This window comes from Heptranchias perlo, chromosome 7 (genome assembly GCF_035084215.1).
Source record: "Heptranchias perlo isolate sHepPer1 chromosome 7, sHepPer1.hap1, whole genome shotgun sequence".
NCBI lineage: Eukaryota > Metazoa > Chordata > Chondrichthyes > Hexanchiformes > Hexanchidae > Heptranchias > Heptranchias perlo.
This window is the reverse complement of record NC_090331.1, coordinates 61,357,520-61,645,877: the sequence shown is the minus strand read 5'-3', so window position 1 is coordinate 61,645,877 and position 288,358 is coordinate 61,357,520. Positions and strand designations below refer to the sequence as shown.

The 288,358-nt window shown below is 43.2% G+C and overlaps 3 long non-coding RNA genes across 4 annotated transcripts; 2 read left to right on the top strand and 1 right to left on the bottom strand.

Annotated features, from left to right (window-relative positions):
• The first annotated feature begins 110,938 nt into the window (after positions 1 to 110,938).
• LOC137323333 (uncharacterized) lies at positions 110,939 to 115,877 on the top strand. The gene is made up of 3 exons (XR_010963354.1): positions 110,939 to 111,027; positions 112,203 to 112,359; positions 114,948 to 115,877. It is a non-coding gene; the product is annotated as an uncharacterized lncRNA (long non-coding RNA).
• A 3,918-nt stretch (positions 115,878 to 119,795) lies between these two features.
• LOC137323331 (uncharacterized) lies at positions 119,796 to 254,580 on the bottom strand. Its single transcript, XR_010963351.1, has 5 exons — positions 254,403 to 254,580; positions 245,634 to 245,715; positions 238,075 to 238,209; positions 153,778 to 153,850; positions 119,796 to 121,112 (listed from the first exon to the last, which is right to left on the bottom strand). It is a non-coding gene; the product is annotated as an uncharacterized lncRNA (long non-coding RNA).
• LOC137323332 (uncharacterized) lies at positions 145,470 to 155,519 on the top strand. Of its 2 annotated transcripts, none has more exons than XR_010963352.1 (3): positions 145,470 to 145,881; positions 152,269 to 152,387; positions 153,376 to 155,519. It is a non-coding gene; the product is annotated as an uncharacterized lncRNA (long non-coding RNA). The 2 variants fall into 2 exon arrangements; XR_010963353.1 differs by having other exon boundaries at positions 153,373 to 155,519.
• Positions 254,581 to 288,358: the final 33,778 nt, after the last annotated feature.

Sequence of the window (288,358 nt, the reverse complement as noted above, 5' to 3'; positions counted from 1 at the left end):
AAGCAAGCCTGTACCAGAATGACTGAAATACATTCACTGAGGATAACTTAGTTAGAGTGCCAGGAACTTGAATTTAACTTTTCAACCTTTTGGTTTGAACTCACTGCTTCAGGTCATTGCATTCTCAGTCATCTTTCACTTGTTTTGAAATATTGTTTACTTGATAAAGGCAGTGATTTTCTATTAACCTGTGCAATGTCTCATTTCTGTTTATTAAAAATATGGATTGAGCACTGAACTATGCCACAAAAGCAGACTTCTCTAAGTCTGGATGGATTTGGTTAGATCTGAACCTCAATCAGCGCAGATAGGACCGAGTTACAGTTTTAAATTTCTTACTGTGCACTTGCTCATAGACAGCCTATTTGCAGCTGTTTTTATTGAGTTAGTGCCAATACTGCCCATCCAGCATGAGTTTTGTAAATGATTTCTTGGAAAATACTGGCAGATGGAATGAAGAGAAAGATTTAGTCATGACTCGATGACAAAGAATGTTGGTTTGCTAATGCAGTGCACTTTAGAGTGAGAAGAGGTTGGTTTTACACCCATGGTAACCCACTATTGTAACTCTGCTGTGTTGTCTCGAGGAAATTCTTCTGTACATAGGGGAATGGAAAATTAAAAGGTCAGGTTACACAATCATTAATTATAACAAGTCAAATTAACAGGACCCTTAGGAGGGAAAATGAGAGCCAGACTTCACACTGGGCAGATTTTTGTCTTCACTGCCTGGGCAGTAATCTGACAGAGCGGAATGCCCACTCTTTATAGAACTCACCCTATTTTTATTCGTTTGAAATTAATGGAATGAAAATCGAGCGGATTTAATAAAGGGCGGACGATCCGCTCCACAAAGTACCACCCAGGCGTGAAGATGAAGAGGTACCCCATTATTTTTGAATTCTTCAGCCATCTCCAGTGGCTACAATGTGACCTGTTACAACAGGTGATATGCATAATGGATTGACCTCTTAAATCCCTAAAAGTGATTTCAAGCACTGCCAAACAAATGTCACGTCCCCTAATATGATTGTCTTACCCCTGATCATCAACATTTTCAAGTGTGGTGCAAACTACAAACTAGTATTACATTACAGTTTAATGAACCGAACACAGCAATGCTTAGTGGAGCTCTGGAGAAACACACTGGGGCTGTTTTTCATCCCAGCTTTTGGGTGAGAATGAGATGGTAGCACAAGGAAATTGGAGCACAGAACTTACTGCCTTGTTCCAGCTAATGTTTGGGCTGCTGCCATCTTGGTTAGGGTCCTTGAAATGGGCAGCCCAGGTGCCTGCCAAAAACAGGCCTCATTAGCCTTTCAAGTCAATAGGACCCCAATGCAATTTTCAGGTACCAATGGGTGGAACGTGTGGTACACATGCTCCGCCCATTGGCACTTGTGTTAAACAGCCTAACCGGTAGTACTTAAAGAGACCACTGCAGGCCACTTAAAAACAGGTAAGTTAAGCTTTTAAAATGATTTGTGTGGGGTCAGGAGAAGCCTGCAAATTAAGTAAAAGTAGAAATTAATAACTATTTAACTGGATAAAACCTATGATATTTCCTAATTGCTCTGTTTATCTATTTTCATTATTGAATTAAAAGTTCCTTATATTTCCAATATACCCAATTACAGTTACATGTGCAGATAAACAAATAAATAACTAAAGTAATAAGATTCAAATATCCTGAAATACCCAAGAATTCACAGATGTCAATTTATTTATATTTAACATGATTTCTCCTTCATCTATCTTGGAATTAACAATCACATAACTATTCAGACATCGATAGATTGCTATCTGTTTCAACCCATTCAATACAGATTTAAATAATAAAACATTACCCATTGGACCATAACGTCAAGATGTTCCCATTTTATTCATTTCATTACAGCACTGGACTGGCAGGACTACACTTGAGCTAATGCCTATGTCTTCTGGTGAAGCACAGTAGCAGTAAAATTTTAAAAGAATTCACATGTAAATGATACAATCAGTTTTTACACATACAGATAATCCAATGTAGCCAAAACAGTCATTTTGCTAATTGTACTAAATGGGAATGGCTGAATTAACTTCCTATTTAACATTTCACTTCCCACAGAATTATTGAGTCGGATGAAAAAATTAGTGCCGTGCTGCAGGATTCTTTTTTGAAGATTTTATACCCTGGAGCAAAATTTAAAAAAAGAAAGTAATATGGTGCCATGATAAAGCCAATCTATCTTATTACAGCCAGTTTCCAACACCTTGTAGTACAAAATTATTATATTGGTGTTTTCTTGTTCTTCAAGAATATGGAAAAGAGCAACAGTATTTTTTTAAATTAATTTTATTTGTTGCAGAATTTTTCTGCTCAGAAAGTTGCAAATTTAGAGACTTTAGTGCTGGATAATGGAACACTTTTTTGATTTTAGCATCCAGAGACAATACTAGCAGGAAAAACATGATCCAAATTGAGGCTGAGGTGCCATTTACTTGGCTACAAAAATAGGCCACATCTCCCACCTCAGAAAACCACACTTCACTAGTGTGAATGTCTCCATTTGCCTCTCTGAGTGAGCTTGCTGATTTGTGCTAAATTATTATGTAGTTTTGTGCTATAGGCTACACCTATATGAGTTGAAGTTCAAACTCACAGTAGAAGTAGGACCTCTTCAGCTGAGATGGAGAACTGCCCCACGCCATCTAGTCCTACAACTGCACCATTAATAAACTAACATATTTTCCTGCTAACATCGCATTGGTATCTAGAATAACACAATGATAAGAAACTACAAAGGCCTACTGTGACTCCTGAATTACTAAATGTAAATAAAGAAAATTTATTGATAGAATCCAAAAAGTGAAACAATTGTTGCTCAGCAGTATGTTTCTCCAAATGTGTATTATATTGTTAATTTATTGAAAAATGTATGAGGCAGGACAAATGAACTGGAAGGAAACATTGATATAAACCACATCAAAGATTGGAATGCATGATTCTGGTGCTCATAATTTTAGCTCATAAAGGTGCAGAAAACCAGGTTGATTCAAATATTTAAATACACAGCCTGGTATAATATATGAACTACAGAGTGTTTAAAGTCATTTGAATCAGTTCTGCCTGGCAGTTTCCACCACCAAGTTTTGGCCCCAGTAAATTTCTTGGTTGGTGTAAACAAATTGGCTGCCACCTTTCCCTAAATTACAACAATGACTACTTCAAAATTACTTAATTGGCTGCAAAGCACTTTGGGACATCCTGAGATCGCGAACGATGTTATATAAATGCAAGAACTTTCCGATACTAAAGGATGCCAGGCAGGCCAAGATGCCTGCGAGGTAGTCCACGTCCTCCTGTTGAGATGCATAATCCCGTATCTAAGGGCAAGTGGTAAAATTATCTCACTCCTGCAGATACTCCTCTTCCAAAGGAAGCTAAGCCAGCAGACCCTCAATGGCATCACTAAGGTATGTGAATGCCTGACTTACCATGAGGTTGGATGGTTTTTCAGAAGCACTGTCATGCTTTACTAGGTACTGCATGGAAGAAGGCATGCCAGGGTCAATCAAGAGAGGGAATGCCCGTTTGGCTGCATGTGCCATGATGCCGCCAATCATTTCTGTAGATCCTGGCATAACTCTCTGGCAAAAGTCATGGGGACCTGTCTTCAGGTGGTTGGTTGATAGGCTCCTTCACTTGCCTACAGAGCCATGCCTGCTCCTCAGGATTCTTTCCATTCAATTTTGCCTGCCACTTCATAATCCTCAGGAGTGAAGTTAGGAAACACTTCTACACGCAAAGGGAGGTAGAAGTTTGGAATTCCTTTCGCAAACAGCAGTTGATGCTGGCTCAATTATTAATCTTAAATCTGAGATTGATAGATTTTTGTTAATCAAAGGTACGAAGAGATATGGGGCTAAGGCGGGTATATGGAGTTATGTCACAGATCAGCCATGATCTCATTGAATGGCGGAACAGGCTCAAGGGGCTAAATGGCCTTCCCCTGTTCTTATCTTCCTATGTTCCTCTGCAAAGGTTGCTCATGGGTTGAGATACCTTTGAGGTTTGCCAAAGAATCCCTGATTTTTATGTCCCACTATTGAGACATTCTCTTAATTTTCCTGATCAATTTAAATGTAATTGTCCTCTCCATCACTAGTGTGCACCCTGGACTCATCTACATCTACAATTGGTGCTGTAAATAATTATGCAAATGATGTTACACCAGAGAATTAAGTGTAATTAGTACTTGGCCCTTTCAGTTTGGATTTGCACTAGTTCTTAGCCATTTAGATCTAGCTTATATCTGTATCCAGAAATCAACCCCTGCATTTCCTGCTTGCAGAGAAGCATTTCACCATTTGGTCAACACCTAAACTGCTAGGGGCTGAATTTCATTGGAGGTTCCCCAGCTCCTCCTCTGTAACTTTGGTAGAAGAGCCACTGAAAAGTGAAAAGTGGCATGAATGCCATTTATGATGTATTTACGGGGTTTCCACGACTCATCTCCTGAAATTATGACAGTTGAGCAGGAGAATTCCGCGGGAATTCAGTCTCCTAATATATCTAAAGATACTGGTTGGATCTTAATTTTGTGCAATAGTGTAAAACGGGTGATAGTGAATCGGCAGCCCGTTTAACATCAATCTCGATTTTTATTTCCACTGACTTCAATGGAAATAAAAATCAGGAGAGATGTAAAACAGGCTGCCGACTCACTATCACCCATTTACACCATTGCAAAAAGTCCAGATCTACCCCAATGAGACCATGGAGCAATTCTATGACCAATTGATAACTTGTTTCACTATGTCTACTGGTAATCATCTTGGGTGACTTAGGGGTAAATTTTAACACCACGAATGGGTGGGTTGGGGGCAGGTGGGTACGTAAAAATTGTAAAAAACTAAAACCCAACCCCAACCCGCTTCTTCCGATTTTAACGGATGTAGGTTGACAGGCGGGCGACCAACTTGCTCTCAGGAGGCTGGTTGGTCAACGAAAGCTTTAAAGGAGTCTGCGGGCCTCCATTTTGGCAGGATTTTTATTTTTAACACGTTGGGGGCCAGGATTCCTGGGCCTTCTGGTTCATGCCATGGACAAAAGAGCTGAATTCCAGAGGTGAGGTGAGAGTGACTGCCCTTGACATCAAGGCAGCATTTGATCGAGTGTGGCACCAAGGAGACCTAGTAAAATTGAAGTCAATGGGAATCAGGGGGAAAACTCTCCAGTGGCTGGAATCATACCTAGCACAAAGGAAGATGGTAGTGGTTGTTGGAGGCCAATCATCTCAGCCCCAGGACATTGCTGCAGGAGTTCCACAGGGCAGTGTCCTAGGCCCAACCATCTTCAGCTACTTCATCAATGACCTTCCCTCCATCATAAGGTCAGAAATGGGGATGTTGGCTGATGATTGCACAGTGTTCAGTTCCATTCGCAACCCCTCAAATAATGAAGCAGTCCGAGCCCGCATGCAGCAAGACTTGGACAACATCCAGGCTTGGGCTGATAAGTGGCAAGTAACATTCGTGCCAGACAAGTGCCAGGCAATGACCATCTCCAACAAGAGAGAGTCTAACTACCCCCCCTTGATATTCAACGGCATTACCATCACTGAATCCCCCACCATCAACATCCTGGGGGTCACCATTGACCAGAAACTTAACTGGACCGGCCATATAAATACTGTGGCTACAAGAGCAGGTCAGAGGCTGGGTATTCTGTGGCGAGTGACTCACCTCCTAACTCCCCAAAGCCTTTCCACCATCTACAAGGCACAAGTCAGGAGTGTGATGGAATACTCTCCACTTGCTTGGATGAGTGTACCTCCAACAACACTCAAGAAGCTCGACACCATTGAGGACAAAGCAACCCGCTTGATTGGCACCCCATCCACCACCCTAAACATTCACTCCCTTCATCACCAGCGCACAGTGGCTGCAGTGTGTACCATCCACAGGATGAACTGCAGCAACTCGCCAAGGCTTCTTCGACAGCACCTCCCAAACCCGCGACCTCTACCACCTAGAAGGACAAGAGCAGCAGGCACATGGGAATAACACCACCTACACGTTCCCCTCCAAGTCACACACCATCCCGACTTGGAAATATATCGCCGTTCCTTCATCGTTGCTGGGTCAAAATCCTGGAACTCCCTTCCTAACAGCACTGTTGGAGAACCGTCACCACATGGACTGCAGCGGTTCAAGAAGACGGCTCACCACCACCTTCTCAAGGGCAATTAGGGATGGACAATAAATGCCGGCCTCGCCAGCGACGTCCACATCCCGTGAACGAATTTTAAAAAAAGAGGCGAGAAGGCCCAGATCAGCAGATAAGTGACTTTATTGAACTGCTTGTGGGCCACGAGGAGCAGGAGTGTTTCCTCCAGGCCCAACAAGCCTACCTGCCACAATCCCACACATGCGATCAACCAACTCCTCCCCCGCCATTTCCGAACCTCCACCAAGATCTGCAGCCCCCCCCACGATCTCCGAGACCCCCCTGATGACCAACCCCCTGAAGGCCCCCGACCACGATGACTCCCCCCGATGGCCAGCCCCCGATGACACCCGACACCGATGACTCCCCCAATGACCGACCCCCCGTAACCCCGGCCCCGTTGACTCTACCTGATGACTGACCCACCCCGAATACCCCCCAATGACCCCTGACACCCTGATGACCCCTGACCCCGCTCCTCGATGACTGACACCCCCCCCCCCCACATCTAAGACTTATCTGATGGCATCTGCTCCATGGCTGTTCTCATCTCCGACAGAATGCTGGACTGATCACTGCTTAATTTGCTCCAAAATGACCCATATCACAAGATCAAAGCAGCATCAGGTCAAAACAAAATTGCTGAAAAAGTAACAAGTATGTTTTAAGTATACTGAATTCTGAAAACTTTCCAGGAAAAAGTTGTAAGCAGTCCTGAATCTGTAGAACCAGTACTGGACGATATCAACACACATTGGTCGGCATTTTGTTCTTTGGCAGCCACAATTGTGGGTTACAAGAAGTTCAAGCATTAAGGGTGCTTCAATGACAATGATGCGAAATATCAGTTAAGCTAGAAGAAAACCTCGCATTGCGATTGACAATTGTGTCTTCACAATGAAGGCACAAATACACGAAGAATTTTTTTAAAAGGTGCAGTCTTTCTTTAAATGCTGCAAAATAAACGGTTGGGCACTAAATCAGCTGAAACTCAAAATTCTGCTCATCCTCAAGATCACAAAAAGCAGCTGCAGTGCCCCAATGGCTATATTCGGTTTGCAACAGGAATTCACTGATGTCAGACTTCGTGGGCATTTTACTTTGTTGGAAAGAACATTCCCACTTCTCTTGACCTCATCTTCCAGTGTTACCGTAGAAGCAATAGACAAGATGAAAGAAAGATTGATGAGAGAAAACTGCGATGAATCACCTACAATTGCTGAAGGGGCCCAGAACAAGACAGCACCAGACAGCACTCTGCATCTCTGTCATCAGTGATTGCAATCAACCGCACCGCTACCCACATCTAGAGGATGCATTTAAAGAGCTCGAGGAGGTGGCACTGAATGAGTCACAGTGCACAGGTGAGGACGAGCAAGTAGTGTTGGCAGAGGAGTAGGAACCTACTGGCCAGGTAATCAAGTGGCTGCCTTTCTCAAACGCAGCAGTATGGTGAAATTAGGTCTTGCTCCTGCTGCTCATCAGTAGGAAAGGAAATGAAAATACTGGCCACACTGACTGAGTCATCAGTCACCTGTTTGATACACTTGTGGCCAAGACATTAGCTGATATAAAAGCCTAGAATGAGCCTGAGCCGAAAAACAAGAGAGCTGTGGTGACCTTGACTGCCACTAGCAATGGCATGCTCTCGGTAGCCAAAAGAGGGACACATTCAATTTTGCGCAGTAATTGGTAAGATCAGCAACCGTATATGATAGACTGACATGAAACCATAGTCATTGATCCATCTGGGATGGGCGGAAGGTGAATAAATGCATTTAGGTCCCCACTGTTTGTATCCATTAATTTTGATGTGCAAACCTGAATGTGTCATTTGTGACGGCGAAACTGAAGTTTTATGAAAATAAAAGAATGCCAATCTTTGAAAATATACAGAAAATTCACATCACTGTGCAATCTAATTTACATACTATCAGACACAATCACATTTTCTATTTTGTAAAAGATCATTATTAATTTACATTCGCAAGGGCTGACCCATTTTATTCCTAAGCATGAAAAAAGCAATAAAATATAAATGATCCAGAAACAGATGAAGAAGACAAATGAGACTTCCACAAGAAGCTGCTTTTAATTATTTCAGCTATTGGATGAAAATGTTACAGGTTTTGACAAAACACCTTATATTGTCTGGTTAACAGGTCTCTCCTCAAATTATGTTTGTCAAGTGTCAAAGAGAAAGAAAAACTTGAATGATTTGGTTAGCAACCTTCCCAAAATGAAAGAAATGGCTAGTTGGATCCAAAATTGGCTTAGTGGCAGGAAGCAAAGGGTAATGGTTGACAGGTGTTTTTGCGACTGGAAGGCTGTTTCCAGTGGGGTCCCGCAAGGCTTAGTACTAGGCCCCTTGCTTTTTGTGGCATTTATTAATGATTTGGACTTGAATGTGAGGGGCTTGATCATAAGAACATAAGAAATAGGAGCAGGAGTAGGCCATACGGTCCCTTGAGCCTGCTCTGCCATTCAATCAGATCATGACTTGATCTTCTACCTCAACTCCACTTTCCCGCCCGATCCCCATATCTCTTGATTCCCTTAGAGTCCAAAAATCTATCCATAGAATCATAGAATCATAGAAGTTACAACATGGAAACAGGCCCTTCGGCCCAACATGTCCATGTCGCCCAGTTTATACCACTAAGCTAGTCCCAATTGCCTGCACTTGGCCCATATCCCTCGATACCCATCTTCCCCATGTAACTGTCCAAATGCTTTTTAAAAGACAAAATTGTACCCGCCTCTACTACTGCCTCTGGCAGCTCGTTCCAGACACTCACCACCCTTTGAGTGAAAAAATTGCCCCTCTGGATCCTTTTGTATCTCTCCCCTCTCACCTTAAATCTGTGCCCCCTCGTTATAGACTCCCCTACCTTTGGGAAAAGATTTTGACTATCGACCTTATCTATGCCCCTCATTATTTTATAGACTTCTATAAGATCACCCCTTAACCTCCTACTCTCCAGGGAATAAAGTCCCAGTCTGTCTAACCTCTCCCTGTAAGTCAAACCATCAAGTCCCGGTAGCATCCTAGTAAATCTTTTCTGCACTCTTTCTAGTTTAATAATATCCTTTCTATAATAGGGTGACCAGAACTGTACACAGTACTCCAAGTGTGGCCTCACCAATGCCCTGTACAACTTCAACAAGACATCCCAACTCCTGCATTCAATGTTCTGACCAATGAAACCAAGCATGCTGAATGCCTTCTTCACCACCCTATCCACCTGTGACTCCACTTTCAAGGAGCTATGAATCTGTACTCCTAGATCTCTTTGTTCGATAACTCTCCCCAACGCCCTACCATTAACGGAGTAGGTCCTGGCCCGATTCGATCTACCAAAATGCATCATATATTCAATGACTCAGCATCCACAGCTCTCTGGGGTAGACAATTCCAAAATTTCACAACCCTCTGCGTGAATAAATTCCTCCTCATCTCAGTCTTGAATGGCCGACCCTTTATCCTGCAACTATGCCCCCTAGTTCTAGACTATCTAGCCAGGGGAAACAATCTCTCAGCATCTACCCTGTCAAGCCCCATATTAATAATTATATGTTTCAATGAGATCACCTCTAATTCTTCTAAACTCCAGAGAGAATAGGCCCATTCTACTCAACCTCTCCTCTTGGACAACCCTCTCATCAAAAGAATTAATCTAGTGAACCTTCATTGCACTGCCTCCAAGGCAAGTATGTATCTTTCCTTAGATAAGGAGACCAAAACTGTGTGCAGGTGAGGTCTCACTAAAGCCCTGTACAACTGTAGTAAGACTTCCTTACTCTTGTACTCCAAACCCCTTGCAATAAAGGCCAACATATCATTTGCTTTTCTAATTGCCTGCTGTACCTGCATACTAACTTTTTTGTTTCCTGTACGAGGACACCCAAGTCTCTTTGAACATCAACATTTAATAGTTTCTCACCATTTAAAAAATATTCTGTTTTTCTATTCTTCCTACCAAAGTGAATAACCTCACATTTCCCCACATTATAGTCCATCTACTACCTTCTTGCCCACTCACTTAATCTGTCTATATCCCTTTTCAGACTCTTTGGGTTCTCCTCACAGCTTACTTTCCCACCTAGCTTTGTATTGTCAGCAAATTTGGAGACATTACACTTGGTCCCTTCATCTAAGTCATTAATATAGATAGTAAATAGCTGAGGCCCAAGCACCGATCCTTGCAGCGCCCCACTAGTTACAGCCTGCCAACCTGAAAATGGCCGGTTTATCCCTACCATCTGTTTTCTGTCCTTTAACCAATCCTCTATGCCTGCTAATATATAACCCCCAACCCCATGAGCCCTTACCTTGTGTAACAACCTTTTATGTAGCACCTTATCGAATGCCTTTTGAAAATCCAAATATACTACATCCACTGGTTCCCCTTTATCTACCCTGTTAGTTACATCCTCAAAAAACTCTAAGAAATTTGTCAAACATGATTTCCCTTTCATAAAACCATGTTGACTCTGCCTAATCATATTATGATTTTCTAAGTGACCTGTTGCCACTTCCTTAACAATGGATTCCAGCATTTTCCCGACAACCGATGTCAGGCTAACTGGCCTGTAGTTCCTTGTTTTTCTCTCTCCTTCCCTTCTTGAACAGCGGGGTAACATTTGCTACCTTCCAGTCCACTGGGACCGTTCCAGAATCGAGAAAATTTTAGAAGATCATAACCAATGCATCCGCTATCTCTGCAGCCACCTCTTTTAGATCCCTACGATGTAGGCCATCAGCAAGAAGTTTGCAGATGATACAAAAATTGGCCGTATGGTTGATAGTGAGGAGTAAAGCTGCAGACTGCAGGAAGATAACAATGGACTGGTCAGGTGGGCACAAAAGTGGCAAATGGAATTCAATCCAGAGAAGTGTGAGGTACTGAATTTGGGGAGGGCAAACAAGGCAAGGAGTACACAATAAATGGGAGGATACTGAGAGGTGTAGAAGAACAAAGGGACCTTGGAATTCATGTCCACAGATGCTTGAAGGTAGCAGGACAGCAAGCTAAGGTGGTTAAAAAGGCAGACAGGATACTTTCCTTTATTAACCAAGACATAGAATATAAGAGCGGGGAGGTTATGCTAGCACTGTATAAAACATTGGTTAGGCCACAGCTTGAGTACTGCGTACAGTTCTGGTCACCACATTACAGGAAAGATGTGATTGCACTAGAGAGGGTACAGAGGAGATTTATGAGGATGTTGCCAGGGCTGGAGAATTTTAGCTATGAGAAAAGATTGGATAGGCTGGGGTTGTTTTCTTTGGAATACAGGGGAGATTTACTTGAGGTATAGATAGATACTATAGACTAGATAGAGTGGATAGGGAGGACCTATTTCCCTTAGCAGAGGGGTCAGTGACCAGGGAGCATAGATTTAAAGTAATTGGTAGAAGGAGTAGAGGGGAGCTGAGGAGAAATGTTTTCACCTAGAGGGTGGTGAGGGTCTGAAAGGGTGGTAGAGGCAGAAACCCTCAACTCATTTAAAAAGTACTTTGATGTGCACTTGAAGTGCCGTAACCTACAGGGCTATGGAACAAGTGCTGGAAAGTGGGATTAAGCTGGACAGCTCTTTTTTGGCTGGCACGGACACAAAGGGCTGAATAGCCTCCTTCTGTTTCATAACGTACTATGATTCTATGATTCTATGAATATGTTGTTTTGGTTCATCTATTGTAATCATTTTATTTATTTTAGGTTTTTTTTCAGCTATATTTCTTCCTTCAGTCCACTTCATATTGCTTATTGCTAATTTTGAGAAATTGTAGGTGGTATCAAATCTTGTGAAGAGAAAAAAAATAGTGATGACAAATGTAGGTCCCTTACAGTGAGAAATGGGAGAAATTATAATGGGGAACAAAGAAAAGGCAGAACAATTAAACACATACATTGGTTCTGTCTTCACAAAGGAGGTCACAAATAACCTGCCAGATATGTTAGGGAACCAAGGGTCTAGTGAGAGGGAGGAACAGAAGGAAACCAGTATCAGTAAAAAAATAGTGCTAGGGAAATTAATAGGGCTAAAGACTGACAAATCCCCAGGGCCTAATAATCTACATCCCAGCGTACTAAAGGAAGTGGCCCTGGAAATAGTGGATGCATTGGTGATCATCTTCCAAAATTCTATAGACTCTGGAACAGTTCCTGCAGATTGGAGGGTGGCAAATGTAACCCCACTATTTAAAAAAGGAGGGAGAGAAAAAACAGGGAATTACAGGCCAGTTAGCTTAACATCAGTAGCAGAGAAAATGCTAGAGTCTATTACAAAAGATGTGATAACAGAACACTTGGAAGGCATTAACGGGATTGGACAAAGTCAGCATGGGTTTATGAAAGGGAAATCATGCTTAACAAATCTACTGGAGTTTTTTGAGGAGGTAACTAATAGAATAGATAGGGGAGAACCAGTGGATGTGGTGATTTGGATTTTCGGAAGACTTTTGATAAGGTCCCACACAAGAAGTTAGTGTGCACAATTAAAGCACATGGGATTGGGGGGAATATATTGGCATGGATTGAGAATTGGTTGACAGACAGGAAACAGAGAATAGGAATAAACGAGTCTTTTTCCGGGTGGCAGGTGGTGACTAGTGGGGTACCGCAGGGATCAGTGCTTGGGCCCCAGTTATTCACAATACATATCAATGATTTGGATGAGGGAACTAAATGTAACATTTCCAAGTTTGCAGATGACACGAAGCTGGGGTGGAATGTGAGCTGTGAGGAGGATGCAAAGAGGCTCCAATGTGATTGAGACAAGTTGGGTGAGTGGGCAAGAACATGGCAGATGCAGTATAACGTGGATAAATGTGAGGTTATCCAGTTTGGTTGTAAAAACAGAAAGGCAGATTATTATCTGAATGGTGATAGATTGGGAAAAGGGGAGGTGCAATGAGACCTGGGTGTCCTTGTAAGCCAGTCGCTGAAAGCGAGCATTCAGGTGCAGCAAGCAGTTAGGAAGGCGAATGGTATGTTGGCGTTCATTGCAAGAGGATTTGAGTACAGGAGCAGGGATGTCTTACTGCAGTTATACAGGGCCTTGGTGAGACCACATCTGGAGTATTGTGTGAAGTTTTGGTCTCCTTATCTGAGGAAGGATGTCTTTGCCATGGAGGGAGTGCAACAAAGGTTTACCAGACTGATTCCTGGAATGGCAGGACTCACGTATGAGGAGAGATTGGGTCGACTAGGCCTATATTCACTAGAGTTTAGAAGAATGAGAGGTGATCTCATCGAAACATATAAAATTCTAACAAGACCAGACAGACTAGATGCAGGGAGGATGTTCCCGATGGCTGGGAAGTCCAGAACCAGGGGTCACAATCTCAGGATACGGGGTATGCCGTTTAGAACTGAGATGAGGAGAAATTTCTTCACTCAGAGGGTGGTGAACCTGTGGAATTCTCTACCACAGAAGGCAGTGGAAGCCAAGTCATTAGATGTATTCAAAAAGGAGATAGATATATTTCATAATGCTAAATGGATCAAGGGATATTGGGAAAAAGCGGGAACAGGGTACTGAGTTAGACGATCAGCCATGATCATTTTGAATGGCGGAGCAGGCCCAAAGGGCCGAATGGCCTACTCTTTCTCCCATTTTTCTATGTTTCTATGTTTCTATTCTGTGATTTATTGTTTATCTTTCTAGATGTTCACTAATTTCATCCTGCATTATGAAATCCAGAAGATTCCCCACAACAAAGGTGAAATTTAACGAGGAGAAGTGTAAAGTGATACATTTTGGTAGGAAGAACGAGGAGAGGCAATATAAACTAAATGGTACAATTCCAAAGAGGGTGCAGGAACAGAGACACCTGGGGATATATATGCACAAATCTTTGAAGGTGGTAGCACAGGTTGAGATAACGGTTAAAAAAGCATACCAGATCCTGGGCTTTATAAATAGCGGCATGGAGTACAAAAGCAAGGAAGTTATGTTGAACCTTTATAATTGTAAACAATTTTACAACACCAAGTTATAGTCCAGCAATTTTATTTTAAATTCACAAGCTTTCGGAGGCTTCCTCCTTCCTCAGGTGAACGAAATGAAATCCTCGAAATGAAATCGCATTTATAATTCACAGAACAATGCTAGGTGATTACAGACAGTTTTTTCAACTGCCCGTTGCCAAGGCAATCAGTGTGCAGACAGACAGGTGTTACCTGCAAGGTCTCAGAATATACAAATCACCAAAAAAAAAACAACAAACAAAAAAAAAACAGAGATAGAGAGGTAGAAACATAGAAAAGACAGCAACTGACCCGTTATATTAAAAACAGATAACATTTGTTGGCTGGTGGGGTAACGTGTAGCGTGACATGAACCCAAGATCCCGGTTGAGGCCGTCCTCATGGGTGCGGAACTTGGCTATCAATTTCTGCTCTACGATTTTGCGTTGTCGTGTGTCTCAAAGGCCGCCTTGGAGTACGCTTACCCGAAGGTCGGTGGATGAATGTCCATGAATGCTGAAGTGTTCCCCGACTGGGAGGGAACCCTCCTGTTTGGCGATTGTTGCGCGGTGTCCGTTCATCCGTTGTCGCAGCGTCTGCATGGTCTCGCCAATGTACCATGCTCTGGGGCATCCTTTCCTGCAACGTATGAGGTAGACAACGTTGGCCGAGTCACAGGAGTATGAACCATGCACCTGGTGGCTGGTGTCCTCTCGTGTGATGGTGGTATCTGTGTCGATGATCTGGCATGTCTTGCAGAGGTTACCGTGGCAGGGTTGTGTGGTGTCGTGGACGCTGTTCTCTTGAAAACTAGGTAATTTGCTGCGAACGATGGTCTGTTTGAGGTTGGGTGGCTGTTTAAAGGCGAGTAGTGGAGGTGTGGGGATGGCCATAGCGAGGTGTTCGTCGTCATTGATGACATGTTGAAGGCTGCGGAGAACATGGCGTAGTTTCTCCGCTCCGGGGAAGTACTGGACGACAAAGGGTACTCTGTTGGTTGCGTCCCGTGTTAGTCTCCTGAGGAGGTCTTTGCGATTTTTTGCTGTGGCCCGTCGGAACTGTCGATCGATGAGTCGAGCGTCATATCCCGTTCTTACTAGGGCATCTTTCAGCATCTGTAGGTGTCCATCGCGTTCCTCCTCGTCTGAGCAGACCCTGTGTATTCGCAGGGCCTGTCCATAGGGGATGGCCTCTTTGACGTGGTTAGGGTGGAAGCTGGAAAAGTGGAGCATCGTGAGGTTGTCTGTGGGCTTGCGGTAGAGTGAGGTGCTGAGGTGCCCGTCTTTGATGGAGATTCGTGTGTCCAAGAAAGAAACTGATTCTGAGGAGTAGTCCATGGTGAGCTTGATGGTGGGATGGAACTTGTTGATATTATCGTGTAGTCTCTTTAGTGATTCCTTGCCGTGTGTCCATAGAAAGAAAATTTCGTCGATGTATCTGGTGTATAGTGTTGGTTGGAGGTCTTGTGCAGTGAAGAAGTCCTGCTCGAACTTGTGCATGAAAATGTTGGCGTATTGGGGTGCGAATTTGGTCCCCATGGCTGTTCCGTGTGTTTGGGTAAAGAACTGGTTATGGAAGGTGAAGACATTGTGATCCAGGATGAAGCGGATGAGTTGTAGGATGGCGTCTGGAGATTGGCTGTTGTTGGTGTTGAGTATTGATGCTGTCGCAGCGATGCCGTCATCGTGGGGGATACTGGTGTAGAGTGCCGAGACGTCCATCGTGGTGAGAAGTGTTCCTGGTTCAACTGGTCCGTGGGTACTGAGTTTTTGTAGGAAGTCTGTAGTGTCGCGACAGAAGCTGGGAATTCCCTGTACGATGGGTTTCAGGATGCCCTCGATGTATCCAGAGAGGTTCTCACACAGGGTTCCGTTGCCTGATACGATAGGACGTCCGGGTGTGTTGGCTTTGTGTATCTTTGGGAGGCACTAGAAGTCTCCCACGCGGGGAGTACGTGGGATGAGAGTGCGTAGGATGCTTTGAAGGTCTGGATCGAAGGTCTTGATCAGTTTGTTGAGCTGGTGGGTGTGTTCTTTGGTCGGATCTGCGGGTAACCGTCTGTAGTGTTCCTGGTTGTCCAGTTGTCGGTATGCTTCTTTGCAATAGTCCGTTCTGTTCTGTATGACGATGGCTCCTCCTTTGTCTGCTGGTTTGATGACAATGTTGCGGTTGGTCTTGAGAGCGTTGATGGCGTTGCGTTGTGCTCGGGTGACATTCTGGACTGTCTTCTGAGTGCGGCTGATGAATCTGGCATTGACGCATTTCCTGACAGCTTGAGCATACATGTCAAGCTGAGGGCAGCGACCCTCCGGAGGAGTCCATTTTGACTCTTTCCTCTTCGGTTGCTGTACCGCGGATCCCTCTGTCTGCTGTTCCAGATCGTCGATTGTCTCATTGGGTTCGCTGTTGAAATCTTGGGGTTTGTGGTAGAATTCCCGGAGCCTCATTCTCCTGATGAATTCCTCTGTGTCCGCCGCGAGACTAGTGGGGTCCATTTTGGTAGTGGGGCAGAAATTGAGCCCTCGGCTGAGAACTTCGATTTCGTCTGGTTGAAGGGTGTGGTCGGACAAATTGACGATAGACTTCCCTATGGTTGCAACCGTGGTACCAGGGGAAGCTTGGTCGGTGCTGGTGGTGATGCCGAGTTTCTCAAGCTTCCTGCTCTTGGTTTTCATGTAGGCAGCGTAGTTCCGTTGCCTCGTCTGTTTGGCGGTATATCGTAGCTGGTCTGCTGTGTCCTGAGTACAGGTTGAGAGTATGGACTCTATCTTGGTTTCGAGGTTGCGGCGTCTGCTGTAGAGTTGGTGTACGAGATGGTTGCGGAGTGTGCGAGAGGTACGGCGGCAGAGTCTCTCAGCATAATCTGAGTTGTATGTGGACTTGAGTGGGTTCGTGATCTGTCGTCCTTTCGGGATCTTGTCTGCTTTCTTGCAGCTCTGTAAAAACTTGATGTCTGTGTCTAAATGCGCGATCTTCTTGGATATCCTTTCCACTGTGAGCCGGCAGTTTGTGGTGTCGATGGTAGCCATGATGTGGAGATGCCGGTGATGGACTGGAGTTGACAATTGTAAACAATTTTACAACACCAAGTTATAGTCCAGCAATTTTATTTTAAATTCACAAGCTTTCGGAGGCTTCCTCCTTCCTCAGGTGAACGAAATGAAATCCTCGAAATGAAATCGCATTTATAATTCACAGAACAATGCTTGATGATTACAGACAGTTTTTTCAACTGCCCGTTGCCAAGGCAATCAGTGTGCAGACAGACAGGTGTTACCTGCAAGGTCTCAGAATATACAAATCACCAAAAAAAAACAACAAACAAAAAAAAAACAGAGATACAGAGGTAGAAACATAGAAAAGACAGCAACTGACCCGTTATATTAAAAACAGATAACATTTGTTGGCTGGTGGGGTAACGTGTAGCGTGACATGAACCCAAGATCCCGGTTGAGGCCGTCCTCATGGGTGCGGAACTTGGCTATCAATTTCTGCTCTTTATAAAACACAGGTTCGGCCACAATTGGAGTATTGTGTCCAATTCTGGGCACCACATTTAGGAAGGATGTGAAGATCTTAGAGAGGGTGCAGAAAAGATTTACTAGAATGGTACCAGGGATGAAGGACTTCAGTTACATGGATGGTCTGGAGAAGCTGGGGTTGTTCTCCTTAGAGCAGAGAAGGTTGAGAGGAGATTTGATAGAAATGTTCAAAATCATGAAGGGTTTAGATAAACTGTTTAGATAAACTGTTCCCATTGGTGGAAAGGTCGAGAACCAGAGGACACATGTTTAAGGTGATTGACAAAAGAAGCAGAGGCGACATGAGGAAAAACTTTTTTACGCAGCGAGTAGTTATGATCTGGAATGCGCTGCCTGAAAGGGTGGTGGAAGCAGATACAATCATGGCTTTCAAGAAGGAATTGGATAAATACTTGAAGGGAAAAGATTTGCAGGGCTACAGGGAAAGAGTGGGAGAATGGGTCTAACTGGAGTGCTCTTACCATGAGCTGAATGGTCTCCTTCTGTGCTGTAACCATTCTATGATTCTATGATTCTATGATAAGACTAACTTTCCTTTAATTTTTTAAAATTCGTTCACGGGATGTGGGCGTCACTGGCGAGGCCAGCATTTATTGCCCATCCCTAATTGCCCTCGAGAAGGTGGTGGTGAGCCGCCTTCTTGAACCGCTGCAGTCCGTGTGGTGACGGTTCTCCCACAGTGCTGTTAGGAAGGGAGTTCCAGGATTTTGACCCAGCGACAATGAAGGAATGGCGATATATTTCCAAGTCGGGATGGTGTGTGACTTGGAGGGGAACGTGCAGGTGGTGTTGTTCCCATGTGCCTGCTGCTCTTGTCCTTCTAGGTGGTAGAGGTCACGGGTTTGGGAGGTGCTGTCGAAGAAGCCTTGGCGAGTTGCTGCAGTGCATCCTGTGGATGGTGCACACTGCAGCCACCGTGCGCCGGTGGTGAAGTGAGTGAATGTTTAGTGTGGTAGATGGGGTGCCAATCAAGCGGGCTGCTTTATCTTGGATGGTGTCGAGCTTCTTGAGTGTTGTTGGAGCTGCACTCATCCAAGCAAGTGGAAAGTATTCCATCACATTCCTGACTTATGCCTTGTAGATTTCTTGGCTTATCCCTTTCCCTTTCTAGAATATTTGCCACCTTTCAAACCTTTGGCACAATTCCCATTTCCAAAGATTTTTAGAAAATGATGGTTCTTACTCCTGCTATATTGTCCCCAACCTCCTTTCCCACTCCTTTTCACACAGCTGCCCAAAGTCACGCCCAGCTGCATCGCCCAGAGTACAGAGGGTCATTGTTGGCTGTCAAGTGCCCAAATTGCAGCCTACCCTACCATTCAGTAAATGCTCATGTGTATGTTATACTGGTTTGGTGTGTGAATCCCTTAGAAAGTGCAAGGGGAGCAAGGTTTTAAATTGTACATTAAATCTTGACTGTATGCCCTCCGTGGCCAGATCCCCATTGGGAGCCCATCCTGCATACTTAACGAACCCTCGCACCAGGAAAATGAGTCAGGGTCACGGTGTAGTTGGGGCAGCATGTGGAAGCCCCACTCTACTGCAACATCACCAGTGGAAGGAGAATCCAGCCTCTTGAGTCTTCTGTAGCAGTCCCAATGGCTTTTTAGCTGATATGCCTATTAAATGCACAAGAGCTCAGTGTCTCCCTAAAGTATGCCGAAGGCAACATGAATATATTTTGTTTTAATTTATTTTCAGTGAAGTTTTGTGCTCATCAAGCCTGGGACACCAATGCTGGTTAACAGAATATTTTTCCACTTTTCCAAAGTTAAGTATTCCTTGGTCAAGTACAGAATGAGTTAAATTCATGAAAAAGCTCCCTCAACAATGTCCCAATAATACACCCTAAATCTAATTCAGAAAATCTTGTGTGGCACTGATATTTCCATTTCCCAAACCAGCCATCCTTGTGACTTGTTTATGTGGGAGAATCTAATTAGTGCTTGAGTTATGGGCAGATTTATGAGGTGGACAAATGTTCACTAGAACTGAATTACAATTGCTCAGACTTATTTCATTCAGGAACCTTATAGTGCCAAAGAAACTTTCCTTCCTATTAGTTTGTCTCAATCAAAACCATTTTGCAGACTAATACTCCAGAGATCCTGAGTTCAAATCCCAACATGGCAGTTTGAGAATTTTAATTCGGTTTAACAAATCTGGTATCAGTAAAAGTGACCATGAAGCTGTCTGATTCACTAATGCCCCTTTAGGAAAGGAAGCCTGCTGTCCTTACCCAGACTGGCCAAGATGTGATTCCAGTTCCACACCAATGTGGTTGACTCTTAACTGCCTCTGAAGTAGCCTAGCATGTCTCTCAGTTGTATCAGACCACTTCAAAGAATGGGCTCAGCAGTTCAAGAAAAATGCCAACCACCACTTTTCCAGGCATCTAAGGATGGGCAATAAATGCCTTGTCAGTGATGCCCATATCCTGAGTATGGAAACAAAAATCCTGAGAAAATGTACTGATTTATTTTGTGCTCATCGTGAATAATTGTGTTGGAAAAGGAGATGTTTTCCTTATTGCACCATGCCAACATTAGGCCCTCCCAAGTCAGGTATGGCATGGAACAAAAGAAATGTTGAGATCTTTTGGTTAAACTGCCCTTTTTCCATGTTTGTGACATTGGAAAATGGTATCAGGTTTGGGATGTGTGCTCATATGGGCCCAAGTTCCTACAGAAATTTCCAGTTCATAAGTCTAAATTTAATTTTGTACTTGTGCAATTATTATTTCCTAGTAGATCTCCTTTGGCTTTGCTTATGTGTAGTCTGGAACCTGCAGCATGATTTTGAATTCTTACTGCAGTCCTGCAGCGGCCTAAATATGGCAGTGGTTTGGGCGTCACCGTAATATTGCAAATTTTCTGCAACAGTATAGAACATGATAGGGTTAGACGAAGTAGGGTAGGAGGAGGCTGATGTGGAGCTTAAACACTGGCATAGACCTGTTGGGATGAATGGCCTGTTTCTGTGCTGTAAATTCTATGTAATTCTATGACTGACACAAAGTAAAAATATTGCACACCTTACTGATGCAAAAGGTATAAGACTCACAGGTGTAATATTTGTTATACCATTTGCCTACTACTTTATAAACCTTATTCGAGTTGCAAGTAACTTTGTTTTTCCCATTTTGTCCTCAATTATTTACATGATTAGAAAATATATTTTTACCTTGCTCTTACTTTACATGGTTGATGGGTAATTCTTGCTGAGTGGAACCCAACCCAGAGAAAGAAGGAGCCTTTGTTTCAGGGAAACTTCTTGGAAGAAGTTTTAGCTTTTTTGGATAACTTTATGGATAAACATAGTATTTTTTCAGGATTATTTAATTTGTAATATATTTATTATTGTATAAATTTAATTTTTACATGTATAGAGTCATAGAGTTATACAGCACGAATAGAGGCCCTTCGGCCCATCGTGTCCGCGCCGGCCATCAAGCCCTGTCTAATCTAATCCCATATTCCAGCATTTGGTCCGTAGCCTTGTATGCTATGGCATTTCAAGTGCACATCCAAATGCTTCTTGAATGTTGTGAGGGTTCCTGCCTCCACAACCCTTTCAGGCAGTGAGTTCCAGACTCCAACCACCCTCTGGGTGAAAAAGTTCTTTCTCAAATCCCCTCTAAACCTCCCGCCTTTTACCTTGAATCTGTGCCCCCTTGTTATAGAACCCTCAACGAAGGGAAAAAGCTCCTTAGTATCCATCCTATCTGTGCCCCTCATAATTTTGTACACCTCAATCATGTCCCTCCTCTGCTCCAAGGAAAACAAACCCAATCTTCCCAGTCTCTCTTCATAGCTGAAGCGCTCCGGCCCTGGTAACATCCTGGTGAATCTCATCTGCACCCTCTCCAAAGCGATCACATCCTTCCTGTAGTGTGGCGACCAGAACTACACACAGTTCTCCAGCTGTGGCCTAACCAGTGTTTTATACAGCTCCATCATAACCTCCTTGCTCTTATATTCTATGCCTCGGCTAATAAAGGCAAGTATCCCATATGCCTTCTTTACCACCTTATCTACCTGTTCCGCCGCCTTCAGGGATCTGTGAACTTGCACACCAAGATCCCTCTGACCCTCTGTCTTGCCTAGGGTCCTCCCATTCATTGTGTATTCCCTTGCCTTGTTAGTCCCTCCAAAGTGCATCACCTCGCACTTTTCCGGGTTAAATTCCATTTGCCACTGTTCCGCCCATCTGACCAACCCATCTATATCGTCCTGCAGACTGAGGCTATCCTCCTCGCTATTTACCACCCTACCAATTTTTGTATCATCAGCGAACTTACTGATCATACCTTTTACATTCATATCCAAGTCGTTAATGTAGACCACAAACAGCAAGGGACCCAGCACCGATCCCTGTGGTACCCCACTGGCCACAGGCTTCCAGTCACAAAAACAACCTTCGACCATCACCCTCTGCCTTCTGCCACTAAGCCAGTTTTGTATCCAAAGTGCCAAGGCACCCTGGATTCCATGGGCTCGTACCTTCTTGACCAGTCTCCTGTGCGGGACTTTATCGAAGGCCTTACTGAAATCCATGTATACCACATCCACTGCGTTACCCTCATCCACACGCCTAGTCACCCCCTCAAAAAATTCAATCAAATTAGTCAGACATGATCTTCCCTTGACAAAGCCATGTTGACTATCCCTGATTAATCCTTGCTTCTCCAAGTGGAGACTAATTTTGTCCTTCAGAATTTTTTCCAATAATTTTCCTACCACTGATGTTAGGCTCACTGGCCTGTAGTTCCCCGGTTTTTCCCTACTCCCCTTCTTGAATAATGGTACTACATTAGCGGTTCTCCAGTCCTCTGGCACATCCCCTGTGGCCAGAGAGGTTCTGAATATATGTGTTAGAGCCCCCGCAATCTCCTCCTTTGCCTCACACAGTAGCCTGGGATACATTTCGTCCGGGCCTGGGGGTTTATCCATTTTTAGGCCTGCTAAAACCGCCAATACCTCCTCCCGCTCGATGTTAATATGTTCGAGTATATCACAGTCCCCCTGCCGTATTTCTATGTCTACATCGTCCTTCTCCATAGTGAAAACAGATGCAAAAAATTCATTTAGAACCCCTCCTACATCTGCCGGCTCCACACACAGATTGCCATTTTTGTCCCTAATGGGCCCTATTTTTTCCCTAGTTATCCTCTTACCCTTAATAAACTTATAAAACATCTTAGGATTTTCCTTTATTTTGCTCGCCAGTGTTATTTCATGGCCCCTCCTTGATCTCCTAATTTCTTTTTTAAGTATCCCCCTGCACTTTTTGTACTCCTCTAGGGCTTCCTCCGTCTTTAGCCTTTTGTATCTGCCAAAAGCCCTCCTTTTTTTCCTAATCCATTCTCGTATATCCCCTGACATCCAAGGTTCCCTGGAGTTCTTGGAACCACCCTTGACCTTTACGGGAACATGTTGCCATTGTATGGTCTCAATCTCCCTTCTGAAAGACTCCCATTGCTCCGATGCGGATTTTCCTACAAGCAGCTGATCCCAGTCCATTTTGGCCAGATCCTGCCTTATCCTATTAAAATCGGCCTTCCCCCAATTTAGAACCTTTATTTCCGGCCCCTCCCTGTCCTTTCCCATGACCACCTTAAATCTCACCGAATTATGGTCACTGTCACCAAAGTGCTCACCTACTAGCACTTCTTCCACTTGGCCGGCCACATTCCCTAGAATTAGGTCCAGTACCGCCCCCTCTCTTGTAGGACTTTCTACATGCTGGCTCAAAAAGCTCTCCTGGATGCACGTTAAGAATTTTGTACCCTCTAAGCCTTTTACACTCTGAGTATCCCAGTTAATATTGGGGAAGTTGAAATCCCCCACTATTATTACCCTATTATTTGCACAATTTTCTGAGATTTGCCTACATATCTGTTCCTCTATCTCCCCCTGACTGTTTGGGGGCCTATAGTACACTCCCATCAAAGTGCTTGTCCCCTTTTTGTTTTTAAGCTCCACCCATATGGCCTCATTAGAGGAACCTGCTAATATATCATCCCTCCTTATGGCAGTAATTGATTCTTTAATTAATATTGCGACCCCCCCCTCCTCTTATACCTCCCCCTCTGTCTCGCCTGAAGATTCTGTACCCCGGAATATTGAGCTGCCAGTCTTGCCCCTCCCTTAACCATGTCTCTGTGACAGCAACAATATCATACTCCCATGTGTTTATCAACACCTTCAGTTCATCCACCTTATTCGCAAGACTCCTTGCATTAAAATAGATGCCATCCAGCCTTGCCCTTACATATTTGCCCTGTCTTCCAAGCTTTGTTTTTTTCTCTATATTTGGCTGCACATCACCCCCTTTTGTAGCTCCACTCTGTATCCCATCCCCCTGCCAAGTTAGTTTAAACCCCCCCAACAGTGCTAGCAAACCTCCCCGCAAGGATATTTGTCCCGCTCTGGTTCAGGTGCAACCCGTCCGACTTGTACAAGTCCCACCTTCCCCAGAAGCAGGCCCAGTGATCAAGGAAACTGAAACCCTCCCTCCTGCACCAACTCTTTAGCCACGCATTCATCTGTTCTATCCTCCTATTTCTATACTCACTAGCCCGTGGCACTGGGAGTAATCCAGAGATTACAACCTTTGAGGTCCTGCTCTTTAATCTGCTACCTAGCTCCCTAAATTCTTGATGCAGGACCTCATCTCCCTAGAATCCCCTACCACTATAGCTCTTCCACTCTTTTTCCTCCCAGCCTGTGCAGCAGAGCTACCCCTGGTGCCAGGAAGTTGGCTGCTGCTGCCTTCCCCTGATAAGTCATCCCCCTCAACAATATCCAAAGCGGTATATTTGTTTGAGAGGGGGACGGCCACAGGGGACCCCTGCACTGCCTGCCTGCTCCTCTTACTCTGCCTGGTGGTCACCCAATTACTTCCTGCCCGTACAACCTTTACCTGCGGTGTGACCATCTCACTAAACGTGCTATCCACGACGTTCTCAGCATCGCGAATGCTCCATAATGAATCCATCCGCAGCTCCAGTGCCGCAATGCGGTTTGTCAGTAGCTGCAGCTGGATACATTTCCCGCACACATGGTCGTCAGGGACACCGGAAGGGTCCCTGATTTCCCACATAGAGCAGGAAGAGCATAACACGAGGCTGGGCTGTCCTGACATGACTTACCCTTTAACTAATTAATTCAAATTAAATGAATCCCACCAACTTCACTTCAATTAAAAGGTATACTCAAGGGCCCTTGCTGAACAGCAGTCCCCCACTACACAACAGAGACCCGAGAATCCACAAACTCTAACCTTAGACAAATTCAGCAGGAAAATACTCACCAGCCAATCACTTACCTCTTCCTTGGTGACGTCTCACTTGGATTACTTTTTGCTTCTTATTTATCTTAGGTCCAGGAGTTAAGTCCCTGAAAACAAAATATAAAAACGAACCTACCCTTTAAATTCCGTCTACCCCCCCAAAAGGTTAGAGGAGGTGGGAGGGTGGGAGTCACTACTAGTGTAGTGTCTCGGGTTTAGCAACCGCTCCACCTATATACGGGTACCAATGAATTGGCCCCGCCCCCTGCCTTTGAAAAAGCCCGCGAAGCTCTTTCACCGCTGGGGAAAAAGACTCACGTAGGTGAGTTTAATTACTCACCTCAGGCCTCCGCTGATCCCTTTATCAACTCGCCGCCGCTCCCGCCGCTCCAACCAGGTCCGCTCCTCCTTCCCCGCTGCCGACCGCTCTGTGGGAGAGAGAAAGAAAGGCTCCTCCTCCGCCGCTGTCGACCGCTCTGTGGGAGAGAGAAAGAAAGGCTCCTCCTCCGCCGCTGCCGACCGCTCTGTGGGAGAGAGAAAGAAAGGCTCCTCCTCCGCCGCTGCCGATCACTCTGTGGGAGAGAGAAAGAAAGGCTCCTCCTTCCCCGCTACCGACCGCTCTGTGGGAGAGAGAAAGAAAGGCTCCTCCTTCCCCGCTGCCGATCACTCTGTGGGAGAGAGAGAAAGAAAGGCTCCTCCTCCGCCGCTGCCGACCGCTCTGTGGGAGAGAGAAAGAAAGGCTCCTCCTCCGCCGCTGCCGACCGCTCTGTGGGAGAGAGAAAGAAAGGCTCCTCCTCCGCCGCTGCCGATCACTCTGTGGGAGAGAGAAAGAAAGGCTCCTCCTCCACCGCTGTCGACCGCTCTGTGGGAGAGAGAAAGAAAGGCTCCTCCTTCCCCGCTACCGACCGCTCTGTGGGAGAGAGAAAGAAAGGCTCCTCCTCCACCGCTACCGACCGCTCTGTGGGAGAGAGAAAGAAAGGCTCCTCCTTCCCCGCTACCGACCGCTCTGTGGGAGAGAGAAAGAAAGGCTCCTCCTTCCCCGCTGCCGATCACTCTGTGGGAGAGAGAGAAAGAAAGGCTCCTCCTCCGCCGCTGTCGACCGCTCTGTGGGAGAGAGAAAGAAAGGCTCCTCCTCCACCGCTACCGACCGCTCTGTGGGAGAGAGAAAGAAAGGCTCCTCCTTCCCCGCTACCGACCGCTCTGTGGGAGAGAGAGAAAGAAAGGCTCCTCCTCCGCCGCTGTCGACCGCTCTGTGGGAGAGAGAGAAAGAAAGGCTCCTCCTCCGCCGCTGCCGATCACTCTGTGGGAGAGAGAGAAAGAAAGGCTCCTCCTCCGCCGCTGCCGACCGCTCTGTGGGAGAGAGAAAGAAAGGCTCCTCCTTCCCCGCTACCGACCGCTCTGTGGGAGAGAGAAAGAAAGGCTCCTCCTCCACCGCTACCGACCGCTCTGTGGGAGAGAGAAAGAAAGGCTCCTCCTCCACCGCTGCCGACCGCTCTGTGGGAGAGAGAGAAAGAAAGGCTCCTCCTTCCCCGCTGTCGACCGCTCTGTGGGAGAGAGAAAGAAAGGCTCCTCCTTCCCCGCTACCGACCGCTCTGTGGGAGAGAGAAAGAAAGGCTCCTCCTCCGCCGCTGTCGACCGCTCTGTGGGAGAGAGAAAGAAAGGCTCCTCCTTCCCCGCTACCGACCGCTCTGTGGGAGAGAGAAAGAAAGGCTCCTCCTTCCCCGCTACCGACCGCTCTGTGGGAGAGAGAAAGAAAGGCTCCTCCTCCGCCGCTGTCGACCGCTCTGTGGGAGAGAGAAAGAAAGGCTCCTCCTCCGCCGCTGTCGACCGCTCTGTGGGAGAGAGAAAGAAAGGCTCCTCCTCCGCCGCTGTCGACCGCTCTGTGGGAGAGAGAAAGAAAGGCTCCTCCTCCGCCGCTGCCGACCGCTCTGTGGGAGAGAGAGAAAGAAAGGCTCCTCCTCCGCCGCTGCCGATCACTCTGTGGGAGAGAGAAAGAAAGGCTCCTCCTTCCCCGCTGCCGACCGCTCTGTGGGAGAGAGAAAGAAAGGCTCCTCCTCCGCCGCTGCCGACCGCTCTGTGGGAGAGAGAGAAAGAAAGGCTCCTCCTCCGCCGCTGCCGATCACTCTGTGGGAGAGAGAAAGAAAGGCTCCTCCTTCCCCGCTGCCGACCGCTCTGTGGGAGAGAGAAAGAAAGGCTCCTCCTCCGCCGCTGTCGACCGCTCTGTGGGAGAGAGAGAAAGAAAGGCTCCTCCTCCACCGCTACCGACCGCTCTGTGGGAGAGAGAAAGAAAGGCTCCTCCTTCCCCGCTACCGACCGCTCTGTGGGAGAGAGAAAGAAAGGCTCCTCCTCCGCCGCTGCCGACGCTGGAGGAGGAGCCTTTCTGGGTTTGATGAAACATGAATGTAAAGGTCTTGAAGAAGATTGTTTGAGAGGTCTGATTGGGTAGTTTTGTGATGTATGCTAGTTTATAAATGTTAGCCTTAGGAAAAAAAAGTGAACAGTTTGAATGTTTGATTTTGTGTTGATTGCTGGCTGTTGCTTTGGCTTTGACTGGTCTAGTCAATGGCTTGTAATCAGTTCAAATTTAGTCAATGGGATACTTGAGGCAATCAGAATAACGAACTAAATAGATTGTGATTATTTGAGCCAATCACAATTGTTTTCTTATGGATATTTTTGAAGTGTGAGACTTTTGAGAACTGATGCTTGAAGATACAATGCTACAGACACGGACTAGATGCAAAACTTTTAATTTTATAGATGTAAGGAACTTATATATGAAATTTGGCTCATATTAAAATAATCACTTTTGATTCAGTGGGCATGATTTTAACTTGGCGGCGAGATCTCAGTGGGGGATGAATAATCGGGTGGGAAACCCGGAGAAAAAAATCGTGCAGTTTCCTGAGTGATTGCGACTCAATTGAAGCCATTTAACTGAACTTCCAGGTTTCGCATCCTCAAGCTGCGCAGTGGGTGGACTGCACACCCACATGACACGTTTAAAGCCCACTTTTTAAAGGGCCACTCCAAAAATGCACTTTGAAGGAGAAAGGAGGCTACAATGACTATGCAACGTTCCAGAGCCAAGGCTGCACTAGGTTGTCTGACACCATCCTGGAGACATTGCTGGGCGCAGTGAGAAGCAGGGGGGAGGTGCTTTATCCACCAGATAGGAGTAAGAAACCTGGCTCTGTCACAAAGAAGGCGTGGCTGGAGGTGGCAGAGCAGGTCACCAGCAGCAGCACAGTGCCCCAGTCATAGCTGCAATGCACAACCAGGTCAGGAAAAGTGAGTACAGCTGCTGATTGACTTGCATTCTGAGGTGAACATTACCCCTCCTCACACTGTCCTGCGAAGTCTGCTCCATCACATCACTCCTCACACCCACATAAGACTCAGTGTCAAGTTACCTTCACTTTCTGTGCACTTCTTCCCCCCAATTTGTGCACCCACCTCTCCCACTCACCCCAATCTTGATCCAATGTGATCAGTCTGTCTGATAGTCACCCTCTGATACATCTGCTTCATTGTCATCCTGACCCAAAGCAATGCATCCATCAGGTGACCACTTCACCCTCACTCACTCACATGTCTTAATGTGGAGATGCCGGTGATGGACTGGGGTGGAAAAATGTAAGGAGACGCACAACACCAGGTTATAGTCCAACAGCTTTATTTGAAATCACAAGCTTTCGGAGCTTTGCTCCTTCGTCAGGTGAAGTGAAGAGATGCATATAGGCACAGCATATATAGTCAGAGAACAATGCCTGGTGCATCTCTTCACTTCACCTGACGAAGCAGCAAAGCTCCGAAAGCTTGTGATTTCAAATAAAGCTGTTGGACTATAACCGGGTGTTGTGCGTCTCGTTACATTTACTCACATGTCTGTACTTTCTCCCCTTGTAGGAGAAGAGACCGCAAAATGCAGGAGAGAGGGCGAGGACTGGAGGGGGCCTCCACAGGCTGTGGCCCTCACAGAGGCGGAGGAGGAGACCTTGGATATACACCGGACGGTGGAGTGCCGGGCTGTAGGGGATGCCGAGACTGGCACCCCACAAACTTCTGGTGACAGAACTTTAACATCCCTCACATACAACATGGATTGATATTGTCAATCTGTTACACACCCCAGTATGCTCATCGAAACATTACTTCTGCGATGATTATTAATATTGCTGTATGTTCTCTTCCAGGGGCATCACGGACTGAAGACGTGGTCAAGGGTGATTCCTCAGAGGAGCTCCCTGCCTCTGAGGGCACACCGTCACACCTTAGTGAGCCATCCACCATTGCAGATACTCACACCTCAGTGGGTCCTATTAGAAAGTTAGTTGGGTTGTCACCTGGTGAATCAACACACACAAGTGAGCATGAGCAGACACAGGTGGCAGGGACAGCGGTGTAGAGTCCGAGTCGGTGGGCGCACTCCTCTCCAAGCTCTGCTCAGCTTGGCACAGATGCTGAACCCCAGGGGCCATCCTTGAGAAGGAGAATGTTGGAGATACAGGAGCAACTTTGCGTGGGAGTGGAAAACGTGCCACGCACACTCACCACAATAGCGGAGAGGATGGAGGAGTCCAACTCCATCGCTAGTGAATTGGCGGCACCAATATGTTCTGGAATGTCTGTGATGGAGGGAATGGCAGCCTCCATTGAGCCTAAAGCACAGCTCACAAATGAGTCCACTCAGGCCCTGGCAACGGCTATGTGGACTCAGGGCGAACAACATTCTGCTGCCTTAGACAGGCAGACAGATACATTAGCACTGGCCTTACAAGGAAACACACATGTCCTCTAAATTGTTGTCCAGCATAGTGGTAGGAATGATGTGGCCCTGGCACAGGAGAAGGATGATGGCGAAAGGGGACATGGAAGTGGGGACGCCACTCAAAGCGCTCCCACGTCTCACCCTTGCCCCCCCCTCAACCAGTACCCGCAATGCTGCTTCCTCTCCAGGTGGCCGAGTCTGCCCTTGCACAGGTGCAGGTGGACCAGCTTTTGGCAGGGCCCTCACGGGCTCCAAAACCCAGAGGTCATAGGTTAAAAGCATCTAAGCAGTCTGGGCATGAATCTGAGCAACCTGCCACTGCCACAGGGGATGCACCAAGTAGAAGCTGTAGGAAGAGGAAATCACAGGTTTTGTAATCACCAAGGGGATGCACAAGGGTAACTGACAGACTGTCATGTTTTTCATTTATAATTGGTTTATGTTAAAATCACATGAAATGTTATGATTCTCACCACCACTGCCACGTCTTGCCCAGTCTTGAGTGTCTTTTGTGAAAGCGCCCTTACATGTGATTGTTCATGAAGGGTGAGACTTGATGCCACCCATTGGGTGCGTTTGCAATGGGTAAATGTGTCGTTGTGCAAACTGGGGCGAGGGGTGGGGGTGAATGTGGTTTGTGGTTCTGATGGTCCTTACAAGTGGTCTGAGTACTTGGCTGTAGTCACTTTGCAGATCTCCCTATGAGAATCTATCAAATATGAGTGACTCCCTGGCCTGACGAGCAGCCAGGTGAGACGCTACTCTGTTGATGGTTCGGCCATCATCGTCCTCCTCCTCCTCCTCCTCTTTCCTCACATCCTCATTGTCTTCTTCTTCAGTGTTGATGGCAGGTGCAGCTGCTTGTTGAGCGCATGGGAACTTATCCACCTGTAACCCCCTCTGTTGAGTGATGTTGTGCAGGATGCAACATACGAGTATCATCCTACACACCCTCGCCGGTGAGTACTAAAGGGCTCCCCCAGATCGATTCAGGCAACGGGAGCATCTTCAACAGTCCTATGGCTTGCTCTATGACAGACCTGGTGGTGCTGTGGCTGTCGTCATAATGCTTCTGTGCCTCGCTGGTGGGGTTTTTCACATGTGTCATGAGCCATGTCTGCAGGGCGTATACCTTGTCTCCAATGAGCCATTCCTTAAGTGTGTCTTGTGCGTGAAAGAGGGCCAGGATGTTGGATTTGGGCAGAATGAAGGAATCATGGCAGCTGCCAGGGAATTTGGCACACACCCACCGAAACCTCCTCCGGCGTTCGTAAACTAGCTGCGCATTGATGGAGTGATATCCTTGTCAGTTGATGAACAGTCCTGGCTCATGTGGAGGTCCTCGGATTGCTTTGTGTGTGCAATCAATTGTGCCCTGTACCCGTGGGAAGCCAACCAGAGAGTGGAAACCCACTGCCCTCTCAGTCTGGCTGATGTCGTCCATGGGGAAGTTGACGTAGTCAGATGCCCTGGCAAACAAGCCATCTGTGACCTGTAGTATACACTTATGGGCAGACGACTGAGAGATCCTGGTGAAGTTACCGGTGGTGCCCTGGAAGCAACTGGAGGCGAAGAAGTTGAGGGCAGTGGTGACTTTAAATTTGACAGGCAATGCACTGCTGCCAGGCCCAGTCGGAAGCAGCTCTGCATGAAGGAGCATGCATATATCTGCGACCATCTGGCGACTCAATCTTAGCCTTCATAGGCACTGCTCCTCAGAAAGATCCAGAAGCTCAGTCTCTGCCTGTAGACCCTCTCATGAGGGTAGTGCCTCTTGCAACGTCGGGCCCTCCGTTGTTCCCCTCTCTGCTCTTCTGCAGGTCCCTGTGGCACACCTCTGTATTCTAGAGCTGCAAAACCCACTACAGCACGCCATGCCTGGCGTGGATGGTGATGTGCCTCCTTCTCAGATGTAGTGCTGAATAAATCCATTGCACCCCCCCATCCTGATGGTGTTGGTTTGAGGGGGTCCAAAATGCAGGCAAATATGTCTGAACTGAAGAATTCTGATTGTGATCAAAGAAATTTGAGTCTAAACATTAAGATCTCTCACAGCCAAAGATTTGTCTGAGAGAACTGCTTGCCCTGATGCAAAAATTCACCTTTAATCCCCATTTGTCAATCTCTGGTTTAAATATTCAAACGGCTGCTGGCTACAACACGCCTCCGATTCTATGGCGTATTTCAGAGGCCACAGAAGACACATTCAGGCAGAGTTAAAATTGTTTGTCTGCCTCAATCCCACAAATTCAATTGATTTAAATGCTTCAACAATGTTAATTGTCCTTTTAAATGTCATGGAGGGAGAGAGAAAACAGGGAACTATAGACCAGTTAGCCTAACATCAGTAGTAGGGAAAATACTAGAGTCTATTATAAAGAATGTGATAACAGGACAATTAGAAAATATCAACGGGATTAGAAAAAGTCAACATGGATTCATGAAAGGGAAATTGTGTTTGACAAACCTACTGGAGTTTTTTGAGGATGTAACTGGTAGAATAGATAAGGGCGAACCAATGGATGTGGTGTATTTGGATTTTCAGAAGGCCTTTGATAAAGTCCCACATAAGAGGTTAGTGTGCAAAATTTAAGCACATGGGGTTGGCAGTAATATATTGGCATGGATTGAAAATTGGTTAACAGACAGGAAACAGAGTGTAGGAATAAATGGGTCTTTTTCGGGGTGGCAGGCGGTGACTAGTGGGGTACCACAGGGATCAGTGCTTGGGACCCAGCTATTCACAATATATATCAATGATTTGGATGAGGGAACCAAATGTAATATTTCCAAGTTTGCTGATGACACAAAACTAGATGGGATTGTGAGTTGTGAGGAGGATGCAAAGAGGCTTCAGGGCGATTTAGACAAGTTGAGTGAGTGGGCAAATACATGGCAGATGCAATATAATGTGGATAAATGTGAAGTTATCCACTTCGGAAGGAAAAATAGAAAGGCAGAGTATTATTTAAATGGTGATAGATTGGGAAATGTTGATGTATAAAGGGACCCGGGTGTCCTTGTACACCAGTCACTGAAAGCAAACATGCAAGTGCAGCAAGCAGTTAGGAAGGCAAATGGTATGTTGGCCTTCATTGCATGGATTTGAGTACAGGAGCAAGGATGTCTCACTGCAGTTATACAGGGCCTTGGTGAAACCACACCTGGAGTATTGTGTGCAGTTTTGGTTTCCTTATCTAAGAAAGGATATACTTGCCATAGGGAGAGTGCAGCGAAGGTTCACCAGACTAATTCCTGGGATGGCAGGACTTCGTATGAGGAGAGATTGGGTCGACTAGGCCTGTATTCACTAGAGTTTAGCAGAATGAGAGGGGATCTCATTGAAACATATAAAATTCTGACAGGGCTAGACAGACTAGATGCAGGGAGGATGTTTCCCCTAGCTGCAGAGTCCAGAACGAGGGGTCACTGTCTCAGGATACGGGGTCGGACATTTAGGACTGAGATGAGGAGAAATTTCTTCACTCAGAGGGTGGTGAACGTGTGGAATTCTCTACCACAGAAGGCTGTGGAGGCCACGTCACTGAATATATTTAAGAAGGGGCTAGATAGATTTCTAGACACAGAAGGCATCAAGGGGTATGGGGAGAGAGCGTGAATATGGTATTGAGATAGAGGATCAGCCATGATCATATTGAATGGTGGAGCAGGCTCGAAGGGCCGAATGGCCTACTCCTGCTCCTATTTTTTATGTTTCTATGTTTATCCTGCTGGTTTTAATTGCCAGCGGGACTTCTGGGTTTCCGAAGTGCGCGTGCCCAGATGCCTCTGGGTGAAACTCATTTTCAGCGCGTTGAAATTGGGACTTGGTCCCGCTCCAAACTTTTAAAACTTTTACTGACCCCTCCCACCCACAACCCACCCATTCTTCAGGGTTAAAATCATGCCCAGTATGCGTCACATTATTCTCTTCACTTCGCCCTTTAGTGAAGTGTTTTTTCCATATTAAGTCAGAGGAGGACTTTATTATTTCTTGCTAGTTAATGGTGTGACTCATGTTCATTTAGAAGCAGCTGGATCTAATTTGCACAGTGAAAGACTTTGTGAACTCCACTTTCTATTTTTTTCTGCTTGATTTCAACTCAAGCCAGGCAGCATTAACCTTAATGTTCTCTTTGCACAGTTATCTTCATTTGTTGGATGAAATAACATTTCACAACACTCCAGCATTTTGTCAGATGCAATTCAAAAGTTTTGGAAAAATAATAATACCTATCCATAATTAAAAGTCAAAAATTAACATTCAGAAACAACTTCACAACAACCAGGACTTAATAGTTCTCTGAGAGCATATAAGTAAACAGAACTGGCCTATCCAACATTAAAATTCAACATTTAGAGGTGAAATTGGTCTTGGACAATAGTGCAAAATGGGCGATAGCGAATCGGCAGCCCGTTTTATATCCCACTCGATTTTATTTGCCATTTACTGCAATCAGGAAGGAAATCGGGTGAGATGTAAAACAAGCAGACAATTCATTATCGCCTGTCGTGCACTATCGCCGAAGACCAATTTCATCCCACTGGACTAGAGTTGTGCAAGCTACTTCAAAAATTCCACTGCATTATTTTGTTTAGTCAAGTACAAACACAGATTTGTTAAAGGCAAATCGTGTCTGGCTAATCTGATTGAGTTCTTTGATGAAGTATCAGAGGGTTGATGAAGGTAGTGCAGTAGATGTTGTATATATGGACTATCAAAAGACATTTGATAAAGTACTACATAACAGACTTATTCAGAAAAAAGAAGCACATGGGGATTAATGGGACAGTGGTAAGTTGGGTACATAATTGGCTAAGGGATAGGAGGCAGAGAGTGGTGGTGAACGGATTAGAAAGAAGTATGTAGTTGGGTCCCCCAGGGATCATTATTAGCACCATTGCTTTTCTTGTTATATATAAATGACTTAGGTATAGGATGATACAAAACTTGGCAACGTAATAGTAAGGAGGATAGTAGCAGACTTCAGGAGGACATAGACAGACTGGTGAAATGGGCAGACGCATGGCAAATGTAATTTAACGTGGATAAGTGTGAAGTGATGCACTATGGGAGGAACAACATGGAGAGGCAGTATAATCTAAATGGTACTATTTTGAGGATGTCCAAGAGCAGAGGGACCTGGGGGTGCATATTCACAAATCTTTAAAGGTGGCAGGGCAAGTTGATAAGGCAGTTAAGAAAGCATATGTGATACTTGGCTTTGTAAATAGGGACATTGAATACAAAAACAATGAAGTCATGCTAAACCTTTACAAATCACTGATTAGGCCTCACCGAGAGTATTTTGTACAATTCTGGGCACCACACTTTAGAAAGGATATCAAGGCCTTGGATGACAGACTTCAGTTATGTGGCGAGATTGGAGAAGCTGGGATTGTTTTCCTTGGAGCAGAGAAGGTTAAGGGGAGACCTCAGAGGAATTCAAAATTATGAGGGATTTTGATCGAGCAAATAGGGAGAAACTGTTTCCTCTGGCAAGTGGGTTGATAGAGTAAAACATAGATTTAAAATAATTGGCAAAAGAACTCGAAGGGAAATGAGGAGATTTTTTTTCACAGAGGGTTGTTAAGATCTGGAACACACTACCTGAAAGGGTGGTGGATTCAGATTCCATAGGAACTTTCAAAAGTCAATTAGACATGTACTTGAAGAGGTCTGATTTGCAGGGGTATGGGGAAAAAGCTGGGGTGTGGGACTAAATTGGACAGTTCTTTCAATGAGCCAGCACAGGCACGATGGGCCGAATGGCCTCCTTCTGTGCTGTCAGATTCTGTGGTTCTATGATTCTATGATTCTACAGACAATGGAGGTATCAGTGTGAAAGCTAAAGGTCAATAATGTCAACTGATCAGCTAAAACCAATGACTAGCAAAATTGTCATATCTGATATCTAAAGATCGAACCGATGCAAATCAACATGGTTTAAAAAAATCATTATTAGGATGTGGGTGTCACTGGCAAGGCCAGTAATTATTGCCCATTTCTATTTGTCCTAAGAGGGTAGTTCTTGAAATGCTGCATTTCTTTTTCTTTGTAGCAGTTTGAAACAACTGAGTGCCTGGCTGGACCACTTCACAGGACAGTTAAGAGTCATGTTGGTGTGGGACTGGAGTCACATATAGGCCAGGCTGGTTAAGGATAGCAAGTCTCCTCCCTAAAGGACATTAGTGAACTAGTTGGATTGTTTATGACAATCTGACAGCATCATGATCACTTTTACTGATAGCAATTTGTTTTTAAAAACTGACTTCAAAGTCACAAACTGACGTGGTGGGATTTGAACTAACATTCTCTGGATTAATTAGTCCACTTACATAACCACTGCACTACCATACCCCATTGTGTTTGGTTTTGAGTTAAAAGAAACACAGTGTTATTGCAAGAATTTATTCCATAAAATTTATTAGAGATATGTATTACTTGTAACTGAACATACTTCAGTGAAATGCCAATGAGTCTTGTTTTCTGAATAAACAAACTCATTTCATATATTACATTCTTCTAACCATCTGATTTACCATGGGAATTGATTACAATCTTCAAGTGAACATACAGTTGAACAAAGGCCTCCAATATACTACTAAAAGTGCATAACCTGTACTTCAGTTTTGTTTTTTTATGCTAATTAACCTGGCTTTGCCTTTTCTTCATGTCTAAGCCCTGTGTCTCTAAATGGTTGAATAAGATCCAGTCTTGGATTAAGTTGCCTATTTAATGCAGTAAGTGTACATGCTGATTATTGAATTCACTCCATTGTATGCTAATAACTCATGGTACTAAGGTCAATGGTGACATTGCTGCTGTGTGGTCAGAAACTTAAATTAGTAAACCATTTGTTGTTTTAACCATATCTGGACAACCTTCACACACCAATAAGCCTTTTATCTAGACGTTCAGAGCCCGAAATTGCTATAGAGGCACTCCATCGGCAGAAGTTCATCCAAGCGAAGAGGCCCAGATCCTCCTAAATTATAGGAACATTTCAAGGCAGTTGCATCATGACATTATGGGTACTTCAGAAGCATCTGCCTTGAACCACCAGCAGGATTGATGGCAGAGAGGATGCCTTGAAAGGGCCCAACAAAAGTGGTCTTTTATAAATCTTTTGCTCCCAATGAAGCAAGTCTCCTGCAAAAGGTAGTGATCCACTCTAGACTCGATCACTTTTCTCTGGAAAAGGTTTGGGCCCTTTCTAAGACCATCAGCAGGACACAATGCCAGCTCTCTGCTGGTGAGACTTCCCCTGAGACCTTATAATGGCAGAATGGGAGGAATGGTTGGAATTCCCAGCATAGCCCAAGACATTTCCCCTCAACGTGTTTGGGGGGGTGGGGGGGGGGGGGGGGGCGCTGTGAGGAGGTGGGTGGACTATCCACCCTCGCACCACCCCTACTCGGAAATGGCTATTGTGAAAATACAGCGCAGAATTTGGCAGAACTGGGTTCCACCCCATTTTCTGCTTCCCGATCCAAAGATCTGCTGGATAATGTGTGCAGGTCCTGGAGTGGGCCTTGAACTCAGAGGCACGAGTTCTATCTCTGAGCCAAGACTGACAATAATAAAGTGACAGCAAGTGACAGGCAAATCAGAAGGGGGGAGGGGAGACAAATAAGAGAGGGAAAGAGAATATGAGTCATCAAGGGAGAAATACTAGCAAATATAAGATGAAGAACACTGTGGTCGATAAGTTCATCAATCTTAGAAGGGCTATTACCAAAAGAGAAAGGCCCTGGCAAATCCTTAATTTCTTCATCTTAATTCCTTGTAAAAGAACTGCCTAGGAATTTAAGTCCGGAGTTAATTCCCGGTGGGAGTCATGTGAGTGGGGGTCAAGGCAATGGCACATTGTAGTCAGGCCCGAGGACGTTTTTGGAGCCTGATCTGCATTTTTACAGAAGGGCCCCACTGCCTTCCAGCAGTTGTAACGCTCACTCACTCAACAGAGCAAGTTAAAATCGCAATCTGCGGGGAGCCAGCAGGATCAGAGATGGTAGGTCGATGCGGCCATTTTAACTGCCCATCCGCCCGGTTTCCACTGGGTGGACAGGGTTAAAACCGGCCCTTTACTGTTTAAATTTAGCCTAAACTTATCTCACTTGAACCATCTTACAATAACCAGCTGGAATTATATTAACCTTTATAGGTTATTAACCCTTCAGAGCTTCCAATAAAAGTGAATGAGTTAACAAGTTGAACTCTTCGTAAACATTAAAAGTAGGCAACGTACTTAGGTAGGCGTTATTAACTGATGGAATTCATATCTGAGGTTACAAAGGGAGTTCAAATTTATCAAATCAGCTCAGTCTGCTTACTATAAATTATGCTCAATGTCCAAGAGCGAAATTAACTTACGTTTCTGGACCTCTTCTAGCCATGATGGCTTTCCCACGCAGGCCTCAGGTTAAAATTGTAGTTAAGGCCCCGATGATATCGTCGGATCCCGATTTGCATATTTAAAGAGGAACCCTGCTGCCTTCCAGCGAGTGTCCCTCTTGCCTGTTGAACAGAGCAGGTTAAGATTGTAACCAGGGAACGCAGCGAGATCGGTAGGGGTGAGTCGCTACAGCCATTTTAAATGCCCGCCCGCCCGTCGGGTTACAATCGGCCGAAAAGTTACAGGGAAAGAGTTACCTTTTTTTTGCCCTTGAGCTTCACTGCTGAGGCTTAACTAGTATATATTAAAATAGTAAGGATCCCATGATGAATCACTGGAGTATGTAGCTCATAATTTATTTTCAGCCTGAAAAGTTCACATTTACAGCGAACCTCTGTTTTCTGTTTTTAAGCCAATTCTCTGTCCAGTGCCATTGTTTATCTTCTATTCCAAATTGCACTATTGCAATATTCAGAGTTGTACAAAAAATCTACTTTGGTCTGTTTGCCATATTAACTAATTGCCAATCTGGAATTTTGTGAAAGGTTTTCTGAAAATCTAAGTGTATAATACCAGTCACTTTTCCTTGTCCATCCTGTAAGTAATGCCCTCAAAATCTCCAGCATGTTAGTTAAAATGACCTCCCTCCCTCAATCCATATTGACTGTTCTTTGAAATGTTTTTGTTTTTCTAAGCGTTCACCCACTATATCTCTCAAAATTGTTTCAAGGACTTCTCCGGAACACGTTAAACTTAATAGCCCACAATATGCCTCTTGGACCTTTTGTAAATAATCCAGCTTTGCTAGCCACTTTCCAATTCTCAGGAATTGTCTCTGCGTTTAGTTAACTTACAAAAATGTCAGTAAAAGTTCACAGATCTCATTCCCCATCTCCTTTCAATCTTAAGAAAACAACAAAAAAAGTATGCTTGTCCCCCTGTATTATTTGCACATGCCCTTATACACACACGCAGAGCTAATTAGGTGTGCATGGGTATTTTGAGGTGCTTGTATAGCTGCATCTGTTCTTTACATTATTGCTTACCATCTTCATTGCTTTCCCTGTAAAATGTTAATAGTCATGTGAAAGGAGTGGGAGGTGAAATCCTAATTGATACCTCTCATTTGTTGGAAACTCTACGTTTCTGATCAACAGACCAGACTGAACCTTATGAAAACAGAGGTAATCTAAATTATTTTCAAATTATTTGTCGTTCACTGGATTATATAGGGCTACAAGACTTGCATGTTGAATAATACTGCATACAAAAGATTTAAGCCTCGATTGTAACGCAGGGCACAAATCAGGTGAACAAGGGGCAGGGCAGCGGAAGGTTCCGAATAACATTGTCACCATGAGACCTGGGGAATTGTAGCTCCCAGGCCTCAGGTCCTGGTGGAGGAAGTCAGGGCAAGGAGGGACGTTATGGCATTGGGGTTCTAATTGCATCTTAGGCCCCCAATTTAAATATATTCATGAGGCCCCTGCCCGCCAATGGCGGGTGCCTCGGCTGCCTCTGAAAAGTGCGCAGGTGAACGCGCGCGTGGGAGAACCTTCACCACACGGACTGCAGCGGTTCAAGAAGGCGGCTCACCACCACCTTCTCAAGGGCAATTAGGGATGGGCAATAAATGCCGGCCTCGCCAGCAATGCCCACATCCCATGAACGAATAAAAAAAAATGCAGCGGTAAGTACATGACCGCTATTTTAACCATCCATCCTCCTCGTTCTGGTCAGGGTGGTCGGGTTAAAATTGGGCCTTTAACTTTTTTTCCCCACTGTAAAAATTCACCACAGCTTTACCTCCAGAAGCACATTTAATGAGTGATTGAAGCCTGCACCCAAATTAGCAATGAGACAAACGTGCAGTAACCACAGCATGCTCCACCCTGAAAACCATTTTTCTGTAATGTCCAGGAAGGAATTGCAAAAACTCCAAATATTTATTTCTGTTTGTCTCTAGTCTCTTTCCTGCTGCCTATGACACAAAAAAGTGCATTATGACAAATGTGACCCGTTTGCAAAACAGATAATTATTTCCATCGAATGGTGCATTCTGGTAGGTGTGTATATTAATTATTTCAAACAATTTAAATTCTGTTTTATCAATGGTATATCTGATAGTAAATCCAATACTGAAATAGTCTGATCTACAGTACTCGTCAAGTTAAAGATTGATCCTGATACTGGCCACAAGGTACAGACTAAAGCCATGTATGATTCCTGAGAAGTATACAATACATATCCTGTAATATTCTTTTTTTTGTTGTGACACAGCCTCATGAACCTTGGTCTATCTGTTCCATTTTCCTGTTCTGGTTCACATAATGCAATTAAGTTCCATAGAACATTGTGTTCATTGCAGTTTAATGGTTTTCCTTGCCTGCCAAAGATAAACATGTTGTGAGTCAACTTGCAGCATTAAATGTAAAGTGGATTCTGTGCGCAGCTCTGAATATTAGTTCCATCCTGGCTCAGCAGATTACATGAACTGATAGAATGAAAGTTTTGAATTTAATTGTTGCAGCAACAACAAATGATATTTGTCATGACATTTAATAAAAGAGAAAAGTCAACGAGAATTAAATGATTGCTACAGCTGCAGTTACAATATATTGCTTTCCCTCAGGGCAGGCTCAAGGCACCTCTGAATCCTGCTGTCACAGGAGGCCCCCAACTTGAAGAGGGCCATTATGCCAAATTGCATGGCCTGGATTCTCCTCTCATTGATGTATTTGCAGCAGAGTTGGCCCTAACACCTACTGGTATGAAACCATCCCTAACTCGCTGCTGCTTCCTTCCAGAAACCTCATTAACCATGCTGGGCAGTTTGGAGGTCAGAAAGCTGCCTTTTGTTGCCTGGGAGCGAGACTATTAGGGGTAAATTTAAAACTTTGGGTGGCCGACTGCTGAAGAATGAAACCAGGGCTTAAAGGGTTAAATTATGAGGAAAGACTCATATTCCCTGAATAAAATGTTATATTTTGATCTTGTGCTTCTAGATGAAGGGGGGGAATCTCCTTGGAGTTCTCCAGATCTTCCACTGTAACTTTGGTGGAAGATTGGCAGAGACTCTATAGAAAAGGCATAAAAGGCTAAAAACGGCCATTGGCTTCATTTCTCCTGGTTCTGTTGATCTTCTGCCAGAGAACCCTACAACCTGCATTGCCAAAAGACTAATCTGTTCCTTAATTATTCTTACCCTCTATTACATTCCTCATTGCTAGCCATTATGAAATGATTACCTACTGTACAATGGAATGGTCATTCAATATGAATGCTTCAATTTAAAACTATCATTGAGCAAAACTCAAATTATAAGTTATTTCACAAGCTATTAAAACCTGAAAATGACTTTATGTTATATTATCTGAACATATAATGCATTAGCCTAAAATTTCATTGTTGTTATTTTAATGGGGGCATGAGTCCATTTAAAATAATTTTCAGGCCCAAAAGCATATGGCAGACAGCACGAGTAACCTTCATTTCTAATTAGTTAGGTCAAGATTGTAAATCCATATAATTCTCAAATTTTGCTCAGATCAATGGATTAAAATCTGTACCCAAAGTAAATTTTAGAAATAAAATCATTGTTCATTTTTCAGAAAATAAAAGGGCAATTAGGTATGGGCAATAAATGCCGGCCTTGCGAGCAACACCGAGAATAAATAATAATAAAAAATATTCCCTCATTCTAGACTCCTCAACCACTAGAAGCAGTTTCTATCTACCCTGTCCCAACCCGTCAGAACTTTAAACATCTCTATCAAATCATCCCATATTCTCCTATATTCTAACAAAAGCCACCCCAATTTTTCAAATCTTTCCTCATACCAGGCATCTGCACTGTACCCTCTCTATTGCCTCAACATCCTTCTAAAAGTGTGGAGCCCAAAATTGCACACAATACTCCAACTGTGGACTTACTAAGGTTTTATATAGATTCACCATTGCCTTGATTTTTAAATTCAGTGGGGGTGAAATTGGGCTGTATAGTTCCTATTTTGTAGGCGCTACTCGGACCCTGTGCCCTGAAAATGACGTCTGAGATGTGCGCGCACATTTCAGACTTGAAGTGTGCAGGACGCCATCTTGGTAAAGGTGAATGCATGTGCGCACACCTATAGAACGCCGGCAGCTTGTAGAGTAGGGAGATCATGACGTAAATCAGTGTGCAACACAGACTTGAAGCAGCTGGTGACATTTTGGAACGTAACCTCGAAAAGCTCAACATGACTTAAACGGCATGAAGGACCCTCCCCAACAGTGCTATTTAAAGCGATCATGCAGGAGTTACAGGTTAGTTGCTGGATTAGTTATTCTGGCTGCTGGTACAATTGTCTGTGTTTTTGGAAGTTTTCTATACCTGGATAAAGTTGCAATATTCTATAGAGAGTGGTGTGGCTGGTCTTGCAGTTCTGTTGGTGTCATTTAAAATATTGTGCTGAACAAAGTTGCTGCCAGACATGGGTGGCCTGCAAGGGATTCCTCTGGGAATTGAACATAACTGGGAGCATGCAGAGAGGCCACGCAGAGCAGGACAAGTTGATAGATGAGGAAAGAGGAGGATGAAGAGGTGCAGAGCACTCAGCAGGAGGCCATATCCAACGAGGGTCTTCAGGGACCAATTCTCTTACCTCAACTTCAGCGACGACCAGTGCATCAGACGGCTGCAGTTCACTAAAGAGGTGGTGACTGAAATTTGTCAACTGCTGCAGCCACAACTGGAGCCTCAGAGCAGGGCACGGCTGTCCAGGTCACCGTGGCATTTAATATTTAAGGCTCTGGCTCCTTTCAGGCTGCTGCTGGCGATATAAGCAACATCTTGCAGTTTGCAGTGCACTACTGTATAAGGGAGGTCACGGAGGCTCGGTACGCACTCAAACTCAAACCAATGGATCAGATCAGAGGTCTGCAGTCTTGCCACATCCAGTCATGAATGGTGGTGGACAATTAAACATCTAAAAGGAGGAGGAGGCTCCATGAACATCCCCATCCTCAATGATGGCAGATCCCAGCACGTGAGTGCAAAAGACAAGGCGGAAGCGTTTGCAACCATCTGCAGCCAGAAGTGCCGAGTGGATGATCCATCTCGGCCTCCTCCCGATATCCCCATCATCACAGAAGCCAGTCTTCAGCCAATTCGATTCACTCCACGTGATATCAAGAAACAGATGAGTGCACTGGATGCAAACAAAGGCCATGGGCCCCGACAACATCCCAGCTGTAGTGCTGAAGACTTGCGCTCCAGATCTAGCCAGGCCTCTAGCCAAGCTGTTCCAGTGCAGCTACAACACTGGCATCTACCCGACAATGTGGAAAATTGCCCAGGTATGTCCTGTCCACAAAAAGCAGGACAAATCCAATCCGGCCAATTACCGCCCCATCAGTCTACTCTCAATCATCAGCAAAGTGATGGAAGGCGTCGTCGATAGTGCTATCAAATGGCACTTACCAATAACCTGCTCACCAATGCTTAGTTTGGGTTCCGCCAGGACCACTCGGCTCCAGACCTCATTACAGCCTTGGTCCAAACATGGTCAGTGTCCTGGGCCCAACCATCTTTAGCTGCTTCATCAATGACCTTCCCTTCATCATAAGGTCAGAAATGGGTATGTGCGCTGATGATTGCACAGTGTTCAGTTCCATTCGCAACCCCTCAGATAATGAAGCAGTCTGTGCCCCCATGCAGCAAGACCTGGACAGCATCCAGGCTTGGGCTGATAAGTGGCAAGTAACATTCGTGCCACAAAAGTGCCAGGCAAAGACCATCTCCAACAAGAGAGAGTCTAACCACCTCTCCTTGACATTCAACAGCATTACCAATGCCGAATCCCCCACCATCAACATCCTTGGGTTCAACCATTGACCAGAAACTTAACTGGACCAGCCACATAAATACTGTGGCTACAAGAGCAGGCCAGAGGCTGGGTATTCTGTGGCGAGTGACTCACCTCCTGACTCCCCAAAGCCTTTCCACCATCTACAAGGCACAAGTCAGGAGTGTGATGGAATACTCTCCACTTGTCTGGATGAGTGCACCTCCAACAATACTCAAGAAGCTTGACACCATTGAGGACAAAGCAGCCCACTTGATTGGTACCCCATCCACCACCCTAAGCATTCACTCCCTTCATCACCGGCACACCGTGGCTGCAGTGTGTACCATCTACAGGATGCATTGCAGCAACTCGCCAAGGCTTCTTCGACAGCACCTCCCAAACCTGCAACCTCTACTACCTAGAAGGACAAGGGCAGCAGGCACATGGGAACAACACCACCTGCACGTTCCCCTCCAAGTCACACACCATCCTGACTTGGAAATATATTGCCGTTCCTTCATCGTTGCTGGGTCAAAATCCTGGAACTCCCTACTTAACAGCACTGTGGGAGAACTTTCACCAGACGGACTGCAGCGGTTCAAGAAGGCGGCTCACCACCATCTTCTCAAGGGCAATTAGGGATGGGCAATAAATGCTGGCCTTGCCAGTGAAGCCCACATCCCATGAACGAATAAAAAAAACAGATTCATCACGTTTGCTCTTGACAGAGACAAGCAGCGGGGGCAAACACAAGGGTTTGCTTGCATTGCAGGCTTCCCCATGGTGCAGGGTGCCATTGACTGCACGCATAGTGCCATGTGTGCTCCATATCAGAACTCAGCCATATTCATGAACAGAAAGAGATTCCACTCCCTCAATGTGTAGCTGGTGTGCGACCCCACGCAGTGCATCATGCAGGTCAATATGCGCTATCCCGGCAGCAGTCGTGACTCCTTCATTCTGCAGGAGTCCAACATGCCACTTATATTTAAATCAGCAGGGCAAGTCAAAGGTTGGCTCCTGGGTGATTTGGGTTATCCCCTCATGAAGTGGCTTATGATTCCGGTCCAGAACCCACGCACACGTGCACAGCAGGGTTACAATGAAAGCCGTGCTACCACGTAGAACATCATAGAGCACACCATAGGCATCCTCAAGCAATGCTTCCTCTGCCTGGACCGTTCTGGAGGTGCCCTGCCATGCACAGCTGAGTGGGTATCACGATTTGTCGTTGTATGCTACATGTTGCACAACCTGGCCATCATGAGGGAGGAACCTTTGCCACCGTCTATCAGGCGAGAACCTGAGCAAAAGGCAGAGAAAGAGGAGGAAAAGGCAAAGGCGGAGGCGGAGGAGGAAGATACAGAGGAGGAAGTGGAGGAGGAGGAGGAGGAAGTGGAGGAAAGGAGGAAGTGGAGAAGGAGGAGAAGGAGGAGGAGGAGGAGGTAGTGAAGAAGGAGGAGGAGGAAGTGGAGAAGGAGGAGGACGAGGAGGAAGTACAGGAGGAGGAGGAGGAAGTGGAGAAGGAGGAGGACGAGGAGGAAGTACAGGAGGAGGAGGAGGAAGTGGAGGAGGAGGAAGAAGTGGAGAAGGAGGAGGAGGAGGAGGAAGACGCAGGGAGGCGACAATGTAGACAGATTATTAATGAGTGATACCTGTAACCTCAACGTCTCCTCCTCATTCACCAACAGTCCCACACTCCTTAACTTTCCTCTTCCACATGACCATCAAATCATCCTCCTTATGATTACACATTGCCTCCTCCCTCAGCTCATCGCAGAAATGAAAACCAACGCCAAATACAAATTCAAAACCACATTTATAGAATTAAACATGAAATGAATCAAACAAACTGATACTATTCATGCATGTGCATTCCCTTAGTGCCTGTTCATGTGCCTTTATCTTTCCTAGAGCTCCTACGAGGTGCATCCCCAATGTCTGGAGCATGGGCGTTGGAAGGCTACTGACCTTCAATTGAGGAGAGTGCAGATGGCCTTGGAGGACAACCTCGAGCAGCTCTAGGTCGGTAGGGCCCGGCTTCAGACTGCACCATCTCGGTCTGGGCTGCCGCAGTCTGGCCTGGCTGGCTGACAGGCAACAGAAAGGGCACTAGCGGAGTAGCAGGGGTGGGAGCAGGAATGCTATCATCCTGAGAAAGGACAGCGGGTTTGTCTTCCATGGCATCACTGCCACTCTCCCAGGGTGGCACCTCAGCCTGGTGATCTGCTGGAGAACAGATTGCTGGACTGCTTTGATGCCCTGGAAATTCCACTGTGGAACCCACAGCCACCATGGCAGCAGTCTGAGCTTGTAAGGCAGCAGTCTGAGCTTCCAAGGCAGCAGTCTGAGCTCCAAGTGAAGCATGCACACCTTGGATAGAGCTGTTTGTGCTGCAATGGAAGTTGTGACATCGGTCATCAGACGCTGCATCATGGTGGGTTCCACAGGTGTGCTGATGGAGGTAACCACCCGTCCCAAGCTCTGTGTAAAGCCCAGTGCTAAGTTGAAGCTGGACTCCTCCATGCCCCTTGACATTGTGCGCAGGCTTTCCAGTGCCCCAAGCATTTGATTGTGTCCGCCCATCAACCATCTTCTGTAGCTTAGCCCATCGAGGTCATCATCTGACTCCTCTGCAGCAGAACTAATGCGTGACCTGGTCCTCCGGCGAGCTGGCTCCGTCAGTACCCATTCCCACCACCCTGGTTCCTGCGTACATGTGCCCTATGTCTCACCACATGCAGATCCCTCCTCTAACCTAGCCTCTACACTACGTGCAGTGTCAGTATCTGAGCTGGTGGCTGCGAGTGTAAGATCGAGTGATGGTGTGTCTGCATCATCACTGTCATCTTCCTCTGCCTCCTCTGACTGTGCCGGTTCCAGGTCTTGGGGTATCTGAAATGACAAAGGGACACGGGTTGAGTTGTGGTGGGGGAGAGGAGAAAGTAAGATGTGCGTGCTTACATCATCTGCAGCACGTGAGTCAGAAAAGATTGTGGGATGAGCGAGAAGTGGGGAAGGAGGATTCAGTATGCAGAGACCCTCATCATCGATCCCTCCAGTGTCACCAGTGGCCACAGCCTCAGCGATGGCCCTTCCAATGATGGACAACACTGTCTCCTCCATTGACGTGAGGTCATGTAGGTGTGCCTGTTCTCCTCCTGTTCCTCCCTGATGCCTGCTGTTGTGCACCACCTTCTCCTGCAAGACAGAGATAAGTGTGCCAATAAGCGTCCTGCAAGAGGTTAGGGTGATGTGATTATCATGGTTGAATAGCTGCCAGTGTGTGTGACCTGTGAGTTGTGGGTGTGCGGCTTGCAACAGTGGTAATGTGTGAGGCTGAGATGAAGCATGTGCTTTGAAGAGTTGCATACTGATTGACTGTTGGTAGGTGGGTGACGGGGGCTGTCGTGCGTGGATGCGGCTAGTGGTGCAGTTGGTAGGTGACACCACTCGACAGTTGAAGTCACTCACCTTGACCACTCGTGTCAAATCATTGAACTTCTTCCTGCACAGCATCCACGTTCGTGGTGTTATGCTCCTGGTATTCACCTCGTGCGTGACTTCCTCCCACTGCTTCTTCAGCATATGTCTGAGGGTCACCTACCTCCCTGCGGATATAGGATGCCCCTCCTTCTGTCCACCTCCTCCTTCAAGGCCTCGAGTGCATCATCCGAGAACCTTGGTGCATGTTCTCTCACAGGCACAGCCATTCTTCAATATCTTCCAGCACAGAGTTACTTCCCAAAGGACTTCTTGCAGCCACAGTGCACCTCCCCTTTAAGAGGTGCAGGCTACTTTTAAGTAGTGCTAGCCACTCCTGATATCAGGGCCCCCTGCTGATGCGTGAAGTCAATCAACAGCGAAGCTAGCGCTGGCTGCACGCAGCTATCATTTCAATCACCAGGCAGCACCAATGTTACACGCTGCCTGCATCGCTACGACTGGGCGTGGGTTAATCGCGCACCGCGATCCCAGCGCCTGTTTTCAGGAGTTATCCAATGTAACCTTTTGGCATAAAACCCAGTATTCCAATTGCTTTTTATGGTCTTATCCATTTGAGGTGCTGCTTTTAATGTCCTCAGGAGATTTAAAAATGAGGTAGAATCCATGATAGAACAACATGCACATGTAAAGAAGCACATTTGAGGGGCTGAAAGGCCTTTTCTCATTCCATGATTTATGTTCAACGTTCCTTAAAAATATTGCAAAACCCAGTCCAGAGTAACAGTGACAAAAGTGAAATATTCTACAAGCAGAAATAAAAAACAGCTCTGAGTTGTGAGGTGATTTTTATTTTAGGTTCTGCTGCAAAACTACAGTCAAAGGGATGAACTGAGATCAAATAAATGTACAATATTAGATTACAATGTTTACTGAGTTGGTAGAAAAATGTTTATTACAATGAGCAATTTTTATCCTTAATTGCTATCAGTTGGAAGGAGGCCTCACAATTGACAGTGGCATATTTTCAGAGATATTTTCTGTGTTTGTTCCTGGGAAGTCAAATTTCCTAGGGTGTAATTAAGGCTTGATGCTTTGTTAGCAAACTGATTTTCCTAAGGAAACTCAGTATTCTGTATTATATAAACATACGTGCTGATGTGCATTATAAGTTATGATTTATCCCCTCTGTAACACTGTACAATTCTCCAGAGCTTAACCAGGGAAACACTGCTTACAGAAAATTAGTGTTCATAGCCAAATCTGAGTTTTTGCAACACATAAGCATTGGAAAATGAAACATAAACCTTTTTTTTACACTAATGTATTGGTCACTATTTTTCATATCTGACTCTGCACAACAGTCTTAATATGCATCTGGGCTCAACATCCAGACAGTCAAAAAGCTTTTTGTGACTGAGGAATATTGAAAATATTAGGAGGAAGGTTTTGATTCCTGTGAAGCTGCTGTACAAGTGTACAGTGAAAAGACATGTATAATTTAAAGGGAGAGTGGGAAAATACCAATTGGACAATATTATTGTTGTGGAACGAGCACGAATGGTAGAACCGCCATCGTCCCACATTATCCAATATGACTTCATAAATTGTTGCTGTTAGTGAGCTAAGAACACCGGGGTAATTTTAACCTAACTCGCCAAGAAGGGATCGGGTCAGCGGACTGTTTTACACCCCGCCTGATTTTACACTCCATTGAAGTTGATTTTATTCTTCATTAAAACAGGCAACCAACCTGATCCCATCAGCTTTCCACCAGGCGGGTTAGGTTAAAATACCCTCCTCCAATTCAACTAGTTGTCGGAGCTAGATTCTTTTAACTTTAGTTAGCTCTTATTCCACCAATCCTAAAAGCAACTGTCCAACTCGGATTTATTAGCACAAAGAGATTGAAGTCAATGTGTTTAATTTCCGAGTAATTAAAACTAAGGGCCCCAATTTTAACTCTGGGTCAGTTTTGAGTGAGTAAGTTTAAAATTAACCCGCTGCAGCCAAATCCAGGCCCGGGATATTTTAACTCATTATAATCTTTCCTGAATTGGCTGGCTCAATGGGAAACCGACACTCTTCCGGGCTGCAATTTCTGGCATTAAAATGTAATCGGAGCCTGACATGCATATTTAAACAGGACCCCGCTGGGTTTCAGGCAGGTGTCCTTGCCGCCTGTAATTTAAAACTGCAGTTGGCCAGATTGTAGTAGGTGAGCTCTCCCCGCCATTTTAACTGGCCCCCTGCCTGAAAAATTCCCTCTGTATTGAACCTTACATTTGGTCACTATTTACTTTCTTACTGTCAGAGCATTTATGCCAAGCTCATTTGTACACATCAGATGACCTACTTTCAGCTGCTAGAGTAGTAAATGTTAATAATTTCAACAAATTTCACACTGGATGGCTCTTCCTACTACTGACAGTAAGTTAAGAAGCTCAAGTCTAAAATATGTCAGTGGCTTTAAGATATCTGAACACAGTTAATGCCTAGTTACCAACTAAAGTTCCATTACACCCATCAATCAAAAGTAGACAGCTCCCAAGTGATCATCATAAAATCTTCTGCCATATTGCACTCAGTGATATCATCCTGTACAGAATGAGACTGCAGGGTGCTTTATGGAGAAAACAACACTTTTCTCAGTTGCACTGTGAATATAGCTTGTACTAAATGGTGTATGTATTAAATTATACTAAGTGCTGCTTGATACTAAATATTGTTTAATCTGCTGCTACATAATGACTCCCCACACACAACATTAAATAAGTGGCATGCATGATCCATTTAGATGTTAAACTGTGTTCTGAGTAAAAGCTTGACAGTTTGCAGCAATTTTGCAAGGTTGATGGTGGGGAAACTTTTAGAGACATTAATCCGGGACAAAATTAATTGGCACTTGGAAAACTATGAGCTAATAAATGAAAGTCAACACGGAAGTGATAAAGAAAAATCATGTTTGACTAACTTGACTGAATTGTTTGATAAAGTATTGGAGAGGGTTGATGAGGATTGTACAGTTGATGTTGTGTAGATGGACTTTCAAAAGGCATTTGATAAAGTACCACATAATAGACTTGTTAGCAAATTTAAAGCCCATGGGATTAAAGGGACAGTGGAAACAAAATTGGCTAAGGGACAGAGAGCAAAGACTAGTGGTGAATGTTTGTTTTCCAGACTGGAGGGAAATATGCAGTGGTGGATCAGTATTAGGACAACAGCACTTTTTGATATATATTAATGACCTGGGATTGGGTATAGAGGGTATAATTTCAAAGTTTACAGATGACACGAAACTCGGAAATGTAGTAAAGAATGAGGAGGATGGTAACAGACTTCAGGAGGACATAGACAGACTGGTGAAATGGGCAGACACATGGCAGATGAAATTTAATGCAGAGAAGTGTGAAGTGATACATTTTGGTAGGAAGAATGATGAGACGCAATATAAACCAAATGGTACAATTTTAAAGCGGGTGCAGGAAAAGAGACCTGGGGGTGCACATACACAAATCTTTGAAGGTGGGCAGGACAAGTTGAGAAAGTTGTTAAAAAAGCATATGGGATCCTGGGCTTTATTAATAGAGACATAGGGGGTTATTTTGGACAACCCCCAAAACTGGGCCCGAGGGTTGCTGTGTGCGATTACCCCGCGCCTGGTCGTTGAGATGCAGGCAGCACGTAACATTTATGCTACATGGTGATTTATCTGATAGCTGCAAGCAGCCAGGCCAAGCTGCGCTGTTGAGTGGCTGCTCACCAGCAGGAGGGCCCCAATATCGCAAGTGGCTAGCACATTTAAAGGTAGCCTGCACCTCTTAAAGGCAACCTGCACCTCTTATTTGCAAAATGTAAGATACGGGTTCGCACGGAGTCTGAACGGAGATCAAACATCGCACACGTAAAACACAGATGCAGGTCCTGTCCCTATGTTTACAAATTGTTGAGTTATGTTAAAACATTGAATAAAGGTTGTGCACTACTAAATCCCACATCCTCCAATCTGCAGGCCAGACCTCACCAATCTACCTATCTGAGTTGGTACCAGGTCTGTGAGAGAGCTTGCACCAAGGTTCTCTGATGATGCACTAGAGGCCTTGGTGCAAAAGGTGGACAGAAGGAGGGGCATCCAAGTCCCCAGGGGAGCAAGAGGCTCTCCAGACATATGCCCAAGAGGTAGTGGGAGGCAGTAGGGGACGAAGTCAATGCCTGGCGCATAGCACCATGAACATGGATGCAGTGCAGAAAAAAGTTCAATGCTTTGACACGAATGGTCAAGGTGAGTGAGTTCAACTGTCGAGTGGCATCTTCTACCAACTAGCCGCATCCACTGCTCCACGCACTACACCCCCACCCCATCACCCACATACCAACAAACTCTTTCAATCAATACTCAACTCTTCCAATCAGATGGTACCTCTCACCCTCACACATTATCACTGTTGCAAGCCAGACATCCACAACTCACTGTCAGACACACTGGCAGCTATTCAACCATGACAGGCACAACACCAACCATCTTGCAGGACACTCACCGACACGCTTCCTGCTTTCTTGCAGGAGAAGGTGGCGCTTAACAGGAGGCTGCAAGTGGCAGTGGCTCCATGGAACATGAACCTGTTGTCCTCTCTCAGGATGACAGCATTCTTGCCCCAACCCTGCTACTCTACCAGTGCCCTTGCTGTTGCCCTGTCAGCCAGCCAGCCCACTCCCTGTAGAGTATTGAAACTTTATTATAGGAACATAGGAACACGAGTCGACCAATTAGCTCCTCGAGTCTGTTCTGCCATTCAAGGAGATCATGGTTGATCTGTGACCTAACTCCATATACCCGCCTTAGCCCCGTATTCCGTATTGCTAATTTTAAATCTGAGCTAGATAGCTTTTGCCAACCAAAAGTTTCAAGGGGTATGGGCCAAAGGCAGGTATATGGAGTTGGATCACAGATCAGCCATGATCTTATCAAATGGCAGAGTAGGCCCGAGGGGCTGAATGGTCTACTCCTGTTCCTAAGTTCCAATGTTCCTATTAACAAAAATCTATCAATCTCAGATTTAAAATTAACAATTGAGCTGGCATCAACTGCCGTTTGGGGAAGAACATTCCAAACTTTTACTGCTCTTTGCATGTAGAAGCATTTCCTAACTTCACTCCTGCAAGTCCTGGCTCTAAATTTTGAGTTATGTCCCCTAGTCCTAGTATTCAAGTATTGGAGACCTCCAAAAACAAGTACAAATGCATCAGCAGTCAGAAGCAATAATCCAGCAACTAAACTGTAACTCCTGCATGGTCCCTTTAAATAGCACTGGTCCTCCATCCTGTTTATGACCTGTTCAGCTGTGCGAGGTTAAGACAGTGCGTTGGCTGGAACGTTGAGTTACAAAATCTTATTTGTCCCTTTAAATCAGCATTGCACACTGATCTACCGCATATTCTACCTACTTTAGATGCTGCCAGCGTTTGTTATCTGTGCACACACAAATGCCTTTACTAAGATGGCGTCCGCACATGCCACGTTAGAAGTTTGCGTGCGCATTCCAGACGCCATTTTGGTCCTTAGGAGGCTGCGAAGCACCTACAAAACGGGTGCTATGCGGCCCAATTTATAGCCCATATAGTACAAAAGCAAGGAAGTTTGTTAAACCTTTATAAAACACTGGTTAGGCCTCAGCTGGAGTATTGTGTTCAGTTCTGGGCACCATATTTTTGGAACAAATACTAGGCCTTAGAGAGGGTGGAGAAGAGATTTACTAGAATGATACCAGGGATGAGGAACTTCAGTTATATGGAGAGATTGGAGAAGCTGGGTTTGTTCTCCTTAGAACAGAGAAGATTAAGAGGAGATTTGATAGAGGTGTTCAAAATCATGAACGGTTTTGATAGAGTAAATAAGGAGAAACTGTTTCCTGTGGCAGAGGGGTCAGTAACCAGAAGACACAGATTTAAGGTAATCGGCAAAAGAGCCAGAGGCGACATGAGGAAACATTTTTTTATGCAGCGAGTTGTCGTGATCTGGAATGCCCTGCCTGAAAGGGTGGTGGAAGCAAATTCAATACTAACATTCAAAAGGGAATTGGATAAATACTTGAAGGGAAAAGATTTACAGGGCTATGGGAAAAGAGCAGGGGAATGGGACTAATTAGATAGCTCTTTCAAAGAGCCGGAACAGGCACAATGGGCCAAATGGCCTCCTTCTATACTGTACCTACCATGATACTATGATACTATGAATGTAACCTAATAATGGATACATTTTTTAGAACATTTTGTTGACAATAAGGAACACATTTCAGAATTTTTTCTTTACCCTAAACTGTATTGAATGACAGATTCTTATTATAATGCAATCTTGGCTGCTAACAAGTTTGTGTAGCTTTTACTTAAGAATTTAATTGCAATAACTAAATAACTGAAATCATTAAAATGCATTTCTTCATCACGTGTTTTATTGATAAAATGTTACTCTCACGTGAATTTTTTTTATAACTTCATATGACCAAATGAGCAGAGAACTAACAAAGACAGTCTGGAGCGAGACATGTCATTTATAGCTGTGGATTTTTGTAGCTGACTTATCTCCTTTCTCATTATGCTGTTCGTGTCAGGACCTCGTCTGTTGCTTTACCCATGTCTGTATACTCATTCTATACAGTCATTAAGAGACACAAACTCTAAAGCCAGAGAGCAAGCTGAAATATAAAAACAAGGGAGACACCCTTTTCTGAAATGATGAAGGACACATATTCTTGTTTATTATAAAAGTAACCCCATCGATGGCATAAATGATAAAACCTACAAAACCTCCACCTATAAATGTGTGCAACCCTGAAATTAAGAAAGAATAGTTTTGCGTTAATTTAACTTAAGTGATTTTAAAACCCTGATCCTGCTTTCTTGTACAGGAGACAAAGCATTCAAACATTAAAGAATCATCACACTTATGAAGCAAAAGGATTGCTATAAGACAGAATAAACACATTACTGTGATATTCCTGTACGTGCTACTCTTCAGAGAGGATGACTAGGTTCACTGAGAAAAGCAGAGTGATAAAACGGGGTGTAATGAGACAGGATCATGGTACAATGGATGGGGCACGACCTCAAAACTGAGACAGAGGAACATAAAAGACGGGAAGGCGCCAACTGGTGTGCTTTCCTATCTGATTCAGCTGTGACTGTGATAAAATGAGGAAATAAGTTAAGTAAGGAGGGAGGTGCTTTGAATTCTCAAACAATTAGAAAGTCTAGAATTAATAGATATTTGTGATGTAGCTTCAAGCACAAGGCCAACTGTTAAGCAAAGCAGGAGTCAACTGAAAGAATAACTGAAAAGAAATGCTGACCAGTTAGTCTTTTGAATTTTCTAATAAACCTCATGATGTTTATTCACACTCATAAATTTAAAGAATAATCTCAAGCCACACATGGAGAATATGTTTCAAATATTCAGATATTTTTTGCAGCTACCTTATTTAGTATATTGCTTAGTGATGATCTGGAAGGATTTAAATCTGAGGTTCTTTTTTATTTTGCTGTGTATTTCATTGATTTTCTGTCACTTTTAAAATTTATTTCTGATGTTTTACATAAAGAATTATTCTTCACATCAGTACACGAAGAAATTGTATTTTCATCAATAAATTTGCATTAAGCAAGAGGTCAGTAGTTCATCACTAATGTTTCCAGAATTGACTTCTTTGATATATTTATATATCTTGTGTTCACAAAAATAATATATCTGACTAAAATTATGTGCATTGCTAGTTACTCAAAATGGATTCACTTTAAGCTCTAATTTTCCTGTAATTTCAAGGTACATAACTATTACATGTATCATTGCAATCAGATTTTGTTTTGGCAGTATATTTAATAGCTGTTTCAAACGATTGTATTGTGTTTTTTTGCACATTCCGCCAGACAAGCTGGATTTAGGTAAGAGGAAGAGAATTTCCCTGGCTGATTGTAATTACTCCTTTTAAACCATTAATTCCAGAAATATGCATATGAAAAAAAGCTATAAAGAGTATTTTCAACTTTTACCCTGTGAGCCATTTAATTGAAATAAGAGTCCATCATTATCAATAAATAAATAAAACCATTTAAGAAATTTTAGTGCACAAACCTCAAAAACTAAATTAAGTTTTAAAGTTTAAAACAAAATTGGATTGGTTTCCTTGTTATAGTTGCAAACTACAAAAATGTAGCAGTTTTATTAAAAAATACGTTTCACCTGCATAAAAAAAATTGATTGATCTAAATATTTTGTTTATTTTTGTTAAATGGTATCAAAAATATATGATTATCACAATTCCAAAAGCCCATTTGAAACATTATAATGTGTTTTAAAATATATACAGCTAAGTTTTCTTTGAAATAAATTTAATAGATTGATGTCAAGCACAAACCCTGGACGTTGGCTTTAAAAGCCAAGAAATGTTCATTTCCTATGATTTAAGGAGGGCAGATTTGTGACTTCGCACTGTGCAGTTTTGCCCTGGGGCACTTTTACCAGTGGGTACTGCAGCCCATGTTCCAGATGGATGGCAGAAGTTGCCTTCTTTAGATTCTGTTGCAAATTGAAATCCTTTGTTACAGCAAACAATACAGAAACCGGGCAGTCAATGTGAAATGCCATTCACTGGATCGGGAAATTTCCTACATGCTGCATGAAAAGATGACTGACTATAAGTCAAGTGCACATTTTTCCTCCATGAATAATTAAAATTAAAATGTTAAGTTGTGCATCAGAAATTAATTTCAAGATTCTCTTTCTGTAATATATTCAGGTTTCTGAATTTTGCAGCATTTCCTCAGAAATAAATGCCCTGTACTTTGGATGTCCTTACATTAGAAGTTACCTTTTTGTAGTACCTACAGTGTCAAATTTTATTGTGATTTTACATCTCAATATATTAATCATTCATTATCAGCAGTATATGTGTGTGTGTGCGTGGGGTGGGGGGGCGGAGAAGGGAGGTTACAATGAATGACGAGCATTCTGATAAGAGAGACATTTTTCTTCATAATTCAACCCCAGAATTGGCTTCAACAGTCCAAAATTCAGGATGTTCACAACATTTTCGATGCCAATACAGTCAGCAAGTGCCAGGGAACCTGAACACATTCACATACCGAATGTTCCTCTCCTTTCACCCCAGATTCAGTTAACCATTATGCCTACCAAAGTTCATTTTCAGATCCCAAGGCACTCTAACTACTCTAGCATCATAGTCAGGAATGAGAGGCACTGATCCACTGGGAATTGGATATCCTTTTCACCGGACTATCAGGAAGAATGACTGCACACTCATTCAGGAATTGCATTCCTCACCCATAACCAGGCCAGGAAAATAACCAAACATAAAAGCCAGGCAACTTTCTTTGTTGCTCTGGGTGCAGTCATGATGCCAGTCCACCACCTGTCACGATAACAGGCAGCATAGAAGTGGCTCAAATCCACAAATGGCTATTTCATGATTGTATCCAAATGATCCAAATTACCAATCTCATCTACTTTCAATTTGGAATCGGGTCTAGATTTTACTGCAGATGCAATTTCTTACTGCTCTGGGGCTTGTCATTCACCAATACATATGTAAGGATCTAAGTATGGTCAAGTTACACACTTTAACTACCCCCAAATAAACTGGCAAGAAGAGGTAGGGAAAAGAGAAAGGGGAATGGAATTTTTACTGTGTGTACAGGACTCCTTTCTTACCCACTATGTGAGAACCCCAATAAGAGAGGAATCACTGCTGGATCTGGTAATGGGTAATTAACCAGAGCAGATATGAGAAGTAAGCATAGAGGAATATCTAGGCAATAGCAATCATAACTTAATAAGGTTTAAAATAATGATTGAGAAAGACAAAGGTGAGAAAAAGACCAAAGTAATGGATTGGATAAAAAGCTAATTTCAGGGGGATAAGAATAGAACTGGGGAAGGTAAACTGGAAAAAAATTAACTGACTGAGAAATAGAACAGCAATGGGAAATATTTAAAATGGTGATCAACAGAGTTCAGGAAAAATATATCCTTCTAAAAACACGAACAAACTTGCCAATAATGAAACATCATGGATGAATAAAGAGAAAAGGGTAAAATTGAAACTAAAGAAAAAGGCATACACTAAATACATAGACAATAAAGGAGAGGAGGACAAAGGTGAATGCGAAGAGGTTAGAAAGAAGTAAAAAAAATTAGGAAAGCAAAGAGGAACAATGAAATTAAATTATCAAGGAATATAAAAAGAAATAGTAAAGTATTCTACAGACACAAATGAAAAATCAGGATAGGGATAGGGCCACTAAGGGATGCACAAGATCAACTCCAAGGTAACAACAGCGAAATGGCAGAAATATTGAATCGTTACTTTGCCTCAGTATTTACCAGGTGGGCATGATATTAGAAGAAGAGATCAAAAGAGATATAAAGACATTTAAGATAGAAAAGGGGGGAGATAATTGATAAACTAATCAAACATAGAGAGGATAAGACCCTTGGTCCAGATGAATTGCATCCACGAATATTAAAAGAAGTTAAAGAGATAGCAGAGGCAATATTACATACAGATAAAAATTCATTAGAAAAGGGAATAGTGCCAGATGACTGGTGAATAGCTAATGTTATTCCTATATTTAAAAAGGGAGACAGAACAAGTCCAGGGAACTATGGACCAGTTACCTTATCGTTGGTGCTAGGAAAGATGATGGAATTTTTACTGAAAGATGTAATAGAAAAACATTGAGCACACAAAAATACAATAAAGAACAGTCAGCATGGATTTCAGAAGGGAAAAAAGGATGGCAAGTTTAGAGCCCCCTGGTTGTCTAGAAGTATATGGGGCAAGATAAAGCAGAAAAAGAAAGCTTTATGACTGTCACAGAAAACTAAATACTGCAGAAAGCCTAGAGGAGTATAGAAAGTATAGGGATGACATAAAAAAGGAAAGCAAAGAGAGGGCATGAAAATATATTAGCTAGTAAGATTAAAGAAAACCCAACGATATTTTATCAGTACATTAAGAATAAAAGGATAGCTAAGGAAAAGGTGGGATGATAAGGGTAAATTGTGTGTAGAAGCAGAGGATGTGGGTAGGGTTTTAAATGAATATTTTGTCTCCGTATTCACAAAGGAAAGGGATGATCTGGACGTAGTAGTTAAAGAGGAGAGGTGTGAAATATTGGATAAGGTAAACATAACGAGAGAGGAAGTACTAGAGGGACTGGAATCCTTGAAAGTGATAAGTCACCAGGGCCGGATGGATTGTTTCCTAGGCTATTGAAGGAAGCCAGGGAGGAAATAGCAGATGCTCTGAGGATCATTTTCCAATCCTCACTAGATACAGGGGAGGTACCAGAGGACTGGAAGACTGCAAACGTAGTACCACAGGGATCGTGGTGGGACCACTGTTGTTCACAATTTACATTAATGATTTGGATTCGAGAATTGGAAGTACAATTTCAAAATTTGCGGACGACACAAAATTGGGGGGTATACTTAATACAAAGGAAGAATGCATCAAAATGCAAGAAGGCATTAATAAACTAGCAAAATGGGCATGTAATTGGCAAATGAATTTCAACATAGATAAGTGTGAGGTGATGCATTTTGGTAGGAAGAATAAGGGGGACACATACTGCTTGGGTAATAAGAGTTTATATGGGGTAGAGGAACAAAGGGCTCTAGGGGTACAGATACACAAATCACTAAAAGTAATGGCGCAGGTTATTAAAGCCATAAAAAAAAGGCAAATCAAGCACTGGGGTTCATTTCTGGAGGGATAGAATTGAAAAACAGAGAAGTTATGTTAAACTTGTAGAGAACCTTGGTTAGACCACACTTGGAGTATTGTGCACAGTTCTGATCTCCATGTTATAAAAAGGGTAAAGAGGCATTGGAGAAGGTGCAATAAAGATTCACAAGGATGATACCAGAACTGAGAGGACATACTTATTAGGAAAGGTTGAACAGGCTGGGGCTTGTTTCTCTAGAAAAGGCACTGCATTATAAACTCATGACTGAGATCAGAGCACGTGGAGTCAGAGGACAGGTAGCAGAATGGATAACAAGCTGGCTACAAAGCAGAAAACAGAGAGTGGTAAGAATGTGGAACATGCTACCACAAGGAGTAGATGAGGCAAATAGCATAGATGCATTTAAGGGGAAGCTAGATAAGCACACGAGAAAGAAAGGAATAGAAGGATATGCTGGTAGGGTGAGATGAAGAAGGGAGGGAGGAGGCTCATGTGGAGCATAAATGCTGGCATAGACCTGTTGGGCCAAATGGCCTGTTTCTATGCTGTAGATTCGATGTAACTTGTAGTAGGCAATACCACCCATTACTCTAAATCATCTGTACCCATTACTTACAATTAAGAAACTTAAGTTTTAAATATACTGTGTAAAAGTTTAGATTCGATAAAAGATATCCCTGTTGCTAATATGTGCAAAAAGTATTTACCTGAAGAATCCCCTTGCCATGCTGGTACAATATTAGCTAGTTGAAGTAAAGCTGTGAAGGAGAATAAAATCATGACTAAAGAAAAGTTGAAACTCCGTGCAATGTAACAGCAACCAGATTTGTAGGCAATGATGTTATTAACTACACACAATAGTTAAACAATTCACTACAGGGTAAATAAAACTTACAACTGTCCTCAAAGCCAGGCTGATTGCTAGAAACTAGGTAGATAAATAACAGAGGGTGAAGGGCAGGTACGAACCACATTTGATGACCAACCCAGGAGAGCAAAGAGAATTGGATCTTAGAGAAATTGATTTTTATGTCACCACAGGATGAAATATTGGGATATTTTATGAATCCAAAAAATTCAGAAAGCTGAAGCCAGGATGATTATGAGATTAAATCAAATGGTTTTTATTTTTTGTTTGTTTATTTATTTATTTTTTATTTAATTTTCTGTCCTTCTCAACTGAGGTTATTGATTCCTTCCTGTGCCTCAGTTCCATGGGTATCAGTCACTCCTCCATTTTATGGCCCAAGTAACCTTTATTCATGTGAGTCTTGACAGTGAGTGTTGACAGGCTATTTAACATTGTAGTCAACCTGATGTCCTCACTCGATATCCACATATATATGGAGAGCAGGGATTGCTGGCTAACAACCAGCAGCACATACATTGGCCCAGTAGCACTGAGGCCAATTGTTGTGCTCCCATTGCTACCCTAACTGGCATCAGCCAATCCGGCATAAACCAGGGTTTATAAATGGGACCTTCCTGGACTGTGAGGCTCAGCTACTCACTGGATAAACTGACCAAACCTTTGCCGAAACTCCCAAAAAAATAACTTTCATGCAATATGTATTTATTACACATTTATTAATGTGAATCAATTTTCTAGTTTTGTTAGTAGATGTGATTAGAAGCTACGTTAACCCTCTCTTTTTGGAGCTAAGTTGTAAAATATTGATTTATCTCAGGTTTGTTGCATTGGTGATAACATTTATGCCATATCTCATGACTTTTGGCCAAAAACAAATAACATTCAGATCTTCCACTAGACAAATCTTGGCTGCTGACATGTTAAATAGAATAAGGAAACAGTACTGATTTTTTAGATGTGAAGGTTGTGGTTCTTTTAATCACGTCTTAAAGATGTGATATTAGCATGGTCTTACCATTATCAGTATTTATTTCACATCTTTCCTTTCAGTCATACCAGCTTCATGAAAAAATATTTGGCCAACCTTTTTGTATTGATACCAACTACGTGACATAAATATATTATTCCATTGAAAATGGCAACCCCAAACCAAAAAATGATTTGCCAAATCCCCGTAAGCAATCAATTGAAATATATACATAGAATTATACAATAACTATTAAAATTTTATATTCATATCATAAGTTTGAAATTAATCGGGATCAATCAATCTTATTCCTCTCAGTAAAATGTGTTTTAGTGAATCATAAAATAATTATTTGTAATGATAGTCATATTCCATAACTTCTTATTTGCCTACTTCACACCCTCAAGAGTAGGAACATAGGAACATAAGAACAGGAGTAGGCCATTCAGCCCCTCATGCCTGCTCCACCATTTGATAAGATCATGGCTGATCTGTGATCTAACTCCATGGGCTCGATTTTAGGGTCGGGTTTCCTGTGGGTTTCCAGCGGGGGGGCCCCGAAAATCCCGATATGAGGTCACGTGACCGGATCGCGCCGCGATCCCGACCACTTCCGGGTTCCCCGATGACGTGCGGGGCTGCGTGCGTGGCCCCCGCTGGTGGGAATCCCGCAGGCAATTAAAGCCAGCGGGGTTCCACTTGAGAGTACTTACCTTGCTTGTTGAGGTCAGTTAATGAGCTGAATCAGCTGTCAAAAGAGGAAGTGTGGGATTTTACCTGCATCGCAGAGTGTTTCACACACTGGGGGAAACAGTCTCTCTCCAACCAGGCGTGTTGCAGCCAGCAGCCTGTGGCAGGTGCCAAGGTGCACTCCACGGGGGAGAGCCCTCACCCACGCAGGAGGCCACCGCGTCACATAGGGCAACCCCTGCCCCCCACCACCCCCCGCCAAGCCAGAGGACAGACCGACACGAAACCGCAGCCCCAGTCCGAGGAACCACCCACCTACCCTGCACAACCCCTCAGACCAACACCTGCCAGATGGGTGGTGCGTGGACACCCTCGGAGGACGAACAGCATGACCAGCCCCAGCAGCCTCGCAGTCCACGCGGTCCGCCGCAGAGACGTGGAGCCCCCCAACACGGTGTTGTTGCACGCCAACCTGCACAGCAGGAGGGAGGGCTACCGCAGAGAGAGACGCATCGCAGAGGGCACTACCCTCGCCACATGGTCCACAGACCGAGGCGAAGCTCCCCAGACCTCTCCGAGCAGCAATGCACACGGAGGCGCAGATTCGCTCGACATGTAGTCGTGGAGATCTGCAGGCTCTTTCATGCCGAGCTGCTCCTGGCTGGCCCCAGCACCAATTGCTTACCTGTCGCTGCCAAAGTCACCACTGCCCTCCACAACTTCTCCTCCGCATCCTTCCAGGGTGCAGCCGGCTACACCGCCGATGTCTCTCAGTCGTCTGCGCGGAAGAGCCCTGCAAATACACCTGCACCTAATCTGCAGTAACACGATGGGTGGCATCAGTGGTGGGTCCTCATAGTGATACCCAGGAGCGGGCATTATTGGACACAACAGACAGGATTCGCGGAGACATGGCAGTGGTGGTGCCAATATAATGTGTGCTGTTTGTTGCTCTGAAATTCAATATAGGTAACACCCATGGCAAACCCTCCGACACCCTTGTGCACCCCCTTCATGCTCACGAAACATTTGCCTTACGCTGCCTACTGCACATATGTGATGCATGCCCTGTGGCTGCAGCACAGGTGGTGGCAGGTTGAGTGAGGCTGGCCGTGAGGGAGATGCACGAGAGGGTGAGTATGGGATAGAGCCATGAGATTGTATGAGGATTGGGTCGCGTGTTAGTGGCAGGATGAGTACTGGCGAGGTGAGTAGGTGCAGGTAAGATGAGGATGGGGTTTGAGTGGGTATGAGGGGTGATGTGACAGAGTAGTGTTGGCGGTGCCAAAGGAGATGTGGGGTTGGGGCAGTGTTGTGGCAGATGGAGTGCAGGGGAAAGACTTCGTGTTCTCACTGTGGCGGACCTACTGAGGTCATTGCAGCGCCTCCTGCACTGTATGCAGGTGGGCGATATGTTGGTTGCGCAGGTGACCCCCTCTGCCACCTCGAGCCAGGCCTTCTTGGTGGCAGAGGCTGGCCGCTTCCTCCTGCCCGCCGGGTGGAAGATCTCTGTCTTCGCCCTCTTCCTCACCCCATCTGATGATACCTGGGGTGAGGCATCATTAAACTGGGAGCAGCCTTCCCCCTGGGCTGCTCCATGCTGTAATTTGTTCCATTGGTTGCAGCATCTGTCAGTGGAGGACTGCCCCTTTAACTAGAGAGCCTCCAGCTGACAGATCATACTGCGCATGCGCAGCCCGCCCGACGCGCAGACCAGCAGCGTGGACCCCGGAGGAGCAGGTAATTGATTCCTATTAGTGTGTTGCCTGCTACGATCGCGCGGGCAACCCACTAATTTCACCGAGCGTGTTGACCACGCTCCCGAAACCCAACCCGCCGGAAACCTGCAGGCCTGGTAAAATCGAGCCCCATATACCTGCCTTTAGCCCATATCCCTTAATACTTTTGGTTGCCAAAAAGCTATTATCTCACATTTAAATTTAGCAATTGAGCTAGTATCAATTGCCGTTTGCGGAAGAGAGTTCCAAACTTCTACCACCCTTTGTGTGTAGAAATGTTTTCTAATCTCACTCCTGAAAGGTCTGGCTCTAATTTTTAGACTGTGTCCCCTAGTCCTAGAATCCCCAACCAGCGGAAATAGTTTCTCTCTATCCACCCTATCTGTTCCCCTTAATATCTTATAAACTTCGATCAGATCACCCCTTAAACTTCTAAACTCTAGAGAATACAACCCCTATTTGTGTAATCTCTCCTTGTAACTTAACCCTTGAAGTCCGGGTATCATTCTAGTAAACCTATGCTGCACTCCCTCCAAGACCAATATGTCCTTCCAAAGGTGCGGTGCCCAGAACTGCTCACAGTACTCCAGATGCGGTCCAACCAGGGTTTTGTATAACTGCAGCATAACTTCTGCTCCCTTGTACTCCAGTCCTCTGGATATAAAGGCCAGCATTCCATTAGACTGATTGATTATTTTCTGCACCTGTTCATGACACTTCAATGATCGATGTACCTGAACCCCTAAGTCCCTTTGGACATCCACTGTTTTTAACTTTTTACCATTTAGAAAGTACCCTGTTCTATCCTTTTTTGATCGAAAGTGGATGACCTCACATTTGCTTACATTGAATTCCATTTTCCACAGTTTTGCCTATTCACCTAATCTATCAATATCCCTTTGTAATTGTATGTTTTCATCTACACTGCTTACAATGCCACCAATCTTTGTGTTATCAGCAAACTTAGATATGAGACTTTCTATGCCTTCATCTAAGTCGTTGATAAATATTGTGAATAATTGAGGCCCCAAGACAGATCCCTGCGGGACTCCACTAGTCACATCCTGCCAATGTGAATACTTACCCATTATCCCTACTCTCTGTCGCCTTTTGCTCAGCCAACTTCCGAACCAAGTTTGTACTTTTCCCTCGATTCCATGGGCTTCTATCTTAGCTAACAGTCTCTTATGTGGGACCTTATCAAATGCCTTCTGGAAGTCCTTATAAATAACATCCATTGACATTCCCCTGTCCACTACTTTAGTCACCTCTTCAAAAAATTCAATCAGGTTTGTCAGGCACAACCTACCTTTCACAAATCCATGCTGGCTCTCTCTGATTAACTGAAAATTCTCGAGGTGTTCAGTCACTCTATCCTTAATTATAGACTCCAGCATTTTCCCCACAACAGATGTTAGGCTAACTGGTCTATAATTCTCCGTTTTCCCTCTCTCTCCTTTCTTAAAAAGCGGAGTGACATGTGCAATTTTCCAATCTAGAGGGACAGTTCCTGAATCTAGAGAACTTTGAAAGATTATAGTTAGGGCATCTGCAATCTGCTCACCGACTTCCTTTAAAACCCTGGGATGGAAACCATCTGGTCCTGGGGATTTGTCACTCTTTAGTGTTATTATTTTCTTCATTACTGTTGCTTTACTTATGTTAATTTTATCGAGTCCCTGTCCCCGATTCAATATTAGTTTTCTTGGGATTTCCGGCATGCTATCCTCTTTTTCTACTGTAAATACTGACGCAAAGTAATTGTTCAACATGTCCGCCGTTTCCCCATTGTCAATGACAATATCCCCACTTTCAGTTTTTAAGGGGCCAACACTGCTCCTGACCACCCTCTTTTTCCTAATATAACGATAAAAGTTCTTCGTATTGGTTTTGATATCCCTTGCAAGTTTCTTTTCATACTCTCTTTTTGTAGCTCTTACTATCTGTTTTGTGACCCTTTGTTGATCTTTGTATCTTTCCCATTCACCAGGATCTGTGCCATTTTTTGCCTTTTTGTATGCCCTTTCCTTATGTCTTATACTGTCCCTTACCTTTTTAGTTGTCCATGGTTGGTTTTTTTGGCAAGTAGAGTTCTTGCCCTCAGGGGTATAAACCGGTTCTGTATCATGTTAAATCTTCATTACTCATTACTAAATCTAGTGTGGCTTGCCTCCTTGTTGCCTCTAGGACATACTGCTGTAGAAAACTATCCTGGACACACTCAAGAAATTCACTACCTTTCTGACAGTTGCTCGTCTGCTTTTCCCAATCTATATGAAGGTTAAAGTCCCCCATTAAGACCACTATGCCTTTGTTACACACTTGTCTAATCTGTGACAGTGTCGTTATTGTTATACTTTGTTTTTTCTTAAACTCTTAATTATTTTTTTAGATTCACAATTTTGGACCACTCTTGTCGGTGAGTGTTAGTTATCTAGGTAAATTAGTCAATTTACCCAGGGCTTTAACAGAGGACTCCCTTCACTTTATTTCAGCTTCCTGGTTTTATCCTGTGCCCTCACACTGGAGGTAATTTTCAACTTCAAAGTCAATGGAAAAGAAAATCGGGGGATGGGTGGTACTACGTATAATGGGCGTCTAATCCAATACTGCCAGTTTTCTGCCTCCGCCAAAGTTGAAAGTTACCCCCATTATCATTCTTGACATTGGAAGGCAGTAGAATAACATTACACTAGACCAGGACTTTAACTATCAAAAAAATAAAACAATAAAAGAATAAGTGAACAATAGCAATGATGCAACAATTTTATCATAATTATAGTCTGTTAAACTGAAAAATAACCAGCAGCCAATCAATCAATCAATCAGAATTTGAACCAATTCCATGAGATGTTTGTATTTGAATTGAATGGTTTGGCTCCCTCCTTCAGACACCTGGCTCAGACAAAATGACTAATTGTTGAAACTATTATATCGAAAAGAAACTAGGGCATGGTTTCTCTGTTTGAAGATGGTCTTTAACCAACCATTGATCATAACAGAATTAAAGCAGCCAAAACACGATGCTAAATTGTAGACAAAAATGTTTTGCATAATGAAGTTCTTAAAATGCAAACTAGTTACAAATGGAGAAGCTGAAGCATCATTGATGAGCACTCAAACTCAGTGTTTTTCATTTCTAAAAATGTATGTGTAAATCCACAACTAATGTCAGCTGCACTAATAAAGGTCATCCAGAATTGGCAGAAAAATGAGTTGCTAGCAATATTCTTATAACCTCAAGAGAATTCCCACAATTCATCACAGCTTAATTTGGCAATTGCGCTCTGACATAGAGGTCATACGATTCAAAATGAGAGGCTGTTGCCTCACTCACAGAATTGTTAGTGCACTACAGTGCTGTCAGTTCTCACTGTTACAATCTGTTCATGTGTTCATAATGCAGAAGGGAGCGATGCAACCAGGTTGCCAGAGTTACAACTGCTTGATTTCATGAGCTTCTTTGAAAGTCCAAGGTAACATCTGAAACACATGGGTGACATTTTCAACTGTACAACCAGATTCTTTACAATATGCAACTGTGCAAATGTTTCTTTCTTGATACGGATAATACTGAAAATTAAGGTAAAGAGGAATTGCTAAAAATGCAGAGTTTTGGCGAAGACTCACACCTGAAACTATTTTTGCCTTTCAGAAGCTATTTGACGTGCTGTGTATTTCTAACGGTTTCTATTTTTTTCCTCATTATTCACGTCATCGCATTGCCTCGAATTATCCAACCCCTCATAATTTGCAAAATTGTAACATTTCCCCAGTGCAGTTCAATGTCTGTGATCGCCACAACCATTAAGGAGCACAAAAGTTTTCTTTTAGACTTGACAGAGTGAATATTGCTCCAGACAATGCAATCCATAGCCTCATCTGCTTGAGTCATAAAAATAATAATTATTTCTAATATTGCTACCTACAAGACTACAGTGACTGCCCTTCAGAAATAATTCATTGCTCGTATTGTGCTTTGGGATATCCCGGGGAGGTGATAAAATGCCGCAAAAATGGAAGTTCTTTCTCTTTTCAATATTATGGCCACACCCTGTTGAGGAAGAACCATAAGTATCCTTCAAAGAAGCTGACATCCACTACTGGTTTATTTTGCTTCTGTGCAAATTTATTTCTTTCAATAGATCTAATTTGTAGATTCAGCCTGAACTGATTGATATGACAGCAACACAAAAGTATTGTTAACCCTGAGGCCTGCTACTTCCATTCATCACATATTTTAAATGATAAGTTTTAGATCATCGAGAACTTGGGTTTGTCTATGGAAAACTGAAATCTACTGTGAACACAAGTAGAGAGAATTGGTTCAGGGTCCAATTTATATGATATTTCTCCATCCAATATCATAATGCTTGCATTAACCCATTTATTTCAAATGAGTTTACGCCTCTGCTAAAATAGTGGACATAAAGAAATTTTATACAACTGCATTAAGAATTCGTCCACTAATATTCCCAACAGCAATTTCTAGGACTTAGCAAATCTTTGAATCTTTAGTTATCTTTTTGTTTTTAATTCCAATCAATATTAACATTGGAAATGAAACATTTTCCATTTTCCCCTAATGTTGGTATTGAGCAGTTCCTGGCACATATAGCTTGTATCAGAAACATGGCAAAGTTCCCAGGGAACCATTCCAAGAGTGGGCTTGATTTTTATTCTGTTGGTTGATGTTTGTAATGATAAACAAATTGCAAAATTATTCCATTCAGATGGAATGTTATGAACTTGCTTGGTGGATTTCAGAAATTCCAAGTAGAATTAAATACAGATTTCTTGCATCACTTGCAGATTCGAACTACTGAATTTATGGTTTCAATTAGGTTTCATTGTCACTGGTACACCCTTTGCCTTGCAACTTTAGAAGCACTTGCCTTTAATCAGGCTTCTCTTCTCAACACACATAAAGCAGTGGAAAATTTGGACAGTAGCAGCAGGGGTTAGACATACTGGTATGTTTTTGCCATTGCAGCCATCTTCTTCCCTCTCCTGTTTATGGCATTATCCGAACGTATGAAGGGGCAGGTTTCGACTTGTAGCAGATTTCGTCCTCTCACACATTGTTGTATAGTATCAGACAGCTTAAAATATCATTATGTTTCTATTCTACCTTCAATCAGCTTTTTTAAATGTATAAACTACCTGGCACATTTGTCCGTATTACCATAACTGCCCAATGCTCTCCTGGAAATGTTTAAGAACAATGGTCCAGATTTACTGCGTCATTTTCAGTGCAACAGTGGCATAGGAGCTGAATTGCATCAGGTTTTTCCAAGGAAATTTATGCATAAGTGACTAACACTGGTTTTCTTTGATCATTTGCATTGCTCCCAAGTTACATCCACTGATACTTCACCTAGCTCATTAACATAGCTCCGTCCCCCATGCAAAAGACTAGAGAATGCAAATTTCCTGCATTTATGCAGCAGGACCTGAAGTCACAATTTCTGGTGTTTTATAATAATCGTTTAAGCGATTTAAAAAATTTTCCTTACTGAGACCTGTACTGTATTTTCTATATTTCGAATATTTTTTCATAGCTTCAGAATCTGTTACATTTAAAAGAGAAAAACGTTCACAATTGCATTTTTATTAAACATGCTGTGCTTAATGAACATAAATGATGGTTTGATAGCTTCAAACTTTAAATTTCATAAAGTCCATAAGGTAAAGAAAGATTTAAAGAATGAAGATGGCATCTATCCCATGCTTTCCTCGGGCGCGATTGTTTACGCTGATTTCTGCTTGTTTTACACTGTTTTTTCCGTTCTGGTGTGTGCTAATGAGAGTCTCAGGAAATTTTGGTGTAAGCTGCTGTCGGCAAGATCGGCATAAATTTTGACATAATTTCAGTGTAAGTTGGATCTATCAAATGGCAGCCCAATGATATCCATGGAAACTGGGTGATGCAGCGGGTCAGGACACTAGCCTTTCATTTCTGGGTTCTGAGTTCAAATCCAACTCAGACCTGATGGGATGCAAGTCTGCTCTATCAGCTAGCTGTAAGGGTGCTATGTGAAATGAGTTACACAATCTCAATCCAATCCTAAATGGGCACCACAGCACAAATCTGTCCCTAATTCATCACCAATTAGCAATCTCCGAGAGACCACAGAATAGCTGGTGTAGGAAACAGATATGCAATATTATACTGGTGCTTTTCTAAGTTGGGGGCTGAGGCACATTGCTGGAGCAGAGTGTTAGGGGCCAATTTTCATCTGTAGTGGGGCAGGGTATTTCCTGGGTGTAAAGGAAAAATGGGTTTGCTGTCTCTCTTTGTTTTTGGTGGAGGGATGGTGGTGGGTGGAGCAATTGCGCCTAGAATAGGTGAAATAATATGGTAATGAGGCAGATGTGTTGTTATCAAATCTCCTGTTCAAATATAGGGACGCCCACAGAAGTGGGCCTTACTGCTTGTGCCCAGCTCCCTCTGATCAGATGTTTTAGGACAGCAGCCCCGAAGTCACTTGCGATTACTGAAACTGTGATCATTCTCTGACTCTGGGCACAGACCTATGAAGATGACCTGAACCTGTAAATACTTTGCGTGCGCTTGGTCTGACTTGTGTCCTAGCAGATGTGGGAGGGAGAGAAAATTGGCCCCTTACTTTGCATCTGACTGCGCTATACCTGATCTGGAAGTTCTTGATGTTAATGTTGGATGCCTAATGTAGCAGAGTTCCATTCCCCAGCACTAACATTTCTCATCTTGATGAGCACAAAAATTAAAAATGGGAAATATCTATTATCAACATTTGTTACTAAAAGTACATAATTCACTTTATCAATATAGTATAAAAAAGTAAAAAAAAACGCAGGTTTATAATTAACTAAAACATTAACTGGACATATCTAGGTTTATACTATACAGCATCAAGCTCAACAGCTCAGTATCAGTAGACTGTTTACTAACAATATGCAACTCAAATGTAGTTCAAAGGGTAAATTCACCAATCCCACACTTCCAGCAGGGAGTCACATTCAAAAGGAGCACAGGTCAAAGATACAACATTATAGTGTCGATTCTCCAACTCATGTTTCCCTTCGAGCTATGGCTCCCCACAGACAGAACAGGATTGCTGAATTTACCCTAATAATTAAAGGGGTGGCATAGGTAGCTCTTCAAATCCACTTTATCCTAAGTTGCTTCACACGAAGCAATTCTCACTGACCCAAAGGGCTTTGTCAGCGACCTAAAGTTTGCAGATAATTAATTGGTTGACATGACAGCAATCAATACTGTCCACTTCTCATTAAATTGAAATGGTCTTTGCATGAAACAATAAAGGGACGTTATTCCCATTATTTTCTTATGTCAGAGGTTAGTATGGAATGGCCATTGGTTGGGGGTGGGCATGAGTCCTCCAATTTAATAACGCACATTCTTTGATTTCAGCGAGTAATAATTGTTACCTTTACTCAGCATGTCTTCAGATAAAAGTGAGACATAAACTAATAAGTAAAATAATGAGGTAGCTCCAGCTGCAATTCATTAATATCTTTCTAGAGGCTGGATTCGGAAACAAGTTAAAATTAGGGCTGTCAAGCGATTTAAAACAATTAATCGCGATTTGTCCTGCGATTAAAAATTGTAATCGCAGTTAATCTTTGACCCTACATTAAGAAGAGCTAGCTGGACGCTCCCCATGGATCATACATCAGAATTTTAAATAAGAATTAAAATATTTGAAATGATTTTCCTTCAATATGTGGCATATAAAAAATTATAACGGTACATTCAAATATTCTCCAAACTGTCCCTTTCAAATTCTCGCCAGTATCTTTCTCTTATATAATAGTGGAAGCATTTAAAAAAAAAAATTAGACATCAAAATATGTACTGCCTCTTAGACCATAAAATTTCAAAATGTGGAACCCAAACTCTAGAATGTATGCGATTGGACCCCGGGTCCTGCAAGTCCGCAGATTTCTGTCCCTCTGTCTCTGGATTTCTGAATGTTCTGTATCTGTTGAGTAAGCAGTGTGTTACTCCTGTTGCTTTTATATATATCCTGCGATGATATCACTATTTTCCTTTTTCCTTTAAGTAGCTGCCACTGCCTTTCGGAAGTTAGGACAGAGGGTGTCTGGGAGTGTGTCCCTAATGAGAAAAGATTTAAGAGCACAGTTTTGGGCTGTTGTTATACCAGTGTTTTGCTTCCAACAACAGCATTGTAGGTAGACAGGGTGAAGTGACATTAAATAATGCTGCCTCATGTAAATAAAAACAGAAAGCACTGGAAATACGCAGCAGGTCAGTCAGCAACTGGAAAGATGGGTTAGGATGTTTCAGGTGTGTACCTTTCATCAGAAGTGTTCTGATGAAAAGTAAACACCCAGAATTTTATAGCCTGTGAATTCTCTTATCCTATTATTACCATTGATGATCTGTGGTTAATGGCACATGGTAATCAAGCACCTTTAATATGATTGAATTTTAAGACAACATGTGTGCATTTTCTATGGAGCCGAGTGAATAATGATAGACTGAAGTCAATTTTCTTATCGTAAGATGAATTATACCAAAAAGGAAATTTCAGCTGCAGGATAAAATGCTGATCTGCAGGAGCTCCGAGTGCACTTCCTACAATTGTCATAAATCTCTCATTCTTTTCATGATACTTTTCCACAACTGAAATGCGACTCAATCCTAAGCTGAAACATTATTTTGACTCTTTGTAAAAGGTTCATGACATTACAACAGCCCTCGAACGTGATTCCCCTCACGTCTTTGCATAATTCACACAAACAGGATCTGAAGCAGTGCCTGTTTAACTACTCTCTGTTATTGTCAGCCAGAAAATAAATTAAGTTTGCATCTATCCAGGCTTATTTAAGCCAGAGAATGTCGTGGAATATGTAATAGTAAGTGTGAGGTGATCTCCTGTTGTTTTAAAAATATTTTAATTGTTCAATGATGCAGAAACTGAACATTTTTCAAGAATATAAATAAATGAAATCTCATGAGCACTACAGCAAAATCCAAACTGAATGTTCTCTTAAATCTTAGGCAAGCAGTTAGGCCATTTTGGCATTTATGTAGGATTTAGGAAATTGCCTGGAGAAGGTCGTTATTTCTTGCTAAACATCATACAATATCACACTCTTAAGTACTGATCTTACACACATCGAATGAAACTACAATTCAAGAGAACAATGAGTCCATCTCTCCAATTTAGTGACTGACTTTGCTAACTAGACAACAAAAAGCCAATTTTATGATTGGGATGCAACGAATGAGCACATCTCATGTCAGAGTTTGTGAGGTCTGTTCATTTAAATAATTATTTCATGCTTCCACTGAAATTGGGCTGTGCACTGGGAGTATACAGACTGTGGGGCCAGGATATCGGGCACAGCAGCAGATTTAAAGGGCTGCTGCTGTTGTCTTAATGGGGCAAATACATTTTGAGCAAGTAAAATTGTAGACCGCGCTAAAATAGATGGCCGAGGATAGTGTGAGGCCCAGGGAGGAGGTTGGCTGCCTCTTTATAGAGAGAGCTCTGGAGTTTCTGCTGAGGGAGGTGCAACAAAGAAGTGACAGAGCAGGTGGATACTCTAATGTCTAGTGCTCCTGCTGACCCCACAAAAATCATTCACAATCCTGTTTTTAAGCTTCTTCTGAGCGACTTGCAGTAGTCTCTTTAAAGATCACTGGTTAGGTTGCTTAACACTGAATACCAATAGGCAGAGCCAGATTTGTATGAGCAAAGTGGCGAGCATCTGGGCAGCCCATTTCAAGGCCCCAATGTAAATGACAAAGATCCAGACATCGGTGGGAACGGTGTACTGTATTTAGTTGCTATCGTAATCGCACTACAGCCCTCTTCCCGGCTGGCACAATATTGATATCAAGTTGGGGAAATGTAGAGTTTGTTCTAGGAGACTGTACTAAGGATAAAACACTGGATGAAACACTGAAAGCGGCAGAACCACTGGGGTTCAAAATACAACGGACACCTTGGGGGTTAAATTTGATAAGCTCCAAATCCCGGGCGCCCGGTCGTTCCGATGCAGGCAGCATGTAAGATTCGTGCTGCCTGCTCACTGCCTGCGAAAGCAGCCAGGCCTAGCTGCATTGTTCAGTGACTTCTCACCAGCAGGATGACCCATATCACATGCATGGCTCGCACCTCTTAAAGGCAGCCTGCACCTCTTAAAGGCAACCTGCAGCTCTTATTTGCAAAAAAAAATGTGTCCGCACGGAGCCTGAACGGAGATCAGACATCGTACACGTAAAGCACAGATGCAGGTCCTGTCCCTATGTTTACAAACTGTTGAGTAATGTTAAAACATTGAATAAAGGTTGCACACTACTAAATCCCACATCCTCCAATCTGCACGCCAGACCTCACCAATCTGCCGATTTGAGTTTGTACCAGGCCTACGAGAGGGCGTGCACTAAGGTTCTCTGCTGATACACTAGAGGCCTTGGTGCAAGAGGTGGACAGAAGGAGGGGTCGCCTATATCCGCGGTGGAGGGGGGGGGGCAAGAGGCCCTCCAAACATATGCGTAAGAGGCAGTGGGAGGCAGTAGGGGACAAAGTCAATGCCAGGCGCACAGCACTATGAACATGGATGCAGTGTGGGAAGAAGTTCACTGCTTTGACATAAGTGGTCAAGGTGAGCGAGATCAACTGTCAAGTGGCATCTCCTACCAACTGTACCACTAGCCGCATCCACTGCTCCATGCACTACACCCCCCCATCACCCACATACCAACAAACTCTTTCAATCAGTACTCAACTCTTCCAATCAGATGCTTGCTTTCACCCTCACACATTGCCACTGTTGCAAGCCACACACCCACAATTCACAGGTCACACACACTGGCACCTATTCAATCATGACAGGCACATCACCCAAATATCCTGCAGGACACTCATCGACACACGCCCTGCTTTCTTAAAGGAGAAGGTGGCGCATAACAGGGGGCAGCAAGTGGCAGTGGCATTTAGCCCCTTGAACCTGTTCCACCATTCATTGAGATCATGGCTGGTTTGTGACCTAACTCCATACACCCGCCGTAGCCCCATATCCCTTAATACCTTTGGTTAACAAAAATCTATCAATCTCAGATTTAAAATTCACAATTGAGCTAGCATCAACTGCTGTTTGCAGAAGAGCGTTCCAAACTTCTCCCACCCTTTGCGTGTGGAAGTATTTCCTTCTGCAAGTCCTGGCTGTAAAGTTTAGGCTATGTCCCCGCATCTAGTATTCAAGTACAGGAGACCTCCAAAACAGGTACAAATGCATCAGTAGCCAGAAGCAATAATCCAGCAACTAACCTGTAAATCCTGCATGGTCCCCTTAAATAGCGCTGGTGGGGCGTCCTCCAGGCTGTCTACGACATGTCCTGCTGTTTGTGGTGCAAAAATAGTATCTATCCCTTTAAATCGGTGTGGCGATCTAACGCATATTCTCCTTACTTTATATGGTACCGGCGTTCATTACCTGCGTGTGCGCAAACGTCTGTACTAAGATGGCGGCCAGCACACGTCACGATAGAAGCATTCCGGATGCCATTTTGGGACCTTAGGAGACCACGTAGTGCCTAAAAAACAGGCACTATACGGCCCAATTTATAGGCGGTATTTTTTTTGTATATGCTGCCACTTCCACTGTACAGTTTACTGAATGTTTATATCATACTTGATTTGTATCATATTCCACTCAGTTAGTCTAATTTGTGCAGAACAGGTCATTTTTACCACCTTATTTTGTGACAACAGAGATATCCCCCTCAGCTCCAATATGAATTTTTAAAACCCATTCACCAGTACCCTCATTTATATATGGATACAGAATACAAATACTTTCTTGCGCAATGCAGGGAAATGGTAAATGCAAAGTTATGATAACAGGTTAGAACCGTTGAAGCTATCATCATAGCAATGGTGCTTGCTCAATGCATTGAGCGGTCGAAACGGAAATGCAAACCTGTCACATATTTATATATTAGCATATATTTTACCATATGCCCCCCACAGGGCTCAGATTAAGACATTTTACAAGGGTAGCATGAAGGTTTCTAGCAATGGCTGGAAGTATGTTGAACAACACTGACAGTTGTTCAGTGATTTTTGTCAAGTTCAGTACAGCAGCATCAGTCACAACCGACAGTGCTGTTTCGAAACTTACAGAAGCCGTTGATTCTTGGACAGCATAAAATCTGTTCGTAAATCAATGGCAGGTCTGACTAACTGATGTTGTACATGTTGAATTGTTTCCATGTTGAGAAAGTAACTGTTCCGATGGAAAAGAGTTCACTAAGTAAATTGCAGAAATTAACGAGTAGTTAATAAACCCTTAATAAAGTATTGGTTCTTATGTTAAGATAATGCCTTATAACTTTTCATTTGTTTAGTAGGCTTGACAGTTTGTGGTGAATTTTGAAGATGCTTTCTTGAAATGCTAAGGAGTCATTTAGGTGCACTTCAGGCAGCAGGATGGATAGAAATCTTTATTTTAATTTATTTGTTCTCAGGATGTGTGTGATGCTGCCAATGCCATATTTATTACCCACTCCTAGTTGCCCTGTGTAGGTGGGCCTTTTTATTGAACTGCTAAATTACTTGTGTTGATAGTGCTCCCACAGTGGTGTTAGGGGATTCAGGATATTGACCCAGCAATGAAGGAACAGCAATATATTTCTACACCAGACATGGTATGTGACTTGCAGAGAACTTGGAGGTGATGGTGTTTCCACAAGATTACTATTCTTGTCCTTCTCAGTGGTAGAGGTCATAGGGGAGGGAGGTGTCCTTGAAGTAACCTTGGTGAGTTGCTGCAATGCATCCTATAGATTGTATATACTGCAGCCAGGGTGCACTAATGATGAAAGGGGTGGATAATGAGCCTGATGAAGATTGTCAATCAAGTATAATGCTCTGTCCTGGTATCAAGCTTCTTGAGTGTTGTTGCAGCTGCATCCATCCAGGTTAGTATTCCATCACACTCCTGATACATTTCTTATTCATTCTTGGGATGTGGGCATTGCTGGCAATGCCGGGATTTATTGCCCATCCCTATTTGCCCTGACAAGGTGGTGGTGGGCCTTCTTCTTGAAGAGTTTGATACAATTAAGTGGCCTGTTAGGCCACTTTAGGGGGCAGTTAAGAGTCAATCACGTTGATGTAGGACTGGAGTCACATATAGGTCAGACCAGGTAAGGATGGCAGATTTCATTCCCTAAAGGACATTAGAGAACTAATTGGGTTTTTACGACAATCTGATAGCTTCAAGGTCACTTTTACTGATATCACCTTTTTTTTATTGCCAGATTTATTTTAAAACTTAATTCAAATTCTCAAACTGCCATCGTGAAATTTGAACTTATGTTCTCTGGATTATTAGTCCAGGCCTCTGAATTATTAATCCAGTAACATAACCACTACACTACCATACCCTGAGCTCTTGAGCCATGTAGATGGTAGAGAGGCTCTGATGGGTCAGGAGGTGAGCAACTTGTCACAGTTTACCCAGCCTCTGCCCTGCTGTTTTGGCCACAGTGTTGATATGGCTGGTCTACTTAAGCTTCTGCTCAATGGTAACCCCCAAGATGCTGATGGTGGGGTCTCAGCAATAGTGGTGCCATTGAAGGCTAAGGGGAGATGGCTGGACTTTCTCTCGTTTGAGATGGTCATTATCCGGCATTTAAGTGGCATGAATGTTTCATGCCACTTGTCAGCTCAGGCCTGGGTGTCATCTACATCCTGCCATGGATTGGCATGGGTGCTTTAATTATGGGATGAGTTGTGAATGGAGCTGAACACTTCGGAATCGTCAACAATAGCCTAATTTCTGACCGAATGCCAAAAGGAAGGTCATTGATGTAGCAGCTGAAGATGATTGAGCCAAGGATGGTTTCCTGAGGAACTCCTGCAGTGATGTCCTGGGGCTGTGATGACTGATCTTTGCCAACCACTGCCATTTTCCTTTGTGTCAGGTATGATTCAAGCTACTCAAGGTTTTTCCCTTTGACCCCTGTGCACCTCAGTTTTGCTAAAACTCCTTGGTACCATATTCAGATGAATGCTCCCTTGATTTTGAGCCCAGCTCCTCTCACCTCTTCTCTGGCAATCAGCTCATACATCCATGTCTGGATCAAGGTTATGATGCGGTATGGAGCTGAATGGTAATGGCAGAACCTGAGTGTCAGTGAGCAAGTTATTGGTGAGTAGGTGTCATTTTTGATCACTTTTGATGACTCTTTACTGATGATTGGAAGGAGGCTGATAAGGTAGTAATTGGCCAGGTTAGATTTATCCAGTTTTTGGTGGATAGGGCATACCTGGGCAATCTTACACATTGTTGAGTAGATGCCAGTGTCATGGCTGTACTGGGGCAGCTTGGCGAGGGGTTGAGTTAGCACTGTTGTATAGGTCTTCAGCACTACAATTTTGCAGGGCTTTTGGTCTTTGCTGTGTCCAGTACACTCAGCCACTTCTAAATGTCATGTGGAGTGTACGGAATTGACTGGACATGGATTCCCATGTTGGTGGGGACCTCGGGAGGAGGTCGAACAGTATCATTCACTCAGTGCTTTTGACTGAAGACACTTGCAGACACTTCAGCCTTGACTCTTGCACTCACGTGCTGGGCTCCATCATGATTGAGGATGGGGATGTTCATGGAGCCTTCACCTTCTGTTAGGTGGCCTGGTTGTCCATCACCATTCTTGACTGGCTGTAATAGGGTTACAGAGCTTTGTTTTGATCTGTTGATTATGGGAATGCTTAGTTCTGTCTATATCTGTGCTTTTGGTGTTTAACATACCCTGTGTAGTAGCTTTACTACGGTGATACCTCATTGTAAAGTGTGCTTGGTGCTGCTCCTGATACGTTTTTCTGCACTTTGCATCGAACTATGGTTTGTGTCCCGGCTTGGTCCTGGCGATCACAGAGTGAAGCATGTGCCTAACCATAATGTTACAATTGTGCTGGTGACCCACAGCGCTTCATGGATGCCAAGTTTTGGGTGGCTGGATCTGTCTTTATGCTGTCCAATAGCATGGTGGTAGTGCCACACTGCATGATGGAGGATGTCCTCTCCGTGGAGATGAAACTTTGTCTTGACAAGGACTGTGCAATGGTTACTTCTACCAATACCATCATGGACAAACATGCCTGCAACAAGTAGGTTGATTGAGACGAAGTCAAGGAAGTTACTTCTTCGTGTTGGTTCTTTAAATGCCTGACATCGGACAAGTATAGCAGTTATGTCCTGCAGGACTCGACCAGTTCTGTCAGTGGTGCTATTACCTATCGCCTTCTCTGTTAAGCTTTGAAAGGAATTTAATTTGTATTATTTTTGCTCAAAGCAATGTATTTTACATCTGTAATCAAGAAGGCAACAGAAGAGATAGTGAGGCAGAATATTAATGCTTAAAGCTGTGTCTCAAATTGAAAAAATATGGTTAAAATAAAGAATGTAGCCTGGCTTAAGTGCTTTATGTAATGCAGGTAAGGTAAATGCCGATTTTTGTATTATATAGTATCTGTGACTGGTTTCCGGAGAAAATGCTATTTTCGAACAGTCTGCTTATTAGATATTGTAGCTGCCAGTGATGGACTTGATGAAACTAGCTCTGTTGCTGAATAAAAGTTGTTATTTTATTCACTGCCTGATTCCTGTAGGTAATTATGTGTGAGAGAGATGTGCCAATGTACTAAAAACAGGTGATAAACAGCTTCAAAAACAACACATGGAGGGGTGGGAATTGCACAGCGCCTGTTTATCCCACTGCAACAATATTTACTACCAAGAGCAAATTTAGGAGCATGGGCAAAAGTTAAGATCTGGTCAATCAATGCTGAATCATAAAATTACTCCCCTTTAAAGCACAATTAACATATGCACTGGTTCTATCACAGAGAGCAAATACATTTGTTTTGATCAGACAACAATGCCCAGATTTCCCTTCCTATCATCACAAGTACATACTGAACTTGTTGATTTACTTGTTTGGCTTTCATGAATAGATAGATAATATTATTTTGCAGCACCGTTATTTAGGTCATATCCATTAAGAGATAAGGGTCTAGAAATTGGGACCCGTGAGCCCATTTTTCAGAAGCTAAGCAACCTACTAAGTCCCCAAAATGTCCAGGCAGGAAGCAGGGCACACTTTCAGCCGAAAGTACGCCCACCATATTGGATGAGGACAAACAAGAGGTCTCTTTTACCCATGCCTGAGGCAGGCATTAGGCCCTTTGCATATGCAAACATGGGGCCCAATGCCTATTTGAGGTCACCTCTCCAAGGTTGATTTGCCCTGAGGCAGCCAGCGCCATCGCGGGCTATACTCGGGGAAAGCAGCCCTAGGGATCAACTGGGCCAAAAAAGGTAAGTAACTTACCTGAATGTAAGCACTCCTGCTCCTCCCGACGCCTGATCAGCCCTCCTCGGCCTCCTTTCCCGAACCCCAATCAGCCCCCCTTGGTCTCCTCTCCCGACCCCCTCGGCCTCCTCTCCCGACTCCTGATTAGCTCCCCTCGGCCTCCTTTCCCGACCCCCGATCAGACTCCCTCGGCCTCCTCTCCCGACCCCCGATCAGACTCCCTCGGTCTCCTCTCCCGACCTCCGTTCAGCCCCCCTCGGTTTCCTCTGCTGACCCCTGTTCAGACCCCCTCATCTCCTCTCCTGACCCCCGATCAGACTCCCTCGGTCTCCTCTCCCAACCTCAGTGACCTCCTCGGTCTCCTCTCCCAAACCCAGTGTTCCCCTTGGCCTCCTCTCCCGACCCCCGTTCAGACCCTCTTGATCTCCTCTCTCGACCCGCGATCAGCCGCCCCAGCCTAATTCTTCTGCCCCCCCCCCCTGATTCCCAGATCCTGGATCCCCAGACCCCCGATTCCCAGCCCTCTGACCCCCTACGCAGGACCTGATCTCCAGATACCCGCCCCCATGTTGCCTTGCCCCTCGATCCCTGACCTGACCCAATCCTGGACTCACTTACCTGAGGGCCACTGTGACCCTAGCAGCAGCCTGATTTTTCACACGTCTTCACTGGCGGGCTCTGATGCTGCGCCGACTCCATTATAATGAGACCCGAGGCCCAATATCTGGGGAGCCTCAGACGTCACCATTCTGGCGCAGGGTATGAACCCTGTGCCCACTGTGTACCCAAAAATGGGCGCGACAGATTTTCTGGGCTAAGGTCTACAGTTCACTGTTTTGTTGTTACATTTTAAAAGCTTCTGAAACTTTGTGGGAAAGGAACAGCTCATATTCCTATGATTCCCATCCTCCTGCTCTTGTTAATATCACCGAAGAGTGGGGAGGAACTAATGAGCACTTGAATCATACACTGTTTATCATCAGGATATTACACAGTTTTGTTTGGTCTCTGCATTATGAGGGTTATTTTTGTGATTCCATGAAAGACAGAGATTGACACTGTTACTTAAATTTCCTGTTTAACAAATAGTATTACCATCGTAGATGGTGTCTAATGTTCTGTTTACAATTGAAACAGTTGACTGAGGGGTAAATTAATTTACGAATTTGTTGAGGATTTTAATTGTCATCAAAGTGTGAAATGCCATTGCTGAAGTATGGAATCTCGCCCACTTTGACACTTGAAGGGGAAGAATTGATCTTGTCGCTTTGTGTAGCCAGATCAGAAATACAGTCAAAAAGAACATGTTTCGAGTGCTCCTACACACAGTGACCAGAGCAATTTTACTCCCACTGTATCAATGTTCAGCATTCCCAGATCAGTTAAGGCACAATTTAGATATGGAGTACATTCGGCCAAAAAAAAATTGAGGCAGATTCGCTATTGCTGTTTTACGCTATTGCCCAAAGATGAATTTCCACTCCTATCTCTGCTGCCCCAACAATGTGTATAAATTCTAATCTCAAAAGATCACCTCTAACACCACAAATGTGATTTTTCCTTGCCACATACCTATCTTAAGGCCTATCTGAAATAGATCAGCTGCTTAATATGAAGTAGTCAGATTACATGGAGCGTTTATTGTTGGGGACTTGCATTCACTTGAAATTGTCTTGAAACTGCAAAAACACCTATCACTTAGAACCATTACTTCCATCAGTTAGGAAGGAGACTTTCAACTCACCCATTTGTCTGAACTTGAACCCACAGACCAGAACTGAAAGAATAGTATCTCAGTAAGGCATCCAGACCCTTTCCCAAAAAAATTGAATTAAACATATTATTTTTTACTGCTACCAAACGAAAGTGTAACTCTCAAGAAGGTAAAATATTCTGCTTGGAAAGTGGACAGTAGAGATAGAAAACTATTTTTTTCTAAACTAGTCATCACATTTCTAGCCTTGAAAAACACAAGGAGGGAAACATTGGATAGGGCCTGTTTTTGGGTGGGAGTAGCATGATCTGTTATTACCCCGCACCCAATGGTCCCTGCGCAGGCAGGACGAGATTTTTGTCAGGCCTGAGGACTTAACTGCAATCTGCATTAGAAATCAGCGTTGAACGCGGATTCCATGCAATTCGCACTTTCAACAACAGGGGGAAGCCCCAATCTCTTAAAGGCAGGCTGTTTGTTAGAAATCTCTTAAAGGTAGCTGGCACCTGTTATTTGCTGAATATAACAACCTGCTGTCTGCACGGAGTCTGAACGGAGATCAGACATTGCACATGTAAAGCACAGATGCAGGTCCCATCCCTATTTTTACATACTGATGAGTTATGATAAAACATTGAATAAAGGTTGCGCACCATTAAATCCTACATCCTCCAAACTGCATGCCAGACCTCACCAATCTGCCGATCTGAGACTCTGTGCACCAAGGTTCTCTGCTAATGCAACAGATGCCTTGGTGCAAGAGGTGGACAGAAGGAGGGACATCCTATATCACGGTGGGGGGGGGGGGGGGGGGGGGGAGCAAGAGGCCCTCCAGACATACACCCAAAAGGTAGTGGGAGGCAGTCGGGGATGAAGTCAATGCCAGGCGCACAGCATCATGAACATGGATGCAGAATAGGAAGAAGTTCAATGTTTTGACAGGAGTGGTCAAGATGAGTGAGGTCAACTGTCAAGTGGCGTCTCCTAGCAACTGCACTACACACAGTGACCAGGCACTACACCGCCCCCCTCCATCACCCACATACAACAAACTTTCCATCAGTACTCAACCCTCTCACCCTTATACATTACCACCGTTGCTAGCCGCCCACCCACAACTCACAGGCCACACATACTGGCAGCTATTCAACCACGATAGGCACATCACCCAGACACACGTCCCGCTTTCTTGCAGGAGAAGCTGGCACATATCAGGAGGCAGCAAGTGGCGGTGGCATTTTGCCCCTCGAGCCTGTTCCACCATTTGATCAGATCAGCGTGGACCTGTGACCTAACTCCATATACCCGTCTTAGCCCCCTATCCCTTAATATCCTTGGTTCACAGGAATCTATCAATCTCAGATTTAACATTCACAAGTGGGCCACCATCAACTGCCATCTGCAGAACAGCATTCCAAATGTCTCCCACTCTTTGCGTGTAGAAGCATTTCCGAACTTCGCTCCTGCACATCATGGGTCTAAATGTTAGGCTATGTCCCCAAATTCAAGTGTAACAGACCTCCAAAAACAGTTACCAATGTCTCGGCAGCCAGAAGCAATAATCCAGTCATTAATCTGTAAATCCTGCGTGGTCCCTTTAAATCGTCCCGGTGGGGGGTCCTCCAGGCACTCTAAGACATGTTCAGGGTTAAGACTGTGCATTGAGTTGAGCATTAAGTCCCAAAATGGTGTCTATCACTTTAAGTCAGCATTGTACACTGATTGAAGCCATTTTCTTCTTACTTTACATGATTCCAGCGTTCGTTATCTGCGCCTGCGCTAACTCCTATACCAAGATGGCGTCTGGCGCACGTCACGCTGGAAACATACGTGCACATCCAAGACGTCATTTTGGATGTCAAAGAGGCCGGGTAGCACCGAAACAACGGGCACTACTCGCCCCAATTTAGCGCCCAAGCAGTTCCCACCATAGTTCTGAAACCTGTTATGTCCATATTGTAAAACAATAACAAATGTAAGCAATTTTGTATCGTATGGCTATTGGAGCAGATCGGCAGATGCTGCTGGAAGAGGGCAAAGGAGGGGAGGGAGCAGGCAGCCCTACACCATGTGGGTATTTAGCAACTGTAATTTCTACTTCAACCTGAGTGAAGAGCAGTGTATGAGGTACCTCCGCCTAACCAAGGGAAGCTTTGTCACTTGTTGCAGCACCAACAGAAGGCAGGGATAGCACCTGGGCATGGACTGCACTGCCTGTGGCTGTTAAGGTGATAGTGGCCCTTAATTTCAATGCCACGGGGTCATTCCAGGCTGCAAAAGGTGACATAAGCGACATCATCCAGTTTGCTGTCCACTGCTGCATTAGGGATGTGACGGAAGGGCTGTACTCCAAGAGGAATCAGAGGCTCACTTCAACTATCCCTCCCCTCCCCAATGTACAAACAGTCCCTCCTCCCACCTCATCAAGGTCCTTAAACCCACCACATGAATGCCCTAAAAGTGTAGACCTTCATGAGTGTTGCACTCACGTCACTACAAAATTGTAGCCAGGTCCTGGCTGCACTGCTCCTGGTATTGGTCTGTTCTGGTGCTCTGACGAAGTGTTTCCCCTGTGGCTACAGCTTGAGAGATGAAAGGTGTGCTGAACTTCCACTGAGGGCACATGAGATAGTCGTGGTGGGCGACCTTGAGGAGCTCTGGCTGTATAGGGTCCGGCTGTAGACTGCTGCATCTTGGCAGCGGCCAGGGGAGTCTGGCCCAGCTGGCTAACTGGAACCAACAAGAATACTGGTTAAGAGGCTGGAAAGGGAGCAGGCATGCTGTCACCCTGGGAGAGGACAGCATGTACTTCTCCCATAGCATCCATGTCACTTTCATGGGGCCGTGCCTCAGTGCTCCATGCTCTTCTTCTGAATAGTGTGAACATTGTGTAAAAGGTGTAATTGGAGGAGTGTGATGGGAAGTGGGGGAGGGAAGGGTTGTGAGTACTGTGGCTACAGATGGTGCAGGGCTCATCAGAATGTAACAGAGATAAGGGTTATGTGTCTTACCTTAGCAGTCCTGGTCAGGTCATTAGCCTTCTTCCTACATTGTAGCCAGGTTCTGGCTGCACTGCTCCTGGTATTGGCTTCTTCTGACACCTCTTGCCACTTGGTTGGAGACCCTTCAGTCCCCTAGAGGGAAGAGCACCTCCCTCCTCCTGCACCAAGACCTCCAATGTGGCATTAGAGAATCTGGGGGCCCTTGCAGAACCAGCTGCTCCTACCAATTTGACTGTTGTAAATAGAATTCCAATTGCTTGCAGCCAAAGAGCACTTACCCTTTAAGAGGTGCAGGCTACCTTTAAATCACCTCAGGAAGGCGACTTGCGCTGTTCATTGGCAGCACACCTAATTGGGGCAGGAAAATCAGGCCTCCCTGACATGATTTAAAGGTATCATGCACCTCTTAAAGGGTAGGTGCTCTTTGCTTTAACCAAATGATACACGAGCAGGCAAAATCGCTCGTGCTTCTTGCCCATGTGATCGGGTGAACGGAGCAATCAATCTGCGCGTTTCCCGATCAGAAATGGGCCAAAACCAATTTTGCCCCCTAATTCTCTTACTGTCTATCACGAAGTACAAGTACACCTTTGAACATAGCTGCCATTAAAGCTATATTGCATTATCTTCTAAACACGTGTTGTGTCGCACTATCACCGTGCTAAATGGGATAGATTCAGAACGGGCTAAGCAGCTCAAAACTGGGCATCCATGAGGCGCTGTGGGCCATTAGCAGCAGCAGAATTGTATTCCAGCACAATCTGTAACCTCATAGCCCGGCATATTCCTCACTCTACCATTACCAACAAGCCAGGGGATCAACCCAGGTTCAATGAGGAGTGTAGAAGAGCATGCCAGGAGCAGCACCAGGCGTACCTAAAAATGAGGTGCCAACCTGGTGAAGCTACAACTCAGGACTACATGCATGCTAAACAGCGGAAGCAACATGCTCTGGACAGAGCTAAGCGATTCCACAACCAACGGATCAGATCAAAGCTCTGCAGTCCTGCCACATCCAGTCATGAATGGTGGTGGACAATTAAACAACGATTGGGAGGAGGAGGGTCTGTAAACATCCCCATCCTCAATAATGGCAGAGTCCAGCATGTGAGTGCAAAAGACAAGGCTGAAGTCTTTGCAACCATCTTCAGCCAGAAGTGCCGAGTGGATGATCCATCTCTGCCTCCTCCCGATATCCCCACCATCAAAGAAGCCAGTCTTCAGCCAATTCGATTCACTCCACATGATATCAAGAAACGGCTGAGTGCACTGGATACAGAAAAGGCTATGGGCCCTGACAACATCCCTGCTGTAATGCTGAAGACTTGTGCTCCAGAACTAGCCGCGCCTCTAGCCAAGCTGTTCCAGTACAGCGACAACACTGGCATCTACCCGACAATGTGTTAAATTGGCCAGGTATGTCCTTTCCACAAAAAGCAGGACAAATCCAATCCGGCCAATTACCGCCCCATCAGCCTACTCTCAATCATCAGCAAAGTGATGGAAAGTGTCATCGACAGTGCTATCAAGCGGTATTTACTCACCAATAACCTGCTCACCAATGCTCAGTATGGGTTCCGCCAGGACCTCTCGGCTCCAGACCTCATTACAGCCTTGTTCCAAACATGGACAAAAGAGCTGAATTCCAGAGGTGAGGTGAGAGTGACTGCCCTTGACATCAAGGCAGCATTTGACCGAGTGTGGCATCAAGGAGCCCTAGTAAAATTGAAGTCAATGGGAATCAGGGGGAAAACTCTCCAGTAGCTGGAGTCATACCTAGCACAAAGGAAGATGGTAGTGGTTGTTGGAGGCCAATCATCTCAGCCCCAGAACATTGCTGCAGGAGTTCCTCAGGGCGGTGTCCTAGGCCTAACCATCTTCAGCTGCTTCATCAATGACCTTCCCTCCATCATAAGGGCGATGTTCGCTGATGATTGCACAGTGTTCAGTTCCATTCGCAACCCCTCAGATAATGAAGCAGTCCGTGCCTGCATGCAGCAAGACCTGGACAACATCCAGGCTTGGGCTGATAAGTGGCAAATAACATTCGCGCCAGACAAGTGCCAGGCAATGACCATCTCCAACAAGAGAGAGTCTAACCACCTCCCCTTGACATTCAATGGCAGTACCATCACCAAATCCCCTACCATCAACATCCTGGGGGTCACCATTGACCAGAAACTTAACTGGACCAGCCACATAAATACTGTGGCTACAAGAGCAGGTCAGAGGCTGGGTATTCTGCGGCGAGTGACTCACTTCCTGACTCCCCAAAGCTTTCCATAATTTGCAAGGCACAAGTCAGGAGTGTGATGGAATACCTGGATGAGTGCAGCTCCAACAACACTCAAGAAGCTCGACACCATCCAGGACAAAGCAGCCCGCTTGATTGGCACCCCATCCACCACCCTGAACATTCACTCCCTTCACCACCAGCGCACCGTGGCTGCAGTGTGTACCATCTGCAGGATGCATTGCAGCAACTCGCCATGGCTTCTTCGACAACACCTTCGAAACCCGCGACCTCTACCACCTAGAACGACAAGAGCAGTAGGTACATGGGAACAACACCACCTGCACGTTCCCCTCCAAGTCACACACCATCCCGACTTGGAAATATATCGCCATTCCTTCATCGTCGCTGGGTCAAAATCCTGGAACTCCCTTCCTAACAGCACAGTGGGAGAACCTTCACCACACAGACTGCAGCGGTTCAAGAAGGCGGCTCACCACCACCTTCTCAAGGGCAATTAGGGATGGGCAATAAATGCCGGCCTCGCCAGCGACGCCCACATCCCATGAACGAATTTAAAAAATTTGGCTCTAAATGGCCAAAAACTTGTCAAAAATAATTGCTTTAGCTAAAAATTAATAAGGAGGTAAATAGCTATCCTAATGACCTTTCCTGTCACACAGCATTATTTCACTGGGCTTTCGTCAAGATCAGATATTTTGTATCAGATATTTTGGTAACATTCTCAGAACAGGAGACTAACTGGCAGGCTTCCTTTATTCTCATCATCAGTGTGGTATATTTTTCTTCCTGTGTGGCAATCATTCCATGTAATAATTTTTTTTACAACAAAGAATAACAATCTACTTTTAATGTTTCCTGTCTTTAATCCTGAGAAATGAGACAAGGAATAAAAACAATTTTGAACCTATCTTTTAAATCCTAATTGACCTCACATACTGCATCTCTGTTAAGCCATTGAAACTGGGCTGAGAGTATGGTTAAACCATGAGCTGATGCAGACCGAACAAAAAATTGAAGTTTTGCATCATCTAAATATGAGAAAAGTTCCAGCTGATTAAATGGTAATGCATTTAAACATTTAAATACATTTGATCCCTTTTTACGATGTTTTAACTTATACTGGTGAATGACAAACTCAACTGATACACGGGGCTATGTAGCCATAACAGTCTTACCAATGGAACATTCCTGACTGTCAGAGATTTAAGATTAACTGTGTGGATATTTATTCCGCACAAAAAAATAGAAACATGAGTTTGGAATTCCATGCATCATTTGGTCGTTAACTATAAAACCCAAATTTTTAAAAGAAGAAAACAAAAACTTGCATTTATAGAGCGCCTTTCACAAACTCAGAATATCACAAAGCACTTTACAGCCAATGGAGCACTTTTGAAGGGTAGTCACCGTTGTAATGTAAGGAACGCAACAGCCAATTTGCGCACAGCAAGTCCCCCACAAACAGCAATGTGAGACTTTATAAATAGCTAAGAAAACAGAATATAAGTTTATAATAGAGCTGCCACATATGATGTATAGATGTCTCTGCTTGTTGATGATGCTTTATTGATAATTGTGGCGAAAGATTTAACATTGCAGCTCCTATATACCCAGGTTGAACACTGGTAAAAATCACTTACCATGGTTTTTTATCAAACAGATAATTTTCTATTTAGAATTCAAATGTCATTAACGCTCACTACTTTTATTTTGCCTCTTCCAAGTTGTTTGATTTCAAATGAATTTTAAAAGTTAAATTAAAAATTTGGAAATAATGTAATTCAATGTACTTGTTAGTAATTACAATAAAATGAGGCGTCTCAGGCGGATGCATTAGGCCCCTTAAATATGTAAATTAAGGGCTTAACACCTGTTAAAGAACTCCATCAAGAAATTTGTTGCCGATGAGTGGGGCAGGAGTCAGACCTCCCCGGCACAAGATTCTTCAGCGGCCCTCACTTTTTTTTTGTTCAAAGGACCTTTCTCATGGAGCCAGGAGGAGCAGGAGTTCTCCTCCAACTCCACAGTAGTCGTGATCACCACCCGCTCCATAGCCCACTCCAACTTCCCCTCCCAGAACTTACCTGAAAAGCGCTGCGAACAAGGCGGGGGCCCAACATTGATCTCTTCGCTCAGGACAGCTGCCTGTGAAGCGCGACCAGCCCATGGAGAGGAGGCCATAAAATTCCACTGGGGCAGCTATGGGCAGATTATCACCCCTCCCCACCCCATCCACATCATGACAGCTTGGCTGTGGAAGTTCCAGGTCTTCCCTGGGAAATTCTGAGAGCACGAATAGGTTCCGTTATGGGCGTAGTAAAGCCCCCAGAATGCCCAAGGAAGCAGATCATTGATCCTAAAGAAAATCACTTGGGAGCTGTATAGCTGGGGTTGCTCTGTTCTTGTAAGGCCCTTCCAAGGCCACATCTATTGCTCTGGAGGGATGGTGTCACTGATCCGCCCTTACATGAGCAATGTGCTCATCTCAACCGTGCTAATTACCACATCCCTGCAATATAGACAGCAGTGGAGTCCACTCCGTCTCACTTTTACCACTGGAGCTGGTCCAACAGAATTTCAGCCCCATATTTTTTAGCTACAGCTAATGCTAATAGTATGAATTTATTAAGCAGTAATAGTGCATTGAAGTAGAGCTTGTCCTGAAACATACAGTTGAATACCATAATGAATTGAACATATATCACAGCTGAACACCCTCATGGGATCACCATCATTATAAAGACTGCAGTGGTTCAAGGAGAAGGCCCAACACCACCATTTCAGGGTAAATAGAGATGGGCAATGAACATGGCCTTGCCAACGTTGCCCACATCTTGACAACAATAATTAAAAAAATTGAGGAAAACTCCAAGCTGGTGTGCAATTGTTTGCTTGAAAATTGCCCACCATTTTCTCACCCACTGAAGTCAGTCATAAGGTACTCCAAGTTCCAATTTCTAATTTAGGAAGAGCTCTGTAAATAATAACACTTGTGCATTCAACCTAATTCACCTGAGTTTTGTGTAAAGAATAATGTAAATCTTCTCAGCACAGTTCTAATTTGGTTCAAACACTATTACAGGATTATCTTAATACAGCTTTTGAGGAAACGTAGAGAAATTTTGCTGCAACCGACAATTTATGAAATCTGTCTCTGATCGAGACACTTCTACCTTAGACAAAAACACTCACATTTCTGCTACATTTCCACTTATGCTTGGATTGAAGTGGGCTATTTGCTGATGGTTGCATTATGCTCAGCTCCATTTAATGAAGCTGTCTGTGCCCACATGCAGCAAGACCGAGACAACATCCAGACTTGGCCTGATAAATGGTAAGTAACATTTGGCAATGACCATCTCCAACAAGAGAGAACCTAAAAAGTACATTCTTGACATTCAATGGCAATATCATCACTGAGTACCCCACCATCAACATCTGGAGTCACCTTGACCAGAAACTCAACTGGACCAGGCACATAAATGCCGTGACTACTAAAGCAGGTCAGAGGCTGAGTATTCAGTGGCAAGTGGCTCACTCCTGACTCTCTATCACCAATAAGACACAAGCCAGGAGAATGATGGAAAATTCTTCACTTGCTGGAATGGGTACAGCTGCAGCAACAATCAAGGAGCTCAGGCTATCTAGGACGAAGTAGTCCACTTGGTCACATTAGTCATCCACTAGTCTCTAATTGTTTAAATGGTGAGAAACTAGGAACTGTAGAGGGGCAAAGAGATTTGGGAGTCCAAGTACACAAATCACTAAAAGTTAGTAGATAGGTAAAAAAAATGCAATCAAAAAGGCAAATGTTGGCCTTTATTTTAAGGGGGCTGGATTACAAAAGGGAGAAAGTTACGCTTCAGTTATATAGAGCCTTGGCCACACCCCATCTCGAGTACTGCATTCAGTTTTGGGCACCACTCCTCAGGAAGGATATATTGGCCCTGGAGGGGATGCAGCACAGATTCATCAGAATGATACTGGGGCTTAGAGGGTTAAATTATGAGGACAGGTTGCATAAACTTGGCTTGTATTCCAATGATCGAGATGTTTAAAATGTTAAAACCATTTGATAGGGTAAATATGGAGACTCTGTTTTCTTTATTGGGGGAATCAAGAACAAGAGGACATAATCTTAAAATTAGAGCTAGGCCATTCAGGAGCAAAATTAGGAAGCATTTTTTCACACAAACGGTGGTAGAAATTTGGATCTATCTCCCCAAAAGGCTGTGCATGCTAGGACAATTGGAACTTTCAAGACTGAGAGAGATAGATTTTACTTAGGTAAGGGTATCAAGGGATATGGAGCAAAGACGGGAATATGCAGTTGAGGTGCAGATCAATCATGATCTCATTGAATGATAGAGCAGGCTTGTTTTTTTTTATTCGTTAATGGAATGTGGGCGTCGCTGGCGAGGCCAGCATTTATTGCCCATCCCTAATTGCCCTTGAGAAGGTGGTGAGCCGCCTTCTTGAACCGCTGCAGTCCGTGTGGTGAAGATTCTCCCACAGTGCTGTTAGGAAGGGCGTTCCAGGATTTTGACCCAGCGACGATGAAGGAACGGCGATATATTTCCAAGTCGGGATGGTGTGTGATTTGGAGGGGAACGTGCAGGTGGTGTTGTTCCCATGTGCCTGCTGCCCTTGTCCTTCTAGGTGGATGAGATCGCGGGTTTGGGAGGTGCTGTCGAAGAAGCCTTGGCGAGTTGCTGCATTGCATCCTGTGGATGGTATACACTGCAGCCACAGTGCGCCGGTGGTGAAGGGAGTGAATGTTTAGGGTGGTGGATGGGGTGCCAATCAAGCGGGCTGCTTTGTCCTGGATGGTATCGAGCTTTTTGAATGTTGTTGGAGCTGCACTCATCCAATCAAGTGAAGAGTATTCCATCACACTCCTGACTTGTGCCTTGCAGATGGCGGAAAGGCTTTGGGGAGTCAGGAGGTGAGTCACTCGCCGCAGAATACCCAGCCTCTGACCTGCTCTTGTAGTCACAGTATTTATGTGGCTGGTCCAGTTAAGTTTATGGTCAATGGTGATCCCCAGGATGTTGATTGTGGGGGATTCGGCGACGGTAATTCCATTGAATGTCAAGGGGAGGTGGTTAGAATCTCTCTTGTTGGAGATGGTCATTGCCTGGCACTTGTTTGGCACGAATGTTACTTGCCATTTATCAGCCCAAGCCTGGATGTTGTCCAGGTCTTGATACATGCAGGCACGGACTGCTTCATTATCTGAGGGGTTGTGAATGGAACTGAACACTGTGCAATCATCAGCGAACATCCCCATTTCTGACCTAATGATGGAGGGAAGGTCATTGATGAAGCAGCGGAAGATGGTTGGGCCTAGGACACTGCCCTGAGGAACTGGGGCTGAATGGCCTACTCCTGTTCTTAATGCTCCTATGTACATCAGCTCTTCCCACCACTGGCATATCGTGGCTGCAATGTGTCCTATTTACTGGGTGCACTGCAGCAACTTGCCCAAACTGCTTTGACAGCACCTCCCAAACCCATGATCTCCATAAACTAGAAGGACAAGGTCAGCAGGTGCATGGGAACACCACCACCTCCAAGTTTTCCTCCAAGTCACATACTATCCTGACTTTGACATATATCGCTGTTCCTTCATCATTGCTGCATCAAAATCCTGAAAGTCCCCAACTAACAGCATTTTGGGAGCACCTTCACCGCACAGACTGCAGCGGTCCAAGAAGGGGACCCACCACCACCTCTCAGGGTAACTAGGGATGTGCAATAAATGTGGCCTTGCTAGTGTCACTCTCATTCTGAGAATGAATCAAAAAAATTTGCAAAAAAAAAATAGTACAACATATACAATAGAGATGATTTAATTAAGGGCTGGAGCCTAAAGACTTTTAAGTTAATGAATTCCAGGATGCAAACTTTTAAATAATGAGACTGCAGAGCAGGTCTGATTAATAATTTCCTGTGGATGAGCCAACAATCATTTGCTATTTTCATACAATTTGCAAAAAAAAAAAATCTGTAATTGAAATGACTTGCAACAATATCCACAACTTGCATTTATCGAGCACCTATAATGTAGAAAACTGTCCCAAGGTACTTCACGAAAATGTAATCAGACAAAAATGGACGCCAAGGCAAAGAAGGAGATATTAGGAAGGGTGACCAAAAGCTTGGTCAAAGAGGTGGGCTTTAAGGAGGAGAAGGAGGTGGAAAAGCAGAGGGTTTTAAGGAGGGAGTTCCAGAGTGTGGGACCTAAATAGCTGAAGGTACAGCTGCCCATGGTGGAGTGAAAGGAGGAGGGAATACACAAATGGTCAGAATCAGAGGAATGGAGAGTTCTGGGGTATTGTAGGGCTGGAAGTGGTTACAGAGATAGGGAGGGCCGAGGCCATGGAGGGATTTGAACACAAGAATGAGAATTTTTAAGTTGAAGCATTGGGAGACCAAGAGCCAATGTAGGTCAGCAAGGCGGGGGTGGAGGGGGGGAAGGGGATGGGTGACTGGGACTTTGTACGGGTTACAATGTTACAGTGATGGAAGTAGGCAGTTTTTGATGGACAGGCTATGGAGTCATCAGCTCAGCTCAGGGTCGAATAAGACACTGAAGCAGGGAGCTGTCTGGTCCAACCTAAAACTGTGGCCAGCGAGGGGCTGAAATCATTGACAAGGGTAGGATGTTTGTGGTAGGGGGCAAAGTTCCTGATTTTGGTCTTCCCAATGTACAACTGGAGCAAATTGTGGCTCATCTAGGACTGGATATCAGACAAGAGATGGTTGAGTGATAGAGCTGGGTGGTATCAGCTTACATGTGGAAGCCTCATGTCTTCGGATGATTTTGCAAAGTCTCGCTAACTGTTTGATAATTAATACAAATGAGGAATTCCATCACCATCTAGTCAAATGTTAGGCTGCAAATAAATTCTTATAGCAGACACAACAAAAAGTGATTATTAATAAAGGTCTTCGGTCACAATGAACAAAGAATGAACATAGCTTATTTTTATTACGGCAGAAATGGGTCAAATGAAATGCTAACACATTGAACTGCCCAGTTGTCAGCATTTCTGTTGCTTCTTTATGTGACAAAAAAAAGAACTATTCTTAATTAATGCTATGTGTAAATTTTTGAACATATCGCTTCAAATTTATTACTTTAGCCATGCTTTCCAGCATTACAGTAACTCAATAGCAGAGGCTTTATTTTTCCAAAGAGCATATTGTTTTCTAAAGTAAATATTAACAAAGTAAGCTAAGGAGAACTAGAAATCAACTGAACAAATTGGCGTGGGCCCAGGGAGAACTCATTAACAAAAGCTGTGAATCAATTGTTAGTAAGAATATAAAGACAGGAATTATGACTACACCATTACGTTTTGCTGATTTTTTGTGATCAAGCTGAGGGGTGTTAATACTGAGAATTAAAACATTTATTCCAATTTTCTGAAGTCCTAAGCCAGGCATAGCATGGATTAAATGCAGAGTGAAGCTCACTTTACTTTGCCCCAACAGCCCAGTTGATATCCCTTACTGCACCAGTGTGATATTTCCACTTCCCAAACATTCTTTTGGCCAGTCTGAATGAGATTTCCAATCTATTGCTGTTTCTTGCTGAATTATGGATAGTTTTGTTTCATGGAACTATGCCCAATAACTACTGGGTAGAAACTACCTAACTTAGGACCCTCATAACCAATATGGCATTTTTTGAACTTTGGGACTGGCCAAATGGACCCAAATGGCCTTCTCTGATTTGTACATTACTATGTTCCCAACAACTTTCATTTTTTTTAGCACATTGGCCCCAGCTGGAGTATTGAGTCCAATTCTGGGCACCACTCTTTGGGAAGGATGTCAAGGTCTTAGAGAGGGCGCAGAAGAGATTTGCTAGAATGGTACCAGGGATGAGGGACTTCAGTTATGTGGAGAGACTGGAGAAGCTGGGGTTGTTCTCCTTAGAGCAGGGAAGGTTAAGGGGAGATTTAATAGAGGTGTTCAAAATCATAAAGGATTTTGTTAGAGGAAATAAGGAGAAACTATTTCCAGTGGCAGAAGGGTCGGTAACCAAAGGCGAGATGAGGAGAATTTTTTTTACACAGCGAGTTGTTATGATCTGGATTGCACTGCCTGAAAGGGTGGTGGAAGCAGATTCAATAATAACTTTCAAAAGGGAATTGGATACATACTTGAAGGGGAAAAATTTGCAGGCTTCTGGGGAAAGGGCAGAGGAATGGAATTAATTGGATAGCTCTTTCAAAGAGCCAGCACAGGCACAATGGGCCGAATGGCCGCCTTTAGTGCTCTATCATTCTATGATTCTATGCCTCAAAGTATTTGACAAGGAAGGAAAAAGTTGCCACCAACAGAAAAAATTAGGAAAATTAGGAATGGGAGTGAGGGACCTAAAGGCATGGGCAAGAAAAGTCTTTAGCAAACATTTGAAGGCAGAGAGGAAGGTAGTGAAACAAAGTGGTTCTGGGAGAGAATTCCAGAAGATAACAATGTAATGGCTGAAAGACCAAATTCCGATGTTGAAGCAGAAAACAAAGTAAAAGGAAAGAAGAATGCAAAAAGGGAAATATGGCTAAAGAAAATTGCTGAAATAGGGTGAGATGAGGGAACTGAAGGTGAGGACAAAGATCTAGAAAATGATTCGCTGGGGGACAGCGAATGAAAAGAGTGTAGAAAGGATTGAAGCACAGTACCACGTGTTTGCAAAGGCATGGACGATGGATTGTATCATAGCTGAAGCATGGTGGGCCAGATACATCTATGAGGGGACCAGTGTAGAAGCTTGAGATGATGAAGAGGTAGAAGAGAAGTCAGGATATAAGCAGCTGGCTGAATATGGTCTTGTCAATTGATTCAATGTGAGGCAGAGCGCTGAGCTCAGAATCAAATAGCACCAGAGGGTACGTAAGAACATAAGAAATAGGAGCAGGAGTAGGCCATACGGCCCCTCGAACCTGCTTTGCCATTCAAACAGATCATGGCTGATCTTCTACCTCAACTCCACTTTTCCACTCTATCCACTTGAATCCCTTAGTGTCCAAATATCCATCAATCTCAGTCTTGAATATGCTCAACAACTGAGCATCCACAGACCTCTGGGTAGAGAATTCCAAAGGTTCATAACCCTCTGAGTGAAGAAATGTTTCCTCATCTCAGTCCTAAATGGCCGACCCCTTATTTTGAGACTATGACCTCTAGTTCTAGACTCTCCAGCCAGGGGAAACAGCCTCTCAGCATCTACCCTATCAAGCCCTCAAAGAATTTTATACGTTTCAATGAGATCACCTCCAGAGAACATAGGCCCATTCTATTCAATCTTTTCTCATAGGACAACCCTCTCATCCCAGGAATCAATCTAGTGAACCTTTGTTGCACCCCTTCTAAGGCAAGTATATCCTTCCTTAGGTAAAGAGACCAAAACTGTACACAGTACTCCAGGTGTGATCTCATCAGAGCCTTATATAATTGCAGCAAGACCTCCTTATTCTTTTACTCCAACCCCCTTGCAATAAAGGCTAACATACCATTTGCCTTCCTAATTGCTTACTGTACCTGCATGTTAACTTTCTGTGATTCATGTACATAGACATCCAAATCCCTCTGACTGCCAACATTTCTTAATCTCTCACCTTTTAAAATATATTCTGCTTTTCTATTCTTCCTAACAAAATGGATAATTTCACATTTCCCCACATTGTACCCCATCTGCCACCTTCTTGCCCACTCACTTAACCTGTCTATATCCCTTTGCAGCCTCTTTGCGTCCTCCTCACAGTTTACTCTCCCACCTAGCTTTGTATCGTCAGAAAACTTGGGTAGATTAACATAGTCAACCCAGAGGTGCCGGTAGGAGCCATAAAGGGTGCCTGCAATGTCGTCAATGTTAAGCTGAAGGAAACCAAGGCTTATCAGGTAGATAGCTGGAAAATACAGCAACAGCCTTGGTGTTTTTGACCATGGAAGAGAGGTAAGGTTGGATGTTATTGATGCACATGTAAAAGTTGACCACAAGCTTCATAGCTCTGAAAATGACAAAGTAATTAGAAAAGGCACTGTCAATGATGGAGACTCTTTGAGTTGGCAACAACTTGTGATGATAAGGTTGAAAGAGTGGTTCTATTTGTGGGTATGGGGAGTTTATGTGGAAGAGGGAGGTGATGAGGGCAAAGAAATCAAACGAAACAGGGCAAGGAAATGTTAATTGTATCCATGTGACTTAATTAGTGTTAATTGTATTCAGGTGGTGTGTATCAATTGGGGACTCTTGTATCTATTGAGAGAAGGGAGTTTATCTAGGGGGGATCGGTGTGTAGGGGGCTCGGTGTGTAATGGGGATCTCTGAGAATAAAGGCTTGGAAGCAACTGAAGACTAGGCTCTAACATTCTATCCTTCACCACCTGGTTATCCAATTTATTACAGGCAAGTGGTTGAAATGAGCTAGTATGAAGAATCGCTCGCTGCAAAAATTGAATGAGGATAAGAAGCAATTTAGGTATGGAAGGCCTCAGTGGGCCTTGGGGTGGAGGGGGAAGAAATTCATAAGTAGTTGAGCTATTCATGAACTACGGCACACAATCTGTATTCTATTTGGTCAGAGTTGTACAATTCTGAGAAAATACTTAAGAATTTTATTGGCAGCCCCTAACTCACTAGATGCAAACTGATATACTTGTCCTGATTACCTCCTGTGCAGCAGAGCAATAAAACCCAATGTTGACAATAATGGGAGCAGATGAGATAATGTCTTGTTTGCTGGGACAGTGTACAGTTTGATATTTTTCAGGTTAAATATTCTACATGTGTACATCAGTGTTTCTTTTGTCTTGTTTAAAAGTATTGTGTTGATGTTTCAGTGTTGTAAATTAACATAAGTTTGTTATAGGGAAAATAAATATGTCTCATTTCCGTTATAGACTGCATTATTTTTTACATGGATGTGCGATTTATTCTAATTTTATGCTTGCAACAAGAGGACCAGTATGGCTAATTGATTTTCCCTGGGTGGTATCAAGTCTGAAATAATAAATGTATCAGATTCAAGACTGGATACATATACACAAAATAAAAAAATGCAAATTGGTTCTGCTTATTTCATTCATCTGTGCCAGTATTTTCATACCTTGGTTCCAAAAAGTATAATTCCTTACATGACCATCAAGACTGCCCACTGAGGCCCTTTTGTTAAAATTACAGTTCATACAGAATGTCTTCATAATGGCCAAGAGAGACATCATTCTGAAACAAAATCTGCATTAAACTTCAGATCAGTCTGTGCCCCTTATAAAAATAGAACATCATGAAATGAATTCCACATTGGAGTTCACTAACTAATTCTTTCCCAAACAAATTTAGAGTTGTGACAATAAAATATCTCTTAAAATGTACAGTGCTTATTGCAGACATTTTTAACTCCATTGATAATCATGTTGGCCTCTGCTGCATTAAATGTTTAGCTGATTTCATCCAAACCCTAACACTTGACCTAATTTATCCATTCTGTCCCCCTCCCTTTCAAATCTGCCATAATCATCCCCCTCCTCAATAAACCCACCCTTGACCCCTCTGTCCTTGAAAATTACCGCCCCACCTCCAACCTCCCTTTCTTCTCTAAAGTCCTTGAATATATTGTTGCCTCCCAAATAACAGTAAACAGTAAATGGATAGTAAGAGGAGGGGTGGGCCATTTAGGGACCAAAAAGGAGATTTACTCATGGAGACAGAGGGAATGGCCGAAGTACTAAATGAGTACTTTGCATCTGCCTTTACCAAGGAAGAAGATGCTGTCAGAGTCTCAGTAAAGGAAGATATAGTTGAGATACGGGATGGGCTAAAAATTGATAAAGAGGAGGTACTAGAAAGGCTAGCTGTACTTAAAGTAGATAAGTCACCCGGTCCAGATGGGATGCATCCTAGGTTGCTGAGGGAAGTAAATGTGGAATTTGTTCAAGAACATAAGAACATAAGAAATAAGAGCAGGAGTAGGCCAATCGGCCCTTCGAGCCTGCTCCGCCATTTAATAAGATCATGGCTGATCTGATCCTAACCTCAAATCTAAATTCATGTCCAATTTCCTGCCCGCTCCCCGTAATCCCTAATTCCCTTTACTTCTAGGAAACTGTCTATTTCTGTTTTAAATTTATTCAATGATGTAGCTTCCACAGCTTCCTGGGGCAGCAAATTCCACAGACCTCCCACCCTCTGAGTGAAAAAGTTTCCCCTCATCTCAGTTTTGAAGGAGCAGCCCCTTATCCTAAGATTATGCCCTCTCGTTCTAGTTTCACCCATCCTTGGGAACATCCTCACAGCATCCACCCGATCAAGCCCCTTCACAATCTTATGTTTCAATAAGATCACCTAAGAAAAGGTGTAAGGATAAACCCCGCAACTATAGGCCAATCAGTTTAACTTCGGTGGTGGGGAAACTTTTAGAAACGATAATCTGGGACAGAATTAGCAGTCACTTGGACAAGTGTGGATTGATTAGGAAAAGCCAGTATGGATTTGTTAAAGGCAAATTGTGTTTAACCAACTTGATAGAGTTTCTTCTTGAGGTAACAGAGAGGGTAGATGAGGGAAATGCAGTTGATGTGGTGTTTATGGACTTTCAAAAGGCGTTTGATAAAGTGCCGCATAATAGGCCTGTCATCAAGATTGAAGCCCATGGAATAAAAGGGGCAGTAGCAGCACGGATACAGAATTGGCCAAGTAACAGGAAACAGAGAGTCGTGGTGAACACTTGTTTTTCGGACTGTAGGGAGGTGTACAGTGGTGTTCTCCAGGGGTCAGTGCTGGGACCAATGCTTTTCTTGATATATATTAATGACTTGGACTTGGGTGTACGGGGCACAATTTCAAAATTTGCAGATGACACAAAACTTGGAAGTGTGGTGAACAGTGAGGAGGATAATGATAGTCTTCAAGAGGATATAGACAGGCTGGTGGCATGGGCGGACACTGGCAGATGAAATTTAACGCAGAAAAATGCGAGGTGATACATTCCGGTAGGAAGAACGAGGAGAGGCAATATAAATTAAGGAGTAGTACAATTCTAAAAGGGGTACAGGAACAGAGAGACCTGGGGATATATGTGCACAAATTGTTGAAGGTGGCAGGGCAGGTTAAGAAAGCCGTTAAAAAAGCATACGGGGTCATGGGCTTTGTAAAGTGGGGCAAAGAGTACAAAAGCAATGAAATCATGATGAACCTTTATAAAACACTGGTTCGGCCACAGCTGGAATATTGTGACCAGTTCTGGGCACCGCACTTTAGGAAAGATATGAAGGCTTTAGAGAGGGTGCAGAAGAGATTTACTAGAATGATTCCAGGGATGAGGGACTTTAGTTACGTGGATAGACTGGAGAAGTTGGGGTTGTTCTCCTTGGAACAGAGTAAGTTGAGAGAAGATTTGATAGAAGTATTCAAAGTCATGAAGGGTCTAGACAGAGTGGATAGAGAGAAACTGTTCCCATTGGCAGGAGGGTCAAGAACCAGAGGACATAGATTTAAGGTGATTGGCAAAAGAACCAAAGGTGACATGAGGAAAAACCTTTTTACACAGTGAGTGGTTAGAATCTGGAATGCACTGCCAGAGGGGGTGCTGGAGGCAGATTCAATCATGGCCTTCAAAAGGGAACTGGATAAGCACTTGAAAGGAAAAAAATTGCAAGGTTACGGGGATAGGGTGGGAGAGTGGGACTAGCTGGATTGCTCTTGCATAGAGCTGGCACAGACTCGATGGGCCTCCTTCTGTGCTGTAACCTTGCTATGATTCTATGATACTATGATTCTAAATCCGTGCCCATCTTTCGAGCAACTCCATGTTTCTGCCCCTCCAATCAGGTTTCCGTCCCTGCCACAGTACTATAACGGCCCTTATCAAAGTCACAAATAACATCCTATGTGACTGCGATCATGGTAAACTATCCCTCCTCATCCTTCTCGACCAGTCTGCAGCCTTCAACACATTTGACCACACCACCCTCCCCCAAAGCCTCTCCTCCGTCGTCCAGCTGGGTGGGACTGCCCTCGCCTGGTTCCATTCCTGCATTGGCTTCTCTTCCCGCTCCTGCACCATTATGCCAGGAGTCTCCCAAGGATCCATCCTTGGGCATCTCCTATTTCTCATCTACATGCTGCCCCTCGGTGACATCATCCGTAAACACATCAGGTTACACATGTACACTGATGACACCCAGCTCCACCTCACCACCACCTCTCTTGACCGCTCCACTGCCTCTGATTTTTCATGCTGCTTGTCCGACATCCAATATTGGATGAGCAGAAATTTCCTCAAACTAAATATTGGGAAGGCCAAAGCCATTGTCTTCAGTCCCTGGCCACTGATTCCATTCCTGACCACTGTCTGAGGCTGAATCGGACCATTCACAACCTTGGTATCTTATTTGACCCTGAGATTAGCTTCCAAGACCATATCTGCTCCGTCACCAATACCGCCTACTTCCACCTCTATAACATCGCTTGTCCGTGCACCTGCCTCAGCTCATCTGCTGCAGAAACGCTCATCCATGTCTTTGTTACCTCTAGATTTGACTATTCTAATGCTCTCCAGGCCGGACTCCCGTCCGTAAACTTGAGCTCATCTAAAGCTCTGCTGCCCATATCCTAGCTTGCACCCAAGACCCGTTCACCCATATTAGCTCCCAGTCTGGCAATGCCTCGATTTTAAAATTCTCATTCTTGTTTTCAAATCTTTCCACGGCCTTGCCCGTCCCTGTAACCTCCTTCAGTCCTACAACCCTCCGTGATTACAGCACTGCTCCAATTCTGGCCTCTTGCGCATCCCCGATTTTAAACACTCCATCATTGACAACCATGCCTTCAGCTGCCTAGGCCCAAAGTCTGGAATTCCCTCCATAAACCTCTCCGCCTCTCTACCTCTCGCTCCTCCTTTAAGTCACTCCTTAAAACCTACTTCTTTGACCAAGCTTTTGGCCACCTAATATCTCCTTTTGTGGCTCGGTGTCAAATTTTGTTTGATAATACTCTTGTGAAGCGCCTTGGGACATTTTACTACCTTAAAGGTGCTATATAAATGCGAGTTGCTGTTGCTGTTGCCCTATCTGAGAGGATAGTGATTCTTAATGCCAGTTTGTAGTGTCAACAGTTGATTTTCTTATTTACAATAGCAATTTGTCAAAAAAGTTTATTATATTCATTTTACTAATTTTTTCCTGATGGTTAATTAATTATTTGGTACCAATTTGTTAAACAAAAAAATGTAAGATTGACAGATAAAGTCATGATTATTACAGAGAGGTTCTTCAGTTTCAGGGCTGGAGAAAGCTATCTGGGGCCTTAAAAAAAAGGTCACTAAAGCTTTCACCCTTATTCCCTCCTCCACACACTCCAAATATGATTAGCTGTAAATAATAAACAGCAATGTAATGAAGCATATTCTCAAATTCTTCCCCATATTTTATAAACAGAAGCTATACACAGTTCAATGATAAGAGAGGATCTAACGAGAGGTAAGCAGACAGTGGAGACTTTATGGGTAGAATTAAGAAATAGAAAAGAATTTAAGACTGTAGTGGGAGTTGTGTATAGACCCCTTGGTAGCAGCTGTGAAGTGGCAGAATGTATAAATGCAGAGATTAGACAAGCTTGTGGCAAAAGCTGGGAGATTTTAATTTTCATGTAGATTGGGATAAGCAGACGAGCTCATGTTAGAAAGATAATGAATTTCTTAAATGAGGAAGAGGATAGCATTTGGGACACCCCAAGGAAACTAATTTTGAATCAGGGACGGGGACTCACCATAATTAATGTAAGCAAATTAACAGTAATGAAAAAATAATGGCACTAAAGTGTAACAAATCCCCAGGACCAGATGGTTTCCATCCCAGGGTTTTTAAGGAAGTAGGTGAAAACATTACAGAAGCCCTAACTATAATCTTCCAAAGTTCTCTCGATTCAGGAACTGTTTCTTTAGATTGGAAAATGACACATGTCACTCTGCTATTTAAGAAAGGTGAGAGAGGGAAACCAGGGATTTATAGACTAGACAGCCTAATATTGGGAAATTACTAGTCTATAATTAAGGATAGAGTGACTGAACACTTGAAAATTTTCAGTTGATCAGAGAAAGCCAGCATGGATTTGTAAAGGATGGGTCATGCCTGACGAACCTGATTGAATTTTTTGAAGCGGTGACTAAAGAAGTGGACAGGGGAATGACTATGGATGTTGTTTATATGGACTTCCAGAAGGCATAAAGTCCCTCAAAAGAGACCGTTAGCTAAAGTTGAAGCTCATGGGATTGAGGGCAAATTATTGACCTGGTTAGGAAATTGGCTGAGCGGCAGGCTACAGAGATTAGGGATAATGAGCAGGTACTCAAATTGGCAGGATGTGACTAGTGGTGTCCCACAGGGATCTGTGTTGGGGCCTCAACTATTCACTGTATTTATTAATGATTTAGATGATGGGATAGAGAGCCACAAAGAAAGGCAGCATTGTAAGTAATGTAGATAGAAGCATAAAATTACAGAGAAATATTAATAGATTAAGTAAATGGGCAAATCGGTGGCAAATGGATTTCAATATAAACAAATGTGAGGTCATCCACTTTGGACCTAAAAAGGATAGATCAAAGTACTTCCTAAATGGTGAAAAGCTCAAAACAGTGGAGTTCCAAAGAGACCTATGGGTCCATGTACGTAGGCCATTAAAATGTCATGGACAGGTGCAGAAAATAATCAAAAAGGCTAATGGAATGCTGGCCTTTATATCTAGAGGACTAGAGTACAAGGGGGTAGAAGTTATGTTACAGCTATGCAAAGCCCTGGTTAGACTATACCTGGAATACTGTGTTCAGTTCTGGGCACCGCACCTTGGAAAGGATATATTGGCCTTGGAGAGAGTGCAGTGTAGATTTACTAGAATGATACCTGGACTCCAAGGGTTAAATTATGAGGCGAGAGTACACAAACTAGGGTTGTATTCTGTGGAATTTAGAAGATTAAGGGGTGATTTGATCGAAGTTGTCACAATATTAAGGGGAGCCGTTAGTGCAGATAGAGAGAAACAATTTCCGCTGGTTGGGGAGTCTAGAACTAGGGGACATAACCCAAAAATTAGAGCCAGGACTTTCAGGAGTGAAGTTAGGAAACATTTCTACACGCAAAGGGTGGTAGAGGTTTGGCGCTCTCTTCCGCGAATGGCAGTTGATGCTAGCTCAATTGTTAATTTTAAATCTGAGATTGATAGATTTTTGTAAACCAAAGTTATTAAGGGATATGGGGCTAAGGCAGGTATATGGAGTTAGGTCACAGATCAACCATGATCTCACTGAATGGTAGAACAGGATTTGGGCTAAATGGCCTACTCCTGTTCCTATGTTCCTATGTTTCATGAAGTTTTAATATGGCACCACAAACAATCCATATTCTATTACCCAGGAAGCTCAGAAAAAGACCAACAACGTCTAACCCAAAAAGCCCTCAGAAAAATCTGCGTCCATCAAATGTTTTTGATATTGCCAGATAGGTACACCTCTGCCTGTAAATGTATGTGGATTGGTCTGACCAGGTGGGTACAGCTTCTGCTTCATTCCACAACCAAAAGACAAAAAAAATGCTTGTGTAGAGGATAACCACCAACGTAGACTGGTTGCACCAAACACCCTGGGTCCGATATTAGAAGGGAGGTGGGTTGCTAGCAGGTGGTCGACTGGACGCATGGGTAGCCCGCCCAGTGAAATCGGTGGGTTCCACACGCGATCGTAAGTAAATTGAAGCCACTTACCTTGGTTTCCGGGTTTCGCGCTGGAAAGCTGTTCAGCGGGTGGACTGCGCACCCGCATCATAGGCTGTCAGCTGGAGGAGCCCTATTTAAAGGTGCAGTCCCCCACTGACTGATGCTGCAGAAAGAAGCCAATGTTACAGCATGGAGCTGCCCAGGGGGAAGGCTGCTCCCAGGTACATAGGAACATAGGAACAGGAGTAGGCCATTCAGCCCCTCGTGCCTGCTCCTCCATTTGATAAGATCATGGCTGATCTGTGATCTAATTCCATATACCTGCCTTTGGCCCATATCCCTTAATACCTTTGGTTGCCAAAAAGCTATCTATCTCAGATTTAAATTGAGCAATTGAGCTAGTATCAATTGCCGTTTGCGGAAGAGAGTTCCAAACTTCTACCACCCTTTGTGTGTAGAAATGTTTTCTAATCTTGCTCCTGATTTAATGATGCCTCACTCCGGGTCCTATTGGATGGGGTGAGGAGGAGGAGAAGGACAGAGATCTTCTCCCTGGCGGATGGTAGGAAGTGGCCTGCCTCTGCCACCACGAAGGCCTGGTTCGAGGTGGCAGAGGAGGTCACCTGCACCACAAACATATCACGCACCTGCATACAGTGCAGGAGGCGCTTCAATGACCTAAGTGGGTCAGCTGAAATGAGTACACTTGCTCATTCCCCTACACTTCGTCTGCCACATCACTGCCCCCACCCCACATCTCCTTCTGCACTGCCAACACTACTCTGTCACATCACTCCTCACACCCACTAAAACCTCATCCTCATCTTACCTGCACTTACTCACCTCGCCAGTACTCATCCCGCCACTACCACTCAACCCAATCCTCATATAATATCATGGTTCTATCTCATACTCACCCTCTGATGCATCTCTTTCACGGTCAGCCTCACCCAACCTGCCACTACCTGTGCTGCAGCGACAGGGCATACATCACATGTGCAGTAGGCAGCGTAAGGCAAACGTGTCGTGAGCATGAAGGGGATGCACAAGGGTGTTTGAGGGTTTGTCATGGTTTTTACTTATATTTGATTTCTGATCAACTCACATTACATATTATATTGTCACCACTACTGCCACATTTTGGCCATTCTTGACTGGCTTGTGCAATAATGCCCTTTCATAAGGTTTTCCATGAACACCCTCGATGCCACCCATTGGGTTCACCCTACAGTGGGTGTACGTGTAATTGCACGACTACTTTGTGCAGGTGCCTGTTGCGCAGCACTGTGTTGTGTAGCTCCACGTGGCGGAGGTGGACGGCAGGCCTGGCGAGGCTGGTGATGTTGCTCGTCCTCCAATGGAGTGATGAATGCAGCAATGGCCCCCCCCACCATCTTGATGGTGTGAGGGTCCACAAAGTAGATAAATGTGTTTGGACAGCAGAGTTTAGGGTATGATTTAATAATCTGGGGTGTGGAGACAACGGTGTGGCAGGCAAAACTTTATCTGAGGTGACAGAGTGCCCTGCTGCAATGAATGAGGGTTTACCCCGCGCCTGTTAAATGGACCTTTGCAGCTGCCACTGGCTGCTGGCTGCAACACGTTTGTTTAAACAGGGAGTGTTTCCCCCAGCATGGGAAACACACTCTGCGTAGTCCAAAATCTGAATCCTCCTAAAATCTCCAACTAATGAGGTCTGTAAACGACCTCAAGTACCCAGATAATGATCTTAAGTGGGATCCCGCCGGCTTTGATTGCCGGTGGGAGTCCTGCATGCGGGGGTTGCGCGCGCACCGATTCACGTCACTGGGGAACCCGGAAGTGGGCGGGTTGGAGCCGGGCTCCAGACCCGCTCCGGGAATCCCCAACTTGAGGAGCCCCCCGCCACGAACACACCCGCTCAGCCATCCGAAAATTGACTCCCCTGTTTCAATGAGCCATATTAAAAATGTTAACATTTTTTTCATACTTTTCCTTTCTGTCTTTTTTTTCTCTCTCTCTTAATCAAATCTTTCTTTCCCTCTCTTTATTTCTCTTTCTGTAACTAAATTTATTCTAATTCACCTTATTTCCTTCTCCATCATTCCTTTCTTTCTTTCTCTATCCTTAAATCTCATTGGTTAAGAAGATAGACTTATGGTCCTCTCGTTCATCAATGTCCCAGATGCCTCGTTGAGTTCACCGCACCGTTACCAGCTCGCACTTCCAGCAATTTGCGGCACAAAAGTTTTTAAGGGTGAGGAAAGAAATCCTACCAACACAGCACAAAACAAGATGTCCAGCCCGAGCAAATTCTGGGCATGTTATAACTTCTATGACATCAAGGCATCATTTGACCAAGTGTGGCACCAAGGAGCCTGAGTAAAATTGAAGTCAATGGGAATCAGGGGGAAAACTCTCCAGTGGCTGGAGTCATACCCAGCACAAAGGAAGATGGTAGTGGTTGTTGGAGGCCAATCATCTCAGCCTCAGGCCATTGCTGCAGGATTCCTCAGGGCAGTGTCCGAGGCCCAACCATCTTCAGCTGCTTCATCAATGACCTTCCCTCCATCATAAGGTCAGAAATGGGGATGTTCGCTGATGATTGCACAGTGTTCAGTTCCATTCGCAACACCTCAAATAATGAAGCAGTCCAAGCCCGCATGCAGCAAGACCTGGACAACATCCAGGCTTGGGCTCATAAGTAGCAATTAACATTCGCGCCAGACAAGTGCCAGGCAATGACCATCTCCAACAAGAGAGAGTCTAGCCACCTTTCCTAGACATTCAACGGCATTACCATTGCCGAATCCCCCACCATCAACATCCTGGGGGTCACCATTGACCAGAAACTTAACTGGACCAGCCACATAAATACTGTGGCTACAAGAGCAGGTCAGATGCTGAGTATTCTGCAGCGAGTGACTCATCTCCTGACTCCCCAAAGCCTTTCCACCACCTACAAGGCACAAGTCAGGAGTGTGATGGAATACTCTCCACTTGCCTGGATGAGTGCAGCTCCAACAACACTCAAGAAGCCCAACACCATCCAGGACAAAGCCGCCTGCTTGATTAGCACCCAATCCACCACCCTAAACATTCACTCCCTTCACCACCGACACACAGTGGCTGCAGTGTGTACCATCCACAGGATGCACTGCAGCAACTCACCAAGGCTTCTTCGACAGCACCTCCCAAACCCGCGACCTCTACCACCTAGAAGGACAAGAGCAGCAGGCACATGGGAACAACACCACCTGCACGTTCCCCTCCAAGTCACACACCATCCTGACTTGGAAATATAATGCCGTTCCTTCATCGTCGCTGGGACAAAATCCTGGAACTCCCTTCCTAACAGCACTGTGGGAGAACCTTCACTACACGGACTGCAGCAGTTCAAGAAGGCAGCTCACCACCACCTTCTCAAGGGCAATTAGGGATGGGCAATAAATGCTGGCCTCGCCAGCGATGCCCACATCCCATGAACGAATAAATTTTTAAAAAATTCTATGTAATTCAGTCTGCCTCTGAGGCATTCTGACCTGTCTGGCATCCTCCATTGTTCCTCCTCATATTCTTCCAAAAAAAAGAAAGAGCCAGGAAATCCATTATCCCAATATAACAGAGATACCAAAAAATGGCGGTGCCAGAATACTTGGCAGAAAGTTTCCTGAGCAAATAACTGGAACAGGAAAGAAAGAAATAGCAAGAAACAAAGGTTCAGAAATAATCTCAAAATGCTACGACAAATCTTACTATGGGGGCTCTTCAAACGCACCTCTATAAATTCCACACCCAGGTAGCTCTGGATGCCCATTTTATAAGGTTAGGCAGAATACAGAGCACCACGCTGTATAAGTACCAGGATTTTGCGCAGACATCTAAATAACACCATTGGGGAAAATCTTAATGTAATTAACAGTAAACTGCTGGGCACTTCTGGCATCACTACTAAACCCAACTGGAAAGTTGAATAGGGTGTTAAATGGGCAGAAATCTAGCATAATGGATCTCCATCCATTTTTTTGATTAATTTTGCCCATCTAAGGGGCATGAATCAGATGTAACTGATCAGAAAATCTACACTTGCATGTTCTATAGTAAATGTACCTTCCAAGTAGGATATTAGAGACAGTTGGATGCTATGATGGTGTGACTGTGTTTCTATGGGAGGGTGAGCTGGATGGGCCAAACAGCCTCCCTCAACTGTACTTATCTTTGTGATGTTTACCGAGACTCTTGATTAATGAGAATGCCCATTCATTAGGCGTAATGATCTTTGAATTTAATGCCTATTTTGCTGTAAATAAAATATATCCAGATCAGAGTTACTTCAAGAAGACACTGTGTTGAATCTGTATCTAAAAAAGCCAAAACAGTTATTTATTTAATAAAGCTAATTTCACCAATAGACTTCTAAAAAACTATTTATAATCAAAATGGGGATCTCATACTGTGAGATATGAATTATTAAGATTGTATTTTCACAGGATAGATGATTCATCGTGTCTTACTGGGACAGAAATCGCTCCCGAGATAATGGAGGAGCTCAACATAACTCTCCGTTGTTAGTGGCGAATTGAAGAAGCAAGTTCCAGCATTCGCACGTGCGCAGCAAAACGCGAAAATCCATAACTTGGTCCTACTGGTTCGCTGGCGATATGGCAGCTTCGAATTAAAGGGCCATCGCACGCTGCAATCATAGGAACATAGGAACAGGAGTAGGCCATTCAGCCCTTGGAGCCCACTCTGCCATTTGATAAGATCATGGCTGATTTGTGATCTAAATCCATATACCTGCCTTTGGCCCATATCCCTTAATACCTTTGGTTGGCAAAAAGCTATCTATCTCAGATTTATAATTAACAATTGAGCTAATATCAATTGCCGTTTGCAGAGGAGAGTTCCAATTTCTACCACCCTTTGTGTGTAGAAGTGTTTTCTAATCTCACTCCTGAAAGGTCTGGCTCTAATTTTTAGACTGTGCCCCCTACTCCTAGAATCCCCATCCAGCGGAAATAGTTTCTCTCTATCCACTCTATCTGTTCCCCTTAATATCTTATGAACTTAGATCAGATCACCCCTTAACCTTCTAAACTGTAAAGAATTCAACCCCAATTTATGTAATCTCTCCTCGTAACTTAACCCTTGAAGTCCGGATATCATTCTAGTAAACCTACGCTGCACTCCCTCCAAGGACAATATGTCCTTCCGAAGGTGCGGTGCCCAGAACTGCTCACAGTACTCCAGGTGCGGTCTAACCAGGGTTTTGTATAGCTGTAGCATAACTTCTGGTCCCTTGTACTCCAGTCCTCTTGATATTCCATTAGCCTGATTGATTATTTTCTGCACCTGTTCATGACACTTCAATGATCGATGCACCTGAACCACTAGGTCCCTTTGGACATCCACTGTTTTTAACTTTTTACCATTTAGAAAGTACCCTGTTCTATCCTTTTTTGGTCCAAAGTGGATGGCCTCACATTTGCTTGCATTGAATTCCATTTGCCACAGTTTTGCCCATTCACCTAATCTATCAATATCCCTTTTAATTTTATGTTTTCATCTACACTGCTTACAATGCCACCAATCTTTGTGTCATCGGCAAACTTAGAAATGAGACTTTCAATGCCTTCATCTAAGTCGTTGTTAAATATTGTGAATAATTGAGGCCCCAAGACAGATCCCTGAGGGACTCGACTAGTCACATCCTGCCAATGTGAGGACCTACCCATTATCCCTACTCTCTGTCGCCTTTCGCTCAGCCAACTTCCTAACCAAGTCCGTACTTTTCCCTCGATTCCATGGGCTTCTATCTTAGCTAATAGTCTCTTATGTGGGACTTTATCAAATGCCTTCTGGAAGTCCATATAAATAACATCCATTGACATTCCCCTGTTCACTACTTTAATCACCTCTTCAAAAAATTCAATCAGGTTCGTCAGGCACGACCTACCTTTCACAAATCAGAGAAATCATTGGAAAAACACCAACTTGCTTATCTGCCCATCTGGAAAATAACTAATTACGCCACCAAACAGGTACGCTTAAAAATGTCAGGTCTATACTAAGTTTTAAAAGCACGGTTAGTCTTAATGACTGCCAAACAACTAAAAATTATTTTTTTTAAATGTGGAGTCTCATATTACTTCTTCTTTTAATAGTTTTTGGTCATTAAAAACATTTTTTAAATTAAAAAATATATTTTTTTTACTTTTCCCTTCTGTCTCTTTAATTTAGTACAATTATTTCTTTGGCTTTTTATTAAAAAAAATTAAATTTTTATTTACAATGACATACAGAATGAATTCTGCTTGCCTGCTTGAGCAATGCAGCCTGATTCTGCTTGACTTCTCTTCCTGACAGATTTTGTGGGTGTGTCTTCTCCTCTCATATACTTTTCCAGCCGCACGGCAACTCATGCTGCTCAGAGGCTGGGTTGATAGCGCAGATTTTTTAAAAGTTCAAATTCAAGCAATTCGATGCCTCGGAGCCCGCAGTAAGTAAATGTATTCATTTAATTCGCAGGAGCAGCTGTTACTGCTGCCTCACCGCTCTGTGTGATTTCTGGCCAATTATTTCTGTTCAAATGATACTGTGTAAAGGTAAAAGCTAAAGATTCAGAAAGAGAATCAGTAATGGGTTAAAGGTGCAGTAAGAATACTGTAAAAGAGTCAAAGAAGTTTGGGGGTGTTAAAAGAGCCATTCTTAGGTGGCATATAGTTTCTAAGACTGGAAACAGACTAGAAGTAGAAAGGATTTTCCATATTGGTGTCCAATCTGCATGGGTGACTTTAAATATATCATATGGTGGAATACGGTATTACTCAGTCTATGTCTATCTTCACTGCAATGGTCCCGACTTGCCCCATCTGTTTCAGTAGTTAATGAGCATGTTCCACTGTTTAGGAACCACCCATTGGGCTGTCTGAGCTGCTACATTATACTGTGGCTTGCAGTTGGAAATGCAATACATTGGAGCAAACATAATAGAGTTAATTTTCTGCCTGTTTAGATTTGGGTGGGAAATTGGTTGGTGACCGTTTCTGTCTGGCCCTTGCAAATGCACACTGCACTGATTTCCTTATGGGCTGTACACCCACTCTCATACATTCTGAGTACTTGCCTACTTAGATACATCCGGATTGCTAATAAGGATCTTATTTAGGTCAGTGAAACTTTCATCCAGTGGAAACATGCATTAAGGGAAGTTGATTGAATTCCCAATTTACAGGGATGGAAAGAAACTATTTGAAGTTTAATTTTTATATAGTTGGCATTTTTTAGGTAACATTTGGAGTTTTAAGCATTTAAATTCCGTAGAGGATCTTCTGACCTCCTGCTGTTTGTGCTTGGAGTTCTACTGATCTCCCAAAGTTACGGTGGGAGATCAGGACGGAATATTCGGTTTTAATGGGGACTTTTTTTCTTATTATTTTGTAGCTAATATTGTGTTAATAAATGTAGTAATTTTCATATTTTCCAGTTAATTTTTTATGCATTCATTTAATAATTTATGTTTCAGCTAGTCTTTGGAGGATTAATGCATTTTTTTCTGGATAATATTTAATCGAGAGAATGTTTGTGAAATGAGAGAAGTAGCAGAATTATTGCTACCAATATTACAGAGTAACTTACTATGTCGAAACTCTTTCTTATCGTTCTATGGAACAGGAGGATCCTTAAAGAATGCAACAGCTGTAAAGTGCCTCCCAAGATATCAACATTGATGCCACCTCAGAATGCTTCACTTTATCTAACTGGAGGTTATGCCAATTGCAGCGCCCTATGAAAATCAATATTACCTTAATGATGGAGATTACTTTGAAAGGTTACAAACCCTAGTATTTCATGCTTCAAGTGACACCACAATAATAACAACTTGCATTTATAAACCACGATTAATATAAAATATTTTTCATTTTCCCAGTAATGAAAATGGATGTTGAGCAAGGAAGAGAGAAATTCGGAGAGGTGATTAAAAGCTTGAGGGAACAGATGGATTTTGAAAGAAGAAAAAGAGAGGTGGAAAGCTATAGGGAAGGAATTCCAGAAAGTAGGACCCAAAAAGCTGAAAAGTCTAGTACCAAAGATGGGACAAAGGGAGAGGTATGAATAGAAGGCCAGAGTCAGACAAATGGAGTGTTGAGGGCTGGAGAAAGTTGCAGAGATAGGATAGGGAGTTGCAATGGAGGGATTTAAAGGTAGAGACAAGGATTTAAAATATATTAGGGGATGAGGAACCAATGTAGGTTCATGAGGACAAAGGTGATGGGCAAGTGGGACGTAGTCCGAGACAGGAAGAATGCAGCACAGTTTGGGCAAGTCGGATTTTATGGAGAGTGCAGGATGAGAGATCAGGAAAAAGTCTTGAGGTGACAAAGGCATGTATAAGGGATTTAGTGGCAGACAGACTAAGACAGGGGTAGAGCCGGACATTTTTTTGGAAATAGGAGTAAGTGGTCTTGGTGAAAGAAAAGATATGGGATTTAAAGTTCATCTTAGGACTGAACACAACAGCAAGGCTGTGAACAGTCTAGTTCAGCCTTAGACAGTGGCTGGGGAGAGAGATAGAATTAGTGGCAAAGGAGCAGAGTTTATTAGGGGGTGGATGACCAAGCAGGTAGCTTAGGACTTCCCAGTGTTGAGCTGGAGGAAGTTCTGACTCATCCAATATATCTCCAAGTTGGGATGGTATGTGACTTGGAAGGGAACTTGGAGATTATAGTGTTCCTATGCACCTGCTGCCCTTGTTCTTCTAGGTGGTGGAGGTCGCGGGTTTAGGAAGTGCTGTCGAAGAAGCCTTTGTGAGTTGCTGCAGTGCAGCCACGGTGCATTGATGGTGGAGGGAATGGATGTTTAAGATGGTGGATGGGCTGCTGATCAAGAGGACTGCTTTGTCCTGGATGGTGTTGAGCTTCTTGAGTGTTGTTGTAGCTGCACCCATCCCTTTTTATACCTGTGCACTAGCCTTTTGTGACTTGTATACCTGGACACCCAAACCCTTTGCTCCTCTACAATTTCTCGCCACTAAGAAAATATTCCGATTTGCCTTTCTTGGATCCAAAGTGGATGATCTCACAGTTCCCCACATTGAATTCCATCTGCCATTGTTTTGCCCACTCACCTAATCTGTCTATGTCCATTTACACAACTTTTGTGCCTCTTCTTGGATATGCATAATCAAAGCTGAAAGAGCTGTAAGGTTGTGTGAAAGCTTGGCATGGCTCAGTAAATAATAAAACAAGTTGCCAGGTAGCATTTTGTGGCAGGATATGTGGGCCATAAACCTAGTAAAAAGTACCACTGTTTAGGCTTATCTTGGTAATTCCTTAAGATGTACCATCCTCTTCTACATTGGTTACAATGGTTTGTAAGTAGACCACACAGTGCTGAGCCAGGCCACCACCTTCTGCCAGGCATGCTGCACTGTGGTCTTTATAATTATAGAACCTTGGAGGTTTATAGCACAGCCCATCGTGTCTGTGTTGGCTCTTTGCTAGAGCAACTCAAAACTCATGCTACTTCTATGCTCTCCCCATAGCCCTGCACCTTTCTCTGCTTCAAATGTTGATCCACTTTTCCCTTAAAAGATGCAATGGTCTCTATCTCAACTATTCACTGTGATAAAGCATCCGTGCTCCAACAACTTTGCATAATTAAATTGCTCCTCACCATAGAACCATAGAACCATAGAAGCCCAGAAGGGGGCCATTCAGCCCATCATGTCAGTGCCGGCTCGAAGAACAACCAGGTGCCCATTCTAATTCCACCTTCCAGCACCCGGTCCGTAGCCCTGCAGCTTACAGCACTTTAGGTGCAGTTCCAGATACTTTTTAAAAGAGTTGAGGGTCCCTGCCTCTACCACCAATTCGGGCAGCGAATTCCATACACCCACAACCCTCTGGGTAAAAAAGTTTTTCCTCATGTCCCCTCTTATCCTTCCGCCAATCAGCTTAAATCTATGTCCTCTAGATCTTGAACTCTCCGCTAGGGGAAACAGGTACTTTCTGTCTACTCTATCTGGGCCCCTCATAATTTTGTACACCTCAATCAAGTCACCCCTCAGCCTCCTCTGTTCCAAGGAAAACAACCCCAGTCTATCCAATCTCTCCTCGCAGCTGCAATTTTCAAGCCCTGGCAACATTCTTGTAAATCTTCTCTGCACTCTCTCCAGAGCAATTATGAATCACATTCATAAGGACAATCTTAAATTGATCACCCCTCCTCACTGGCTCCCCAACCAGAGGATATAGTCTTCCCTATTCTTCATAACAAAACTATTCATAATTTTAAAAACCTCTTTTAAATCTCCTCTTAGCCTTTTTTGTTCCAGTGGAAATAATCCCAGCACTGTAAGAATCGGCGCAGGCCCCAGGGATTTACAAACAGACATTTTGTGTTCTTGTGTGTTTTAAGATTTTTCTGCTGAAAAAACACAGCAGCCCGTTTGAAAAGTGGGTGTGGCCCAGGTGCGTGTAATGGACAAGGGATTCCGACCAGACCCCAAGCCAATTAAGGGAAATGTCTGAGTGGACAGAGTTTATCTGGGAACACAATGAGCCAGGAAGGACAATGCATACGGTAATTGGCAGGAGATGGAGACACCATTGTTAATCAATGTTAAACCACTTAATCCAGGACCGAGTGCGAAGTGAAACCCACTATCAGCCATTACCACCAGTGCCTAGATGAGGTTACCCCGAAGGGTAGGAAACCAAACAAAGGAGGGCCATCTAAATCCCAGACTGGTTGGAAGCAAAAGGACATCATTGTAACATTACTGAGTACACAAAAACAGCAGGCTGCAAAAATATCACCGCAGGAAAAGGAACGTTTCATTATTTTGGCGCGAAGAAGTTTGGAACTTCGGGGGGTATAAGAGGAGGCAATTTTGGGACTTTTCTCTCTCTTGCTTCCTCGCCTGCTCTCGTCTTCGCAACAAGAACCAAGCACTCTGCCTGGGGCGGAGAGAAGAAACCACCACGAGAAGCAGAGCCTAGCTCTTCAACTGTATGGACGAACCTCAAACTGAGACTTGAATACTGCGCGGCGGTACGGAACCAGGAGACACGTTTTCTACAAGAGGAAGCAGTGAGAAATTCAAGGGACAATCGGGGTGAGCATTGTCCACGTCCACATCCTTAAGACCACCGGTATTGTGTGAAGGGGTGTTGTGTGTTCCCAACCAAGCAATAGGGGTTTAGTGGAAAGGTTCTGTGGTGTGGGGTATAGCTTATATTCTACTCTGGGTAGTGACGTAGTGTACTGTATTGTCTTACGCCACCATTTTTTTTTGATGTATTGAAGACGGCGGTGTGTGTTAACCTTGATAAACACTGTATGATTGAGTCCGAAGAACTTGTACGTGAGTCAATTCTGTTCACCGTAATTCCCATTGTCTAGAACTGTGTAAGGTTGGGGGGGGGTGGTGATTCGAACCACCCAGGAAAACCACTTACAGCATCTCAAGTCTCTCCATAGAACTATTGTTTCTTATCCTGGTGAATCTACCCAGGGTGGTCTCTATGTGCCCAAAATCTTGATAGTGATACTCTGTCGTCAAGAGTTTGATCCTACATTGCCCAGATCCCATCTAAATTATCTAACAGGGTTATTTGCATACTTGGGATGGGTGACTTGTGCCTGTAAGAGTGCATCGTGGCACCTGCCCTGTGTGCCAGGAGGAAACTCAGAGAATGCCCATGCCATTCCCAAGGCAGAAGAAAGGCAGGGAAACAGTCCATCAAAGGTAAGTTCTCGTTTTCTTCTGCTCCTTCTGGAGCAAGCGGGTCTCTAGTTGAAGGCAATTGATACCTTCCGAGATTGATTACATTTCCTTAGTGCAGTCTTGGGACTTTAGAAAGACCCTTGGTGGGACTCGTGCCAAATTTCAGCAGGCAAGAGTTCTGCTGACACCTTAAAAGGGTGTAGTGGGTGGAATTCTCAGGATGGTCCAGGAACACCCTCAGATATATTCCGTTGACATGGGGTGGGTCGGTGGAAGATTCATCTTTCCTCACCCCACCAGAATTTCACTGAGCTTTTTACACAGGGTGGAATCACTTTCAACCCATGTTCAATCTAGGCCATTAACCTTAACTCTTTCCTTCCTGCTCATCCAACTATTCATGCTGTGAGAAACCTTATTGAACTCCTTCTGAAAAGTCATATATACTACAACTGCTGCATTCCCTTTATCTATACAGTTGGTAACTTCTTCAAAAAATGCATTGGAATTTGTTAAGCACCAACTAACCTTTGACTGGTAACACCCCAATTAAATTCCCCATAATCCAATGTAATTTCACACTCTTGGAAAGGTAGGACTATCCTTTGCTGTATTTGGTTCTATTTGTAACCCCTGCAGTGCTGTTTAATGAACTCAGATATTCTGAGTGACAACTCGGAATGGGATGATTTGTTAATTAGGAAAATGTAGGGGCAGACTTTAACTCCTGGGCAGCCAGCTGGCAGAAAGTGCGACCCACCTGCCCAATAACTGTGACGGGAGCCTCAGTCAATTTTGAGGGCCGAGCCTCACTAACATATACCTGACGAGCTGCACGCCCTGAATCGGTGCCCCTCTGCAGCCTGCTGGCTCAGGGACGACCAGGCAGGCAGGCCCGAGGTGGGGGGGAGAGTATTGTGGAAGGAGGGAACCTGAGGGAGGGCAGCGCCCCACTTTATTCTTGTGGATCCCGGAGGAGCACTCCTGCTCATCCTGGCCCCACAAAAGCAATTTTAACACTTACTTTTTTGGACCTCTTCCTCTTGCCCACAAGGTTTTACTGAGCCTAGTGTCGTTGGCTCACGCTCAGTGCAGTCGGCTGTTGCATCATAGGATTCCTATATGTATTGATTCATCAGGCTCCCACCTGACTCAGGCAGGCACCTTGGCCGTCCATGAACACTCCAGAGGCAATACGGCAGCGGGTGGGATGAGAGCAGAAATGGGCAGTAAGGCCAACACTCTGATTTCAACTTTTCTACCACCTCATTTCTGCTGGGCGGAGGGAGTTAAAATTGCCCCTTTAGTTTATTACTATGGTCGAAGAGCAAAGCAAGTTTAAACAAAACAGAAGGATAATGGTAAAATGGGGTTATGATCCTATTTTGATAAATACTTAACTGCCTTACTAAAATTTGTTATGCTTGGATCAGAATTTTGGAGCTGGATTTCTTTTGGCTGAACATAAAAAATAAACTAAATCTAAATTAAAACACAAGCAACATTTCTAATAAAAAAGATAAACATCCACTTTGCAAGGATGCATTGGTATGTGAAAGATTGGATTTCAAACATAAGTAAAGTCAGATAATAACCTGAAAAAATTAGCTGTGTTGGTCATTAAAACGCAATTATTTGAGTTATTGCTAATGTTTGTTTCAATGATAAGACAGTTAATCAGTTTGAATGGCTGTATTAGGAGCTTTATGTTCCATTATTCAGTTGCAGTGCGTGCACTCTTTCAATGAATGAGACTTGGGAAATTTAAATTCTACTTTAAGATCCAAAATTTTCAATTTCATCCCTTATCGATCTTAGTGATGATCAGGATTGTTAAATTCATGATCAAGTGAAGTAGTTGGAGTGAAGCTCTATTCAAAGAGAATTAGTTCAAGTTTCTGGCATGTTTATGGTCTTGTTTTATATCTTTTTACAAATTTGAACTCAGTCATTCTGTCCATATCAGCTCATAACTGAGAGCATCAAACTTTGAGCCACTTCCAATAGAAATTGTACCACAAAAGTAATCACATTTTCATACGGTTTAAAATGTTTTACTGTATTAGCAGAAGCCACTATTACGAGCAGCAGCCTGGTCTTCGTTACTTTCTTCAAAAGTAGTGAATGCCTATATTTGCAATATCCAGTCTTATCATCTCTTCCTGGAATTGTACTTCTGCCACACAGTTTCCATTGGCCTTGATGACCTTTCATGTGCTGCACATGTGCATCAGCTAAGCCTTTGTGTATGCTTTTTGATAACAAAAAAAACCCAGTCTAGACGAGCTTGGTAATGGCCTCACTTTAATGTCTCAAAAAATAAACATACTTGGAGAGGAGCCTCCCTCCCTTTCGTGAACCTTATGTGGTTTTGATGCCACATGCTACTACTGAAAAGGAAAGATGGCAGTATTTATCTTCAGTTAGAAAGTTTGGTTTAATTTATAGTTTTTATGGTTGTGTTGCTGATTAAACAGAGCTCTCTTGTAAAATTCCACCATTTATCACAATGGCACAATTCCTCTTTTTACCTCCCATTTTGGCAGTGACTCTGGTGACTGACAGGATACAGCAAGCTCCAGAGTCCCTCCTTTTCCAAGCTCGAGACATAGCTTTTTCAGCTTTAGCCTGAACAATTGCAGGAAACTGGGAAAGATGGAAATTTGTTCCTCGAAGGGGTTTTGAAAGATAGCATGGGCACACCTAAATAAGTGGTGGCCGCTTACATGACTATGAATGAGAGGAAACCATCCACATCAAGTGTTTTGTTTTAATTGACTGGGTTAACAGCAGCCCAGATTGTCATTTCCTTAAATTGGTGGATACACACACTCCCAGGATGCACCTTCCTCTGACAGTTCCTTTGCATTTGCTGATTATTTACACACTCCCAGGATTCACTGGGAGTGCCAGCAGTCTACTTTGTATCTTTACCATTTAAGACTGCAGGAAAGAGAGAAAAAAGTGTCTTCTTTTATTAAAGAGTGAGCTGGATGTTTTTTTTTACATTCAAGATAGCGTCAAATGTGAAAATGAAATGCACAACAAAAAATATTTAATCCTGTTTACTGGAAATTGCGCGGGAGAAATTGGCCCCTGGCAGCCACCTAAAACAGATGTTAAGCCCCTTACATATGTAATGAGGAACCTAATGCAGTCCTAAATTGGACGGGTACTGAGAAGAGCAGGCGCCGGGCCTTTTCTGCTCAGTATTCTCCAACAAAAAGTAAGGAAAATATTTTTTAAGGTTTGATGTGGAGCCAGGAGGAGGAGGAGTGCTCCCCCCGGCTCCGCAGAACTCCTGAGGGCTGCTGCTGGCCCGTAATCGGTCCCTCTCCCGTTGTCCTTCCCACCCTGGGATTTAGCTGAGATTGCTGCTGGCCTGTAACTGGCCCAAAAATGATCCACTTGAAGTGGACAGGCTGCCTCTAGAGCACGATAAGTGCTGGCAGCTCACCCAAGTTATTGATGTAAGGCCCAAGGCACAATTGAGGGCGAGCCTCGGGCCTCCCGATTCAGGCACATGCTGTCTGCGCGCCAATGGTTATGTGCCTGAAAACGGACCATAAAAAAATGCCACTTCATTATATCCAACCAGCCCATGAACCAGTCAAACTGAAAACTGCTAGCTTTTTCAGGATGTGGAGATGCCGGTGATGGACTGGGGTGGACAAATGTAAGCAATCTTACAACACCAGGTTATAGTCCAACAGTTTTATTTGAAAATCACAAGCTTTCGGAGCTTACCTCCTTCGTCAGGTGAGTGAGGTTCTAAAATCGCATAGCATATATTAGGCTGGGAGACGGTCACAGCAATCAAAGGTGTCGTTGGTGTTCAGACAGGTTAGCCACAGAAAACATTACATCCCAGTATACTGAATACACGATGGGTCAGATTACACAGACAAAGAGAGAAAGAGACCCGAAAGGCAGAGAGAGAGAATGTCCAGTTGTATTAAAAACAGATAACTTTTTTTTCCGCTGGTGGGGTTACGTGTAATGTGACATGAACCCAAGATCCCGGTTGAGGCCGTCCTCATGGGTGCAGAACTTGGCTATCAATTTCTGCTCGACGATTTTGCGTTGTCGTGTGTCTCGAAGGCCGCTTTGGAGAACGCTTACCCAAAGATCGGTGGATGAATGTCCTTGACTGCTGAAGTGTTCCCCGACTGGGAGGGAACCCTCCTGTCTGGCGGTTGTTGTGCGGTGTCCGTTCATCCGTTGTCGCAGCGTCTGTATGGTCTCGCCAATGTACCATGCTCCAGGGCATCCTTTCCTGCAACGTATGAGGTAGACAACGTTGGCCGAGTCACAGGAATATGAACCATATACCTGGTGGGTGGTGTCCTCTCGTGTGATGGTGGTATCTGTGTCGATGATCTGGCATGTCTTGCAGAGGTTGCCGTGGCAGGGTTGTGTGGTGTCGTGGACGCTGTTCTCCTGAAAGCTGGGTAATTTGGTGCGAACGATGGTCTGTTTGAGGTTGGGTGGCTGTTTGAAGGCGAGTAGTGGAGGCGTGGGGATGGCCTTAGCGAGGTGTTCGTCGTCATCGATGACATGTTGAAGGCTGCGGAGAACATGACGTAGTTTCTCCGCTCCGGGGAAGTACTGGACGACGAAGGGTAGATTTGTTGGTTGCGTCCCGTGTTTGTCTACTGAGGAGGTCTGTGCGATTCTTCGCTGTGGCCCGTCGGAACTGTCGATCGACGAATCGAGCGTCATATCCCGTTCTTACGAGGGCGTCTTTCAGCATCTGTAGGTGTCCATCGCGTTCGTCCTCGTCTGAGCAGATCCTGTGTATTCGCAGGGCCTGTCCATAGGGGATGGCCTCTTTGATGTGGTTAGGGTGGAAGCTGGAAAAGTGGTAGTAATAAAATAAAGACTGAAGTTAATCTTATCATTGCAGTGTGTGCGTTCTGTGAACTGTTTGGTCATTTTTGTTTCCCACAGTAGTTATCAGCTGAGGGTCATGAGAGTCTTGACTATTTACTCATTTTTTTCCGTCCATGTAGATTTTTTCTGTGCTTTACATTGCACAGTGAAGTTCTTGATGTGTGTCCTGGGATTAGCATAGTTCTTTATTTGTGCCCATGGAAGGTTATTTCTAATTTATCAGTAGTAAGATTTAATCGGGTAGATTTTAACTTTCACTGCCAGGTGGTAAACTCGATGTTGTGGATCATCCGCCTGTAATACACCCCAAAGTTTGTGGTGTGCCCACGGTGCCAGCCCAAGGTCACAGTCAGGAAACCTGAACCATTTTCAGGTTCAGCCCTCATTTGAATTTAACCGGCAAGATGTAGGCAACAAACAGGCGCTCTGCTGCAGCTCACCTGGCCCAATATCGAGAACGCCTCAGGTCCCATCATTTAGAAGTAGGGAAAGTACCCTGTGCCCCTGCGTGAATGGGCACGCCTCAACTTCTAGGCCCTTAAATCAGTTATCTTTTAAAAAGGCTCAGAATAGACCTGCTAAAAATAAAGTGGAGCAATATATCTCCATATTTTTTCACCTACTTGTTTTATTTACAGGAACAAAGGCTCAATAATACAGTAGTTAATTTGGAATACACCAGGTCATTTTGAGATAATTATGTTGATTCAATTACTAAAAAATTAGGTTTATAAGACGATGAAGGGAATAGATTGTGTTCAAGTAGACAGTTTGTTCCAATTGAATAGGTTAGGGAGGACTGGGGTCACAATTTTAAGTTGTAGAAGGCCAAATCTAGGTTAGATCTCAGGAGGTGGTTCTTTTCCCAGAGAATAGTGGACCTCTGGAACAGGCTGCCGGCTGGTGCGGTGGATGCCGATTCGCTGAATTCCTTAAAGCGAGAGCTGGACCTGTTGCTTGCTGGGGTGGCGATCACTTCATACAAAAGGTAGGTAATGCATAGCATTATCAGGATCAGAGTGATCTCTTGGACTAGTTTCAATCGCCTATGGAGGTCGGAGAGGAATTTCCCAGATCTTCTTCCCCAAATTGGCCTGGGTTTTTATCTGGTTTTTCGCCAGCTGAGGGAGATCACATGGTTTAGGGTGGGGTGGGGAGTGTTATTGGTTATCACAATTATATGGGACAGGCTGGATGGACCAGAGAGTCTTTTCCAGTCCATCATTGTTCGTATGTTCGTAAAAATTTAAGTAAATAATTTTATGTCAAAATAAAACCATGTATTTTTCAAAAATTAGGATTTTACGAAATAAAATACCAACAATATGCTTAATGTTAAATTTTACAGATCATTACTCATTTTTTTTGTTTAGTATTGCTAAAAATAGGTAAACTGCACAGCATTTGACCAGGTGTTTGTGCATTTTATAATTGTAACTTTAATGCATTTTTGTAAACATTATAGAAAGGAGTAAATTTTAAAGAGGTGTATATATCTCTTCAGCATGGCTTGCTTTGTAATATTTAGTTATATGTGGGTATTTAGTACAACATCAATATTAATGCATTCTGCACTTTCTGTACTGGGTGTCTTTTGTACCTTGCCAAACTTGGGGATGTTTTCTCCTGCAAAATGGATTCTATTCAAATTCCTGGTTTAAAAAAACCTCAGTGAACATAGAAGGAAATGGAAAACCACTGAAGATTTCAACTCACATTCTCAATAAACATTGGTAAAATGTACATTTTGGTGCTGAAATGCTGCCAAAGTTCTTAAAGGGATAGAGCAGATCATCTTTGATGGCACTGTCTTTGCAGTTCATAATGTTTAGCTCTATTGACTGCAGTAGAATATAATGAAAATAAAAATGTACATAACAAAGGAAAATCACAAAATGAAATACGGTGGATATATAATAATGATCAATTTCAGGAAACAGGGCATAAGTTGCTGAGATTAATTATCTGCTGGAATAGTCATTTGTGGAGGGTATCACGTAATAATTAAGTCTCAGTTTTTATTAACACTGCACAAAAGCCATGTTATAGTGAAGGCTGTTGAGCACTGACTTCCCAATAAAGTGGTTGGGGAACAGGGTCATAGGGCTGGCTGCAGTTGAATCTGCAGTCAACATTGGGATAGGTTCCATCAGTCCTCAGCTGGGATGAAGGGAAGGAATGCTGATAAGCTGACATGAATTGCATCCCTCAATCCAAAATGTGCCTCCCATCAGCACCAAATGAGTCTTCCTCAGATCTAGTTAGTACATATATGTTGAAACTATTGTACATTTTGATTACAAGGTGCTTGCAGAATGGGTACATTGGTACGTCAAGGTAAGGTTTCTTGACGTGGTTGTGCTCGCATTGGAAGCAATGTGGATTTACTTCAGTAACTTATCTAGTGAAATTATTTTTAAGATCATTTGGATGCAGAGGTCTATGGAAACCACTCAAATAAAGGCCGACTATAACAACAGCTAATTTTAATCATATCTGACTGTAGTATTGATTGTCGCATTCCCTTACATGTACTCCTGTCCACACAGTGCTGCTTCCTTCTTCAGTGCAGTTGCTATTGTTCCATTACCAGTGCTTTTCCCTTGAAGACCAGGTCTGTCTGAAGATGCCCTTTCTTATGAATACAATTACAATTAATCAATTAACTAGTTATCAGCTGCAGATTTTTGAGACATCCATAAAACCAACTATGCTCAATGAATTTGTTTTGTGTCCGTATCTAAAAATTTGAAACTTATGAATCTGTGTATGTTATCCTTCCCTACTGTATATATATTGCAGGTGATACTGTGTGTTGGGACATTTTACTAAGTTAAAGGCGCTACATAAATGCAAGTTGCTGTTGTTAACAAATCATTCAACTTTGAAGCTGTAATTGGAGGCTCACTGAACGTAATTACATTCAATATTAATTTTCATTGGACATTAGCTGAACTCTGTCATTGTTTGATATATGAGCCCAAGGTCATGCTATACAACAGTTAGGCCTAATATGATTGCGTCAATGTGACTAAGGTCATTTCTGAGCTAAGCTAAAGTGCAACCTAATGCACTTATGGTCCAAAGCCCAGTACAGAGTTTTAGCACATTAGTCTATTGCCATTCATATGTGTGCAAAGAATTGGCAATAAATACAAGATAAATTGCTTCCAAGAAGTTTTTTTTAATTCACTGTCATCAAATTAAGAGCAAATAATGTGATTTCTTATGCAGACAGTGAAGCAGTTGATTCCACCAGATTTGATGGCAATATTACGACCTTTGAAATAATAACATGTAGTTTGGCAGGACCTACCCAGACCTAAATGTAGTGGGGCTCTATGCTTCATGAGGAAAAATGGCTGTGGCATTGTTTCCAGCTCTGATTGTTCTGAGATCCTGGATAGCCCTTGAAAAGATATTTCATCTATCCTCATGAGGGAAGCTTTCAGCACTGACAAAAATCTTAAATAAGCAAATGACCAAAGACCATTTCAGCTGGTGTCTGCGCAGCAAAAGACATTAAGAAAACTACACGCTGAAACAAAAAGTACGCCCAAGAAAGCTTCACTTCGCAAAAGGAAATGTCCTTTCAGCAAGACAGGGAGGCTGTTTTCATATTACTTAACCTCAATAATGCACGGAAATGAATGGATATCCATTCATGAAATGATTTTAAAAAGTTTTCAAGTTTTAGCTAGCTTGAACTGAACTGTTTTTTTTTTACAAAATGTATAATTTAAATATTACCACTGCAAAAAAAGCACTGATGACCCTATATTATGTGCGAATGAGAAATTGAATTTATTTCTAAGGAACAAACAATAATTCAAGCTCCACTTTCATTCCACAGATCTCTGTGAATACATGATTTGCATCCCTGTTCAATCCAACCAGTTAGAATATGAATCCTGCTAGTTTATTTGGGTTAATGATGACTCAGTTTCATTGCTGTTGAATTTTTATACCAATGATAACAGTGTTCAGTACTTTAAAAGATCTTATCTTTGCTCTAGTTCCCTAGGTTAAACATGGTAAATGAATAGGCAGTGACACTGCATCAGTAAGAACACATGGTTTGAATCTCAGCCCTGCTCAGAGTTCTACTCTGCCAGCTGATGTATTTTGTTGTTCTTTCAGCTGCTCGGTGGAGTTTTAAGTGGAGCAGACCCCACCTTGGTGAGAAGAACCAACAGTTCCTCTCTCACAAGTGTGCCTCCTATTGGCTGATCACAGAACATCATTACAACATTGTTCCCTCTCACACCCCTCTGTCAAATGAGGCTGCACAAAGATAAAATAAGCAGACACGGAGATGATAGAACGTTGATAATACTCCAATGTTAATCACTTCAGTGTATGTCTCTTAGATTTATACCCCTTTTAAGTGCAGTACATTTTTTTAATCCATAATTATATCAATTGAATCCTGTTCTGTGAAAATTATCACAATAAAATTAATTTGCATTTAAATGAATTGCTTTACAATCCCACTCAGAATGCCAATTGAATTTGTACACTAATGGGCCATAATCTCTTTTTTTGGAAGCATGAAACTGTTAATTATTTATCAAAATAGGGCAGTTTAATATCACATTCAATAACTAACTAGAGCTTAGTGAGGGCACATGTCATATCTCTAAGTTCTTTAAGTTGTACCATTATAGTTGAATCCTGAAAAAAAACACAAATGCTTTCCAAAGAATGTTATGCTTGGATCAAGATTTCCACATATAACTGATAAAAGCAGTTTGTAAAATCTTTGTAGTGCAGGCCACCTACTTGTTCATTCACTAAATTCAATATGAACAAAAATGTTTAATAAAAACATACAGCATGTTTTACACAAAAATAACTAAACTTTCAAATATTTAATCAGTCTGTTAATTGAGACTCGGCAGTAGAATATTGTAATTAGAGTGCTGAGTGCTAAAAATGGAATAATTAGAGAATATTTCAATGCTGGTGAATGGAACACTTTTTGTCACCCACTGTTAGTATTAAGTACTCATATGTCAGGAAGAATATACAAAGCATAGTTCCCTTTCCTCTACCCTAACCACAGAAGAACAAAGAATTGAATATTTGTGTGCAGAGGAATGTTCCCTTTCCTCAGCACTAATTATTTTTGCCTATGTGAATTTTCCACCATGCTACATTAAGCATTCTTGTAACCTCTCTGAGTGAGATTGTCAATTTTGTGCCAGTTAGTGTTGAATTATGGACAGCTTTATTTTATGGGCTCATGTGCACTAATAACTGGATCAATACTGTCCACTTTCACATCGGGCTCTTACCAGCCAGTAGAAAGAGGAAACTTGCATCCCAGCAGCCTGGTTGGATTAAGTGTTCAGTTTGAATAAGAAATGCAGTCAAGAAGAATCTATCGGAATTCTATGCTTGGACCAGCTATTAATTTAGCTCGAATTCGCTTTATTGTAAATACAAAATAATTTTTTTTGAAATAGAATTTTTCTTGTGCTACATCATACTTTAGTGCATACCCCATAAAAATGTTTACGATACAAAGACTGGATATCTGGCACACATTTAAGATTGTGTGCTTTACACTGTGAAATGATCTGAGCTCAGCATTTCTCATGCCAGCTCACCAAAAATGCTGTTTAATTTTGTTTTGCTCAATGTGTTAAAGTAATTGATTTTGCCCGTTATAAAACAGTTTATGTAATTCTTATGTTACAAACCAATTATAGCCCTGTTATTCCTATGATATCTGTCACAGTCAGTGGTCAATCTGATGAGTAAAAAAAGTTTTTCCTGAACTTTGGGACGCTTTCTTTTTGTGTCTCACGTTAAAAGCATAAGCCAGATCATTGGATAACAATTAATAGCTTTCAGGGGAAACATTTTTTCTATAAAATGGAAGGTCACAGAAGAATTCCAATATAACCTTTAACTAATTAGGATGTCCATTAAATTAACCAATGGTATTTGATTTGAAAGAATGTACATACCTTAGAACAGAGGTACTCACGATGTTACTCACAATTCCACAATGACCTGCTTGAAGGTCACTCTCACAAATCCGCCATAAGGCTTATTTTTAACAAAGTGACCATACACTTCCCCCCACCCCCTTACTTCCCCACTTCTAGTCACGTATTTTATGGTCTTTTTAAGAGAAACAGCCACTTTCTTCTTTTTCACTAATTGGAATTCTGTCTTCTATGGGAGGCATGGCCTAGCTGCTTAATCTCCATCCATGACGTGGTCCGTGGGAAGGTAAACAGGGATAGAATGCTCCTCTTCTCCTTTGTAGGAAGCCAATTTGACTCAATTTAGGACATTTCAGGTACAGAATTCACTTTGCTTTTCATCCTCATGCAATATCTCACAGTTATCATCATTCTAAATGTCAGGTTTATTGATTGTAAATTTGTCACTGATTTGTGCAGAGCAGTGGATTACTCACACATTGTTTTGGGAATCAGAATAAGGATTACATCCATCGTCTCACTATGTAGCACACATGATGCAGGGGTGGGGGGGATTAAGCTAATTCTAATAGGTACTCTGCATTATGTTTCTAAATTCATTACCTTTCGTTGCCATATGGTCTCTCTCTCTCATTTTCTTTCTACCTCAATTGGCAGAAATGTGGCTAAAAACAATTTTTAATCATCACCAAAGTGATTTCATAGAGTAGGCTACATAACAATTATCAAACGAAAAGTCATAGATAATAAGTAATCTGCTTTGCAATTCCTTCCATGGGCATGATTTTGACCCCGAGCCGGGAAAGGGACGGTGGGGGGGTCAAATTGCGGACGGGAAACATGGCAGTATGATTTTGTCATTTTTTTTTGTCGGTTTGCCGTCCAAATGACCGGCCTGATTGACAGGCCGGTCATTTGGACGGCCTGTCAATCAGATGGGAGATCAGCCAGGGAGAGGACGTGTTCAGGTAAGTCTTTGATTGTATGGATGGGTGGATGCCATGGGTGGGCACGGGGCACTGATGGGCATGGGTGGCCACAGGGGCGGCAGAGGGCGTGGTGGCACCAGTAGGTATGGGAGTCACGGGGTGGGGGGTGAGTCATGGGGGGGGGAGAGATCAGGGGTCAGGGGTCAGTCACGTGGGTGTGTCAGTATCCGCAGTCATCTCGGGGGTCTGCGATCGCTGGGGGGGGAGTCGGGGTTCATCGCTGAGGTCTGTGACCGTTGTGGGGGGGTTGGGGGTCATTGCAGGTGTCCGCGATTGTTGGGGGGGTCGGAGATCGGGGGGTCCATGATCATTGGGAGGGAGTCGGGGATCGGGGGGGGGTGGTCCGCGATCGTTGGGGGGGATTGGGAAATCGGGGCAGGGGTTCGCCATCATTGGGGATCATTGTAGGTAAGCTTATTGTGCCTGGGAGAAGCACTCCTGCTCCTCCAGGCCCACAAGTTGTGTCAGAAAGGCACTTACCTGCAGTTTCGGGCCTTCTCGCCTCCTTTCACTTGGTGTGAAGGAGAAGGCCCGGGAAGCTCGGCCCCCAGGGGTTAAAATTGCAAATTCTGCAAAAATGGAGGCCCGCAGCCTCCTTGAAAGGTTTTAGTCACCAACCCGCCACCTGGAAGCAGGTTGGTCGCCTGCCCCTCATCCCGCCCCAATGAAAACCAGAAATGGGCAGGATGGAGGTGGGTTGGGGCAGGTCTGAAATGGTTGGGATTTTGAATGGCCCCAACCCACCATTTTTCAATGTTAAAATCATGCCCCATGTCTTCTGCATAAATATAATTACAAAATACAAAGTTCTGAACAAAATTAATACAAATGATATAGTTGCCAATCATTTGCTTTCAAAAGTGAACAGCATTTTTGCTCTTCATTTGCCACGACTGGATGGTGCTCCATCTGCTCACTTATCCTGGGCACTTTAAAAACGGCCCCACGGCAATTAGAAACTTATATCTTCCACACATGTGTGATGTTTCAGCAAATGCACAGCAGGGATAACGTGAAATGCATTGTGAACACGAGTTTGTCAGTCCCCAGGCCTTTTGTGTAAATAGAAAAAGGTGATACATCCTTTTTTTTATTCGTTCATAGGATGTGGGCGTCGCTGGTGAGGCCGGCATTTATTGTCCATCCCTAATTGCCCTTAAGAAGGTGGTGGTGAGCCGCCTTCTTGAACCTCTGCAGTCCGTGTGGTGACGGTTCTCCCATAGTGCTGTTAGGAAGGGAGTTCCAGGATTTTGACCCAGCGACGATGAAGGAACGGCGATATATTTCCAAGTCAGGATGGTGTGTGACTTGGAGGGGAATGTGCAGGTGGTGTTGTTCCCATGTGCCTGCTGCTCTTGTCCTTCTAGGTGGTAGACGTCGCGGGTTTGGGAGGTGCTGCCGAAGAAGCCTTGGTGAGTTGCTGCAGTGCATCCTGTGGATGGTACACACTGCAGCCACTGTGCGCCGGTGGTGAAGGGAGTGAATGTTTAGGGTGGTGGATGGGGTGCCAATCAAGCGGGCTGCTTTGTCCTGGATGGTGTTGAGCTTCTTGAGTGTTGTTGGAGCTGCATTCATCCAGGCAAGTGGAGAGTATTACATCACACTCCTGACTTGTGCCTTGCAGATGGTGGAAAGGCTTTGGGGAGTCAGGAGGTGAGTCACTTGCCACACAGTACCCAGCCTCTGACCTGCTCTTGTAGCCACAGTATTTATATGGCTGGTCCAGTTAAGCTTCTGGTCAATGGTGACCCCCAGGATGTTGATGGTGGGGGACTCGGCAATGGTAATGCCGTTGAATGTCAAGGGGAGGTGGTTAGACTCTCTCTTCTTGGAGATGGTCATTGCCTGGCACTTGTCTGGCGCGAATGTTACTTGCCACTTATAAGCCCAAGCCTGGATGTTGTCCAGGTCTTGCTGCATGCGGGCTCGGACTGCTCCATTATTTGAGGGGTTGCGAATGGAACTGAACACTGTGCAATCATCAGCGAACATCCCCATTTCTGACCTTATGATGGAGGGAAGGTCATTGATGAAGCAGCTGAAGATGGTTGGACCTAGGACACTGCCCTGAGGAACTCCTGCAGCAATGTCCTGGGGCTGAGTTGATTGGCCTCCAACAACAATAATCAGGATAGAGCTTATGCACAGCCTGGGATTTCCTCTCACTCCCAGCCAGACGTAAAACGGGCACCTAAGGGTCCAATATGGTGGGCAGCGTGCATGCATTCATTCCATGCCAGAACTGCACCACCTGTCACATTGGTAAAGGTTTCTCCATCGGCGTCCAGGGCATGTGCCTCAAACAGAAGTTGGCATATTGCATATGCAAATAAGGGGCCTAAAGCCTCTTTGAGGCTCCCTTTGCAAAATTCAATTGTGCACGCTGGCAACACACGCCGTACATGCTGTGCCTGTTGCTTCAGATGCTTGGCAGCCAAAACAGCGGTCCTTAAACGCTGATGGAGTCAAAATAATCCTGTTGTGTTTCATGTATTATTTTTAAGTCTTCAGGACAGGTTACATCGAGTTACGTCGAAACTACAGCTCAGAAATAGGCCATTCGGCCCACCTGGTCTATGCCGACGTTTATGCTCTACACAAGCCTCTTCCCTCCCTACTTCATCAAACCCTATCAGGATATCCTTCTTTTCCTTTCTCCCTCATGTGCTTATCTAGCTTCCCCTTAAATACATCTATTCTATATGCCTCAACTAATCCATGTGGTAGTGTGTTCCACATTCATACCACTCTTTGGGTAAAGAAGTTTCTTCTGAATTACCTATTAGATTTATTAGCGAGAATTTTATATTTATGACCTCTAGTTTTGGTCTCCCCCACAAGTGGAAACATTCTCTCTATGTCTACCCTCTCAAACCCTATAGTTTTCTTAAAGGTCTCTATCAGGTGACCCCTCAGCCTCCTACTTTCTAGAGAAAAGAGCCCCAGTCTGTTCAGTCTTTCCTGATAAAAATATCCTCTCAGTTCTGGTATCCTCCTTGTGAATCTTTTCTGCACCCTCTCCAATCTTTTCTTTAATATGGAGACCAGAACTGTGCACAATACTCCAAGGGCTCGATTTTACAATGGTGGCGGGTGGGCAGCGGGGGGGTGGTGGGGGAGAGTGGAAGATGTGTGTGGCAAACCCTGGCTGCCATCAGGAGCTGCAACGCGAGGTGGGGGGAGCGAGAAAGAGAGAGAGCGTGACGTCATCTGGCGCTGGAACGGAAGACCGGGGTGGGGGGGGGGAGAGGGGAAGATCGGGGGGGAGAGGGGAAGATCAGGGGAACATCAGGGGGGGGGGGGGTGAAGAGGGGGACATCGGGTGGACATGGGGGGAGGGGTGAAGAGGGGGATATCGGAGGAAGATCGGGGGTGAAGAGGGAGACATCCGGGGGTGAAGAGGGGGACATCAGGGGACATTGGGGGGGTGAAAAGGAGGACATTGGGGGGGTGAAGAGGGGGACATCGGGGGAAGATCGGGGGTGAAGAGGGGGACATCAGGGGACATTGGGGGGGTGAAAAGGAGGACATTGGGGGGGTGAAGAGGGGGACATCGGGGGAAGATCGGGGGTGAAGAGGGGGACATCAGGGGACATTGGGGGGCTGAAAAGGAGGACATGGGGGGGTGAAGAGGGGGACATCAGGGGGAGATCGGGGGTGAAGAGAGGGACATCGGGGGGGAGATTGGGGGTGAAGAGGGGGACATCGGGGGTGAAGAGGGGGACATCGGGGGACATTGGGGAGTGAAGAGGGGGACATCGGGGGGACATTGGGGGGATGAAGAGGGGGACACCGGGGGACATCGGTGGGGGTGAAGAGGGGGACAGCGGAGCAGGAGACATCGGATATCGGGGCAGGGTGTAAAAGTAGGTTCATTTAGTGTTTTCACTTCCTTCCATGGTTTTTTATTTAATTTATTTAGTTTCTTGTTTCCTGATCCGGCCCTTCCTGCCTGGTTTCACCAGGTGTGAATCAGAAGCGGTGGGCAAGTCGCCCAGGTAAGTTAAAAATCTTTCAAACTACTTAATCTGTCACAGATAAAGTGCCTTAAGTACCTCAATGAGGTACATTTGGCTCTTTAATTGTCATATCTCCAGCTTTAATTGCCGGCGGGACTTCTGTTTTCGGGTCGCCTGTGTGCACACAGGTGGGTCCCTGGGAAACTCGGAAGTTGGCGGGTTGGAGCCGGCTTCCTAACCCGATCGGGATTTCTGCAATTTTCAGAGACCCCCGCCCTCAATGCACCTGCAATTTCCTCCTAAAATCACCCCCCAAGTGCGGTCTAACCAAGTTTCTTTACAAGTTTAACATAACTTCTTTGCTTTTCAATTCTATCCCTCTAGAAATGAACCCCAGTGCTTGATTTGCCTTTTTTTAAGGCCTTATTAACCTGCGTTGCTACTTTTAGTGATTTGTGTATCTGTACCCCCAGATCCCCTTTGCTCCTTTATCCAGTTTAGACTCTTATTATCCAAGGAGTATGTGGCCTCCTTATTCTTCCTACCAAAATGTACCATTCACATATATTGAAATTCATTTGCCAATTACACGCCCATTCTGCAAGTTTATTAATGTCCTCTTGCATTTTGATGCATTCTTCCTTGTAATCTTGTAATTCCTTTTTGCTTTCCTAATTCCTTGCTTCATATTCCCTTTTGTCATCCTTTTCTTATTATGAGTATGTGGGAAAACAGGAGGCACTTTATAAGGTGTAATCATTTTGTCTCGGGTCACCTTCGAAGGTGATTTCTTCAGTTCATTTCTCAATGGAGGAAGAATATTTTCTGCAGTTGTACAGCAGCAATGGCTAGTCTGATAAAGCTTTTCCAGGTGACTGTTTAATGCATATTTTCACCAGCCAGTTCTTTAAAAATTTAAGAATATGTAAGGATGAGGAAAGACCCTTTGGCTTATCAAAGCTCTTCCCACTCATACTCTAACCCTTCCATTATTGCATTCATCTGCATTTTCAATGCCCCATTACCTTGCTTGACACTTTATTCCAAACATTTACTACCCTTTGAGTTCAGAATATTTTCTTAATACTGTATATTTACTCTAAATTCACTTTTTATTAATGTATTAGCTTGACTCATTTTCTCACAACGGGTGCCAGTCCACAGTCCACAATTTCAAATTCTCCAGCATATGCCCCAAATTTGCACTAACTTTGCAATCTTACTCAGAACGTGTGGGCAATGTCCCACTGGTACAGTAAAGACTGAAATTGAGGGTGTCCTCGTAAAAGAAACACAGAAAGTTAACATGCAGTTTTGGTCTCTTTAGCTAAGGAAGGATATACTTGCCTTGGAGGAGCTGCAACGAATGTTCACTGGATTGATTCCTGGGATGAGAGGATTGTCTTATGAGGAGAGATTGAGTAGGATGGGCCTATACTCTATGTAGTTTAGAAGAATGAGATGTGATCTCATTGAAACGTATAAAATTCTTAGAGGGCTTGACAGGGTAGATGCTGAGAGGCTGTTTTTCCCTGGCTGGAGAGTCTAGAACTAGGGGTCATAGTCTCAGGATAAGGTGTCGGCCATTTAGGATTGAGATGAGGAAAAATTTCTTCACTCAGAGGGTTGTGAATCTTTAGAATTCTCTACCCTAGAGGGCTGTGGATGCTCAGTCATTGAATATATTCAAGACTGAGATTGATAGATTTTTGGACACTAAGGGAATCAAGGGATATGGGGATCGGGCGGGAAAGTGGAGTTGAGCTAGAAGATCAGCCATGATCTTATTGAATGGCGGAGCAGGCTTGAGGGGCCGTATGGCCTACTCCTGCTCCTATTTCTTGTGTTCTTATGAGACACAGGCTGGACAGAGCACTTACAGTGAGAGTGACACACAGGCTAGAGCATGTTATACTGAGAGTGAGACACAGGCCGGGGCATATTAGAGTGGGAGTGAGACACAGGCAGTCAGCATTTCAGGCCCATTTGTGCTATCTGTGCTTATGGCCTGAAATCAGTGGACAGCACAAACTCTTCGCCCTCTCCACTCCCCCCGTTCCGTTTCTCCTGTGTCACATGGCTAGTACATCAGGCAGGCCCTGCTCCTCCTCCTCGCCTGCTTCCAGGAAACTGCCTCGAGTTGCTGTTCCTGTCTACACCACTTCCATTGTCACTACCTCTTTGTGTGTGTCATACACGGGCCCAGTGGGTTTCAGTTTTCACAGGAAAAACAGATTGAACTGCTGTGATACCAAAACGACTAATAAAAATCTTGAAATCCAATGCAATAAAAATAATTTAACTTATACAGTATTCTTGAAGCAGTGGTTTTACATAATCTGCACCTTAACTACAATCACCAAATAAAGCAGACTGTTCCTTCAGACTAGAGGATGGGTTTTTATACTGAGTGAACAACCCAAAACTTAAGAAAATATTAAACCAACGTGCAGTTTTTCTGCTTCACCAAATTAGCCTACAAATTTGGCCATGCAGTGCCTGTATTTCGGGTGCTAATATGGCGGTCAGGAAGCGCACGATTATTAGGAGACTGAAGTGCGTCACCCACCATATTGGTAAAGGCCAAAAAATCATCGTGCAGTGCCCACGCCTCAAACATATGCACATAAGGAGTCGAGCGCCTGTTTGAAACCTCAGCTACACTGAGGAAAACCCGGTCTACATGCGGCCTAACAGGCGGTCCTTAAAGTGATCATATGTTAGGCTGCAACCAACAAAGTAAGGTTTTAAAAAACACTCACCCGAATGTGGAGCAGGAGTGCTCCTGCCGACCCCACATTAAAAAATAATGTGGGCCACTACCGGCCACTCACTTCCCTAACGTCACCGCCCCTCCCCCCTCCACACCCCCGCCCCCGATCGCCGCTTCCACCCACGATCACCATTCCCTCCTGATCCGGCCTCCGCTTCCTCCCCCCGGCCTCCGCTCCCTCCCCCCACCCCGGCCTCTGCTTCTCCCTCCCCCCGGCCTCCGCTCCCTCCCCCCACCCCGGCCTCCGCTCCCCCACCCCGGCCTCCACTCTCTCCCAATCCGGCCATCCCTCACTAACCCAAGGGCCGCTGTGGCAGCCTAATCTTCATTCGCGCTTTGCCAACGAGCTGCCTGCTGCTTTCCGCAGCTCGCAGGCTGGATGGAAAAGAGGCCCGAGGCCCAATATCAGGATGCCTTGGGCCTCATCATTCAGGCGCAGAGATGGTACTCTCCCCACCCCCACCCCCAGTCACAAAAGGGGCACACGTGAATTTCTAGGCCAATGTTACTAAAGAATTCCTTTTATACGCTATGTCTAAAAGCAAATATTTTTATATAGACCTCTCCTACTTGTTCGAATGATGGTACGGTCTTGCTGAGATTTCCCTCCTTTAAGTTAACCCTATGTCTGCTCTTCTTGTTTTGTTTCTCTCTCAAATGCACATGAATGAAAGAGGTTCGGCTGCCCCCAACCACTCACCGTACATTGCAAAGTAAACAAACAATGTAAAATTTGAATTGGGAAAGTTTCCCGTCGTACAGGCATGAAATGAACTCCACATCTGGAGCACAGGCATGAATGGAATCACATCTGGCTGAAACAACGTCTGTTCATATAATCAGATCCTGCTGTGGGAATGGATTTGAGCAATGTCAAGAAAATCTGGGTGTGATAAAAATTAGGGATGGCTAGACGGGCATATTTAATAACAATCTAGCAATCTGATTGGTTGGTGAACCGACACAGATCCCTACTTGAATTCTTGCACTGGATTTTAAATTACAAAACAGTATTCAACACTATCTACTAAAGGCTATAGCAAATGACTGTGCTATAACTGTAATGAAGGTGGAGGCAAAGGCTTTGATTTTTACAGGGTGGGGGGGTGGCAGGAAGGGGGCGGTGGAGCCCGATAGTGGACGATGAACCTGGCAAACTCCTCCCACACCCCCACCCATGCTCAGGCCTTCAACTAAAATTGCAGATCGGATCCTGATGACATATTTAATGTAGGACCCCGCTTCTTTCCTGCGGGTGTCCTGCTCGCCTGCTCAAAAGAGCAGGTTAAGATCGAGACATGGCAGAAAGGCAACGGTATCAGAGTGGGTAAGTGAATCACCTTATTTTAACTGCCCACCTCCCAGTTTCTGCCAGGGCAGTTAAAATCGGGGCCAAAGCATCATCTATCTATTTAAAAGCGAGGTATTGAAGTGAAACAATCATACACTGCAACCGTGTCAATATTTATTATAGAGGCTGGACGATGTGTTTTTTTCTGATAAATACAACTGCTGAAGATACAGTGAGGATACCAAGTGAAAGAATACATTTATACTGGACTTGTCTGAAGTAAAATGAGCCAATGTTTCTCCTTACATAATTTAGGCCCAAACTTATCCTGGTTTGTACCTATGCTTAAGTCTGTTAATTTTCCTCTGGTCATAGCACCACACAAAATGTAAACTGTTAATACTATTTTTGTTCTCTTTGTTTGATACTCGTCTCTCTCCCCTCCTTATAAATCCACTCCATTATGCATCTTCCTTGATCAAGAAAGAAGGCAGGCAGCCTTCTCCCAATGCATTTCTTGAATCAGCTATGCAAGAATTTCCCAGGGTGACAAGCTTTCACATTTCTCTCCCCTCCAACAATCACATCGCAGCTTACCTGTGACAACATGGCAGAGATTGGAACGTACTGCAAAACGTCAAACTAAATAAGAATGCAATAAGTAGCATGTTACATCTGTTCCAGAACCCAACATTTTTTGTTCATCATCTGGATCCCTGTTTTAACTGTGATGGCATGAAACATGATCTGTGCCCATTGATCATTGATCATTGGTCATTGATCTTTGTAAGAGTTCTTCATTTTAATGTTGGACAACAAATAAAGAGAAACTGGCTTATTGGTCAACAAATATGTCCCAGTAATGGCTGACACTTCCTTACACATATCAAAATGCCAATGCCCCTGAGCTAGCAAAGTGCAACAAGGGTAGAAAGAAAAGCTAACCACTATTGCTGCAATGATTACTTCTTGATTACTAATGGTAAAAATGGCCTTGGCACTGCTCTGTTAGATGGAAGATCAATACTCCTTGAGGGTGAAATTCCTCCCATCCGTCATTTTAGCAAAGAAGTCAGAATAAATCTGTTTGCACCATTATTTTTCTTGTAACTGTAATTTGTACTGGATACAGCTGCAAATGAAAATGGAATTCATGTTACAAGAGGACTGGACAGAGCTTGGCAGCCAAGAATAAATCATAAATACAGTACATTGGAAAAAAATGTTAAAACACAAAATTGCTCGCCTGTATAGGCCTTGTTTGTAAAAGATTTCTCACTTTGTCAAGATGACTTTTTCAGTGAAAGTGGTAATAGGATGTATTCCACCATCTGTTTCCTTTTCTATGAAAGATTATGTGGTCTGAGTAGCTATTCTAACAGCTATATAAAGATTATTTAGATTATTCATTATGTATAAACTTCAAAAGATTACCAGTTGTGTATGAAGTTTGGCTGAAGGCCATTCTTATATACATGCAAGCATCTAGTTCACTGAGACATTGGCAAAGGCCCAGGTGAAGTCTACTTGAAGACTCTTTGGATGATTTGAGCAATACTTTTGGGATCCCCACAATTCAACAACAACAATGTGCATTAATATAGAGCCTTTAACAGGGGAAAACATCGCAAGGTGCTTCATAGAAGTGTAATCTGACAGAAATTGATGCTGAGCCAAAGATGGAGATGTTAAAAGAAGGGACTAAAAGCTTGGTTAAAGAGTTGGGTTTTAAGGACAGTCTTAAAGGTGGAGAGGGAGATGGATAGATTTAGGGAGGGAATTCCAGAGCTTAGGGACTAGAAGGCTGAAGGTACATCTGGCAATGGTGGGGCAATGGTACTGCAGGATGCACAGAGGCCAAAATTGGAGGAACGCAGAGTTCTTGGAGGGTGGTAGGGCTGGAAAACGTTACAGATATAAGGAGGGGTGAGGCTATGATGGGATTTAAATACAGGGATGAGAATTTTAAATTTGAGGCATTGAGAGACTGGGAACCAACGTAGGTCAGCGAGCACAGTGGTCATGGGTGACCAGAACCTTCGTGCGGGATAGGACACAGGCAGCAGAGTTTTGGATGCGCTTAAGTTTATGTAGGGTGGAGGATAGGAGGCCAGGCAGGAGAACACTGGAATAGTTGAGTCTGGAGGTGACAAATGCATGGGTGAAAGTTTCAGCAGCAGATGGGCTGAGACGGAGGAAGACATGGCCGAAATAACAGAGGTGGCAGTAGTGGTCTTTTTGATCGGAAGGGTATAGACTTGGAAGCTCAGCTGAGGTTGCAGATAGCCTGGTTCAACCTGAGATAGTGACGGGGGAAGGGATTGGAATTAATGGTCAGGGTATGGAGTTTGTGGTGGGAGCCGAAGACGATTCCTTTGGTCTTCCCAATACATAACAGGAGGAAACCACAGCTTAACCAGGATTGGATGTCCGACAAGCAGTCTGACAACACAGAAACAGTGGAAGGGTCAAGAGAAGTGGTCGAGAGTTAGAGCTGGGTGTCATCAACATATATATGGAAGTTGACCCCATATCTTCGGGTGATGTCACCATGTTGATAAGGAAGTGAAGGGGACCAAGAATAGATCCATGGGGGACTCCAGAGAAAATAGTGCTTAATTAATGGTAATTCATAACTTTTTTGTTTCATACATTTTTAAACTATCAACCTGCTGACCTAAAACATATTACTAGGAATTCCATTGAATTCAGTATTTTGCCATTTCTCTTTCCTTGTACATTTACTGCATGCAGTATTCCAACAGATCACAACAAACAGACTATTAGATCTATCTGTTTCTCTGGAAGTTGAATGTCCAACATTGCTTTTGCCCTTTAAGAGCACTCAAGCCATAACCTAACAAAATTCACTAAATATGTTATTATAAAGCTGCGGTGTTGATCTCTGCTGGGACTAAAATCAAATGTCATAGCAATGTTATGCCTGAGTTAAATTAACCAGCACATCAGATCTATACACAATAGTAATCACAGCACTAATAAGAAAATCCCATTATCATATGATTACTGAATTCAGAGAAAAAGCTACTTCAATATTTGTTAGTTCAAATCCAGAAAGACAGCGCTGTTTATTTTTACAATAATTTTCAAGAAAAGCCAACTGAAGCTACTCAGTTTATGGGACTGGAATGCGCTGCTCTCTCAGCATACTGCAGCCAGAATCTTTTTGACTGTTTTCTGTTTTCAAGCTCTCTTGATAAATTTGACTTCTGCTTGGTTGTTCTTTTTCTATTTGTCTTACTTGACAAGGGACCAACCAGAATAGTGTTTCAATTGATTGTGTATTGTTAAGATATGTAAAGTCCCTGTGACATTTTCATAACTTGGCCTGTGATCAAAAGTGATATGGAGTTTCAAAGTGATACTGCTCGAGGAGTCCAGTGCTTCAGCCTCTAACCAAACATCTGGTGAATTGAATTAACCCTATCTGTAACTTGTCTGAGTATTTAAATTCTGTATTATTTTTAAAGTTTAATAAAATCTCCCAAAGTAGCTGTGAGTTACAAACCATAATTGCATGAATAAAAACTTACAATGCACTTTACTACCATTCCAATCAAAGTATAAAAGTTATCAGAAATAATGTTAGGAACTAGGGAAATCTGCTATTTGTATCTTTAATTTAGATTATTTGATTGTATGCCTTATGCCATAGGCTTTTCTTGGTCGATTTCTCCCCTCCTAAAAGTATTGACTTTTTGCTTGGGTCCGGTTTCACTTGTGAGAATCGCTCTTTGGTAACTTGCCCAAATGACCATCAATCACACGTGAGCCTTGACAGTGAGTGTTGGCCACAGCCAAGCTTTCATGTTGTGTCTCGAGCAGAAATCAATGAGTAATGACTAGGAGCAGGAACCCTAGTGGATTTTCCCATATCTAACACATAGGCACTAAAGCCAATTGAAACATCACTAACAGCTGCCAATGGTGACATCAGGAAATTCAGCAGAGTCATTTTCTGGTCTGCACGGATCAGGCGCTAACTGGTTAAACTCACTTGAATCATCAGGGGAGCCATTCTATTAAAAATGTATATACAGATTTTTTTAAATAGCAAACCTGATTATACATCAAAGGATATGTTCTTGATCAACAAGAAAAAGGCATCATAGAAACAAATGTTGATATAGTCCTCCCATTTTGTTATAGGAATGACAAAGACAAATAGATCACCGGGGATTATATAGGTACCAACTCAGTCAAGCTGACACTGTATTCAAGAAGGTAATGAATGGTTTCTTGATTCAGTTAGAAAACAGATACAAAATGAACACTGGCAGAGAGAGATAAATAGTTTGTTAAATTCATTCCGTTTTGTCTTACATTCTTATCACACTCAATAACAGATTGCACCTTGTATTGAGCATAATGTCATGAGTAACTCTTAACGATGAAGAATGTAATTGAAAAACTGTGGTCAATTGTTTTTGCTTTCATTTCTCCATTGCTGTAAAACTGGCCATATTTGAACTAAATTTGTTTAGTACTAGTTAGAAAACAATGCAGCAAAACTCTTGTTCATGGTTAACAATTTATCTGGAAATGAGCTTGTTCCTGCAGAAATATAAGCATTCGGGCTCAGACTCAGTGCTGTGTGACCAGACTGCGCCCGAACCAAGAGGCCCGAGGATGGATGGAAATTGTTCCTCGGACTCATCGACTCATACTCGGGGCGATCTGCCGATGCTGGTCGTGCCTCCATAGGCAGCTCGCCTGAGCGAAGACGTCAATGCCGGGCCACTTGCCTCGCCAGCAGCGGCTCTTAGGTAAGTCCCGCGGGGGGGAGGGGGACGTTGATTGGAGTGGGCTATGGGGGAGTGGGGCGGGGGGAGGGGTGCAATCGCGACTCCTATGGAGTCACAGGGGAGGGGTACACTCCTGCTCCTCCTCGTTCTACAGGATGGGTTTTTCAACAGAATTTTTTTTTTTTAACTTACCTGGAATTGGCAGCAGCGGAGGCCCTGGAAGAATCCTGAGCAGGGGAGTTCCAACGCCAGCCCCACTCATCGCCGACTAATTTCTTGACGGGGTCCTTCAACAGGCATTAGGCTCCTAATTTAAATATTTACGAGGCCTACTGCCTGTTTTAGGCATTCATCAGGGACTCCTAAAAAAAAGGCTCCATGAATTTAGCAGTGGGACCAACACCTGTGCAAATTGGGTGCAGGCTGTCCCATTGCTAAATTGGTACAATTTGTACCTGCTTTACAGGAGTAACACATACCAATTTCTAAACTGTAATGTTTGTATTAATAAATGTTCTTTTACGCTAAACATACATTTGACCAAATGTCACTGGTAGGTATCATGCATAAATATAAAGGAGCAGATATTGTCATCAGATCCATATGTACTATAAGTTATGCATATACTGTGTCCTTTATTAGTGCCCAAAAGAAACTGTCCTATTTTCCCTTAAATAAGGTATTATTGTTAAATATGTTTTAGATTCCTTCTCTAAATACATTTTTCTTATTGCTGTCAGACATCTCCATCCATTGAAGGAAACATTTCAGACACCTTATTCTCCAACGTACCTTTATCCTGGTTGTATCACCACAGTTATTTTCAAATCATTAACCATCATTGATTTTCAGATAAAAAATCCATATTGCTGCAAGCAGATAAAGCCTGCTGCTCATCTTCACTAATCCTGCTGTAATCCTTCCAGGTTCCTAGGTTTGTGCAACTCTAAACAGTGAGCTGTGTCAAGTCCATTTCCTAATCCGAATCTCTTTAAATTCACAGAACATCCACCTAATCTGTGTCCCTGAGTGTGTCACCACTCCTCCAACTTTTGCAGAATTTCACAAGTTCTTTGCTTCTTTAGCCAGTGATCCACATCTCAGATTTAACTTTTCCTGTACTCACCATCTACATCTCCAGAAAATTCTACTTAAGTATACGGTGGTAGATTTTGACTTTTTGCGATAGTGTAAAACGGGTGATAGCGAATAGGCTATTGAGTTCAATGGAAATAAAAACGGAGAGAGATATAAAACGGGCTGCCTATTTACTATCACCCGTTTTACGCTATCGCACAAAGTCAAAATCTACCCCATTATGTTTGCTTACATTCACTATGCTGAGATTCTTCAATTCTATTTTGAGGAAGCAAAAGTTTCAATGGATGTCAATGTTCCTGTGGTCCTGCAGGGTAAACAGCTGTCATTTAGGATCTGACTATCTTATTATTGTATAGATATATGCCTTGCTTAAAGTGAACCAGCCAGCATTTACAGTACCAAATGTATCAAATAAATGTGAAGCACAAGAAACACAATTTAATATTGTGCTAAAGTAAAGCTGTGGGCACTTTGTTTGTTAATCCAACGTTACTTCTGGCACACTTTCATGCTGCCACATGCTGCCATGGAGCACCAGGTATGGTGCCCAAATGTAGCACCAATAAATTGAAATTGCCGGATTACACATGACAAAAAGTCAACTTTCTCCGAAACATCTTGTTTTATAATATAATGTTTGATTGAATATATCAGCAGCTCCAATCCACAGCCCAGTGTGTCTATATAAAAGGAAAGTGGGTGATAGTGAATCAGCCCATTTGACATTTTGCCCGAATTTTTCTTCCATTGACTTCAATACAAAAGAAAATCGGGTGAGGTATAAATTGGGCAGCTGATTCGCTATCACCCGTTTTTAACCCAGTGATAAAAGTTAAAATTATCCCCATTTTGTTTTCCTTTGATTGTAAGATTAAGGATTATTCAAATAGTCAGCAGCTACTAAGCAACGAATAATACAAAATAAAGTAGGATTATATAAAATTGAAAACCCAGAACTTCACAAGAGTAATCTTTACAAAAAGTTAATTGGCTTTCACTGTCCATTAGTAACAACTTTTGACATTTTAATGTTCAGGAGTTCCCTGCATTTAGCTGCTATTTGCCTTTGAGAAACAATCTCGTCACTAAAACTATTCCTTTATAAGATGTAACAGTGAGTCCCTAAAGAGAAAAAAGCAAATCTCTTACCAATGTAAATGGAAACATTTCTGTCAGTCTCACTAATTTTGAATGAAAGATCAAACAACTTAACAAACACTAGCAGTTCTCCTGTCATTTGGCTCACAGTGAATTGAATGATATGCTGTTTTATTTTGAGAGGAGTGTTACATGATGTAATACATAAAGTATTATCCTGATACTGAGATACATCTATTAAAATGGCCTATGTTTTTAAGACCTCAAAGTCTAATTGCTGTAAGTAAACAGAACACGAGGTCACTCCGGCCTAGAAATTCCATATGGTTTTCAGCGTAGTTTTAGTGTATACTCGGGACAAGTAACTATTTTTGGCAGAAAAATGGTGTGTGAGCTGTTTCTGTTGGTTTTCCACCCCAGATTCCCTCATGCTGTATGCCCCTTCCTGTGATTTGCCCGATGAGTCCAGAGAAAGCTCATTTACATTTCTTAGAATGAGAATTATAAGGCGCAGCTATTGCCGGATCAACTGAGACAGGTGGAAGTGAGAAGCTTGTGAGCCTGAAGAATGTGGATAGTTTCAACAGCAATTTCTGCAGCTGGCAATGATTTTTTGCAGCAATTTAGTTTTTTTTTTGGCATTCTGAACACAGCCCAGGGCTTGCTTCTCATCGCTTCTAAATGTGTGAGACCACTGGGAGATTTTCAACACCCTCTCCCATCCTCACTGAGGGCTACTCAGGAGCAGGTATACCATTATCATGGAGAAGCGGCAAAGAAGGCAGCATTGAGGATGGACCCCACCAGATATTACCCTCCTCCCATGTGGCACACAGGCAACACAGGCCATAGAAGGACCTCAATAAGGAGATGTATATAAGAAGAGTGCACTTCACCAAACAGGCACTAGGACAGCTCTGACACCTACTGCATGAGGACTTACAGCCAAGGTCATCGCTTGCACTGCTCTCTCTATGGCTACGAAGGTGATGGCTGCACTCAGGTTTTATAGCACTGGCTCATTGCAGGCAGCCACGGGGGAATCTCTGTAACATCAGCCTGAGTACAGTGCAGGCATGGATTTGACAAGAGATTGATCCATTTACAGGACAGATGGGGGATTCATCACCTTTGACTTCACAGCAAGGCAACAAGAAGATAGGGCCATCCATTATATGGGTTTGCTCACTTTCCCAAGGTTCAGGGTGCAAGAACCACCTCCCTCCATATGGCATGAGTGACCTTTCTGACAGGTTTCCTGCCACGGACACCCAGCACTCTGTCACTCCTCCGTTTTACTTCAAACAGTAAGGTTTGCAGATCGGACAGCATGAAATTGTGACATCTTCTCCTTTGCCTCTGTGTCATGCCCATGCCCCTTTCCTTGCCTGCCTCTGCCAGGTTCTCCTGTATTAGACATTTTTGTAAAGTGGTACAAAAACAGTCACGAGACATCCAGTCAAGCTATCTGACAATCAACTCAGTGAGCCAAGCACTATTCCCCGAACAGCTCGATATTAAGATTCTCATCCTCGAGTTCAAAGCCCTCCATTTCCTCGCCCCTCCCTGTCTCTGTAACCTCCTCGTAACTCTCCAAGAACTTTGTGTTCCTCCAGTTAATCTGTTTTTGGTGGAGTGGGTTGATAGAGGAATGTTGGCCAGGATACCAGAATAACTCTGCTCGTCTTTGAATAGTGTCATATGATCTTTTACTCCCACCTGAAGAATCAGGCTGAGCCTTGGTTTAATGTTTCATCCAAAAGATGGCACCTCCTACATTGCAGTACTGCACTTGGTTAGTCCTCAAGTGCTGAACTGGGGTTTAAACCTGTAACCTTCTGACTCGGAGATGCGAGCCAAATGATACTTTCTAAAGATAGGTGAATGCATTTTTTGAAATTACAGTGCTAGTGAACTAAATATTAGAAATGTCAAAGATCGAGCCATATTGCCTGTGATCTGTTTATTTTGTCTCCTATATTCCATTGTGTGTGTGAGATGCCTTTGAGCAGGAACCCACTGCAAACAAACTTTCAAACCATTTTAGAATAATTTGTCTAAATATAGTTAATATAATAATAATTAAAAGTAAATAAGCATTACAGGCATTATTTCTGTCACACAAATTTGGCATTTTGAAATTCATACCCAGTTTAAGAATTCCTCCATGAAAGAAGAGCTTTCATCACATTCAACTTTACATGAACTCGTTGAAATGATACACATGATTATATCAGATGTGCACCAGCGCACGAGGACAGCAAAGTATTTGAAAGTAATTGTGAAACAACAGCCTCAAAATTGCTGTTAGTGCACTAATCAGGGTGAACTGAGCAATGCTGAACGTTTCTGGGAGAATTGTCTGCTGCTCGTTAACCCTCAATATTACTTTTTTAGCTAGAGGAGTAAATTATGAATTAGAACGTCCAGACATATATCTAATCAGTGGAGTGTTATAAGTCATCACTAGGCACAGCAGCTGCTAAATGGCTTAAGGAGGCAATTAGACATCTGCTGAAAAAGAGTGCAGTTCAGGGCTTACTAAGCAATATTACTGGTAAATGCAGGTGTCAAGGGCTTAAATTACCCATGTTAATGACCAGCAACTAGAAGCAATCATTGAAGAAGTGAGGAAAAGGAGGGTTGTATTGTTTAATATTGAAGGAGATTTTCCCCAGAAACACCGACTACAGCAGGCTTGAGGACAAATTGTAGGGAGGGTAAACATAGTCTCCACACCAAAGGGACCTGGATCCAGGAGGTCAGCAAAAGGATGGCTGAAGAAAGCTACTAAGGTAAGCCTAACCCGTAGTTTTGAATGTCAAGTACCTACCCCATGTACGCATGCCACAAAGTCCGTTCCCATAACCTGTGAATTCTGTGCTGAACAATCCTAAAAATTGTTCTCTTATGCAGTTCTGCATGAAAGAAAAAGGCTTCTGAATGTGCACCATGTACAGACATGCTGCAGCATAAGAGAAGTACAGGCAGAGAATTGTAACTCAAACTATGGGTACCCAGAAATCTTAGGGGCTTGACACAGGAAATCCTTTTAAGCCAACCTAGCAGCATGATGAAAATTTATTCAAGAGTATTCAATGATTCCATACCACAGTGTTGTAGCCCTATCTCCAACCTGTGCTCCCTTAGAGTGGAGCTTTCCACTGGAGCTGTGTGATTGCCGAATTTGGTGTCAGGCAGGATGAGCAGCTTTCGGTGGTATCTCAAGACTACTTATCTGATGGCAGGACAAGATGGAAGTAGGACAGAACTGTAAGTGGTCCCAGGCACTACAAGCCACTGAGTCAATTTGTGGAGACCTTCCTGAACTTACAGGACCTGCCAGTATTAAAGAAGTAGGAAGAGTTAAAGCTCAGGGCTCACACCTTCATGCTCTTGTTATGTGTTGCTCCCTGCTCAGTCACTGACACACAGGTAAACTAATGGGTCTAAAGGCTGACAAGTCCCTTGGACCTGATGGCTTGCATCTGAGGGTCTTAAAGGAAATGGCTACAGGGATAATGGATGCATTGGTTGTAATCTTCCAGAATTCACTAGGTTCTGGAAAGGTCCCAGCAGATTGGAAAACTGCAAACGTAACACCCCTATTCAAGAAGGGAGTGAGACAGAAAGCAGGTTAGACCAGTTAGCCTAACATCTGTCATTGAGAAAATGCTCGAATCCATTATTAAGTAGTAGCAGGACATTTGGAGACTCATAATACAATCAAGGAGAGTCAACATGGTTTTATGAAGGGGAAATCATGTCTGACAAATTTATTAGAGTTCTTTGAGGAAGTAGCGGGCAGGGTGGATAAAGGGGAATCAATAGATGCAGTATATTTGGATTTCCAAAAGGCATTCGATAAAGTGCCACATAAAAGATTACTGCTCAAGATAAGGGCTCATGGTGTTGGGGGTAATTTACTGGCATGGATAGAGGATTGGCTAACTAACAGAAAACAAAGAGTCGAGATAAAAGGGTCATTTTCAAAATGGCAATCTGTAACTAGTGGGGTGCCGCAGGGATCAGTGCTGGGGCCTCAACTATTTACAATATATATCAATGACTTGGATGAAAGAACAGAGTATCTTGTGGCCAAATTTGCTGATGATACAAAAATAGGTGGAAAAGCAAGTTGCGATGAGGACACAAAGTGTCTGCAAAAGGGATATTGACAGGTTAAGTGAATGGGCAAAAATTTGGCAGATGGAATATAATGTGGGAAAGTGTGAAGTCATCCACTTTGGGAGGAAAAATAAAAAAGCAAAATATTATTTGAATGGAGAAATACTACAAAATGCTGCAGTGCAGAGGGATCTGGGTGTCCTCGTACATGAAACACAAAAAGTCAACATACAGGTACAGCAGGTAATCCGGAAGGCAAACGGAATATTGGCCTTTATTTCTAGGGGGATGGAGTATAAAAGCAGGGAAGTCATGCTACAACTGTACAGGGTGCTGGTGACACCACACCTGGAGTACTGCATACCATTCTGGTGCCCTTATTTAAGGAAAGACATACTTGCGTTGGAGGCAGTTCAGAGAAGGTTCACGAGGTTATTCCGGGTATGGAAGGGTTGTCTTATGAGGAAAGATTGAACAGATTAGGTCTATACTCATTGGAGTTTAGAAGAATGAGAGGAGATCTTATCGAAACATACAATATTCTGAGGGGACTCGATAGGGTAGATGCTGAGAGGATGTTACCCCTCATGGGGAGTCTAAAACTAGGGGGCATAGTCTCAGAATAAGGGGTCGCCCATTTAAGATGGAAATGAGGAGGAATATTTTCTCCCAGAGGGTCGTGAATCTTTGGAATTCTTTACCCCACAAAGCTGTGGAGGCTGAGTCATTGACTACATTCAAGGCTGAGTTAGACAAATTTTTGATCAGCAAGGGAATCAAAGGATATGGGGAAAGGGCGGGAAAGTGGAGTTGAGGTAAAAATCAGATCAGCCATGATCTCATTAAATGGCAGAGCAGACTCGAGGGGCCGAATGGCCTACTCCTGCTCCTATCTCTTACGGTCTTATGGTCTTATAGGCATAGACTCGCCTCAAAAGATCACACACACACACACACACACACACACACACAGTATTGTGATGCAAGGGCTGCTTGAAGATGCTTCTTTGAGACAGAGTTAGAATATGTTCCTCTTCTGTTTTCCTTAGGCAGAGAGCAACCGAGCAATACAGTCAGATTCCCCTGGACAGCCAGTACCCCACAGTACCCTGTATCATTCTCACCACCTTTGCCAGCATCATCACAGCTGCACACACTCTGGACGATATAGATAGTGAACTTGAGATGTGGGACTGGGTGATTGATAGGGCATAGGTGAGGAGGCAGATGAAGAATAGGTACCTGCTGCCCAGAGGGCCAGAATTATTCCTGTTACTGCTGCAATGCTAAGGATTCTGACCTCACATGGCAAGGTAATGATAGTTTATATAAATCACTTGCGTCCATGCAAAATGTCCTGTAACTTCTAGCGAGGAATAGGATGGAGTCTTTTAGCCAAATTTGTGCAATCATGGATGAACAGTTATCTGCACCACAGTATACCATGGGGCACATGGTGCCCTCAGTGGTGTAGTTCCAAAGCACGGTGTGAATATGTCCCTTGAATGCTCACGCTGCTGCTATAGAAGTCTTTGGCTCAAATCTAAAAAAGATGCTCTCTTATCTGGCTTCAACATGCTGGGTAATCGGATTGAGAGAATCTTTAGAGGCATGGATTCATACAGATCAGTGGGCATCATGAGGGAGCAGCAGTGGCATGGCTTGAGTAGGCACGGATGAAACTGTTTTTTCTCAGGGTGCCACCATGGGCTGAATTCTCCTTCCATCATGGGTTGGCAGTGCAGAAGTAACACTATCCCACTGTAATTTCATCTCAGAGTCTTATTTAATTTCTACCCCCTTATGTAAAAACAGATTGTAAGAGCTTCTACAAGTATGTAAAAAGGAAGAGAGTAGCAAAAGTACATGTTGGACCCTTAGAGGCAGAGACAGGAGAAAGTATAATGGGAAATAAGGAAATGGCAGAGACGTTAAACAAATATTTTGTATCTGTCTTCGCTACAGAAGACACAAAAAACATACAAGAAATAGTGGGGAACCAAAGGGTCGCCCAACTAACCAGCCTGATTGACAGGCTGGTCTCAGACAGATGGGAGACCAGCCAGGGAGACAAGATCTTGAGGTAAGTCTGCAGGTAAGTCTTTGTTTGTATGGATGGTGGGGGGGGGGGGGTGCATGGGGGGCATTGGGAGTATGGGTGGGCGTGGGTGGGCACAGTGGCATGGGTGACCATGGGCATGGATGGGCATAGATTGGCATGGGCGGGCATAGATTGGCACGGGAGTCATGGGGGACGGGATCGGGGGTCAGTCATGGGGGGTGTCGGGATTGGAGGTCATCGCAGGAGCCCGCGATCATTGAGGGGGAGGATCGGGGGTTGGGGGTCAGAGGATCAGAGTGGGGGGATCAGGGGTTGGGGGTCAGAGGATCAAAGTGGGGTGGAGGATCGGGGTCAGGGGTCGGGGGTCCGCGATTGGGAGGGGTCCGTGATCGGGAGTTGGGGGTTCACGATCGGGGGTCCATGATCGGGAGTGGTGGGGGTCCGCGATCGTTGGGGGATCAGTGCAGGTAGGCTTGTTGGGCCTGGGGGAAGCACTCCTGCACCTCCGGGCCCACAAGCTGTGCCCTTCTAGTCACCTACCTGTTAGTCTCAGGCCTTCTCGCTTCCTTTCATGAGGCTTAAAACAGAAGGCCAGGGAATCCCAGCCCCCCAGGATTGAAATTGGGAAGTTCCGAAAAATGGAGGCCTTGAAAGGTTTTAAGGCCTGTTCCGCCTCCTGGGAGGTGGTTGGTCGCCCGCCCCTCTTCCCGCCCCGTGAAAACCAGAAATGGGCAGTTGGAGGCATGTTGGGGGTGGGTCTGAAATGGTGGCAATTTTCAATTTCCCCCCCCTGCCCCCAACCCACCCGTTTTTCAATGTTAAAATTGACCCCAAAGAATCTTCAAAGGGATATAGACAGATTAAGTGAGTGGGCATGAAGGTGGCAGATGGAGTATAATGTGGGGAAATGTGAGGTTAGTCACTTAAGTAGGAAGAATAGAAAAACAGAATATTCTTTAAATGGTGAGAAACTATTAAACGTTGGCATTCAGAGAGATTTGGGTGTCCCCGTACAAGAAACACAGAAAGTTAACATGCAGGCACAACAAGCAATTAGGAAGGCAAATGGTATGTTGGCCTTTATTGCAAGAGGATTGGCGTACAAGAGTAAGGAAGTCTTACTACAATTGTACAGGGCTTTGCTGAGACCACACCTAGAGTACCGAGCACAGTTTTGGTCTCCTTATCTAAGGAAGGATGTACTAGCCTTAGACTCGGTGCAACAAAGGTTCACTAGATTGAATCCTGGGATGGGAGGGTTGTCCTATGAGGAGAGATTGAGTAGAATGGGCCTATACTCTCTGGAGTTTAGAAGAATGAGAGGTGATCTCATTGAAATATATAAGATTCTGAGAGGGCTTCACAGGGTGGATACTGAGAGGTTGTTTCCCTGACTGGTGAGTCGAGAACTAGGGGTCATAGTCTCAGGATAAGGGGTCAGCCATTTAAGGCTGAGATGAGGAGGAATTTCTTCACTCAGAAGGTTGTGAATCTTTGGAATTCTCTACCCCAGAGGGCTGTGGATGCTCAGTCATTGAGTATATTCAAGGCTGAAATAGATAGATTTTTGGACTCTAGGGGAATTAAGGGATATGGGGATTGGGTAGGAAAGTGGAGTTGAGGTCGAAGATCAGCCATAATCTTATTGAAAGGCAGAGCAGGCTTGAGGGGCTGTATGGCCTCCTCCTGCTCCTATTTCTTATGTTCTTTTATGTTCTTATGTCATGTGTTTGTAAACAAACCAAACTTCAGCATATTAGGGCTGATTCCTCACCTCCACTTCCAGCGGGAACCACTCCTCGCAAGGACTGTGATGGGAAATCACAGGTGTACAGTCCGTGATTTTCCATCCATTAAAAGTAATGGATGGAAAATAACAGGCTGCACATCCTTTATTCCCCATGGAATTTGTTTTACTTTTGCAGCAGTGTCTGAAGTGCATGATGGGGACAAATGCAAATTTGGACCACAAATCCAAAGAAATCAAAATTTCTTCAGACAAGCCTGACCAAATCTGAGTTTGCTTGGTTAGAGTTCAGTAAATTTGAGCATCTTGCATGAATCAGAGAAGGAGTTTCAAGTTCCAACTTTTTTTGGTTTAAATCTGAAGTTTACATTCAAAATTAATGTTATAGTACAGCTATAGGCTTTTAAAGAAAGACTTGCATTTATATAGCATCTTTCACGACCTCAGGACATCCCAAATCGCTTTACATCCAATTAAGTACTTTTGAAGTGTAGTCACTGTTGTAATGAAGGGAAACATGGCAACCAATTTGTGCAGAGCAAGGCCCAACAAACAGCAATGAGATGATGACCAGATAAACTGTTTTGGTGATATCTTGTAAACAATTTTACAACACCAAGTTATAGTCCAGCAATTTTATTTTAAATTCACAAGCTTTCGGAGATTTTCTCCTTCCTCAGGTAAATGTTTCAAGATCTCCTTGAAGCCTACGCATTTATACATATTGAATAATACATGGTGTTTACAGACTGCCCCTGCAACTGCCCGTTGCCAAGGCAATCACCGTGTTCAGACAGAGAGGTGTCATCTGCAGAGGGATAAAGATTGGCTGGGACACCGGGGAGAACTCCCCTGATCTTCTTTGAGTAGTGCCATGCAAACCTTTACGTCCACCTGAGAGGGCAGACAGGACCTTGATTTAACATCTCATCCAAAAGATGGCACCTCTGACAGTGCAGCACTCCCTCAGTACTGCACTGAAGTGTCAGCCTAGATTGTGTGTTCACTCTCTGGAGTGGGACTCAAACCCACAACATTCTGACTCAGAAGCAAGAGTGCTAGAACTGAGCCAAGGTTGAAATAAAGCAGAAAGTCTAGCTCATCTGAACTGTGTGGGTTGTAGCCATCTGAATAAATGTACATTTGGCAAATTCAGAAGCACCTGAATAGATCAGAATGGAAGCTGAACAGAAAAGCTAGAAACACGTAGCCCATCCAAACTGTTAACTTATTTTTCTCTTTCAGATGCCAAGTGACCTGTTGTGCATTTCCAGCATTTCTGTTTCATATTTCAGATTTCCAGCGTATGTGGCTTTCCCTTTTATGTCAAGACTATATTCATTTGGAATCAGCTTCCGGCTCAGGTAGTCCTATTTATTTAATCTTAAAATTTGTGGATTTTCTTGAGACAGAACTTGCTTTTATGACAGAAAATGCTGGCAAAAACAAGACTAAAATAATTACAAGGAGTTTGCAATTCAGTCGTATTGGGTCAGTTTGAGATACTTTCAAGCAAATACTTGGGAAGATTTTACACTGATCCTTGTAGCTCAGCGCACTGGAGTCCAAAACATGAGGGGTAATTTTCACCTTTGACACCTGGGCAGTAATGTGGCTAAGAGAATACCCCTCCCCACCCCCCATTATAGGGCTCATCTGATTTTCATCCTACATTACCACCCAGGCGGTGAAGATGGAAATTGTCCCCATTGTGTCACAAGGTACAGGGATACAAGGTTGACTGTAGGAGAATTTTCTTTTAAAGAATGTACACGTCTCTGAAATAATAAAGTAGCATAGTAATTAGCGAGATCAAGAGGTCCCATTTTTATTGTGCGAGAGAAGCATTTCCAACAAATAAATGGGAGGGAGAAACTGTCACCAATGCAGCGTCCCTTCAAGGCAGTGTGCATGGCCCATGGAATCAGGTGCCCAGGCCTCAGTGCACTCTGTACTAAACTGCTGATACCTCAGGAGGAAAGGTTTATCAAGTGTCTAGCATGGGCTGGCTTCAGTAGTGGGTACAAAATTATGTAAATACATTATAATTGGTCCCTCGATGAATTCATCATGCTGTTCTACATATTAGACCCCAGCAGAAACATTCATATGTGCCAAAAGATCGTCATCAAAATTTCAAAGAAGGTTTTGATTTGCTGATCGCCTGCAAAAAAAACAGGTTCTGGGAGATCTGCATGCTATTTGCTGATGATATCCATCACTTAAACTTAGCTTGCAGCATTTGTTAAAATTGTCTTTTAACTGCTGTTTTTGATTTGTCAAACAGAACTTTGTGCATTAAAGCTAGTGTATTTATTTATTTATTGATGCTGGTTTTCTGCATTTCAGCAGTTCTATGGTGAGATCTTCCACAGCAGTAATCTTACTGCCACCAGTTGATGCTGCAACTAGAAGCACAGCACTCAGAATGTTCTTACAAACTGGGAGGTGGGAAGAAATTCATCTGAGACCCTTCCAGACTGGAACTGGAACATTTCCTACATATTAGGTGCTTATGCAGCTGGGGTTTGAATTTAATAGAGCTACTTCCTACATACATTTGCTTTGAGACATCCAGGCTAGATGAGCACACAATAATATTCCTTATACAATAGTAAAGTTTGGATGTTAGCTGGAGAAACTGATTGAGTTGACCTGTTTGGTACTCACTCAATCGGCCATGTTCTTTTGATTATGGTAAAAATAGAAAAACAAACAGCAAGGAAAATTACCAAAGAAAACCTGTTTACTTACTGTCAGCTTGAAGGTTGCAGTCATCAGTGAATTGCAGGACAAACATTGCTCATGGAGAGATTGCCTCATGCCTCTGAAAGTACATGTCAGGATTAATAATAGTCAAATGGCTGTACAGAGGAATGGCATTTTAGGGCATAATCTTGACTTGCTGGTGAGTCACACTGAAAAGATTTATAGAAAATACACATCAAGACTAGGGGGGTAATTTTAACCCCCAAGAAGATTTGTATTGATTATGGAATGGACCTATTATATAGGGTTGGGGGCAGGTGGGCAGTTAAAATAGTTTGTTTTTGGAGTGGGACCGCATCCCGGCTCCAACACACCCACTTCCGGGTTTAACCCAGGCACGTTTGAATGTGCGCACGCAGCAGAAACCCAGAAGTCCCGTCCCACTTAAAGTCGGTGGGCCGATATGTAAAGGAGTAATGTACCTCATTGTGATAGTTGAGGCACTTAATATTTTGTGTATTAGAAATGTTCAGGTTTCCCTTCACTTCTGATTCACACTAGGTGAAAGCAGGCGAGACAGGCCGGATCCATGAGGTGAGTGCCTTTACTGCGCTGCTTGTGGGCCAGGAGGAGCAGGAGTGCTTCATCCAGACCCAACAAGCTCACCTGGTGTGACAGGACCCCTGCGATCGGCCACTCCCCCCCCCCCCCCCCACTGATGGTGGACCCCTCCCATGATGAACCCCCCCCCCACAATGGTGGACCCCCCACCTCCGACTTTTCACCCGATCTCCAATCTCTTCTCCCAATCTGCGACCTTTTCACCCGACCTCCGATCTCTTCTCCCAATCTGCGACCTTTTCACCCGACCTCTGATCTCTTCTCCAAACTGCGACCTTTTCACCCGACCTCCGATCTCCTCCCAATCTGCGACCTCTTCACCCAACCTCTGAACTCTTTTCCCAATCTGCGACCTCTTCACCTGACCTCTGATCTCCTAAACTGTGAATTCTGACTCTTCTCCTGAAGATTTGGCAACAGGTTTGACTGTGAGGAGTTGTATTGATTATGGGATGGACCTATGGTATAGGAAGGTGGAGGGAGGAGTCCTGTCATTTTATAGCGGTTCTGAAGAGGCAAATATCTTATTCAGCTGTCAAGAGGGCTTATAGTTGTTGCTCTTCATCTTTCTTCAATTTCCTACTGGCATCAGCACCCTCCCCCCTCCCCAATCTCCACATCCAACATCAGAAACCCTCTCCATGTCCTCCACGGCCCATGATCCCACCCTCCCTCCTCTCCGATCACCAGCTTTCCTGCCCAACAGCCAGCCAGCCTGTCAATCATGCTGGCTGATGGGTTCAAAGCCTGGAAGTAAAATTTACTGCCCTCAATTAGGTCGCGATTGCAGTTTGCAGCCCGCCAACTTTACTTCTGGGATTCGCATCTGATTATCATTTTCCCCCCCCCCACCCCCACTCCCTTCCCGCCTCCATGTAAAAGTCATGCCCCAGGAGTCAATGCACAAAAGCGTAAAAGTCGGCCCTTTCTTGTGTTTATGTCATGGGGGTAAATTTTGATTTCGCTCAAAAGTGTGAAACGGGTGATAGCGAATAGGCAGCCCGTTTTATACTATCGCATGAAGTCAAAATCTACCCCATGGAGAGAAATATGACTTATCATTACCCATCATAAATGTACAAAAGGCCAACATCATGCTGTAGTTTTCGTGTTGATGTGACACAGCTTTTATATTGTATTGACATACAAAATAAAGTATAATTCAAGTCTGAAATTCCTGTTCTGAGTGCAATCTGAACTTTGGCAAGTGGTAAGGGACAACAACTAGAGTAAGTCCTCTTCAATATTAAGAAGTTCACTAACATTCGAACAGCAATTAGAAGGGTTAAGTGCATTAGTATAAGAATGGATGTCCAAAGTTGTGCTTCAGTGACTTGAGAGCAGATGGAGCCAATAGTATAACTTAGTGTTACAGGCTTGTATGGCTCTCAAAATCTTACCAGTGAAACCGGTAAGTGCAGTAACTGCATCGAAACATTAAAATCCTGATTTTGTGAGGCTCTGTGACACCAGTTCAGCCTTGCGAGGGCAAACAAGCATTGTAAAATTGGAACCACAAGGCCAGTTTCGAATCTTAGCCTGATGAATTTTGTGGTGAAGAAAATGGCAGGTAAGTGGAGGCTGCAGTTAGTGGCCAGTGCTCGCCTTATTGTAATATGGTAATTTTATTCATTTAGGTCCAATGGCAAATTTTACATTCTTCAGCCGAGCCGTGCTCTAGGGAACCACTTCACCCATATTAAATGGTGCATTACTGGAATTTAAAAGCCAGGCTGCTGTAGCACAAGGTTATAGGAACATAGGAATAGGAGAAGGCCATTCATCCCCATAAGCCTGTTCCGCCATTCAATTAGATTATGGCTGATCTGTGTCTTAATTTCATCTACCTGGCTTGGATCTGTAACCCTTAACACCCTTACCTAATCAAAATCTATCAATCTCAGTTTTGAAATTGCTAATTGACCTCGCCTCATCAGCTTTTTGGGAAAAAGAGTTCCAGATTTCCACTACCCTTTGTGTGAAGAAGTGCTTCCTGTCATCACCGCTGAATGGCCTAGCTCTAATTTTAAGGTTATTCCCCCTTGTTCTGGACTCCCCCATCAGAGGAAATTGTTTCCCTCTATTTACCCTATCAACTCCTTTAATCATCTTAAACACCTCAATTAGATCACCCGTTAATCTTCTATACTCAAGGGAATACAAGAGTATAGTACAAGAATTCAAGAATTATACTAAAGTTGTGTTTTGTTTTAACAATTATTGATGTTTAATTGCATTTTGCTCCCTGTATTAGTTTCTGTTACTGTGGAGGGGACCATTCCAGTGAGAAAGAAAGACTCTAAAGGAAGGACGTACCGTCCGTGGCTAACTAAGGAAGTTAAAGATAGTATCAAATTGAAAGAAAAAGCATTCAATTCCGCGAAGATTAGTGGCAGGTCAGAAGATTGGACAGCATATAAAATACAGCAAAAACTGACTAAAAGAATAATAAGGAGGGAGAAATTAGAGTACGAGAGAAAGCTAGCTAGAAATACAAAAACAGATAGTAAGAGTTTCGACAGGTATTTAAAAAGGATAAGAGTGAGTAAAGTAGTGTTGATCCTCCAGAGAGTGAGTCTGTGGAATTAATAATGGAGAACAAGGAAATGACGGATGAATTGAACAGATATTTTGTGTCCGTCTTCACTGTAGAGGATATCAATAACATGCCAGAAATAATTGTGAATCAAGAGGTGAAACGGAAGGAGGAACTTAAAACATTTACAATCACCAGGGAAAGGGTTCTGAGAAAATTATTAGAACTAAAAGCTGACAAGTCCCCAGGTCCTGACAGATTTCATCCTAGGGTCTTAAAAGAAGTGGCTGCAGGGATAGTAGATGCATTGGTATTAATTTTCCAAAAATCCCTAGATTCTGGAAGGATCCCATCAGATTGGAAAATAGCGAATGTAACTCTTCTATTCAAGAAAGGAGGGAGAGAGAAAGCAGGAAACTACAGGCCAGTTAGCTTAACATCTGTCATAGGGAAAATGCTAGAATCTATTATTAAGGAAATTATAGTAGGGCACTTAGAAAATCTCAATGCAATCAGGCAGAGTCAAATCGGCTTTGTGAAAAGGAAATCATGTTTGACTAATTTATTAGAGTTCTTTGAGGAAGCAATAAGCAATGTGGATAAAGGGGATCCTGTGGATGTGGTGTACTTGGATTTCCAGAAGGCTTTTGACAAGGTGCCACATCAAAGGCTACTACACAAAATAAAAGCTCATGGTGTAGGGGGTAACATATTAGCATGTATAAAGGATTGGTTAGCTAACAGGAAATAGAGAGTAGGCATAAATGAGTCATTTTCAGATTGGCAAAATGTAACGTGTGGAGTGCCACAGCGATTAGTGCTTGGGCCTCAACTATTTACAATCTACATCAATGACTTGGATAAAGGGACTGAATGTATGGTTGCTAAAATTGCTGATGACACAAAGGTAGGGACGAAAGTAAGTTGTGGAGAGGACATAAGGGGGTTGATTTTAAACCCAAGAGCGGGTGGATTGGGGGCGGGTGGGAGTTGAAAATAATTGTTTTTTGGGTCGTGACCGCAACCCGGCTTTATTTCCGGATTTAACATCAGCGTGAAAAAGTACAGGCTTCCCACTGGGAATGCAAAGTTTGAAAATTTTGCGGTTGCAACCCAAAAAAACAATTATTTTCAACTCCCACCCGCCCCCAACACATCCGTTCTTGGGGTTTAAAATCACCCACAAGGTGTCTGCAAAGGGCTATAGATAGGTTAAGTGATTGGGCAAAAATTTGGCAGATGGAGTATAATGTGGGAAAATGTGAACTTGTCCATTTTGGCAGGAGGAATAGAAAAGCAGTATATTATTTAAATGGAGAGAGATTGCAGAATTCTGAGGTACAGAGGGATCTGGGTGCCCTAGTACATGAATCACAAGAAGTTAGTATGCAGGTACAGCAAGTGTTTAGGAAGGCAAATGGAATGTTGTCATTTATTGCAATGGGAATGGAATATAAAAGTAGAGATGTTTTGCTTCAGTTGTACAGGGCATTGGTGGGACCACATCAAGAATACTGTGTGCAGTTTTGGTCTCCTTATTTAAGAAAGGACATAATTGCTTTATAGGCAGTTCAGAGAAGGTTCACTTGACTGATTCCTGGGATGAGCGGGTTATCTTATGAGGAAAGGTTGGACAAGTTGGCCAGACAAGTGCCAGGCAATGACTATCTCCAACAAGAGAGAGTCTTACCACCTCCCCTTGACATTCAACGGCATTACCATCACCGAATCCCCCACCATCAACATCCTGGGGGGTCACCATTGACCAGAAACTTAACTGGATCAGCCACATAAATACTGTGGCTACAAGAGCAGGTCAGAGGCTGGGTATTCTGCGGCAAGTGACTCACCTCTTGACTCCCCAAAGCCTTTCCACCATCTACAAGACACAAGTCAGGAGTGTGATGGAATACTCTCCACTTGCCTGGATGAGTGCAGCTCCAACAACACTCAAGAAGCTCGACACCATCCAGGACAAAGCAGCCCGCTTGATTGGCACTCTAACCACCACCATAAACATTCATTCCTTCACCACCGGCACACAGTGGCTGCAGTGTGTACCATCCACAGGATGCACTGCAGCAACTCACCAAGGCTTCTTCGACAGCACCTCCCAAACCCGCGACCTCTACCACCTAGAAGGACAAGGGCAGCAAGCACATGGGAACAACATCACCTGCACATTCCCCTCCAAGTAACACACCATCCCGACTTGGAAATATATCGCCGTTCCTTCATCGTCGCTGGGTCAAAATCCTGGAACTTCCTACCTAACAGCACTGTAGGAGAACCTTCACCACATGGACTGCAGCGGTAAAAGAAATCAGCTCATCACCACCTCCTCAAGGGCATTAGGGATGTGCAATAAATGCTGGCCTTGCCAGTGACGCCCACATCCTATGAACGAATAAAAAAAAAAGTTGGGCCTGTATACATTGGAGTTTAGAAGAATGAGAGGTGATCTTATTGAAACATACAATAAGATCTTGAAGGGGATTTGAAGGGGTAGATGCTGAGAGGATGTTTCCCCTTGCGGGAGAGACTAGAACTAGGGACCACAGTTTAAATATAGAGGGTCTCCCATTTAAGACGGAGATAAGGAGAATTTTTTTCTCTCAGAGGGTCGTGAGTCTGTGGAATTCCCTTTCCCAGAGAGCGGTGAAGGCAGGGTCATTGAATATTTTTAAGGCTGAGTTAGATAGATTCCTGATCAACAAGGGAGTCAAAGGTTATAATAGGTAGACAGGAAAGTAGGGTTGAGGTCACAATCAGATCAGCCATGATCTTATCAAATGGCAGAGCAGGCTCGAGGGGCCAAATGGCCTTACTTCCGCTCTTAATTTGTGTGTTTGTATGTCCTGCATAAGACCATTCTTTTTCTCAAAACTTTGCCACAGTAATTGAAGTTGCAGCAAGCAAAGTGCTGAGGATAGGGAAATCCTTTTTGGGTTCCCTTAGCACTGTGCAATTTAGATGAGGAAGACAAGTTCATGAGGGGCCATCAAATGCAGTATGCCAAAACCTGTGGTGGTATGTTCAACCTGTTAGTCCTCAAGACTTACATTTATAGGCCATGACACTCTTACTGGATTACATTCCTCCTTGTGTGAGTGCATTGTACCGTAGTATGTTTCTCAGTTCTGATGGCAATAGTGGTTCCCAGCACACCTTTCAACATTTATCTGCCACAGTGAAAGTTAATTGTAACCCAACAAAAGGTCTGCCCTGCAGCTTCTTGGCAATAAAAGAGCTTTGAATAATAGAAAAAGGAATGCCTCTCCATGCCTTGCACGGTACCTCTTTGAGAATGCCACAGCTTAAAAATTTGTTTGGTCCCAATTATGTTCGTGCTAAAATAATGTATATAAAAGTGGTACATTTAGTTGATATCAATGAACTTTTTTTCAACCTCATTTTTGACCCCTCTGGCCATCTTGTCTGTAGCTCCCTGCAGTTCTTCTCCAGCAAGCTGAACTTTTGCCACTGCTCTTCCCGTCATTGGTGAGCAGCAGCCCTTTAAGAACAGCTTCTTCATTGGGTTTTCCAACCCTTAGCTTGCTGGCCACATTCCCTTTGCTCATTTTTCATCCACAGAAGATCTATTTTAAAAAGGAGGAAATGCTAGCCTCACAAATTTTGGGCAGATCAGCCTTCGTCAATACTGCCGCAGGCTCACTTGTGTTGTTACCATAAAATTGAGGTTTATATCTAAGTGCAGTCAGGAGGCTAATAATGCATTATTTAGCACCCTGCAGCATAGTTTTGCACATTATGGAGTACTGATGCCTTCTAAGCACCCAACAAACTGTGCACTATAATGTGACACAAAGGTGCCTGTGGTTCTCGGAACCTGCACACCTACCATGCATTAGGTTCATGACAGGCCTGAGTTTAATGTCAATTGGGGTGCCCACATAATGCATTCCAAATGCCTGAATAGAACTCCAGACACTTATCACCCATAGCAAACAGGTGCTGCAATGGGCACTGCCATAATTGAGTGACTATCTGAGACATAAAATAAGCCCCCTGATCAGATAAGATCTCTTCTGGAAACCTAGTTGTGCATCAGCCACAATGTTCATGTCAATGGGTTAATATGTACCATTTCCCTGACTGACTCAAGTGTGGTATGGAATTTATTAATAATGCATAGGAGTTGCAATGAGATTTTGTTGTGATCTCTCCTTTTACCCATATGCTGATATTAGTCACATGTCCTATAAAATGGAGCCATGTCCTTAGAGGTACTCGGCCAATAAAAGTGCTGTAAAAGTCTTTTGTAAATTTTACCCCCTGATGCCCTACACGATAATATCATGGGCTATCTTTAATCTTTTTTATGCGTTCAGTACCTCTGCTGTTTTAGAGAAAAAAACTTACTGATATCTTGTCAAAGCTTGACCCTGCCTTTGACTTTTGCCAGTTTTCCCATGGATAGTTCACTCTGTGTCTTCTACACAGTAGCTATGAATATCCCTTGGGCCATCCCTTCATATTTGCAGTTTGTTGAGGATCAGAGGATTCATGCTAGACAGGTATATTGTCCTCTTTGGAGGTCACCTTACTTGTACACACAGTAAATGTTGTTAGATAGTTTCGGAATGAAATCTTCCTGATCCCTATGTTAGTAGTATTAGCTGCCACTTTAAGATACAGGTATGGCTTCTCTGTGAACTCAGGAGATGGAAGTGTTTATGTAATAGGGGTTGAGTGCTTACTATGTTTATACAACCTACTCCTCTTAATTCAAATTTGCCTAATTCAAATTATCTGATAACTCAAAAATGTTAGCGCTAAAACCCCACCTAGCTGCATTATTTGTATTACTTAATTCAAATTATTGGATAATTCAACATTTTCAGTCCAAGGCATGACTGAATTATCATTCGACTGTATTTACAGCGTTGCACGTGCAATGGGTTAAATTTTAGCATACCAGACACTTCTTGTTAGCTCTTCATTAATTTTGTTTAACCAAAGAACAGGAGTCAGACTAAGTTTTTATGCATGGTATCAGAAGAATGATTTTTGAAGAAGTCAAAAGATAGATTAATCCAATCTTTTTGTGACTGAAAATTTGTTCTATAAGTTTTATTCACATTGTTTGCTCCATTGCTTCAAAGCTTCTGTTCTAGCAAGTGACGAACTTCAAAGATTTAAGCATGACAGAGCAGGGAAAGCAAAATCATCGAATTTGTAAGGTGCCACAGTAGGAAGTATGCTTTGAAGCCTCATGGTATTGTACTCAAGTCTTTGAATGAAGGATGCCCTCAGATTTGTCAAAACATTTCACCGTGTGGACTGAGGGAAGGAGCATGGTTACCATACTGTCACCATGCCCATACTATTTCAAATCATTACAGCTGTTTGCTTTGGGCAATGTTTTAATATGCTACTACAAAAATGATCATTATGAATCAGGTAGACCTGACAGAAAACATCAACTGCCAATCTGTTAACAGAACATCAGATTGGAAAATAGCGAATGTAACTCCTCTATTCAAGAAAGGAGGGAGACAGAAAGCAGGAAACTACAGGCCAGTTAGCTCAATATCCATCATAGGGAAAATGCTAGAATCTATTATTAAGGAGATTATAGCAGGGCACTTAGAAAATCTCAATACAATCAGGCAGAGTCAAATCGGCTCTGTGAAAGGGAAATCGTGTTTGACTAATTTATTAGAGTTATTTGAGGAAGTAACAAACAACGTGGATAAAGGGGATCCTATGAATGTGGTGTACTTGGATTTCCAGAAGGCTTTTGACAAGGTGCCAGATCAAAGGCTACCACACAAAATAAGAGCTCATGGTGTAGGGGGTAACATATTAGCATGGATAAAGGATTGGTTAGCTAACAGGAAACAGAGAGTTGGCATAAATGGGTCATTTTCAGATTGGCAAGATGTAACGAGTGGAGTGCCACAGGGATCAGTGCTTGGGCCGCAACTATTTACAATCTATATCAATGACTTGGATGATGGGACCAAATTTATGGTTGCTAAATTTGCTGATGACACAAAGCTAGGTAGGAAAGTAAGTTGTGAAGAGGACATAAGGAGTCTGCAAAGGGATATAGATAGGTTAAGTGAGTGGGCAAAAATTTGGCAGATGTGGGAAAATGTGAACTTGTCCATTTTGGCAGGAGGAATAGAAAAGCAGTATATTATTTAAATGGAGAGAGATTGCAGAACTCTGAGGTACAGAGGGATCTGTGTGTCCTAGTACACGAATCACAAAAAGTTAGTATGCAGATACAGCAAGTGATTAGGAAGGCAAATGGAATGTTGTCATTTATTGCAATGGGAATGGAATATAAAAGTAGAGATGTTTTGCTGGTTGTACATTGCATTGGTGAAACCACATCTAGAATACTGTGTGCAGTTTTGGTCTCCTTATTTCAGAAAAGACATAATTGCTTTGGAGAAGATTCACTCGACTGATTCCTGGGATGAGTGAGTTATCTAATGTGGAAAGGTTGGACAAGTTGGGCCTGTATATATTGGAGTTTAGAAGAATGAGAGGTGATCTTATTGAAACATATAAGATCCTGAGGGGACTAGAAGAGGTAAATGCTGAGAGGATGTTTCCCCTTGTGGGAGAGACTAGAACTAGGGGCCACAGTTTAAAAATAAGGGGTCTCCCATTTAAGTCGGAGATGAGGAGCATTTTTTTCTCTCAGAGGGTCGTGTGTCTGTGGAACTCCCTTCCCCAGAGAGCAGTGGAGGCAGGGTCATTGAATGTTTTTAAGGCTGAGTTGGATAGATTCTTGATTAACAAGGGAGTCAAAGGTTTTAGTAGGTAGACGGGAAAGTGGGGTTGAGGTCACAATCAGATCAGCCATGATCTTATCAAATGGCAGAGCTGGGTTGAGGGGCCGAATGGCCTACTCCTGCTCTTAATTCATATGTTCGTATGTTCATAACTTGCAGTACCTCTGTTCAATCTGGTCATTTAAAGGCAGCTGAACTGTAGCATACGTAAGACTGAATTACATGCTGTAAGTCCTTTCTAGATGCTATCACATGAGCAAAATCAGCAGAAAGACAGACCTGCAGCTCAAAATATATGATGAGAATAACAGAATAATAATAAAGTCATAAAGGGATCATATACAGAATACTGAAGTAACAGTATTAAAATGAGGTAAAATCAATAACAGTTTAAATATTCATTTACACAGATAGAAATTCACAGAATTGACATTATGGAAACATGTCATTCAGTCCAAACAGCCCACATCAGCATTTACCCTTCACATGAGCAAATAGTTCTAATCACATTGCCCTGTTCCCATACCCCTTCAATCCCTTTTCCTTCATCCACCTATCCAATCTGATCTTGAATGTTGACAGTGTTATGCCTCACCCACTAACCATGGAAATGAATTCCACAGCCTCACAACTCTCTGTAAAGAAGTTTCTCCTGCTCTTTGTTCTGTATTTCTTACATTTAATCTTTTATCTATGGCACCCTCGTTAGTGACCCTTCAACTACTGGAAACAGGGTACTTCTATCTACCTTGTCCCTTTCTTTTATCATTTTGAACAATTCTCGTTACAGAATTGAAGATTAAATATTGAAGATTAAATTTAAATGAATGGAGACAAATAGATGAAAGAAAAACGGCAGAATTACTGATCAAAGAAGGAATCTGCCCTTGTGATTAGTCGTTCATAAATTTCTGCACCTGCTTCTCTAGGCGAGGTGTCCTGGCAAACAGCAGGAATCTCTTTCTCGTTGATTGACAAGTATAATATCCAGGTAGCTCTTTACACAAGAGTGTAAAATCATTCTCCGATCTGGTACTCTTCCCAAAATATAGATTCGGTTTATCAGAGAGAAAGGATCTAAAGTCCCAAATTATTGACACACAATAATTAACTTTTGAGTTTGTATCCAGTATGACAGATCTCTTTGTCTTGCTTTCTATAACAGCTCTCATTGTGAATATTTCCTTTATTTATATGTCTTGCTGTCACATTCAGCACTGTCAGTACTGCCATGGCAGCAAAGCAGAGTATATATTTTGACACAGCTAGAACTGTCATTTTATAAATAAGACGTTGTTTATAAAAATAAGATTGTTAAAAGTAACAAATCTATATTTTTTTCTAGTAATTTCTACTCCCTTTCGGAACAATTTGATTTTACCAATTCAGTTCCATGGGTTCCTTCAGATTGTTGTCAGTTGATTGTCTAAAGTGAGGCTGATTGGCTCATCTCTAACCAATTAAATTTTAAGCTCTTGGAGTCAGATCTGCTATATGCATATAATGGTTCCTTTCATGAACAGAGCATGGGTAACAAGAGAGACGTAGAATAACAGAATGTACAGCACAGAAAGAGGCCATTCAGCTCAACAGGTCCATGCCAGTGTTTATGCTCCACACAAGCCTCCTCCTTCCCTACTTCATCTAACCCTATCAGCATACCCTTCTGTTCCTTTCTCCCTCATGTGTTTATCTCGCTTCCCCTTAAATGCATCTATGGTAGTTGCCTCAACTACTCCATATGGTAGTGAGTTCAACATTCTTACCACTCTCTGGGTAGAGAAGTTTCTCCTGAATTCCCTATTGGATTTAATATCTTATATTTATAGCCCCTAGTTTTGGACTCCCTCGCAAGTTGAAACATCTTCGCTACATCTACCCTATAAAACCCTTTCATGATCTTAAAGACCTGTATCAGGTCATCCCTCAATCTTTTTTCTAGAGAAAAGAGCCCCAGCCTGTTCCATCTCTCCAGATAGGTATAACCTCTCAGTTCTATTATCATCCTAGTAAATCTTCTTTGCACCTTCTCCAGTGCCTCGATATCAATTTTAAAATATGGAGACCAAAACTGTACATAGTATTCCAAATGTGGCCTAACCAAGGTTCTATACAAGTTTAACATAAATTCTCTGCTTTTCAATTATGTCCCTCAAGAAATGAACTCCTGTGCTTTGTTTGCTTTTTTATGGCCTTTTTAACCTGCTTCGCTACTTTTAGTGATTTGTGTATCTGTACTCCCAGATCCCTCTGTTCCTCTACCCCATTTAGACTCTTATTTTCCAAGGAGTATGTGGCCTCCTTATTCTTCCGATCAAAATGTACCACCTCACACTTATCTATATTGAAATTAATTTGCAAATTATACATCCATTCTGCAAGTTTATTAGTGTCTTGCTGTTTTTGTCGCAGTCCTCCTCAGTATTAAATATACCCCCTAATTTGGTGTCATCCACAAATTTTCAAATTGTACTTCCAATTCCCGAGTTCAAATTGTTTATGTAAATGGTGAACAACAGTGGTCCCAGCACCGATCCTTGTAGAACACCTCTTCCAACCTTTTGCCAGTCTGAGTAACCACCTTTAACCCATACTCTCTGTTTTCTTGCTATCCACATGCTCTGACCTTAGTCATGAGTCTACTATGAGTCTATTATCAAAGGCCTTTTGAAAATCCAAATATATTACATGTACTAAACTATCCTTGTCTACCCTTTCTGTTACTTCTTCAAAGAATTCAATAAGATTGGTCAAGCATGACCTACCCTTTTGAAATCCATGCTGACTATTCTTTATTATATTTTCAGTTTCTAGATGTTTTTCTATGAGTAAGGATTCCATTATCCTTCCTACCACCGAGGTTAAGCTAATTGGTCTATAGTTCTATAGACTGGTTCTATCTTTCTTTTTAAATATAGGAATCACATTAGCTGTCCACCAGTCCTCTGGCACTATTCCCTTTCCTAATGAATTTTTATGTATACGTAATAGTGCTTCTGCTATCTCTTCCCTAACTTCTTTTATTATGCATGAATGCAATCCATCCAGGCCAAGAATTTTATCCTCTCTAAGTTTGATTAGTTTGTCAATTATCTCCCCCCTTTCTATCTTAAATGTCTTTATGTCTTTTTTTTCTCTTCTTCTAACGTCATGGCCACCATATTAGTCTCCCTGGTAAATACTGAGGCAAAGTAATTATTTAATATATCTGCTATTTCGCTGTCATTACCTGTGAGTTTATCTTGTGTATCCCTCAGTGGCCCTATCCCTATCCTGATTTTTCTTTTGTTATTTATGAGTCTGTAGAATACTTTACTATTTCCTTTTATATTCCTTGATAAATAATTTCATGGTTTCTCTTTTTCTTCCTATTTGTTTTTTAAACTTCTTTCCTAATGTTTTCATATTCCCTTTTGTCATCCTCTCCTTTTTTCTTTAGTCTCAATTTTGCCCTTATTTCTTTAGTCATCCATGGTTTATCATTACTGGCTCGTTTGTTCTTGCTTTTTGGTGGGATACATTTCTCCTGGATTCTCTTGATCACCGTTTTAAACGTTTCCCACTGCTGTTCTATTTTTTTGTTTATCAGTAATTTTTTCCAGTTTATTTTCCCTAGTTCCATTCTCAAACCCTGAAAATCAGTTTTTCTCCAATTTATTACTTTGGTCTTTGTCTTACTTATATCCTTCTCAATCTTTATGTTGAGATTGCTATTGCCTACGCTTACTTCTCTTATCTGTCCTGGTTCATTTCCCATTACTAGATCCAGCAGTGCTTCCTCTCACTCAAAATCATCACTAGAGGCACAGAATGGAAAGCTAGAAAAAATGATTTCACACAGGCTTTTGAGGCAGAGATTATAACATGATTTAAAATAAAACTAAATCAGTATTTGAAAAAGAAGCAATGAAATTATACAGGGAATGGGCAGTGAAATGGGATTAGAGTAAATGGTTCCAATTAAAGAACTAGTATCAGCATAATGGGCTGAATGGCATTCGCTTGTGCAGTAATTTCTATGATTCTATGAATGTTTCTTCTTTTCAAGCAAACTAAAGTGCTTAGATGTAATATGAATTTTCAGAAAACTGCTCTGACGACTCATATTTCCTGACCTGTCAGCTCAACAATGGAAGTGCGAGACTTCCCTGTGCTGCAGGCATCGAGTTCTAATCCTGTGAAAATTTTTGGGGTCAGCCAAGTTAAATAAAGAGGGGGGTGCAGCATTAGTCAGCCACTGAAGCCAGTGCCAGCAAATCTGGGAGAAGGTTTATAAAGGTCACAAAAGTGGACACCTTCCTAGGAGGTCCGGTTTCCTTACAGCAGCCAATCGCTTTGCAACCGGCACTGTATGGGTACCAGGGCCTTTCCCACTTTGGTGGGCCCCACTTCCATCATTTAAGAGTACTGTATGTCTGTTAATGCAGAGATGGTATTGGTTGGAATTCCAGCTGGTAACATCAACCCCTCAGGCCCGCTTCTCACTTTTCTATCACCTGGAGAGAGGGTGGATGCAAGAAGCAGCGCCCCCTTCCACCACCCCCCCCCCAACCCGTTTGCCTGAGGAAACCTTCGGCACAGGAGTTATGCAGCGGAGATCTACCCTTATTGGGTCCCATCACAATTCCTTCCTTCGCTAACCCCGATCACATCCCAGATGCTGCAAAAACATTGTGGGTGTTTTTGGAGCCAACATTTCTCTGGATATCAGCTTGAAACAAGCTGCAACCTAACTTCAATAATCCACCATCTTCTGAGAAAAAAGTTATGGACTCTTAAAAGTGAAGTGCAAAGATTGATATTGCATGGATGCATTCTTGAGTTTCCCCAGTTAGGGAGTTCCTGATCTCAGCCTGACCATTAGGACAATAGCCAAGGAGCTCTAAACAGGCAGGAGAACAAACTTGAAAGATGGGTTGACCTGCACGATTCCCATGCGCACTCCAGATTGTCAAATACAAACGGGCTTTAGGAGAGGCAAGGCATCAATTTACATGCAATGCCATAGTGTGCAATGAACAGGAACATAAGAACAAAATAAACAGGAGTAGAAGTAGGCCATACGGACCCTTGAGCCTTCACCGCCATTCAATAAGATCATGGCTGATCTCCGACCTCAACTCCACTTTCCCACCCTATCCCCATATCCCTTGATTCCCTTAGTGTCCAAAAATTTATCAATCTCAATCTTGAATATACTCCATGACTGAGCATCCACAGCCCTCTGGGTAGAGAATTCAAAAGATTCACAACCCTCTGAGTGAAGAAATGTTTCCTCATCTCAGTCCTAAATGGCTGACACCTTATCTTGAGACTATGACCCTGAGTTCTAGACTCTCCAGCCAGGGGAAACAGCCTCTCAATATCTACCCTGTCAAGGCCTCTAAGAATTTTATATGTTTCAATGAGATCACCTCTCATTCTTCTAAACTCCAGAGTATAGGCCCATTCTGCTCAATCTCTCCTCGTAGGACAACCCTCTCATCCCAGGAATCAATCTAGTGAACCTTCATTGCACCCCCTCTAAGGCAAGTATGTCCTTCCTTACATAAGGAGACCAAAACTGTACACAGTATGCCAGGTGTGGTCTCATCAAAGCCCCATATAATTGCAGCAAGACTTCTCTACTCTTATACTCCAACCCCCTTGCAATAAAGGCTAACATACCATTTGCCTTCCTAATTGCTTGCTGTACCTGCATGTTAACTTTCTGTGATTTGTGTACAAGGACACCCAAATTCCTCTGAATTCCAACATTTCTTAGTCTCCCACCTTTTAAAAAATATTCTGCTTTTCTATTCTTCCTACCAATTTCACATTTTACCACATTATACTCCATCTGCCACCTTCTTGCCCACTCACTTAACCAGTCTATATCCTTTAAAGCCTCTTTGAGTCCTCCTCACAGCTTACTTACCACCTAGCATTGTATCATCAGCAAACTTGGATACATTACACTCAGTACCCTCATCTAAGTCATTGATGTAAATTATAAATAGCTGAGGCCCAAGCTCTGATCCCTGCGGCACCCCACTAGTTACAACCTGCCAAACTGAAAATGACCCATTTACTCTTACTCTCTGTTTTCTGTCCATTAATCAATCCTCAATCCATGCTAATATATTAACCCCAATCCCATTAGCCCTAATTTTGTGTAACAACCTTTTGTGCAGCACCTTATCGAATGCCTTTTGAAAATCCAAATATACTACATCCACTGGTTCCCCTTGATCCACCCTACTAATTACACCCTCAAAAAACTCTAATAGATTTGTCAAACACAATTTCCCTTTCATAAAACCATGTTGACTCTGCCTAATCATATTATGATTTTCTAAGTGCCCTGTTACCACATCCCTAATAATAGATTCTAGCATTTTCCCTGCTGCTGATATTGGGCTAACTGACCTCTAGTTCCCTGTTTTCTCTCTCCCTCCTTTCTTGAATAGCGGGGTTACATTTATTACCTTCATATCCACAGGGCTAGAATCTAGGGAATTCTGGAAGATCAAAACCAATGCATCCACTATCTCTGCGGCCACCTCTTTTAAAATCCTAGGATATAGGCCATCGGGTCCAGGGGATTTGTTGGCTTTCGGTCCCATTAATTTTTTCAGTACTTTTTCTTTACTAATCTTAATTACTTTAAGTTTCTCACTCTCATTAGATCCTTGGTTCCCCACTATTACTGGTATGTTTTTTGTGCTTCTACTGTGAAGACAGATACAAAATATTTCTTTAACGTCTCTGCCATTTCCTTATTCCCCATTATAATTTCTCCTGTCTCTGCCTCTAAGTGACCCACGTTTACTTTTGCTAATCTCTTCCTTTTTATATACTTGTAGAAGCTCTTACAATCTGTTTTTATATTTCTTGCTAGTTTACTCTCATATTCAATTTTCTCTCTCTTTACCTATTTCTTAGTTATCCTTTGCTGATTTGAAAACCCTCCCAGTCCTCAGGCTTACTATTCTTTTTGGCAACATTGTAGGCCTCTTTTATAATCTAGTACTATAAGAACATAAGAACATAAGAAATAGGAGCGGGAGTAGGCCATCCGGCCCCTCGAGCCTGCTCCACCATTCAACAAGATCATGGCTGATCTTCTACCTCAATGCCATTTTCCTATACTACCCTTAACTTCTCTAGTTAGCCATGGTTGGACCATTTTTCCCATGGAGTTTTAATTCCTCAAGGGAATGTATGTTCGTTGAGAATTATGAATTACTTCTTTAAATGTTCACCGTTGCTTATCTGCTGTCATATCTTTTAATCTAATTTCCCAATCTACCTTAGCCAACTTGCCCCTCATACCTACGTAATTGTCTTTGTTTACATTTAAGGCCCCAGTTTCGGACTTAACTACATCACTCTCAAACTCAATGTGAAATTCTATCATATTATGATCACTCTACCCCAGAGGATCCTTTACAATAAGATTACTAATTAACCCTATCTCATTACACAATAACAGACCTATTTTAAAGGCTTTATATTAATGCAAGTTGTTGTAGAAAATGTCTGCATTTGAGGATTTGGCTGCTAGGTTAGAGTTTTTATTCAGTATATTAGAGTGCTAATCAAGCAATAAAATTTACAAGAATTGTTAAAAAATGTAATTATGATAGGACTTCTATATATATTTTTAATACAGTAGAATGACTGAGTCATTCATGCGTTTGATTTTCCTTAATCATGAATCAGTACACAAAGCTATCATTCACTTACTTCAGATTGACAGACCTTAAGATAAGAGTGCGTATATGGAAACCCATGTGTAAAGTATGGTGTGTCGCTGTTTTTCACAGTAAGGAAAATTCATATTTGACTTTCCTTACTACTGATAGTATTTAATTAAAAAACATCTCTAAAGTGCACTCTGCTGTGCTTATTGTGAAAAAAATGAGGAGTTGACCTCAAGCAGGTTACTTCAGTTAACCCTTCAAATGCTGCAATAATACAGAATTAATTGAAAATAATGCTACTGGAAGACATGAAGATGTGAAAGGTTTGCACTTGAATTATACGAACACCTTATCAAGTAAGGCCAAAATCTAACTTCTGTCCTGTGTGCAATATAATCAATCACTCAGTACCTTTGCATAGATACAAAAGAATTTGGAACAGCGATTACTTAAAATCGCTTTAAAAATGCAATCAAATCTTGAAGTTGTTTTAGGTCTTAAAATTTTATCCTGACAATTTAATTTCAATCATTTTATATTGCACATATTATATGCTCTTAAAATTTTGGACATAAAGCATAGGACAGATTCACCAACACAGTACCTTAGAACTTTGATTCAGTAATAGCTTGGAATCATAGAATGGTTGCAGCCCAGAAGGAGACCATTCGGCCCATCGAGCCCCTGCCAGCTCATTGTAAGAGCAATCCAGTTAATCACATTCACCTGCTCTTTCTCCTTGGCCTGCAAATTTTTTCCCTTCAAGTATTTATCCAATTGCATTTTGAAAGCCACGATTGAATCTGCTTCCACTACCCTTTCAGGCAGTGCATTCCAGATCATAACAACTCGCTGCCTAAAAAAGGTTTTCCTCATGTAGCCTCTGGTTATTTTGCCAATCACCTTAGATTTGTGTTCTCTGATTTTCGACCCTTCTGCCACTGGGAACAGTTTCTCTTTATTTACTTTATCTAAACCCTTCATGATTTTGAACACTTCTATCAATTCTCCTCTCAACCTTCTCTGCTCGAAGAAGAACAACCACAACTTCTCTAGTCTATCCACAAAACTGATGTCCATCATGCCTGGAATCATTCGAGTAAATCTTTTCTGCACCCTCTCTAAGGCCTTCACATCCTTCCTAAAATGCGGTGTCCAGAATTGAACACAATACTCCAGTTGTGGCTGAACCAGTGTTTTATGAAGGTTCAACAAAACTTCCTTGTTTTTGTACCATATGCCTCTATTTATAAAGCCAGGATCCCGTATGCTTTTTTAACCGCTGTCTCAACCTGTCCTGCCACCTTCAAAGATTTATGCAAATACACTCCCAGGTCTCTCAGTTCCTGCACTGCGTTTAGAATTGTACCATTTAGTTTATATTGCCTCTCCTCATTTTTCCTGCCAAAATGTATCACTTCGCTTTTCTCTGTGTTAAATTTCATCTGCCATGTGTCCGCCCATTTCACCAGCCTACCTCTTGAAGCCTATTACTGTCCTCCTCATCTGCAAATTTTGAAATTATGTGCTTTACACCCAAGTCCATGTCATTAATATATATCAAAAAAAGCAGTGGTCCGAGTACTGACCCCTGGGAAACACCACTGTATACCTTCCTTCAGTCCAAAAAAGAAACGTTCACCATTACTCTCTGTTTCCTGTCACTTAGCCAATGTCGTATCCATGCTGCCCCTAGGCCTTTTATTTCATGGGCTTCAATTTTGCTGACAAGCCTATTATGTTACCCTTCATCAAATGCCTTTTGAAAGTCCATATACACCACATCAACTGCATTGCCCTCATCAACAATCTCTGTTACCTCATCAAAAAACTCAATCAAGTTAGTTAAACACGATTTAACAAATCCGTGCTGGCTTTCCTTTATTAATCCATACTTGTCCAAGTGGCTATTAATTTTGTCCTGGATTATCATTTCTAAAAGCTTCCCCACCACCGAGGCTAAACTGACTGGCCTGTAGTTGCCGGGTTTATCCTTGCACCCTTTTATGAACAAGGGTTTAACATTTGAAATTCTCCAGTCCGCTGGTACCGCCCCCGTATCCAAGGATGTTTGGAAGATTATGGCCAGCACCTCTGCAATTTCCATCTTTACTTCCCTCAGCAGCCTAGGATGCATCCCAACTGGAACGGGTGACTTATCTACTTTAAGTACTACTTTCTTGCAGCTCTGCTTTATCTACTTTAAGTACAGCCGGCCTTTCTAGTACCTACTTTTTATCAATTTTTATCCCATCCAGTATTTCAACCACCTCCTCTTTTACTGTTACTAGCACGTCTTCCTTGGTAAAGACAGATGCAAAGTACTCATTTGGTACCTCAGCCAGGCCCTCTGCCTCCATATGTAGATCTCCTTTTTGGTCCCAAATCAACCCCACCCCTCCTCTTACTACCCGTTTACTAATTATATGCCTAAAGAAGACTTTTGGATTCCCTTTTATGTTAGCCATTAGTCTATTCTCATACTCTCTTTTTGCCCTTCTTATTTCCTTTTTCACTTCTCCTCTGAACTTTCTATATTCAGCCTGGTTCTCACTTGTATCATCAACCTGACATCTGTCATACGCCCCCCTTTTCTGCTCCATCTTTCTCTATCTCTTTCGTCATCCAGGGAGCTCTGGCTTTGGTTGCCCTAACTTTCCCCCTCGTGGGGGAATGCAGGACAGACTGTACCCGAAACATCTCCTCTTTAAAGGCTGCCCATTGTTCGATTACAGTTTTGCCTACCAATCTTTGATTCCAACTTACCCGGGCCAGATCTGTTCTCAACCCACTGAAATTGGCCCTCCTCCAATTGAGTATTTTTACTCTAGATTGCTCCTTGTCCTTTTCCATAACTAATCTAAACCTTATGATACTATGATTACTGTTCCCTAAATATTCCCCCACTGACACTTGCTTCACTTGACCCACCTAATCCAGCAATACTTCCTTCCTCGTCAGGCTGGAAACATATTGATCAAGAAAGTTCTTCTGAACACACTTCAGAAATTCCTCCCCCTCTTTGCCCTTTACACTATTACTATCCCAGTCTATATTAGGGTAGTTGAAGTCTCTCATTATCACTACTCTATAGTTCTTGCACATCTCTGTAATTTCCCTGCAAATTTGCTACACTATATCCCCCCCACTAGATGGTGCCCTATAAAATACAGCCAGTAGTATAATGGCGCCTCTATTGTTTCTTAACACTAACCAACTAGGTTCTGTCCATGACCCCTCAAGGACATAGAAACATGGAAACATAGAAAATAGGAGCAGGAATAGGCCATTCGGCCCTTCGAGTCTGCTCCGCTGTTCAATATGATTATGGCTGATCCTCCCCATACCCCTTGATGCCTTCTGTGTCTAGAATCAATCTATCTCCTTATTAAATATATTCAGTGACTTGGCCTCTACAGCCTTCTTTGGTAGAGAATTCCACAGGTTCACCACCCTCTAAGTGAAGAAAATTCTCCTCATCTCAGTCCTAAATGTCCTACCCCATATCCTGACTCTGTGATCCCTTGTTCTAGACCCCCAGACAGGGGAAACATCATCCCTGCATCCAGCCTGTCTAACCCTGTCAGAATTTTATACATTTCAATGAGATCCCCTCTCATTCTTCTAAACTCCGGTGAATACAGTCCTAGTCGACCCATTCGCTCCTCATACGACAGTCCTGCCATCCCGGAATAAGTCTGGTGAACCTTTGCTGCACTTCATCTATGGCAAGTATATCCTTTCTTTCCCTCTGGCCCCTCCTTTTTTTCATTCCCTATCTTTCCTGAATTCCTTGTATTTAGTACCCCATTGTGCCCTTTTTTGAGCCAGGTCTCTGTTATCGCCACTACATAATATTCCCATGTGGCTATTTGCGCCGGCAGCTCACCAACATTATTTACCAAGCTTCGTGCGTTTACACACATGCAGGCTAAACCTATCTTAGATCTTCTCATATTTTCTCTTAGTCTGATCCCACCTAATACTGTACAATTTCTTACTCTAGTGCTATCTGTCTCTCCCAATCCTTTGTGCAACTTGTTTCTCCTTTCTAATGCTACACCCTGGTGCCCACCCCTCTGCCAAATTAGTTTAAACCCTCCCTCACAGCACTAGTGAACTCCCCTGTGAGGGCATTGGTCCCAGCCCTGTTGAGGTGCAACCTGTCCGTCTGCATGCACTTTCTCCTTGAAATAAATAATTAATTTGGCTTATTGTAACTTTACAATTTTCATTTTCTCTCTTTTCGTCCATCTAAGAGAAAAACACACACATCAAATCTCCTTAAGCCCCATATGTAACGATAAAAAGCTCACAGCCCCTTAGAACCACCAACTAGTAACTATGACATCTGTCTGACAGCTTGCAAGTTTTTCAATTAACAGCACCTGTGAGCACTCATCCAACTCATGCTACAATTTTATTCAAATATTTTAATTGAGTCTACCCAAACACAAAGGGACAAGTAAACCTAAATTATAACTGTTGGGAGCTAAACATTAACTAGTATTACAGGAATTTTGTTTGTGTCCTATTAAGTAAGCTTACATCAGAAAGTGCATGCAGCTCAGCTGAGTTTATGAGAACCAGGCTCCATCCATTTTGTTTTATTTGTATGTGTTGCTGAAACAGTGGGTGAGAAGGTTCTGTTGGCAATATACCCAGTAACATGAGAATATTTATCTAAATGGCAAAGATTTGTTAAGCTTTTTACTTATTTCCTTTGAGTGACTCTCAGAAGAATTATTTTCCATTGAGGGTATTTACCCTTTCTTTCAAATTACAAAGCCAAGTAGATACATCTTTTGGTTGGCCGCTAGGAAGTGAGTGGGAGTAGCCTGTCAAGTACGTGCCCTTCACTTTTATCCCCAACCCCTGTTGGAAGATGCCTGGCCTCCATTTCCTCAAGTAACAAGTGGACAATCAGGAAATCTATGGAATGGGGAAACGAACTTCCATTCCTCCACTTGACTTGTTTTGTGCTGTTGCTTTAATGAAGTTTTCCACAGTGCTTCCTCACTGTAAAATGTTTCTGGGTAAAGAAATTGGGGAAGTTATGCGCCTTAGTTGGTAAGTATTCTGTACAATATGGTGCCGAACCACATAAGGTAAGAACATCCCAAGTTCAATCTCTCGTCTGGTCTGAGTTAGCTGAACTGAGCCAAGAAGAAGGTGGGCCATCAACATTGATCTCAAGCCCCCTCACCTCCCCTCCCCATGCCAGAGAGGAGAAAAATCAGTTGGTGCTATTCCTGATTTGTATTCCCTACTGGAAAGTATGTGTGTGAATATCAGTTGAGGGCAGAATTTGGTTGGCTATGATACTTCCAACAATTGAATATCTTGGTGTGATGCAAAATCCACAATGGTATTGGAGTGCTTAATATAATTTGTATTCTACTCATGAATCAGTAGTACTCATTCCAAACTTTATTACTCATGACTGATGGTGTCAGTCTCACTCATGGACTGTAATATCCTTTTGATGTATATCTGACAAAAGGCCAGTATATGCAGCCCATAATAATGAGCTCCTAGTTGTTATCTGTCACAGTATAATATTAAAAATGATAAAAGTTTTGACTTAATTCATTTTTTAAGCTATGGGAAAATTGGCAATACGAACTAGAAAGAAATCAGCTTATTACAATGTGGTCACGATATACGAACACTGACATTTCTGTTTGTCACAGTTCAGTTAACAGATGTTTATGCTGATAATAGAGTGACAACAATTTTGTACTAGATGAACATTCGCTATTCTAATTTATACAGAAAATTCTATTTATTAAAAATGTTCAGAAATATCGGAATAGAATTTGTAAGCACTGCTTGTAATGTATGGAAATGGATGTCCACTGATGATCAAAATTTGCAACTCAACCAGTGTTTTATAAGGGTTTAGCTTAAGTTCCTTGCTTTTGTACTCTATGAGCTCGATTTTCCCGGGAAATTGCAGGTGCATTGTGGGCGCAGAGGCTCCGAAAATCGGAGAAATCCCGTTCGGGCTCAGAGCCCGACTCCAACCTGCTGACGTCCAAGTTCCCCACAGACGCACATGTGTGCGCGCGGGCATCCCGAATCCGGAAGTCCCGGCGGCAATTAAAGCCGCCGGGATGATATTTAAAGAGCCAAATGTACCTCACTGAGGCACTTAAGGCGCTTTACTTGTGACAGATTATGTGGTTGGAATGATTTTTAACCTACCCGGGCAGCTTTCCCACGACTTCTGATTCAGGCCTGATGAAACCAGGCATGAAGGGCCGGATCAGGCAAAAAGAAACAAAATAAATTACTTAAAAAAAACAATGCACGAAGTTAAAACACAAAATCAACCTACCTTTCCACCCTGCTCCGATGTCCCCCTCTCCGATCTCCTCTTCTTCACCCCCCGATCTCCTCTTCTTCACCCCCCCTGATCTTCCCCTCTCCCCCCGATCTACCCCTCTCCCGCCTCCCAATCTTCCACTCTCCACCCCCCCCCCACCCCAATCTTCCATTCCAATGCAGGATGACGTCTCGCTATCTCTCTTTCTCTTCCCCCCCGCCCCCCCCCCCCCACCCCCCACAGCGTTGCCGCTCCTGTCGGCAGCCAGCCCATCAATCTGGTGTCGGAAACGGTAAGGATGTTCATTCGAGTTTGCCATCCGCACCTTCACCCCCCCCCCCCGCGCCCCCCGCTGCCAACCCACCACCATTTCAAAATTGAGCCCTATGTCTCTATTAATAAAGCCCAGGATCCCATATGCTTTTTTAACAGCCTTCTCAACTTGCCCTGCCACCTTCAAAGATTTGTGTACATACATCCCCAGGACTCTCTGTTTCTGTACCCCCTTTAAAATTATACCATTTAGTTTATATTGCCTCGCCTCATTCTTCCTGCCAAAGTGTATCACTTTTCTGCATTAAATTTAATCTGCCATGCGTCTGCCCATTTCACCAGTCTGTCTATGTCCTCCTGAAGTCTGTTACTATCCTCCTCATTGTTTACTATATTCCTGAGATTCATGTCAACTGCAAACTTTGAAATTATACCCTGTATACTCAAGTCCAGGTCATTAATATATATCGAAAAGAGCAGTGGTCCTAATACCGACCCCTGGGGAACACCACTGTATACTTCCCTCCAGTCTGATATCAACCGTTCACCACTATTCTCTACTTTCTGTCCCTTAGCCAATTTTGTATCCGTACTGCCACTGTTCCTTTAATTCCATGGGCTTTAATTTTGCTTACAAGATTATTATGTGGTACTTTATGTGAGTCTTATATAAGGAAATGGACCCAAAACAATATTTGAGTATCGGCTCAAAAATAACTAAATCTAGACAAGTTAGTCCAAATACCTTCCCTTCAGTTCATATACTTTCTTGTGAAAATGTTTTTACAGTTTTTTAAGATTTGAGTATACACCAAATATATATGTTGTTTAATCATGTAAACTTGGAAATGTTATCTTCAGAATTATTCAAGTGTAATAAAACTGCCAGGATTGTTTTTAGGTCTCCATACACAAAACAGATCCTCTGTTATTTACACTTTCAGTTGAAAGACCTAATTATAATTAAATTGATTAATTACAATTAGTCAACTCTTGTTACTTATTCTGTTTACTGATATTGTATTGAAATGTTATGCATGATAATAGGTAATTTTGAAATATTTATTCTGTGTATAAGTAATATCACACATGGGAAGATTTTCTCTGTATATTACATGTAACAAAATCATAAACTTGTTTATAAGGAACACACTTACAATATGATTACATATAGCACACAGTGGAAACAATTCCCCATGGCTACCACACAATTTACATTCTGTCATAATAAGGCCAATTATGCAACTGTAAATCACAGAATCCAATGTTCCAGACTTCCCATCACAATCACAAGTTATGTTTATCCCTTCACCAGTTTGAGTTGCAAATTTTGATCATCAGTGGACATCCATTTCCATACATTACAAGCAGTGCTTACAAATTCTATTCCGATATTTCTGAACATTTTTAATAAATAGAATTTGCTGTATAAATTAGAATAGCGAATGTTCATCTAGTACAAAATTGTTGTCACTCTATTATCAGCATAAACATCTGTTAACTAAACTGTGACAAACAGAAATGTCAGTGTTCGTATATCGTGACCACATTGTAATAAGCTGATTTCTTTCTAGTTCGTATTGCCAATTTTCCCATAGCTTAAAAAATGAATTAAGTCAAAACTTTTATCATTTTTAATATTATACTGTGACAGATAACAACTAGGAGCTCATTATTATGGGCTGCATATACTGGCCTTTTGTCAGATATACATCAAAAGGATATTACAGTCCATGAGTGAGACTGACACCATCAGTCATGAGTAATAAAGTTTGGAACGAGTACGACTGATTCATGAGTAGAATACAAATTATATTAAGCACTCCAATACCATTGTGGATTTTGCATCACACCAAGATATTCAATTGTTGGAAGTATCATAGCCAACCAAATTCTGCCCTCAACTTTTTTTTTATTCGTTCACGGGATGTGGGCGTCGCTGGCAAGGCCGGCATTTATTGCCCATCCCTAATTGCCCTCGAGAAGGTGGTGGTGAGCCGCCTTCTTGAACCGCTGCAGTCCGTGTGGTGACGGTTCTCCCACAGTGCTGTTAGGAAGGGAGTTCCAGGATTTTGACCCAGCGACAATGAAGGAACGGCGATATATTTCCAAGTCGGGATGGTGTGTGACTTGGAGGGGAACGTGCAGGTGGTGTTGTTCCCATGCGCCTGCTGCCCTTGTCCTTCTAGGTGGTAGAGGTCGCGGGTTTGGGAGGTGCTGTCGAAGAAGCCTTGGCGAGTTGCTGCAGTGCATCCTGTGGATGGTGCACACTGCAGCCACAGTGCGCCGGTGGTGAAGGGAGTGAATGTTTAGGGTGGTGGATGGGGTGCCAATCAAGTGGGCTGCTTTATCTTGGATGGTGTCGAGCTTCTTGAGTGTTGTTGGAGCTGCACTCATCCAGGCAAGTGGAGAGTATTCCATCACACTCCTGACTTGTGCCTTGTAGATGGTGGAAAGGCTTTGGGGAGTCAGGAGGTGAGTCACTCGCCGCAGAATACCCAGCCTCTGACCTGCTCTCGTAGCCACGGTATTTATATGGCTGGTCCAGTTAAGTTTCTAGTCAATGGTGACCCCCAGGATGTTGATGGTGGGGGATTCGGCGATGGTAATGCCGTTGAATGTCAAGGGGAGGTGGTTAGACTCTCTCTTGTTGGAGATGGTCATTGCCTGGCACTTATCTGGCGCGAATGTTACTTGCCACTTATGAGCCCAAGCCTGGATGTTGTCCAGGTCTTGCTGCATGCAGGCTCGGACTGCTTCATTATCTGAGGGGTTGCGAATGGAACTGAACACTGTGCAGTCATCAGCGAACATCCCCATTTCTGACCTTATGATGGAGGGAAGGTCATTGATGAAGCAGCTGAAGATGGTTGGGCCTAGGACACAGCCCTGAGGAACTCCTGCAGCAATGCCCTGGGGCTGAGATGATTGGCCTCCAACAACCACTACCATCTTCCTTTGTGCTAGGTATGATTCCAGCCACTGGAGAGTTTTCCCCCTGATTCCCATTGACTTCAATTTTACTAGGGCTCCTTGGTGCCACACTCGGTCAAATGCTGCCTTGATGTCAAGGGCAGTCACTCTCACCTCACCTCTGGAATTCAGCTCTTTTGTCCATGTTTGGACCAAGGCTGTAATGAGGTCTGGAGCCGAGTGGTCCTGGCGGAACCCAAACTGAGCATCGGTGAGCAGGTTATTGGTGAGTAAGTGCCGCTTGATAGCACTGTCGACGACACCTTCCATAACTTTGCTGATGATTGAGAGTAGACTGATGGGGCGGTAATTGGCCGGATTGGATTTGTCCTGCTTTTTGTGGACAGGACATACCTGGGCAATTTTCCACATTGTCGGGTGGATGCCAGTGTTGTAGCTGTACTGGAACAGCTTGGCTAGAGGCGCAGCTAGTTCTGGAGCATAAGTCTTCAGCACTACAGCTGGGATGTTGTCGGGGCCCATAGCCTTTGCTGTATCCAGTGCACTCAGCCGTTTCTTGATATCACGTGGAGTGAATCAAATTGGCCGAAGACTGGCTTCCGTGATGGTGGGGATATCGGGAGGAGGCTGAGATGGATTATCCACTCGGCACTTCTGGCTGAAGATGGTTGCAAACGCTTCAGCCTTGTCTTTTGCACTCACGTGCTGGACTCCGCCATCATTGAGAATGGTGATGTTTGCAGACCCTCCTCCTCCCATTAGTTGTTTAATTGTCCACCACCATTCACGACTGGATGTGGCAGGACTGCAGAGCTTTGATCTGATCCGTTGGTTGTGGAATCGCTTAGCTCTGTCTATAGCATGTTGCTTCCGCTGTTTAGCATGCATGTAGTCCTGAGTTGTAGCTTCACCAGGTTGGCACCTCATTTTTAGGTACGCCTGGTGCTGCTCCTGGCATGCTCTTCTACACTCCTCATTGAACCAGGGTTGATCCCCTGGCTTGTTGGTAATGGTAGAGTGAGGAATATGCCGGGCCATGAGGTTACAGATTGTGCTGGAATACAATTCTGCTGCTGCTGATGGCCCACAGCGCCTCATGGATGCCCAGTTTTGAGCTGCTAGATCTGTTCTGAATCTATCCCATTTAGCACGGTGGTAGTGCCACACAACACGTTGGATGGTGTCCTCAGTGCGAAGACGGGATTTCATCTCCACGAGGACTGTGCGGTGGTCACTCCTACCAATACTGTCATGGACAGATGCATTTGCGACAGGTAGATTGGTGAGGACGAGGTCAAGTAAGTTTTTCCCTCGTGTTGGTTCGCTCACCACCTGCCGCAGGCCCAGTCTAGCAGCTATGTCCTTCAGGACTCGGCCAGCTCGGTCAGTAGTGGTGCTACCGAGCCACTCTTGGTGATGGACATTGAAGTCCCCCACCCAGAGTACATTTTGTGCCCTTGCTACCCTCAGTGCTTCCTCCAAGTGGTGTTCAACATGGAGGAGGACTGATATTCACACACATACTTTCCAGTAGGGAATACAAATCAGGAATAGCACCAACTGATTTTTCTCCTCTCTAGCATGGGGAGGGGAGGCGAGGGGGCTTGAGATCAATGTTGATGGCCCACCTTCTTCTTGGCTCAGTTCAGCTAACTCAGACCAGACGAGAGATTGAACTTGGGATGTTCTTACCTTATGTGGTTCGGCACCACATTGCAAAAATACTTACCAACTAAGGCGCATAACTTCCCCAATTTCTTTACCCAGAAACTTTTTACAGTAAGGAAGCACTGTGGAAAACTTCATTAAAGCAACAGCACAAAACAAGTCAAGTGGAGGAATGGAAGTTCGTTTCCCCGTTCCATAGATTTCCTGATTGTCCACTTGTTACTTGAGGAAATGGAGGCAAGGCATCTTCCAACAGGGGTTGGGGATAAAAGTGAAGGGCACGTACTTGACAGGCTACTCCCACTCACTTCCTAGCGGCCAACCAAAAGATGTATCTCCTTGGCTTTGTAATTTGAAAGAAAGGGTAAATACCCTCAATGGAAAATAATTCTTCTGAGAGTCACTCAAAGGAAATAAGTAAAAAGCTTAACAAATCTTTGCCATTTAGATAAATATTCTCATGTTACTGGGTATATTGCCAACAGAACCTTCTCACCCACTGTTTCAGCAACACATACAAATAAAACAAAATAGATAGCGCCTGGTTCTCATAAACTCAGCTGAGCTGCATGCACTTTCTGATGTAAGCTTACTTAATAGGGCATAAACAAAATTCCTGTAATACTAGTTAATGTTTAGCTCTCAACAGTTATAATTTAAGTTTACTTGTCCCTTTGTGTTTGGGTAGATTCAATTAAAATATTTGAATAAAATTGTAGCATGAGTTGGATGAGTGTTCACAGGTGCTGTTAAATGAAAAACTTGCAAGCTGTCAGACAGATGTCATAGTTACTAGTTGGTGGTTCTAAGGGGCTGTGAGCTTTTTATCTTTACATATGGGGCTCAAAGAGATTTGATGTGTGTGTTTTTCTTTTAGATGGACGAAAAGAGAGAAAATGAAAATTGTAAAGTTATAATAAGCCAAATTAATTATTTATTTCAAGGAGAAAGTGCATGCATGCAAGACGGACAGGTTGCACCTCAACAGGTGTTCAGGATAGATAGGGAAGGAAAAAAACGAGGGAGGGAGAGAGAATATTCTTGAGGGTTCAAGGACAGAACCTAGTTGGTTAGTGTTAAGAAACAATAGAGGCACCATTACACAACTGGCTGTTTTCTAAAGGCCACCATCTAGTGGGGGGGGGGATATAGAGTAGCAAGTTTGCAGGGAAATTAGAGAGAGGTGCAAGTACTATAGAGTAGTGATAATGAGAGACTTCAACTATCCTCATATAGACTGGGGTAGTAATAGTGTAAAGGGCAAAGGGGGGAGGAATTTCTGAAGTGTGTTCAGAAGAACTTTCTTGATCAGTGTATTTCCGGCCTAACGAGGAAGGAGGCATTGCTGGATGAGGTGGGTCAAGTGAAGTAAGTGTCAGTGGGGGAATATTTAGGGAACAGTAATCATAGTATCATAAGGTTTAGATTAGTTATGGAAAAGGACAAGGAGCAATCTAGAGTGAAAATACTTAATTGGAGGAGGGCCAATTTCAGTGGGTTGAGAACAGATCTGGCCCAGGTAAATTGGAATCAAAGATTGGCAGGCAAAACTGTAATCGAACAATGGGCAGCCTTTAAAGAGGAGATGGTTCGGGTGCAGTCTAGGTACATTCCCACGAGAGGGAAAGGTAGGGCAACCAAAGCCAGAGCTCCCTGGATGATGAAAGTGATAGAGAGTAAGATGGAGCAGAAAAAGTGGGCGTATAACAGATGTCAGGTTGATAATACAAGTGAGAACCAGGCTGAATATAGAAAGTACAGAGGAGAAGTACAAAAGGAAGTAAGAGGGGCAAAGAGAGAGTATGAGAATAGACTGGCAGCTAACATAAAAGGGAATCCAAAAGTCTTTAGGCATATAAATAGTAAACTGATAGTAAGAGGAGGGGTGGGGTTGATTTGGGACCAAAAAGAAGATCTACGCGTGGAGGCAGAGGGCATAGCTGAGGTACCAAATAAGTACTTTGCATCTATCTTTGTAAAGGAAGACAATACTGCCAAAGTAACAGTAAAAGAAGAGATGGTTGAGATACTGGATGGGCTAAAAATTGATAAAAAGGAGGTATTGGGAAGACCGACTGTACTTAAAGTAGATAAGTCACCACGTCTGGATGGGATGCATCCTAGGCTGCTGAGGGAAGTAAGGGTGGAAATTGCAGAGTTGCTGGCCATAATCTTCCAATCCCCCTTAGATGTGGGGGTGGTGCCAGCGGACTGGGGAATTGCAAATGTTAAACCCTTGTTCAAAAAAGGGTGTAAGGATAAACCCGGCAACTACAGGCCAGTCAGTTTAGCCTCGGTGGTGGGGAAGCTTCTGGAAATAATAATCCGAGACAAAATTAATAGTCACTTGGACAAGTGTGGATTAATACAGGAAAGTCAGCACAGATTTGTTTAACTAACTTGATTGAGTTTTTTGATGAGGTAACAGAGATTGTTGATGAGGGCAATGCGGTTGATGTTGTGTATGTGGACTTTCAAAAGGCTTTTGATGAAGGGCAAGATAATAGGCTTGTCAGCAAAGTTGAAGCCCATGGAATAAAAGGGACAAAAGCAGCATGGATATGACATTGGCTAAGTGACAGGAAACATGGAGAAGTGGTGAACGTTTTTTTTTGGATTGGAGGGAGGTGTGCAGTGGTGTTTTCCAGGGGTCGGTGCTGGGTCCACTCCTCTTTTGTTATATATTAATTACTTGGACTTGGGTGTACAGGGCACAATTTCAAAATTTGCAGTTGACACAAAACTTGGAAGTGTAGTAAACAGTGAAGAGGATAGTAATAGACTTCAAGAGGACATAGACAGGCTGGTGGAATGGATGGACACATGGCAGATGAAATTTAGCGCAGAGAAATGCGAAGTGATACATTTTGGCAGGAAGAATGAAGAGAGAGAATATAAACAAAATGTTACAATTCTAAATGGGGTGCAGGAACAGAGAGACCTGGGAGTGTATTTGCATAAATCTTTGAAGGTGGCTGGATAGGTTGAGACAGCGGTTAAAAAAGCGTACGGGATCCTGGGCTTTATAAATAGAGGCATATGGTACAAAAGCAAGGAAGTTATGTTGAACCTTTATAAAACACGGATTAGGCTTCAGCTGGAGTATTGTGTTCAATTCTGGACACCGCACTTTAGGAACGATAAAAAGGCCCTAGAGAGAATGCAGAAGAGATTTACTAGAATGGTACCAGGGATGAGGGACTTCAGTTATGTGGAGAGACTGGAGAAGCTGGGGTTGTTCTCCTTAAAGCAAAGAAGGTTAAGAGGAGATTTGATAGAGGTGTTCAAAATCATGAACATTTTTGATAGAGTAAATAAGGAGAAGCAGAAGGGTCCGTCACCAGGGGACACAGATTTAAGGTGATTGGCAAAAGAATCAGAGGCAAAATTTTAAAAAAATTACGCAGTGAGTTGTTATGATCTGGAATGCACTGTCTGAAAGGGTGGTGGAAGCAGATTCAATAACAACTTTCAAAAGGGAATTGGATAAATACTCGAAGAGAAAAAATTTACAGGACTATGGGGAATGAGCAGAGGAGTGTGACTAATTGGATAGCTCTTTCAAAGACCCGGCACAGGCACGACAGGTAAAATGGCCTCCTTCTGTGCTGCATCATTCTATGAAGACTCAATGATCATTTTCACTATTGATCAGAATTTAGAATTTTCACAACAGTGAGAATGAACTGCAGGATCATTGGTTTCTAACACAAATTCTAGTGTTTGACAGCAAACTAGTGGCTTTGTTTATTAATAATCCCTCTTCATGTAATTTACAGCTGTAGAGGGGCATGTTGAGACTGTACTTTGGTAATGTAGAGTGAGGATAATCGATACTCTTTATACCTTCCAATTGCAGTCAAGTTACTGCACATAAAGATAAATATATTCTATGATGTAATGTCATTGCTCACAGATGATTTCATAACAGAAAATCAAATATAATAATTGTGCAAAGTAAAACTTAACAAGTGTCGTCAATGCTGGAATTTTCAGCATTCATTTAAAAAAGCACTTCAGGTTTTAGCAATAATCTTAGCTTGTAGAACAAACATTATAAATCATAAATTGTGAATTCCACACATTTGTCACTTTTCCAAAATATTGTTACAACTCTGTTGTAGGCGGATTGTCATTATTTCACACTCAAGAAAGAATGACTTGTGTAATTCTCTGTCAACAATCAGATAAGCTTTACTCTTGCAGAGATGGCATCATCTTATATTAGGTATCACTGCTGGAACAATACTGTCATCAAGAGATCTCCAAATCCAAAGGAATAGGAAAAACCTAAAGTACATATTCTGAGCTCTTTTTGTAGCTTGACTGCAATTAGAAGTGTTTTTTTTAAATAAATGTTGGGAACTAGAGACTGAAAATGGGACAGCATCCAAGGTATCAAGGTAAACACACCAAGTGAAATGTTACACACATTCACCATGGAAATAGGGATGTCTTTGCCACCTGTGCCAATGACATCAAAAACATGTAGTTATTGTAATTAGAAAGTTCAAACAGAATATCGTATTTATTCTCAAGAGTTGTACCACTAACCAAGAAGACCATATGTGACAAATTTTAGGTAAAAAATACAAAGAAACCCTGTTAAAGGAAAAATTGTAGAAATATATTGGAGAATTAAAGCAAAATAGAACATTTGCAAAGCAACAAAGCCTGTAAAATCAATGGAGCTCCTGTCTCACATATACATGGGAGATACATTTACTAGTATTCGTTTAAAAAGATGTCAGAATAATGGTGTGTAAAAACATAAATGTCAACTTCTTATTTCTATGTATGTAGGGTACTTCCAAGCACAAGCCATATTTGGAATTTTATCACCCATCTTGGAGCAGCCCCCTCCCTACTATCGCTTCTCATGGTCCCAACTCAACCACCAACCACCCCCCGCCCCCTGACAGTGATTGGATTTTCAACTACACGCTGTTGCCCCCTGCCATGTCTGGACGTCCCCCCACCACTGACCAGCAGCCCAGTAAACTTTATAAAAGTTTAGGCCCCAGCTGGAGTATTGTGTTCAATTCTGGGTGCCACACTTTAGAAAGGATGTCAAAGCCTTAGAGAGGGTGCAGAGGAGGTTTACTGGAATGGTACCAGGGATGAAAGACTTCCGTTACATGGTGAGACTATAGAAGCTGGGGTTGTTCTCTTTAGAGCAGAGAAGGTTAAGGGGGAGATTTGATAGAAGTGTTCAAAATCGTGGACGGTTTTCATAGAATAAATAAGGAGAAACTGTTTCCAGTGACAGAAGGATCGGTAACCAGAAGACACAGATTTAAGGTGATTGGCAAAAGAACCCGAGGTGACATGAGGAAATAAAAATTACGCAGCAAGTTGTTATGATCTGGAATGCGCTGCTTGAAAGGGTGGTGGAAACAGATTCAATCATAACTTTCAAAAGGGAATTGGATAAATAATATCATAGTATCTACAGCACAGAAGGAAACCATTGTGCCTGTGCCGGCTCTATGAAAGAACTATCCAATTAGTCCCACTGCCCTGCTCTTTCCCCATGGCCCTGTAAATTTTTTCCCTTCAAGTATTTATCCAATTCCCTTTTGAAAGTTATTACTCAATCTGCTTTCACCACCCTTTCAGGCAGTGCAATCCAGATCATAACAACTCGCTACATAAAAAAATGTTTCCTCATGTCGCCTCTGGTTCTTGATACTTGAAGTGGAAAATTTGCAGGGCTATGGGGAAAGAGCAGGGGAGTGCAACTAATTGGATAGCTCTAACAAAGAGCCGGCGTTGGATTGGCGTCCTTCTGTGCTGTATCGTTCTATGAATCTGTGGGGGAAAAAAAATTGATAAGGCCTATTATTGGGTGCGGCAGCATGACCCACTATTAACCCGTGCCCTATGGCCCTGCGCAGGCAGGACGAGAACTTCGTCTGGTCTCAGTACTCACCTTCAAGCAACGCTGAAATCGAGGCCTTACGCATCAATTCAAGTAAATGCGCACTTCCCACCAGCAGGGGGAGTCCCAATCTCTTAAAGGGAGGATGGCTCTTAAAATCTCTTAAAAGTAGCCAGTACCTGTTATTTGCTAAAAATAACAGTCTGCTGTCTGCACGGAGTCTGAACAGAGATCTGACATCGCACACATAAAACACAGCTGCAGGTCCTGGCCCTATGTTTCCAAACTGATGAGTTATGTTAAAACATTGAATAAAGGTTGTGCACTACTAAATCCCATATCCTCCAATCTGCGCACCAGACCTCACCAATCTGCTGGTCCGAGTTGGTACAAGGCCTGTGAGAGTGCGTGCACCAAGATTCCCTGCTGATGCGTTAGAGGCATTGGTGCAAGAGTTGGACAGAAGGAGGGACATCCTATATCTGCGGGGTGGGGGGGGCAAGAGGCCCTCCAGACATATGCCCAAAAGGCAGTGGGAGGCAGCGGGGGACGAAGTCAATGCCAGGTGCACAGCACCACGAATATGGATGCAGTGCAGAAAGAAGTTCAATGCTTTGACACAAGTGGTCAAGGCGAGTGAGGTCAACTGTCAAGTGGCATCTCCTACCAACTGCACCACTAGCTGCATCCACTGCTCCATGCAGTACACCCTCCATCACCCGCATACCAACTAACTCTTTCCATCAGTGCTCAACTCTGCCAATCAGATGCTCCTCTCACCCTTACACATTACTACTGTTGCAAGCCACCCACCCACAACTCACAGGCCACACACACTGGCAGCTATTCAACCATGACAGGCACATCACCCAGACACACGTCCCACTTTCTTGCAGGAGAAGGTGGCGCATAACAGGAGGTAGCAAGTGGCAGTGGCATATCGCCCCCCGAGCCTATTCCGCCATTCAATGAGATCATCTGTGTCCTAACTCCATATACCCGGCTTAGCCCCATATCCCTTAATACCCTTGGTTCACAGAAATCCATCAATCTCAGATTTAGAATTTACAAGTGAGCTAGCATCAGCTGCCATTAGCAGAAGAGGATCCCAAACTTCTCCCACCCTTTGCGTGTAGAAGCGTTTCCTAACTTCACTCCTGAACATCCTGGCTCTAAATGTTAGGCTACATCTCCTCGACCTAGTATTCAAGTCTAGGCGACCTCCAAAAACAGTTACAAATGCATCAGCAGCCAGAAACAATAATCCAGCCACTAATCTGTAAATTCTGCATGGTCCCTTTAAATAGCACTGGTGGGGGTCCTCCAGGCACTCTAAGACACGTTCAGATGGTCCTGGTTAAGACTGTGCGTTGAGTTGAGCGTTAAGTCCCAAAATGGTGTCTATCACTTTAAATCAGCCTTGCATCCATTTTCTCCTTACTTTACATGCTGCCAGCGTTCGGTATTTGCGCATGCACTAATACCTATACCAAGATGTCGTCCAATGCACGTGCGTGCGCAGCCGAGAGGCCATCTTGGCACTTTGGGAGGCTGTGTAGCGCCGAAACAATGGGCGTTACACGGCCCAATTTCTCTCCCATTGATTCTAAAAGGCCATAGTCAGAGGACCGAGTGTGGGAGGAGATTCCAGAGATAGGGCAATAGTTGCCCCTGGACTTTCAGAACAAACAAGCCAACAATATGAGGTATTCAGAACTATTTGACTCAGATCCCTTTGGTGAATAAACCATTAGTCTTGGGTAAATGTTTATCAGAGAGATCGGAAAGAAGCAGCATAACCGCTGGAGGGAGCTGATTGAAACAACAAACCATTTCCACAGTACCAAAGAAACATGGGCCACCATTCATAAGCTGAACCCTGATGGACAACAATCAACGTGCATCATCGCAGTATCTTCCAATCAAGTCACACACCAACTCATTCGAAATGGCTAACTAGCCCATGAAGCCCAGCGTAAAATGAAATCAATCAAGCAGGAACTCCATTCGCTGCTCAGAGACAGCAAGGTTTACAATGAGCAGCTCAACATTGAGGAACTAAAAGAAGCCATGAAAACCCGAAAATGTGGAAAGGAACTGGATTCAGTGGTATAACTATCGAACTACACTTCTGGATGAGAACATGGACGTGGCTGTGCAACTTTTTCAACTTTTGCATTGAGACAATGCAAATACCCAGGTTGTGGAGACAGGCTACGGTGGTTGCAATATTCAAACAAAATAAAGATCTCAGAGAGTTGCCATCCAATATCTTTACTCTGATTAAACTACAAGCTATATGAGCGGGTGATAATGGGTAGAATAACACCACTAGTGGAAGGGCAACTAGTTGATGACCAAGCTGGTTTCCGGCCAGGGTGTTCCTGCTGTGGACAAGTTGCAAACCTAACTCAATACATCAGAGATGGCTTGGAAATCTGAACTCGGCACCAGAAACCAGCAGAGCAGCATACTTCAGTCCAGGGGTCAGACTGCTGCCCAGGACCCAATACAGCTGCAGGGTAGAGCTCAGTAGTTAGTGAAGATAAGTTCAGATAAAAAGAGTCTTAGCTTTCAGAGTCAACCAAGGTCCCTGAGTGGTTTAGTAGCAGAGTTCAGTCTTGGCAGTAGAGACCCTGCAGAACATTAGATGGGAGCACAATCCTGGCAGTGAAAACAGCATCCAGGTAAAGGGCATAGAAGCAGGGTGGGAGATGGGAAAAATAGCCTGGCTGTGCAACTTGCAGATTAAATAGCAGAGCAGAATGATGCCAGCAGAGGAGTCCTGGGCAGTCCTGCAGAGCATCAGAGTCTTAGTGGTAGGAGAATCTTGATGATCAAAAGGAACCAGAGTCCCACAGTGAAAGCAACAACCAGAAAGACAGAGTGAAGAACACAAAAAAAATTAAAGTGAGACAGAAGCAGAGAGACAGTTACAGCAAGAGAGACACTTTTCTTTTTGTCTGTGAACAACAGCATAGGAGATCAGCTATGGTACATTATATGGCCAATAATATAGAACCATAGAACCATAGAAAAGATACAGCACAGAAGGGGGCCACTTGGCCCATTGTGTCAGCGCCAGCTCGAAGAACAACCAGGTGCCCATTCTAATCCCACCTTCCAGCACCCGGTCCGTAGCCCTGCAGCTTACAGCACTTTAGGTGCAGGTCCAGGTACTTTTTAAAAGAGTTGAGGGTCCCTGCCTCTACCATCAATTCGGGCAGTGAATTCCATACACCTACCGCCCTCTGGGTAAAAAAGTTTTTCCTCATGTCCCCTCTAATCCTTCCGCCAATCAGCTTAAATCTATGTCCTCTAGATCTTGAACTCTCCGCTAGGGGAAACAGGTACTTCCTGTCTACTCTATCTGGGCCCCTCATCATTTTGTACACCTCAATCAAGTCTCCCCTCAGCCTCCTCTGCTCCAAGAAAAACAACCCCAGCCTATCCAATTTCTCCTCGTAGCTGCAATTTTCAAGCCCTGGCAACATTCTTGTAAATCTTCTCTGCACTCTCTCCAGAGGAATTACGTCCCTCCTGTAATGTAGTGACCAGAACTGCGCACAATATTCCAGCTGTGGCCTTACCAGCGTTTTATACAGTTCCATCATTACATCCCTGCTTTTGTATTCTATACCTTGGCTAATAACAGAGAGCATTCCATATGCCTTCATATGGTCCCTGTAGAGCACCGTCAGGGCTGTTCAAGCACTCAGTGAGCCTGAGCCCAAATGAGATCACCTTGTCCAATAATGGAAAGTAAGCTCACTTGATTATTTTTTTTGTCCTCTTGGTGCATCATTCATAATGTGCTGGGAGAGTCGGGGGCAGGGCACTGCTATCACATTTTTATGAGGGGGAGCAGCCAGTGCAGGTCTGTCGCTTAAGAGCTGGCAGGTTTTTATGAGAGGGCGGGACAAAATTAGGAGAAAGGGAGCAGGAAAGATAAAGAGGAATGAATGCTTGCCATCACATTATCAGGCAATGTTAGAACACCTCTCTCATTATAAAACAGTATATCTACCACTTGTTGTGAAAAATGCAACGAAAAGTCTGTCAATAAATAATATAAGAATGTTCAGCAATAGGAAGGGAGTTTTTTGAAGGATTACAAACCCCATCTACCTACCTTCACATCATATTCTTCAATCCCTTCTCTCTCCAGAAACCACTTTAAGATAATGAATATGTCAAAGCCAGCAGACTTTTATCTAATACATGATTAGATTTAGAGGCACAAATCCATCAAAGTTGCCCTTTACATAAAAAAAATCACCCAATTGTGATGATGGTGGTCTATCACAGGCATTACCAAATGTAATTCTTTCAATAATATGTTAAATGGCATTGAGATGTTAAATAAGACATGAAGATTGCAGCTTTCCAAATTTCAGGAGGAAAAATTAGCTTTCAATTGGTTGCCTTTGTTATTTAGTTATCTTACTTCTGGGCATTTGGTTAATCCTCTTCTTAATGATTGTAACTAATACAAAGCCAAAATGTCAGGTGCTGTCGTTCAATTTCATATAATCCTCCTGGTGCCTGTGCAATAATTTCATAGACATGGAGCTGTTCAAAAAACACATAATGAGATAGAAAATATTTCAAGGCTGATTTTGTTTAATTTGTTTTTAGAGTTTTCTTGTGCTTCCATACATTAACCAATGCTGAGAATTGCTATTGTTAAATCTATGAGTATTGACAAATAAGGAGTGTACTCAGGCACAAATCCCGAGGAAACTGGTTTCATCGCATTCATCCAAACACCAATTGTATACATAACAGTTAAAATTAAAGATGTTAAAGCTTTTACTTTCAAATTATTTTTATACAGTTATCATAGGAACTGGGGTCATTGTGTTCGTCATTCTTAATTCTGCTGCAGTTTCAAATAGGAATTGACGGAGTACTGATAAATGCAATCCGTTCCTAATTTACATATTACGCCTGTGTGCACACAAAATAATAGCACTGAAGAATCCACGACAGTTTTGAAAATTCAGTGGCATGACAACAAACTGTGAAACTGTGATCAGAAGAAAATACATTTTGAACGTAAGATCGCTGGTCACTGGGTTCACAGTTTTTGATAAAGTTAATTGTAAACTTCTTTTAATTATTGATGCTAAAAGAAAAAAATTATTGGAATGACTTTGCTTTGCCATTATAGAACTTAAAAATTTAATTAAAGTATTGCATCTCTTGCATATCTAAAACACCTCAAAGTGTCACAAATGAAAAGTATATGTCACACTTGCACCTTTATTGATTTAAATATATTCATAAAAAAGCAAGAAATTATAACTGAATAAATAGGGAACCTACCAATGTGCAAGTAGCAAACAGATATGAAAATTACCAATGAGCAAACAACTACTAACAAAATAAATAGCTTGGAAAAGAAGGGGTACCAACTAAATCTCTTGAAATCTATGTAAAATATAATAAAAAATAGTACAATAGAGTGCATTATCAGTATTATACTTCAGTTTCATGATTTTTGATTCAGTCGTACTTCAGGGGCACACTTTTTGATTCATTCAAATTTGACTTTCAGGAATTTTTTCTCAGTGGCTGGAAACGCAACAAGAATCTGTGAATAAAGCAAAGCAGAACCCAAACCCTAACCAAATAAATCAATCAATGCTTTTCACAATGTATCGACCACAACCAAACAAAATTCAGTAAATGCAAAACTGAGCAAAATCTACCAATAAATCATAGAATTTGAAAGAACCAAATTGCTCAAAATACACTTTGAAATTATTTTTATTACTGCCAATTTTTCATTTAGCAAGCCAATTAAAGCCTGGTAAAAGTATAACATAACCAATGTAAAAAAAATCCAAAATAATATTTTAACTTATCCATAGATAACCTATGGATCTCTGCACCTGTTCCTCAGACTAGCCCCTTCATCTGTATTGATCCTGAGGATTTACCTTTCATTGTCCCCTGGCTCCCTGGGCTTTACATCTCTTGGCCCTTGAGCTTTAGTCAACTGCACTTCACCCCTCTACTGGTATACTAGATCTTCTAGTGTGCCACTACTCTCCTCTGTTGGACAGTAGGATCAACCTATGCTGGCTCATGATCTACTCTCCATGCCTTATCGACTCTCTATTTTCCACTGAACAATGTTCAGCAGTATGCCTGTGATACTCAGCCCCTCAAACAACTCCTGGACTCACTCACCCTCCACAACTGTCTCCAATCCTGGAATTGGTTCATCTATGCTCCGAGCTGACTCCATCCTTTCCACAATTTAGGTTCATTCCACCACAAGACCTCTGACTTCAACTTTGGACTCTCCCATATCATTTCCTCCCTATCCTCTGTTTACATCCAGGACTTAGCTCTCCTAACCTTTAAGATGCCGCTATGTCCATTCCCATGTGCATTTTGGCTGCCACTCCAGACCTGAGCCCATTACTTCTATCTCCCTTTTGTTTCACTTCTCTTGTCCATCTTGGGCCTTTCTCTCCTCTCTCCTTGCCTCGCTGTCACCCAGTTATGGGAACTTTCACTTCTCCCCTCTCGGATACATTGCTCCCCCAATCCCTACTCCAACCCTTCACTATTCCTCTGCCTTCCTACTCTCCTGCTGCCTCCTTACCAGCAGCAACCCCAACTCCCCTTCCACCTCTCAAACCAACCTTCCCATACAGCGTACCTGCTTGGGGTTAATCTCCCCAACCTGCTTCCCATCCCACTCACCCCACCCACTGTTGCCCCTTGGACTCTGCCATCGGATCAAGAATCACCTCCCATCTCTGCATTTCCCTCCAGAATATCTGTCCACTTGCAAACAAGGCCCTTTACATTCATGAGCTTATTGAGGATGATTGCATTGTCATAAGTCTGTGACTATGACCATGGTGCACTATCTCTCCTTGTCTTTCTTGATCTCTCTGCAGTCGACCACACCATCCCTTACAATGCCTCTCTTCCGTTGTCCAGCTGAGTGGTACTGCCCTTACTTGGTTCCACTCTTATCTATCCAATTGTAGTCAGAGCATCTCCAGCAATGGCTTCTCTTCCCACCCCCTCTTCTTACTCTAGATTTCCCAAGGATCCATTCTTGGCCCCCTCCACTTCCTCATGCATGCTGCCTCTCGGCAACATCATCCAAAGACATGGCGGCAGGTTCCACATGTACACTAACAATCCCAATTCTACCTCTCCACCACCTCTCTCAATCTCTCCACTGCCTCTGTATAAGTCCAGATCCCGGACATACGTTTGGTTTACCACAAGCCTTATAACAGCAGAGCATCTACCCTCCCTTTACAAGGCCAATGGCATAAGGAGGAGCAGGGCCAAGGGCAGAGACTCTCAGATTTACCACAGTCCCAGCTCTCAGAGTGACCCGAAGGAGGACACCTTAGATGTGTTCCGAGTGGGGTCAGTATCTACCATTGGCATTAAAATAAAAGTACTTCATCCTGACCCTGTGAATCTTGGCGGAGTCAGCAGCAGGGATCCTGTGTGGCAGCGGAGATCCAGGGTGGGCCCCACCCGATAGATATTTAGGCATGAGCTATTTAAGGATAAAGGAGATGGGAAGAACTCCACTCCATGCTTGAGAAAAATGACTGCATGCCACTAATTCAATGGCTGCCATCAAATGATGTCACACTGGACAAATTTCCTTCTCTGTGTGGGTCAGTACCAAACATGTGGTTCATTTACTTACTAAGCCATTGGAAAAGGAGACTTAATAAGGGTCCAGCTTGCTGTTGACTATGTGCTTATTCAACTTTGATAATTATACAGTCATTCAATATATAGTACCATTTCTCCTTCCTCTCTCACTTTCTGTATTATCGATTTTATCAACTACATCACATACTTTGCTCAAATACTGCATTATAGCATACAATACATATCATTAAATTCTTTAATTGGTTAAAGAAATAATTATAGATGTGAGGAGGGATGATATGTTAGAAGGATCATCAAATGAGGCCATATGGGTTGAGCTAAAGAAAAAAAAGGGGCAATCACACTGCTGGGAGTGTACTACAGACCCCCAAACAGTCAGAGGGAGATAGAAGAGCAAATATGTAGGCAAATTTCTGAGAAGTGCAAAAACAATAGGGCAGTAATAGTAGGGGATTTCAACTACCCTAATACTAACTGGGATACAATCAGTGTAAAAGGTATAGAGGGCGCAGAATTCTTAAATTGCATTCAGGAGAACTTTTTTAGCCGGTACACAGCAAGCCCACCAAGGCGGGGGGTGGGGGGGTTGGTGGTGCGGGGGTTGCAGTTATGGACTTAGTTTTAGGGAATGAAGCTGGACAGGTGGAAGGAGTATCAGTGGGAAAGCATTTTGCTAGTGGTGATCATAATTCAGTTAGATTTAGCATAGTTATGGAAAAGGACAAAGATAGAACAGGAGTAAAAGTTTTCAATTGGGGAAAGGCCAATTTTACTAAGCTGAGAAATGATTCAGCAAAAGTGGACTGGAAACAGCTACTTGGATGTAAATTAGTGTCAGAGCAGTGGAACGCATTCAAGGTGAAGATTCAGGGTTTAGAACAAACATGTTCCCACAAAGAAAAAGGGTGTGACTGCCAAATCAATAACCCCCTGGATGACAAGGAGCATACAGGTAAGATACGACAAAAAAGGGAAGCTTATGTCAGATACCGAGAGCTCAATACTGCAGAAAGCCTAGAGGAATATAAAAAGTGCAGGGGTGAAATTAAAAAGGAAATTAGGAAAGCAAAGAGAGGGCATGAAAAAATACTGGCAAGTAAAATCAATGAAAACCCAAAGATGTTTTATAAATACATAAAGAGCAAGAGAAGAACTAAAAAAAGATAACCTATGTGTGGAGGTGGAAGATGTTGGTATGGTTCTTAATGAATTTGACTTTGTGTCTGTCTTCACAAAAGAGGGGGACGATGCAGACATTGTAGTTAAGGAGGAGGAGTGTGAAATATTGGATGGGATAAACATAGTGAGAGAGGAAGTATTAAAGAGTTTAGCATCTTTGAAAGTAGATAAATCGCCAGGCCCAGATGAAATGTATCCCAGGCTGTTAAGAGAAGCAAGGGAGGAAATAGCAGAGGCTCTGACCATCATTTTCCAATCCTCCCTGGCTATAGGCATGGTGCCTGAGGATTGGAGGACTGCTAAAGTTGTACCGTTGTTTAAAAAAGGAAAAAGGAATAGACCGAGTAATTATAGGCCAGTCAGTCTAACCTCGATGGTGGGCAAATTATTAGAATCAATTCTGAGGGACAGCATAAATCATCATTTAGAAAGGCACGGGTTAATCAAGGACAGTCAGCAAGGATTTGTTAAGGGATGATCGTGTCTGACTAACTTGATTGAATTTTTTGAGGCGGTAACAAGTAGGGTCGATGAGTGTAACACGTTTGATGTAGTCTACATGGATTTTAGCAAGGCTTTTGACAAGGTCCCACATGGCAGACTCGTCAAAAAAGTAAAAGCCCATGGGATCCAAAGGAAAGTGACAAGTTGGATCCAAAATTGGCTCAGTGGCAGGAAGCAAAGGGTAATGGTCGACGGGTGTTTTTGTGACTGGAAGGCTGTTTCCAGGGGGGTTCTGCAGGGCTCAGTACTAGGTCCCAAGTTTTTTTTTGGTATATATTAATGATTTGGACTTGAATTTAGGAGGGATGATCAAGCAGTTTGCAGATTATACAAAAATTGGCTGTGTGGTTGATAGTGAGGAGGAAAGCTGTAGACTGCAGGAAGATATCAATGGACAGGTCAGGTGGGCAGAAAAGTGACAAATGGAATTCAATCCAGAGAAGTGTGAGGTAATGCATTTGGGAAGAGCAAACAAGGCAAGGGAATACACAATAAATGGGAGGATACTGAGGTGTAGAGGAACAGAGGGACCTTGGAGTGCATGTCCACAGATCCCTGAAGGTAGCAGGGCAGCTAGCTAAGGTGGTTAAGAAGGCCTTCCTTTATTAGCTGAGGCATAGAATATAAGAGCAGGGAGGTTATGCTAGAACTGTATAAAACACTAGTTAGGCCTCAGCTTGAGTACAGCGTTCAATTCTGGTCACCACATGACAGGAAAGATGTAATTGCACTAGAGAGGGTATAGAGGAGATTTAAGAGGATGTTGCCAGGGCTGGAGAATTTTAGCTGTGAGAAAAGATTGGACAGGCTGGGGTTGTTTTCTTTGGAGCAAAGGAGGCTGAGGGGAGATTTAATTAAGGTGTATAAAATTATGAGGGGCCTAGATAGAGTGGATAGAGAGGACCCATTTCCCTTATCAGAGGGTTCAGTGACCAGGGAGCATAGATTTAAAGTAATTGGTAGAAGGATTAGAGGGGAGCTGAGAAGAAATTTTTTCGCCCAGAGAGTGGTGGGGGCCTGGAACTCACTGCCTGAAAGGGTGGTAGAGGCAGAAACCCTCAACTCATTTAAAAAGTACCTGGATGTGCACTTGAAGCGCCGTAACCTACAGGAGTACGGACCAAGTGCTGGAAAGTGGGATTAAGCTGGATAGCTCTTTTTGGCCGGCACAGACACGATGGGCCGAATGGCCTCCTCTGTGCCATAATTTTCTATGATTCTATGATAGAAACAGACTTCAGAAGGACATAGACAGACTGGTGAAATAGCCAGACACATGGCAGATGAAATTTAGCATAGAGAAGTGTGGAGTGGTGCATTTTGGTAGGAAGAATGAGAAGAGGCAATATAAACAAAATGGTACAATTTTAAACGCGATGCAGGAACAGAGAGGGTATAGGTACGCAAGTCTTTGAAGGTGACAGCACAAGTTGAGAAGGCTGTTAAGAAGGCATAAGGGATCCTTGGCTTTATAAATAGAGGCATAATGTACAAAAGCAAGGAAGTTATGCTAAACCTTTATAAAACACTGGTTAGGTCTCAGCTGGAGTATTGTGTTCAATTCTGGGCACCACACTTTAGGAAGGATGTCAAGGCCTTAGAGAGGGTGCAGAAGAGATTTACTAGAATGGTACCAGGGATGATGGATTTCAGTTACTTGGAGAGACTGGAGAAGCTGGAGTGTTCTCCTTAGAACAGAGAAGGTTAAGGGAAAATTTGCGAGAGGTATTCAAAATCATGAACGGTTTTGATAGAGTAAATAAGGAGAAATTGTTTCCAGCGGCAGAAGGGTCGGTGACCAGAGGGTACAGATTTAAGGTGATCAGCAAAATAGCCAGAGGCGACATGAGGAAAAACTTTTTTACACAGCGAACTTTTATAATCTGGAATGCACTGCCTGAAAGGTGGTGGAAGCAGATTTAATAGTAACTTTCAAAAGGGTATTAGATAAATACTTGAAGGAAAAAAATTACTGGTCTATGGGGAAAGAGCAGGGGTATGGGACTAATTAGATAGCTCTTTCAAAGACCCGACACAGGCACGATGGGCTGAATGGCCTCCTCCTGTTCCTCCTCCTACTATAATACTATGAGGTATGACATTGGTTCCAGCACAATTTGTATGTCTGTTTGCCTGCATATTCTGTTGTGATATTGATGTTTCTAATGATGTTCTAAGCTATGTAGGTACTGTAGTGGTGGCAGATAATCTTTTTCTAGTGTTCCTTGTGTACACATATTTTCTATACAAAGATTCACTCACACCTACACACTATGGGGCATCCACAGCGAGGCATATTCTTTGCAAAATGTACTCCATGCCCCAAAATGCATGGTAATAGTGTAGTTGTGCATAGAACGTTTACAACTAATGTGTCCTAGGCTCATTAGGTCCCTGGTTTCAATGCAAATTAGGCCAAAGTCTCATAATGTGGCTGAATTGACTGAGCAGTGCTCCAGACACTAAGCAGCTCATCCAAAATATTAAAAAATTCCTCCTGGGTAGTCCTCTCCTTGTTATATGACCATAAATTCATCATATTGGCTGCCACGTTTCCTACATTACAAAAGTGACTACATTTCAAAAGTACTTCATTGGCTGTAAAGCACTTCAGAACATCCTGAGGTCATGAAAGGCGCTATATAAATGAAAGTCTTTCTTTTCTTTTCACTCTTCTTTGCTGCCTCCTTTTTGTTTGGCCTGCAACAGCCAGGTCCTGAAAAGGTACTTAGGTCCTCACTGCCTTAATATAAAAACATAGTTGGCCGAAGACACTCAACATTCTGGCCCCTCACCACTTATTGCCAGGATCTCAGTATCTGCTTCTTTTTGCAGGTCAATGTGCAGTAAATTTGCCACACAGCATTCATTTTACCAGTAAATAGCCAATACACTGTATTGTAGCTGGCAGCGATAACTCTCTCCTAATCTGAATTGAATGCAGTGTTGAACAAATGCATGCCTATTACAAAACCACTTTTAACACATTTTTCTGCAACCACATATTTCTTCCTTCAACACAGCACTCCTCTAAGAAAAACATTATCCGTGATAGCAGTGCTAAACGTGGCAACACTGCTAGAAGCCAGAAGTAAAAGAGGGCACCAGCAAAAGCGGGTGAGATAGGATATTATATATAGTATTACGAAAGTGATGATGTCAAAATTTCTAGAATCAACAAAAGGCAGAACTGGGAATGAAATCATTCCAATACCAGTTGAACTCTAATAGTGAGACAGAATGGGGAATAATATTGGATCACATTGAGGGGCTCTGGGTGGCATAATAGGTTACAAAACTTCCCTTTTTGTCTCTCGGGTTCTTTTTAGAATGTAGCCCAGAATGATAGGGTCCTCTTATGAGAGGGTTGTCCTATGAGGAGAGTTTGAGTAGAATGGGCCCATACTCTCTGGAGTTTAGAAGAATGAGAGGTGATCTCATTGAAACATATAAGATTATGAGGGAACTTGACAGGGTAGATGCTGAGAGATTGTTTCCCCTGGCCAGAGAGTCTAGAATTAGGGGACATAATCGCAGGATATGGGATCGGCCATTCAAGACTGAGATGAGGAGGAGTTTTTTCACGCAGAGGGTTGTGAATCTTTGGAATTCCCTACCCCAGAGGGCTGTGGATACTGAGTCATTGAATATATTCAAGGCTGAGATGGATAGATTTTTGAAATCTAGGGGAATCTAGGGATATGGGGATCGGGCGGGAAAGTGGAGTTGAGGTCAAAGATCAGCCATGATCTGATTGAATGGCGGAGCAGACTTGAGGGGCTGTATGGCCTACTCCTGCTTCTATTTCTTATATTCTTATGACAGGTTAGAAGTCTCCTCTATCTGCCAATTACCTCAATCTTGATGCAAGAATCGCTCTGCCTCTGCCTCCTCCAAACTGAGCACCCTCCCTGCCCCCACCCCACAACACTACATAATTTCTCCTTCATCTTTCCTCTTCCTGAGCCTCATCACACTTATTTCCTCTGTAAGACCCACCATTTGCTCTTGATGCCCTCTTGACCCTATTCCTCACCGTTCAATTGATATTGTTTGGCCCAGTGCTCGTCAACATTCCCAATCTCTCCCTTTCCGTTGGTACTGGTCCCTCCTTTCAAAACTGCTGTCATCGCCCCCTTCTTCAAAAGGCTATAATCAACCTCTGCCCTCTTGAACTACCAGCCTTCTCTGTCCTCTCTAAAGATCTTCAAATAAATCACTGCCACGCAACTCCACATGCCCACTTCCTGTTCAAGTCTTCCCGGTCTTTTTTCTGTTCAGCACATAGCATCAAATCTCCCCAGTCAAAGTCAGCAATGCCAACCTATATAACAATGGAGGTGATATAGATCTTATGAAAGTAGCATGAGGGTACAATGTGAGGATAAGTTTGTAATGATGGTGAATCTCAGGAGAATGTTTTGTTTCGTAGAGATATACGGGTGGTAGTGGCATTGTGGTAGTAGGCCAGCTGGATCTGCTTCCTTAGCCTATGCAGCCTCCTCTGGTGTGTCATCCTGCTCCTCATCAGAGAACTCCTGGTCAATGGTGTTTTTATGCAGAACACAACAGGCCACAGAAATCCTATTTCTTTATATTGCAGGATCCCTCTGAGTGGTCTAAGCAGCAGAAGTGCTATTTTAGGATGTCGGTGGTCTACTTTGTGCAAGAGTTGGAGTGCACGGTAGCCTAGTGGTTATGGTTCTGAGCTATCACCTCAGACATCATTAATTCAAATCTCACTATGACAAGTTGTGAAATTAATTTTAGTAAATCTGGTAATACGTGGGCTGGCACAAATGACCATAAAAGCTGCAAGATCGTTGTAAAAATCCAACTGGCTCACTAATGTCCGTTAGGGCAGGAACTCTCCCCAACCCAAATCTGGTATGGCCTACATATGACTCCAGTCCCACACTATATGATTGACCCTTAATGTCCTCAGGGTAAGTAGGGGTGGGTAATAAATACCGACTTCAGCTGAGGCGGCAGAGCAGAGTAGAGGGAGCGTCCCATAAAAAAGGTGGGAGTTGGAGGCCCGAGATCAGCTGAGGCGGCAGAGGAGAGGAGAGGAGAGGCGGAGCCCAGAGCGAGTGCAAGGGTCAGGGAGACAGGGAGGAAAACAAACAAAGTGACATCAGCACCAGGGAAGGAGCTGATTGGTTAGTAGCTGGTGAGTGTTTTCTTTAAGTCTTTCCCTTGAGTTCATTTAATAATCTAATAAACAGAGGCATGGCAGGGCACCTCAGTCCCATCGAATGCACATCTTGTGCCATGTGGGAACTCCAGGACACTTCCCGTGTCCTGGATAACCACAGGTGCAGGAAGTATCATCAGCTGGATGAGTACGAGCTCTGGATTTCGGAGCTTGAGCAACAGTTGGCGTCACTAAAGTGCATCTGCAAGGCTGAGAGCTACGTGGTTAGCACGTTTCAGGGGGTGGTCACATCACAGTTTAAGAGAGTGCAAACAGAGAGGGACTGGGTGACTGCCAGACAGACAAGAAGGACCAGGCAGGTAGTGCAGGAGTCCCCTGAGGGCATCTCACACTCTAACCAGTATTAATTTCTGAATACTCCTAGTGAGGGAGAAGGTTCCTCTAGGGAGTGCAGCCAGAGCCACAGCACCATGGGTGGCTCAGCTGTACATAGGGGGGAAAAAGGTCAGCAGAGCAATAGTGATAGGGGATTCTATAGTTAGGGGAACAGACAGCCGTTTCTGCGGCTGCAGACGTGATTCCAGGATGGTATGTTGTCTCCCTGGTGCCAAGGTCAAGGACATCACTGAGCAGTTGCAGAACATTCTAGAGGGGGAGGGTGAACAGCCAGAGGTCGTGGTCCATTTCGGTACCAAGATCATAGATAGAAAGAGGGATGAGATCCTGCAGGCAGATTTTAAGGAGTTAGGAAAGAGATTAACAAGGTGGACCACAAAGGTAGTAAACTCCAGATTACTCCCGGTGCCACGTGCTAGCGAGTATAGAAATAGGAGGATAGAGCAGATGAATGCGTGGCTGGAGAGATGGTGCAGGAGGGAGAGCTTTAGATTCCTGGGGCATTGGGACCAGATCTGGACGGGTTGCACCTCAACGGAGCTGGAACTGATGTCCTCGCGGGGAGGTTTGCTAGTGATGTGGGGGAATGGAGGGGTTAAACTAATTTGGCAGGAGGATGGGCATCAGGATGTAGCATTGGAAAGGAGAAGCAAGGTGCACAAAGGATTGGGAGAGAAAGGTAACACTAGATTAGGAAATAGTACAGTATTAGGTGGGATCAGACTAAGAGAGAGTACAAGAAAGTCTAAGATTGATTTACAGTGCATGTGTGTAAACATACAAAGCGTGGTAAGCAAGATTGGTGAACTGCAGGCGCAAATGGGAATGTGATGTCGTGGCGATAATGGAGACCTGGCTCAAAAAAGGGCAGGATTGGGTGCTAAATATTCCTGGATACAAGGTGTTCAGGAAACATAGGGAAGGAAAGAAAGAAGGAGATGGGGTGGCAGTATTGATTAAGGAGAATATTGTAGCACTGGAGAGAGATGATGTCCTGGAGGGGTCAAGGACAGAATCTATTTGGTTAGAGGTAAAAAACATTAGAGGTGCCATTACACTACTGGGTGTATTCTATAGGCCACCAACTAGTGGGAAGGATATACAGAGCAAATTTGCAGGGAAATTACAGAAAGGTGCAAAAGCTATAGAGTAGTGATAACAGGGGATTTCAACTATCCAAATATACAATGTGGAGATGCTGGTGATGGACTGGGGTGGACAAATACTGTGCTTCAGGAATTAGTTTGTGCCAAATATAGGAAGTGCCTCAGGTTTCAGAGGTCAGTATAAAAGAGTATAAACCATTGAACTTACTTGGTTGTACTAGTTTTTGACAGTTATTCATGGTGGATGGTAATTTCAAGCATTGTTCAAAAACTTATTTCTGAAGATTTGTTTTTAGGACTAAGGGAACAAAGAAGCAAGATTCCCATTATTGCCAGTAATTGCCTTATCGTATATAGGGATCATAATGCCAACTCTGAAAACTAACAAAGGTGAGCCAAGAGCTTCAAAATAGCTGTCACAGGCCCCAAAAAGTTGACAACCCGAGAACAGTCCTGATTATAAGCCTATAACGTGAACAAAATTGTTAGATAGGGTTGTAACTTAAGCTGTAGCTATCATTGATGTGGAGCCTATTGATGTGGAGATCTCTGACTATATATGCGATGCTTTTATGGAAACCCTTCTTCACTCACCTGACGAAGGAGCTAAGCTCCGAAAGCTTGTGATTTTAAAATAAAATTGTTGGACTATAACCTGGTGTTGTAAGATTCCTTACATTTATCCAAATATAGACTGGGATAGTAATAATATATGAGGCAAAGAGGTGGAGGAATTTTTGGTGATTGTTCAGGAGAATTTTCTTGACCAGTACATTTCCAGCCCAACGAGGAGGGAGGCATTGCTGGATTTGGTACTGGGGAATGAGGCGGGCCAAGTGGAGCAAGTGTCAGTGGGGGAACATTTAGGGAAAAACGATCATAATATCATAAGGTTTAGAATAACTATGGAAAAGGATATGGACCACTCTAAAGTAAAAATACTCAATTGGAGGAGGGCCAATTTCAGTGTGTTGAGAACTGATCTGGCCTGGGTAAATTGGAATCAAAGATTGGCAGGCAAAACTGTAATTGAACAGTGGGCAGCCTTTAAAAAGGAGATGGTTGAGTTACAGTCTAGGTACATTCCCTCCAGGGAGAAAGGTAGGGCAACTAAAGCCAGAGCTCCCTGGATGATCAAAGAGATAGAGAGTAAAATGAAGCAGAAAAAAGGGGCATATGACAGATGTCAGGTTGATAACACAAGTGAGAACCAGGCTGAATATAGAAAGTTCAGAGGGGAAGTGAAAAAGGAAATAAGAGGGGCAAAGAGAGAGTATGAGAATAGACCGGCAGCCAACATAAAAGGGAATCAAAAGTCTTCTACAAGCATTTAAACAGTAAACGGGTAGTAAGAGGAGTGGTGGGGCTGATTAGGAACCATAAAGGAGATCTACATATGGAGGCAGAGGCATGACCAAGGTACTAAATGAATACTTTGCATCTGTCTTTACCAAGGAAGAAGATGCTTCCAGAGTCTCAGTAAAGGAAGATGCAGTTAAGATACTGGATGGGCTAAAATTGATAAAGAAGAGGTACTTGAAAGGCTAGCTGTACTTAAAATAGATAAGTCACCCGGTCTGGATGGGATGCATCCTAGGTTGCTGAGGGAAGTAAGGGTAGATATTGCAGAGGTACTGGCCATAATCTTCTAAACATCCGTAGATATGGGAGTGGTGCCAGAGGACTGGAGAATTGCAAATGTTACACCCTTGTTCAAAAAGGAGTGTAAGGATAAACCCAGCACCTACAGGCCAGTCGATTTAACCTCAGCGGTGGGGAAACTTTTAGAAACGATAATCCGGGACAGAATTAGCAGCCACTTGGACAAGTGTGGAGGGAGGTGTACAATGGTGTTCCCCAGGGGTCGGTATTAGGACCACTGCTTTTGTTGATATCTGTTAATGACTTGGTCTTGGGTGTACAGAGCACAATTTCCAAATTTGCAGATGACACAAAACTTGGACGTGTAGTGAACTGTGAGGAGGATAGTGATAAACTTCAAGAGGATATAGACAGGCTGGTGGAATGGATGGACACATGGCAGATGAAATTTAACGCAGAAAAATGCGAGGTGATACATTTCTATAGGAAGAATGAGGAGAGGCAATATAAACTAAAGGGCACAATTCTAAAAGGGGTACAGGAACAGAGAGATCTGGGGTTATATGTACACAAATCATTGAAGGTGGCAGGGCAGGTTGAGAAAGCGGTTAAAAAAGCATACGGGATCCTAGGTTTTATAAGTAGGGCAGAGAGTACAAAAGCAAGGAAGTCATGACGAATCTTTACAAAACACTGGTTCAGCCACAACTGGAGTATTGTGTCCAGTTCTGGGCACCACACTTTAGAAAAGATGCAAAAGCCTTAGAGAGGGTGCAAAAGAGATTTACTAGAAAAATTCCAGGGATGAGGGATATTAGTTATGTGAATAGAGTGGAGAAGCTGGGGTTGTCCTCTTTGGAACAGAGACGGTTGTGAGGAGATTTGATAGAAGTATTCAAAATCATGAAGGGTCTAGACAGAGTAGATAAAAATAAACTGTTCCCATTGGCGGAAGGGTCAAGAACCAGAGGACATAGATTTAAGGTGATTGGCAAAAGAACCAAGGGTGACATGAGGAAAAACTTTTTTACACAGCGAGTGGTTAGGATCTTGAATGCACTGCCTGAGGGGGTGGTGGAGGTAGATTCAATTGTGGCTTTCAAAAGGCAACTGGATAAGTACTTGAAAGGAAAAAATTTGCAGGGCTACGGGAGAAGGACAGTGGAGTGGGACTAGCTGGATTCCTCTTGCATACAGCTGGCACGGAATCGATGGGCCGATTGGCCTCCTTCCGTGCTGTAACCTTTCTTTGATTCCATGACTTACCAATGTGACTCACATCCCAAGAACAAATAACAAATGTAAGACATTGTACTTCATTGTAGTTCTACTCTGCAATATTTGCTAGACACTGGAGCCAGATAATCAGCGGGCAAGTTGGGTCTCCCAGCAGCCGCCTCTTTACTTCCATGTGGTCCAGGAATAACAGGGGAACTGCAGAATGCATCAATATAAAGACATCATGGGAGCTGCCATGGAATCAGGAATTGATGTGCATTATCTTGTGTCAGTGTTTGCATGAATAGAATATTATCCCTTTCTGTTCATGTAAGGGGCATCCCAATCATATGGAGCAAGAAGGGCTACACTAATTCAATCAACCATTCCCTGTACTTTGGGCAAACCTGCCATTTGAAAATAGTCTAGACCCTTATGCCTGTTGCTTCTGTGGCTCCACATGGGGAAGAAATGTATTGGTATGCCTTGGAGAAAGGTGTATCAGTCACTTGCTTGATGCAATAATGCACTGCTGGCTGACAGATGCTGGCAATGTCACCAGTGGCCTTCTGAAAGCTTCCAAGGCAAATAAATTCAAGCTGATAGTGACTTTTATAATGATGGGTAGAGCTATGCCAACCCTGCAACATGGCTGAAGATCATCCCTCGACAGGTCACAAAATCTCCCGGATGCCCTCCCTGTTGAACTGGGGTTGCTGAATGTACTGCTCATCCAACATGTCTAAGAACATTCTCTATGGCCAATAGATTCTTCTCACAAGGTAATGGCATACAGACGCCCTCCTCTTCTGGTGTTACCATGCCCTCTTGGCATCCAATATGGCCTCCAGCTCATCCTTCTCCTCTTCCTCAAGACAACTCTCATAGGAAACATTCATAATGCTACTCTGACTACCAATCTCTGCAAGGATTAAAAGGAACGCGAATAGCAATTGATGAGAAAAGGCCAAGTTTTGTGAGCAGAAATTTCAAAATGCAAAGAGAAACTCCTAATAACGGGAGTGTCAGTGATTCAAACACTCACTTCCCGAACCCACTTCCAAAACCATTTTAAATGGGAGCAAGCAACACATGACCTGTGACTGGTGGAAATGCAGGAAAATGGTCACAGATAAGGATAATGTCACTGGAGCCCTAATAGCATCAAATTTAAATATGAATGCCTCCTTACGGTGCAACAGTTTTATTCCCACCCAAATTCCAATCAGAAAAATAGAGGCAGAGACTGGACAGAATGGACCGCCTTCCATTTTCCCAATGTGTTGCGATCTTGAAATGGGCACAGCTGGAGGGCAAGAGCCAGGAAAATTGGCCCCATAAAATACAACTCAAATGGCATTCAATTGTTTTAATCTTTCTTTAATAAAATAAAATTGTACCTTACTTCACAACTTGGGACCAATATTTAAACTTCTGAGACTGTTTATCAGCAATTAAATATAAGAAATGATGAAATTCAGTGACATGAGATGCAGAAGAGATAATTCATCTTTAACATTTACCTCAGCTTTTTATTCTTGTCATTAAATGTCCACATGTGTACTTCCCTCCCACACATCAACATCGAAGCTTAATTATAGGTGGGGGTAGGAGGTAGTCAGCAGCTATATTAAGAATATTTGGATTATGTAGTTAATGACTCACTGGATGTTGTGCATATTCATTAATATTTGATTTATATTATTGAAGGAAAAGTTCCATCCAAGGACTTTCTGATGCAACAATGATAACAATGATGCACTTAAATTTAATTTGATTTGAATGAAATAAAATTTCTTGTACAAAGTTTGGAATTGAACTATTGGAGATTTGTAGGTTGCATTGAAGATTTAAGGCACTTCAAATGAAGGCATATTTTTGGAGGGCATGAGAAGATGTAGACAGGATTGTTAATACATTTCCAAATGAAGAGTTTTCCTGAATGAGAGCTTGAAGGAAGGCTTTTGAAGACAGCAACAGGTTTTCTTTTGCAGCCTCTTCGGACTGCTCTTTATTCTCTAAGTGGGACTGTTTTTTTTATTCATTTATGGATTGTGGGCATTGCTGGCAAGGCCAGCATTTATTGCTCTTCCCTAATTGCGCTTGAGAAGGTGGTGGTAAGCCGCCTTCTTGAACCACCGCAGTCCTTGTGATAATGGTACTCCCACCGTGCTATTAGGTAGGGAGTTCCAGGATTTTGACCCAATGACGATGAAGGAACGGCGATATATTTCCAAATCAGGATGGTGTGTGACTTGGAGGGGAACTTGCAGGTGATGGTGTGCCAGTGCGCCTCCTGCCCTGCTGTTCAGTGCTTGGAGGCTTTCTCCCCCTGAGGCCTTTGTGATGATGCCTCTTTCCAGGGTGAAATTGTGCAGCATGCAGCAGACTGTCATGATCCTTGAAACCTTAGCTAGGCTGTATTGCAGGACTTCCTTAGATCTATTTAGGCATCTGAAGCATTGCCAATGGTGTGCTTGATGATTATACAGGTGATGCATGCACCTCATTATACCTGTGTTTAGATAGTGTCCTCAAATATCACAGAAATATTATGAACCATGGCTGTACAGGATAGTCTTGATTACACAGAAGGGACCCTGCAACTAATCTTTCTGGATCAAATATTGGTGGGACAGTAGGCTGCTTTAAAATGAAAGCATCAAGACAGGCACCTGGGAAGCAAGCATGACTTCTATAATCCAGTACTGATGGTTGCAAACGACCTGAACAATGAGAGTATGGAATTATTTCCTATTGATATAGGTAATGGCATTGTGCAAGAGTATATGGAGAGTCATATGGGTGAAATCTAACTTCCTGGACCTTTGCAAATCCTGCTGCTCTGTAAAGCTGCAGAGCCCTCTGATACTGCTGTTGGTTCTCCCTGGGATTGGAGATAAAGTTGCTTGCTGAAGCATTGGTCACTTACATTATACATCTATATAATCTACATACAGCTGTTTGACTAATGTTTCTGATGTTCCCAGCAGAAGCCCGCAGTGAATCCAAAGCATAAAAATTAAGTGTGGGAGGGGGAGGGTTGTTACATTGATGGCTAATGGTTATGCTGTGCTTGTAGAGTATGTAGCTGCAGATACGCATGCGACACACTCGATCACAATATCCCTTATAAATCAATTTAAACATCCAGGCTTGGGCTGATGAGTGGCAAGTGACATTCGCGCCAGACAAGTGCCAGGCAATGACCATCTCCATCAAGAGAGAGTCTAACCGCCTCCCCTTGACATTCAACAGCATTACCATCGCCGAATTCCCGACCATCAACATCCTGGGGGTCACCATTGACCAGAAACTTAGCCAGACCAGCCATATAAATATTGTGGCTACAAGAGCAGGTCAGAGGCTGGGTATTCTGCGGCTAGTGACTCCCCTCCTGACTCCCCAAAGACTTTCCACCATCTACAAGGCACAAGTCAGGAGTGTGATGGAATACTCTCCACTTGCCTGGATGAGTGCAGCTCCAACAACACTCAAGAAGCTCGACACCATCCAGGACAAAGCAGTCTGCTTGACTGGCACCCCATCCACCACCCTAAACGTTCACTCCCTTCACCACCAGCGCACAGTGGCTGCAGTGTGTACCATCCACAGGATGCACTGCAGCAACTCGCCAAGGCTTCTTCGACAGCACCTCCCAAACCCGCGACCTCTACCACCTAGAAGGACAAGGGCAGCAGGCGCATGGGAACAACATCACCTGCACGTTCCCCTCCAAGTCACACACCATCCCGACTTGGAAATATATCGCTGTTCCTTCATCGTCACTGGGTCAAAATCCTGGAACTCCCTACCTAACAGCTCTGTGGGAGAACCTTCACTACATGAACTGCAGGGTTTCAAGAAAGCGGCTCACCACCACCTTCTCAAGGGCAATTAGGGATGGGCAATAAATGCTGGCCTTGCCAGCGACGCCCATGAATGAATAAAAAAAATCAAAGCCTCTGCAGGCACTGCTTTTCTGACAAATGGAGATATACGTGCACCTCTGCCTGTAGATTCTGGTGTGGGAGATTCCAACGTGTGAATGCAGGGCACCTCAGGTGCAGCTTGATTTGCCAAATTTCTCTCCATTGATCCTCCTTCTCTTCCACAAAGCACATGTGAAAAAGAATTCCCATGGGAAAACCTACTGTGCTACTGTTGTATTGACAGTAGACAAATGGCGGTGCCTAAAGAGATTGATCACTCCTGAATGGAGTATCATTCTTCAGTTGATAGCTTGGATTTGAATTGGGTTCAAGAGATGAATGGGCAATGTGCTAACACATTGTGCCATCCAGCCCTCCTACATTTGTAATAGTATGGATCTCTACCCCAATCGGAACTGCAATACTGAACAGCCTCTGTACAATTTACCTGCTGAAGAGATTTAGAAGTTGTCGAGTTAGTGGAAATGGTACCTTCAGTTCAGGCTGAGCAACACAAACGTGGCAGTAGAGCAGCAGAAAATTGATGGAAAGTGTATTTGAATTTGGATTTAAATATTTACTTTGGGGTGTCAAAACCAAAGATTACTAACCTTTGGTAGTGTCTTCTTTCTTCAAGTGAAGAATTTCCCACACACCATATTAGTTTGTCCTGTGGAACCAAGTGATTGACTTGGAGACCGCAAGGTCATAAAGCTTTTGTCCACAGAATTTGCTGTTCACATTCTCTATAAACGGCAGTCAATGTTTGACCTATGCTACAATATTGAGTTGCACAATATACTATTGTTTTAAACAAAAATCCTGTTCAAAGCCTATGGCCGTGAATGGGAGGGGACATGGTGTGTGGAGGATGCATTATTCAAAGCATGACAAAGACATTGCCGTGAATATTCTTTTCTTATTTATTTGCATTCTCCACACACTGCAAGAGCACACAAAAATTCAGGATGAGACAGGCTTTTGTGAGAGTTTAACTAGTGACCAAGAGGGCAGAGTTGCAAAGGGGAGATCCGGGGTAGCTGTCAAATCCATTGATTAATGCTTTGCAAATATGAGTTGATTTTTTGATATAGTAGAAGCTTTACAGATAAGTTCAATGGGGCATGCTTGAGGAAAACTCAGTACAAGGCCATTGAACTTGTGGAGTGAACTATCACACGAGCCTTAAGCTCACTATCACTAGGCTTTAATAATGGAAAATACCTTCCACTATCCATTCAGCCATACATTGTTTGCTTCACGATTTACCCAAAGCTTTCGAACCATAGGAAATAAATAGTTGACATCATTTATGAAATGATTCACTGGCCAAGAAATTGGACCCCATTTTGCCTATTGTTCTCATGTAAAACGGGGTCAAAAATGATCAATTTTGTGAGACAATATCCAAGGACTCCTGAAATATGTCCAATGCTATATTGGTCTCGGACAATATTCATGACAAGCATTGGGCCCCTTGTATTTGCTAATGAAGGGTCTAGTGCCTGTTGAAGGACCCTTCTGCAAAATCCGCCTACCTATATTTGAAATTACTAAGCTTGCTGCATCTGTGCTGAGTTGAATGAAGGGATAATGTAATATGCAGACACCCTGCTTGGGTTAGCCACCAGCCTCTCCTGGCCTGATGCTCAGGACCATGCCTGGGCTAGTGATCTCCAGGGCATCCTGGTCTGCCAGTGTGATGATGCAGGGGACTCTTCCACCCATCCTGTTCCACTCCCTGGCATTATGTGCTGTCTTGTCCTGCAAAAAGCGAGGGTGACAGTGAGCATGTGTAGAAAAGGTGAATGGAGACGTGTGGGGCTCGTCCATATGGTGGATGAATTGAGAGGTGTAGAAGAAGCAAGATGGAATGAGGATGGAGAGGTGCTGAATGTAAAGGGAAGTGTGCGTGTGATGTGAAGTGAGGAAGGAGTGGTGGGAGTAGTTGGTGGTTGTGCAAGTGTTAGGATGCAAGAAGAGAATGGTGTTAGTGTGTGGTGTAAAGAGAGGAAAGCAAGAGGTGAGTGTATGTTTGGAATGAGTAAGAGAGGTGTTTACGTGTGCCCTTGCGATTGTACAGTGAAGGATGTTATGGAGGGGAAGTAATAGTTGAGAGTGGTGGGGGAGGGGTGAGAGGTGTGTTGTCAGGCGGTGTTGAGAGAGGTGAAGGAGTGTACTCACCCTTGCTGCTCTTGTGAGGTCATTGAACCTCTTTCTACATTGAATCCAGGTCCTGGGGGTAATGCTGCTGACGCTGACTCTCTCAGCCACCTCTGTCCAGGCCTGCTCGACAGTGGCATTGGGGTTGCTCCTGCAAGTGCTGGGGAACAGTATTCCCTCCTGCCCCTCACTTCCTCAACTAGGACCTCCAGAGATGCATCAGGAAAGTGGGGGGCAACTCTTGTCTGCAGCCACCAAGTTTTCCAAAATTGTTTAATGTAAAATACAAGCAGTGGATGCAAACTCTCTTTAAGAGGTGCATCCCAGGTTTAAGTAGAGTCGGGGAAGGCGCTGCAATTGCGCAAGTCACTTGGGCACACTGCCCAATTCTGCAAGCGATCGGGAGGGCAGCCCGTCCTTCAAATGTTAATGAGGCCCGGAAGTTAAAATGCCCAGGTCATGCCGACAACGTCGTGTGGGTTTGCTGCCCACCTCACCACCTGCACGCACGATACCCGCCCTCTTTAAAGATCGACAATTATGTACTTGCATTCAAAGATTACCCATGAGCAGAACATCCTGGAATTGGAAATACCTCATTTAGCATGTGCTAGGAGCAGATTTAACAGTTGGTTCTCAAATCTGATTACCAATTCCATGGATGACCAAAGATATACAAGGGAAAATTTAGCAATCTCACATTCCCAGCAGAAAGCTGAGCTCCAAAGGAATGTGGGTCTGAGACAGGGCTACAACACTATAGCGCTGATTCTTCATCTCACACTCTCTGCCAGGAGCGCAGGATCAATTAATGTATCCAGAGAGTGGGGAGAAGTGGAGCTAATACTTGAGCAGCAGCGCCTTAAGATGGTGAATCAGGGCTATAGCCTTTGACCCTGCAGATATGTGAACTTTCCCAGCTCCAGAATGGGATGCATGTAGTGGTTTATGTTTGAGGAGAGGTTTTCCTTACAGATTGCTGTAATTATGTACCAATTAATAGATGCCAGATGTCACATATCAGCTAAATTAGATATTAGTAGCAAATATCTCTACAACAACAACTTGCATTTATATAGCTCCTTTAATGTAAAATACCCATTATCTTATATATATTGAGAGCTATATGGCATGTAGGAGGATTGAGAAAAATGCATTGACCTACAGAAAGCTTGCTTATTTGAAGTAGTCTTTAAATGTCTTTTTAATTATATATCATATAATCATAAAACACAGAAGAAGGCAATTCGGCCCATCATGCCTGTGCCGGCTCTTTGAAAGAGCTATCCAATTAGTCCAACTCCCCTGCTCTTTCCCCACAGCCCTGCAATTTTTTTCCCTTCAAGTATTTATCCAATTCCCTTTTGAAAGTTACTATTGAATCTACTTCCACCATTCTTTCAGGTAGTGCATTCCAGATCATAACAACTCGCCACGTAAAAAACTTCTCCTCCTCTCTCCTCTGGTTCTTTTGCCAATTACTTTAAAAGGGTTAAATTCTTTTGTCAAGCATCAATTGTTTTGAGATTTTTTTGGTGTGTAACAAATTTAATTAAGTGTACATATTTTTAGTACCTTCATACACCATTAGAGAAGGGCCTGCAAAATCATAACACTTTTGAGAGAACAGCTTGGTTAGTGGTGTCTAACAGCTGCACAGAAACTCAAGTAGATCCCTGCAGCAATACTGGAATGATTCACATCATGGCTTATTGCTACTACAGCAATGTAAGTGAATGTAAATCATTGTGACAATGAAGAAAATTAAAAGGATATAAATGAGAAATCAGCACATCAAAACTGACAAACAACAGCTGTGGCCTAATTTATGTAGCAATTCAATGCAGCACAGCTAAATATAAAAATTAAAAGATGAAACAAACTTTTGATGTGGTAATGCCAAGAGACCTTCAGCAGCGACTTCCACAGCCCAGAGCTCACAGTAAAAGATCCATCTCGTTTTGCTGTCTTTTTTTTCATATACTCAGTGCTTGTTTAGCCTCCTCACTTTCTGTTGCTTTTTATGTCACTCAGAATAGAGTGCATGTTAAAGCATTTAAGAAATCAACAACTAAGTTTCTAGACTGCTTTGCATTATTGATTGATACATTTGCACCATGGTTCTCTGTTAAATATAACTTTTGTTTTTAAAGAAAACTTTTGCGGAATTTGAGAAAAAATACAATGGGTCAGAATTTACTGTGAAAATAACAGTGAGGCCAACAGCGTTCACCGTTATTTATGCGCAAATCGGACAGCAACTTCAGGCGGGGGCAGATACGCATTTAAATCAAAAATCTGGAAATTGCTGTCCAAGGTGCGCCATTCCACCATCAGCTTCATGAAAATGGCATCTCGCTGTCTGACTCACCATTCAAATACATTGAACAGCGTTAAGTTCCTGTGTTGACATCGCAGATACAGACTAAACTCGCCACAAAAAATTAGGGCTTGTCCACTTCAGTCTAAGTACCCTTTTTAACGGCGTGGTAAGTCTTATTTACTGCCAAACAACCTCTCTGGCACTGAAAATTAACTTTTACAAGTGTGGAGTCTCATTCCTTCGGCGTTTAATTGTTGTTGGAGATTTTTTTTTAATTAAATAATTTTTTTAAAACTTTTTCTTTGTCTCTTTTTTCTCTCTCTCTTAATCCAATCTTTCTTTCCCTCTCTTTATTTCACTTTCTATACCTGATTTGACATTGAATTCACTATTCTAACTTACACTTCCTGGTTCAGACTCTGCAATGTTTGTTAACGATTCTTCAATCTGATTGGTTGAGGTGATAGACAGTTGCTTGCCCTGTTCAGACAGGTCCCAGGTGCCCGGGAGAGGGCACCGCGCTGTCTGGATCTCTAACTTACAGTAACTTTCAGTACAAAAGCTCATGGAAAGTATATGGGCAAGGGCAAGTCGCCATTTGTTTGGCGCTTACAGTAAGTTCTGGCCCAATGTTTAAAAAGTGCAATGCAGGTGAAATGTAATGCATTCTTTTCTATTAACATTGAAACAATGTGACCCCTTAAGAGGGGAAGCAATCCTAGAAATGAACTTTACTCTTAGATGTGATTAATTTTCTGAAAAGTAATTTAACAAACGAGGCAGATAGCCTAAGTTTGGAGCCATAAATTGTAAATTACGTACAGTTGACCAGAGGTGGTAATGATGATATCTATCAGTGTAATCTAGATGTATTAATTGTTCATAGTTCAGAAAGATATCATTATTACACATTCTTATTTTTGGGGAGTTTTTCTTTTTGCTTTATTTTAAATATTCAGTAATTAATTACTTTTTATAATAGTGAAACAGCTAATGTTTTAAATTATTCAAAATATTTATATTCTGTAACGTCCTTGCGATCCAGAATGTAATATAAGGAAACATTATTTACAACTAATTAAGATTGTTTACATAATAAGCATCTTTAAGTTATATTAGAAGTAAAAACATTATAAAAATCTATGGGATGTGACTTAAATCCCACCCATGATGTTATCCATAACTCACTCATGACTTTACTACATCTGATGATCAAGTCAGCAAATTTGTGGTATATATTTAATATCTGCATAATGTACTCTCTTTTCATTCTCCATCTTCCCTTAATCTTAGTCCAATTCTAGGCCACCAGTTTCAATGGGGGTGATTTTAAACCCCAAGAACGGGTGGGTTGGGGGCGGGTGGGAGTTGAAAATTGTTGTGTTTTTGGGTCGCAACCGCAAAATTTTCAGACTTTGCGTTCCCAGTGGGAAGCTTGTACTTTTATGCACCGAAGTTAAACCCAGAAATAAAGCCGGGTTGCGGTCGCGACCCAAAAAACAACTATTTTCCACTCCCACCCGCCCCCAACCCACCCGTTCTTGGGGTTTAAAACCACCCCCGATGTGTCCAATGGAGGTGACAGAGTGAAGCCAATTTTGATCTGTGACTTGGTGCTGACATTTTACTGCCATATTTACACCATGTACAGAATCATACAACACCAGGTTATAGTCCAACAATTTTATTTGAAAATCACAAGCTTTCAGAGGCTTTCTCCTTCGTCATATTTACACCACAATGAGTGTAAATGCAGTGCAAAAATCCCAGTCAAACAAAGGTGTAATAGTGCACCTCTCCCTTTATGTTTTGTCCTGTTTCCTTTCAAGATCGTGATCAGTTCTATTTCTTACTTTGTTTATAAGCAGTTTTCATCATTGTAATCCCTGTAATACTGAAACATTACTAGTCATTTGCTTGTGATAATAAAAACTTCACCATACCACAAAAGTGAACCCATAATCAGTTGTTTGAAACTAAATGGCTTCACTGTTACTAAAAGCAACCTCTATCCTAAATCAATCTGACAAAAAGTCCTTCACTTCTATTCCCGTTCACAGGAAAAAGAGGGAAATGAACAGGAAGGGGGGCAGGAACATAACAGGAAAGGAAAGGAAAAGTGTGCAGGCTTAATCCTTTGACTTTTACTCTCCAGTTTTTAAGATTACACAATGGTTCTATTTATGTGGCAACATTAGGAAATGACTTTTTTTCCAAAGCTTCAGTTGTCACATTTAAAAAAGGTCTATTTGACTAATTACTATATTGTTAATGCAATGACAACAGCAGTAATTTTCAACTTTCGTGGGTTCGGTGAAAATGGCGGGAGCGGATCGTGCACCCATTATACACCCCGCCTGATTTCCCTTTCCATTGATGTCACCGGCCCTCAAAATGGACTGGGCCTCTGGTCAGCACTATTGGTCGGATGGCTGACACACTCTGCCGGTCAGCCACCCAATAGTTAAAATCTATCCCAGGGTCTTTGAAGATCGCTGGTTGCACGTGTATTAGACAAACAACACTCTATATACGTGTTAACCAAGCATAGTTCAAGCCACAGTACTAATGATTAGGCTGTGTGGTCAGGCATGTCCACCCTCTGAAGTAAGAGCCATCTCCCAATGCTAAGATCCATGTCCTAATGGAATGGCTGCATGCCTTGCTTGAACGTAGCAACCCAGGCATTATTTAATCATCTTTCACCGCAGTATTTGCTCAACCACAAATTGCATTTCCTCCTGTTGACGCAGTCACAGCATTTAACTGCTCAATAACTGTGCGAAACTCTCTAATTAATGAATACTTAACTACTAGAATAAATCTTTTAATCAACAATTTCTTCAGGTGGTGCTACAAGTATTGCTGGCTCCTCTTCAACAATCTGCTGAGGAATTACAATCAGCAAAACCATCTCTGATAGCGTTTTCTGTGGGTGACCTTGGTCCCACTTATGGATTATTGACATAGCTGGTACTATTTAAACACAACAATAGCAACAGCAATATTGAAAAGAGGTCGCTTTACTACATAGAACAGTAAGTACCTTGTATTAACGTTACCTGGTATCGTGTTTCTTGTTTCCATCAGTATGGCCTGGTTTCCGCAGTAGCACTACTTCATATATCTTATATTTCACAATTAAATAAAAATAATTCTGTCCTCTATGCTGCCTTTTTTACATAGGAACACCATAGGTACCTTCGTACCAGTATAAGGGCATTCCTTTCCCTGGCCAGCTGGGCTCTTCACAGTTCATTTGGTGGAGCTCCTTTGGTTGGCGACAGCCTACCAATTTAGTCACCCCTGTGAAGCTTTATTCAAGCATAGACTGTGGTTCTCTTCTCCCTCACTTCCCTTGTCCTTGAGAATTTAATGCTTAGCTAAATTGTTTGCTTCCTCCCAGCATAACTCGTTCCTACCTGCAAAGAAAGCTGTAGTTCTTGTGCTACCCCTTGCCCTAAATTGCTTGACCCAGTGTTGCCCTGTGGATACTCACTGCCCCTTACATGTTATCCAAGTAAAGTCCTGAAAGATTGCTCTTGTAGTAGATGTTTGGGAATATATGAGATAAAGATGACTTTTTATATATAAAAAAAGCATTAGTTCCATAAAAAGGATATTACAAATCCATTTTTAAATCTCTATTCTTCTTTATTTTAGTTGCCTATCAATTTACATGCCTATGCTAAGCTCTTTTAATTTGGGTTTCTATTCATTCTGTCCTTCAAGGACCCTGCATATTCAGATTGTTTCCTTATGCTTATTTTCTGTAGTGTTTCCTACAGCAAGCATGGAAATGTTTAATTAGAGCGAGAATAACATCAGCCTGTTACAGATGTGCTACTGCAACAAGGGACAATTTAAAGAAACTGGCCCACAAATTTGATGGTGCCTTGCCCGTTTTTGTAAGGCACAAGATGGACACCTCAGCATCCAATGTGGCAGGCGGTGCAATGCTCTCTACGCTCCAGAAGTGCGCCATCCACCATATTGGTAAAGGCAAAAAAAGAAGCATCCAGGGCCGGCACCCAATACAGGCATTATGTGACTAGGGGCCTAAAGCCTGTTTGAGGCCTGCTTTGCAAAATTGGGCCAGCTGCATTAAGAAAACATGGTCTGCATGCAGCCTTACCAGCAATCCTTAAAGGGTCTGCTGAAGGTATTCTCCAAAAAGGTAAGTGTGTCAGAAAAATATTTACCTAAAGGTGGAGCCAGGAGGTGCAGGAGTGCTTCAAAGCCAAAGACCGCTGCAGACCCCTGATCAGACCCCGCCAGATTTCCGGTGACGCAACAGCCCAAAATTGAAATACTCTTCACCGGTCCCGTGTAAATGATGCCTGAGGCCCAATATCGGGTGTGCCTCCGGCCTACCTTTTCTGGCAAAAGGATCAATCCCTAAGAACCTATTTCTAGGCCATTATCTCTTCAGATGAAAATCATCCACCATTTATCTTAGTGCCAAGGCAAACAATGGTAAATGAAGGGATGTACATGACATAATACTGGAAATGCTGACTGGCCTCTATCTAGCTTATAATTTAAAAGTTACTTTTGTTTTCAAGATGAAGTAGTAACATCTTCCATCATTACTTTATGGACTAAAAGGTGGCATTATTACTTGAGTTTCAGGTTCCACTGAGATTTTAGTTATCTGCCTTTCAATGAACAATTATTGGAAGTATATAAAATGCTAGATTTATATTAAATGGATATTGCTGAATAACTATATTTAGTTATGCTTGCACTGTGCTTCTTTCCTAATACTCAACATCATATGGTGCAAGAAAACAGTCTTCTCATCACAGAATAAAACCATTTTTCAGTCCCTATTGCAATCGTACCATATTAATCAATGTCATCAAGATTGGACACATATGCAACTCCTTTTCCTACAAGCTTTCTTTGTCTATTGTGAGAACTCCCAGCTGGGTAGCTAGCCAATCATTTTGTTCTTCCTTTGCCCAGAAGACAAACTTGAACTCCTTGCTGTGGAAAGCTAAAGCATTTTTAACTCTTAAGAGAACATTCAAATCAAATTGCTTAATGGTGATGTTATTCAGGTGATACTGGCCTGAGAGATCTTGAGCCTTGGCTGTGCTTGCATAGGTGTGGTGAGGTGGGACTAATGCCCGCAGAAATCGGAGGAATCCTGGGGTCAGCTAATTTCAATAATGCTGGCAGGACAAGGGAGTGGGTCCCACCAGGAGAAGACCAGAATCACTGGAGGGGGTGGGGGAAGGGGACAGAACGAGGGCGCAACTTCTGTATTTAAGGGCTACATGCAGTTAAAGAGCTGAGACGCTTTTGGAAAAGGAAGTAAAAGGCAAGCACCAAACTTCTCTCAGGCTGATGTGCAAGTGCTGCCATCCCAATTTAGAGAATGGCGTGATGCCATTGTTGGAGTGCCAGGGAAGAAGACATCACAAGCAGCAGCATAGGCCATGTGGAAGGACGTAGATGAGGCTGAAAGTGGGACCTTCACATTGCCAAGGACAACTTTGTAATGTCAGATGAAGTTTAATGATCTCACTAGGTCAGCAAAGGTAAAATTGTTTTCAGATGTATAACAGGGCAGCTAACTGAATCACAGAAAGCTCAAGGGTATTCCTTAGCACAATAATCAAGCAATGTGCTTTGGGTTATCACATGGCACCATGTTCTTGTCCCAAAAGTGATTTGGTAGTACATGTGAATCATCTCACATCCTGTAACGTATTCTAACTATTTGAAGTCTCTCCTCTTAGGTTCTTGCTCCCCTCTGGCAACATTGGTGACCATTCACCCTCTCCCTTGCACTCAGCAGCCCAGGATACCTACTTGAGGGTGTAGATGTAGAGGATGTAGAGGATGCAGATGTAGTTGAGCGGAGGCACAAGGCATGTCAGTTCCTGACTCCAGAGCATATGGATGATGATAAAGGGGTCTTGCCATGAAAAGAAGAATGCTAACAGAATATCAAACACATATGCAGTTTCCACACGGCCTCAGATGACTCCAACGTATGCGTCAGATGACTCGGATGGTGGTGTAGTCCACTCCCTGCATCCAAAAGAGCTTCAACTCATTGCAGGGTAGCCTGGAAAAAGTGACAATTGCAGGAGCATCTGCAAACCTTCCCCACGTCGTGAGAAATCCAGGCAAGTTAGTCAACTCAATGGGGAGGCACTGAATGAAGAACTGCAGGTCTTGGTAACTGTCAGAAAAGGCCAATGTCAGCCAGATTACCAAATATACAAGGCAGCATTTTGGAGGGACCAAAAGAAATTTGGTTGACTCTCAGAGATTTAAGTATCTTTCTGATTCCGAGGGCCATTCTCCAGCTGATCGCTGGTAACCACACCCCTGCTCCCAGTACCAGAGGAGAAGCTGGGGTGCATACCTCAGAGGTTACTTCTCCTCACAACAATCCATCAGCTCCTCACAAGAGCCTTCATCTTTGCAGGACCAGGCTGCCAAGGAGCCCCAGACAACGAGTTAGCCTGTCCATGTCCATCCAAGGACTAGGGGATCCTAAGAGAAGGTGCACCTCCATCAGAAGAGGATCATAATATTTTTCAGCAGCCATCTACACCTTCAACCCCAAGTTCTCAGGTGGCACAAAGAAAAAGTATTAGAATCGGGTAGAGAAAAACTTGCATGGTCACAAGGCGTATTCATGGTGACAGAACCAAGTAATGTTTTTGGAGATAGTTACAATAAAATCAGAGGAATATTTGATGTAAGGACTTCTTGCTATTTGGTTCTCTTGTAGAACAATAGGGAACAAGTAATGTACTGATGTTGGAGCTCAGGATTAGAATGTAATAGATAACTGTGAGAAGCAAGGGTTTTACTTAGACTATAGAGAGGTTGGTGAGAGAAGGCAGATCTTTGATGGGCTGAGACTTTCACAAAATAGTCCTCTATTCATCTGTGAAGGTGACTCTGACCCAACTATCTAACAGCACTAGCCACTGGACCTACTTCCTGTTCGTCATGTGCTGGGTCTTTAGCATCAGCAATGACATCATTGGGCTCTCTGAGATTTTCTGGGACAATTACCATCAGTATTTCCCTGATTGCAAAGTTATGAAGCACACAACGTGGTTCCACAATTCGCAAGAAAGTGCTAGCTGCATACTGCAAGGCACCCCGGACCTTCGTTTTAGCATCCCAATGGCATGCTCAATTCATTCCTTAAAGGGTTAATATTTGGAACATAAGCAAGACTGCAAAACTCTGTGCCATATGGTGAACATGACAAGCAGATTAAGTACTATTGGCAGGCACAGTTCATGTACAAGCAAGGAGGTGGTCATGAATCTCCCCATTACAAAATGGAAAAAGATGTTCACTGAAATCAGACAGCTTAAGAAAAATAAAACATAGGTCATGAATTAAGTACAACATTATCCTGTCTGTAAATGTTTAAATGGGATGACTTCATCAAACCTACGGATATGGCAGGACGTGCGTTTTGAGAATCAGATCCCTTTACACCAACAGATGGGATGCTTGAGGAAGTGAAGTTCCAAAATGCCATTTTATTCTTTTAGGCATGAATAGCTGAGTCCTTGGGTTCTGCACTCAGATTTGATTGTGAATTACGAAGACTTATTCCAATTGTGACAATCAAGTTGTTGGGAAAGCACCAAGAAAGTTGTGCTGTCCAGTAGAAATATTTTTAAACACTCGGAAAGATAGTCATGAGATTGTTTTGATAGTGATGAAACACAGTTGCTGAAGTTTGTGAACTACTAGATAAGATTATCACAGCCTGTTTCGTCCCATTTGACTTCAACTGAGTTTGGTACTATTTTCAATTGTGGTACAAATTTCAATTTAGCATAAGATGACAGCCACAAACACAAACAAGAGAATGAGTTAACCTTGTCAATCAAATTGATGTGAAATTCAAGAAAGATTCATATTTAATTTGATACAACATCAAGCAATATTTTTATCTTAACTATAAACATGAGCATAAACTGACCGATCCCACACTCTCAGTGCAGGACCATGTTTGAAAGGAACATGAGTCAGAGATAACTCTACAACACTGCCATGACGATTCTTTGACCCATGCTCCCCCCGTGCAGTGGGTCAAAGAATTTCAGCTATGTTACACGCCCAAATAAAACTCAACTGGGGTATAATGGAGCAGAAATATGGGCAGAGATCACTCACACTCAATCTTTACCCGCAATGCGCACGACACACATCTCCAGCTGGACATGTGTCAGGTTCAGGAAGCTCCCAGCTCCCACCAGAAATGGGCAGGAGTTGGGAGCTTCATTACAATATGATAATGCAGTACAGTGATGTAATTACAAAGTCAACGCCTTCTGACTGTCTTTGTACTAGGAGTACAATGGGCGCCAAATTGGGCCGTGTAGCTCAATTCATTCCTTAAAGGGTTAATATTTGGAACATAATTTGTTTCTGGTGCACACACGTTTCCTGCGTGACGTGCGCCAGACACAATCTTGGTATAGGAGTTAGCGCATGCGCAAAAGCGGACGCTGGAAGCATGTAAAGTAGGGAGAAAATGGCTTCAATCAGTGTACAACACTGATTTAAAGTGATAGACAACATTTTGGGACTTAACGCTCAACTCAATGCACAGTCTTAACCAGGACCATTTGAACGTGTCTTAGAGTGCCTGGAGGACCCCCCACTGGTGCTATTTAAAGGCACTATGCAGGATTTACAGGTTAGTGGCTGGATTATTGCTTCTGGCTGCCAAGACATTTGCAATGGTTTTTGGAGGTCTCCTAGACTTCAATACAAAGATACGGGGACATAACCTAACATTTAGAGCCAGGACATGCAGGAGTGAAATTAGGAAATGCTTCTACACGCAAAGGGTGGGAGACGTTTGGAACGCTCTTCTGCAGACGGCAGTTGATGCTAGCTCACTTGTGAATGTTAAATCTGAGATTGATAGATTTCTGTGAACCAAGGGTATTAAGGGATATGGGGCTAAGACGGGTATATGGAGTTAGGTCACAGGTCCACCATGATCTCATTGAATGGTGGAACAGGTTCGAGGGGCTAAATGCCACAGCCACTTGCTGCCCCTTGATATGCACCACCTTCTCCTGCAAGAAAGTGGGACATGTGCCTGAGTGATGTGCCTGTCATGGTTGAATAGCTGCCAGTGTGTGTGGCCTGTGAGTTGTGGGTGAGCGGCTTGAAACAGTGGTAATGTGTAAGGGTGAGAGGAAGCATCTGATTGGAAGAGTTGAGTACTGATGGAAAGAGTTTATTGGTATGTGGGGGATGGGGGGTGCAGTGCATGGTGCAGTTGGTAGGAGATGCCACTTGACAGTTGACCTCACTCACCTTGACCACTCATGTTAAAGCATTGAACTTCTTCCTGCACTGCATCCATGTTCATGATGCTGTGCGCCTGGCATTGACTTCGCCCCCCGCTGCTTCACACTGTCTTTTGAGTATATGTCTGGAGGGCCTCTTGCCCCCTCCGCGGATATAGGATGTCCCTCCTTCTATCCACCTCTTGCACCCAAGGTCTCTAGTGCATCAGCAGAGAACCTTCGTGTATCCACTCTTGCAGGCCTGGTTCCAACTCAGATCGGCAGATTGATGAGGTCTGGTGTGCAGATTGGAGGATGTGGGATTTAGTAGTGCGCAACCTTTATTCAATGTTTTAACATAACTCATCAGTGTGTAAACATAGGGATGGGATCTGCATCTGTGTTTTATGTGTGCGATGTCTGATCTCTGTTCAGACTCCATGCAGACAGTAGACTGTTATTTTCAGCAAATAACAGGTACCAGCTACCTTTAAAAAACTCTTGAGAAACATCCTCCCTTTAAAGATTGAGCTCTCTCTGGTCGTGAAAAGTGCAAATTGAATTGATTCCACGTGCAAGGCCTGGAAAGGAACGCTGATTGCAGGTAAGTGCTCCCTTGAACCCAAACTTGCGTCTTGCCTGCCCAGGGTCCGTCGGGCGCAGGGTGGTAGAGCTAACATCGCCCAGAACGCATCCTTATCCAATTTTTCCCCCAATATTTCTTAATTTCACTCATACAAATTGGGCATCCGGAGTTGCTAAGCTATGCCGTTGGATATGAAATTTAAAGGAACAAGCCTTCAAATTTTGTGTACACTCTGCAATTGTTTGTTTCCGTTGTTTTTGTTTCCCATTTTTTTGACTAATTGAGGGGCTATGATTTGTGCCATGGGTTTTGACCCCTCTTTTTTATTTGTCATCTAGAAATTGAGACAATGGGTGTCCCAATGGAAATGATTTGTGCTATTTGGAGGAGGAGGAGCAATGGAGGGATGCATTTCTCCAATGGACAACCAGCAAGAGAATGAAAAGGTACTGCATTTTTTTCCAAATAGCATGGTGCCTCAAAGTTCAGAGAGCCATTGATTGCACCCATGTCACCCTATGTGCTCTTGCATGTAATAACTTTGCACTGTTGAACTGTGCAGCTGGTCTACGAAAGCTGCTTACACCTGGTGAGCACAGTTTTAATAAAGTGGGTGCAATTATTAGATTCATCATGTTACAGGCAAATTAAAGCAAAGACTCAAATGCCTAGACAGATCCTAGAAAAGGCACATTCTACAATACAGCCCATTCAAAGTCTCGCACATTATTGTTGCCTGCTGCACTCCACACAGCTTTGCCATCCAACAAGGCATCTATATGAAGCACTTTGAAGAGAAAGGCAATTAATATTATTGGAGATGATGTAGAGGTGATAGAGGAGGCTGAAGATGCACCTGGTGAAGCCCATTTGTCAGTTGCGAGAGCCATAAGCCAGACTTATACTGAGGATACCTCTCCCAAATATGCCATCCACCACTGCAATAACTGTCCTCCCTGCACCTTCATTATGCCTTCACCTGTGCTGCCTTTACCTTCTATTGAATTGCCAAAGATCTCAATCCTGTCACCTGCTGATATATTAATGGACCAGAATTTGCTGACAACTTGTGCAGTAGTAATGACGCATCTACGACGTATGCCATCAGTATGGCACAGATTTTCCAGGAAATTAAGGCATGAGTGACGCTGCTTTGCCGTGAACCACTCCAAAACAGTGAGAATTCGATTTTCGTAGCTCCATCCCCCTCTATGAAAACAATAGCAATGTCCAATTTGCTGGATTAATGCTGCTTTGATCGTCGCTGCTACTTAGACTGAACCAGAACTGAACCAAGTGGTGGTGACCTGGCAGCGGCAGGATTTATTGCTCCAAGATCACTTTTTGTTAAACACAGACTCTTTACTGAGCTTTGCCGATTTATGTAGCTAATGCAAAAATAATTGGCTCCTGGACATGCTAGCTGGAATGTTTCCAGTTGAGTGGAATTTAATTTTTGATAGCCATTTAATGTTTGTATCCATTCTCTGATCTCTGGTTCCTTAATAGTGTCAATCGCTAATTTAGAATATCGATCTATTTAAAAAGTTAAGACAACTATTAAAGGACCATACTGCTGCTCTGAATTCAAACACCGCGATAACTGAGAAAATATTTATTAAATAATCACTTCCTGTGGATCTTGCATTGAATTTTTAATATACTTCCCCTGCAAAACACAAGACGCATGCTTTGAAATGAATTTGTCCACTAACATCTGAAAACGATTACAATTTAGAAGCCTTCAATTGCCTCAGGTACTACAGCCACGCGTGCTGCCTATATTACGCCCAGAAATTATAGTTCCACAACTTTAGTAAAAAAAAAACTGACTAATAGATTTGTGGTGACTTTGCAAAACAGGACTCACAGGTAAGATACTCACTTTTATAAACCAGAATAAAAAGCGGATAGATACTGCGATACCGTTCACATGATCAAAATCGGAATCGATAGCAAACATTTCTCAATGGCACCACCACCGAATCACCGCTACCCTTGCTGTGGCGTAGTCTAATGAGATCTCCAACACATTTTGCCACAAATCTGCCACTGGAGGATCGGGGCGCTCAACGGTCTAACTAACGGCGTTCAGGGCCAAATGCATCATTCCAGCAAATTCTGGGCCAATTATCCAACACCCATGACAAGAACACTCTCTGGACACAGTGCAAATACAGTGAAAACAAATTTAATTCCCCTAAATGTGATCTGTTTGTATTACTAGTATTCACTGCATCTGTGCTTCCTTTTGATGACTATGAATTGTGTGTTATACAATCGAATCCAATGTATCTTCAACATGCTCATTCAGTGGCATGAATATGCAAGGTGGTTGGCTGTTGTGTTTCTGTGAGAATCACTTGAGATTGAGGTGACCCTCCACCTCTGTGACCAGGGGCCAGAGGTGGCCCAGATATAGGCCTGATACTTGGCAGCTGAGGGAGTTATCTGGCCCTGCCTGCTTTCTGGCACATGTTCAGTCATTGGAAGGGGATGATGGGATTTAGGTAGCTAATGTAAAAATAATTGGCTGTGGTCCTGAGAGACACCACCATCAAATGTGCCCATTCCACATGGCACTGTCACACGGTGCCCATTGATTTGTATGATTGCAGACCTGATGGCAGCAATGTTATCATTAAAGCCTGACCAACAGCTTTTTCCATTCAGTCCCCAAGCCTTTCCAAGGTGGAGGAGAGAGCCTGCTGCACACGGGAGCCCATTGTTTTCTGCGAGCAGTTTAAGCATTCAGGAGAGATGCTGCAACTGGTCTTAGAGCCTCTGGGAGTGATTTTAAACCCCAAGAACGCGTGGGTTAGGGGCGAGTGGGAGTTAAAAACAGTTGTTTTTTGGGTCGCAACCGCAACCAGGTTTTATTTCCGGGTTGAACGTGGGCGCGTTAAAGTACAGGCTTCCCACTGGGAATGCAAAGTCTGAAAATGTTGCGGTCGCGATCCAAGAAAACAATTATTTTCAACTGCCTCCCGCCCCCAAACCACCCGTTCTTGGAGTTTAAGTTCACCCCCTCTGTGACAGGGATAGGGGAGATCTCCACCAGAGATGCCTCTGGAGTTATCACAGACTCTACGATGAACTGCAGTACTTCAATTCCATGCATTGGTGCAGCAAAGATATGATAGTGGATTTCCCCAAGATAGCGATCATCTGTTGAGGGTTGTTTGGCATAGTCTCTAATGACTTCAGCATGATGCTCAGATAACATTGTCTTAAAAGCAGGTCCCATGAAATGCTAAACCATGTCCTCATTACCTGAGGATGAATACGAGCTGACCTTTCAGACAACTGTTTCCTGCTCTTCCTCATCCCACCACCTGTTCCTGCACACACATGCATCGGGCATCACTCAGGGCGCCATCGTCTATCTCATTCTCATGATTCCCCATGGTGGATGTACTAGAGCTGTTGCTATGCAGGGTTAAAATGAAGAACAATGCATGCCGTGAAGTATTGACTTCCTTCATCTCCCTGGGCCCCAACTCACCTTTGTGTTGTACACCTTGAGAAAGATATGTTACAATGGTGTCTTGATGAGAACTCTTCAGATGTAGCTTTCAACAGAATGATTGTGCTTCAGTGTATCCTTTGAGTAAACAGGATGAGAAAATAAAAAAGCAGGAGATGTATAGTGCAAACCCTGAGCTGAGGCCAAGACTCCTACTTCCCCATTGCCTGCTCCTTCAACTGCCAAGAATATCCTGGGCTGGGGTAAAATATTAGAGGTTAGGTGGTCTCCTTCTGTACAGATTCTCTCCCTCTTGTTGCACGCAGGCACATTTCGTGAACAGAGTAGAAGAAGTGAGAAACTGAAGTGGCCAGGATTACAGGAATAGCCATGTGTCAGCATGCAGATCATAGTGGATGTGATTACATGAACATGCATCATGCAGCTACAGTAGATGGAAGAATTTGTTAGGGGAAAGGCATTTAAGGATGTGAGGGAAAGAGCATGTACAGGAGAAGGTAGCTACTTGAGTACCCTGCTACGTAATGGGCATCTTAAGCAGGGAAGCATTCAAATCACCGTAAGATAAGTATACAACATTAATATTTGGTGATGGTTGGGACTCCTACATTTGTGTACCTGGTGAGGTCATTAAATGTTTTAACGGCACTGCAGCCAGATCCAGTGAATGGTTTGGGGGGAGGGGAGAGGGGATTCATATTTGTGGCCACTTTTTGTCAGGCACCCTGAGCTGGTCATCTAGAAATGTAGAAACATAGAAAATAGGAGCAGGAGTAGGCCATTCTGCCCTTCGAGCCTGCTCCGCCATTTAATATGGTCATGACTGATCCTCTATCTCAATACCATTCCCCTTGATGCCTTAAAATGGAGACCCACCATTCATTAGTTGAAAAGAGGACCTCTCTCCTCTGGCACACCTGCTCCAATAGGATCTTCTATCGCCGTACTTGAAAATCAGGGTGTCTTATGGTTGCAGAAACTTGATGAAGACATGTCTGTAATTTACGCTATCTTGATGATTGTTGTTTGCTGTCAGAGAAAGCTGTGTCCCTTTAACTTGCCGCAAGCAGCACACAATTTCACCCCCACTAATGGCCAATCTCCCAATGGCACTGGAAGCTCACCCACAGAATGTAAATTTGGCTGACCCAAGAAATAGAGATCGGGTCAGCACACCAATGGCACTCAGCCTGAGCTCCAACGCCACAGAGGCCCCAGCCAAGAATAGGGGCGAAGCAGCTCAAGATGTCCTCTTTTGTCAAGGGAGCCAATCAGAGATTTAGAAGTTAAAAAGATGGCAGTAAGTTTGGGGTTACCACCTACCTCTATTTTTGAGGTCAGACCTCCCAGTTTTTGAGTAAGATATCTTTTTATTCTTTTGTAAACTTTTTTTTTATTCATTCATGGGATGTGGGCGTCGCTGGCAAGGCCAGCATTTATTGCCCATCCCTAATTGCCCTCGAGAAGGTGGTGGTGAGCCGCCTTCTTGAACTGCTGCAGTCCGTATGGTGAAGGTTCTCCCACAGTGCTGTTAGGAAGGGAGTTCCAGGATTTTGACCCAGCGACGACGAGGGAACGGTGATATATTTCCAAGTCAGGATGGTGTGTGACTTGGAGGGGAATGTGCAGGTGGTGTTGTTCCCATGTACCTGCTGCTCTTGTCCTTCTAAGTGGTAGAGGTCGCGGGTTTGGGAGGTGCTGTCGAAGAAGCCTTGGTGAGTTGCTGCAGTGCATCCTGTGGATGGTACACACTGCAGCCACAGTGCGCCAGTGGTGAAGGGAGTGAATGTTTAGGGTGTTGGATGGGGTGCCAATTAAGCGGGCTGCTTTGTCCTGGATGGTGTCGAGCTTCTTGAGTGTTGTTGGAACTGCACTCATCCAAGCAAGTGGAGAGTATTCCATCGCACTCCTGACTTGTGCCTTGTAGATGGTGGAAAGGCTTTGGGGAGTCAGGAGGGGAGTCACTCGCCGCAGAATACCCAGCCTCTGACCTGGGCAGAATAAGTCTGTATTTTCAGTTTTTCGACCAGTTTTTGTATTTTTACCAGCAGATTTTTTTTTCTGTTATTGCTGGGTTTACAGTGAAATATCAAAACAGGGCTGATTTGGTCTCTTCCTCTTGCAATATCTTCAGGGTCTTGGAATGAGGTTTAGCCCATCAGCAAAGACAGTAGCAGCTAGTCCTGGGAGTTAGCAACACAATATTGGGAAATATATGGAAGTAAAACAAGTGACTTTTAATAAAGTGCAACATCAAGCTACTCGGACAGAACTCTTGGGAGGGGGTTCAACAGCTGCAGCGTCACTTCAGGGAGAAATGTGAAGCTAAAACCCATCACAACTGGGAGCACATTTACTGGCACTAGAAGGTCTGGAACATGTGGCCAGTGTGGCTCGATGCCTAGTCTAAGCCGGGATGTGGTCCTGGAGTCAGCAGGAATGCATCCAGCTCCCAGTCAGTTAGTAACAGAGCAAGCACAGGACAAGAGCAGACAGTCACCAAAATAAAGATAAGACAGGCATTTCCTTCAAATAAATACAAGAACTCGAGTGAAAACCAGTGAGTACAAAATATAATATAGCAGGAAACAAGTTGCATTTATGTAGCAACTATCACATTCTCAGGACACTCCAAAATGCATTACAACCAATGAATTACTGTTGAAATATAAGGCCCATATTACCAGGGCGGCGGGTTCGCGGCGGGGGGTAGATTGGGAGCGAGGGTAACGCACCCGGTGAAATCAGTCTGCTCCGCACGCTGATTGGATCCACTTACCTGTTCTTCCAGGTTCCCCGCTGCTAAGCTGCACGGTGGGCGGACTGCGTAAGGTCTGTCAGCTGGAGGAGCCCTATTTAAAGGGGCAGTCCTCCACTGACTGATGCTGCAAGAAATAGGAAAAATTACAGCATGGAGCAGCCCAGGGGGAAGGCTGCTCCCAGGTTCAATGATGCCTCACTCCAGCTCTTATTGGATGGGGTGAGGAGGAGGGGGAGGACAGAGATCTTCCCCCCCGGCGGGCGGGAGGAAGCGGCCTGCCTCTGCCACCAAGAAGGCCTGGCTCGAGGTGGCAGAGGAGGTCACCTGCACCACCAACATTTCGCCCACCTGCATACAGTGCAGGAGGCGCTCCAATGATCTAAGTAGGTCAGCCAAAGTGAGTACACTTACTCATTCCCCTACACTCCGTCTGCCACATCACCGCCCCCACCCCACATCTCCTTCTGCACAGTCAACACTACTCTATCACATCACCCCTCACACCCACTCAAACCTCATCCTCATCTTACCTGCACTTACTCACCTCGCCAGTACTCATCCCGCCACTACCACTCAACCCAATCCTCATACAATCTCATGGCTCTATCTCATACTCACCCTCTCATGCATCTCTTTCACAGTCAGCCTCACTCAACCTGCCACTACCTGTGCTGCAGCCACAGGGCATGCATCACACATGTGCAGTAGGAAGCGTAAGGCAAATGTGTCGTGAGCATGAAGGGGATGCACAAGGGTGTTTGAGGGTTTGTCATGGTTTTTACTTAAATTTAATTTCTGATCAACTCACATTACATATTATATTGGCACCACTACTGCCACGTCTTTGCGAATCTTGTGTGGTTTGTGCAATAATGCCCTTTCCTGAGGATCACAATGAAGACCCACAACTGATGCCACCCATTGTGTCACTGCAGAGTGGGTGTAGGTGTATTTGCAGGGCTCTTTTGTGCAGACGACTGAGAGACGTCGGCGATGTCCCCGGTGACACCCTAGAAGGATGCGGAGGAGAAGTTGTTGAGGGCAGTGGTGACTTTGACAGCGACAGGTAAGAAGATGGTGCTCGGGCCAGCCGGGAGCTGCTCGGCATGAAAGAGGCTGCAGATCTCCACGACTACATGTCGAGCGAATCTGCGCCTCCCTGTGCACTGCTGCTCGGAGAGGTCCGGGGAGCTGCGCCTCGGTCTGTGGACCCTGTGGCGAGGGTAGTGCCCTCTGCAATGCGTCTCTCTCTGCGGTAGCCCTCCCTCCTGCTGTGCAGGTGGGCGTGCAACAACACCGTGTTGGGGGGCTCCACGTCTCTGCGGCGGACGGCGTGGACTGCGAGGCTGCTGGGGCTGGTCATGCTGTTCGTCCTCCGAGGGTGTCCACACACCACCCATCTGGCAGGTGTTGGTCTGAGGGGTTGTGCAGGGTAGGTGGGTGGTTCCTCGGACTGGGGCTGCGGTTTCGTGTCGGTCTGTCCTGTGGCTTGGCGGGGGGTGATGGGGGGCAGGGGTTGCCCTATGTGACGCGGTGGCCTCCTGCGTGGGTGAGGGCTCTCCCCCGTGGAGTGCACCTTGGCACCTTCCACAGGCTGCTGGCTGCAACACGCCTGGTTGGAGAGAGACTGTTTCCCCCAGTGTGTGAAACTCACTGCCTTGAAGCTAAAATCCCACACTTCCTCTTTTGACAGCTGATTCAGCTCATTAACTGACCTCAACAAGCAAGGTAAGTACACTCAAGTGGAACCCCGCTGGCTTTAATTGCCTGCGGGATTCCCACCAGCGGGGCTTGCGCGCGCAGCCCCGCACGTCAGCGCGGTACCCGGAAGTGGCCGGGATTTCGTCGCGATATGGTCACGTGACCGGATATCGGGATTTTCGGGGCCCCCCCGCTGGAAACCCGCCAGAAACCCGACGCCAAAATCGAGCCCATGATAATTACTAAGATGACACCAGGGATGAGAGGCTTTGGTTATGAGGAGAGATTGTAGAAACAGGGGCTCTTTGAATTAAAATAGAGAAGGCTAAGAAGAGAACTGATGGAGGTCGTCAAAATTTTGAGAGGTTTTGATAAAGTAAAATTGAAAAAAAACTATTGCTACTGGCTGGTGAGTAGGTAACTATAGGGCATACGCTTAAGATCATCACCACAAGAACAATGAGAGAGGTTAGGAGGATTTTCATTTTTATGCAGAGAGTTGTTAGGATATAAGAATTCCTACCAGAAACAGTGGTGCAAGCAGAATCCATAACAGCTCATGAAGGGGAAGTGGATAAATATTTGAAAAAGAAAAATTATAAAGGGTATGAGGAAAGGGCAGGGAAGTGGGAGTAAGTGGATAGCTCTTTTAGAGGGCCAGCACAGGCACAATGGGCTGAATGGCCTCCTCCTGTGCTGTAAAATTCTAGTAATTTATCTTACATTTTTTTTTAAGGTTTTTCTGAATCATGCCCTTGGTTCCATTCCAGCCCACTTTCTGCCTAGTCTGGGACATGGTAAAAGGTACTGATAAGCTGCAAACCAGGTCATGAAGAAACAAGTTATAGCTTGAAAGATCCTATAGGGCATCAAAAAAAAAATCAACACGCATCCTGGCACCTGGAAAATGGTCACTTCCAGTAGAAACAGAGTGTGCACTGATTCAGAGCCTCCCTTACCACCCACAGAAACCAGCCACAAATGTTCTGAGCACAGTTCTAAAGCATTTAAGATGAGATCATAATTGAAAAGGGCATTGAACAAAAAAAAAGAGAATTTTGATCCTAAAGCAATATAATTTGAGGAAATCAGCACTTCTCTGCAGAAATCTAGGTGAAAAGGTAGACATTTGTTGTAGTTATAAATGAACTGTGGATAGTAAAACCTGAAACAGGGCCTGTACCATCTGGACAACTTACACGTGTTTTGGGAAGGGAAGACACAAAAACTAGGTCACATTTCCATGAAATAAATGCAATCTTTCAACTCAGGTGGAGGTTCATTTCACTTAGGTAGCTCAATTCTGTCACTGTGGATCAGCAAAAGGCTCATGGAGAAGAAGTTAAAGATGTGTTAATCAGGGAAATATTGGACATAATAGCAGCGCGCAATAGTGCTTCCACAGTGTGATAATGTGCACCAGTATAAACACTGCTCCTGTCAGTTAATGGTGAACCGTAAGTGGGAAGGTGCTAAGTGGAGGACAAGGCATATCTTAACAGAGGGAGGGAAAAATCAGAGGGGAGAATTATACCTGGACGGTTCCTGGTGCTTCCAGGCAGTTAACTTCAAAGACCATTGGCGACAGTTTTGGTTCAAACTCTGTGTCTGCTCTCTCGGTTGCAGAGGTGTCAGGCCAGATGGAGCGAGAAAGGGGAGAAAATGATGCAGTAAAGAAAACTTTCCCAAAAATCCTGCATGGTCCCTTTAATGGCCTTGGTGTGGGGTCCTCCAGGCACGGTAAGACATGTTCAGATGGTCGCAGTTAAAACTGTGCATTGAGTGGAACATTAAGTACCAAGATGGTGTTTATCACTTTAAATCAGCATTGCACACTGATTGTATTCATTTTCTCTTTACTTTACATGCTGCCAGTGTTCGCTCTCTGCGCATGCGCTAATACCTATAACCAAGAAACGCTAGAAATGTGCGTGCGCAGCAAAGACACCATTTTGGCACTTCAAGAGGCCGTGTAGTGCCGAAACAATGGGCGCTGGACGGCCTAATTTCTAGCCCAAGGTTTTAACAGTATACTGGTGTTTCAAACCCATTGCTGCCACAGCTTTATTTCCTTTCTGTCCAAAAATAAAGTATGATGATCTAATACACAAAAAACAGATCATCACTTTCATGGACACCTCTTATTCTACTGTAAATGCCATAACTTCAGTCAGTCTAGGAGGTTTGACTATTTATGGATATATATATTAAAAACTTCATGATAATCTACTGTACAGGTAAGCATACAGCAGACATGTTAACAGATGTCTCTTTCTTGCCCTCTGGCAGAGTCCCACAGTTTCTCTGAAGAGTAATCCCTGTATACTGGAACAACTCTCCACAGCTTGCCAAGAATCCTGAAACTACTAATGCTACTAATTAATAAGTGTCATCAGTACAATGACAATTTGCTAGCACAAAACAATTGCTGAATTGAATCTTCTGGTATGGCTGGATATTATTGCTGTGCACGTAATAATTACAATTTTTGAGATGCATTTGAATTTTACATTCCACAAAGGATGCCCAAATTTTTTCCACATGTCAATCTAAAGTAAAAATAAAAATAAAGTACAAATGTTGGAAATCTGAAATATAAATAAAAAATGCAGGAAAAGCTCAGCAAGTTAATCAAAAGAGAAGTTAACAATTAGGGTGTAGACTTTTCATCTGGGTGGTACTAATGTTCAAAGAAAATCCCATAATAGACAGTAGATTTTCCCATCTGCTTTGGCAGTTTTACCAGCATGGAATGGGTGAACAAGAGCTACCAAATGGAATTTGTTTCTTGGGGTTTGTGTCTGCTATGTCGTGGCCTGGAAAGATTTCTGGCTAAGAGTTCTCTTGCACAAAATGTTCATGAGCTTCAAAATTATATTAAAATATTTCAACAAGCTGAAGGTGCAATTTCCTGCCATTTTTTTGCTGGAATCATGCCATTTGCTTTCTGGGCCCATCTGGGCTGGGTGCAAGGGAAGCTTGAGGTATGCTGGAGTTCTAAAAGAACATAAGAACATAAGAAATAGGAGCAGGAGTAGGCCATACAGCCCCTCGAGCCTGCTTCGCCATTCAATCAGATCATGGCTGATCTTTGACCTCAACTCCACTTTCCCACCCAATCCCCATATCCCTTGATTCCCCTAGATTCCAAAATTCTATCGATCTCAGCCTTGAATATACTCAACAACTGAGCATCCAAGGCGCCTTCTGGGGTAGAGAATTCCAAAGATTCACAACCTTCTGAGTGAAGAAATTCCTCCTCATCTCAGTCCTAAATGGACAACCCCTTATCCTGAGATTATGTCCCCTAGTTCTAGACTCTCTAGCCAGCGGAAATAGCCTGTCAGCATCCACCCTGTGAAGCCCTCTTAGAATCTTATATGTTTCAATGAGATCACCTCTCATTCTTCTAAACTCCAGAGAGTATAGGCCCATTCTACTCATAGGAGCAGAAGCTTCTTAAAAAGCTTCTCCACATCATTCTTAAAAAGGAGCAGAGGCTTTTTAATCATGTGCAGTTTAACAGTATGTTTTTAGCACTGGTTTCTATTAACATTTTTGGCATTTAAAAAAATAACTGTGTTTTCTTGGACTTATCATCATGGTATAATTTTTATTTTATTGTAACACTAGGTAATGTTTAAGTCCAATATAAAACAGCTGAATACTGTACACTAATTCATTGGAAAGCCAACTGTAATTAAAGGAGTTCAACAGAAGAGGTCTTTTTTGAAAAGCCAGAGAGAGGCAAAAAGTAAAACTGGTCCTGTCTAATTTTCAAATCTTTACAGTACTGGGATCCTCCATTAACAGCAAGTTGTTCAAAGCAGTTTCAGTGGAAAAAAGAGCTTACATGAGAAAGGAACGATCCTGATATAAACCTTTATGGGAACTCAGAGAGGGGCTAAGCATGTAAATGTAAGTTACCAAGTTCTGTGGTAGTTATCAAGTCAAGATAAAATCATTGCTTAAGATTGGTTTTGAAGCACTCCAAATACAGTATTTTATGGCTGAAGAGAGGCAAGATGAAAAAAACATGCCAGGGAGATCAACAGCCAGACTGTCCATACCTGCCTTTATATCAATTGTAGCAGCATCTCTTGGCATGCCTGTTCCAATGCCTGAAGTGAATTACCTCCAATGCTCTGCATCTGCAAGGAGCCAATTGTAGAGTTTGTGCAATTTGCTGCAAGAGTACCTGCAGCCAACCTGCACCATATGGACTGACCGCTAGTAGCCGTCAAGGTCACCAATATCCTTAACCTTTCTGTTACCATCACCTTCCAGCTAGCATAGGGATCAACTGCTCTATCAGCAAAATGTACCGCCCACACGTGTCAAACAGGTGACTAATGTATCGGTCAACATGGCCAGCACGTTAATCTCCTTTCCCACTTAATGGAAACAGCAGCATGGCACAGCTGCCCAATGTAGACACACTGCTGCAATTCCCAAAGCCGGGTGATCATTGATGGCAGCGATACTGCCCTCAGCGAGCAGGTTCCTGCTCCTCCTCAGCCACTGCCACTTGCTGTTTCTTACCCGTGCACTGTGACTCACCTGTCGCTAGCTTTTTAGGCTTACTAATGGCATCCTCCAGGATTTGTGTAGCAGTGCTGGTGCTTGCAAACACTGAATGAGAAGAACGCATAGTGCTGAGAGATGCCGCTTTGCTGGCAGGTTGATCTTCTAGGCCTACGATAACAGAAAAAGAACAGAAGTTAGAATGTTGGTTACCAGGCACACGCTCAAATGGATCTCTCATTACCAGATACTAACTGTACATGACATTTATGTGTGTCAGTGAGAAAGGGAGCCATATATAAAAGCTGGATACTGCTAGAGTTGAACTTTGGAGAGTTCTAAAGCTTTGTTTTCCCTGTTCTCTCCATGCTCTCATATGCAAGAACATCCAGGGTGGGCTCCTCCAAGGAAATCACTGATTTATAATTTCTGGCTGTGCTCCAGTTCAGGTCTCTGCCATTTTATGATGTGCAATCTTGTTGTGCATGCAGAGATGTGGCCTCAAATTATTGTAAATTGAAGGAGTGCATACACAAGTGACAGACATGTACCCATCTTGTTTATGATTTGAATGACCAATATGATAAAAGTTTCCAGATATTGATATCCGATAAAATACTGAAGAAATTCAGGAGATAGAAATATTTCTCAACAACATGGCCCACAGAGCTAATTCACATAGCTACGTAGGGGCCGATTATGTGGTCATGATGCAGTGGTGGCACAACTGCTGCACTTCACCTGCATGACGCTTTAGTAGTGGAGTGACCCAAATGCATGAGGTCAGGCCATTTAACTTATTAGAATTAGCTGCTTGTGCAAATTGGCCCAGAACTCGATGATGGACAGGACAGAATATCACAGTTCTTACTTTTTAAAAAACTGTGTATATTTTATATATCAATATATATATCATACCAATTTCTACAAGAGACTGTTACTACATATATGGCTGATGTAGGGATATGAGATGCCTAAAATCAATGCTAGTTCCTCTAACAGCACACACGAGATGACAATGAGACTTTCTGTATCACCGCCCATATAATGTTAGAGGATGAACATGAATGGATACCATTTGCCCAGTGTATGCTGTTATAAAATTGAGTTCTATAACTTATTTATATCTACACTAATATAAAACAGGCCTTCTTGCTAATTATATTACAGGCAACATTGCATTATTGGTTTGATTATTTTTTTTTACCACAGCAAAAATAAGCCATTGTCATGCACAGGTTCTTGAAACAAGGAAAAATTAGTATCCAGATTGTGGCCTAAATAATGAAATTAGAATAGAACCATCAGCTCTGTAACAAATAAAATGATTTTCTTTGAGAGAACACAGAGCCTTGTTGTTTCTTTATTTTGACATTTTCTTGTCATAATAAAGATGGAGAATCCCAGCTACATTATATCGTAAATTATACCATATATTTCTGGAAAAGTACAACATAAATGAAAGTTCTTATGACTCAGTCAAAAGCAAGTAAAGTTTGGTTCTTGAGTATTCAATCCATAATATGTGTCTTGCCTGAAGTCTGAACCCTAATTCAAAACATTTTGAAACTTACTACATAAAAAATCATTGCTTTGAGAGGTTCAAATAATGTGTTCAAAACTCTTTGTGCTGGATGTGTTCAGTTTAACACAGAGAAGTATCTCAATTTACATTTCCAGAACAACTTCAAATTATAGTTGAGAAAAAATAGCAAACAATATCGATTAAAATTATGCTGCCCAATTAAATGCTTTGATTTATGTTTTGAGAGATGAGTCTTTTCCTCTTCCAGTACTTGTGGCCATGTTTTTACCAGGCTTAACTCCTTCCCATTCCAACTTGGCTTGCATTCTACTATCTGCATTCCCAGAGTTAGCAACGTTGAAATGCATTGGCACGTACCCTGGTTAATTATTTAAGGGCAAATGGCATTAATAACAGAAGAGAAGCAGCCCCCACAATGATGCAACAAGGTTGTCGAGGGAATTACTGAACCAAAACAATCAGGAATGTCCCAGGTTTAATCCAACCTGTGCTCAAGTCAGCTGATCTCAATAAGGTGGTGCTACAGGTATTATAAATGGCCTTAGCCCCTGGGTTGGGCAGGAGAATATCGACTAGGGATCCCACTCCTAATTGCTATTGAGCCACCCCTGTTTGAAGTGCATATGTGTAGACAGTGGGTGAGGACAGAATCGGACCTGGCTACAATGGCCCCCATGATTGAATTGCTGGTCAACAGTCTCCCACATTAATAATGTAAATTTGCACAAGATACTGGTAGCTAAGGCTAATTACTCTGAAATTCCACAATGTGGGGAGGGTGGAATTCTGGTCACCCAGCATAACTCTGGTGGGAGACCAGTGGAAACCTGAGGAAAACAGCGGAGCTTTGGTTGCACTGGATCTCCGCCACTTTCAGAAGTTTCTTTAATTTCTAGTAATCCAAGGCAAGTGACAACAGTTGAAGCCATGGGCAGGGAGATCCCACCCCTCAGGCTCTAGTGGGACACAGCGTAGTGGTGACAGTCGGTACGCTGAGTCAGTGGTGGATACCGGCCTTCATTAGGACATTTGTGGGACCCATTTGTGGGGTCCAGGCCGAGCAAGTGGCCTTGCTCCCTGAAAATTTTTTAATTTTAAAAATTGCTGGAGATCATCCCCCTTGCTAAGAGGCCTGATAGAACTATTGGCGGGGTCAGAAGGGTTTGGGTCACTTCACACTCCCTGGACAAACAGGCAGCGGACTTTTCAGGAGTCATAGGCAGGCAAGCACGGATACGTGCACAAAATAGCACTTGCTCCCATCGGCCCATACAAATGAGATGCCTCCCACTGACCTCATAACCTCCAGTGGGGTCAGCACTGGAGGGCACCAGTGGGCCCATTCACAGCATAATTGCCAGAATCGTTAGTGAAGGAATTTTGGGGCCAATATCTTTAAGACAGGGTGGGAGAGAAGAAAAGTTGAGAGCGCATCTGTGAGAACTTTTCTTTTTAAAAAGAACACAATTGAGGTTTAAGATACTCAACAGAATGATTTACTTTTGTTTTTTAAGATTAAGTAAATTTGTAATAATATGATAAGATTTATTAATGCAAAATATTGTTCATATCTCAATTAACATGAACATAAAAGATTTCAATAATGCAAGAAAATTGAAGGATGAACATCCTGAATTTTGAAACTTGAGTGGTATATTTGATGTATTGTTAGTGATATTTCCTGAGTTACATTAGTAAAAAATTATTTTCTTTTTATAATTCACAAAAAAATACAAACCCTACTTTTATGACATTGAGCAGGTCTAATTGCTCTGCTATTTTGGATAACATTACAAAATGTACTAATTGGCATAGTGTAGATATTGATAAATCGCACATCACGAGCCAGTGACTTTATGTCCATTATTGGATGGTCATTACTAAAGTTTTGAGTTTATAATTGCTATGCTATTGAGAATATTAATGAATTCTGTTAAATAGGTCTAATTCACATGCATGTGCTTGGAAAGTAGGCTGCCCTATACCATATATTAGCCCAAAAGAACTTAGAAAAATCCAGAGGTAGAAAAGGCTTTGCACCCCATCAAGCCTGATTCTACGTATGATTATTCTATTGTGGACTTTCCCCCTACACCACCCATTCATCCTCTAATTTAGGGAACACTATTTTCCTCCCATAAAAATAAAATTAAGCAGCGATTTTAAAAAATCTCCATAGCCCTCAATTCTGCTTCTCAACAATACCAGCGCTTTTATAAAAGTGCCAATTGATCCTGAATCGATTATGTTTTCTGGGAATTTGTACCACACATTCAGTACCCTGTGGGGGATGGGAGGAAAAAATATTTATCCTCATGTCTAATCTTGCTTGAGGCCTTGAATTTTGTCTCTTATATCCTGTAGTCCTATGCTCATTGTCCAAGATAAAAATCCTGTTTGCTTCCATCTCATATATATCTTTCATTATTTTGAAGACATAATCATATTGCTCCTCAATATTCTTTTCTCCAATAAAAATAAGTTATTTTGAACCTTTCTTCAAAACTTAGTCTTGGTCACTTTTCTCTGAATGTTCCCCCTCGTATGCCATACTGCAGAATTAAGCTCACCATTTATCTGTATAATGTCACTATAACTAGTTCTGCACAGCGTGAGTATAACTTGTTCTGGCTTGTAGTTCAATGCCCTCCAGATGCACCCAATGCCCGCATTGCCTCATTAATAACTGCCTCACACTGACCAGATGCTTTCAGAGTATGATTAATGATCACTCCCAAATCCTTTTTCTTTATCGCCTCTGCCAACAGAGATCCTTTTCATGTTATACACACATTTATTGTTATCTGTTTCTACATGCATTACCCTACATTTATTCACATTAATACCCATCTGCCATCTACTACCGCTACAGACTCCATTTTTCATATCATTCACAAATGCTGTAAATAGCAGGATTCTCTGAATAGACCATTGTGAAACTCCACTGGTTACTTTTTCCTAGGCAAAGCATTTTCCTATTTATCACTACCCTCTGTCTTTTGCTGACAAGCCAGTTTTCAATCTAGACATGGAGGCAATTTTCCAAGAACATGCCAGCGATGGAGAGCCTTACTCAACTCCAGCGCATATTGAAAAATTGTTTGCCTGCAATTTTGAGATGTGAAACTGGCAGCGGATGAGGTTCCCCAACCCTCCCCCCCAACCAGGCCATACTCCAATGAGTCAACTATTCCATGGGGGTTATTCCTCCCTACTAGTCTCACAAGGAACTTTGTCAAATCTAATTTAACTACATCGATTGGATTACCTTCGTCCACCAACTTAGTCACCCTTCAAAGATTTGCATGATCTAATAATTCTAAATACAGGGTCAGTATTCCCTTGATATAAATGCTGTAGAATGCCCTCAAACACTTTTCCCACTATGGATGTTATGTTAACATCTCCTTGTGTGGCTCAGTGTCAAATTTTGTTTGATAACGCTCCTGTGAAACACCTTGGGATGTTTTACTACGTTAAATATGCTATACAAATCCAAATTGCTGCTGTTGTTGTTGTTGTTAACTGACCTGTAGTGACCAGATTTGTGACTTACTCTTGCTTTGAACACTTGCCATCATTACATTTGACATCCTCCAATCCTTAGGTATTTCTCCAGTATTTATGGAGCTGTGAAGAATATCACCCAAAGCATCAATAATCTCTTCCTTTAATTTCTTGAGGATAACAGGATGAATCCCATCTAGCCCAACAGCTGAGTGGATATTTAATTCTTTTATATGTTTGCATAATGTATTCTTTACTAATTTTCACATGTGCTATGGATTGCTTGGTTAAATTTATCATGACTAAAATGTCTCTAGTCTTCTTTCATGACAATTGATGTGAAGGATCCATTCAATAGATCTGATTATCCTGTATCCTGATTATCTGTAATAGTTTTACTCAATTTATTTCTTTAATGGACCCACCTGTTCTTTGACCTGCCTTTTACTATTATGATAGGTTAAAAAAAAATTAGGTCCATCTTGCTGCCCTCTGCAATTTGTCTCTCTATGTCTCTTTTACCTTTTCTAATACTTTCTTTAGTTATTCTCAATTGCCTTTTGTAGGAATCCCAAATGTCCTTTTTTGTTCCCTTCTAACTTTTTTTAAAATTTGCTTACTTTTTATCTTCCTTTAAACTTACTTATGAAACTATTGTAAACTATTGGTATGCTTTTTAATGTAAATACTTTCTTTCCTACAATTACATTTCATTTTTTTAACTGTTGTTGTATTTTCACAAAGAGTTTCCCAACTAATGTCACCTAAGACTCTTCTAATAGTTCCACAATCTTCTTTTCCAAAGTGCAGTGCCATCACTTTGTTGGTTTTGACCTTAGCTTTGACATCAATATCAAATCTAACAATACAATAATCACTTGATCCCAGGTAGTCCATAACTGGAGCTGTGAATGCCATCGGTCATGAAACAATTCCAAGAGATACACGCACAGATTGTCAGCAGGGAGTGACACCAGTACATTCTGCGAATTGTAGTTTGCTATGTTATGCAGCTTTTCCATTCAGCTGATAGAGTGATAGCTCTGGGAAGCCCCTTGATATCAAGTTACAGGCATCTCAGAGAGACACAGGCCACCAATAAAAAACATTGTTTGAAACATTTCAAACACACAAAATGACACTGTAGAAGTAAGTTCATTTGTTTTCTTGCAAATGTTCTTTTTTTAAGTCTTTATTATATTAAACCTTATTTCCAATACTAAGTTCCTCAGCTTAGTGAGAAATCAAAATGGAAAGGATTGCATAGTTTTTGTTCCTGCCTGCTACTTGCTCATTGATACTATCCTGTCCTCCTCAGTTATGATTTGTTGCTGGTTTACAAACATATTTAAACTAATCAAGTATAAGCGTGACACATACTTTGCATATCAAGTGGGGTGGCTGAGGTGAGATCCCTGAGGTAAGACAGGCACGGGCATGTACTGGTGGTTATGGGATTTGATTTCAAAAGTCTTTAGCAGCTTTTCATTAAAAGCTTAGCTACCCACTTTTCTCAGGTCTGACTGCTATGGTACCTGCTTGTTCAGTTGTGAGTTGTTCCTATTTTATGGTGGTAAAATTTGAATTGATCAGGTACAAGTGAGACATAAACTTTGCGTATCACTAAAGTGATTCCTGCGGTATGATGGACAGGAAGTCAGCACATCTATATATACATTCACTAGTAATATTATAAAAGATATATATATATATCTTCTGTAAAACACAATTGTGTGGAATTTCCATGGCAATTCTCCCAATCTTCACTGTTACTTTGGTGGAAGATTGGGGGTGGAAATCCTGGAGAAATGGTATAAATGGTCAAAACATCCACTGACTCCATGGGGTATATTTTAACCCCACAAACGGGTGGGTTGGGGGCAGGTGGGAAGGTAAAAATTGTAAAAAAATAACTAAAACCCGACACCAACTCACCCACTTACGGTTTTAACGGAGGCGGGTCGAGGGGCTGGCGACCAACCCACTCTCAGGAGGTGGGTCAGTCAGTGAAAGCTTTTAAGGAGGCTGTGGGCCTCCATTTTAACAGCTTTTTTATTTTTAACTCCTGGGGGCCAAGATTCCCGGGCCTTCTGCTTCACGCCACGTAAGAGGAGGCGAGGAGGCGAGAAGGCATGGCTCAGTAGGTAAATGCCTTTGTTGTACTGCTTGTGGACCAGGAGGAGGAGGAGGAGGAGGAGGAGGAGCAGCAGGTGTGCTTCCCCCAGGCCCAACAAGCCTACCTGCCGCGATCCCACACACGCGATCGGCCGACCCCCCTCCCCCTCCATGTCCGACTCCCCCACGATCTGCGACCCCCTCTCACGATCTCCGATCCTCCTGATGACTCCCGCCCCTGATGACTGACCCCCCGATGACTCTCCTTGCCCCTCTGATGACCCCCCAATGACCCCTGACCCCGATGACTCCCCCCAATGACCGATCCCCCTTATGACTCCCCCCGATAACCGACCCCTCCATGACCCCCAACCCTGACCCCCCGATGACTGATCCCCTCACCCCCCCACCACCATCTAAGACTTACCTGCTGGCATCGCCTCCCTGGCTCGTCTCCCATCCGATTGATGGCCAGCCTGTCAATCTGGCTAGCCTGTCGGGCGGGAAACCTACAAAAAAAATGAAAAGATGGCCTTATGTCAAATTGTAAGGACGTCTGAGAATACCGTACTTCTGGGTTTCCCGTCAGGAATCCCCCCCCCCCCCACCCACCGCCCTCTTCCCAGTTCCTGTTTAAAACTTATCCCCATTTCTTTGGGGTTTCCATCTAAGTTACGGTAGGAGAATCACATGGAAATTCAGTGCTAATGTATTATTCTGCTGCTAGAATATGTGTGTGTGTCCCTTTAAGGCTACAAAGTCTATTTGATAACAACGTGGGTGAGTTTGTATATAGGTCAATAATGACCCTACAATTTTGCAGATTCGGCATTTTGTGTTGCTGGAGAGTTTGTTTGCACATTACAAATGACTGCCTTTATTCCTTTACACTTATTTTCAAGTGCGACATAGAAATTTGCATTAAACAGCCTAAGTATACAGAGAATAAGTGTGCAAATACATAGAGTATATATATTATAGAGAGATGTATTTGTGTTAAGGTGAAGGATTACAGCGCTAGGAAATTGAATATTTTCTCACTATCCACTAAGTGATATGTTTAGCAGGTCTAATGAGAAATCTCCATTTATTATCCTGAATCAGAATCTTATAATAGAAATCAACTGTATAAGCATAACTTTTCTCATTTTTTCACACTGCTTACATTTGAAGGACTGAGTACTCAGAGTGAGATTAATGTTATCAAAACTCATTTTACTTAAGATTATAGGTCATTAGAGAGAGAAGACTTTAATTCCATCTGTCTGGGCGAGATCCGACGCCAGGTCCCAGTGGAGAACAAAGGAAAGCACAGTTTTCTGACACGCCATCTAGTTCTTTGAAAATATAATTTCAGTAATGAGTGATTGCTGTTACTGTTTAATCTGTGACTAAACATTTTAATTGGTCTATTGTAATTAATTGCCTGTAATAGGTTTATAGGAAACATTGATGAGTTTTTTTTAAATATTAGCATTAAAAAAAGTTCAAACACAGCTTATAAAGCTATCATCCCCTAAAAAGAATAATGCCAAGATGATGCATTAGGATGCTTATAATAATGTTTTTAAACAAGTTAAACTGAAATAAATTATTAATTGTATTTGCCTACACTATTGCAGCACCCTGCTCTTGCTTATTTCATTGTTTCGAAAACTCTTGTCTTCTGGGCTAGAATTTGTGAGAATTAGTAAGAGCGTTCACAGAACGTCATGGAATGTCATCATCTATTGGTGTATTTTACTTGTGCCCAGTATCAGCTGTCGTACTGGAACCAATCACACTTCCTGCAACTGTTTGTATAGCCCAACAAGATGATAGTTGTTCCTGTCAGTATGTTCCCAGATCATGAGATGGCCACACAATTCTACTTAAATATAATCAGGGTGTATAATGGAAGCCTTCTTTAAACAGATAATTAACTATCAACAGGAAAAGTGCTGTTTCTCTTGGCAAGTATAAATAGGAATGAAAGCTAACTTGGAGAATTAGATTTGTGTTTCTGGTCAAAAGGACCTCACCCCAGAAATGATGGCATAGTTTTGTTCACTGGGCGGAACCTCCAGAATTAATTGTACAATTGTGCTTTAAGTTTCCATTAAGATTGAGTACTGTACAAGGAGGATCGCTGGGACAGGGATTACAACATTAAGAACATGTAATCATTTGGTGATCATGTTGTATGCAATTTAAAAAAGAGTTGGATTGGTTAAACTAACCATGTGAGTTGGTTGCTACAATATTACCACTGCAGAGACTGTTTATACTTGTGGGTGAGTTTAGACAAGGGGGCATAAATATAAGATAACCATTAACAGATCAAATAAGAATTTAGGAGGAGTTTTTTCATGCAGAGGGTGGTAAGAATGTGGAATTCGCTGCCACATGGAATGATTGAAGCAGATAGCATTGAGACATTTAAGGAGAAGCTTGGTGCATACATGAGGGTGAAGGGAATAGAGGGATATGGGGGCAGAATGGGAAGAGAAAATTAGAGTAGGAGGTGGCTCGTGTGGAGTAGGAACATCGGCATAGACCAGATGGGCCCAAAGGCCTGTTTCTGTATTGTAGATGCTATGTAATTCTATATAAAGAAAAGCACTGAGAGGCATCAGGGGTAGGCACAGTGTTAAAAGGAAGCACCTGTTGTAAATGTATATGTGCACATTAAAACCACTTTGATATGAAGTCCATTGTTCTGAGGTAGGTCTGTTCTTTGTTTGGTTTTATGTTTGAGAGGATGTTTTGAGGTCACTTTGCATTAGATCCTTTCATATGTCCTTATTGTACCATTGCCTCCTTAAGCAGACCTCTTCTGAGACAGCATCAAGGGAGCATTGTAGTCTGTAGACTTTGGTCGAAGGGTGCCTCCTAGTTGATCTTCTTCTCCTTTGGTGCCTTATCCTGCATGTCTCTTTCATTTCCTCTTCTTTCTGCTCCTGTTGTGCCTAGGTTATGAAGGACATATAGGAGAATGGCCATGTTGAACTCTACGATAGAAGGCTGGGAAACAAAAAGATTTCCCTGCCTGAAACTGCGGAAAGACAGCTTGCAGAATCCTTTCTTAGCAGCACAGCTGAGAAAATATTTTTCTAATTGTTTCAGTCAAAGCTGACATTTCAGCCAAAGTTTGTGAACATTTAAAGCCTGTGAACTCAAGCACTACCTTGTTTGACAAGAAATGCTGGTTACTTGTCCCTCTTTTCTACAAGCATTTACTGGAATTTAGCATGTAATATAGACAGGATCTAATTCTGGCATATCTAATTTACACCCCAAATCACAGTCCCTTACACCACAACTACACCACTTTCGCCCCCCAAAAATCTCTGAATTTTGGGTCTTTTGTTTACTTTGATTTCTCTAAAAAAGAAATTTGTTTTGACATCAAAGGGGATCAGATAGATAAATGTCTCAGGCTGGCTGCTAGATTTTAGTTCTGAATTGGCACCCAATATCCAATGAGGCACAAACTGCAGAAGCATTTTGGGGGCTCATGTAGGAACATAGGAACAGGAGTAGGCTATTCAGCCCCTCGAGCCTGTTCCACTATTCAATTAGACCATGGCTGATCTGTATCTTAACTCCATTTACCAATTACTCATGTATTCCGTATGTTACATCTTTACCTGAAAGACCCACCTACTGCATTCCGTCTACCAAGGAACAAGAGAAGGCTCATCTGTTTCATTCAAGGAATTATAACAATAACTGAAGGCAGTATTTGCATTAGTGTAAAGGGGTAAATTCACCCTTTGTTGACTCCTTCCAGATCTTTCATACAATTGATTGGATGTATAATGTTTGCCTATGTTATTGTTTCGGTAAACCATTCTAATTCAAAATGCATTTGGTCAGTAGTTTGATCTAATATTGTCATATATTCTGCCTTCTGGATTGACAGGAGACATCATAGGCCTCTTACTTTCCATCCAGTAAATAATTTGCTATGACTGGGATTCATTATTTGATGTAAATTTTGCTGACTCAGTACAGGAGAGAGTAAAGGAGACAGCTTCCAGTTTATAGGAGACAAGGTTGGCTCACAGAAGTCGCAATTTGCATGAGGAAGAAGTGCAAGGAAAAGGCCAAACCAAAACCATGTGTGTGTGTTTGTGTGTGTGTGTGTGTGTGTGCGCGTGACACTCACTGTCTAGGCTCACATGTCAAGAATGGACACTTAGGGAACTCACTGCAGGGCAACTTATACCCAGTGGAGAAGTCAACACCTTCAGGAGAAAAGGGGAGAAAACTGGTAGTGAAGAAAAGGTCTATATCTTGAAAAGTGGTGAAAATCTATTCAAAAGCTAAAGCAAGAATTACAGCAGGCATAGTTGCACATTTTACTAAATGTGATGCTAGCGTGCCCCTGTTGTACTGATGACTAATCTGTTTCTATGCCTTAGCAAACCACGTCCGGCACTCCATCAAAACATGGTATTGAAAAGAATCAAGCAATTGGGGTGTGTGGTCAAAAGTACCTGATACTGCAGACCACAAAGATATAGGTTTGTTTGGGTTTGGATCAATTTCAGACTCTATATTCAGGACAACGCATATGACGTTCACCAGAATCTTCCACATTAAACTATCATAAATTAGATGGAGTTCTGTAAATTGAATCCCAATAAAGCAGATGGGATAGTATTTGGGAGCATGGCAAGCTGCATCGATAATGGAGAAGGCGAGATTCATTTGTCAGCATCTAGCGTAGAAATACCAACTGCATAGTATACATCTCCTGTACTAACAGCATACAATCCCTAACTAATACAACAAGAATTTGCATTTATATAAAGACCTTTAACATGCAAAACATCCCAACACATTACAGAGAAATAATAAAAGGAATGAAAGCGGACTGAAATTTTAAACTCAGGCTTGAGCGAGGAATCCACTGCAGCTTTCCCGCTGGGCATCACCAGGATCAGCCCCAGAAGAGACCGAGAAAGGTAAGACTTTTCTTTCCTTCGTGGGGCTAGAAGGAGCAAGATCAGAAGGAACTATGTCAACAAACCCACGAGTGTGGGGAACTCATGTTTTTAAATTGACACCACTCGAATAGATTGGGCAAAACAGGGACTACAGAAGACTTCAATCTATCCTTTTCTTGTTTGATGTCGACATGAAAGCAGAGATGAGGTGTAATAAAGGCATGACTCCTAAGCTAAAGTGTGAAGAAGAGAAGTGTGCTCCCAGAATCAAGGGATTCTGAAAAAGAGGAGACATCAGGGGATATCTAGAAAACACCAACAATGATAAACAAGGGATAGAAGACAATGCGTCAGGCCAGCTCCCAAGACTGAGGATCTGATCAACCCGAGGCCTTGAGTGACACTCTCCAAGTTAAGGTTATATTATTGTCATTCTTTCCATGTATAACCAGTGCCAGCTTTGTTAATAAAGTTAATCTTGAATTGACAAAGTAACATACATTTATCTCTCCGTAATCGGTGGTCCGTATGGGTTGACCTTATGAATAGGAACGGATAATCTTTTATCTTACAAACCTATCTGATGTCTCAATGGGAGTAATTTTGACTTTGGGCGACGGTGTAAAAATGCAGATATCAGCTCAGCCACCTGCTAAACACCTCTCCAGATTTTTGTTTCCTGGCTATAATGGAAACAAAAATCAGGACAGATTTTTAAAGGGTGACTGAGCCAATATTGTGCATTTTACACTTATCGTCCAAAGTCAAAATTACCCCCAGTATCTTTGAAACATCCAAAATTACCCCCAGTATTTTTAGTAATAACTAACCCTACACTAAAACCCTACTCCCACTCCCTATAATTTATCTATAGAGATTGTCTGGATAACTCTGCAGAAGCTTCAGTTACTGAAAAGTTTCCAATAGTGGTTGTTTCCAAGTGTTCTTAATGGACATTTTAGCCTCCTTGCTTTCTCAAGGTATTCTAGAATTCAATCACAAATGCCCCATTCCTTCTCACTTCAGTGCTTCAGTTTTGCTCCAATTCCATCTTCAGCTCTAGACTAATATCAGTCCATCCTGTCCAGTACATTTCTGTTTACAGTAAGTACTTTGCGAAAGTGATGGTTAAACACTTGATTAATCTGATAAAAGGCAGTAAAAGTAACTGCCGCTTTACTCAAAATGCTGATTATCTAGGATGTGAAATGCCATGAAACTCGGAGGAATCAATTCCATGTATAATAAAATTGACTCGGCTGACTGATCTGTTGCTATGGTTCCAGAGGCAGTACTGTATGAGAAACCTGAATTAATGCTGATAGTGAAATAGCAAAAGTCACAGAACCATTATAGATAAATGACTATCTGCTGATGTTAATTCAGCTCTCTGACATGGAAAACATAGTAACTCCTCCAAGTCAGTTTCTGTTCCTTTTCCGTTGTTTAGTTGTAAGGGTGTAAAGATCGTCAGACTATCTTTACTACTGAAATTGTAATGGAAGTAAGTGAGTATCTATTTAGTTAGAAAGTTCAAGAAGGTGAATGAATCGGATAAACAGTTATGATAAACAGTTAAACTATCTGAATGACGCAAGCTCTTCGGAATATTGTAAACAGCTGGCTGAAAAGCAAAGCGGAAATGAGGGAAGGACACTATGCCCACAATCATTTGCAAACATATCCTCATGCATTAGGCAGTGATGGGACTTCAGTACGTTGAAAATAACGTGGACCATCTGATTCATAATTAATTCTTACAAATTTTTCAAAAACAAAAATCAAAACAATATTCCAAGTTGTTGATGGATGGAACAAGCAGCCACATATAGCTAGGAATAGAAATTTGCTCTAACATTAAACCATTAAAACATTAAACCAACAATCTCAATAAAACTGCCTTATGTAAAACATTTAATTGAGTTTGATTCAGCAAAAGCAAAACCAGCTATCAGGTATCGGGAATTTAGAGTACCCAAATTAAAATAAGAATATGATGGGAAAAATGAAGATTATGAATATATTTCTGAAACAATATGATCACACCACTGGTAGAAATATACACAAAAATAATGGATAACCGATATTTAACTTTAGTGCCAGCTTGGCTCAGTTGGTAGCACCCTTAACCCTGAATCAGGAGGTTGTGTTTTCAAGTCTCCACTCCAGGACTTGAGCATATAATCTAGCCTGTCACTACAGTACAGTACTGAGGGAGTGCTGCATTATCAGAAGTTCTGTCTTTCGGATAAGACATTAAACAGGTGCTGTCTGCCCATTCGGGTGGATGTAAAAGGTCCAATGGCACTATTTAAAGAAGACCTGGGAGCTAATCTTAACCTAACTCGTTGGGTAGGAAACCTTTTGGATCGGGTGTTACACCCCGCCCAATATTATCAATGGAGAGTAAAATCGAGCAGGGTGTAAAACCAATATTCCACCCGATCCTGTCAGTTTCTCAACAGGCGGGTTAGGTTAAAATTGCTGCTCTGGTGTCCTTGCCAACATTCATCCCTCAACCAAAATGGATTAACTAGTCATTCATCTCATTTGTTGTTAGTTGGACCTTGCTGTGTGAAGTATTCTGGGACATCCTGAGGATGTGAAAGGTGCTATTTAAATTCAACTTGTTTCTTCTTTAATTATAATGTACCAGATAAATAATATGCAGTTGGTCTGTGCTTATGACCATTAACATATGATCCAGAACCCAAGCAGGAACAATCCTTGTTTCATAGAGTTAAGGAGAAAATCAACTAATGAAGGTGGGAATGACTTGAAGTTGTATTATATTTTATAACGTATTCTAAGTAGTTACTCCAGTTGCATTTCTTTTATTTGTTTATGGTCAGTACTCAAAATTAACTAGAGTTCATATTAGCAGTGGCAGTTTGTACAAGAATCATACCATTCTTTAAATTAGGAAGGAGGTTTTAAATTAAAATCCTGAGTTTAAACAGTTATTTAAGCCGAACCTTTTGGTTACACAAAGTGCTGTTGCAGAGATATTTGGTAGAAGAAAAGGTGCAAATTTGTTTTCTTTTTTCTTAAGTTTTATAACGTTTTGGCTTTTACTAGAAAAACCCACACCCTAAGCAAATAGACAGTAAAAGTAAAGAGCTTTTACCCCTTATTACATACAGAAATGTATTTAGTTATGTAAGTGTAAGGTGCTATATAAATGCAAGTTGTTGATGCTGTTGTGTAGTTTCAGATAGGAAGAAATTCATTTACTTATGTACCTGCAGATAAAAAAAGTTTCATTATTTTTCCTCGTAGCCAATCAATACAAGCTTATTTTACTCTTTCTCTGAGGAGATCCCTTACAAACATCTTTCCAAATCCTTTCACTGATGTTGTGCATGCCTCCCCCATTTCCACACCCCACCCCCCACTTGCAATAGTGTAACCTCTGACTCACTGTGAGCAACACCGTGGGAGATCTAATAGTATATAGAAAAGTCTTGTATTAGGCGTGCAACTATCACACATCAGACATTATACTTCAAAGTGTCAAAAGTACAGAGAAAAAGCTAGTCATTTCCTTCTGCTTTTTCTGACCTTGAGTCACTAGAGATTTACAAGCAGAAGCTTTCTATTGCTCCTGTATTATAAAACAACATATTCTCTAACTTACAATGTGCAGTGCCACAGGAGATCCACTTCAGTCTTGTGTCTAGTGTCATTACACTTTAAGGAGGTGGAATTGGTCTTTGCTATTAATGTGAAATGGTCTCATAGCAAACCGGCAGCCCGTTTTACACCGGGCCCCCTTTTCTTTTCCATTGACTTTAATCATCTGAAATAACCACTAAAAATTGGTCTCTCAGCATAACTTCACTTCACTTCTCACCCAGTGTTGTATTTCTCCATTCTAACCACAGCTTCTATATATCTTGCATCCTCAGAGCTAATTCTCGTACATATCATATGGGGCCTTTCTGTAACTTGCTAAACTTAAGCCTATACCTTTTAGTTGTAAGATTGTAACAGTAAGTAATTGTATGGTTTACTATATCACAGCCTTTACAGAGTTCAGGATCGATGCATGAGAATGCAGTCAAAGCTTTCCCACTAGTTTGGTATTAGTGTCTTTGCAATGTTCTACAGTCCAACTTATAGTGCCCTGCCAGCAATTCAAATGCCCATAAAAATTCATCTTTGTCTACATCTATCCCGCCATTATATTTTGGAATAAGATTAGATTTACTAATTCTATCATGTACCCGATCGTGGGCTGGAGTTCCCATGCCCTCACTTACTTGGGCCGACTTTTTTGCACATTGCCCTGATCGCGATATCATGCTGTCACTGCTGCTCCTTTTCTGCAATATCATGTTTATATAGAGCCTCCTAATGCTTGCATTGCTTCTCCTCATGTTTGTGCTGCTCCTGCGACCTCCAATTAGAGTATTCCTAGCTGGTGCACACGTGCCCTGTCCTCCCTTTCCTGTTCCTGGTGAAACATTCTTTCTTCCCCTTGCTGCTAGCCATTTCCAGCTCTTTTTCAGTTTCCAAGCAAGCAACCAACCATGGAATCAGTGTCTGAACTTGTGCTCTTTGTAATGATTTGCTTCTGTTTCAGTCTGTTTGTCATCAACTTATTATGACTTGAGCTCAAACCAGGTATTTTCTCCTCCAGCTCAATGCACAAAGTTTGCTTTAATTGGCAAGCTCTCACTCCCTATCAATCAACATGTGACCTTATATGCAAAGTAATTTGAGATAGCCTGCCTCAGGTGAGAAATGCCCTCATTGCTCCCAGATAGTATGTGGGAATTTTATTATGGCTCATACTACTTTGGAAGATTGATAATATCAGCAAAGTCAGACATTTTTAATAACAGATTAAATTATCAAACAGATTATTCAAACAGATACCTTTATTTACAGAAGCAGCAGTATAAGCAAGATCTTGAATCAGTTCAAATATAACTGTCTGGAGCCAGCCCATGAAGGATTAAACAGACAAACCAGTGAGATAGGATCCTTTGAAACCTTCTGGCTCTCAAAAGGAAATAACAATCTTATTTCACAGCAAACAGTCTTTTGCAGGAACTAAATGAGTACAACATCACAGAGTCTCATTTTGGCCACATGCCTCATGTCAAGACAAAAGGCAAACTAAGTAATTGTTGGCAGTTCTGTAACATTTATGCCCAGTATTCCTCTTTGATCTAACTGCAGTACCCTTCTAGTTAGCTCTCAATAACCATGAGATTTGCTGGGTATGTACACTATTACAAAACAGTCCTGATGTGGAGATGCCGGTGATGGACTGGGGTGTACAAATGTAAGGAATCTTACAACACCAGGTTATAGTCCAACAATTTTATTTGAAAATCACAAGCTTTCGGAGGCTTTCTCCTTCGTCAGGGACTATAACCTGGTGTTGTAAGATTCCTTACAAAACAGTCCAACAAAGTAATGAGATAAGTCAAGCAGAAAACAATTAATGGATAAGTCATCTATAGATCATTATAAATCTTGTGTAGGTGCACACTTCCTGTCCAACATTCTGTTCTCACAATTTTTGGTCACGCATTTATGTCAACATTAAACTGCCGAGGTAAATATTTGGAATGGAAATCCTATATGTAAACATTGTCTGTAACAATGTAGTTGCAGGCTCTGGCTTCTAGGTGTCCATCTGGAGAGAGTTTCTAAAGTTTCTCTCCCAACTCTATTGCCATCTTGTTGCCAATATGTTTCCATCCTTGTAGGTAAATAACTTTGCAGGTAGTCTCTGCTCCTTTTTTGGACCAACCGCCTGTCCCCTTTCTTGTTTCCTGCTAGTCCCCTGTGGTGTTCCACTGTTGGGCTGGAGCCTGCTGTCTCCTATTTGCTGACCATGCTCTTCCAGTCTCCATGCCCTCCGGTCCTATGCACACAAATGGCCAATCCCATGGAGACTCAGCAGCTTTTCTTTTCTTTGCTAAATCTCGTTGAGGAGGGTTTGGAGGTCCATTTCATTGAAGTTGTGCACTCTTCTCTTGTTCCTCTTTACAATGCACTCATCCATTCTTTGCCTGTCTCTGCCAAGTCCTCCAGTGGAAGACATTCTTGAAAATTGGAGAAGAAAAAAAAATCACGTTAGCCATCCAGAGCAGCTATTCGACATTCAACTCAGTAAGCCAGGAAACTTTTGTACTTACCTGCTGCTCCCCCAACCTGCAGCCAGACTTGTCTTTCTAAAAGCTGCACTCTAATTTCAAGCACTGTATTTCCATTTTACATGGAATTTGCATTAAAGAAACCAATGAGCTGACCCCACAAATTACGGCAGGTTCAAGTCGTTCAGGCGCCATTATTTTTTCTGTAAAATCTGGGCCATTATGTTACCAATTCAGACTAATGACTGAAAAGTGAGTTGTAGTTTCTAGTGACCAACGTGCAGAAGTATTGTGGAGTGACCTCTGCTTATACTCTGTAGACTATCAGTTATTCACCATGAGATTTTTCCAACCATGATTTTGTTGTTTACCCATTCTTTTATTTCTATGGTCTTTTGAACCTGGTGAATGTACCTGAAACCAACCAATTGGAACGGTAAAAAACAGCTGTTGAATTGATGTTGGTCTGCCTATTAGCGGTCTTTGCTGTTTGCATGTTCCAGTCAATCTAACTTTACTGAATGCAACTGAAAGAATTGGACTAATGCCCAGACCTGATAGAAGGTTCTTTCAGTTCCTTATTATTAAAAAGTCACTATCGATTAATCAGTTTCTTTTACAGCTTGTACCCTTGTAAGATTTTGCACTAAATCACATTCATCTTAGTGACTACTGGAAATGATATACAGCTTCTTTCCAAATTGTGTGTATGGGTATTGCAAGGAGGCAACCTTCCCAGTCTATTGCAATAAAGACAACAAACCTCACATTCATTCAGTGATGGGAAGTCACCTTGGCTAATTCTTAACTTCTTATTATGCACATATGAAGCTACCTTAATTTATCCGACCCTCTCATTCCTTTCGTGAGCAGCATTTATTCTGTGCTTCTGGCTTCCTCGGAAGGATTTAAGTATTGAACCATGTTTCATAAGCCTGACAGGTATGTAGATTATCTGCTCTTCCATCAAATACTATCAATTCTTCCCAAGTTTGTAAAGAACATAGCATGAAATATAAATGCAACAGGAGTTTATTTTAAAACCTGACTTATAAACGATTGAAAGACAGCATTTAGCTGCATTCAATGGCATGGTTTCAATTATTTAAAATGCTTTAAGGATATTAAAAATACCAGTTAAAATGTCCATGACTATTTAGTGTTTTCACATAATGCAAAAAACTATAAGAGTGAACCAGCATTCATTTTATAATCTGTATTGTTGCAGAAAACAAAATCCTAATGCTGAATTCCAACAATGAATTGTCTTACTCTTTCTATGTATCAATAGTCTGAAAGGATAGCACTGAGAAATGGGAAACTCGGTGACAATATCAATCAACCTCAACTAGGAGTCCAAAATCAATCCATCTGCTCAGGTTTAGCAATCTGCCTCACTTCAAAAAAGCACCTTCTGGAACATTGTTTGGACATGCAGCTTTCCCACAATGTGAGCACAGGGCATAGTGCCAACTTAATGTTGAATTCAAGGGAACTTCTGCCTCGTGCACTCGACTCGTCTTTTGGGAATTCTGCTAAGGTTGGCTGAACTTATTTTATTCTGGATGCTTAACAGTTATCAGGAACAGAAGACCATCATCTCCTTTTTCTGAGTTGCATATAACCAGGTTCCAGAGTGAAAGGGGTGGGTTTCAACCTCACTAAACAGAATTCTTATTTAAAGAGGTGCTCGTAATGGAACTTTAGGTTGTAATTAGTCAACTGTTTAAAGACTTTTGCACATTACGATTTTGTACATTAAAAAATGAATACAATTTGGAGTCATTAAGATGTTTGATATGTCGGCCTCAATTTTAAGTCCCCCCACCTAGTGGAAACCAGGCCAGGGGGTAGTGGGTGGGGCATTTAAAAAAGAGTGAGGGGACTTATCCATTCCTTTCCCACTCCGATCTGACCGACTGCAATTTTAAATTGCAGGCGGCAAAAACACCCATCCAATTCCCCCCACTCCTTACTTACCTTGCTGGGGATCATTTCCATGGGTCACTGCCGGTTGCCTGACTGCCCACGAATTTTGACTCCCGCCTGCCTGCGGTGACGACACTCCTACCAGCTTCGGGCAAAAGTCAGTGCCGGGCATGTAAATGCAGCCCGGGAGTTAAAATCTCCCAGGCCTCAGGCTCCAGGAGGCCTGACGAATCACTGCCCGCACCCCCAATTCCAGCCTCGAGTTAGATTCGGGGCTTCAGATTCTTCTTTAATACGCAAAATGGTCCTCTGAGGCAAGAATAAATAAAATCTGTTTTCAACACCCAACAATGATACAGCCAAATCTTACTTTAAATCTAACAAAATAATTTTAAAAAACAGGATGTAAAAAACCCATCAGTCTCCAAAACTCTTTTCCTGGTATTCATTGTTAAACTCTGTAGTGGTTAATTCAGTCTCCACAGGGACTCATTGATTCACAGCACACAGAGGGCAAGCCTCCAAACTGATCTGAACAGGGCAGAAAAAGATCCCCAATAGAAGCTGATGTTACTGTGAGCTGAGATGTTTTGTTCTGAATGAGGAAGATGAGTGCCCACTGTTGGACAGGTCTCTTCTCAAGGTTAGCATTCTATACCTAAAGTAAATGGTTATTTCACTCTCTTTTACAATACGCTTAGGGGTTCAAATTCCCATCTTTGCTAATTTAAGCAAAAAAGATGTGAGTGTATTAGTTTTTACTCGTAACTTCTTTTTGCTACAATTAGCAAAGACGGGAATTTCATCACTTTAGATCTTATATTTTAAAAACTTAACTGAAAGCTGAAAAGTTAGAACAATACACAACTTGTGTCACTCAATTGCACATCAGTGACAAATATACTCTTTACTTTCCATACCTTAGGCAAACAGCACAAATACACAAGATCAAATTCATTAACCCGTTTTTTGAAGGGGTAACCAAGAAGATAGATGAGGGCTGTGCAGTAGACGTGGTCTACATGGACTTTAGCAAAGCCTTTGACAAGGTACCGCATGGTAGGTTGTTACATAAGGTTAGATCTCACGGGATCCAAGGTGAGGTAGCCAATTGGATACAAAATTGGATTGACGGCAGAAGACAGAGGGTGGTTGTAGAGGGTTGTTTTTCAAACTGGAGGCCTGTGACCAGCGGTGTGCCTCAGGGATCGGTGCTGGGTCCGCTGTTATTTGTTATTTATATTAATGATTTGGATGAGAATTTAGGAGGCATGGTTAGTAAGTTTGCAGATGACACCAAGATTGGTGGCATTGTGGACAGTGAAGAAGGTTATCTAGGATTGCAACGGGATCTTGATAAATTGGGCCAGTGGGCCGATGAATGGCAGATGGAGTTTAATTTAGATAAATGTGAGGTGATGCATTTTGGTAGATCGAATCGGGTCAGGACCTACTCCGTTAATGGTAGGGCGTTGGGGAGAGTTATAGAACAAAGAAATCTAGGAGTACAGGTTCATAGCTCCTTGAAAGTGGAGTCACAGGTGGATAGGGTGGTGAAGAAGGCATTCAGCATGCTTGGTTTCATTGGTCAGAACATTGAATACAGGAGTTGGGATGTCTTGTTGAAGTTGTACAAGACATTAGTTAGGCCACACTTGGAATACTGTGTACGGTTCGGTCACCCTATTATAGAAAGGATATTATTAAACTAGAAAGAGTGCAGAAAAGATTTACTAGGATGCTACCGGGACTTGATGGTTTGACTTATAGGGAGAGGTTGGATAGACTGAGACTTTTTTTCCCTGGAGAGTAGGAGGTTTAGGAGTGATCTTATAGAAGTCTATAAAATAATGAGGGGCATAGATAAGGTAGATAGTCAAAATCTTTTCCCAAAGATAGGGGAGTCTATAACGAGGGGGCATAGATTTAAGGTGAGAGGGGAGAGATACAAAAGGGTCCAGAGGGGCAATTTTTTCACTCAAAGGGTGGTGAGTGTCTGGAACGAGCTGCCAGAGGCAGTAGTAGAGGCAGGTACAATTTTGTCTTTTAAAAAGCATTTGGACAGTTACATGGGTAAGATGGGTATAGAGGGATATGGGCCAAGTGCAGGCAACTGGGACTAGCTTAGTGGTATAAACTGGGCGACATGGACATGTTGGGCCGAAGGGCCTGTTGCCATGTTGTAAACTTCTATGATTCTATGATTCTATTTTAACAGTGAATTTTCATCAAGTGATCGCAGGTGAAACTCTCCCATCAAACACCTTGGAACTGAATTAATTGAATCACAGCAAGAGGAGGTCGTAGAAAAATTTACTCAAATATAAACTTTATACTCACATCTGAGGGATTGATTACAAAATTGCTGATAAGGCAGTAATACCAGTTTAAACTGTTCCAATAACCAACAATTTTTCTAATAGAAATGTTGAAATTATACTGTGATGTTGTCTCTGCCTGAGCATTCCTGTTAATTGACATAGTGCACTTCTTTTTAAGACACGACAAACTAGTAATGTGGATTGGAATCAAAAATTGGTAGGCAAAACAGTAATTGAACAATGGGAGGCCTTCAAGGAGGAGATGGTTCGGGTACAGACTAGATACATTCCCATGAGTGGGAAAGGAAGGACATCCAAAGCTAGAGCTCCCTGGATGACTAAAAATATTGAGATTAAAACTGAACTGAAAAAGGAGACTTATGACAAATGTAAGGTTCATAATACAGTAGAGAACCAGGCTGAATACAGAAAGTAGAGAGGAGATCTAAAAAAGGGAATAAGAGGGACAAAGTGAGAGATTGAGAATAGATTAGTGGCTAACATAAAAGGGAACCCAAAAGTCTTTTAGAAACATATACATGGTAAGTCAAAGGAAGGGTGGGACAGATTAGAGACCAAAAAGGAGATCTTCTTGTGGAGGCAGAGGGCATGGCTGAGGTACTAAATGAGTACTTTGCATCTGTCTTCACTAGGGAAGAGAATGCTGCCAATGTCGCAGTAAAGGAGGAGGTAGAAGTGATATTGGATAGGATAAAAATAAAGAGGAGGTACTTAAAAGATTGGCAGTACTCAAAGTAGAAAAGTCCCCCAGTTCGGATGGGATGCATCCTAAGTTACTGAGGGAAGTAAGGGTGGAAATTGCGGAGGTTCTGGCCTCGATCTTCCAATCTTCCTTAGATATGGGGGTGGTTCCAGAGGAGTGGAGGATCGCAAATGTTAAACCCCCGTTCAAAAAGGGGGAGAGGGATAAACCCGACAATTACAGGCCAGTCAGCCTAAGAGAGAATAATCTGGGACAAAATTAATTGGCACTTGGAAAAGTATGGGCTACTAAATGAAAGTCAGCACTGATTTGTTAAAGGAAAATCGTGTTTGACTAACTTGATTGAGTTCTTTGATGAAGTAATGGAGAATGTTGATGAGGGTAGTACGATTGATGTTGTGTATATAAACTTTCAAAAGGCATTTGATAAAGTACCACAAAATAGACTTGTTAGCAAAATTAAAGCCCATGGGTTTAAAGGGATGGTGGAAGGATGGAAACAAAATTGGCTAAGAGACAGAAAGCAGAGAGTAGTGGTGAACGATTGTATTTCAGACTAGAGGGAAGGTTACAGTGGTGTTCCTCAGGGGTCAGTATTAGGACCACTGCTCTTCTTGAATTATATTAATGACCTGGACTTGGGTATACAGGGTATAATTTCAAAGTTTGCAGATGACACGAAACTCAGAGATGTAGTAAACAATGAGGAGGATAGTAACAGACTTCAGGAGGACATAGACAGACTGGTGAAATGGCTAGACACATGGCAGCTGAAATTTAACACAATTCTTGTGAAGTTATAGATTTTGGCAGGAAGAATGAGGAGAGGCAATATAAACTAAATGGTACAATTTTAAAGGGTGTGCAGGAAGAGAGACCCCTGGGGGTGTATGTACACAAATCTTTGAAGGTGGCAGGACAAGTTAAGAAGGCTGTTAAAAAAACAAATGGGATCCTTGGCTTTATAAATAGAGGCATAGAGTACAAAAGCAAGGAAGTTATACTAAACCTTCATAAAACACTGGTTAGGCCTCAGCTGAAGTATTGTGTTCAATTCTGGGCACCACACTTTGGGAAAGATATAAAGGCCTTAGAGTGAATGCAAAAGAGATTTACTAGAATGGTACCAGGGATGAGGGACTTCAGTTATGTGGAGAGACTGAAGAAGCTGGGGTTGTTCTCCTTAGAGCAAAGAAAGTTAAGAGGAGATTTGATAGAGGTGTTCAAAATCATGAACAGTTTTGATAGAGTAAATAAGGAGAAACTGTTTCCAGTGGCAGAAGGGTCAGTAACCAGAGGACACAGATTTAAGTTGATTGGCAAAAGAACCAGAGGCGACATAGAGAAAAAAAAATTTACGCAGCAAGTCGTTATGATCTGGAATGCATTGCTTGAAAGGGTGATGGAAGCAGATTCAATATGACTTTCAAAGGGGAATTGGATAAACACTTAAAGGGGAAAAAAAATAGCAGGGCAAGAGGGACTAAATGAATAACTTTACCAAAGAGCCGGCACAGGCACTATGGTCTGAATGACCTCCTTCTGAGCTGTATCATTCTTTGATACTATGAAAATAAATGTTTCTGAAAAATAACATTATTAAACATTGCATAATTACAATTGTGAAATGGCGACATTTTTAATGAAGCATTTGGATATGAATTGATTTCAATAAATTCTTCAGTGTTCACTGAAGCATGAAACGAATCTGTAAGAGTTCATATCTATATGCATATTTTACTCACAAATCAAACCATGAGAGTGTGTTGACTTGCAATATGCAGATGTATCCATAAACTGTGCAGGAATACTGCAGAGGTAATTCCACTGAAGGCCTCTGTGTAAATCCAGCCAAAGTGTCCACACTCGATCTTCTTTCTCAGGCCTGCCTTTGCTTCACATCCTAGAGGGGCAAGAAACTGCATCTTCTCAGTTGCTCTGTGTTGTTCCATGGCTAATAAGGTATTGCTCACAGTTAAAACCTAGTTCTGTCAGGTCTTATTAGTATCCACAATTAATCTTTGAAATTGGGCTGAAAACAACTGATGGACAAAGTTACTTTTGGTGTAGAATGCTAACCATGTATTCATCTTATACTTCTAGAAGGTAGGCACAAACAGTTAGGACTGAATTTTTTCACTCAAATAAACCAAGGATTGATCATATTGTTGCTGATAATGCAGTGACCCAGTTCAAACTATTCCAAATGATGCACTCTGCAGGATTGTGTGTGGAGCTGTCAGATGATGGTCCTATAGCTGACCTCAACAGAGTGTGTCCCTGCCATGTAGAATGACCATATATGGTGTGTCTTCATGAGAAGCCCCATTGCTCCCTTTCCTTCACCACTCTTTGATTAAATAGTTAAATCTAAAACGTCTTTTCACCATTCCTCTTCCAAGTTTAATGATGCTTGTTGCAGACGTTATGACATATTGGGGCCGGGATTCCAGGGGGGATCTGCTGATCTCCCACCAGGCCTCTAGCAGGAGAGCAGCAAGATTCCTAGGAAAATGTTGGAGACCCGGCTGTGGCAGCTCCCTGCCACTTCTAGGAGTTTCCTTAAAAACAGCTGTTTACAAGGTAAGTGTCAGCCAGGAGGTGAAGGCAGGGGTGGGAATTCCCTAAGCCAGGAGGTGAAGGCAGGGGTGGGAATTCCCTAAGACAGGAGTTCTCACTCCTCAGGCTCACACAGGTGTAGCAGAGGCAGTCTGTATGCTGTGTGAGTGTAGGCATAACAGCCTCCATAGAGGAATATGTGGCTTGCATCCCTAAAAAAGGCAAGTTCCTACACCCCCAAAAAATATCATTACATTTTCTTTTTTGCCAGATTGGTCCCTTTCCCAGGAGGCTGATAGTACCATTGATAGAGTTAGGGAAGGCCTGGGCAACCTGGCTTCCCCCACCACCGCCCCCCCCAACCCCACCTCACAGGCCGCCCCAGTTGTAAGTGGTAAGGCGAAGGGAGGTCTTTCTCATAATACAGTGACCAGATTTATAAACAGTACTATGAGAGGGGCTAGACCAGTGCTCTGTACAAATTCATCGATGGCAAAATTGTACCTCATTGCACCCGTTTTTCTGGTAGAAAATGGGGGCACAGAGGTCTAATTTAGGGGGCTAACCTCCCGCACCTCAACAGCGTCAGAAACACGTCCAATGCCTTATTGGTTCTGGTGCTCTAGAGACGTCACTGGCATTAGTCTAAAACAGGTGGTAGGCCTCTTGAGTATGCTAATGAGGGGCCTAATACCTGTTTTAGGACACCTTTCCCAAATTGGTCAAAGACTAGGCGGAGCTAGCAGGAGCAAGGCGGGAAGGCTGGAGGCAGAAGACCAGGTAAGTTTTAACTTTTAATCTTTTTAAAACTTACATTAAGGTGGAGCCAGGAGGAGCAGGAATGCTCTTCCTTGCTCCAAAGCAATGCTGCGGGTCGCTTCTGGCTCACATTCAGCCCCCTCCCGATCACCTCCCTCTCCCTCCAAGGACCTGCGGCGTCACGGCAATCCAAAATTCATCTCAGTTTTGTTGCCAAGCTGCCTGAGGACACATGGCAGGCGTCAGCAGCTAGCCGGACTCAGTAAAATGAGGCCCAAGGCCCAATATCGATTAGGCCTCTTCCAGCATGCCGCAGGTCCTGGGAGGGAGGGGGAGGTGATCGGGAGGGGGCTGAATGTGGGCCAGAAGCAACCCGGACACAGGGATTGCTCCCTGTACCAGCCTACCAGCACCAACAAATTGCTGAGATTTATGCTCTATTGATCTGGCTATAAAGCCCAAGGTCCTAATCTCTGTTGTTACAGCTGACACACAATGATGACTCCAGAAATCTGGCCACCAGTACCCCTAAATCCCTCTCCTATGTTTTGTCCTGTAGAATAACACCATTTAGCTTATGTTGCCACTGTTTGTTATCCTTTTCCAATCTCATCAGTTTGCATTTACCCACATTAAATGACACCTGCTGCTCATCAGCCCAATCCTTCCAGGTCCTTCGGTATTTAATCTGTCATTTGCAGAATCTCCTATGTCAGTTATCATCTACAAACTTGGGGACTTTCGTTTCAGTCCCTACTTCCAAGTAATTTATGTAAATATTTACAGCTATGGGCCCCAGCACAGAAGCACAAGACTCTTATGCTTGTTATACATAAAATAACCACTCTCCAGTCGTATAACGTAACGAGGGGTTCAAATGATCTTGTGCACTGTGAGAACACACAATTAGTTTGCAGACATCCTACTGATTCCTCCGGCATGTTGTAATCCCAGACATAATGCAAAACAGTGAATAAATATTCTTCTTATCATACATCATTATCACATAATAGTAATGTAGAAAATTGTCCAAAAAATACATTTGGTTTGCCTGTTTTTATTTTATTATTTGATTGCGTGCACAACAACACTAATATTGGGTGGTTCCCATGGCAATAAAGCTTGACACTGTGTTGTTATTTTGCACTTGTGATCTTGGTACATGGAGGCTATTAGCTTTGCAAGGTAAGTTAGCCGAGTGTCTCCTTCACGGCTGTAATGCAATGTGTAAAGATAGATCAAATAAACAGCAAGGACAACAACTGTTAATCATTACGAATTAATGATTTTATTTGCATGGATGTGAAATTAAACTGACAACGCTGTAAACACAACACTCACAAATGTGTAATCTATTATGTCTTATATTATTCTGTTATAGTGATTTGGGGCCATACAATTCAGCACATCCTCAGGAACATCCAGTCAGGTATATGGGTAATGATTAATTTGGTTGTAGAAACATAAAGAGTTGTGGGAGGGTTGCTAATCCACATGCAAGAAAATCGATTTTACAACTGAAGATATAACTTATTATGAAAAATGATTAAAGCAATTGATTTTGAACACTGCAACTAATTAAATAGTTTAAAGGCATTTGAAACATGTTTTGTTTAATTGTAAATGCCACTTTTTTGCTGAAGCATTGGTTAGGTAAGCTCTGTCAGAAAAGTAGGCTGATTTATTAACTCTTGAGTCCCAAATTATTTTCGCTAACATCTGAAAAACTGATCTTCTGCCAGCTTGTAATGATACAGGCTCCGAGGTTCCTTGGGGGTTCTGCCAGACTCCTGCTGTAGTACCAGTTGTGCTGGGTCTCTACTGTTTCTGGTATTTTCTGACATGCCTTATAAGGGGTGGAACCTCTGCCCATCCCTTGCAAAGTAAACATTGTCAGGAGCCATGTGCGGGGAGTCCCTGCACCAGGAGTTCCTGTTTCCATGGCTCATTCAGGACCAAGTGTAGGAGTGGAGGCAAGTAACCCCAGTGAGATTAAATAAGTGGGTCTCACTGGGCGGCAGGGGGCACGGGGTTCCAGGCCAGGCAAGAGGCCTGGTCCCCTGAAGAATGGACAATTATTTTTTTCATTTCTCGATTAGCCCCCTGACCTTGCGGGCCGTAGGGAACATGGCTGCAATATGGAGGGAGCCCGGGCAATGCTCTCCAATGGCAGGCAAATGCCAGATTATCCGGCTGCATGGGGCAAGTGGATACCGGAGATGTGCCTGCAGTAGTCCAGGTGCCCGCCTGCACTGTGCAAATTAGGTCCTTCCCACTGACCCCATAAACTCCAGTGGTGTCAACACTGAAGCACACTGGCGGGTACGATGCCAGCTGGGAATGTGCCCGTGGATATTTGGGACCACAAGTTACAAATAAAATTAGAGAAATAGACAATCCATTGGAGACGAGGGATGTAAGTCAGATGTCAGATACGTCCCACAGGAAAGTTAGCAAAATCGGGTGGTGAGTCAGTACTGACTGTTGTCATGCTACTGCCAACAACCAGTGTAACGCCAGCAGGGAATGGAGGCAGTCACCAGCCTCCCCTCTCAATTAGCACAAAAGAGGAAAGAAACATAACATTCTCTGTGGGACCAAGAGAAAAGATAGAAAGAAATAAACAGACATAATGGGCTTGATATTCCCATGGCGGCGGGTTCGCGGCGGGGGGTCTATTGGGCGCATGGGTAACGTGCCCGGTGAAATCAGTCTGCCCCGCGCGCAATCACAGGCGAATTGGATCCACTTACCTGTTCTTCCAGGTTCCCCGCTGCTGAGCTACGCGTCGGGCGGGCTGCGCATGCGCAGTAAGGTCCATCAGCTGGAGGAGCTCTATTTAAAGGGGCAGTCCTCCACTGACTGATGCTGCAAGAAATAGGAAAAATTACAGCATGGAGCAGCCCAGAGGGAAGGCTGCTCCCAGGTTTAATGATTCCTCACTCCAGGTATCATTGGATGGGGTGAGGAGGAGGGGGAGGACAGAGATCTTCCCCCCCGGCGGGCTGGAGGAAGCGGCCTGCCTCTGCCACCAAGAAGGCCTGGCTCAAAGTGGCAGAGGAGGTCACCTGCACCACCAACATATCGCCCACCTGCATACAGTGCAGGAGGCGCTGCAATGACCTAAGTAGGTCAGCCAAAGTGAGTACACTTACTCATTCCCCTACACTCCGTCTCCCACATCACCGCCCCCACCCCACATCGCCTTCTGCACAGCCAACACTACTCTATCACATCACCCCTCACACCCACTCAAAGCTCATCCTCATCTTACCTGCACTTACTCACCTCGCCAGTACTCATCCCACCACTACCACTCAACCCAATCCTCATACAATCTCATGGCTCTATCTCATACTCACCCTCTGATGCATCTCTTTCACGGTCAGCCTCACTCAACCTGCCACTACCTGTGCTGCAGCCACAGGGCATGCATCACATATGTGCAGTAGGCAGCGTAAGGCAAACGTGTTGTGAGCATGAAGGGGATGCACAAGGGTGTTTGAGGGTTTGTCATGGTTTTTACTTATATTTAATTTCTGATTAACTCACATGACATATTATATTGGCACCACTACTGCCATGTCTTTGCGAATCCTGTGTGGTTTGTGCAATAATGGCCTTTCCTGAGGATCACAATGAAGACCCACAACTGATGCCACCCATTGGGTCACTGCAGAGTGGGTGTAGGTGTATTTGCAGGGCTTTTTTGTGCAGACGACTGAGAGACGTCGGCGATGTCCCCGGTGGCACCCTGGAAGGATGCGGAGGAGAAGTTGTTGAGGGCAGTGGTGACTTTGACAGCGACAGGTAAGAAGATGGTGCTCGGGCCAGCCGGGAGCAGCTCGGCATGAAGGAGGCTGCAGATGTCCACGACTACATGTCGAGTGACTCTGAGCCTCCATGTGCACTGCTGCTCAGAGAGGTCCAAGAAGCTGAGCCTCGGTCTGTGGACCCTGTGGCGAGGGTAGTGCCCTCTGCGACGCATCTCTCTCTGCGGTTGCCCTCCCTCCTGCTGTGCAGGTGGATGTGTCACAGCACTGTGTTCTGGAGCTCCACATGTCAGAGGTGGACGGCGTGGCCGGCGAGGCTGGTGATGCTGTTCGCCCTCCGAGGAGGTCATGACTGCAGCTACGACGGCCCCCATCCGGAAGATGTACATCTGAGGGGGTCCGCAAGGTAGGTACATGTGTCTGGACACCGGGGTAAGTGTGCAAGTTGGTGAATTTTATTGTTAGGAGGAGGGTGGTGGAGGCCAAACTTTGTCCAAAGTGACAGAGTGGCCTCCTGCAATGAGTGAGGGTCTCCCCCCACCACCAGCTGTCAAATGGACCTTTGCAGCTGCCACAGGCTGATGGCTGCAACATGTCCATTTGAACTGGGAGTGTTTCCCCCAGTACGGGAAACAGTCCCAGTTGTTTGCAAAATCCCACCCCATGTAAAATATCTCCTTAATCAGGTCTCTAAACGACCTGAAATACCTAAATAATAGCTTAAGTGGCACCCCGCTGGCTTTAATTGCCTGCGGGAGTCCCACATGCGGGGGCTGCGCGCGCATGTCAGCGCGTCTGTGGGAAACCCGGAAGTGGGCGGGTTGGAGCCGGGCTCCCGACCCGCCCCGGGAATCCCCGATTTTCGGAGCCCCCCCCCCTCCAGGAACGCACCCGATCGCGGGTGCTAAAATCGACCCCAATGGAGTTTCTTAGTACTGCACAACCATTGGGTAGCATTAACAACATGCTCTGTGGAACTAACAGCAGTGATACAGGATTTTTATGGTCTGTAATATAGGGAGCGTAAGCATCTCAGTTTACTGCTGGCAGCATTACAAATTTACTACACTTATTAATAAGGAATCCAAACATATACATTTTCACACCGTCTTATCTCAATGACACTCAATTGCATTTTACAAATTTGTTTTCAGTCCCACATCCAAGAAGGAGATTTAACTTCAATTCTAGTGCTGTATGAGACCATTTCTGTCCCTGCTCACGTAAGCATGCTGAGAATTCATTAAAATATGCTTAACCTAGTGGAACTGAATAAAATTTCCTCATTCCTGCCATCATGTGCTGAATTGTTTCAAGTCAATATCCATATTGACACGAACAGTATAAACAATAATTAGAGCCTCATTATAATGTATTGTATTTTTTAAATAAACAAAACTTTGTACAGTCACTTCTGGGCTTTGTTTTGTATGCAGAAATGCTGAAGTACTGTGTATATTATCCAACATGTTTGACACTCATACTGTAAGTATTCGGTCAATGTGACATGTGACTCATTTCAATACTTAGGTACACAAGCAGGAAAACATCTTAACAATGCATTCATAATACAGCTGCAGTGTCAGTGTCCAAGTGGTTTTGCTGAGCACCAACACTATAGTTATAATGGAAATGTAGCCTATATCTGGAATCAAAGCCTGACCTGTAGGAGGGAGTGTCACTCTGCTTAGATTTTGAGTCAGTTCAGGACTTCACACCCAATTTACACTCCACGGGCCTCAAAATCCACAGGCCTTCCAGTGTAGTCTTGCTGTAAGTCTGGCAGGAGCGTGGTGGAAAGCCCACAAATTAACCCAGAACCCACATTTGCTGGGTCACCACCTTTTCTGCTAATTTCTGCAGGGTCTTGTTTGGGGTGAAGCCTCCATTCCACCCCAAACGTGGTCCCCTGCATTAGAAGGGGCATGGCCGGGGGAGGCAGTGGGGAGGACTCTCAGACAAGGAGTTTTCTTGACCCAGGTCTGGAACCCACCAGTTGGCCAGTATGCCAGGTGAAAAGAGGCGTGCTGGCCTCCTGGTTGGCAGAAGTGGAACTCACTTGGGGGTCCAGGTTTGGGTGCTGGCTTGGGCCCTCAAAGCAATGGACAATCTGCAGGTTAGAAATTAGCCTTCTTTACAAGAGGATTGCTATGGCTTTAAAATATTATTTTACTGGCCTTGCCAAATGGCAGCTAACACCTATGCAGGAATCAAAGGCCTATAGACTTATGGGGCTCACAAGTCTAGCCCCAAGTCTGTTGCAAAGTGAAAACTGCTATGCACCAACACTAACCTTGTAGTGTGAATGCACCATAATTTACTTCAATGTAAGCTGATCTTTTGCATTTATATTTATAACTATTGTCTGGAGAAGTTAAAATAATACTTGCTTGTTTCTTGAGTTACACCCTAAAGAATGTGTAAATAATTTTTGATTCCCATAATTTTATCCATTAAACCCAGCACAATTGAAAATTATTTACATATTTGTTGTGCAATAATATTTTATAATCTTATGCATTTGCACTATATAGCATTTTCCTGCATAACAACAGTGACTGCACTTCAAAAGCAGTCCATTGTATATAATGCATTGTAGGATATCTTGAAGACGTGATCAACAACAACAACAACTTGTATTTATATAGCACCTTTAACCTAGTAAAATGTCCCAAGGCACTTCACAAGAGCGTTATCAAATAAAATTTGACACCAAGCCACATAAGGAGATATTAGGACAGGTGACCAAAAGCTTGGTCAAAGAGGTAGGTTTTAAGAAGTGTTTTTAAGGAGGAGAGAGAGATGGAGATGTTTAGTCTCAGAGTTTTGTAGGGCTAGAGGAGGTTACAGAGATAGGAGGGGAATATAAATCCATTTCTTTCTTAGCTAAGTTTTTTTTAATGATTTATACATTTGTTTTGCTGATGCTACAAATTGCAACATTTAATTATTCTATGATTATTTATTCTAATAGTCGCGAAAAGCGTTCCAAAAATATAACAATATCAAATTAAAAATTGGTCAGTCTATTTAATGAGATAAAAAAAATCTTGAAAGAAGCAATTGTGTTGAAGGAAAAAAGCAGTCAAAGATTAGAATACAAACCAGGTTACTGGAAAACCAGGCATGGCAATGATGCAGTGGATTAAGGTGGTCAGGCCACATACATAACGAGTTTGCAACAAACTAAAAGGAAATTTATGCTGAGTGGATTCGGAATGTTGGTACAACTGAGTACTATTGCATAATTTTTTCCCTTTGGAATATCTACCATGGTCACCCAGTCCGGATGGGATGCATCCTAGGTTGCTGAGGGAAGTAAGGGTGGAAATTGCGGAGGTACTGGCCATAATCTTCCAAACATCCGTAGATATGGGGGTGGTGCCAGAGGACTGGAGAATTGCAAATGTTACACCCTTGTTCAAAAAGGGGTGTGAGGATAAACCCAGCAACTATAGGCCAGTCAGTTTAACCTCTGTGGTGGGGAAACTTTTAGAAACGATAATCCGGGACAGAATTAACAGTCACTTGGACGAGTGTGGATTGATTAGGGAAAGCCAGCATGGATTTGTTAAAGGCAAATCGTGTTTAACTAACCTGATAGAGTTTTTTAATGAGGTAACAGAGAGTGTAGATGAGGGCAATGCAGTTGATGTGGTGTATATGGACTTTTAAAAGGCGTTTGATAAAGTGCCGCATGGTTGGCTTATCATCAAGATTGGAATAAAGGGGGCAATAGCAACATGGATACAGAATTGGCGAAGGGATAGGAAACAGAGAGTAGTGGTGAACGGTTGTTTTTCGGACTGGAGGGAGGTGTACAGTGGGGTTCCCCAGGGGTCAGTACTAGGACCACTGCTTTTCTTGATATATATTAATGACTTGGACTTAGGTGTACAGGGCACAATTTCAAAATTTGCAGATGAGACAAAACTTGAAAGTGTAGTAAACAGTGAGGAGGATAGTGATAGACTTCAAGAGGATATAGACAGGCTGGTGGAATGGGCAGACAGGTGGCAGATGAAATTTAACGCAGAAAAATGTGAAGTGATACATTTTGGAAGGAAGAATTAGGAAAGGCAATATAAACCAGAGGGCACAACTCTAAAAGGGGTTTCGGAACAGAGAGATCCGGGGGTATATGTGCACAAATCATTGAAGGTGGCAGGGCAGGTTGAAAAAGCAGTTTAAAAAGCATATGGGATCCTGGGCTTTATAAATAGAGGAATAGAGTACAAAAGAATGGACATCATGATCAGCCTTTATAAAACACTGGTTCGGCCACAACTGGAGTATTGTGTCCAGTTCTGGGCACCGCACAGTTCTGGGCACCGCACTTTAGGAAAGATGTGACGACCTTAGAGAGGGTGCAGAAGAGATTTACTAGAATGATTCCAGGGTTGAGGGACTTTAGTTACGTGGATAGACTGGAGAAGCTAAGGTTGTTCTCCTTGGAACAGAGACGGTTGCGAGGAGATTTGATAGAGGTATTCAAAATCATAAAGGGGCCAGACAGAGTAAATAGAGAGAAACTGTTCCCATTGGCGGAAGGGTCAAGGATCACATTTAAGGTGATTGGCAAAAGAACCAAAGGTGATATGAGGAAAAACATTTTTACACAGCGAGTGGTTAGGATCTGGAATGCACTGTCCAAGGGGGTGGTGGAGGCAGATTCAATCATGGCCTTCAAAAGGGAACTGGATAAGTACTTGAAAGGAAAAAATTTGCAGGGCTACGAAGATAGGACGGGGGAGTGGGACTAGCTGGATTGCTCTTGCATAGAGCCGGCGCAGGCCCAATGGGCCACATGGCCCCTTCCGTGTTGTAACCTTTCTATGATTCTATCATTCTTTGGTTCAGTAACTAGTTTTAAAGTTCATTGTATATTTGTATTTCTTGGTTTGCATTTATCTTGTATTTACCCTTGTGTATGTATTGCAAAAACTTTGAGTAAAAATGTTTTAAAAGGTGTAAAAGAAAGATGTCCAAAACAGAAGCTTTACAATGAATCTGAGGACCACAAATCTGATAGTGACTTTTTGCAACAGAACCAAAGGAATATCAGTTTTTCATTGTAATTTACAAACTACTAGCAGAACCCTGGGAATGTATGGCTTAGAAATCTGCAATTACTGAAAATGTCATTTATTAGTGGTGACACCGTCTCTGATCCTATTGCTCCACTGTGCTATTCTACTCATGCTCTCAGGCAGAAAATATTGCCACCATCTCTACTATTCTTCCTCTATTCACTTAACTAAAAGTTAGTGAATATACGACGATTGCGACTTTGATAGGCAAAAATACATCAGGAGAATGTGCTGCTTCATGCCTTGGAGAACATTGAGTTACATCAAAACTACAGCACTGAAACAGGCCATTTGACCCAACTGGTCAATGCCGGTGTTTATGCTCCACACAAGCCTTCTCCTTCCCTACTTCATCAAACCCTATCAGGATACCCTTCTATTCTTTTTCCTTAACTGCTTATCTAGCTTCCCCTTAAATGCATCTATGCTATTTGCCTCAACTATTCATTGTGGTAGTGCATTCCACATTCTTACCACTCTTTGGGTAAAGAAGTTTCTCCTGAATTCCCTATTGGATTTATTAGCGACTATTTTATATTTATGACCTTTAGTTTTATACTCCCCCCAAAGTGGAAACATTTTCTCTACATCTCCGTCAAACCCTTTCATCATCTTAAAGGCTTCTATCAGGTCACCCCTCAGCCTTCTCTTTTCTAAAGAAAAGAGCCCCAACCAGTTCAGCCTTTCCTGATAAGGATATCCTCTCAGTTCTGGTATTCTTGTGAATCTTTTTTGCACCTTCTCCAATGCATCTATATCCTTTCTATAATATGGAGACCAGAACTGTGCACAATACTCCAAGTATGGTCTAACCAAGGTTCTATACAAGTTTAACATAACTTCTTTGCTTTTCAATTCTGTCCCTCTAGAAATGAACCCCAGTGCTTGATTTGCATTTTTGTGGCCTTATTAATCTGCATTGTTACTTTTAGAGATTTGTGTATCTGTACCCCTAGATCCCTTTACTCCTCTATCCTGTTTAGACTCTTATTATCTAAGCAGTATGTGGCCTCCTTATTCTTCCTACCAAAATGCACCACCTCACACTTATCTATATTGAAATTAATTTGCCAATTACACACCCATTCTGAAAGTTTATTAATGTCCCCTTGCATTTTGACGCATTCTTCCTTTGTAGTAATTATACCTCCCAATTTGGTGTCATCTGCATTTTGAAATTGTACTTCCGATTTCCAAATCCAAATCCTTAATGTAAATTGTGAACAACAGTGGTCCCAGCACTGATCCCTGTGGAACACCACTTTTGCCAGTCTGAGTAGCTACCCTTAACCCCTACTCTCTGTTTTCTGTTTTGTAGCCGGCTTGCTATTCATTCTGCTACCTGTCCCCAGACCCCACATGCTCTGACCTTAGTCATGAGTCTACAATGAACTTTACTTTATTACCTTTATTTTACTTATTTGCTTGGGATCAGGGAGAAGTGTTGCAGAGCATTCTTTTAATTCATGAAATAAGTTCCGTGGAGTCAATGGTAAGGCAAATTGTCCAAGGGCAAGTTTAACGGGTGAAATGGTCTTTCAAAACATTCTTTCTTATATTTGTATGTGTTATATCTATAGGTGTGTATGTGTATGAGATAAGTGATTTATTTTCCTATCACTATTACCCATTTTGTGCTCTTTATGTGCCATCAATAACTTTTTGAAAATTTAAATGCATTTAAAAAATAACATTAGCCTCCAGTGATCTTTGCGTATGGCATAACTTCACTTTCTGAGGTTTGAACATCATGGTGGGCTAATAAAAATAATTGCTTTTGAAATGATGCACCACTGATGAACTATTGTGTCCTGGGCAGAAATAATTAACTCAAGTGTGGCTGAGTAGACAAATTCCGCAATGGAATATGGTCAGCCACACAACTGGAGAAGTTAGAGGGGAATTTTAACTAACATGTGGCCGAGCAGCGGAGCAGACAGGCCCTCCTGGCAGAAGGCAGTCCATTTTAAGCGCAGCGCCCCATTATCACCCGCTTAAGACCAGCCCAACATCTGACTGTCCAGAGACCGATCTGGCCAGTAGAAAGGTAGGTCCAGAGGGTGTGAACACAAGGGGTGGAGGGGTGAACCCAGTGCGGCAGCGACCCATGTTATTCTTAAGGAGCCCAGAGGAATACCCCTGGCCTCCAAATTAATTTTAACACTTACTTTTTTGGGGCCTCTTCCTCTTGCCCGCCTGGTTTGACTGGGCGGAGTGTCCACGGTGCAGGCACTGCTCGATGGGCTGTCACAGTTGTATCTGAGTCCTATGTACAACATAGGACCCCAAATTTGCATGGACTCATGAGGCTACTGCCTGATTCAGGTGGGCACCTGGACCACCCTGCAGAGTTGTATTCCTAAACTGTCGTATTGCAGTTTGTTTTAAGTCATGTCTGCTGGAAAACTGATGAAAAGAGTCAGGGATAAATGAAATGGAAGCATGACCCTATATGAGTTAAATGGGCTACGCTGTCACTGATTGGCTGAGGGTGGATGCTGTCATGGTGGATGCTGCATGGAGTTGGGGATAAATAAAGAACTGCCTTAAGAGGGAAGCTCAAAACAGGAGCAAGGGAATGGAAAGTTTTAGCACAGGGTCGTCTGTTTGTCAAAGGATTGGGGTAATATTTATCCCTTGTACTTACTGCCTTGTTACTGCGTGTAATTAATTGTACTTAATCATTAAAATTACTGATGCCACCATATTGGTTGTCTTGTCAAACTGATCTACAGAATGTCCCGTGAAAATTAACGACAGAGTGGGAACTGGGTGGTAAGTCGATCACCTCAATTTTAGCTCCACTACCGCCCTGTTTCTGCCAGGCGGAGGGAGTTAAATATCTATTGCATCATACTATCAATAGATATACTTTGAAATAAAAATGTATCTCATTGTAAGTTTTCATGAGCCTATAAAATAAGTTGAAAATACTTTGTGCTGTCTCTCTGATTCACCTGACGAAGGGGATAATCTCCGAAAGCTTGTGATTTTAAAATAAAATTGTTGGACTATAACCTGGTGTTGTAAGATTCCTTACTCTGATGTCACAGCAGTGGAAGTATAATTTTGATTTACACTCGTTTGTTCCCACATATGTATTCATAAACTTGTACATTGAGTGAAAGATTAAAGTATTGGATTTCTAATTTGCTTTGGCAGCATTGTCCTCAATGCAGCCTCAGTTTAACTTGTTGACAGTCGGAACCAAACAATCAGCCATATGTTTAGGCAGCTGATTATTCAGCAGTCCAATAGAGAAATCCAAACTGTCAACAAGTTTGACTTTTTTGGAGCCAGCACTATCAAACTGAATTATCAACCCAGTAATGAATATCATTCATTAGGCAAGAGACAAGGGCCTAGAAATTTGTTTCCCTGTGGTTTTAGGCAGATAGGAGCACCAGCAGCAGCATTCTGAATGAGTAGTAATTTTTGAAGTGGAGAGGAGAGCGAGGAAAGTATTAGTGAAGTTGAGCCTCATGGTCATGAAGGCATGGATTGGAGTATCAGCATGAATGGGGCAGAGGTAGGGCTTGTGATGGGCAGTTTTATGAAGAGTGTGGAAGGAGAAACCATTATTGTCACTGGGGCAGGTATGAATGGAACCAAGAGAAAACAGTGGACTATTAAAGAGAGATGTCAGAGAAGGATAGAAATATTAACAACGTCAACCAGTGCTCACTGTGGTAAGAAATATCAGCTTCTCATTTCAGTGTCAGTATCAAGTATTCCCAGATCACATATAGCACAGTGAAATGCCTTTTCTATTTTCTGAATTTTTTTTTACTATTCTCGGCATGTGGGGGTCACTGGCAAGGCTGGCATTTATTGCCCATCCCTAGTTGCCCTTGAGAAGGTGATGGTGGGCCTTCTTCTTGAACCACTGCAGTCCCTGTGGTGAAAGTACTCCCACAATACTGTTAGGTAGGGAATTCCAGGATTTTTACCCAGTGACGATGAAGGAACAGTGATATATTTCCAAGTCAGGATGGCATGTGACTTGGAGGGGAACTTGGAGATGATGGTGTTCCCGTGCACCTGCTGCCCTTGTCCTTCTAGGAGGTTGTGGGTTTGGGAGATGCTGCCGAAGAAGCCTTGGCGAGTTGCTGCAGTGCATCCTGTCGATAGTACACATTACAGCCATGGTATGTCTGGATAGTGTCGAGCCTCTTGAGTGTTGCTGGAGCTGTACCCATCCAGGCATGTGGAGAGTATTCCATCACACTCCTGACTTGTGCCTTATAGGTGATAAAGATGCTTTGGGGAGTCAGGAACTCACCACAGAATACCCAGCCTCTGACCTACTCTAGTAACCATGGCATTTATGTGGCTGGTCCAGTTCTGTTTCTGGTCAATGGCGACTCCCAGGATGTTGATGGTGGGAGACTCGGCAATGGTAGTGCCATTGAATGTCATGGGGAGGTGGTAATGCTCTCTCTTATTGGAGATTGTTGTTGCCTGACACTTGTGTGGTGCAAATGTTATTTGCCACTTATTAGCCCAAACCTTGTCCAGGTCATAGAATCATAGAATCATAGAATCATAGAAGTTACAACATGGAAACAGGCCCTTCGGCCCAACATGTCCATGTCGCCCAGTTTATACCACTAAGCTAGTCCCAATTGCCTGCACTTGGCCCATATCCCTCTATACCCATCTTACCCATGTAACTGTCCAAATGCTTTTTAAAAGACAAAATTGTACCCGCCTCTACTACTGCCTCTGGCAGCTCGTTCCAGACACTCACCACCCTTTCAGTAAAAAAATTGCCCCTCTGGACCCTTTTGTATCTCTCCCCTCTCACCTTAAATCTATGCCCCCTCGTTATAGACTCCCCTACCTTTGGGAAAAGATTTTGACTATCGACCTTATCTATGCCCCTCATTATTTTATAGACTTCTATAAGATCACCCCTTAACCTCCTACTCTCCAGGGAAAAAAGTCCCAGTCTGTCTAACCTCTCCCTGTAAGTCAAACCATCAAGTCCCGGTAGCATCCTAGTAAATCTTTTCTGCACTCTTTCTAGTTTAATAATATCCTTTCTATAATAGGGTGACCAGAACTGTACACAGTACTCCAAGTGTGGCCTCACCAATGCCCTGTACAACTTCAACAAGACATCCCAACTCCTGCATTCAATGTTCTGACCAATGAAACCAAGCATGCTGAATGCCTTCTTCACCACCCTATCCACCTGTGACTCCACTTTCAAGGAGCTATGAATCTGTACTCCCAGATCTCTTTGTTCTATAACTCTCCCCAACACCCTTCCATTAACTTAGTAGGTCCTGGCCCGATTCGATCTACCAAAATGCATCACCTCACATTTATCTAAATTAAACTCCATCTGCCATTCATCGGCCCACTGGCCCAATTTATCAAGATCCCGTTGCAATCCTAGATAACCTTCTTCACTGTCCACAATGCCACCAATCTTGGTGTCATCTGCAAACTTACTAACCATGCCTCCTAAATTCTCATCCAAATCATTAATATAAATAACAAATAACAGCGGACCCAGCACCGATCCCTGAGGCACACCGCTGGACACAGGCATCCAGTTTGAAAAACAACCCTCTACAACCACCCTCTGTCTTCTGTCGTTAAGCCAATTTTGTATCCAATTGGCTACCTCACCTTGGATCCCATGAGATTTAACCTTATGTAACAACCTACCATGCGGTACCCTGTCAAATGCTTTGCTGAAGTCCATGTAGACCACGTCTACTGCACAGCCCTCATCTATCTTCTTGGTTACCCCTTCAAAAAACTCAATCAAATTCGTGAGACATGATTTTACTCTCACAAAACCATGCTGACTGTTCCTAATTAGTCCCTGCCTCTCCAAATGCCTGTAGATCCTGTCCCTCAGAATACCCTCTAACAACTTACCCACTACAGATGTCAGGCTCACTGGTCTGTAGTTCCCAGGCTTTTCCCTGCCGCCCTTCTTAAACAAAGGCACAACATTTGCTACCCTCCAATCTTCAGGCACCTCACCTGTAGCGGTGGATGATTCAAATATCTCTGCTAGGGGACCCGCAATTTCCTCCCTAACCTCCCATAACGTCCTGGGATACATTTCATCAGGTCCCGGAGATTTATCTACCTTGATGCGCGTTAAGACTTCCAGCACCTCCCTCTCTGTAATATGTACACTCCTCAAGACATCACTATTTATTTCCCCAAGTTCCCTAACATCCATGCCTTTCTCAACCGTAAATACCGATGTGAAATATTCATTCAGGATCTCACCCATCTCTTGTGGTTCCGCACATAGATGACCTTGTTGATCCTTAAGAGGCCCTACTCGCTCCCTAGTTACCCTTTTGCCGTTTATGTATTTGTAGAAGCTCTTTGGATTCACCTTTGCCTGATCTGCCAAAGCAATCTCATATCCCCTTTTTGCCCTCCTGATTTCTCTCTTAACTCTACTCCGGCAATCTCTATACTCTTCAAGGGATCCACTTGATCCCAGCTGCCTATGCATGTCATATGCCTCCTTCTTCTTTTTGACTAGTGCCTCAATCTCCCGAGTCATCCAAGGTTCCCTACTTCTACCAGCCTTGCCCTTCACTTTATAAGGAATGTGCTTCCCCTGAACCCTGGTTAACACACTTTTGAAAGCCTCCCACTTACCAGACGTCCCTTTGCCTGCCAACAGACTCTCCCAATCAACTTCTGAAAGTTCCTGTCTAATACCATCAAAATTGGCCTTTCCCCAATTTAGAATTTTAACTTTTGGGCCAGACCTATCCTTCTCCATAGCTATCTTAAAACTAATGGAATTATGATCACTGGTCCCAAAGGTCTTGCTGCTTGCGGGCATGAACTGCTTCATTATCTGAGGAATTGCAAATGAAGCCGAACACTGTGCAATCAACAGCCCCACTTCTGACCTTATGCTAGAAGAAAAGTCATTGATCAAGCAGCTGAAGATAGTTGGGCCTTGGACGATTGCCTGGAGATGAGATGATTGGCCTCCAACAACCACTACCATCTTCCTTTGTGTTAAGTATGAATCCAGCCACTGGAGAATTTACCCCCGATCCCCATTGACTTCAATTTTACTAGGGCTCCTTGGTGCCACACTCGGTCAAATGCTGCTTTGATGTCAAGGGCAGTCACTCTCACCTCACCTCTGGCATTCAGGTCGTGTCCATGTTTGAACTAAGGCTGTAATGAGATCTGGAGCCAAGTGGTTCTGGCAGAACACAAACTGAACATCCATGAGCAGATTATTGGTGAGTAAGTGCTGCTTGATAGCACTGTTGACGACGCCTTCCATCACTTTACTGATGATTGGCTGATGGGGCAATAATTGGCCGGGTTGGATTTGTCCTGCTTTTTGTGGATAGGACATACCTGGGCAATTTCCCACATTGTCAGGTAGATGCCAGCTTTGTAGCTGCATTGGAACAGCTATTTCTGGAGCACAGATCTTCAGCACTATAGCCGGGATATTGTCGGGCCCCACAGCCTTTGCTGTGTCCAGTGCATTCAGCCATTTCTTAATGTCATTTTTGATTCACAACTCCAACTGATGTGAATTTTTCCACTCCTACACTAAGTATCTTTAGGGTATCTCTGAGAGCGCTGATTTGTTCCCAAACTGGCTTAGTAAATGCAGTTTTATGCTGTTGAACTAAAGTGAGATTGCCCAAACCCATTTCATGTAGGCTTAGCATACAAAGCAAGCTTCTTTCCATCGATTCTGGGTGGATTTGAACCCATGTACAGAACTGAAAGCCAAATGTTCTAATACGCTGCACCACCTATTGTCTCAGCTGAATCGGTGACTGTTGAGAGAAAAGACAAGTTGCCATTGGTGGAGAGATGAACTACCTCTCTCCTCTCTCCATAAGCGTATGGCCACCATATTTAAAAAGCTCCTCAGTGGATAGTGGAGTTAAAAGTTACAGTCAAGTACACGCCAAAAATATTAGATTTTAATTTGTCAGAGCAAAAAATAAAATTTGAAGTTCAGTAACTAGAAGGGAAAACTGCTTTTAAAAGTTATAGACAAAAGGGACTGAATTTCTACTCCGTCTATTTCGCCATCGGAAGTGCGGCAGATCATAAATGCATTGATGTCTGTGGCCGCAAACTCTGTCCCAAATTGTGGAGGCAGGTGGGCGTCTGTAGGGGGTGGTGGTGTGTGTCAGCTTCGCCTCTGACTTCTGAGCGGTTCGAATCGCTCCCACTCCCTGGGTTTTAGACCTTGAACTTATTTGGGGGTTGTGACAAAGTGCAGCAGACAACTGGTTTTGGTGCAAGAAACTTTGACCTTTATTCAAGAGAGAAAATACAACACAACAATCTTAACACTTTAATAAAATGGGGAACTCTTCGGTACACACGAGGGAAATTACAGTAGAAAGATACCTCACCCTTCCCAATCCCACTGTACTAGCTAAGTTGGACTCTAAAGGGCCAGAGATAATGCTCACCAAACGAATCCTTGACAGTAATTCACCCAGAGGTAAGTCAGAAATAGATTGTAGAGTGGAAACTTTGCGGATCTTCGGTTTTCTCCCGAGTTGGTTTTCTTTGGTCGCGGTGGCCCAGTATTACCCGGTTGGTTGGTGGCAATATTCGGTTGGTTGTTTCGTAAGGCCTTTGTTGCCGCGAGGTGTCTGATGGTCACTGGGGCTGTTGCTCTGGTTTCTTCTGGTGTGTCGGCCGGCCTGCTTCTAGAGCTGCTGACCTTCGCTGTCGAACTGCTTTCCTGTTGCCCCCTCGCCTTGTTGTTCGCTGGAAGCTGCTCTTCCTTCCAGAGACAGGCAGAACAAGAGAAGCAGAACACCAGTGCAAGCAAGAGCCAGAGAGAGAGAGAGAGAGCGAGAGATTTCGAGTTTCCACTTCTATATCCCTCTCTTACAATGGTCTTCATCACTTTAAAAAAAAAACACTTCATGTCTGTTTAAACAGTTCTTACAAAGTCCTTAAGAATCTTTGATGGCTTTTTGATGGTCCCTCATCATGTTGCAATTGCTTCTCCTGATGGGTCATTGTTAATTCCGATTTTTAGAGCTTGTCACACAAGGCTTCCTTTTGTATCCATCGTCCTAGGTGTTGATCGGTTTTGCTTTAAAACAAAGACATGGCCCCACCATGTATGGAGCAGTTGCCTCTTTCCATGGCAGTGAGTGTTGACCACCTGCTGTAGGTTTGCATCAAAACAGAGACATGTCTGAAGCAGTAATTCTCCCACATTCCACTGTGTGTGTTGTTGAATTTGTCTGGTGACCTCTCACCTATCCTTCCATCTTAGGATTTTAGTCAACGGCCAAAGTTTTTCCATACTCAGGGAAAAGGTGAATTTCTTTATGGTTTTTCTCCGAGTTTTCGGGGATCTGTGAATTTTGAGAATCTTACACGTCCCACACTCCAAACCACCATGATAACTCAAAGAGGCCTGCTGCTGCTTGTTGGGGGGACCCTAAAGCCCTTCCCATGTCCAAATCAAGATTTCGGGTACAAGGGGTAATTGGCCTGGCAATGACTTCTATTTCAGTTAACTATGCAAAGCATATCAACTTTTACTGGTCTGTTAAATACAAAACTGAATCAAGGAGCCCTAATAAATATGATCATGAAGATCTTTACAAGAGTATGTGCACATAGTACAAAGAATTAAACAAAAATTTTGTCTAGTTTCCATCAACATTTACCTTGATAACATTACTGTGCGATTCATTCATTATAACATGCAAAATCTAGAACTATTATGGACTGTGTAATATTGAGGATGAGTGTATTGTATCTACTTGTTTCAAAAATAGAAATTGGAGTTGAGCAAATAATCCAGGACAAAATCCTGATTTTAGTATCGCTAACTGAAAGACATCCATCTGAGAATAATTAACTCCAAGGTGTGTATATGCTGACCTGTCTTCCCACACACCATCCATCTGTGCCAAAATAATCACTTATACAGTAAAAATATGACGTACATGATTTAGAGTTCATTGCTGCCAAACTTTATATGGAAAGGTGACAGGTTGTTTGCTTTAGTGTAATTTAATTAATCATTGTGTTTTAATTAAAACAGCTGTCAAAAACAGTTCCCAATAACAACAACAGTCATCTAAGTAGATTGCAGAATTTTTGCAATCAGGGATGAGAACACAAGTGGAATTTTTTTTTAAAATCAAAAATTCGTAATGAGTGTGCTGCAGGTGTTACATTATTCTGACATGTTATATTGTCAGTACTCATGTTACATTAATCCCATTTGTTTCTTGTAGAAATTAACAAACTGCTAACAAAATCACATTTTTTGAAGTGTGCAGCACAAGCATACCATTTTATTAGTGATAATGAATTGAAGTAGTTGATACCATGCATCTGCAATAAGAACCTTTAACACTCTCAAGTAACTAAGTAGCTGGTCCAAATGTCAGAAAGTATATTAAGCCAGTTACAGAAAACAAAGTACTATTGGAAAATGACTGACATGTGTCTAATCTTGGATCATGGGTAACATGTGGTGCAGTCTCTCTTTACCATAAACGCTTAGCCCAATTGTCTGGCTCGAGAGATATAGTTAGCTGGAATGCCCCACTTTATCGACTGCTGCTAAGAAATAAAGGCCAGAACTTAATTATTCTCAATATCGTTCAGGCCTTTCTGAACTTGATCTAACATGAAAGTCCAGGACATGCCACAGGTTATAGCCTTAGAGATCTTGGGGCTGATTCTCGGATGGCCGAGCGAGTGCTTTGGGGGCGGGGGGGCTCCTAAAATGGCAGAATCCCAGAGCGGGTTCAGAGCCCAGCTCCAACCCGCTGACTTCCGGGTTCCCCAGTGACACATTCGGGAGCGCGCGCAGCTCCCGCATGCGGGACTCCCACTGGCAATTAAAGCCGGCGGGATGCTACTTTGGATAGTTATTTAGATAGTTGAGTTACTTGACAGACCTCATTGAGTGGAGATTTTGGCAGGGGTGCAATTTTGAAGGGTCCTCAGCATGTTTCCTGTGCTGTGGGAAACACTCCCTGTTGGAGCAGATGTGTGCCAGTCTCGGTGTCCCCAACAGACAGGCACTCGAGGGTGCGGCTTAGTTCCAGAGCCTCCTGCTCCGCGTCTGTGAGGAAGACCAGATGATACGGCCCCCCTCCGGTCTTCGCTCTCTCCTGTGCATTCTGGGCTCTCTTCTCCTATAAGGGGAGAAAGTAGAGAGGGAGATGCAAAGGATTATTTGACAGGTCGGGGGGAATACTTTATTTATTGCAGCAGGGCACTCTGTCACTTCAGACAAAGTTTTGGCTGTCACATCTTTGTCTTTCCACTCAAAATTATTCATTTATAGCCTAAACTCTGCTGTGCAAACACACTTACCACTAAATGGACCCCCTCAAACTCACACTATCAGGATGGGGCGCCATAGCTGCATCCATCACTTCATCCGAGGACGAGCAACATCACCAGCCTCGACAGGCACGCCGTCCACCTCCACCACGTGGAGATACACAACACAGTGCTGCGCCACAGGCACCTGCACAAAATAATCATGCAACTACACATACACCCATTCTAGGGTGACCCAATGGGGGCATCGAGTGTGGGTGTTCATGATGAACTTCATGAAAGGGACTTATTACACAAGCCAGTCAAGAATGGCCAAGATGTGGCAGTAGTGGTGACAATAATAATATTTAATGTGCTATTAACTAAAATCAAATATAAATAAAAAACATGACAAACCGTCAAACACTCTTGTGCACCCCCTTTGTGATGTGGAGATTTTCACATCGTTCACCTGACGAAGGGGGAAGCCTCCGAAAGCTTGTGAATTTAAAATAAAATTGCTGGACTATAACTTGGTGTTGTAAAATTGTTTACAATTGTCAATCCCCTTTGTGCTCACAGAACCTTTGCCTTACACTTACGAGTACTCCTATGTGGTGCATCCCCTGTCTCTGCAGCAGAGGTAGTGGAAGGTTGCTCTTGCTCATGCCCTGACCGATTAGAGGCTTTGGGCCTATGCCCTCTGGGTTTCGGTGCCTGTGAGGGCCCCTCCAAAGACTGCTCCACCCGCACCTGTGCAGGGGCAGACTCAGCCACCTGGAGAGGAGGCAGCATTGCAGGTGCTGGTTGAGAGGGGGACAACGGGTGAGACATGGGGGCGCTTTGAGTGGCGTCCCCACTTCCATGTCCCCTTTCGCCATCATCCCTCTCCTGAGCCAGGCCCACATTACTCCTACCATCCTGCTGGACGACAGTTTGGAGGACATGTGTGAAGCCTTGCAAGGCCAGTGCCAGAATATCTGCCTGCCTGTTTAAGGCAGCAGAAAGTTCCTCACCCTGAGTCTGCAGAGCCGTTGTCAGGGCCTCAGTGGACTCATTTGTGAGCCGTGCTTGAAGCTCGATGGAGGCTAGCCTTCCCTCCATCGCAGACATTCCTGCACTTACCCGCGACACTATCTCAGAGATGCCCTCATGTCCCTGTGACAGTATCTCCCAGATTCCCTCCTGAACCTGTGCCACCATTCCACTCAAGCAGGAGTTGGACTCCTCCATCCTCTGCGCAATTGTGGAGAGTGCGCGTGGCACTTGTTCCAGCACCTCACAAATGTGCTGCTGTCCCTCGATCATTCTCCTTTTCATGGATGGCCCCAGGGTTCAGCATCTGTGTCCAGCTGAGCAGAGCCTGGAGAAGAGTGCTCCCACCGATGCGGACTCTCCACAGATGCCCCTGCCACCTGTGTCTGCTCGTGCTCACGTGTGTGGTGATTCACCATGTGTGACCCCAATTAACTGAGGACGGGGACCCACCGAGGTGTGTGTATCTGCGCTGGTGGATGGCTCACTCAGATGTGACGGTGCCCCCTCAGAGGCCGGCAGGTCCTCTGAGGAATCATCCTCTTTCATCACGGCGGTCACTGAAGGCCCTGTAAGAGAACAGAAGGCAATATTAAGCATGATGACAGACGTTGAGGTGCTGAAGATGGCAAGGCATGTTAACATCATTTGCTATTGTGAGTGCTGAATGTTAAAGTTCTGTCACCAGACATTTGTTGGGTGCCAGTCTCGGCGTCCCTGACAGACAGGCACTCGAGGGTGCAGCTTAGTTCCAGAGCCTTCTGCTCCTCGTCTGTGAGGACGACCTGATGTTGCGGCCCCCCTCCGGTCTTCGCCCTCTCCCGTGCATTCTGGGCTCTCTTCTCCTATAAGGGGAGAAAGTAGAGAGGCGTGAGTGAGGGATGGTGACATGACCAACTGCTGAATGCTTTGGTTTGGGTGAGGCTGACCGTGAAAGAGATGCATCAGAGGGTGAGTATGAGACAGAGCCATCACATTGTATGAGGATTAGGTTGGGTGGTAGTGGTGGGTTGAATACTGGGGAGGTGAATAAATGCAGGTAAGTTGAGGGTGCAGTTTGAGTGGGTGTGTGGAGTGATGTGATAGAGTAGTGTTGACAGTGCAGAAGGAGTTGTGGGGTGGGGGCGGTGATGTGGAAGACGGAGTGTTGCAGAATGAGCAAGTGTACTCACTTTGGCTGACCTAGTTAGGTCATTGAAGCACTTCCTGCACTGTATCCAGGCACGGGAGATGTTGCTGCTGCTGGTGACCTCCTCTGCCACCTCGAGCCAGGCCTTCTTGGTGGCAGAGATAGGCCACTTCCTCCCGTCAGCCGGGTAGAAAATATCCCTCCTCCTCCTCACCCCATCCAGTAGGACCTGGAGTGAGGCATCAGTAAATCTAGGAGCAGCCTTTTCCCTGGTCTGCTCCATTCTATAATTTTGGTTCTTTGCTGCAGGAGCAGCATTGGAGGACTGCCCTTTTAAATAGGTCTCCTCCAGCTGACAGCCTGTGATGCGGGTGCGCAGTCCGTCCGCTGCACAGGTTGACGACGGGAAACCCGGAAGCCACGGTAAGTGCTTTCAATTTACCCGCGATCGCGTAGGGAATGGATCGATTTCACTGAGCGGGTTACCCACGTGCCCAGTCGCCCCCCCCCACTGCCATCCCGCCTCCCTGGTAATATCGGGGCCCTTAACCTTCACCTTGTTATAGTCATTGATAATCTTGTTGATTTTATCTTGTATCTGACCATCGGCTTCCACTAGGTCCTTTACTGTTAGAAGGACCTGTCATTCCTCACTAACAAGGTCTCCCCAGTTTTTAACCATCTCTCTTAAGAATATCCTTTAATTGCCTCCACATTCCTTCATCATGCTCATACAAGCTTTCGACATCTATTCAGTTCCAGGCTGCAGTTCCCACTGCAGCTCCTATTCCTCGCCATTCCCCCACATCCCTTTATTTCCTACGGCTATCACTTTCCTGTATAGGGTTGCTTTGGTTACCATTCCCAGAGTTCCTTTCTAAAACCTGTTTATTAATTACAGACAACATCTGTTGGTAAAAACTCTCTTATGTCTCGTTACACAGATCTTTGGGTAAATGTGCCCTTGAAAAATCAAGAATTACAGGAAAAATTTCATATCTTACATCATTATACAACTATTCATGAGTTTCAAAAGTCACCAGACCATTTCTGGGTCCTGGATTTAGGGTTGGGCAGGGTAGCCTCAGTCCCAATTTCATTGTTAACTCAAAGGAACCCAACCCTGAATTTGGAAATCAATATTTCGATGTCCCTCTTTACTTTAATTTCAAAGCCTCTGATAGGTACCAGTGTGGTTAGCCCCATCCTGATTGTCTCATTAATTAGTCAGTTTCTCTATGGAGCATGTGTCAGTGCCTTGGTTAAAAAGTTCTCTCACTCTCCTGAGCCACATTAACCATTTCATCTCCCCCTGCACGGTCCCGATATCTCGGGTAGTGGCCAGGGTACCAAATGCAGTTTTCTCAATTTCAGTATAGGCAAGGATACAAACAATTCCGAGAGAAAGCTATTAATTAACTATTTCATCTCATTCATGAGCCCTGGAGGAACTATAGTGCCCAATATTTACAGTTTGGTCTCAATACATAT